Source organism: Sorex fumeus, unplaced genomic scaffold (genome assembly GCF_029834395.1).
Source record: "Sorex fumeus unplaced genomic scaffold, SorFum_2.1 ptg000063l, whole genome shotgun sequence".
In the NCBI taxonomy this organism is placed as follows: domain Eukaryota; kingdom Metazoa; phylum Chordata; class Mammalia; order Eulipotyphla; family Soricidae; genus Sorex; species Sorex fumeus.
In genome coordinates this window covers 7875760-8139614 of record NW_026606120.1, presented here as the reverse complement: position 1 = coordinate 8139614, position 263855 = coordinate 7875760, and the positions used below count along the sequence as shown (strand labels likewise).

The following is a 263855-nucleotide window of genomic DNA, read 5'->3' as shown; positions in this document are numbered from 1 at the left end:
AATGTAATTTGTTTACCATAAACTTTACACTTTTATTTATTTCTTTATTTTGGGTTTGGAGGCCACATTTCAAGATATTCAGAAACTACTCTTGGCTCAGGGCTGAAGGGTTACTCCTGGAAGTGCTCAGAGAACTTTGAGGTTTCAGGGATTGAGGCTAGGCTTCCCGTATGAAAAGAGAGTACCTATTGAGCTCTCTCTCAAATACCTAGCAGCTCAAATCCATCTGGTTAGATATAAAATTCAGTCTACTTAGAAAGTCAAGGTGAAAGGGACAGAGCAATAGTATAGCAGGTAGGGCTGCCTTGTATGCAGCTAGCTCAGTTTGGATCCCTGGCATCTCATATGGTCCCTTGAGCACCCTGAGGAGTAATTCCTGAGCACAGAGTCAGAAGTAACCCCTGAATACCACAAGATGTGCCCCTACCCAACAAATTAAGAGTCTAAACTTCCATAGTTGCCAACTTGCATTATAATCATCTTTATCATATCTTTTTTTTCTTTTTGGGTCACACCTGGTGATGCACAGGGGTTACTACTGGCTCTGCACTCAGGAATTACTCCTGGTGGTGCTCAGGGGACCAGTGGAATGCTGGAAATCAAACCCAGGTTGGCTGCGTGCAAGGCAAACACCCTACCTGCTGTGCTATAGCTCCAGCCCCTATCGCAAACATTTTTTAAATTTATTTTATTTGTATTCTGGTTTGGGGATCACACCTGGTGGTGCTCAGGCCTTGCTCATGGTTCTGCACTCATGGGTCACTTCTGGCATGCTCAGGGGACCAACCATGTATGGTTCTGATGTAGTACCGTTTGTTTATTTTTGTATCTGTTGCCTTTTGTAGTGGAATAATATCACTGAAAACACAGTTGGCCACGTGTAAGATAAGCTCCCTATCCAATGTGCTATCGCTCCAGCCCTCCTCCCCTTTAAATAATCTTTGTATCTGAGGGCCAGGAGGTAGGTCAGTGGTCTTGTAAGCATCAGGTCCTGAGTTCAATATCTGGTAACACCACATGAGCTGAACACATCATTTACCTCCTTCTCCTCTTTATCAAAAATAAAAGTTTCTATAAAAAGTAACTCAGGGGCCAGAGCAATAACACAGCAGATAGGGCATTTATCTTGCATGTGGCCAACACAGTTTCAATCTCCAGCATGGTCCCTTGAGCATCACTAGGAAACATCCCTGAGTGCAGAGCCAGGAGTAAGCCCTGACTGCCAGGTATAACCCCTCACCTGTTTCCCCCCCCGCCCCCCCCCCCCCCACACACACACAAATAATAACTCAGGGGCTAGAGGCAGAGCTCAACAGGCTGATGATCTCATCCTGCTTTGCATGCAGGATGGCAGGATTTGATCCCCAGTACTGCATAGCCCTGAAGTTACCACCAGGAGTCACCCCTAAGCACTGAAACTGGAGAGTTCCTGAACATTACTGGATGTGGCCCTCAAACTAAAAGCAAGTAATTCACTACCAATTAAACTACTCTTAGTCCCATCACAAGTATTCATATTCTCTGTTTCCTTCTAATCTTTGCTTTGTGTGTAAATATTTTAACAAGCTGCAATCATCTATTTTAACAAATACTTTATTTTGACAAATTTTAAACAAATATTATGTAGACAGGAATAAAAGCACAAATCCCACATGCTATTATTCAGCTACCATCCCAAGAAAAGCACTGACCTGAGGCCAATCCTATCCCAGGTTACCAACTGCGTCCCCCGACCCACATTTTGGGGAAACAAAATCTCAACTACCATTTTCTCACCACTATAAATGTTCCAATAGGAACCCTCAAATTTTTCATTTAGCTTTTTTCATTTGTTGTCTAAGGATGTAAAGGACTTCAATAATTAATTTGTTTTGTTTTGGGACCATCTCAGTGATGCCCAGGGGTTACTCCTGTCTCTGTACTTAGTAATCACTACTGATGGTGTTCTGGGACCAAACGCAAATCCAGGGATCAAACCCCAGTCAGCCTCATGCAAGGCAAACAATCTATCTGCTGTACTATTGCTCTGGCCCCAACATCAATAATTTTTAAAAATTGTGTATTCTGATGCTGGCAATGAACATTATTTTTGGGGGAGCAAGGTTAGAGTATTTAAAACCTACACTATCTGAAGAACTTTATTACTGAAAATTTTCATTTTCTCTCCATCACTCTTTATAGTAAAGTGGTAAAATTCTGCATGTTGGCATGATGCTCATAGAGTCATATCTAACATAGGCTGAATCACAGTGTCTCTACAGATGGAAAATACCCATTAAGGCTAATTTTATGGGGCCAGAGATATAGGGTACCAGAGGGTGGGTGCTTGCCTTTCACATGGCTGATCTTGGATCAGTATCCAGTATTTTCACTATTCTATGTGATTCCCAAAGTGATTCCAGAAGTGATCCCTGAGCACCCCTAGGTGTGGCCTAAAAGCCAAAACCAAAAGATAAATTTTATCCTATATAAATACCCCCCAGGCGATTGTTAGTCTTTGCCAATGTTGTTTTTATTTATTTATTTTGCAGTGCTAGGGTTTGAAGTCAGAGTATATGCTCTAACACTGAGCACTTGCCAAGATTTGTTGGGCATTTCTTTATCACACCTTCCTGATCACATGAATATATCCACTGTTCTAGTATTTCATGGAAGGCAGATTTCTGCCACTTTCCTTATTCCATTAATTTACGTTGCGGTGTCTTGGATGGTGTCATTCCCATTCCTTCATGGAAGACTTACGGGCACCAGTAACACCTCCATTGTGAGACTTGTTAATGTTTTTTGCATATTGAATACACCATGGGGAGCTTGCCAGGCTCTGCAGTGCGGGCAGGATACTCTCGGTAGCTTGCCAGGCTCTCCGAGAAGGATGGAGGAATTGAACCCAGGTCTGCCGCATGCAAAGCAATACCCTACCGGCTGTGCTATCACTCCAGCTCCTATCTCTCGTTTCATAGGGAAGTTTAATTGGTGAACTTGAGGGACACACAGAAATGGAAATAGCTCTGTGCCTTAACGTTGTCTAGCCAAGTTGGGGAGACTTCCATGTGTCTTAAATGAAAACCTGGGCAGACCTCGAACACAACCTGGCTGAGCTCCGAACTATCAGGTCCACATCTCAGGTGGAGGCTGGTACAGATGGCGCCAGGACCCCAGAGCTTCTTAGGGGGGGTTGGGGGGGTGGGAAACGTGGGTAGAGTGGAAACCCCAAACCAAATAATGCTCCCCTAGCAGAGAAAGCAACATCTCTGGGGGCAGAACATGAATCAATCATTTCAATTCTCCCACAAGCAGTAACTCATTAAGTTTTCACCAGTGTAGTTCATAGTATATTCCAATCAAGTCTGTAAATTATAGACAAGAAGTCTATTCTTCAAGCCTCACTGCTTGCCATCCCAGCGGGCAAGACTGGGACATCTAATAGAGAAGGCATGAAACAATTCCCAATTACTGAACCGTTGGTTTAATCTAAAACAACAAATTACTTTTACAACAATATACATATGAATGGCAGCAAGAGCTCAATTTTTATGGCATTTAAATGAAATTGAAATATAGAGCTAAGCACAGCTTTAAGAAAAATGAAATAGACTTTAAAATCTTGAATTCAGTTCTACTAATTCGTGCTACATAATACCAAATATAAAAATTTAATCGTATTTTCTTAGGCAGTTATACACATATTCACAGCACACACACCTACAGGCACATGCACACACACACACACACACACACACACATACACATAAAAGTGCAGATACGCACACACACAATTTTGCATGTGTAGCTCAGAAATCTTTTTGTTCTGTTTGTTTTTGTGGTGCTGGGAATTGAACCCAGGTCAACACTTTACTGCTGGCACATCTATGGCTCTAGGTCAGCAATTTTGAACTAGAAACTCAACTTCAAAACTTTCCCTTATTTAGGGAATTTAAGGGATATAGGACAGGACTTAAGATCTGGTCCTTAGGGCTGGAGAGATAATAGTAAAGTGGGTAGGGCACTTGCCTTACTTGTGGCTGACTCAGGTTGGATCCCCAAGTCCACCAGGTATGAGCCCTGAGTGCAGAGTCAGGAATAAGTACCTCTGGGTGTGGCACAAAAACAGAATAAACAAAAAAAAGTAGCCAGCAGTGAAGGAATTAACTTTAAATTGGATATACCCTGTTCAACGTGAAAAAATAAAAAAATAAAAGCCGTGTGTGTGTGTGACAGAGATGATCATTCTCACGTAAATGATTATGTTAATATAATATCAATAAGTCAAATCACACTATATGCTTTCAAAACAATCTCTAATAGCCCCTCCTTCAACCGTATCTCAAATCAAGGGTGAAGAACATGGGCGTGTGCTTTTAAAGGGGAACACCTCCATCTACAGGGGGAGGTGTTGTCCATAAGATGAGTTTATACTGAGTTTTACTTACAGGGTTGTTTTTCCTGGTCTTTTCCCAGATTACAGAGTTCTTATTTTACAGACATAAAAGGAAAGCAACGAAGGGCCAGTGAGACAGTGGAGAGGGCACTTGCCTTGCACACAGCTGTCCAAGATTTAATCCCCTGCAGTGTATCTGCTTCCCTGAGCCCTGCTCAGGGGATATCCCCGAGTAAAGAGGTAGGAGTAAGCCCTGAGCACCACCAGGTACCGCCCCAAACCCAACAAATATAAAAATCATGGTTATGGTCCTCCCGATATTCATCGATTTGCTTGAGCGGGCCCAGTAATGTCTCCATCATGAGACTTGTTGTTACTGGGTTTGACATATTGAATATATCACGGGTAGCTTGCCAGGCTTTGCTGTGCGGGCGAGATACTCTCCGTAGCTTGCCGGGCTCTCCGAGAGGGGCGGAGGAATCGAACCTGCCTCGGCCAGGCCGGTTGCGCGCAAGGCAAACGCCCTACCGCTGTGCTATCACTCCAGCCCAAATATAAAAATAAAAATAAAAATTAGAGCTGCTGGAATATTCTCCGTGCCTGACCATCAAGCTTTTACAGACTTAGTCAGAAAAAGAATGAGATTGGGGCTGGAGAGATTGTACAGCGGGTAGTGCATTTGCCTTGCATGTGACTGACCCAGGTTTGATCCCTGGCATCCCATACAGCCCCCTGAGCACTCACTGCCTGGAGTGATTCCTGAGCACAGAGCCAGGAGTAAGCCCTGAGCATCACTGACTGTGACCCCAAGACAAAAAACAAAAATTAAAAAAAAAAGAATGAAATAATAGAGCAGACCCCATCCTCACAGCAGACCTCAATAATGCGCCCCCCTGCCCCCTTCCTTTCTATAGTGTAGGGGATGGAAACCCAGCCTCGAACATGCATATGTAAGACATGTACCACAGAGCCACCTCTCCAACGAGGCCAGTGCCAGGACAGCTAGGCCACCACTGACCGCAGGAGAGGCGAAGGGAACAGGTAGAAAGAGGTTCTTTGGCGCCACACACAGCTTTGCAGACTGGACTGTCCTGCAGTCTGGATCAGCCTGGGGGCTGGCAGCCTCCTCTGCCAATGCCTCAGAAGCACATGGCCAGGGGCAATGGTTTCCTGGGGGACCCTAAGGGGGCAGAGGGCTGGGCTATCATCTCTCATTGGCAAAATCCAATCTGCTTTGCCTGCCTGAAAAGATTCCAGTGAAAACAGTGAAGAAAGGAAAAATGAGTTATTTCTGTGATTCCCCCCCCCCCCCGATTTTATGGGCCACATCCAGTGATGTGATGTTCAGGTTTGCTCCTGGCTATGCACTCAGAAATCACTCCTGGCAGTGGTCAGGGATGCCAGGAATCAAACCAGGGTCAGCTGCATGCAAGGCAAGCATCCTTCCCGCTGTACTATTGCTCCAGCCCCATATGCAGTAAATAAAACAGACACTAAATATAATAGGTCTTTTGACTTCCTAGTGTGTGTGTGTGTGTGTGTGTGTGTGTGTAGGAGGGTGTTGGGGGCCACTCCCAGCAATGCTCAGAGCTTCTTCCTGACGTTCCTCAGGGTACCATGTGCAGTGCTGAGGATCAAACCAGGATCAGCCGCGTGCAAGGCAAGGGCCTACATCCCTATACTACACTCCACAGTCCTGGTTTTTATTGGCAGGTTTTGAATTATTTCCAAATTATTATTTGAATCAGGTTGTTCTGATTCAGAGAATGTTGTTAACACTACATGGAAAGACAAAACATCAGGGTCCTTACATTTTGTTTGTCTGTTTGGGGGCCACCACCTAGTGTTGTTCAGGGCTTACGTTGCATTCAGAGGTCACTTCTGGCAGTGCTCAGGGGACCATATGGGGTACTGGGGATTAAACCAGGGTTGGCAGAGAGCAAGGCAAGTACCCTACCCGCTGTACTATCACTCTGGCCCTGGGGTCACTCTCTCAATACACCCATCAAACATGAATTTATACATTCCTATGTCAACTCATGTGTTCGAACCCTACCTTTGGGCTAGAGAGATCATACGGCTGGAGAGCCTTGCCCGAGGCTGACCAGAATTCAATTCCTGATTCCATATATTGTCCCCTGAGCGTAGACCGAGGAGCGATCCCTAAGCACTGAGCCAGGGGGAAGCCCTGATCATGGTCAGGTCTGGCTCCAAAGCCAAAATGCATAAATAAGTTTTCAAAAATCAACAAGACCTTAGAATTAGAGTTGGGATAAAATGTTGCTTTAGAAAAAGGGTAAAATGCTGGGGGTGTGGGCCAGTGGTAAGGCATATGTGTTGCATACATTAGAACAGGTTTCTACCCCCCGGGCTAAAAAAGAAAAAAGAAATAAATATACAGATATCTATGACTTGGGTTGCATAGAGGTGCACTAATTGCCCAAAGGACTTTGCATGCAAAAAGCCCAGGCAGGTTCTGGTTCAAAACCCAGAACTGCAAAATAAATATGCCCCCAAGGACCTTCTTTCCTTCTGTTCCTGTCAACACCCCCCTCACTCTGTCCTGAGGGTGAGCTGGTCATTTCGAGGAACTGCTTTGGTATTTACCCTTCTCCAGAGTTTTTTTTTTTTTTTTTTAATCTTTCAAGTGGAGAGGATTTCACTCTTTCTAACATGTTGCCACGCAGGCCACACATCGCCCACCCCAAGGACATGTGACAAGTCCGACTGGAGTGGTTTTTCTACCAGTATTTCTCCAGCTCTTTGTGCAATGTAGGAAGTAGCTTCTTCAGAACATGCGGAAAACACTCCTTTAGTAATTTGGAGGTCCTCTTTGGCAAGGCTTTGCCTCACTCGTTTTCAAATATTGCCTCTGAATGTTTGGTCTTTAATTTTAGTTAATTCTTTTATACTGGGCTGGGGGAGGCCACAGCCAGAGGTGCTCAGGGCTTGCTCCTGGCTCTGCACTCAGGTATCACTCCTGGCAGGACTTGGAGAACCGTAAGTCGTTATCCAGAGTCATACCTGAATTAGTTGTGTGCATGAGAAATCAGCCAGACCCAATTGTCCTATCTCTCTAGCTCCCTGCTTGTTAATTCCCCCAACCCCCTTTTTTGAGGCCACACATGGCAATGCTCAGGGGTTACTCCTGGCCCAGCACTCAGGAATCACTCCTGGTGATTCCTTCAGATATCAGGATCGAACTATGGTCCGCAAGGCAAATGTCCTACCTACCTACTGTCCTTTCTCTTCAGGCCTACTTGCTCTTTAATTTTAAATCCTCTAGTTGCTTTGCCTGGGAGAGCCCACTGCCTCACTCCAAACAACAGCTGCATGTCTTCCTCGGAGTATCTGGATTTGCTTTGGTTTCTTTTTTGTTGGGGGTGGGGTGGAGCATGCCTGGGGATGCTCAGGAATGAACTAGAAATCATTTCTGGCAGTGCTCTGGGGACTATATGAAATGCCAAGGATCAAACTCAGGTCTCTGAGTGCAAGGCAAGCATCCTTCCTGCTGTCAGGCCCTGTTTTGGTTTCTTAAGACTGAACATTCTTTCTCTGTTTTTTTTTTTTTTTCTTTTTGGGTCGCACCCAGCGATGCACAGGCGATGCACATCCTGGCTTTGCACTTAGGAATTACTCCTGGCGGTGCTCAGGGGACCATATGGGATGCTGGGAATCAAACCTGGGTCGGTCGCATGCAAAGCAAACACCCTACCCGCTGTGCTATCGCTCCAGCCCCTGAGCCATGTTTCTCTGAACTACTGCTAGCAATGTCTGGAGGAAGCAGGAATGTGGTTGGATGGTGTCACTCCTGGTCCCCAGAGCCTGGGACGAGCAGGAGGGGGCACTGTGGCAGGCTTGCAGGGATTCCCGATCCCAGATCCCGCTCTGACACCGTGACCTGCGCTGACCCTCTGCAGGGCCCCCAGCACTTTGCTCTGTTGCCCTAATGACTCACAGTATAATTTTCCAGACCTTTGAATTGGGTCAACACACTTTGTTTGTTCACAGAACTCCCCTGGGCAGCCACTCTAAGAAAAGCAGGCTGAATGTGGGTGTTTGACCAGGTGATTCTTTTTGCTGACTTTTAGCCTGAGAAAATATTACTGGTATTTTAGGTCAGGCGTTTGGAGAATTAAAAGCTGCTGGGCTAGATCAGTCGTCACCCGTGTCAGAGCAGAGTGCTGACCACACTGCTCACGGGCTCGCACTTAGAGAACTGACAGGCGACTCAGGACCCCGAGTTCTACTATTCACTTGCAGGTAAGTAAGGCAGTCTCAGGGGGCCACAGTCAGAGGACAGGGGCAGGGCACTTACATTGCACGTGGCTGACCTGGGTTCGATTCTTGGCACCGTGTAAGGTCCCTGAAGCACTGCCGGAAGTGATCGCTGTAAGCCTACAGCAATGCCCGGTATGTCACCCTCTCCCCCCCCCCCAAAATAATCCTTTGGGTAAGCTTTGTTAAGGCGAACAAATGACACCCATCTCCATCCGAGCTCTGATTAAATGTGGGTTTATGAGGATGGAAGTGCAAGAGCCAGGTCAAGAGAGGAAAACACAGGGCTGGAGCGACAGCACAGCGGGTAGGGCATTTGCCTTGCATGCAGCCAACCCAAGTTCCATTCCCAGCATCCCAGCATCCTATATAGTCCCCCAAGCACCTCCAGGAGTAATACCTGAGTTCAGAGCCAGGAGTTACCCCTGTGCATCGCCAGGTTTGACCCTCACCCCCCCCCCCCCAAAAAAAAAAAGGAGAGGAAAACACTTTGCCAGCTGGTAAGATGTGGACAATTCTCAGAGGAGGCTCAGTTGTGTCCTTCCACAAATGGGTCCCTGTTGGCTCCAACCCAGCAGAGGGGGGCTTGGCTCACTGCAAGCAACAAGCTCCTGGGCCCTCTCTGGGAGATCCACAGAGACTGTGGGTAGAGCCTGACGTCTCACTCACTCGCTAGAGGAGTGTGTCTGGGCTCTGATGTTCTGTTTCTTCTTGTAGAAAAGCAAACCCAAGAACTATCCTACCTTTTGGGATGATTTTGATTTTTGTTTGTTCATTTTTTTTGGGGGGGGGGCACATCCAGTGGTACTCAGGGCTTACTCCTAACTCCGTACTTGGAAAGTACTCCTGACAGTGCTCAGGGGATCATATGGGATGTTATGGGATGCTGAGGATCAAACTCGGATCAGCCACATGTAAAGCAAACTAGGATGACTTTTCAGATAGTTTTGGCTCATTACATGCTTACCAAGCATCTAATTTAGTTTATTTAATAATTTTATTTGTTTTTGGTTTGGTACCCAGTTGGTACTCAGGGCTTACTCCTGAACCTATACTCAGGGATCACTTCTGGTGGGGCTCAAGGAATCTTATGGGGTGTGAGTCCTGAACATGAATAGACCACATGCAAGGCAAGCACCTTACCCATTGTATTATGTCTCCAGCCTCCAAGCACCTATTTTTTTATTTGTTTGTTATCTTGGGGGCTACATCAAGCTTTTCTCAGGGCTTACTCCTGGCTCTGCACTCAGGAATCACTCCTGGTGGTGGTACTCGGGGACCATATGGAATGCTGTGGGGTCAAATGTGGGTTGGCTGCTTGCAAGACAAGCTCTCTCCCTGCTGTACTATCTCTCTGGCCCCAAGAAACTATTTTTAGGAGTGATAGATGCTGAGCAAAGTTCTGGGGAGCAAACCAATATAGTACCTATCCCCCAAGGAGCACAGCAAAATATGGGAAGACTATGGTACTCTTATGGAAAACAACTTCATGTTGATGAGGCTTTAATAACTTTTCAGGGGTCATAGCAATAGTATAGAGGGTAGGAAGCTTGCCTTGCACCCGGCCAACCCAGGTTCAATCCCCAGCATCCCTATGATCCCTGAGTACCACCAGAAGTCATTCCCGAGTATTGCCACGTGTGACCCTCCCCCCACAAAAATCCCCAAAACTCCGAACAAAACCCTAAACCTGTCACTTTTCTGAGTGTTATGTAATATGTGGTAATAATGTGTCCATATTAAATAGTATGAGTCAGTAGTTGGTCCAATTCCTAGAACTGGGTTTCTCCAGTAAAAATACTTTCATAGAATTAAGCACTTACTGAACATCGTTTACCTGGGGAGTGACTGAAGTCTAAGAAAGGCATTTCCATGGGCTTGCCACTAGATGTCTCACCATTTTGCAAGACAATGGAAAACTTCAAAGTTTCCACCCAAGTCATCAATCAGCTTTATTAATTTTTCATTTTTTAACTTTGTGTTTGTTGGTCTTTGTGTGTGGAGGTGCTCTGGGTACCCTATGCGGTATTGAAAATCAAACTGGGTTGACCACATGCAAGGTAAGTACCTTAACTTGTAGTATCTTTTTGGTACAACTTAAAAAAAAAATCAAAAAGCCTAGATTAAAAAAATAAAGTTTTGGTTCACCCCCACCCTTCATTGTTGCTGTTTCTTGTTTGTTTGTTTGGGGGCCATGCCGGGCGGTGCTCAGGGCTCACTCCTGGCAGGGCTTGGAGGACCCTATGCGGTGCTGGGGATGGAATCCGGTGGGCCCATGCAATGCAGGCACCGTCCCTGTTGCCCTGTGGCTTGGGTCCCATTGTTGCTGTTTTGCTGCGATGACAGGGTTGTTCACATGCCTGACTGGCGTTTCCATGACTTCAGTTGTGGGTTCACCAGGAGGTCTGGTGCGTGCACTTGTGGCTTAGGGCTCATGGGACTTTGTGTTCCTTCAGCAGTGCCTATATAAGTGCTAGCTGGGCTCGTACTCCCGGCCATGACAGTCACAGGTCTCTCAGCTGTGGTGCTGCCCAGGGATCTCACACCCCTGTGTATGGTGCTCTCATGCCACTAAGCCGCTGAGCCACTATGCTATTCCTTCACTCCGACCTCAGCTTTAATATGAATATCCCTTGGGGCCGGCAGATAGCTCACAGGTCTGGGGGCAAGCTTAGTGTGCAGGAGTGATGGGTTCAATCCCTGGCCTTGCTTGGTCCCCAGTACCACTTGGAGGGACACCCAACACAGATCCAAAAATAGTCCTTGAAGAGTCAGCACTAGCGCAACAGGTAGGGCACTTACCTTGCTTATGTCAGACCCTGGTTCAATCCCTAGCGTCCAATATGGTCCCCCAAGCTCCTCCATGAGTGATTCCTGAGTGCAGAATCAGGAGTAACACCTGAGCATCACCAGGTATGGCCCCAAAACAATAACAAAATAAAGAGTAGTCCTTGAGCACTGCTGGGTATGTCCCGAAAATCAAAGTAATGATAATGATAATAACACACATGCACACACACATATACACACACATATATACCAGTTGTGTATATATATACATATGTTATGTATATATACATATGCATGCATATATAGTGTGATATATACGTATTAGGCTTATTGAAATATAGTGGGTAGGGCGTTTGCCTTGCATGCTGCTGACCCAGGGACCCGGGTTCATTTCCTTCTCCCCTCGGAGAGCCCAGCAAGCTACCAAGAGTATTGCGCCCACATGACAAAGCCTGGCAAGTTACCTGTGACATATTCAATATGCCAAAAACAGTAACAAGTCTCACAATGGAGACATTACTGGTGCCCACTCGAGCAAATCGATGAACAACGGGAGGACAGTGCTACAGTGTTATATATACACATTGTGTATGTTTATATGTATATACTAGTTGGTCAACATCTTAACATTTTTCTAGCAACCACCTGTGAAACGCTGCTAGTGTGGTTGTCTTTCATTTGAAAAGAATTGAGAACTCTTCTTTCTCATAATCACGGTACCAGCAAGCTGTTTTCCTAAGAAAATTAAGGCTGAGCCAGAGCCACAGTACAGAGGGTAGGGCTCTTGCCTTGCATGCAGCCAGCCTACTTTAGTTCCTCTGCACCCCATTGGGTCTCATGGCTGGCAAGGAGTGGTCCCTGAGGGCAGAGCCTGGAGTCAGCCCTGAGCACCACCGGGTATGGCCCCAAAACCAAAAGGAGAAGAAAAAAAGGAAAGAAAACTGGAACTAGGGGATGAAGTCGGAACTTGGGTCCAACTGCCGTCTGCAGAGACCTGACACTGCTGGACAGTGCCACCCAGCCCTGTCCCTGGGGGGAAGTCGGCTTCCTTTCCCATGAGTGCCCGTTGGAGGAGTCAGGGCTTTTCTTTCCTCTCCCCTCCTTACTTAGAGCGATAGCACAGCGGTAGGGCGTTTGCCTTGCACGCAGCCAAGATGGCCGACCCGAGTTCGATTCCTCGGCCCCTCTCAGAGAGCCGGGCATGGCTACCGAGAGTATCTCACCCACACGGCAGAGCCTGGCAAGCCACCCGTGATGTATTTGATATGCCAGACATAGTAACAACAAAATCTCCAATGGAGACGTTACTGGGCCTGCTCAGCAAATCGATGAACAACGGGAGGACCCCTCCTTACTCAACAGGGTTCCACGCGGCAGTGGTGCGTGAATAACTTTGGGCACACCCTCACATCCTGTGCATTGCTCATGACTGGCAGCTTCCTACTCCCAGGGATGCTTTCCCCAGGCCTCGCTACCCTGCAGAGCTAAGCCCGCCTGTTGGGCGGGGCCGGAGCCTTAGCAGCGGGTAGCCCGCTTGCCTTGCTTGTGGCTGACCCAGGTTGGATCCCCGGCACTTCATATGGTCCTCCTGGCCCTGCCAGGAGTGACCCCTGAGCACAGAGCAAGGAGTAAGCCCTGAGCACCGCTGGGTGTGGCCCCAAAACCAAACAAACAAACAAAAAAGGGGGTGGGAAGCTTCAGCCCTGGGGGCAGCAGAGTTGCCAGGCAGGCATCAGGCAGAGCTGTTGGAACAGTGACCAGTGCATGTAAGTGGCATCAGGGCACACACTGCTGGCCACACTAGCAAAGCGCCTCAGGCACTCAGAGGAGTCAGCTTCACAATCTGGGATAGGAGAGACAGCTCCATGGGCTGAGTACATGCTTTGTAGGGGTGTCGGAGGCCTGGCTGGCCTGATCCCTAGTGCCACATGGTCCTCCAAGCACAGAGCCGGTACTAGTCCCATCCTGACAGCCCCCTCTCCGCCCCCATCCCCAGCACAGTCAGATGTGCCCCCACCAAAAAACAAACAAAACATTTTCACAATTCACTCCAGGGGCTCACCTCCTCAAAGAAAACATAAAGATGACCAGTAGCATATGAAAACACGCTCATTATCTCTGGTTATCAGGGAAATGCACACCCAAATGACAATGAGAGAGTTTCATAGAAACAAGAATGGCATAGATCCTAGGGCCTGGCCAGGGAGGTAATATAGCAGGGAAAGGAAGTTGCCTGCACGAAGCTGATCCAGGTTCTATCCCTGGTATTGAATATGATCCCCTGAACCCTGGAGTGATCCTTGAGCACAAAGCCAGGAATAAGCTCTGAAAACCACGGATGTGGTCCCCAAATCCATCAAACAAAACAATCAAAACAGGGGCTGGAGCGATAGCATAGGGAGGAGGGCATTTGTCTTGCACAAGGCCAACCCAGGTTCGATCCCCAGTATCCTATATGGTCCACCGAGCACTGGGAGGAGTAATTCCTGAGTGCAGAGCCAGGAGTAACCCCTGAGCATGATAGCTGGGTGTGACTCAAGAAGCAAAATAAATAAATAAATAAATAAATACAATCAAAACAGAATGGTCTATATCATAAAGACCAGAAACAATAAGTGTTCCAGGGATGAGACCCAAAAGGAATTTTTTTCTTACGATTGGTGGGAGTGCATGCTGGTTTCGCCTCTCTGGAAAATGGCTTGGAGACTTCTCCACCGGGAGTTCTTTCTGGACTGGGAACTTGGAATGCAGATGATATAGTTTCACCTTTGTCACGTGACTTGACTTTAAATGGTCTCTGCAAAACCCTGAGCCTGTGAGTGACAGCAGAGAGGAAGGTCCTAGGGACACAGGAGACTGGCTGTCGTTAATTTATGACAATTTTAAGAGCTGATCTCCTTTGCCTTCCCCAGTGGGCTCGTGGAAGTGTAACAGGCATAATAACCATGGTGCCATACAATTTGGCAATATGTGTCCTAGAAGGTGTTGCCAACATTTCTGCCCCTGAACCCCGTGTCTTTCGGAAAGGTCTGGTTCAAATAAATGAAAGGGCTTGAGTAAAAGGACCAGGTGGCCCCAACAGGCCCGATGAGGAGGCACTGAGGAAGGAACAAAAGCAGGAAGCTGAAGCTATTCCTCCAGCCTCCGAGACAAAAGGCGGAAAGAACCTTATGGATCCAGTAAGACCTGGACGGTGGAGGAGGAACCACCAAGGAAAGTGGGGCGAAGCCAAGCGGGGAGGAGCTTGCTATGGAATCTCGGGAGGGGAGGAGGATGGGGAGGAAGCACTCAGTTTGGCTCCGGGTCTCTTCCTGGTGCCCCCCATTCCCTGGATCCCGAGGAAGTGGCAGGGAAGGAACTGTGACGTTGTCATCTCTAGACCCGGGGCTAGGATGGACCCAGGTGGAGAGGGGGTGGGGAGCAATGGAAAAAAACCAGCACACGTGTTTGCTCTGCTTCTGAGAATACATCCTAGGAACACAGTCAGAGATGAAAGCGAAAAGTTCCATGCACAGATCATTTTCACTGGAAAACAAGTGTGAGTTCCTGGAATAGAAGAATAGATACATTATGGTACTTTCATTTTCTGGAATATAATTGTGCCATGAACATTTTTTGTTGTTCTTATTATGGGTTTTTTTTTTTTTTGGAGGAGGGGCACATCCAGTGGTGCTCAGAGCTTGGTCTTGGCTGTGCACTCAGGATCCTGTCAGGTGGGGCTCAGTGGACCACATGGGGTGTTGGAGATCAAATGCAAGTCGCCCATGTGAAGGCACGCAAGCTGCCTGATGTCTGGTCTATCTGACCCATGATGAACAGTTTTAAAGACCCTGGTGTGAAAATACATTAAAATGTTCATTGGGGAGACCGGAGCATTAGTACAGCAGGGGACTTAAGCAATAACACAGCAGGTAGGGCATTTGTCTTGCAAACGGTCGACCTGGGTTCGATTCCCAGCATCCCATATGGTCCCCTGAGCACCGCCAGGGGTGATTTCTTGATTCCTGAGTGCAGAGATAGAAGTAACCCCTGGGTGCGACCCAATCACTTAATCACTTAACTTCCCGTTAGTCGGCAATTTGCTCAAGCGGGCACCAGTAACGTCTCCATTTGTCCCTGTCGCATGCTAGTGTAGCCCAATGGCATCTGTTCGCTCCGGGAACATGAAGGGCCTCAAACCGATCGTTCATGATCTTGACGAAGAAGTCTGACCATCTGGTAGGTGGGCAGCCACGCGGTCTTTTGACATCCCGTGGAATCCCGTCGGTAACAGCTCTAGTCCAGCGGTCGTCTTTAAATCTCATTACGTGACCAGCCCATCTGATTTTCGACACCTTGGCAAATGAGACAGCGTCCCTGATTTTTGATCGTCGACGGATGTCGGAACTCCGGATTTTTTCTCTCATTTGAGTGAAACGTGATATTCCAAGCATAGCTCTTTCTATTCTTCTTTGGGAGACCTGAATAGCGTTCTCATCTTGTTTGCGTAGGGCCCAGGTCTCTGAGGCATATGTTAATGCAGGAAGAACAGTGGAATCAAAGAGATGTGCCCGGAGCCGGAGGTTCTTCGTCCTCTTAGCAATTTCTTCGACGTTCTTGAAGGCGTTCCAACCCGCTATCTTCCTCCCGCACAGCTCGGGTGCCAGGTCATTTGTCATGTTGACCTCTCGACCTAGGTTCACATAGCTGTTGCATTCGGAGATGGTCGTTCCGTTGAGAGTGAATGGGGCATCAGGAACGAGGCTGTTTCTCATAAACATTGTCTTCGTAAGATTCAGCTGTAGTCCTACCTTTCCACACTCACGGTCGAAGTCGGCCAGCATTTCTTTTTGCAAACTCGCACTTTGACCATGCGACCCAAAAAGAAAAAAAAAAACCAATAGTACAGCAGGGAGGGCTGTATGTGCCTTGCATGTGGCTGACCCGGGTTTGATCCCTAGCATCCCGTATGGTCACCAGGAAGAATTCCTGAGTACAGAGCCAGGAGTAACCCCTGAGTATCGCTGAGTGTGACCTAAAAAACAAACAAACAAAGGAAACAATAAATAAAATAAAATGCTCACCAGGAGCCTGAGAGGGCTCAGCAGTCTGGAGGGCATGTTTGTGTGCAGAAGACCCCTTCATACTGCATTTCCCCCAGAGCACCAAGCCAGGAGTAGTCTCTGAACACTCTATGTAGTGGCTCAAAAGGCAAATGAACAAGTCTCTGAAGTTAAGAGGAGAGAGAGAGAGAGAGAGAGAGAGAGAGAGAGAGAGAGAGAGAGAGAGAGAATACAGCTAGCAGGTAGAGCTCTTGTTTTGCATATGGCCAACCTGGGTTCAATCCCTGATACGGCATGTGGTCCCCTGAGATTGCCAGGATTGAGCCCTGCCTGAGCACAGAACCAGGAGTAAGTTTTGAGCACATCCAGGTGTGGCCCCAACCTGAAACTAAAATAAAGTGTTAACTGGTTTTTAAAAATCGAACACAAAACTGTATGCATAGTATTAACTCAGTCCTATGAACAGCTATATGCAAAGGATAATATATCTTAAAAAATGATCGTCTGTACTTTCAATGCACGTACGCTAGCATCAGATATATCCACCGAGGACCTGATGGTACAAGCGCGAATGATCAAGTACGACATCATTGGTCTGACCGAGACAAGAAGGCACGAATCTCACCATGCCATTTTCGACACTGGAGAAGAATTTTTCCTCGGAACATGCGATAAAACAGGTGTCGGAGGCGGAGGCATCGGTGTCCTTGTCAACACAAACTTGGCCAAGAGCATTGATTCATTCGAATGCCTAACAACCCGAATTAGACGTTTACATTTGAATAGATGTGGCTCACTGCCTGCAGTTTCTATCTCTGTTGTCTACGCACCAACATCTAATTATGATGAAAGAGAAATCGAGAAGTTCTACATGGAGCTGGAGAAGTTCTATAAAGAAGATCACACCTTCTACAAGATCATCGTGGGTGATTTTAATGCCAAGATAGGACCGAGAAGATCAGCTGAAGAACGTCACATCGGGACCCATGGCCTAGAATGGAACGAACAGGGTGAGAGACTGTCTGAGTTCATCATGTCGACCAAGACCATCCATGGTAACTCACAGTTCCAAAAGGCAGAATCTAAACGTTGGACATGGGAGTCTCCCGGTAGACGATTCCACAACGAAATAGACCACATCATATTCAATTGACAGTTTTGCCTGACCGATGTCGCTGTTGTCCCAAAATTTCAAACGGGATCGGACCACCGTCTCCTTCGTGCAAAATTCTACTTCACAGAGCGGGGAGAAAGGGCTGCAAAGTTCAAAAAGAGAACTCCCAGAACGACCACCAACTGGGAACTCTTTGGCACTATTGCAGCAACATGGGAAGATGCCATTGTTGACAACATTGACGAGGAATACGATCGACTGGTTCAGCACCTCCATGAATGTGCGAGGAACGCCAAGAGAGAGATAGCCACAAAAAACGCGTGTCTTCGAAAACTCTTGAGCTAATTCGCCAGCGTGGTTTGGCGCATGCCTCAGGCAACCGCAAGCTAACGTCCGAGCTCGCAAAGCAGTGCAGAGATGTTATCAAGGAAGACCTCAAAGACAGAAGAGCAGAAGTACTGGTAGATGCGGCAGAAGCTGGGAAAAGTATTCATTACGCCCGCCTGTCCTTCGCCAACTACAAGACCAAGATGACTGCCCTCCGACGTCCTGATGGATCCATCACATCCTCCAGAACGGCAATGGAGAAGATTATCCATGACTTCTACTCAAATCTCTTCGATAGCCATGTCCACTTGCCGACATACCAAATTCCACAGGATGGATATGTCGTTCCCAACGTTCTCCCTTCCGAAATCCGACATGGCATTTCGTCGGTAAAGAAACAAACAGCACCCGGCCCAGACAAGGTCAGACCTGAACACACCTGAAGAACCTGCCATCAGTACTCATCAATACACTGGCTCGGCTCTTCACTTGCTACCTGTCTGAATGCAAGGTTCCGTCCCAATGGAAAACCAGCAGGACCATACTACTGTTCAAGAAGGGAGACATCCATGACATTGGCAACTATCGCCCGATCTGCCTATTGTCTGTCATCTACAAGTTGTTCACTCGAGTCATCCTAAATAGGATTGGCAGAACACTGGATGAAGGACAACCATGCGAGCAAGCAGGGTTCCGCAAAGGATTCAGCACCATCGACCATATCCACACAATAACCAAACTCATTGAGGTTTCTCAGGAGTTAAACAGATGCCGCTCTGTTTAACGTTCATTGATTTAAAGAAGGCCTTTGATTCTGTTGAGATGGAAGCGGTCATTGAAGCCCTAGCCAATCAGGGCATTCAAGCCCAATACATCAAGATCCTCTGTGAGCTGTATTGCGGATTCACTACCAGGATCTCACCATTCTACAAAGAAGTGATCGTTGATGTCAAGAGAGGGGTGCGGCAGGGTGATACCATTTCACCGAAACTCTTCAGTGCCACCCTCGAGAACATCATGTGATGACTGGAATGGAAAGAATGGGAGTGAAGATAGATGGTTGGCAATTACACCACCTCCGCTTTGCTGATGACATTGTTTTAATAACACCAAACATCAGCCAAGCGGCACAAATGCTGGCCGACTTTGACCGTGAGTGTGGAAAGCTAGGACTACAGCTGAATCTTACGAAGACAATGTTTATGAGAAACAGCCCTGTTCCTGACGCCCCATTCGCTCTCAATGGAACGACCATCTCCGAATGCAACAGCTATGTGTACCTAGGTCGAGAGGTCAACATGACAAATGACCTGGCACCCGAGCTGTGCAGGAGGAAGATAGCGGGTTGGAACGCCTTCAAGAACGTCGAAGAAATTGCTAAGAGGACGAAGAACCTCCGGCTCCGGGCACATCTCTTTGATTCCACTGTTCTTCCTGCATTAACATATGCCTCAGAGACCTGGGCCCTACGCAAACAAGATGAGAACGCTATTCAGGTCTCCCAAAGAAGAATAGAAAGAGCTATGCTTGGAATATCACGTTTCACTCAAATGAGAGAAAAAATCCGGAGTTCCGACATCCATCAACGATCAAGAATTAGGGACGCTGTCTCATTTGTCAAGGTGTCAAAAATCAGATCAGCTGGTCACGTAATGAGATTTAAAGATGACCGCTGGACTAGAGCTGTTACGGACTGGATTCCACGGGATGTCAAAAGACCGCGTGGCTGCCCACCTACCAGATGGTCAGACTTCTTCGTCAAGATCATGAACGATTGGTTTGAGGCTCTTCATGTTCCCAGAGCGAACAGATGCCATTGGGCTACACTAGCACGCGACAGGGACAAATGGAGACGTTACTGGTGCCCGCTTGAGCAAATCGACGACTAACAGGAAGTTAAGTGATAAGTGATTAATATATCTTATAATTTGTGATTCACAACTTCCTTGGACCTGCTGTTAACAGCAAAACTACAAGGCCCCCTGATTTTGATGGGACTCCTTTTTCCTTGCTGTAAATAACCTTGTCCAACTTTCGTTGGTGTAACATGATTGTAACTGCTTTTGATGTCTTTGCTGTCCTTGAGGTCCAACATCATTGCTATAGTTGGTGCCGTATTATAACTCCAGTGACTGGACTTCCTTTCTCATGCTTGATTAGAAGTCATAGATGTGGGGTGGAGCGATAGGACCTTGAGGAGAACGATTGCCTTGCTTGCCTGGCATGCAGGTTCAATTCCCAGTATCCAGAATGGTCCTCCAAGTTCGCCCGAAGTGATTCCTGAGTACAAAGCTAGGAGTTACCCCTGAGCACTGCTGGGTGTGGCCCCAAAATAATTTCTTTTAAAAAGTCACAGAAACTCAATCAGGTGCCTAGGTAAATCCCCATTCCCCCCACTAGTGTAAATAAAGAACTTCTTGTGTCCCCACCAAATTGCTGTCTCCATGTGCTTGATTAAGTAAACTGTTACAATCATCTGAAAATATTGACAGGGACGGAAGCATGAGAACAACAGATATTACGCTTGCACATGGCTAGTCTGGGTTCAATCCCTGGCATCCCACACGGTCGCCTGAGCCTTCCAGGAGTGATTCCTGAGTGCAGAGACAGGAGAAAGCCCTGAGGACCACCGGTGTGGCCCATCAGCCCCATCACCCTCCCCAAAGATTCAAACAATAAAAAGAATACAAAAGTTGACCACTTGTTTCTTCCCCTATGTCACTGTTTTAGTTCCTTATTGGCATTTTCATGCAAAAAAATGATATGTACAGTTTTATTTTATTTCTGTGTGTGTGAAGTAAAAGAGCATTTTTGTTGTTGTTTGTTTTGGGGCAATGCCTGGGATGCTCAGAGCTTACTCTTGGCTCTGTGCTCAGGGATCCCTGTTGGTGGGCCTGGAGGGGACTATATGGGATGCTGGGGATCAAATTTGGGTCAGTCTTGTGCAGGACAAGTGCCTTATCCACTGTAATTATTCTTTTCCTTTCCTGTAAACCTTTCTTTTCAAAGGAAATATGAGAGAGAAAATGAAACTCCGTAAAGCAAAAGAAAAGAGTTATACAAAGTCGAGATGTGGGTATTTCCAAATAGAAAACCTTTTATTAGGACCAAAAGTGATGGCCTCTCGGCATCTATGTTGCAAACCATAATGCCCAAAAGTAGAGAGAGAGTATGTTATGTGGGAAATTGTCTGTCACGGAGGCAGGGGGAGGGTGGGAAAGGGTGGACATACAGGGGAGATTGGTGATGGGGAATGTGCACTGGTGGAGGGATGGGTGTTTGAATGTTGTATGATTGTAACTCAAATATGAAATCATGTAACTGTATCTCATGGTGATTCAATAAAATAAAATTTTAAAAAACTTTTATTTTCATTTTAAAAATAAATGGTGTTATAGAGAACATACTAACCCATAGCTTTTTTGTTTTACTTGTGTTAAAACTTCCATTTCATCCATTTTTTCAGGACTACCCGTTTCCATGGCTTGGTTATTCTAGCTTATCAAATCATTCCTCAGTGCTGGTCGTTTAAGCTGCCTTTAGTTATTTGCTACACTGAACACTGCTGCAGAGAACCTGTCTCTGTTTCTGTGGGAAAATGCATGGACATGAGTTCTCTAAGTTTGGGATACCTACCCTCCCCTACACACACACACACACACACACACACACACACACACACACACCACCTGTTTTTCTTGGTACTGTTTAGTAACTTTCCACACTAATAATCAGGAAAGTAAAATAAAAGGACACTTTTTTTTTTTTTTATCATTTTACGTTCACAAAATTCAACATAAAAAAAATGACAACATAAGGTATGGAGAGGGATAGAGGTGTGGCGTGAAGCTTTGCATAAACATTTGTTTTTGCGGCCTGTATCTACAGGCTAGGAAGGCTTATTTAAAGTGATTTTGTTAGATAAACAAAAAACGTTTCTATTATAGAACCATTAATTTTGAGGTGGGGTGGGGTGACACACCCAACTGTTCCCAGGGCTTTTTCCTGGCTCTACACTCAGGGATCACTGTCTGACAGAACTCAGAGGACCCTACAGATGCCTGGAGTTGAATCCTGATCGGCCGTTTGCAAGGCAAACACCCTCCCCACTATACTTTCTGGTACCAGATTGTTGATTTTTATATCTGCTAACTAGGAACCCTACTATCAGCATGTTTTCACTTAGAGATTTTTTTTATCAGGTATTATTATTTTGCGATTAGTAATGCCTTAGTTTGCGAAGTGGAGAACTTGCCCATTTTAGCAACCACATGTTGGTGCTCGGTGGGTACTGCCCTTTCTCACAAGTCAGTTCAATTGTTCTGCCTCAGTCGTAAAGTGAGACACAATTTCAGAAAAGGAAACTAAGACTCAGAGAAGTGAGAAGAGAAAAATATTCTGAAGTCACACAGCCAGTAGAAGGGTTCAAGGGCCTGAGTGATAGTACAACAAGGAAGTGTTTGCCTTCCATGCTGCCAACCCAGGTTCTATCCTTGGCATCCCATAGGGTCCCCAGAGTATCACAAAGAGTGATTCCTGAGTGCAGAGTTAGGAGAACCACTAAGCATTGCTGGGTGTGGCCCCCAAACCACAAAGAAAGGTTCAGATCTTCCAGCAGATCTGCTATTGTCCTGCTCTCTCTCTTTCTTAAAAATCTTTTAAAATGTATTTTATTTTTGTTTGGGGCCACACTGGCAGTGCCCACGGCTTACTCCTGGCCCTATACTCCTGGCAGATAATTCGGGGGATCCTATAGGGTGCCAGGGACTGAACACAGGTTAGCCTTATTTTCCAATCCTTGAGCTGGATTATCTCTCCAGCTTCCCTTTTTTCTTAATGGCTTTTAAAACAGAGAACTGCAAGCCTCTCAGCCGATTTGCAGAGTTCAAGTTCATCTAAAGTTCTCCAGGGGACAACCTGGGGTGGAGCAAAAATTACAACAGTCAGAAACCGGGAACTAGCTTTTTATCTCAGCTCTCCACAGCTCCCAGCTGTGCGACCCTTGGCAAGCCCACCAGCCTCCCTGGGCCTTGCTGCTTCTCTAGAAAAATAGACAAGATGCTCACATATCAGGGTTGAAAGCAGAGATGGTGTGTGTCATGCAGGTCCTTCCAGCTCTGAGATTTTATTGAAACCAGACTAGTTTTCCTCCTCAGCTCCCACCATTTCTGAAATGTCAGTTTTTTGGGGTTTTTTTCTTTTTTCTTTTTTCTTTTTTTTGCAAAGGATGTACCCTCTGCAAATATAAACCTACAAAGGAAAGACTTACCCTACAAAGCTTTCTTTTGACTGAAATCTAAAACTGTTCCCTTGATTCCCGACCCCCTTTTCTTTGTTAAGATTATTATTCATTGAATCCGTTGCTGAAGGCTAAGAAGAGCCCCGGGGAACGTCCGCAGACCTGCGGATGGTTTCAGCCTGCTGACTGCAACCGAAAGACGTTTTCTGCCGGATCTCTTACAGCTTGGCGTGACCCCAATTCCACCTACATTTCTTTGGTTAGTGTTGCCTATTCTTATAGATTTTTGTTTTGTTTTACTTAGGAGCTAAATTTGGTTGTTCTCGGGGGCTACATGGGTCCTGCCTAGTGTTGTTTGTGGCAGATCTGCTGAAGATCAGACTTGCAAGTAAGTGTTCTACCCCTAGAACTGATGACAGGCTCTTCAGAAAACTGATTTTCGAGTCGAACCATAGTCCAGTAGGCAGGGCACTTGCCTTGCATGTGGTCAACCTGGGTTCTATATTTAGCATCCCATATGAGCCTCTGAGCCCCACCAGAAGTGACCCCGAGTGCAAAGACAGGAGAAAGCCCTGAGCATTGCTGGGAAGCAAAGGCCTGGAAGCAAAAGAAAATCAAAAGACTTATTTCCCCATCCGTCAAATGATATAACTAAGAGGACAAAGAACCTCCAGCTCCGAGCACATCTCTTCAATTCCGCTCTTCTTCCTGCATTAACATACGCCTCAGAGACCTGGGCCCTACGAAAACAGGATGAGAATGCTATTCATAGGGTCTCTCAAAGAGGAGTTGAAAGAGCTATGCTTGGAGTATCACGCTTCACTCAAATGAGAGATAGAATCCGGAGTTCCGACCTCCATCAATGCTCAAGAATCAGGGATACTGTCTCATTTGCCAAGGCATCGGAAATCAGATGGGCTGGACACGTAATGAGATTTAGAGACGACCGCTAATGGACTAGAGACATTACCCACTGGATTCCATGGAACGTGAAAAGATCGCGTGGACGCCCACCTACGAGATGGTCAGACTTCTTTGTCAAGACCCTGAATGATCGGTTTGAGGCTCTTCATGTTCCTAGAATAAGCAGATGCCATGGGCTACGCTAGCATGCAACAGGGATGAATGGAGACATTACTGGCGCCTGCTTGAGCAAATCGATGAGTAACGGGATATCAAGTGATCAAGTGATTTCCCCATCCTACTTCCAGGAGTGGGAAAGCTGTAACCAGAGTTGTTCCTCAGATGTTAAAAGGTTTAGGGAAGTCTTCTCCACCCTCCCTCTACTAACACTTTTTTTTTTCCAGGGTTGGTGTGGGATATTGGGGCTGGGGGGAGTACTGTATCGTACTCAAGGGCCTATTCCTGGCTGTGCTCAGAAGTGTCCTCTGGCAGTGCTGGGGCGGGGGGGGGGGGCAATGTGTCAATGTGTTACTTGGATTCGAACCTGGGTCACTAAGATGCAAGTCCCTAACCCCTATGTACTATCTCTCCTGTTCTCCTGTTCTCTTTGGAAGAAATCTGTCTTTTTCCTTTCCTTCCTCCCCTCCCCGTCCCTCCTTCCTTTCCTCCCTCCCTGCCTCTCTCTCTCCCTCCCTTTCTCCCTCCCTCCCTCCCTCTCTTCCTTCCTTCTTTCCTTCCTTCGTCCCTCCCTCCCTCTCTCTCTCCTTCCCTCCCTTCTTTCCTTTTTCTTTTTATAAATTTTCTTTTAAACTTTCTTTTAGGTTTGGAAAACTGTTAAAGGAAAATTGTTGTGAACATTTCAGAACTACACCCTCCATCAGAGTGTTCACTCCGCTCCTTCTGAAGATGAGTTCTAGATTTCTATTGCCTTGGGACATTTGTTATTCCCCGACCATGTTTTTTTAATTTTCTTCCACATATGAGAGGTCATTCTGTGTCTGTCCCTCTCCTTCTAACTTCACTCAGCATGATACCCTTCAGATTCATCCATGTAGCAACCAGTTGCATGGCTTCATCTATTTTTTTTTCTTTTTCTTTTTTTTTTTTTGGCATATCAAATACTCTCGGTAGCTTGCCGGGCTCTCCGAGAGGGGCGGAGGAATCGAACTCGGGTCGGCCATGTTGGCCGCTTGTAAGGCGAACGCCCTACCCGCTGTGATATGCCAGACACAGTAACAACAAAGTCTCCAATGGAGACGTTACTGGGCCCGCTCGAGCAAATCGACGATCAACGGGAGGGCCTTTACCTTTACCTTACCTTTTTTAATGAATCACTGTTAGATAGTTACAGACTTACAAACTTTCGTGATTCTGTTTCAGTCACACATGATTGAGTACCCATCCCTTCACCAGTGCCCATTCTCCACCACCAATGTTCCCACTATCCCTCCAGCACTCCCACCCCTTCCCAGCTCCTGCCTCTGTGGCAGGCACATTCCCTCTTACTCTCTCTCCCTTTGGGTGGTGTGGTTTGCAATACAGGTACTAAGTGGCCATCATGTTTGGTCCATAGTCTAATTTCAGCATGCATCTCCCATTTCGAGCAAGCCCTCCAAGCATCATTTACTTAATGGTCCCTTCCCTAGCCCAGCTGCCTTTTCCCCCAGCACATGAGATCAGTTTCCAAGCTATGGAGCGATCCTCCTGGTCCTTATCTTTACAATCCTTAGGTGTTAGTCTCCTATTATGTTACTTTATATTCCACAAATAGCACAGCGGTAGGGCATTTGCCTTGCACATGGCCCACTCTGCTGACCTGGGTTTGATTCCTCCGCCCCTCTCGGAGAGCCCGGCAAGCTACCGAGAGTATCTCACCCCCCATAGCAAAGCTACCTGTGATGTATTCGATATGCCAAACACAGTAACAAGTCTCACAATGGAGACGTTACTGGGCCCGCTAGAGCAAATTGATGAACAACAGGAGAACAGTGCTACAGTATTATAGTCTCTTTCGGAGAGCCTGGCAAGTTACGGAGAGTATCCCGCCTGCACGGCAGAGCCTGGCAAGCTCCCCGTGGCATATTCGATATGCCAAACACAGTAACAACAAGTCTCACAATGGAGACGTTACTGGTGCCCGCTCGAGCAAATCGATGAACAACAGGAGGATAGTGCTACAGACAGTGCCACATATTCCACAAATGAGTGCAGTCATTGTATGTCTGTCTCTCTCTTTCTGTCTCATCTATCTCTACTATCTTTAGGTGTTAATCTCCTATTATGTTACTTTATATTCCACAAACGAGTGTAGTCATTCTATGTCTATCCCTCTCTATCAGACTCATTTCACTTAGTATGATTTCATCTTTTCTTACAGCTGAGTAGTATTCCATTGTGTATATGTACCATAGTTTCTTTATCCATTTGGGTTGTTTCCAGATTTTAGCCATTGTAAATAATGCTGCAATAAACATAGGAATTCAAATGTCTTTTCTGAATAACGTTTTGGGACTCTTGGCGTAGATGATACCAAGAAGTGGAATTGCTGGGTCAGATGGAAGCCTGATTCCTAGGTTTTTGAGAACTGTTCATATTGGTTTTTTTTTTAGAGGCAGGACCAGTTGACATTACTACAAGCAGTGAATGAGGATTCCCTGTTCCCCACATTCATGCCAACTCTGGTTGTTTTGGTTCTTGTGATGTGTGCCAGTCTCACTGGGGTGAGATGATATCTCATTTTGATTTGCATTTCCTTGATGTTATGCAGAATATTTTTCATATATATTTGGCCATCCATATGTTTTCTTTAAGTAAGTGTCTGTTCATCTATTTCCCCCATTTTTGGATGGGATTGGTTGCTTTGTGTGTGTGTAAAGTTCTTCCAGTAATTTACACATCTTGGATATTAACCCTTTGGGATTGTTTTGCATTAAATAAATATAAATTTTATTAAAGGATATTAACCCTTTGTGAGATGAGTGGTGGGTGAATATTCTCTCCCAGTCTATGGGGTATGTTTTTATTCTGGTCATGACCTTTTTTGTGGTGCAGAAGTTTCTTAGTTTGATGTAACTCTATTTGTTTATCTTTGCTTCCATTTTTGGGGGTCAGTGGTACTCTTTTAGTAGTGATTTATGTTTCCTTTGCAATCAATAAGTCTTCATTTACTATTTTTTTTTGGTTGTGAGGAGCACACTGGCAATGATCAGGAGTTATTTCTGGCTCTGTACTCAAGAATTACTCCTGACAGTGCTTGAGGTACCATAAGGGATGCTGGGGACCGAGTCCAGGCTGACTGTGTGTAAGGCAAGCATCTTACCTGCTGTACTATCTCTCTGGCCCCCTCACCTCTTCTGTTAAGCTGATTTCTTGGTACTTGATTAGCTGAGGTATGATTGTGAATAGTATTGTTATTTAATTTTACCCTTTTCTATTTCATTATTTGCATATAGAAAAGTCATGGATTTCTGCACATTGGTTTTGTAGCCTGCCACTTTACTGTCCAAGTTTGTTGTTTCTATAAATAATGAGAGTTTGACTTTTTTTGCAATCTGGACACCCTTTATATCTTTTTTATTACTTAATTGCTATCAAGGACTTCCAATAATATTTTGAATAGTAGTGATGAGAGCGAGCAATCTGATGTGTGCCTGATCTTGGAAGGTTTTCAGTTTTTTTACCATTGAGTATGATGTTTTGTGTGGGCTGTGGTAAATTGCTTGAACTATTTTAGAAAAGTTCCTTCAATTTCATTTTATTGAACTTTTTTAAAAAAGAATTATGAATGAGGGGCTGGAGTGAAAGCACAGCAGGTAGGGCATTTGCCTTGCATGTGGCCAATCCAGGTTCGATTTCCAGCATCCAATATGGTCCCCTGAGCACCGTCAGGAGTAATTCCTGAGTGCAGAGTCAGGAGTAACCACTGAGCATCACTGGGTGTGACCCAAAAAGCAAAAAATAAATAAACAAATAAATAATAAAAATAAAAATTATGTGGGGGTATGGAGCCGCCAGCAGGTCAATCTGTACCTGTGAGGTGAGTGCATCAGCAGCCTGATGAAGCTGTCAGACTTCCAGATACCCCAAAATTGCTGCTGTGCCTTTGGACAGACCCCAAAAACTTGGGGCAAAGTTTACCAAGAAAGTAAATGGCCTAAAGTTAGGTATGTGGGAAACGCACCCACAAACCACCTCCAGCTCAGCTATATAATTGGAGGCAAGGCCTCTTTGGTTCCTGATTGAACTGCTTAATGGACATGATCCCAGAGACTCAGAAACGAATCTCAGAACCCAATGGCTTTTGGCAGAAATGAGTCCGGTCCCTGCAGTAGGTTACCGGCGCTGGGCCAACCCAGGTGGGAATAGGTTCTTGTGCTTTGGCCTGTTCCCCCTGGTGGCCCAGTGGCCACCATCCTCCAGAGGCCACTGGACAGTCAAGTTTGGGCCTGCAGTGACAAGACATTTTGGGCCTCACGGGATGGGGGTGGAGCCAGTCCTGTCCTCCCTACCCCAACAAGACCCCAAGTCATCGCCTACGAACGGCCTTCTGGCTCCTAATCAAGCTGCTTAATGGCCATGATTCCAGAGACTCAGAAACAAATCTCGAAACCCAGTGGCTTTTGGCAGAAATGCGTCCGGACCCTGCAGTAGGTTACTGTCGCCGGGCCACCCCATGGGGGAAAGGGTTTTGTTCCTCCGCCTGCTTCCCCCTGGTGGCTCGTTGGCTGTCATCCTCCAGAGACCATTGGACAGTCAGGTTTGGGCCCACAGTGAGGACACATTTTGGACATCATGGGATGGGTGTGGAGCCGGTCCTGTCCTCCCCACCCCAACGAGACCCCAAGTCATTGCCCATGAACGGCCTTTGTAGCTCCTGATCAAGCTGCTTAACTAAGGCCACAATCCCAGAGACTCAGGAGCAAATCTCAGAACCCAGTAGGTTTTGGCAGAAATCCCTCCAGATTTAAGTGTTAAAATTTCAGAATTTCAAAATCACGCAGCCCCTACTGCAGCCACGCGACATCATATGTTATTCATAACCAGCAATAGAACACAAATTGTCTACTGTTGCCTTTTTAGCAGATCTGAGTGTTGGGGTAAAATCTCAAATAATAATGGTGGGTCTGGTGTCAAAATATTGAATGTGATCAAAGTAGAGAGAGAGTAATGTGGAAATCGTCTGCCCCACAGGTAGGGGGAGGGTGTGGGATGGGGGTATACTGGGGTTTTTGGTGGTACAGAATGAGCATTAGTGAAGGTACCGGTGTTTCATTGTATGTCCGAGACTGGAGCTATAGCACAGAGGGTAGGGCGTTTGCCTTGCACGCAGCCAACATGGCCAACCCGAGTTCGATTCTTCTGCCCCTCTCGGAGAGCCCAGCAAGCTACCGAGAATATCTCGCCTGCACGGCAAAGCCTGGCAAGCTACCTGTGACATATTTGATATGCCAAACACAGTAACAACAAGTCTCATGATGGAGACATTACTGGGCCCGCTTGAGCAAATCGATGAACAACAGGAGGACAGTGACAGTGACAGTGACCGAGACTTAGACCTGAAAGCTTTGTAACTGCTCTCTCCGTGATTCAATAAATAAAATTATAAAAAATGGGAAAAAAAAGTAAGTGGAGTTCATGCACAATTCAATCAGCTAATCAGTGGCTGAATAAATAGCAGTACTCCTACATAAAAAAATAAAAATAAAAATCATGAATGAGTGCTTGATCTTGTCAAATTATTTCTCTGCATCTATTGATATGATCATAAAGGTAAAGGTAAAGGCCCTCCCGTTGATCGTCGATTTGCTCGAGCGGGCCCAGTAACGTCTCCATTGGAGACTTTGTTGTTACTGTGTCTGGCATATCAAATACTCTCGGTAGCTTGCCGGGCTCTCCGAGAGGGGCGGAGGAATCGAACTCGGGTCGGCCATGTTGGCCGCTTGTAAGGCGAACGCCCTACCCGCTGTGCTATCGCTCCAGCCAATTGATATGATCATATCAATTTTATTTTCCCAGATCAAAATGTATTGTCAATGTATTACATTGGTTAACTTGTGTATATTAAACCATCCTTGAATCCTCAGGATGAATCTTACTTGGTCCTGGTATATCATATTTTTGATGTATTGTTGGCTTTGGTTTGCTAATATCTTTTTGAGAATCTTTGTATCTATGTTCATCAGGGATATAAGTCTAGAGTTTTCCTTTTCTGTGATATCTCTGTTTGCTTTTGGTGTTGGGGTCATGTTTGCTTCAAATCATCTGTTTGGGATGATTCCTATTTCTTCAACATTTTCCCCCCCTTTATTTAAACACCATCGTTTACAAGAGGTTGTTTATGGTGTATTTGTTACAGGTATGCAATATTCCAACACCAATTCCCACTACCAGTGTGACCTTCCCTCCACAATTGTTCCCATTTCTCCACCCCCCTCGCCCCTGGCCAAGTTTGCCTCCTTAGCAAGCACAACATAATTTATTTTATATTGTTTGTTACTACCAAATGCTAATGGAATGATCAAAAATACTTCAGTAAAAGAAACTTTGTGAAAATTGTATCTCACTATTAAGTCTTGTGTCAGGGTTTACTAAGCTATTGTTGCTAGCTGAGTCTTCTGTGTTATTATTTTTGTTGACTGAGTTTAGGGGGCATCTATGTTACTTTCCCATCTAATCTGGTGTGCTCCTACTGGGTTTTCAGGATATAGAATTGGGATTGCTGCAAGGCACACCAGAAACTCCAGAACATTTAACTGGGCCATGAGTTTGCATGGCGGCTGTGGGTGTGACTGCTGAGGCTTCAGGAAGTACGGGGCATGGGGTGATACTGGAGTCAGCTATTGATATGGGGGCAGTTTTGGGGATGTTGGTGCAGTTGCTGGGGCTTTGGCAGGTCGGGGACTGGACCTGTCCCCATCCTGAGAGTGCCCCAGAGTTTTCAGCCTGGAGACTGGTGTGCCCATGAATTTTTTTGCAGCTAGTTGATCTCTTCCAAGATTTAATCACGAGTCTGTAAAGCTGGGCCAAGGGATGAGCTTGCACGGTGGAAATATGGGATGTGAGTCTATTTCTTCAGCTGTCTGAAAAAGCATGAAAAGTATTGGCAGTAGGTCTTCTTTAAAGGGTTAGAAGAACTTACTTGTAAACTAATCTAAACATGGCCTTTTGTTTTGGGGGAGACTTTTGATAATCATTTTTATTTCCTTGATAGAAATTGTCCTTTTCAGGTGCTCTGGTTCCTCTTGACTTAACCTTGGAATGTTACAGTAGTTCCAGAGTTTATCCATTTCTTTCAGATATCTCCAGTTTTGTGGCATAAAGATTTTTGAAGTAATCACTGATAATCCTTTAAATTAATAGGATATCTGTTGTGATGTCTCCCCTTTCATTTCTGATTCAGCTTACTGGATTCTCTCCCTTTCTTTGTGAGTGATAACAATGACTTGTCAATGTTGTTTTATTATTTTTTTTTTCAAAGAAGCAGCTCTTGGTTTCATTGATCCTTTGAATTGTTCTCTAGTTTCCATCCTTCTTGTGTTGGGTTCCTTTTGTTGCTCTTTTTCTTATTGCTTACGCTGTGTAGTTAGGTGATTTAGTTGGGTCCTTTCTTCCTTGCTAATGAACACCTGCTTTGCTATGAACTTTCCTCTTAAAACCACTTTTGTTGTGTCCCATATGTTTTGGTAGCTCATATGCCCATATCTTCATTGTTGTTTGCTTCCAGGAATCTTTTTATTTCCTCTATGACCCATTGGTTGTTTAGTAATGAGTTGTTTAATTTCCAAGTGTGTGTGTGCGTGTATGTGTGTGTGTGTTTCTTTTTTCTGTTTGTGTTGAAGGTATCTTAATGGATCCCCTGATCCTGTCCTTTGCTTTTAACCATTTAGGCTAGAGATGCTCAGGAAATGCCCCTTGATTTGTTCTCAGGAATCACTCCCTGTGGGTCTCAGAAACTGTGTGGTTCCAGGGATCAAACCTAGGGCTCTAATGTGCAACGTATGCACTCTAACTTGGAAGAAATAAAATACTTTCTCATTTCCTTATAGCAGAGGAACAACTGCTGCTTAGAAAGTCTGTGACTTACTGAAAGCTTAACAGCCAGTTGGTCTCTTGTGAAGAACTTATTCCATTCTTACTGCCTGTTAATCTATTGGTAATCCTGGATCCTCCAAAAAATCACAACCCAATTAAAAAAAAAAAAACAAACAGAATAAATCGTATGATCATTGGTTGTTTCCATCTTATCATAAATCACAAATTCTTGTAACCATATTTTGATGCATTATTTATGAGAGCCATCTGGTGACAAGTTCACAGAGAAAACTCTGGAATTTTAAAAGGGTATTTCATTTTCCCAAAGTATGTAATGCATAGCTCTGGTCTGGCTTTTTTCTGCTCATTGGTGATACATGGAATCATCAGGTTTGTTGACTGAATTCTTTTATTTTTTCCATCATGGTATCATTATGTTTATATAAACCTGTGTATAGTTCAAAACAACTAAAAAATTTCATGCACACACAGTAGGTATCACTCAGAGGAAGACTTGGATCATTTCCAACATATCTACAGAGCCCCTGGGCCTCATACTAGTGATGACCCCCCACAAAGGTCACCAATTTAGCTTTGCTCACCAGAAAACACTTTATCTCCAGAAACTTCATATAAAATCTCAGGCAGTGTGAATTTTCTTTTGTCTGTCTGCTTTCTTCTATTGCACATTCTGCCTATGGGGTTGCTAATTACATTCTAAAATTTAAAATCACTTTCCGGTTTAGATTCTCAAGGAATCTCTCAAAGCTGGGTACCTCATATGTCACTCTACACATATTTGTGTTATCTTTTTAAAGTAAGGAGCAGAGAGATAGAACAAACCGGTAAAGTACTTGCCTCACACACAGTTGATCCAGGTTCAATCCCTGGCCTAAGATCCCCCAATCAACACCAGGAGTGATCCCTGGGCACAGAGACAAGAACAAGCTTTCCAGAATGAAAACACTAAAAACAAAATAGCAAGTCAAAATGCAGCAGAAAGAGATCGTTCTTCCCACTCTTTCCTTTCTTTCACTATCCTGACCACCAGGTTTGCACACTAGGCTGAAGTGCTCACAAATTGTGTGCTAGAGAACACACACTTTTCCTTGTGATACCAGGAATTCCCCAAGGCACAGTTGCTTGGCATGTGGTCTGTGCTTGGAATCAAACTTATGAACCTGAGGCCTCGCACATGCAAGGCAGGCATGCTAACAGTGAGTCATATTCCTGGACCCTATAATAAAACTTTTTACTTATCTATTTCTATGGGAGGTTGTTTTTGCTGCTGCTGCTTTTGGCTTGTTTTAGGGCCACACCTGGAGTTGCTCAGGGCTTACTCCTGACTCTGCACTCAGGAATTACTCCTGGCGGTGCCGTGAACCCCAGTTGGCTGCATGCAAAACAAGCACCCTCTTTGCTGTACTATTGCTCTACCTCCATATTTATCTGTTTGGACCACTCTGGCAGTGCTCAGGAACTATGCCGTGCCAGGGATTGAACCCAGGGCTGCACACGTGCAAAGTTGGCTCTCCTACTTTAGTGCCATTACTGATTCTGAAAAAGAAATCTTTAAGTGACTAGAATAGAAGACTCAATATTGTTCTTGTCACTTTCTTCTTTTTTGGGGGGAGGGTCACACCCAGCAATGCACAGGGGTTACTCCTGGCTCATGCACTCAGGAATTACTCCTAGTGGTGCTTGGGGGACCATATGGGATGCTGGGAATCGAACCCTGGTCGACTATGTGCAAGGCAAACGCCCTACCTGCTGTGCTATCACTCCAGCCCCTCACTTTCTTTTCATGCATTCTCAGTAACCCTCATTGTCCACACTTGGATTTGATAGCACGGAGGTAAGGCATTTGCCTTGCACACGACCGACCTGGGTTCGATTCTTCCGCCTCTCTCGGAGAGTCTGGCAAGCTACCGAGAGTATCTCACCCGCATGGCAAAGCCTGGCAAGCTACCCATGACGTATTCGATATGCCAAACACAGTAACAACAAGTTTCACAATGGAGATGTTACTGGGCCCGGTCGAGCAAATTGATGAACAAAGGGGGGGACAGTGCTACAGTGCTTGTTTTTGGTGTCATACCCAGGACTTCTCAGTGGTTACTCCCAACGTGGGACTCAGGAGTTGAACGTTGGGTACTGGAGCAATGGTATAACAGGGAGGACACTTACCTTGCACATGACTGACCAGGTTCAATCCCTGGTATCCCATATGGTCCCCGGAGCCCTGCCAGGAGTAATTTCTGAGTGTAAAACCCTAAGCATCAGCCCTAAACATTGCCAGGTGTGACCCCCCCCCCAAAAAAAAAGAAGTTGTGTCTTGGAAGGGCTTGGGGTACTATATGGAAATAGATTGAATCCAGGACTCCTTTATGCAAATAACACAGACTTCAACAAAAAGGCATTCACCTCTTTCATTTTTAGATTCAGCATATAGGCAGATATTAATTGTGTGCACATATTCTCAATCTATTTCTCTACATATAGGAGTGGAAGGGATCACAAAAAAGAAGCAGGCATGCATTCTGCCTCCTTGAATTTTCAGTCTTGCAGATAATCAATGTGAGCTAAAGAAGAAGAAGAAGAAGAAGAAGAAGAAGAAGAAGAAGAAGAAGAAGAAGAAGAAGAAGAAGAAGAAGAAGAAGAAGAAGGTGGAGGAGGAGGAGGAGGAGGAAGAGGAGGGAAAGGAAAGGGGAATGAGGGGGAGGGGGAGGGGAAGGAGAAGGAGGAGGAGGAGGGTGAGTAAGAGGGGAAGGAGGAGGAGGAGGAGCAGGAGGAGGAAGAGTTTGGGGCCAGAGAGATAGAACAGCAGGGAGGGTGCTTCTTTGTATGCAGCTGACGTGTATTCAATCCCAAGCATCCACTACGGTCCCCTAAGCCTACCAGGAGTGATTCCCAAGTGCAAAGCCAAGAGTAAGCCAAGAGCACCACTGGATATGGCTCAACACCCCAAAGAACCCACAAAAACAAAACAAGTTTGCACTGTAAGCTTGTAAGCTATAGTGTTAGGCTTTACCATTGACCTAAGAGGAAAAAGATAATGTTAAAGAAACCTAGGGAATGTGGCCCAGTGGCGGGACACCCAGCACCATCCCACACCCTGGGCACTGAAGTGTGTGGCCCCAATACATCATTATCACAGCAACAAAAGAAAGGGACAGCAGTAGGAAACAATGATGCAATGCTAATTCAGAGGGAAAAGGGACGTGTAGTTGGGGTAGGGTCAAGGAAGTTTGGTGCATGAGTAGGAGGATATTTGTATTAGGAGTATTTTTTAAAAGTAGGGTACCGGAGAGATGGTCCGGGGGTCTGGAGGGCATTCTTTGCAGGCAGGAAAGCCAGATTTGATCCTGAGCACCATATAGTCCCCCAATACCGCTGGATGTGACCCCCAGTAAACCAAAATAAGAAACAAAGAGGCAAGGCTGGGTATGCTTAATAATGTAGTGATGGGAGCAGGTTCTTAAATTTTTTTGTATGGGCTGGAGTGATAACACAGCAGTAGGGCATTTGCTTTGCGCATGGCTGGCCAGGCTGAGCTGGGTTGGATTCCTCCGCCCCTCTCAGAGATCCTGGCAAGCTACCTGTGACGTATTCACTATGCCAAACACAATAACAACAAGTCTCACAATGGAGACATTACTATACCCACTTGAGTAAATCGATGAACAACAGGAGGACAGTGACAATGACAATGTTTGGGGTCTTTGTTTGGGAGGTGGCACACCTGACGGTGCTCAGAGCTACTCCCAACTCTGTGCTCTGGGGACCAGCAACTGAACTGGGAGCTTCCGCAGGCAAAGCATATGCTCAGCCAGTTGAGCTATCTTTCTGGTCCAGACCTTTTAGATATATAACCACAAGGACAAGGGCAAGGGCACTGAGTTGAGAAATCAGGCAGCAAGTCCGGGGAGAAGCAATGAAAGCTGACCCTGAGAATAAACCCAGTGATGAAGAAGCCGGAGCCTAGGTGGCTGTGACTCACCCAACGGCAAGTGCTGGAGAGAACAGGGAGGACGGAACTGGAGGCTTCTTTCTTCTGTCATTTTCTTCCCATCACCTTACCAAATCTATGTTCTAAGCCCTGCATAATTTCCCTACAATAGTCCATTCTATGCTTTTTTTTTTCTTTTTGGGTCACACCCAGTGATGCACACAGGTTCCTCCTGGTTCTGTACTCGGGAATTACTCCTGGTGGTGCTTGGGGGACCATATGGGATGCTGGGAATCAGGTCTACTGCGTGCAAGGCAAACACCCTACCCGCTGTGCTATCACTCCAGCTCCTCTATGCTTTTTTTCCCCCTAATTCATCCATTCCACAGGCATTCAATAAGCCTCTGCTACACAGACACTGTGATCTCCAGGTTGATTTGTCGGGTGTTAGGGGATGATTTTTTCCCAAGAAGAAAGTAGACCCAATGTAATATTGAGTAAAGGAAGATTTCCCTTCCCTTTAATTGCTGGAACTCTACTGTATTTGTTATACAGAAGACAAAATTCCTATAGTAAATTTAATAAACTACACAAGAGGATCCCTGGTTTCTGCTTTTCGATGTGATGTCTACCCTCAACTTGGGCCATGCAGGTCGCTCCCTCAGAACTGTTTGACTTATGCTTGAGCAAGAGGGAGCAGAGAAGGATCTGAAACTTTCTGTCTTTGAGTGAAACTCTGAAAACATTCCTAATATTTTAGTACAAGACTCATTTCCTTTTAGCTTATCAACCACCGAAAGATATTTCCCCTTTGTATTTGTTATGGTTGATGTAGCTATGGCAACACAACACTTTCTGGTTTAATGTACCCATTTTCGGAGAAACATTGCATAGATGGTCACTACTAAACCTCTGAGCTACTTTGGTATTTTAAAGTAAATTTTAATACATGCATTAGTCAAGTTCCTGTGGGAGCACCAGGGACTACAGACTCACTCCACTGAAATGTTCCTAATTCACGACAGATTTAGTGTCAGAATTTTAAAAGACAGTTTTAAGCAAAGAATTTTTTTTCAGGTAATATAGAATTTTTTCCTGCAATTTGCCACATGCAATTTGCCACAATGTGGGAGGTGGTGTTTGGGCCATGCCCAACAGTGCTCAGGGCTTACTCCTGGCTCTGTGCTCGGGGATCACTCCTGGCAGTGCTTGGGGAACCAAATGGGGTACCAGGGATAGAACCCAGGTTGGCCACGTGCAAGGCACGTACCTTTCCTGCTGTGATATCTCTCTAGAAAAGATTTTATGAAAGTTTTGCAAATTTAGTTTTGAAAGTCCTAATTTAATTACATTGCCCACTACATTCAGACTAACCAATAGAAGCAATCTAAAAGGAGAAATTGAGAGTGGGTTCACTGGCACTGTTAGGACCCACAAAGGCTATCCCTGGTCCCGAGGAGGCCACACAGGGGCCAGGATCAAAGCCAGTGCCCCACACATGATAGCCGTGTTCTCTAGCCCCCTCTCCACTAAATAACAATCAGATAAAGGGCTTATATCCAAATCTCAACAACAAAAATGGAGTGAAGAGAAGAAGAAATACTTTGCCAAACAAGATGGGTCAGAGAGGGTTATTCGGGTGCTTACCTTAAGAGTTGCCAAGCTAGGTTTGATCTCCAGCACCTTGTGTGGTTCTCCAAGTTCAGGAGAGTCAGGAATAAGGCCTGAGCACCTCTACGTATTACCGCCCCCCCCCCATTTTTAAAAATTAACATAGATAGCCAATAGACATATGAAGAACTGCTCATTGTGACTCATAATTTGGAAATGCAAATCAAAACAACATTGAGATATCATCTCACACCAGTGAGAATGACACATATCACAAGTCTAGAAACTGTCAGTTCCAAACTGACTTGTAGTGAAAGAGGAACCCTCATTCACATTTGTGGGAAAGTCATTTGGTGGGAATGTCATCTGATTTGGCTCTATGAAAAGCAATATGGAGATCTCTCAAAAATATATATAGAATGACTCTAAAATAGGGGTAGATGTTGTGTAGCATCTATTCCCCAAATACAAAAACATTAATTTAAAAGAATATATGCAAAAATTTTTTAAAAAAAAATCAAAAAATAAAAAGTCATAATGAAAAGAAAAAGAGCATATGCACACCTAGATTCATCACTGCACTTAGTACAATAGCCAAGATGTGGAAACAACTCAAATGCCCAGCTATGTATATAAATGGATCAAGAAGTTGTGGTCTCTATATACAGTGGAATACTATGCAACTCTAATACAGAACAAAACCATGCAATTTGCCACAATGTGGATGGAACTAGGAATATCATGCTGAGTGAAGTCAGTCAAAAGGAAAGAAACAGGTACAGAATGGTCTCTCAGAAGTGGGAATGAGAGGGAGCAACAAGGGTCAAAGGCAACCCAACAAAACAATCGACCCACACAACAGAGTTTGTGGGAAGAAGGTTTCAAAAATAAGGAGCATTGGGGTCCTTGGAGCAGAGAGGTGAGTTCCTAGGGGAAGTGTGTGATGTTGTACACAGAAAACCATCGTTGACAATATTGTAATTCACAGAACCTCAATCAATAAAAAATTCTGTGTCAAGGTATATTTAGCAGTTGTGCATTTTTGGCTGATTTTTACCTTGAAACTGCAAACATTGAACTGTTTGTTTATGTGCTTAGTGTTTAGGAGTATTGATATCTCTAAGTTACTTTGATTTTTTTTCTTTTTGGGTCACACCCGGCAATGCTCAAGGGTTACTCCTGGCTTTGCACTCAGGAATTACTCCCTGCAGTGCTCAGGGGACCATATGGGATGCTAGGAATTGAACCCAGGTTGGTCATGTGCGAGGCAAACACCCTCCCCGCTGTGGTATCTTTGCAGCCCCTCTAAGTTACTTTGAAATGCACCTCAAAGGGGTTAAGGATAATAGGAAAAGATGGAAATTTTTTAAAAATGCAACAGAGACACTTAGCACAATGTTCATTGTGGGAACCAGGCTATAGATCTATGGGTTTCCATTGCATTTTCAATTTAAGGGATTGTTGGGGATTTTTCATAATAAAATATGAGGCAGAAAAAAAAATCAAGAACTCTTAAAAACACTGACAATGTCCTAGAAAACAAGGAATTAGCAGTTCTAAAGTCAGGGAAATCCTAAGGTCACATTTGCCATAAAGGCTTTTTGCCTGTTTGTTTTGGTTTGTAGTGACCTGTGCTCAGGTTTACTCCTGGAACTGTGCTCAGGAATCACTCCTGGTGGTGCTCAAGAAACCATATGGGGTGCTGGGGGTTGAACCCAAGTCAGGCACATGAAAGGCAAATGCCTTATCCACTGTATTATTTTATCCTATTTTTAGGATTAGAGGTAATTTTAATTCTTTTATTTACACTTGGATGTGCATTGTAGGGATTATGTTATAGGTATAATGGGTTTACATTCAGGGGAAAAATAATTAAAGGCAGAGCAATAGTACAGTGAGTAGGGTGTTTGTCTTGCACAAGACTGACCCAGGTTCAGTCCCTGGCATCCCATATTGTCCCCTGAGCACCACCAGAAGTGACCCCTGAGTGCAGAGACAGGAGTAACCTCTGAGTAATGTCAGGTGTGACCAAAAACAAAACAAAAAAATATGCATAACTTGGTCCCCATTTTCCAAGCATCTCCAGGAGTGATTCCTGAGCACAGAATCCTGAGAAACCCCTGAGCACAGCTGGATGTGACCCTCAAACAAAATAAAAACAAAAATAAACTGCAGGGGCCAGAGTCATAGTAGAGTGGATAGGAGCTTGACTTGTGCACGGCAGAGCTGGATTTTATTCCCAACATCCATATAGTTCTCCAAGCCCTGTCATGAGTGTTCCCTGAGCAGAGTCAGGAGTAAACCCTAAGCACAGCTAGGTGTGGCCTTCAAAACCAGAACAAACAAACAGAAAAGGTAAAATGCATATCTGTTTTTTTTTAAATAAATAGAGTACAAAAAAAATAATACCTACTCCAAATAAGAAACAGTATAAACTAGCCTAGTTTATTTTAATAAACTTCTATAAATGAAAATCAGTGACTGAAGTTGATCATAAAATGAATAGACTTTATATAGCAGATTAGACAGTGAAGTGAAAATAATCAACAGAAAGACATGAAAATAGACATTTCCAGTAAACACTAAAAAGAGACAAATAGATGGTGAAAATGAGAGAGCAATTCCTAGTGATGGAGAGTAATAAAACACTCTCTTAAACACCCATCTAATTAGAATTCTGGATAGTTAAGGAAGAAGATGGTGTGCAGACAATATCTCAAGAGACAGACAATGGTTAGGAATTTCCTAGCCAATCTCAAAACCCTGACTGAAGTAACTTGCTGAATTCCAGCAGAATTTAGAGAAAGAGAGAACAGAAAAAGAAAAAAAATCTCTTTTGGGGCCAAACTGATAGTATAGCAGGGAGGGTGTTTGCCTTGCACACAGCCTACCCAGGTTCAATCCCCAGCATCCCATGTGGTCCCAGGAGCACCGCCAGGAGTAATTTCTGAGTGCAGAGCTTTCACTTTCATACAACATAGTGTAACTCACAGAATATAAAAATGGTGAGCCGATGTTGAAAGTGTTGATTTCTCAAAGGAACAAATGACTGGCCAAGCAAGTGAAAACAGAGACAGATAAATGGGACTGTCTTAAACTAAGAAGCTTCTGCACCTCAAAAGAAACAGTGACCAAAATACAAAGACAGACTACAGAATGGGAAAGGATATTTGCCTAATACCCATCCGACAAGGGGTTGATATCAAGGATATACAAAGTACTGGTTGAACTCCACAAGAAGAAAACATCCAACCCCATCAAAAAATGGGGCAACGAAATAAACAGAAACTTTCTCAAAGAAGAAAACCGAATGCCAAAAAGGCACATAAGAAAAGGCTCTACATCACTAACCATCAGGGAGATGCAGCTCAAAACAACAATGAGATATCATCTCACCCCACAGAGACTGGCCCACATCCAAAAGAACAAAAGCAAGTGGTGTTGGCGCGGATGTGGTGAGAAAGGGACCCTCCTTCACTGCTGGTGGGAATGCCGACTGGTTCAGCCCTTTTGGAAAACAGTATGGACGATTCTCAAAAAAATTAGAAATTGAGCTCCCATTTGACCCAGCAATACCACTCCTGGGAATATATCCCAGAGAGGCAAAAAAGTATAGTCGAAATGACATCTGCACTTCTATTCTCATTGCTGCACTGTTCACAGTAGCCAAAATCTGAAAAAAATCCGAGTGCCCGAGAACAGATGACTGGTTAAAGAAACTTTGGTACATTTACACAATGGAGTACTATGTAGTTGTTAGAAAAGATGAAGTCATGAAATTTACATACAAGTGGTACTACATGGAAAGTATCATGCTAAGTGAAATGAGTCAGAAAGAGAGGGACAGACATAGAAAGATTGCATTCATCTGGGGAATATAAAGTAACAAAATAGGAAACTAACACCCAAGAATAGCCGAGACTAGTACCAGGAGGTTCACTCCATGGCTTGAAGGCCAGCCGCACATGCTAGGGGAAAGGCAGCTCAGATAGAGAAGGGAGCACCAAGTAAAGGGTGTTGGGAGGATCCTTCCAGGATGAGAGATGCATGCTGAAAGTAGACTATAGACCGAACATGATTGCCACTTAATTCCTCTTTTGCAAACCACAGCACCCAAAAGGAGAGAGAACAAAAAGGAATGTCCTACCACAGAGGAGGGCTGGGATGGGGGTGATGGGGGTGGGTGGGAGGGACACTGATATCGTTGGTAGTGGAGAATGGGCACTGGTGGAGGGATGGGTACTCGAAACCCAAGCACAAAAACTTTTAAGTCCACAACTGTTTCTCATGGTGTTTCACTAATAAAATTTTTAAAATAAATAAATAATGAAATGTAAGTCCTATGAAGAAAAAAAAAAGGAAATAAATGCCAATTTAAAATTTACCGCCAAGGAAAATAACTTAATTTTAAAAGGATGGTGGGGCCAGATAAATGGTATAGGGGATAAAGCCTTGCATGCAGCTGACCCGGGTTGGATCCCCAGCATCACCCAGAAGGGGGCCCAGAGCACCACCAGGTACATCCTCCCCCGAAGGAGGGAAAAAGGGAAGGTGAAAAGAAAACACTCACAGACAAACTAAGTGAAAAAGTATGTGTTCGTGGTGTTGATAAAAATTAATTCTGAGGAATGTACTTTATTTCAGAAAGAAAGTGATCTCCAACGAAAGGTTTTAAAAACAAGAATGAATGAAGGACAAAGAAAAATGGTAAACATGGATTAGACTAAGCAAATCCCAACAGCAGAGAACAAAAGAACATCTTCTAGGGTTTTTCAAAAAAGGACTTAAAATACAAGACAACTGTAACATAAAACTTGGGAGGGAGAAATACAATTACAGGGTAAGGTGCTGGCCTTGCCTAGGAGAAGCCAAACATGGGGCAGTCAATCCAGTGAGTCAAATTTCAGCATGCACCACAAGCATTCAGACACAGTCAGGCTCAGAGAATTAGCTCAAAGGGTTGAAGAGTATGGTCTTCCTCTTCCTCCTTATCTATCTCCTCCACCAGCTTCTCCTCCATCTGTTCCTCCTCCATCTACTCCCTCCCCCTCCTCCTTCTCGTCCATCTTCTCCTTCCACTTCCTCCTTTTCCTCCTCCTCCATCTCCTCTTCTTTCTACTCCTCTACCTTCTCCTTCTTCCTCCATGTCCTCCTCCTCCTCCGTCTCCTCCTCCTCTGTCTCCTCCTCCTCCTCCTCTGTCTCCTCCTCCTTCTCCTCCTACATGTCCTCCTCCTCCTCTCCCATCTTCCTCCTCCTCCTCCTCCTTCTCCTCCTTTTCTGTCTCCTTCTCCTTCCTCTTCTTCTTCCTTTTTCTCCCTTCTCCTCCTCTCCTTCCTCCTCCTCCTCCTGCTGCTAGTAAACCAAATATGGTGTTGGGGGTCTAATTTGAATCATCCACATGGAAGGCAAGTACTTGACCTGCTATACTCTCTCTCTGGCCCCACTTTCTCCTTTGAAAACAACGAGCTGGTTGGGAATGTGACTCGGTAATAAAGTATTTGTTTTGTATGTGTGAGATCCTGGCTGTAGTTCCCACACATTCAAATTATTTAAAAGAATAAATAATTGTGGTTCAATAAATAGATAAATAACTAGATAGATAAATAAATAATAAACAATAAATAGCTAAATAGAAATATATGTGTCTGAAGGGCAAACGAGTGCTTGGCCTCATTCCCAGGCTCCATCAGGCACTCCACCATCGCAGGACCCCACAGCCCGGCCGCCTAGGTTCCTGTGGATGCTCCCCACACCTGGAGCACACCTGAGATACCCACGCAGCCGCTCTGCCCTGCCCACTCCCCAACTGTGAACTATGCCAGAATATTCTGTGCAAAACCCTCTTCATTCCATCTCACCATCATCAGTGCCTTCCTGGTGGCTATTTGTAGGGTCAACAAGGAGTCTGACCTTCCAGGTAGGGGGGAAAAAGGGGGAAGGGCTTCAAAGGGAAGGGCTCCTGGCTACACCTCTGCACCTCAGACAGGTGTCCTGTGGAGTCCCCAGGCCCCAGAACCTGGGCTTCAGCACTCACATTTAGACACACATATGTACGCGTGTTCCTTCCTGTGCATAATCTCAAACTCCCCATGCATGGATGAAAATATTGACACTGTGCTTGCACTTTTTTTTTTTGCACTTTTTTTAAATGTAGGAGTACTGCTATTTATTCAGTCATTGATTAAGCTGACTGAAGTGGGTCTGAACTCTGCATTCCTTTTTAAAAAAATTTTTTTAATTGAATATCTGTGAGATAGATCACGACAAAGCAGTTCATAACTGGGTTTCAGTCATACAATCATCCAACATCCATCCCTCCACCAGTGTACATTTACCACCACCAATGTCTCCTGTTTCCCTACCTTCATTCTCCAGCACCACCCTCCCACCCCCTACCCCAGCTTTCCTCTATGGGAGGCACTTTCCTTCTTTTACTTTTGGTGCATTATGGTTTGCTATACAGGTACAAAGAGGTCATCGTATTTGTTTAGGGCATTCAGTATTTTTATGGGGACCATGAGGCTGGAGAAGTTTTTAACTGGGTGGCAGCTTTGGGGGATGGACACGACTGCCAAAGCTTCTGGAAGTTCAGGAAGTGGGGGAAGGTAGCCCATCCTTACCCAAAGGAAACCTGGATTTCCAGCACAATTCAATCAGCCTAATCAGTGGCTGAATAAATAGCAGTACTCCTACATAAAATTTTTTTTAAAAATTTAAAAAAATAAATAAAAGAGGGGGTATGGTGCCACCAGCAGGTCAATCTGTACCTGTGAGGCGAGTGCATCAGCAGCCTGATGGCGCCTTCAGACTTCAGATACCAAAATTGCTGCTGTGCCTTTGGCCAGGCCCCAAAAACTTGGGCAAAGTTTACCAAGAAAGTAAACGGCCAAAAGTTAGGTATGTGGGAGACACACTCACAAACCATCTCCGGCTCAGCTATATAATTGGAGTCATGACCTCTCTGGTTCCTGGTCGAACTGCTTAACTATGATCCCAGAGACTATGAGGCTATGATCCCAGAGACTCGGAAATGAATCTCGGAACCCAAAGGCTTTTGGCAGAAATGTGTTCTATTCCTGCAGAGCTTACTGCGGCTGGGCCACTCTAGGTGGGAATAGGTTTCATGCCTTGGCCTGTTCCCCTGGGAGGCCTGGTGACCACCATCCTCCAGAGGCCACAGGACAGTCAGGTTTGGGCCTGCAGTGACAAGACACACGGGGCCTCACCAGATGGGGGTGGAACCAGCCCTTTCCTCCCCATCCCAGCGAGACCCCGAGTCGCAGCCTACAAATGGCCTCTCTGGCTCCTGATCAAGCTGATTAATGGCCATGATCCCAGAGACTCAGAAACAAATCTCGAAACCCATCTGCTTTTGGCAGAAATGCATCTGGACCGCAGACAAGGTGGCCACCGCCTCAGAGCTTATAGGAAAGCCAGGTATGAGCCAGCAGTGATGGGACAACTGCAGTCTCATGGGAAGGGGGGCGGTACCGGCTCCTTCATGCCCTACTGAGGTCACGAGTTGCCCCCACGAGTGGCTCTCTGGCATGGCCATAACACCAAACCCACAGAAACCAATCTCATAATTATCTGGCTCTTTGCAGAAATCAAAAATCATTATATGATTCTCATAACCAGCTATAGAAAACAAAGTATTTCACAATGCCTTTTCAGCAATTTTGATTGTTGGGGGGAAATTCTAAACAATAATGGTGCATCTTTTGTTGAAATAATGAATGTAATCAATGTAGAGAAGAGTTAAGTGGAAATCATCTGCCTCACAGGCATTGGGAGGGGTGGGAGAGGGGTATATTGGGGTTCTTGGCGGTGAAAAATGAGTATTGGTGAAGGGAGAGGTGTTTGATCATTGTATGACCAAGACTTAAACCTGAAAGCTTAGTAACTTTTCCCACAGTGATTCAATAAATAAATATAAGGAGAAAAATAAATAAATAAAAGAGAAAGAGGTTTTTTTTTTTTTTTTTTTTTTTTTTAGTGAACTAAACACAGATCATAGACCTAAAGTAAAAGAACTAGAAGAAAAGGTTTAGAATGATAGTACAGCAGGTAGGGCGCTTGTCTTGCACGTGGCAGTCCCGGGTTTGATCTCTGGCATCCCAAATAGTCCCCCAAGTCCACCAGGAATTATTCCTGAGTGCAGAGTCAGAAATAACCTCTGAGCACAGCCCCCCCCCAAAAAAATAAAAACAAAACAAGAAAATTTTGAAGAAAATAGAGGAAAACATATTTGTGACCGTTTTTAGATTGTATCTAATTAGATAGCGTAATTAGATATAATCAAAAAAATGTGATCCAAGGGCAAGAGCACTTACCATGCATGTGTGAAATTCTGAGTTTGATTTCCAGCACTGTAAATAAATTTTAAAAATCTAGAACACAACTGATAATAGAAAAATGCATAATTTGATTTGATCCAAATGAAAATCTTTTGACTTTGTTCTGGGGCCACACCTGGCTTTATTCAGGGCTTTCTCCTGGGAATCACGGAATCATTTCACAATTCATAAAAGAATTATTTTTGGTTTAGTTTTCAGTGTGTGTTTTTTTAAATTGCTTTTTGGGTCATACCTTGCAATGCTCAGGCGTTACTCCTGGCTCTGCACTCAGCAATTACTCCTGGCAGTGCTCAGGGGACAAATGGGATGCTGGGGATTGAACCCTGGTTGGCCGCGTGCAAGGCAAACACCCTACCCACTGTACTATTGCTCCAGCCCCCAATTCATAAAAGAAAAAAAAGTAAAATTTTTACTTTATCAAAAAAAAAATTTTTGAGGGGAAACACATCCAGCGATACTCAGGGCTTACTCCTGGCTCTGTGCTCAGGGATCACTTCTGGGAGGCTCAGCGAACCAGATGGGATGCTGGGATTGAACCCAGGTTAGCTGCGTGCAAGGTTAGGGTCATTCCCACTGCCCAGTCACTCTGGCCCCTGAACTCTTTTGTTTTTGTTTGTTTCTTTGGTCCACACCTGACAGTACTCAGTGCTTAAGGCTTACTCCAGTCTCTGTGCTCAAGGTTTACTCTTGATAGTGTTCATGGGACCTATCATATATGGTGCTGGAGATCCAGTCCAGGTGTGGTATCAGGAAAGAAAGCACCTAATCACTTGCACTTTCTCCACAGCCCCAGATTGACTGCCTTTAAAAAATAAAGTTAAGCACAGGCACAGAAGAAATCCTATAGCAGGGAGGCGCTTGCCTTGCACTTGGCTGATCCAGATTCGATCCCCAGCATCTCATATAGTCCCCTGAGCTCACCAGGAGTGATCCATGAACACAGAGCCACAAGTTAGTCCCGAGCACAGTTGAATGTGCCCCCCAAACAAACCAGAAGTTAAACATAAACTTTCTACAGATAGGACAATCTGACATCCAGACATTTATCAGGCAGGAAATCATATCCACTCAAAAACAGAACCAAAGTTTTCTACCTCTCTCTTTTCAGACAAAAGGTCCCCCAAAAAACCCACTTGGCACCCACTTGGAAATGCATCTTCTATAAGTCAACAGGGTGTGATGCTGACCCCAGTAACTGCCAGGAGCAATCCCTGATCACAGAGCTATACCCCACAAAACAAATAACAGGGGGCTCCCAAATGAACCCCAGTGGCCACAAACCTCCAGAACTCAATCATTGTCACACTTATGGCAGATCATCACAGGCTCATCCCTGAGCCCCCGTGCATGAGAATGAATCCACTGAAAAACCCAGGTATGTGGGACCAGTGACAGAAAACTCCAGGCCTCATGGAGTCAGGAATGGGATACCTCTTCCCATCACCCAGCCCTTCCGGTTCCCTGGCTGACATGCCCAAGAACTGGCTCTAGGCACCATTAACCACCAGGATCCAGAGACTCACAAATGAATTTTGGAAGAGAGCAGCACGTTGCAGAGATGTTTCCAGACCCCATTTATTTAAAATTTCAGAATTCCAGGAGCTCACAGTCGCTTTTGCGGCCACATAACATCTCATAGTATTCGTAACAAGAAATACAAAAATAAATTATTTAGCATGGGCTGGAGCGATAGCACAGCGGTAGGGTGTTCGCCTTACAAGCGGCCAACATGGCCGACCCGAGTTCGATTCCTCCGCCCCTCTCGGAGAGCCCGGCAAGCTACCGAGAGTATTCGATATGCCAAACACAGTAACAACAAAGCCTCCAATGGAGACATTACTGGGCCCGCTCGAGCAAATCGACGATCAATGGGAGAGCCTTTACCTTTTACCTTTAGCATCTGCCTGTGGGGCAGGCTTGAGTGGTGGTGGGAAAATTCAAAATAATGGTGGTGTCATGGTGGGATTGGTGTTGAAATATTGAATGTAATCAATTATTATGAACAACTTTATGAAAATAAAATTGAAAAATTAAAAAACAAAAAGATAGGGGGTTGGGGCCATAGTACAGTGGGCAAGGCATTTGCCTTGCATAGGACTGACCAGGTGGGATCCTCAGCACCTCACACATGCTGAAGCTAAGAGTAACCCTAAGAATTGCCGGGTGTGATCCAAAAAGAAACCAAAGAATCAAAAACCAGAAAAAAGCAATCAGACAGAAAGCATCCATCAATTGCACTCAAGACTGTGACCAGCCTTATGCCATGTGGGGCAAGTGGGGGCAGTTTTGTCCACTTTCAGAAATTCTGACCTACACTTAAATGTCTATAGAAAATTTAATCATAATGATGAAAAACAGGAAACAGACCTTGGGAGATGGCTCAGGGCTGAAGTGCATGCTTCACGTGCTAGTGGGGGAACCCCCAAATAGGAAATGACACAAAAGTCTGTTACATCCATCTCCTAGTGAACTACTGCACAGCAAATAAATGCTTTGCTTTTTTTTTTTTTTTTTTTTTTTTTTTTTTTTTGTGGAGTGTGGCACGCCAGAGATACTCAGAAGTTACTCCTGGCTCTGCACTCAGGAATCTGCTGGGGATCAACCCGGGTTGGCTGCATACAAAGCAAGCAACCTACCCACTGTCCTTTAGCTCTGGCCCCGAAAGAATAAACTTTTGAGAGACACATAAATAAAAATAGATCATTTTTAAGGCGACTGAAGGCACATGCAAAAGACTACACATTGTGTGATTTTAGTTATATGACATTCTGCAAAAGGGAAAACCACAGGAACAAAGAATAGATTCAGGGTTGCCCGGGATTAAGATTGGGGGTGGAGGGTAGAGTTTGATCACAAAGGGGCCGTGAAAGGAAAATCTATTTGGCTTGTACTCTATATCTTGATTGTGGCGACCGTTTTAGCATTCTGATATTCACCAAAATGGATTTCTACTGTGCATGGAATTCCTTCTTAAGGCAAACATTGTCAGACTGGGTAAATTACAATAGGGTCTCTGACAATTTCTGATGGCCAAGGGCAAACGTTGTCCAAGGAAAAAGTGATTTCTGTTCTCATTCTGAAACCTCTTTTCAGAATACATTTCTGCACCAAACCTCTTTAAAAATGAACAGTGCTTCTATTTTTAGATTGCTAACATGTCGCAGGAAACAAAACCCACACACATCAGACTTAAATAAATGTACTTTTATATGCCATCGTTTTGTGTATCTCACACAACTGCAAAAGATAGGAAGATTAAGAACCAGAAAAGAGGTTGAAATTCTGTCCCAGAGTCCAGCAAGATGAGTCCTTAAATTTTTCACTCTTCACCCAGCTGTTTTGCCATCAGAGAGCTAATTTTGGAAGAAATAATCTTATAAGATACAGTGTAATTAAGAAAAGTAGGTGTGTGTGTGTGTGTGTGTGTGTGTGTGTGTGTGTGTGTTGAGACTTTTAATTCCGAGTTGTACCGGGTGTTTAATTTTCTGAATCAAGCCAGCATAGCATCATCAAAATACTCTGGACCATAAATATAAGGTCAAGCCCAGAAACTTTTAGCTAAAGAGACATCATTAGCCTATTTCTCTTATTTCTATAAGAGTTGGAGTCTAGCTCTTTTATACGAATGGACTTTGTTGGGTTTGGGAGGGCAGGTGGGGAAGGGGGGGGGGGGGGATGCTAGGCCACACCCAGTGGCGTCAGGGCTTACTTCTGGCTCTGTGTTCAGGGATCACTCCCAGCGGGGTTTGAGAGACCATATGGGGTGCAGGGGATCAAAACAAGTCTGCTGTGTGCAAGGCAAATACCCTACCCAATGTACTATCTTCCTGGCCTATACTAACAGACTTTGAATAAAAGTAGCATGCAGGAGAACCAGACTCGGTCTTTGGTACCACATGATCCTGGCAGCACCACCAGGAGTCACCCCAGAACACAAAGGCAGGAGTAGCCTCTGAGCATCACCCAATGTGGCCAGAGCCAGATAAATAAATTGAAAACTTATTTCCAGAGGTCGGAGAGATAGTAGAGCCAGTAGATACCTTGCGTGCAGCTGACCTGGGTTCGATCCATATGGTCCCCGGAGTGGTGCCAGGAGTTATCCCTGAGTACAGAGCCAGGAGTAAGCCCTGAACATTGCCTGCTCAAAGAAACAAACAAGAACAAGAACAACAAAAAAACCCAAAAGAAGAAAACTTATTTCTAACATAGTTTACATAGTTTTTCCTCAATCTGTAAAAACAATACAGTAATCATAGTGTGTGCAGGATGATTTTGTTCTGCAAAGTGAGTAACTGCCTTTGCTTTGTAATGCAGCAGCGAGTTATGCAGGGTAATGCCTGCTGAGGCCATAGAGGGCCATTCCCAGCCCTTCTCTTTCTGACACTCTCAGCAGTATAGAACACTTTGTCACATTTTTAAACAATGGCATGTTTAAAAAAATTGCAAGGAGTCCTGCCCAAAACAAATAATTCAGGCCACAAAAGTCCAGCCTGGCTTTCTTTGCTTCTCAAAATAACTGAAACCAAGCACACACTTTTTTGGGGGGGGGGGGTCTTGTAGACACTGTCATAAAAGTAAGAGCTTCTTCACGTGTCAGTCAAAACTCAGCCAATCTTCTCCTCTGTTACAGAGATAAACAATGCCCTTTCATGAATCAACTATGAAATGAAACAAATTGAGAAGAAAACTACATGTAACCCCTCCAGGGTTCAAGTATCACATCAGGAAGGCTTTAAGTGTGCTGATAACAGCTTATTCAGTGCATGGATTTGCATTCAACTACTTAATAAGGGACTGGAGAGATAGTCAGGCACTTACTTTGTTTGCATGTTTCACATCAGTTAGATCCCTGACACCACCAATCCTCCCAGGAGCACCACCAGGAGTGATCCCTGAGTGCAGAGCCAGGAGTAAACCTGAAGTACAGTTGAGTGTGTGTGTGTCTGTGTGTGTGTATGTGTGTGAGAGAGAGAGAGAGTATGTGTGTGTGAGAGAGTATGTGTGTGTGAGAGAGAGAGAGTATGTGTGTGTGTGAGAGAGAGAATGTGTGTGTGAGTGTGTGTGTGAATGTGTGTGAGAGAGTATGTATGTGTGAGAGAGAGAGTGTGTGTGTCTGTGTGTGTGGTGTGGGGGTGGGGCAGGATTATAACTAAACTATTCTATGTGATTTTAATTCATAGAAAAATTCAACCATTCACAGACTTAACTGAAGTAAATTATTCCAACCAGTCAAGAACCCAAGAAACTTCTAGAAAAATACCCCAAAACCCAGAGCATTTTGTATTTCTCTGGAGTGAAGCCTTTTCTGGACATGTTCGTGTTACCTACTGACCAGAAAACCCTACTCATAGTTAAAGTTCACTTCTAACTCATGAGCCCACAGACTGTCACAAAGAGTTTGGGTTGATGAAGAAGACCGTGTTACTGAGTAAGGGGGTTGTGGCATTTATAAGAACCCTAGCAATTTACCACAATAACTGCAAAGAAAAGTTTCACCTTCTAGAAGTTCCCACATTACAAATGAGCTAATGTATAAAGCCCTGGAGAAAAATGTGGAAAACTTCCTGCCGTTAGACTGCTTGAGTGGATGCACCATGTTTACGAAGAGCTTGGAGATGGTGAGATAAGCCTTGCTAATGAATCTAATGGCATCACCCACAGTTATCATCAGCCACGCAGCCTGAGGAGAATTTTCAGGCTATCAGCATTGCCCACATGTTGCTATTTCTCACTTCAATTTCATATCAGAATCAAAAAGGGAAGAAGAAAAAAAAAACAACCTTTGAGTCATCTGTGGTGTGAGTAATGAGGCTTCTTGAAAATAAAAAAGAAAAGAAAACAGATTAACACATTTCTGAGAATTAGCTTTGGTTTCAGAGCACAGTGGCAGCTGTTTAAATTCATTTCCCAAGGCAACGCAACGATGGAGGCATCTATAGTTCTTTTATTTGACTTGTGTTGACTCCATTTCTCTCCTTTCCCTTCCTTTAGTGTTTCTAGTCTCTTTGATGATGTGGAGTCATAAACATCTGGTTGTGGTGCTCCCTGGGGTTTCACACTTTAACTGTGGCTCTCACACACTCTGGCTGAAGGTATGCTTCCTAGTGGCATGAGGGATTCTAAACAACAGAATGGCTGAGACCACATGTGAATGGCACCAGGGATCAAACCCAGGCTTTGTTGGCCGCACAATGTCAAGGCAGGTGTTCTATACAGATCTCTCCTGGGGCCATAGTGCAGGATATTTTGTTTATTTGCTTGCCTTCTCAGTGCTTTTTTAGCATTTGAAAGAGAAATTTGAAATGCTATGTTACTAATAGTAGCACTTACTTATTTTGAGGAACTGCATCTTAGTGAGTGAAGCAGCCTTTATAAATAATAGGACAGGGCTGGAGAGATAGTACAGCACGGAAGACACTTGCCCTGCATGGGGACCACACAAGAACCATCTGCATATGGTCCCCTGAGTACCACCAGGAGTGATCCCTGAGTGCAGAGCCAGGAGTAAGCCCCAAGCAAAGCTGGATGTGGACCCCTAAACAAAGAAAGAATAACATAAGACCATAGCTGAGGTGTAGTGTCCTGACTGAATATTATCGCTCTTGAGTGCTTTGGATTTAGAGAGGGTACACAGTCTTTGAAAGAGTGATTCTCCTTGCAAAAAGGCACACCTCAAGTCTAACAGACATCATTTCCTTTCTGCCATTTGATTGCCTAAGTTTTCAACTGATCAGTATTATTTCAAGGCCATTCTGTTGCAAAACTCTGAGGCAATTGTAACATAGCTGTGTCTGTTGTAAACCAGAACTACCTGTCAACCCCCCCCACACACACACTCAAAGAAAGTAGAATAAGAAAAAAAGAGCAAGATCTTTTTTTAATATTTCCAGTGTTCCATGTAATTAACTTCACACAAGGGTCTTGTAATTCATTACTAACGTTTTGAATAACAACAAGTTTTGTTGTTCAAAAACAACAAAATTTGCTGTTAATGAAAAAAATTAGAGTTCTCTGAGCTTTTGTCTTGCGAAAACCCTGCTTTTACAAAAGTTTAAGCTGACTGTTGGAAAAGAGAGAGAGAACTTAGACTAAACCTGGATTCGGACAGGTGATCATCTGAATAAATGACGCATTTGTAGAATCTGAGAATTCTGAAGACCACCATAGACCATCATGTACCGTGTGCTGATGTGCTGATGAGTATGCAGGTCGCTGGGTCCCCTTTGCAATCTCAAGGCTTCAAAGGGGGTTTGGAGATAGAAATGGGAGCTCAGAGTTTAGAATATAAAATAATTATCTTGTGTCCAGGTTATTTTAGTTGATGAAAGTAAGAAAGAAAGGAAATATGCCTGTAATTGTGTGTGTGTGTGTGTGTGTGTGTATTGATACCAGAGATTGACCCCCGCATCTCCCTCATATATGCAAAGCATTTGCTCTACCACTGAGACATATTTCTGGCTCCTGTGGAACTTTCATCAATACCTACTTACATGGATGTAAACTTGAATGTTTTTGATAATTCTCGTAATCATCATGTTACTAAATATCTAGACTGTGTTTGGGGTGGAGGATTGAACTCAGGGTTCCATACAGGCCAGTGTAAACTTTATCACCAAGCTACATTGCCAGCCAGTATGGATGGTCACAGCTGTGTAATGAAAAACCAGGACAACATGCATTCACAAAATGAATGCTAGGCAATACATGGAGAGATCTGAGAAGTTCTTCAGACAATTATAGCCTTGATCATAAAAGGATAGCCTTGATCGTAAAAGACTCAGAGAATGGTTAAATGTAGCTGTGGTTATGCTCTGTGTAGGAGGAAGGTACTTGGTTCATTGAAAGTAAAGGCCAGGTTCCGGGTGTGGGGTGAGAGAGGGTAGTAGGTCATTGTACAGAACTTGTTGCCTCACAAAGAAAGTCACACTTTCCCCTCTGCCTCCCATCCCTAAATTTGAATGAGGAGTTGTCACTATCTTAAAACACTATCTGTTACAACTTAAAACCTTCTTGCTTATGAAAACAAAAAAATGCAAAAAACAATCTTTGGGTTACCTCATTTCTGGGTATTCTACCCATCCTACAAGAAAATTCCATCTCCTTTTCCCCATAAAGTTTATAAAACTTGGAGACTAGAAATATTGCTCAATGGACTAGGTGTTTAATTTTATGTGGGGGACCCCAGTTCCATTCCTGTTACCACATATGGTTCCCCCAAGGACCAAGTCAGGAGTAGACCAGATTCTGCATGTGTGAGTGTACAGGTATACACACACACACACATACACACACACACACACACACACACACACACACACACACACCATGTGAGACTTAAGGAATTTTTTTGGTTTGTGGGAAATGCCTAAGGGCTACTCCTAGTTCTGTGCCAGGGCTGGGGGGCAGGGATATCATGGTGTCATGGGTGCTGGGGCATTATCTGTGGCAGGAATCCAACCTGGCTCAATTATACAAGAAGCATGCAGCCATCCCACGGACCTAGCTCTCTGACCCAAGTTGGAGTTGTTTGTTTTTAAACCTTACAAAAGTTCCTCAGAGGCATCAGCACAGTTCTTCAGGGGCATGCGGGATGAGAGGGAATTAACAGCATGACTTCCCATTTCAAGAACTCTCACCAATCACAACAAAATTGCTGAGTTTTCTTTGACTGAGATAGGAAGTTTCCCAGGAACTGTAATCCAGGTCCAAAGGCACAGTTTTCACAAACAAAATATATGTCACAATTGTCTTTCCTGTTCCAGTTCTAGAAAGTGACAGATTGTACTCTATACTTGCTTAACAGTTAGAACAAAACCTGTTCTATATAGACAATGCACTCACTCTAACCAGAAATCTCCCCTCTCCCCGCTCCTCCTCCCCCTCCAATCCAAAGGTATAGTTGTTACAAGAACAAATTACTTTGGTTTGGTTTGGTTTGGTTTGGTTTCTGGGCCACATCTGACAGTGCTCAGGGCTTGCTCCTGGTGATCAAGGGGTCATGTGTTCCTAGGACTTGAACCCAGGCCTCCCAAAATGTAATGCTTACACTCAGCTCATTGAGCAATGTCTCTAGTTCAAGAACAAATTATTTTAGAAGATGTATTCTATGCTCCCCCAGTTCACAGCAGAGATGAGTCTAGTATAGAAAATATCCATATATACTCCAATCTGTTTCTGGCCCAGTTATTCAAATTCTTTGAACTTCTTAGTTCTGGGAACTGAAGTGGGCTTTAGCAATTCTTCCCTAAACTTTCATTTGCAACTATTTCTAATAGACTCTAAACACCCAGAGTGCTTTTTTCAGCTTCCTGTTGCTTTGAAATCTCCTATGTATTACCATTCAGAGTTTATTTTGCATTTCTGTAGTTCCTTATAAATAGATCTACTATGATCTCATTCCTAAAAGGTTCCTAAGTATAAAAATTTGGTTTTTTCTTTTTAAAAAAAACAAATCTGATTGCCCTTATATATAGGACCTACTAACATTCCAAAATTTTGTTTTTGTTCTATAAAAAATTAAAACCAAATCTAACTTAATCAAATAAAGGGATAAACCAGTCAAGATTCTCCCATACAGGGGGGTATGGTGCCGCCAGCAGGTCAATCTGTACCTGTGAGGAGAGTGCATCAGCAGCCTGATGGCGCTGTCAGACTTTCAGATACCCCAAAATTGCTGCTGTGCCTTTGGACAGACCTCAAAAACTTGAGACAAAGTTTACCAAGAAAGTAAACGGCCAAAAGTTAGGTATGTGGGAGACACACCCACAAACCACCTCAGATTCAGCTATATAATTGGAGGCATGGCCTTTCTGGTCCTGATTGAACTGCTTAATGGCCATAATCCCAGAGACTCAGAAACAAATCTCAAAACCCAACGGCTTTTGGCAGAACTGCATCCGGTCCCTGTAATAGGTTACCAGCGCCAGGCCACCCCAGTTGGGAATAGGTTCTCGTGCCTTGGCCTGTTCCCTCAGAGGCCATTGGGCAGTCAGGTTTAGCCCTTACTGCAGCCACGTGACATCATATGTTATTCATAACCAGCATTAGAAAACAAATTGTCTTTCAACAGATCTGAGTGTTGGGGTAAAATCCCAAATAATAATGGTGGGTCTGGTGTCAAAATATTGAATGTAATCAAAGTAGAAAGAGAGTAATGTGGAAATCATCTGCCCTACAGGTTGGGGGAGGGTGTGGGATGGGGGTATACTGGGGTTTTGGGGGGTAGAGAATGGGCACTGGTGAAGGTACGGGTGTTTCATTGTATGACATAGACTTAGACCCGAAAGCTTTGTAACTGCTATCACAGTGATTCAATAAATAAAATTATAAAAAAAAATGAGAAAAAAGTAAGGTGGAATTCATGCCCAATTCAATCAGCTAATGAGTGGCTGAATAAATAGCAGTACTCCTACATTAAAAAAATTTTTTAAAATTAAAAAATTTATAGCTTCATTATTATAAACATAATTTTTATCTGGTTACATTTTTTATTTTCTTACTTAGATTTATTTCTTACACGTGCATTTGGATAATATGAACCTCTATGAAATTCTCCTCCTAAAGCAAACTGGCCAGCTTAGTTGAACACTGTATAGAAGGAAATGTTCTGAAGGCTCAGGAATGCAATGCTAATATTTTTATTGTTTTTCTCATTCCCCCATCCTTTTAATCTCTCACCATTAATGTGAAGCTATTACTAAGCTACAGTGATCAAGACCATATCTACATGATTAACTAAATATGCCTGATCTGGGGCCAGAAAGATAATACAGTGGATTAGCAGCCTTGCAAGCAGACATCCTAAGTTTGACCCCCAGCACCCATGATGATCTCCTATATTCAGTCAAGAGTGATCCCTGAGTACTTCTGGGTGTGGCCTCAAACTGAAATAGATAATTTTAAAAAATAAACATGTCTGATTTGTTTTAATAACCCCTTTTTGGCTTAATAGGGTGCAATAGTTTTAGAGCTAGGAAGTTGGGATAATTCTTCTATACTATAGGAAAGGTAATTGAACAATAGTCCACTCTTTGAGACACTTTTTTTTTTGAGACACTTTTCTTACTTAAAACTTTGTGAAGGCTTATCTAAAATCACTGGTTATTAGGGACCTGTGAACTAAAACTATGATACTATTTTGTGATTTTTAAGCCACACACACACTCACACACAAACACTCACACACACACACACACACACTCACACACACACATATACACAGCCAAACAGCCAAACAAAGAAACCAAAATTTGATGAAACTAACTATAGGCAACTGAAACTATAATAATTCTGCATTATGCATTGCAACATCCTGCATTATGCATTCCACTTTGAGATACAGCTTTCATTACTTTATTTTTTAGTCATACCTGGTGATGCTCAGGGCCTATTCTGGCTCTGTGCTCAGGGATCACTCCTGGCAGGGCTTAGAGGACCTGGGATGTCCAGGATGGAACCCAGGGTTGCCCGGGACGGAACACAGGTTTATCGCATGCAAGCCAGACTCCATACCCACTGTACTATGACTCCGGCCCAAGTGAAGCATTATAAACCTTATCTTACTATCAGGAAGCAGTGAATGGAGAATTGGCAAGTTCACTTCCTCTTGTATAAGAAGTTTAGTCAAAATTCAATGACTCTCAGAATACAGATATTCCAGCTATAACTGTTTGACTGATACACTGTAAGTTAGTTTTCTTCCCCTATTTTTATTAGTACTACGTTTGTTCTATGTAATGAGAACAATTTGGAATATTTGTTGCTCATCAAGTTCTATTTACTTCTTTGTTACATTTTGTTTTCCTGGCAAAGTGGGGGACTCCCTATTGGTGTTGGGGGCCACTAGGGGCCAACAAAAATACACTTGAAGATACTTAAGGATCCATGTGGTGTTGGGAATCAAACCTGGACTCCTGCATACAAAAAGAAAAAAATTGTTCTTCATCCCCTTGAGTCATTTGCTGAGCCCCAGTAGAAGAGAATATAAATGGCTAAGTGCAAAGGGCCAAAATAAACATTTATATAAAGGTGGTTTTTGTGTGTGTGTGTGAAGACATGCGCCATTATTTTCTTTGGGTAAATACCTAGGGAGTTTGTTGGGTCTTGGGCTAGAGATCACTAATAGAGGCAAGCATATAGTCCAGTGACAGAACACTCGTCTTGCACTTATTGTGCTTTCAGTATGATCCACTGGACTGGAAAAAGAAACACGATATTAAAGTTTGCTTATAAAAAACTGTTCTACTGTTGTTAGCCAGGAAAAGCCTGGCCAGGGCCAATACTGTTGATCCTGACCCCAGCATCAGATCCTTTTACTTCACTATAGGAAAGAATTCAAGAGTGAGTCAGAAAAATCAAGAATAGAAAGTAATTTATAGAGTGAAGCAGACACTTGAGGAGTAGTGAAAAAGGAGCCTTGCCCTTACAATATTTTAGAATTTGTAGATACCGGACTGATCAGGTGGGACTGAGAGAGCCAGGCGTGAGCTGACTGTCCACAGTAGCATCTTTGGGTTCAGACACTTTCGGAGCTATGTTTCACGTCTGGGCCCCCAGTGGGGCTAGTTTGGAAAATGCTCCAAAACTTTTCTTTTTATTTCATTTTATTTGGGGGCAGGGGGTGTGGGGGGGAACGGCTGGAGCGATAGTACAGCAGGTAGGGTGTTTGCCTTGCACGCGGCTGACCGGGGTTCGATTCCTCCGTCCCTCTCAGAGAGCCCGGCAAGTTACCGAGAGTATTCCGCCTGCACGGCAGAGCCTGGCAAGCTCCCCATAGCGTATTCTATATGCCAAAAACAGTAACAACAAGTCTCACAATGGAGATGTTACTGGTGCCCACTCGAGCAAATCTATGAACAATGGGAGGACAGTGCTACAGTGCAGATACAGGACTAGGGCAAAGGTATAATGGGTACGCTGTACCTGCTGTTTCAAAGGAGACACAGAATTGCGGGGTGTTCATTTCTCAGAGCCAACGTGCCACCTAGATTCTAAACACACTTGATTGTGTCCAGGGTGGAGGTGGGGAATTGCCATGACAATAGTACACCCTCAAGGTGAGAGTGGGTTTGTCTTTGTAGGCAAATACATTCTGTGTAATGACTTTATAATGAGGTTGGAGATCATCCGGCTGTCACTTGGTCTTCCGTCTTGAATTTATTTGGTTCCAACGGGTATGGGGTCTTATTGTTTTCACCCTTCGGTGTCTGGCATTGGTAACACATTAACTCCATTGCAAAAACAAATTAAACTTTCGTGCATTGTATATATTCCTGGAAGAAAGACCTGCTCAAAGACAGGAACTGATCAAAGATGGGAGGAGGGCGGTAGATGTTGACATATACAGTGAACATTTTCTTATAAGCAGACTAAATATTTGCTCTAAAGAGCAGGCAAAATGTGTTTATTAAACTTTGTGGTTACTTTGTAATATATTAAGGATGTTTCCCCCCTCCCGCCACAAGGTCATCTTTAACTCTTCCTCTTAGGTATCTCACTCGTCAGTCACCTGTACAATGCCAATTTCCTATCTCAAAACTGTATCTCAGAGGCCGGAGCAATAGCACAGTGGGTATGGAGTCTGCCTTGCACGCAGCCAACCTAAGTTTGATGCCCAGCATTTATACCGCCCTCCAAGCCCCACCAGGAATGATCTCTGAGTGTAGAATCAGGAGTAAACCCTGAGCGCTACTACGTGTAGCCCCCCCAAACAAAAATAAAGTGCTTTGCTTTCATATTAGACTTTCTTTAGTAATAGTTTACCAAACAAAATGGAATTTTAAGACATTGTAACCATACTAAAAAGTGGTAAGTGCTGGGGATCTGATCCAGTGGTAGGAAAAAAATGCCTCATACAACTTAGGTCCTGAGTTCAGTCCCAGTACCACACACACATATACCCAAAAAAAAATCGCTAAAGAAAACTACATACTTATGTAAATTTAGTAAACGTTCTCATTTTGCCACATGTCTACATGTTTCTTTAGAAAGCATTACAGTGCTGTAGTCGACCTTCAACCTCATTCTCTTTACCAGCCTTCTCTAAAGGCAGTCTCTGGCCTAATGCAGCTTCTTGTTTTGGAGATGTCACCTAATGTTTTGTTCCCATAATTATCAGCGCTTTCTCTAATTTTCCTTTTCCTTTCTTTAGTTTTGGGGCCACAAGGCTTACTCCTGGCTCTGTGCTCAGGGGCTATACCTGTGCTGCCAGGATTTGAATGAGTGCTATGGTCACATTTTAGGCAAGAACTTTAACCTTTGTACTTTAGCATTTGTACTATTTCTACCATATTCGATATGCCAAACACAGTAACAACAAGTCTCAAAATGGAAACGTTACTAGACCTGCTTGAGCAAATCGATGAACAACGGGAGGACAGTGACAGTGACTATTTCTACAGCCCCACTATTTTCATTTAGCATCCCACTGAGTGACCATACCAAGGTTATGTCTGACCATCATTTTTTTAAATAAACAGATTTTATTTGGAGGATTTTTAAGTTGTGGAGGGGGAGAGAGTGAGAGAGAGTAACATACTCAAGAGAGAACACGGGCTTCTTCAAAGGTGGAGAGAGCCTCTACACACATCCCAGCATTAGACAAAAAGCATGGAAGTACACATCTCAAGAGGGGAGATGTGGGTGCCACATGTGCTCGGCCACGTGGGTGCAAACAGCACATGGGTTCGGGCAGCATATGTGCCTGAACATCATTTTTGTTTTGTTTTGTTTTGTTTTGGGGCCACACTTGGTGATGCTCAGGGCTCTTTCCAGGCTCTGAACCTGGGAATCACTCCTAGTGGTGCTTGGGGAACCATATGGAATGCCAGGGATCAAAGCCAATCTTTATGCAAGACAAGCACCCTACCCACTATGCTTCTGTCTGACCATCATTACTCTGAGCAATACCCCAATTAACATTCTGACAATGTCTTCTGGTTTCTTTAGGTGCAAGGGTTTCAAGCTTCCCTGGTGAATATTCAGTGAAAAATAATTTTTACTTTCAGATTCTGTATCTGCATATGTGGTTATATCATCACAGATCAAGAGGTCTGGGAAGTGAATTTGAGATGGGAACTTGTGTGTGGGACATTTATGTTTAAAGGTCCAAGTACCTTGCGGGGGAAGAGGGGTGGTGAGGGAAGAGGGAATAGATAGAGTTTTGTGTTCTAATGACAAACAAAGGCCTTTGCTGATTCCTAACTGGCAGTGGTAACCCTTCAGATTAATCCTGAATCAAGGCCAGGGGTGAGGCCTTTGTACACCTGCATAGACCGGTTACTGGCTTCAGCTATACCCAGGAAGAGGGTGTGTCTCGGGTACGTAGTTCTCTTCCTGGAAAGAGTCCTGGAGCGAGAGTCGGCTCAGAGCTGTTGCCTGCCAGCACACTCAGCTGCTAGGAGAACTAATGCTTCAGTTCTGCCAAGGCCAAAATCCTGATAGCACGCCACAGTTCACAGAACATTTCTTGCTCCAGTATTTTCTCTTCAGCGTCAAAGATGTTGGCCAGGGATATAGCTTAGTGGTCAAACACATGTCCTTTGTGTATGAGAAAGCAGAATTGATCCCAACAGGAAGGAAAAAAAAACACCAACCTGCCTATTTTCCAAAAGAGTTGACTTTTTAACATTCCCACCAATGAAGCATTTCCCCAGACCTCTCACTAACCCTGGATACTGTAATTTTCTTCCTTTCTTCCTTCCTTCCTTCCTTCCTTCCTTCCTTCCTTTCTTTCTTTCTTTCTTTCTTTCTTTCTTTCTTTCTTGGTGTGTTTTGTTCTGAGGTCACACCCACAGATGCTCAGGGCTTACTCCTGGCTCTATGCTCAACAATCATTCTTGGTGGGTTCAGCGGACCATATGTGGTGCCAGGGATTAGATCTAAGCAGGCCAAGTGCAAGGAAAATGCCTTATCCTCTGTTCTATCCCTCCAGCTCTACCATTTAAAAAAAAACATATCTGTCTCTAAGACAAATGTGTATTGATGTACTGCCATAGAGAATCTGAAACCCATCCTTTGGTGAAGGTGAAAACATTACTAATATGCAAGCATACAAAACTTTGCTTTCATCTAACTTACCAAACTCCCAAATGAATGTGAATTTCCCTGATAATTAGGTGTCATTCCATTTTCAGATTTGCCAGATAGAAAAGTAGCGCTGCACCATAGCACTGTCCTCCTGTTATTCATTGATTTACTCGAGCGGACCCAGTAACGTCTCCATTGTGAGACTTGTTACTGTGTTTGGCATATCGAACACGTCATGGGTAGCTTGCCAAGCTTTCCCGTGCTAGCGAGATACTCTCAGTAGCTTGTCAGGCTCTCGAGAGGGGCAGAGGAATCGAACACGGGTCGGCCAAGTGGGCCGCGTGCAAGACAAACGCCCTACCGCTGTGCTATCGCTCCAGCCCAGAAATATAGTCTTGCAAAATAAATTCTTTTTCTGGAAAGTCTTGTAATGTTTGTATAGCACCTAATAATACAAAGTAAAATATCTCTGTATTGAGAGAGTGAACCCTATACCCATGCATGTGGCATTTAGCATTTTGCTGTTGGGGTCCCTCCCTAATCACTGAGGTCATGTGGTTGGTAGAATATTGGGTCTGTCCCTTAGTCTAGTCCAGCCATGTAATTTGGTATGGGTTCACCAAATTTTCTGATCCCATCTGTTCATCTCCAAGACAAAGATTTCCCTCTGCATCCACTTTACTTTCTTTGGAATACTCAGTCCTTGGAATTGCTTAATATGTGTGTAAATGAGAAAGCAAAGAATTGTGAATCTGGGGCCTGAATTCTAGGCTTTAAATCACCTTCCCTATTTGGATGTAGATGACTTCTGAACAAATCACAAGTTAGCAAATGGTCACTTTTGGGAAAACGAGATGGAAACTACGTCAATCTAACGTTCCTTTCTGCTAAACATCTGCTATTTTGTGTCAGAGAAATATAAAATCAATTTACAAATAGATCATTCTCATAAAGCCACCAGGAGCTGGGTCTTGCACCCCTTTTAAATGCATTCCTGAGTGCCTGTCCCACCTCAATTTTTCTTTAAATCAATACATTTAGCCCTGCCCTATCCAATTGCACTACACCTGAACTCCAACCTTGAGGCTTTTCTTTGCTACTCATAATTATTTTTATTACCTTTAGTATTTCAATTATATTTTCTTCCACTTTGTTGAGAACATCAGGGTGATCAGGATCTCTTTAGCACATGCGCAGCTGGGCTATATAGCTAGGGTCCTCACCTAGCTCTCCTTCCCTCCCTCCCTCCCTCCCTCCCTCCCTCCCTCCCTCCCTCCCTTCCTTCCTTCCTTCCTTCCTTCCTTCCTTCCTTCCTTCCTTTCCTTCTTCCCTTCCTCCCCCCCCTCCTTCCCTCCCTCCTTCCTTCCTTCCTTCCTTCCTTCCTTCCTTCCCTCCATCCTTCCTTCCTTTCCTTCTTCCCTCCCTCCCTTCCTCCCTCCTGCCCGCCCGCCTTCCTTCCTTCCTTCCTTCCTTCCTTCCTTCCTTCCTTCCTTCCTTCCTTCCTTCCTTCCTTGCTCTTCTTTCTCTCCCTCTGTCCCTTTTTTTTTCAAATTTATTGATGGAGGTTCTGTAACTTACAATACTGTTAATGATGATTTCCCGTGAAAATAATTCCAATACAATCACTAGTGTACCCACATCTCTCTCCAAGGACCTCAATGGACCTTCCTTTCAACTCCCTTTACACACACACAATAACTGAATTGTGTGAACCTGTTCTCTCATTGTGTTGCCTTTGTCCCTTTGTTGCTCCCTTTCTGTATATCTTAAAGTTCCACATATGAGATAAATCATTTTTTGTGTGTCCCTTTTGTTCTGGCTGACTTCACCCAGCATTAGATTCTCTAGTTCCATTCACATTGTGGAAAACTGCATGATTTTATTCTTTATTAGAGCTGCATAGTATTCCACTGTGTCTGTAGACCATAACTTTTTGATCCATTCATCCATAGTTGAGAATTTGGGTTGTTCCATATCTTATTGTGCTAAGTGTGGCAATGAACATATATACGTCTATACATATATTCTTTCTGATTAATGCTCTCATGTTTTAGACATAGATGCTAAAAAGTTGTATTACTGGGTCATATGAGAATTCTATTCCTGTTTTTTAAGAGATCTCCATATTATTTTCCATAGAGGCTGAACCAAATGATATTCCCATGAACTGTGAATGAAGTTTCCTTTCTCACCACAACCCACCAACCCTGGCTGTGTCCAGACTTTTTGATATATGCCATTTTCACTGTCATGAAATGATATCTCAATGCTGTTTTGATTTGCATTTCCCTAATTATGAATGACAATGAGCCATTTTTCATATGTGGCACTGGGTACTTTCTAAGCCACTGAGCTATTGTTAGGCCTATTCTAATGAAGGATCCTCTAAGGGTTGGCAGTCATCAGAATGTGTGTGTCGTGGGAGGGGTCTCCAGGTTTTGAACTCAAGGCTTTGTGCTTTCTAGGCATGTGCTTTAAACCACAGAGTCACTCCTCAGACCATAGTACCTCAATTCTTGCTTCTAGGCTTGTAGCAGAATCTTAGTATATATGACCATTAGGAGAATTTGAAATGAAAGAACATATTTCTTTTTTTTTCTTTTTGGGTTACACCCAGCAATGCACAGGGGTTGCTCCTGGCTTTACACTCAGGAATCATTCCTGGGGGTGCTTGGGGGACCATATGGGATGCTGGGAATTGAACCCGGGTTGGCTGCGTGTAAGGCAAATGCCCTATCCGCTGTACTATCTCTCTAGCCCTGGAAGAACATACTTTTTGTCTCTTTTTATAATCCCTAAGTTTCCTATTCCTTCTAGCATAAAATTGGCAAACAAACCATCGTCTTACACTCTCTTCAACCCAACACCAAAGATTCAGCGTGTCTCCTTTCTTCATACTTTCCATGCACACTTTCCAGCCAGCATTGGATACTAGGGTCGGAGCAACAATACAGTAGGAAGAGCACTTGTTGTACATGCGTCTGACTTAGATTTCATCCCTTGCACCACGTATGGTCTCCCGGTGCCATCAAGAGTGATCCCTGGATGCTGAGCTAAGAGTAAGCCCTGAGAACACCTAGGTGTGACCTTCAAAAATAAAAAGAGGGGCTGGAGCGATAGTACAGCCATTAGGGCATTTGCCTTGCATGCAGCCGACCCAGGTTCCATCCCCAGCATCCCGTATGGTCCCCCCCACACTGCCAGGGGTAATTCCTGAGTGCATGAGCCAGGAGTAAGCCCTGAGTATTTCTTGGTGTGGCAGAAGCAAAAAGGAGGAAAAAAGGGAAAGACATCACCTCATTTTCTTTTCACATCGTTTAGTAGTTCTTATTACATCCAAATTCTATTAAACTACTAAGAAGTCTTTTCCATTTAAAATGCTCTTCAAATAAAAACGAGTCAAAAGCTGGGCTCTAAGCAGGGAAGGAGAGGAAGGATATCTGTTTGCAGGAGATAGTATGTGGTCTGGCCCCAGAGAGCCTGAAATAGCTTAGGAGCAACTAGGGATCTTGAAGCTAATTGTTAGAGCTTCCCCCTCTTCTGAGTTAGTCCCTGTGAGGACTAGTTTATATAGCCAATTCGCCTCTTCGTTCACTTATGTGTGGGGAGGTACTTACAGACAGCGGAGACTTAAGTGCCTCTCTCACCTAAGGAGAGTCCCCCAGACCAGTCTGACAATGTTCCAGGGAGAATGTGACCTGACTACTGGCAGGGGCATCAGGAGAGAAGGAAGACTAGATGGACTCCTTTAAGGCAAACCCAAGACTGGGCTCTGATGGACTTTTATAGAAATGGGCTTTTGTAGAGGAAGGAAGGAAGGAAGGAAGGAAGGAAGGAAGGAAGGGAGGGAGGGAGGGAGGGAGGGAGGGAGGGAGGGAGGGAGGGAGGGAGGGAGGGAGGGAGGGAGAAAAGGAGGAGAGGGAGAAAAGGAGGGGAGAGATGAAGGGAGGAGTGGGACTAGCACAACAGTATAGCAGGTAGGGAATTTCTGTATGTGGCTGACCTGGGTGATCTCCAGCATCCTATATGGTCCCTGGGCCTGCCAGGAGTAGTTCCTAAGTGCGGAGCCAGTAGTAACCTCTGAGCATCACAGGGTATGGCCCCCCAGAAAACAACAACAACAATAACAGCAAAAGATGGAACAAAAGAAGAGGAGGAAGTTAGCCACCTCGAAGAATGTCTGGAACAACTGGTCTTTCTCTCCCCACCCCCACCCATCTGTTTTGTTGTTTTTAGTTTGGGGTCACAGCCCGTGGAGCTCAGCAGCTACTCCTGGCTTTGTGCTTAGGGTTTACTCCTGGCTCTGTGCTCAGGGATCATTCCTAGATGATCCCTGGTGACCTACTACATGGGTAGCTTGGATCAACTGCGTGTGAGGCATGCACCCTACCCACTGTACTACCTCTCCGGCTCCCCAAGAACTGGTATTTTTTCTTTATATCCTCTGGAGTGATAGCACAGCAGTAGGGCGTTTGCCTTGCACGCAGCCAACATGGCCGACCCGAGTTCGGTTCCTCTGCCCCTCTCGGAGAGCCCAGCAAGCTACTGAGAGTATCTCGCCCGCACAGTAGAGCCTGGCAAGCTACCCATGATGTATTCGATATACCAAAAACAGTAACAACAAAGTCTCCAATGGAGACGTTACTGGGTCCGCTCGAGCAAATCGATGAACAACGGGAGGAAAGTGAAGTGAAGTGAAGTGACCTCTGATAACAAAGGGGGGGGGGGGGCTCAAGGTGGGTAAAAGAACTCATTGATGGCTACAGAATTTTACATCACAGAAAAGGAAGATAGATTTGGACTAGGTGAGTGAAACGCCTAATGGAGCACTGCACAGTAGAGCCTGGCAAGCTACCCATGATGTATTCGATATACCAAACACAGTAACAACAAAGTCTCCAATGGAGACGTTACTGGGTCCGCTCGAGCAAATCGATGAACAACGGGAGGAAAGTGAAGTGAAGTGAAGTGACCTCTGATAACAAAGGGGGGGGGGGCTCAAGGTGGGTAAAAGAACTCATTGATGGCTACAGAATTTTACATCACAGAAAAGGAAGATAGATTTGGACTAGGTGAGTGAAACGCCTAATGGAGCACTGCAGAAGGATCCAATTACTGTTAGGGAAGAGAATCAATAGATTGCAGTGATTGATTAGTGCTAAGGGCTTAGGGGAAAAGTTGTAACTGGCACATGAGGTATGTATGTAAATATAAAAGACACAGATTTGTGGTAAAGATAAAGAGTTTACCTAAGAAAATGTCGAGGGGTTGGAGAGATAGTCCAGGGGTTAAGGTGCTTGCTTCTGGCCCCGGTTGGATTCCCAGAGCTGTATATGAAACTTTGAGGTTCTGAGTATGACCCCCAGACATAAAATTTTTAAAGGATTTTTTTTATTAAATCACTGAGATAAACCCTTACAAAGCTGTTCATGATTAATTTTCAGTCATACAGTACTTTAGCACCCATTCCTCCACCATTGTACATTTCCCAGCACCTGTGTCCTCAGTTTCCCTCCTATCACCTCCCGCCCCCACCCCCTGCCTGCCTTTATGGCAGGCAGGCATCTCTCATCTCTCTCTCTCTCTCTCTCTCTCTCTCTCTCTCTCTCCCTCTCTCTCTCTCCTTTCCAGCATTGTGGTCTGCAATACAGATACTGAAAGGTTATCGAGTATGACACTTTATCCAAATAAGTAATTTTTTTAAAAAAAATAGGTTTCAGACACATGCAAGACTGGCCTTCCTTGGCTACCGTGAGCACACAGACCTCCCAAACAGAAGTACTTTATTTTTGTTTGTGTTTTTCAATCAGATGTTTCCACTTGCCAGCAGGATTCTTGAAGCTCTGAAATAAACGGTCCCTATAGTTTTCCCTCTGCAAGAACGCATGTCTGGGCCAGTCAATAAAAAGAACGGACTTGAGGTGTGTGATTTGTTCTGCTCAGCAGCTCCCAATCTTGTAGTTGTAACTGAGTTGAGTTGCCGAGAGAAGCTGACTCATATTTCCTGCCAGCCAGCACTGCTAACCCTCCTTCCAGATTAGCAGAATCTTTGGCCCCTCCCAGAGCGAGTCAAAGTGTCGGAAGCATTTCTAAGCATTTCTTTCATTGGCTGAAAAGAATTCTAATATAGCTGTTCAAAAGATTCAGAATATAAGCAGAAACCTTTTCCTATCTTGTACCGCACCCACCTTCTCATCCCAAACAATGACATCCTTGCTTTGCAGAGCAAACCTAGGTCCTGAGGCTGGGGAGTTAGCGCGGGGATTGGGGGCACATACTCTCTGTGCTCAAGAACCCGAGTTTAAGCCTCAGCACGAGAGACAACCCCAGCACAACCTGAGCGGCCCTATGGGGCCCCCAGCACTGATAGCCCAAGTAAACCCGCCCCGCCTGACCATTCCTGGCCAAGCATTTCAACCATCATGCCAAATGTGGGCCCCTGAGAGCTGCCCGGGACTTTCCCATGTCATCTCTGCCCCCCCTCCCCCACACACAAAGTCAATTCTAAGCTCCAGAGTGATCCTTGTAAAAGGTGCTAGGAGGACCCGCTCGGGATGGGAGATGCAGGCTGAAAGTAGACTATAGACCAAACATGACGGCCACGTAATACCTCTATTGCAAACCACAACACCCCAAGAGAGAGAGCGAGCAAGAGGGAATGCCCTGCCACAGAGGCGGGGTGGGGTGGAGGGGATGGGGTGGGGGTGGTGGGAAGGATGCTGGGACCATTGGTGGTGGGAAATGGGCACTGGTGGAGGGATGGGTACTCGATCATTGTATGACTGAAACACAAGCATGAAAGTTTGTAAGCCTGTAACTGTACCTCACGGTGATTCACTAAAAATAAATAAAATAAAATAAAATAAAATAAAATAAAATAAGAAAGCCAAGGTTCTCTCAGGATTGATCAGATGTCCTCCATTTGCCGCTTTCAACCCTCCAAACCAGAATTCCTCAGGCCCACACAACACCAAGTTTATTTTTCTATGTTGAACTTCTCACAGTTATTCTTTTAATACATTTACATGGCCTCCAAAGTGAGTTTGTAGAAACTGATGCAAACCTCTCCTTACAAACTGAAGAAAATCAGGCTGCATACTATGTTCAATGGCAGCCACAGAGGCAAATATATATTATACAAATGATATATTTCACGTTATAGATATATTACTCTTTCACAGATCAAATTAAAAACCAAACATTGAATTTATAAGAGAGGTGAAGGAGTTAACTTAGAAGGATGTCGAGGAGTGATAATTTTCAAATGTACTGGAAAAGTGCTGAGTCAAAGATGAGACTTTGAAGCTGGGCCCGCCAGGGCAGAGCTGACTGTGGCTGAGTTCACTACGGCCCTCCAGCACAGGGTTTGGATTTGTTGTTTGTAAAATGATAATTCTTCCTATTATTCATTCATATGGTCACGGTCACGGTCCTCCCATTATTCACATGATTAATGTTTAATTTGGGTTTTTATTTTATTTTTTTTGCTTTTCGGGTCACACCCATTGATGCTCAGGGGTTACTCCTGGCTCTATACTCACTCCTGGCAGTGCTTGGGGGACCATTATGGGGTGCCAGGGATCAAACCCTGGTCGGTTGTGTGCAACTTGCCCTACCTGCTGTACTATAGCTCTGGCCCTCAAATAATTTTCCTTCCTTCCTTCCTTCCTTCCTTCCTTCCTTCCTTCCTTCCTCCTTTTAATTTTGGGCCACACCCAGTGATGCTCTGGGGTTACTCCTGGATCTGTACTCAGGAATCACTTCTGACAGTGCCCAGGGGATCATCTGGGATGCTGGGGATTCGAGCCCTGGTGGGACACATGCGAGGCAAGATTCTAACCCACTGTACTATCTCTCCAGTCCAAATAATTTCTCTTTCAAAAGAATTTCAGAATTTCTGCATGTTTCCTCTTTCATTATGGTTTCAGGAGTGGTGTTTAGAGGCTGATTCAGAGTCAGGGTGGGACCATATGGTTTCGGGATCAACCCTGGGCTTCCCACATGAGCATGTGCTCCAATGCTATGAGCTAGCCACAGAATTTGTGGGGATTTAAAAAAAAATTGGTTTCTCGGTCACACCCGGTGGTAGTCAGGGTTTTTTTTTCTGCACTCAGGGATCACTCCTGGTGGGCATGGGGGACCATATGGGGTACCCGGGCTCAAACCCGAGTCAGCTGCATGGAAGGCAAGCACCCTACCCACTGTACTATTTCTCTAGCCCACTGAATTTGTGTAGGGCTTATTTATTTATTTATTTATTTATTGGTTGACTTTTGAATCACACTGGCTATGCTTAGGGCTTACTCCTAGCTCTGAACTCAGGAATTACTCCTGGCAGTGCTCATCGGACCATACAGGGTGCCAGTGATTGAGCCCAGGTTGGCTGCATGCAATGCAAATGCCGTATCCACTGTATCACTCTGGTCTCTGGAACTGTCTTTTTAAGAAATAAGTGGGGAGGCTTGCTCTTTCTCTCTTGAACATGTATTTATTTCTGTCTGATGCTTTTTTCTACCCTGGAGAAGGCTATGTGCTCTCTTGAACGCTATTTCCTCTCTCTCTCCTCACATCTAAGTAAATTTCTTTCAATAAACTCTTTTGCGTCACCATTTTGCCATCAGGTGGATGTCAGGTATAGCTTAACAGCTGCCCCAGGAAGCTGGTGGGACATGAGCAACTGTGCCGTGTAGTTGGTGGGTTGTGGTGAGAAAGGAAACTTCATTCACAGTTATGAGTTAGCCACAGAATTTGTGGGTTTTTTTTTTAAACAAAAAAGTTTGGTTTCTGGGTCATACTTGGTGGTAGTCAGGGCTTATTCTGCACTCAGAGATCACTCCTGGTGGGTGTGGGGGACCATATGGGGTACCCAGGATCAAACCTGGGTCAGCTGCACCCTAGCACCCTACCCACTGTACTTGTGGCAGACTTTACCAGTACTGACCCATGCCAGGGAAAATAAGGGGGCCCAAGCAGAGAGGTGAATGCACTCTTTTTCTCAAGGCTGCCTCCCTTGCCCCCTTACTTTGTAAAGCCACCTGCAACGGGATCTGATCCTTCACCCCTATCTGAGACCTCATCATTTTTGCTTTAATATTCATAGTCTTTTCGGGGGTGGGGGGAGGGCACACCCAGCCATCTTCAGGGGTTACTCCTGCATCTGCATTCAGGAACCACTCCTAGTGGTGCTCAGGGGACTGTATGGGATGTCAGAGACCCAGCCTGGGTCTGACACATGCAAGGCAAGAGCTCTACCATCTGAAATATTACTTCAGCCCTAATGTTCATATTCTTACCAATACTCTCTTTTAAAGCAATCTGAATTTCTTTGTGTTCCAAATGTCAGGCTTTTAATACTTATATTTCATTGTATGTCAGATATGTCAATAAAGCTTATCAAATGTGAAAAGTACATGAAATAAGTGTGTGGGGAGAAATAATTGGATGCTTTGACAACACTGCTCATAAATTTCAGTGTGTGCTCCACTACACAGACATGTCATTCTAGAGCTGTTTCCCCGTGACTAGACTTGGTGACATTACTCAGTTTAGGGACACATCCAGAGAGTTTTTCAAGACCCATAAATCTCTGGTGGGAGGTTCTCGCTCCCCCATCCGGAAGTCCTGTGGCAGAGATAAGAAGAACTGCTTTGTAGATGGTTCCAGGTTTTCATTTAAAAACTTGGGAAACTTCTGGTAGAACAATTAAGAGAAATCGATCTAACAGGTGGGGAGGCTTAAACTCTGACAGCTTTAGCTTCAGGGTTTTAAACTCTGATTGGTTGCATGGTTCCCCTTCACACAGCATTCAAACTACAGTATGTAAAAATAACTTTAAGGAAATAGTTCCAGATGTGACCTAAGGTTAGAAATGGCATGGGCCCAAATTTCTAAGTCATGGTTTCCTACCTGGCTCAGGTCTGCATGGTGAGGCTCTCTTGCCCAGACAAATTTAGGGTTCAAATTTATTTAAATGCACCTATAGTGACAGATTTCTGGGATATTGAGAAAAGTCATGAGCATGAAGATCCTAGACACTTCTTGAGTGCACAGTCAAACACTTTTGTTTTCTGCTGCTTTTAAATGTTCTTTCACACACTTTATTTATTTATGGCTTTTTTGAGGGTTACAGCCAGTGATGCTCAGGGTTTACTCCTGGCTCTGCACTCAGGAATTACTCTTGGGGGTGCTCAGGGGACCATATGGGATTGAACTGGGGAATCAAACTCAGGTCTGGCCACGTGCAAGGCAAGCCCCAGCCCTATGTGCTATGCTATCACTCTGGCCCTCAAACACTTGATTTTAAAAGCTTCATTTAAAAATCCACTTGAGGGGCTGAGCTGATGTGTCCTGTGTGGCAAATCACATACTTTGCACATATACAGTCCTGGGATAGATCCCAGCACCATATGCTGCCATCACCCCAGACCACTAATCTACCTCTACTCCCACCCCCAGCACATCCATGTATAGCCCTGGTGGCCTAGGAATGACCCTTGACCCTCAAGTACCGCTGCTGAGTATATCCATCCTGCAAAGGAAAAAAAAAAGTTCCAACTGGAAATGTTTTCAATTTTCGAAGCAAATTCATAGTTTAGAATCTGAATCTATAAACTATGCTTGTCCTTTTATTTCTGTATTGTATTTTATTATTGTTCTTCTTGTTGGTGGTGGTGCTCACTCCTGGTTCTGTGCTCAGACACTACTCCTGGGAGGGCCCAGGAACCATATGGGCTGCTGGGAATGAAACCCGGGTCGGTCTCATGCAAGGCAAACGCCCTACCCGCTATACTCTCCTGCCATCCCAGAATTCTGGGCTTGCTTTATGTCCCCACGCCCTCGAGCCCCGTGATCTGATGAAATATTTCTCAATCTTCTTTTCTCCAGGAACTGCCCGTGCATGTGTATCTGTTTGCCTTACCACTGTACCCCACTAGTGTTCGGGTTTCAGGCGAAGCCTGTGCAAGCAATGAGAAATCCACCGCAATGACCAGAGATAGGGACCAAGAGCCGAAAACGTGGTGAGCGGCGGGCGAGCACGACCAGTCTGCAATCCTGCAAAGCTGACTTGAAACCGGAGGGTTTTCAGCCTCTCACCTCTTCTTCCACCAGCACCCAGAACAGGACCGAGTATCTGCCGCGTCCCTCCAGGCCCGGGCGAGCACTCCGTGTGCATCACAGCTGGTGCACCCACCAACCTGCAGGGGTGACCGACCTGTATTATCCTGTCTTCAGAAGCAACTTGCCAGAAGCCATTCCTGCTGGGGCAGTGTCCAAGGTAATCAGCAGCCCGGACTTTTCCGAGGAATCCCCCTGAATTTCCCACTTTACCTAACCGAGGTGGCCGCGCTCTCCGCAAGGGGCTTTCCTGGGGCCGCGGCCCCCCAGCCCTGCGCGCGCGGGGACCTCGAGTCGGGACTCCGGGGCCGGCGGGGAAGGAAGGAGGAAAGAGGTCAGTCGGCCAGAGCCACGCCCTGCCCCTGCGGGTGGTGAAAAGGGAAGCAGAGGTGTGCCCGGCCCACGCCCGCCGCGGGCTCGGGATCTCCCCAGCAGCCGGGGAACCACGACGCGTTTCCCCAGCTACAGCGCGCGTCAGCCGCCGCCGCGGCCCGGCTCCGCCCCTTCAGAAAAGCGGCGCTAGGACCCCGCAGCCGTCCGCCCCGCCCCCGCCCCGCCCCCGCCCCGCCCCCCGGGGCCCGCTCTGGCCGGCGATTGGTGCTCGCGGGCTTCAGTCGCGGCCCCGCCTCGCCGTCACTGCCAAGATGGCGCTGGCGGCGGCGGCGGCGGCGGCGGCGGCCGGAGCCCGAGCGGGAGGCGGAGGCAGCGGCGGCCGCGCGGGGCGGGGAAGCCCCGAGTGACGGGCGCGCGGGCCCGGGCGGCGCGGGGCGGAGCGCCCGGCTGGGGCCGAGCTGACGGCGGCAGCTCCGCGTGTCCCGGCGCTGCGGAGCGGGCGCCTCCCGCGCGGAGGTGAGCGGCGGGGGCGGCGGCGTGCGAAGCTGTCACGGTCCGGCGCGGGGACGCGCGCGGGGGCGGCGGGGCTGCCGGCGGCCGGGCGGGCGCCGCGGGGCGGGGGTCGCGCCCGCCGCGCCTCTGCCTCCGCGTCCTGCGGGGTGGCCCCCCCCCCCCCCCGATCGCGCTCCGCGGTCGGCCAGGGGTCTGCGGGGCCGGCCGGGGGCGCCGGCGGCGGCGGCGGCGGCGGCCGCGGGCGGGGGTCCGGAGGGGGGGGGTGGGCTTCGAGCAGCCCGTTACGTAAGGCGGGGGCGGCGCCGGGGGTCCCACCTGCTCCGCGCTTCAAACCCGCGCCGCGGGAACCGGGACCCCCGCGCGGCGCCTCCTCGGGGGAGTCCGCCTCTTCTGCCCCGGCCAGCCTCCGAGTTGGCCAGGTTGTTTGTTTTTTGGTTTTGTTTTCATTCTTTTTTAGGGCATGGGGTGGGAAGAAAGGGGTCTCGCCAATTCTGGAGCGCCGCCTCCCCCTCGCGCAACCCCCCATTCCTTTTGAAGTTGATGGCTTTCTAGATTGGGAGGGGGGTCGTGTAACCCCAAACTGGGTCGCGGCGGAGGCTCCTCCGACCGTGCTCCGCAGTGACAGATGTGCGGGAAGGTTCCTGTTCCAGTCCCCGCGTCTTCGGGCCAGCACCTGCCGCTCCCGCAGCCGGGGGAGGGTCTGGGCGCGCGGGACAGCCGGGACCCCGCGGCCGCAGGCAACAGGCGCGTGTTTATTCTAAGGGACCCGCCGGGCCGGGACCGGGCGCCCGCGAATCTGTTGTTCTCGCAGACGCACGCGTCGCGCGTCTCGCCGTCGGGGAAAGCGGCTCCGGAGTGGCAGGGCAGCCTGGGTCGGGGTGGGGGGTGGGGGGCTTTGGGCCGCGAGCTGCTCTCTGCTGGCCCGAGCCCCGAGCCCCTCCCCCCCCCTCGCTCCCGGGGCGGGGAGACACCTGCAGCCGGTGGCGCCTGGGTGACCCCCCTCCACCTCCTCCACCTCCTCCTCCTCCTCTCCCTCCTCCCCCTTCTTCTCCTCCTCCTCCTCCTCTTCCACCTTCTACTCCTCCTCCTCTTCTAGTTCCTCGCACTGTAGCGGTCTAGGAGCACTCTAGGGGACCCCCGGTGGGGTCCTAAGGCAAGACGCGCTGTTCATGTTGAGAGTAGGTCGGTGGTCCTGGGATCCAGCTTTTGGAAACTTCAGTAGACGAAATTTCTCGGCTCTTTGCATCCTGTCTGAACTTAAAATGAAACAAAAGATGGGATCGGGCTTCGTTTCTAGGACTGTCACTCTTGTTTTTGGTCAGCATAAAGCATGGGGGGGAGCCACTTTCTTCCCCCCCTCCCCCCAACCTGATTTGCACAATTTCCTTTTTAACCGCAAGCTCTGTTCAGGAGTTGAGAATAGCACGCTTCACTGGCACCATCGTTCTATAGCCAGTGTTACATAATTAAAGAATTGCAGAATGATTAAATATAGATTTACTTCTGTAAGTATTCCGTAAGAATGTTAGGAAAGTTCATTCATTAGATCTCGAACCAGCTCAGTACTGGGAACCAGCGGAGTAAAATTTGTCCTGAGGCTTTTTTTCCTCTTTTTTTAAATCCAATGACACAAATTTACAGTTTTGAAAATCGGTGAAGTGAAATGAATTCACCAGGAAAGTGATGCCGATTTGTTCTGAACTTTTCCACAGGAATTGCCCCTGGTCTAGAAGCTCCTGGAGCTGTTGTCCTATTTATGGCAACTTGAATCATAGTTGGAATAATTGAGAGGTTATTAGAAGTACATTTATTAACTCATTCAAAAATCAGGGGCTGCAGAGTGTGCCAGTGGGTTAGGCACTTGCCCTAGAAATCGTAGCAGCATCATAAAACAAAGCATACTATTTTCTTCCCGAGTAACTAATATCTCATTGATATTTGTTACAGTATCTTTTTTGTTACAGAATTTTCCTAAGCACTCTACTTGCTATGAAAATCTGGATTTAAGCACCAGTGCAGAGAGAGATGCTTGGTATATTATAAATCTGGTCTATTCCTATTTTCATTTATGATTCATTATTCTAAGTGGGGAAAAATGGTTGCTGTGGGAAAATTATGAGTTATTCTTATCCTCACTGATGTCAGAGACTTCTCTCTGTAGGACTTTCTTCTTTTTCCACCAGATGTGAAAGGAGAGTGACTAAAATTTTTCTTGATTATTGCCCAGGGTAGTGTATGGGTTAGAAGTTAACCAAGCGTTATTATTTGTATAGCACTTTGAATTATAAAACTTTATCCATAAAATGATTTATTCATGTAATATTATTAAATTGGTGAGGACATTGTAATAACTATAGTGCCATGTAATGGAGTACTAGTGAAATCAGGGGAGCTGGATTGGTAGCACAGTGGTTAGGGTGTTTGCTTGCCTGCGACAGAGACCCAAGTTCTATCCCAGCACCCCAGATGGTCCTCTGATCCTCTGGGAGTAATGACTGAGCACAGAGCCAGGAGTGAGTCCTGGTGTATGTTCCCTCCCTCCCAAAAAAGTGAATTCAGTGATTTTTACCCATGTGCTAGATAGTTATTAATTATTTTCAAAAATATTTAGTGACTGGAAGTAAAATATTTTAGGAGAAAAATCAATGTAAGGAGATACATACACACATTTACACAGATTATTTATAACAATGTTACATTAACATGGCAAAAAGACTGAAACTATGTAGATTTATAAGATGATATCTCTGGATAATAGGGCTATATTTTGTTTTTATTTTTCTACTATATATCATTACTGTGATGGTCAATAAAATATCTATAAGGATCCCACATAGATATTGCTGTGTCTTATGAGTCAGTATTGATAAACACAACTCAAATTAAGGTGCCCATGCAGTACGCCAATGGTAGAATAGCCAATAATTTAAGTGGATGCTTTCATCTGGAGTTTTATTTGGCACGTGTGTGAACACCCTTGAGTCATGTTGCCATTGCACCCTCTTCTAGCTGTCTGGTACACCCCAAACTGTTCTGTGCTCACAGCGCCACCTATCTGCCGACTCCCTCTTTCTTGCCCCCTTGTCGTCCTCCATCCTTTGCCCTATGTTTGAGGTGAAAGGTACTTTGCTGATGATACGAAGGTGACCAAATCATGATTTCTGATCTCAGGCTGTGGCTTGAACTATTCTGTTCCTTTTTGGCATGCCAGTGAATATCCCGTTCTCTGATTTTCTTGTTTCTTTCCTGGAGCTCACACCGTTATTCAGATTTCTTAATGGGAAAATAAGTTCTGCCTTCCAGACAGCCAGTGTCCAAATGCATTTTACCTGAATGTTGGGGACATACCTGTTCTCCATCTGGGACTATATATGTGTTCCTCGATGGATGTTTCTGTTGCTCTTGAAGTGTGTGACAATTTCTTGGTTCCTTCCTGCTTGCTTCCAACTTTTAAGAAAGCACAAACAAGTAGAAAACATCAGAGAAAAGAGACAAACTGTCAAGAAAAGAGAGGGACATCAAAGGGGAATTTTCCTACTTGTGCAGTGTTTCTATTTTGCTGTGTAGTGAATGAGTCCTCAGAATGTATAGTGAGAATACATTCTTGCTGTTGTTGCTGTACTTTTACTAACACTGAGATCGACGTGAAAAAACATTCTTTTTCAGAGCCAGAGACAGAGCACAGGGGCTACGGCACTTGCCTTGCATCCCACTGCCCCTAGTTCAAATCCTCAGCACCACTTAGGGTCTTCCAAGCGTCACCAGGGATCATTTCTGAGCACAGAGGCAGGAATTCCTGAACATCCCCCTCATACACAAACCCCACAACTGCCTTTCAGTGTACTGTTAAAGTCTCTGTAGACACAGTTTATCTGCTTTCCTTTCCAAACAGAAACTGCAATATGGAGGTTGGACATTTATTTTTTGTTATAATCAGCTGTTGAGACATTTGTATTTTTGAAAGATTTTAAAATACAGTATAAAAATTACAAAGTATCACTGGTGGAGGGATGGGTACTGGATCATTGTATAACTGAAACCCAAGCACAAAAGTTTGTAAGTCTACAACTGTACCTCATGGTGTTTCACTAATAAAAATTTTTAAAAAATTACAAAGTAATGAATACTTATATATACCCACCATACAAAATGGTAGCCTTTTAAAAATATTTGCTTTAGATACCAAGATATTTGAAAGTCAAATTTGTTTTCTGGGCCACACTCAGCGATGCTCAGGGATTACTCCTGGTTCTACACTCAGAAATCATCCCTTGTGGTATTCAGGCAGCCATATGGGATGCTGGGGATCAAACCTGGGTTGGATGTGTGCAGGGCAAATGCACTGTCCTGTCTCTCTGCCTCTGAATTTGAGAAGTTTCATTTAGAAAAACACTAGAAGAGTCAGAGAGAAAGAATATGTCGAAGGCTGTGATAAGGACAGCAGAAAAGATCTGTTCATTTGAGTTTTGGTGGGGAGAGCACACTCAGAGGTGCTCAGGGGTTACTCCTGGCTCTGTGCTCAGGGATTACTCCTGGTGGGCCCAGGGGACCATATAGGGTGCCAGAGAGTGAACCTGTGTCAGCCACATGCAAAGCAAGTGCCCTCCCCGCTGTACTGTCACTCTGGCCATTGAACTGTGTGGTTGAGAGTTAGAATAGTGGATCCTGAGAGAGCATTAGAAAACTTCTTTTACTAGAACATTGCTGATAAAGATAAAGACCCTTTGTTTCCCCCAAAATTTATCCTCCCTTTCCTTTCTCTAATATCCCCTTCCAGAGGCCAGTGTCATGATAAACAGACTTCCTATGGATTCTTCCTGTCACCTTTTTTTGTTTGTTTTGTTTTGGGGCCACACCTACCGGTTCAGGGGTTACTCTTGGCTCTGCACTCAGGGATCACTCCCAGCGGAATTGGGGAAACCATATGGGATGCTGAGGATGGAACCCAGACCGACTGTGTGACTGTCACTCTGGCCCCATTCCTGTCACCTTTTAATAAGCTGTGCAGTGTAAATACTACATCACAGTACTTTGGATGATTTTAAAATGTGTAGACATTGGAATCAGAATCCCTTGACTTGAACCTTATCTTTCCCCTTAACTTTAGGCCAAGTTTTTAAGTTTCTCTGGCCTCATACCCTAAGTCTCTCATCACAGAGGGGAGTTGATAGAGGATGCTTCAAACAGAACTGTCAGTTTTTTAATGGTGCTAGTGAATGAAATTTATAAGTTTTTGTTGATGTGTATGTATTTTGAAACTTGCTTTGTTACTTTACTTTTTCCTTTCAATATTGGCTGGCAGTGTTGCTAGAGAAATAGTAAAGTGGTGAGGGTGCTTGCCTTGCACACAGCCAACCTGGGTTCGATTCCTGGCATTCCATAAGGTCCCCTAAGCCCTATCAGGAGTGATTCCTGAGTGCTGAGCCAGGAGTAACCCCTGAGCATTGCCAGGTTTGGCCCTCAAGCCAATATGTGTGTGTGTGTGTGTGTGTGTGTGTTTGTGTGTATGTACGTTGGGAGTATAGGCCTAGTTCATTCATTTTTGAATGCTATGTAGTATTCCATTGAACAGATATGCTATTATTTATATATATTTTTCTGTTTTGGTTTTGGAGCCACACCTGATAATTCTCAAGGGCTTACACCTTGCCCTGCACTCAGGAATCACTTCTGGTAGTGCCCTGGGCACCATATGTGATGCCGGGGATCAAACCTGGGTCACCCACATGCAAGGCATGCGCCCTCCCCACTTGATGCCCTGTAATTTATCATACCTGTGCTGATAAAACATTTCATTGTTTAAATTTTTTTTATCTGTATAAATAGTGCCCCAGGAACATCTTTAAATCTACTGAGCAGTGTGTCAGGGTTTCTCCTGTACCTGATTGCCAGGTTGCTGTATTTTCTTTTAGATTATTATGGGATATTGACAATTCCTGTTTTTCCATGTCCTGGCACACATTTCATCTTCACACACATGTCAGACTGATTTTTTTCTAATCTGGTGTGAAATGGTGTTTTATTTTTGCCCTGTTTTTGTTTCCCTTCTCTTCATATAAAGAATCGTAAGAACATTTTGATCATTCTTTTACCTGTTTCCTTCCTTCCTTCCTTCCTTCCTTCCTTCCATCTACCTTTTTTTCTCCTTTTTTCATGCCAGGAGTGCTCCTGGCTCTGTGCTCAGGGACCATTCCTGGTGAACCATGTGCAAGGCAGGCACCATACCCACTGTACCATCTCTCTAGCTCTCTTTACACATCTGTTTTTGTTGTTTCGGTCCACACTATTGTTCTTGGCGGCTGCCCTGTGCAGTATTCTGGGCACCTCCTGATGGTGCTCTGGGTACCGTATGGGCCAGGGATCATACTCTGGGCTCCCACATGCGAAGCAGGTGCTCAGTTCTTGGAGCCTTCTCTGGCCCCTCTGTAATATATTTGTTCCATCACATCAGTGTAGGGCATGTCACGTGTCATTTTTAACACTGTTTTGACCCAGGTCCTTATTTGTTGCTAATATTCCTCCCTACCCTCCCCAGAATACACAGTACACTTAATATCACAATTGCCATGTCTCCGTTGGTACCTCTGGACTGTGTCAGATTCTCAGATTGCCTTTGTTTTTTATGACCTGGACAGGGTGCAAGAGAACAGCCAGATGCTTTGTAGACTGTTCCTTGATCTGGATGTGGGTAGAAGGTTTTTTTTTTTTTTTTTTTTTAACGGTTGGACTGGAGCTCTGTGTTGGGGTGGGGCAGGGTGGGGTGGTCAGCCACTGAGGAAGAATGCCAGATCAGTACCTTGTCTGAGACACACTCAGTCGGCCTTGCAATTGAGCCTCAGTGACCTGGCTCGGACAGTGCTTGGCAGCTTTCTCTTCTCGAGACTTTTCCAGAAAGACATATGCTGTTTTTGGGAAATGTGTCACCAAGTGCAGATTAAATTTCAGTGGGTAGGAAGTTAAGCTCCAACACTTTGGGATAATATATACATTATTTCCTTATTGATTGGGGAGGGGAGTTGGGGACCACACCCAGAGATACTCAGGGCTTACTCCTGGCTCTGCACTTAGGAATTACTTCTGGAGGTGTAATAGAGGGTGAGTGGAGGGGAATCCTATGGGATGCCAGGGATTGAACCCAGATGAGTTGCACACAAGGCAAGCACCCTACCCTCTGTACTATCACTCCACCCACGATAATATGTACATTCTTTTGGAATTGTTCTATAGAAGAGCACTTTCTTCTCTTCCTGAATCACTTGCATCGGTTTGACCCATGGATGTTTATTTTATAACTTGGAGCTGTAATCCTACTCCTTGCACTGAATTTCGTTGCTCAGATAGTTCCATCTCTCAGGCTGTCTCTTGCAAAGAGCAGGTCAGGGAACATTGCTTTGTTCTTCAGGCCTTTCCCGACTTGCTGGCGCTGCAGGATGCTCCGGGCTCGTCTCTCCTTGGCCCCTTCCCTGGCTGACAGTCAGACATAACCCTAAGGGTCTCTGTTGCTAGAGAACCATAGGAGAAACCAAGATTCGTACACAAGGGGTGCCTTGCTACTGGGTCCCCATGGCGTACAGATCCTGGAAACATATTTGCATGCTAACCCACATACACAGAGAGGCAGCTCTTTCTAAATCTACCCATCTGTATCTCCATGAAGGTAAATACAAGTTCCTACTGATACCTTGGGGGGTGGGGTGGGGATGGGATGCTCAGGACTTATTCCTGGTGTTTATGGATTGGCACTGGGGATGGAACCCAGGTTGGCCAAATACAAGGCAAGCGCCTTCTCCTCTGTGCTGTCGTGCGGACCACATCTTTGGTTGTTGAGCTCACATACTCCTGGCTGCTGCAGGCTCTATTGTGGCAGCCCGAAACTTCGGTGTCTCTGAGACTCTGCAGTCCAGCAGCTCTGGGCATGAACACACATCCTGACGCTGGCAAGGAGGCTTTATTCTACCGAGCCATGGTGCGGACCCCATATCTTATTTTTTCCCATTGAAAGATGAGGAACCAAAGATGCAGAGATGACACAACTTGTAACTCCTGAATGAAATGGTGAAGGTGGAATTTGAACCCTGCCCTTCTGATGCGGGAGCCTGTGCTCCATTGCTTTGCTCTACTGCCTCAAAGTGAACAAGAAAAGGTGAAAGGGTGGTAAGAGCCACTGATGCAGGGGAAACAGGATGAGAATGCCTGGAAGGCGGACGGGACACTCGCTGCGGGGAGAGCTGGTTCTGCAGGTGTTGAGGAAGGAGTAATCCATTTTTCTAGGGAACATCCAGGGCAAACACGCTGCAGTGCAAAGGAACATGGAGCGAGAACCAAAAGGTACCCGCTAATTGGTGGGTGTAGTGAGCAAGGGTGGACAGTGCCCATGAGGGTCCATCATGCTTACTTTATATGAGGCCCTAAGCAACAAGTTGTTTTTATTTTTTTTTTTAATTGAAGCACCATGAGATACACAGTTACAAATTTGTTCAGGATTGGTTTTATTCATACAGTGTTCCAGCAAGGGGCTACATTTCCCACCACCAGTGTCCCCAAGTTTCCCTTCAGCACCCCTACCCCTACCTGCCTCTATGCCAGGTGCTCTCTCACTCTCTCTCGCTCACTCTCACTCTCTCTTGCTCTCTATCTCGCTCTCGTGCTCTCTCTCGTGCTCTTGCGCTCTCTCTCTCTCTCTCTCTCTCTCTCTCTCTCTCTCTCTCTCTCTCTCTCTCGCTGTCTTCCTCTCTTCTTCCCTCTCTGTCTCTTTATGGACATTATGGTTTGCAGTACAGGTACTGACAGGTTATCATGTATATCCCTTTACCTATTTTCAGCACTCAGTTCTTGTACAGAGGCAACAAGTCAATTTGGTGCTCAAAATAACCCAGTATCTCAGTTCCTATACCAGACACTTGATAAAGTTTTCTTCACTGAAAGAAATCACACCTTGTCCTCCCATTTTCTTGAGTCCACTGCCATCTGGATTTTACCTTTCGTGTCATTAGACTGGCCTTGCTAGAGTAACCACGACAATAATACTCTTGACCCTTTCTCAAAATTCCTGCCCCTTCAGCTGACGATTCTGCTTCCTTCTATGTTGAACCCCCTTGCTGAGTGGAGTCTTCCTTGAAGCCTTGGCTTTTTCCTCCTGTCCCTTCAGCAGTGGTGTTCTGTGGTTGAATATGTGTAAAGAAACCTTGGGGTTTCCCAAGTAACAGTTGAGAAACAGTACAGTGTTTCTTACCCCTGCCTGCCTCCCTAAGTGGCTTTTCCAGAATTAGTATCTTTCCAGAGCAACCGTCTTATCTCATTGCTTCCTTTTCTTCTGTTCAAACTCGACCTGTCCAAGTGGAAGTTATTTTACCTACATAAGGTTTTTCTTTGGTTATCTGACTTTCAAAGGCATCATGAACTACTAGAAACTTCATCCAGGGAATGAAGGCATCAAGAGTGATTTCTTCCTCTTTTTCTTATTCCTCACATCCTTCTACTTACTGATTTCTGCCGATTTTTCTCACCTAATGTTTTCTGAATCAGTTCCCCAGATCCTTGATCTAACCATTCCTATGACAGAAACTACTTGCTATGTTCTCACTGGCTTCTCTGCATCTTTGTTTGTTCTGTGGTGGTGGTGTATGGATTGGAGCACCCCCATACATAAATTCTTCATTTACCCTCACAATGGACACCTAAGCAGGCTGCGTCCTTACCAGGTCATGTGTCATAAAAATCTCCATGATTTGGTCTCTACTGGTTCTCCAAAGCTTAATTCTTATTATTTTCCACCTAGTCCTAAAGAACTTCTATTTGAAGATTCCCTGAATACTTTTTTTTTTTTTGGGTGGGGGAGAGGTAGGGTGGATAGCTGACTGTGCTCTGGGCTTGCTCCTAACTCTGTGCTCAGGGATCACTCCTGGTGGACTCAGAGCACCATATGTCATGCTGGGAAATTAATTGAACTCAGGTAGACCATGTGCAGGCAAGTGCCCTCCTCGCTATACTGTCACTCCGGCTCCAGGTACTATCTCTTGGTCACTGACCACTGTGTATGTGGACTTCTGTCTGGGCAGTGCCATTTTTTCTTCCCTTTATATCATCTTTGTCTTCCTCCCCATTACCCTGTGTGGCTTTGGGTGGTGTTGTAGTGACCAGGGTCCTGCACATGGCAGCTGGAGTTGTGGTGCTTCCAGAGCTGGTCAGACCTGCATTGCTCTTTCGAGGACTTGGCTGTGGTAGAGCTGGAGATTGACCTTGGCTGCGGTACCCACTCACATACTCACGGGCGAGGCTTTAGGCTTTCGGTTGTTGCCATATTCATGTGCATTCGAGTTCCGGTGCATGCCATGGATTGCTGTGTGCTCACACGTGCTCATCAGTGGCCACACTTCCTGCCTCTGGTGCTAGACCATGCAGTACTCACACATGTCTGGCTGTAGAGTGGCTGGCAGCGCTGGGTCACAGGAGCAGAGCTGCCAAATTGCCCTTGGTACCTGGTGCAGCAAGGGAACTGATCTCACGACCTACACTGGCAAGGCAGGTGGTTTGATGTGAATATCTGATGCCAATCCAGAGGTGCTCAGTACCCTTTGGGGTTATACCTGCACTGATTGGCAGCTGCCAGGGCTGCACCCAACTGTACTCCGGGTCCATGTGATGCCAGAGACTGAACCAGGCTGGCCACATCTAGGGCATGTACCTCAACCCCTGTATTTTCTCTTTAGCTCCATAAAAGGCATTTTCAAAAGCTGTTTGATCCCAACATCTTAGAAGCTAGGTTCAGGGCCTGAGCGAAAGCAGAGCGGATAAGGTGTTTGCCTTTGCAAGTGGCTGACCCGGATTTGATCCCCGGCATCCCATATGCCCCCCAAGCAACACCAGGAGTAATTCCTGAATGCAGAGCTAGGGGTTCCCCTGAGCATCCCCTGACACCGCCCCACCCCACCCCACCCCACCCCTGCCAAAAATTAAAAAAAAGGAAGAATCTAGGCTCTGAGTCACAGAGCTATTCCACTGAGTTCTCCTTTGCATTTATATTTTGGTTTGGGCCACACCTGATGGTGCTCAGAGTTTATTCCTGGCTCTGCACCCAGGGATTACTTCTGGCAGTGCTTGGGGGGGGGGGGGGGCATATGGGATGCTGGATATTGAATCCAGGTTGACCTAGTACCTTACCTGCTATACTATAGTTTTGCTCTTTCTATCTTCTAACACTCAATTCAGGCATCATCTTCTCCCCAGAACTCTCTTAAACCCTAGCCCTTGTCTAGATCATTAGGTCACTCCTGGAAGAATGCTAGTAAAATGTTATATGTCTCAGGCACCTCAAATAATGCCTGATGTAGAAAAGGACAGGAAAAGTTTGTTACATGAGTTCTTGTAATAAATTTCTTGTAATTATTATAAATTAGTTGGATCTGGACCCAAAGTATTGAACACTGGCTTTGTCATTTCACTCTCTGTATTTTTTTTTCTGTGTATCCCAGTTTCTTTCCTCATAAAATGAGGATCATGGTATCACAAGATTATTGTGAAGCTTAAATTTGCTACTGCAAGTAAAGCACTTAGAATAGAGCTTGACACTTAATCATCAGTGAGAAAAGACCTACTATGGCTTTGTTGCCTTTAGCTTGTTTACATTTAAGTATCTTGGCCCCACTAGCCAGTCAGTGAAAGAACAAACCAACTGAAAGAACAACAAACCCTATTTCAGGATTTTAAAATTCAGGTAAATCTTTAGCTTTTATTTTATTTTGGTTTAGTTTTGGGGCCACACCCTGCCTAGGACTTCTCCTGCCTCTGCTCTCAGGGATCCCTCTTGGTGGGGCTTGGGGGCCCCTCTGGGATGCCAGAGATCGAACTCGGGCAAGATGATCATCCTAGCACTCTGGCCCGTACTCTCAGCTTACAAGAATGTTTTGATGAGTTGACACTCTTTTTTTTCTCTCTAGTAGCTCCAACATTTGGCGTTTGTCAGAAATTACAAATGGGTATTTTATGAGTGATGATTAGCATTTCTTTTTTTCTTCTTCTTGGGTCATACCCAGCATTTCATTTTCATCATTTGTTTTTGTTTGGGGGCCACATCTCACAGTGCTCAAGGCTTACTCCTGGCTCTGTGCTCAGGGATCACTCCTGGAGCCTGGTGATACTTGAGGGTCCCTATGTTAGTGTCAGGGTTGGCTATGTGCAAGGCAAGCATATCTCTCTGGGTCTGGAGTGACGCTTTTAATTAGAAATAGGAATAGGATGAGGGTGGGGAACTATGATGTTTAGGCTTGTTATATGTACTGACTGTTATGGCCAACATAATCTCACTGTTTTTGGTCAAAATACCTTCTTTCACCAGATAATGATGCCAGTTTTTGTTTTTTTCAAAAATAGAGAAGTGAGACCATTAAGTGAAGCTCTTTGAAGGTTCTAAACCAATTTTTGGACTGATAAAGTAGAATGTGACAATGTGTGGTGAGATATCAGAGATACCTCATATCTCATATTAGAACATACTTGAATATGTTCTAATATATTCCTCATAGCTTACTTCATTCTCAGTTTTGTTCCTTTGTTTTTCATTGCTGGGGATTGGACCCAGGCCTCCTGCATGGAAGTCATGATTGACCACTGGGTCACATCTCCGGCCCCCGGTTTTTTGTTTGTTTTGCCTTCTGGCTGCTTGGCTGTGAGTTGTCTGTGTGGCCTCTCTGCCTCCTGAGCACTGCTTGGGAAGGCCTCCCCCCACCCACACACACGCAACCTACCCACCCAAAATTTCCTTTTTTTCAAATAAAAACCTGTATGGTGAGTGCATATCTTACCTACCTAAGGCCCTGGTTTTGATCCTCAGCGCAAAACAAAGCAATGGAACCATGACCTGGTTTATTTGCATTGTGCCAGGCATTGAACCCTGGGCATCGCGAAAGCTCAGCTACGTCACTGGCCATTGGGTACTTGCGTTCATGGCTTCTAAATAGAGAATTTGAAGTTTGAGTCATGCTATCTCATCCACACATCTAGTCTTCAGTGATGTCATTATCGCACAGCAAGTCCTTCTCATCACTGCTGCCTACTCTCTGCCAGGGACTTGGCTAAAATGGATGTTTACAGATAGAGTTTGTACCGAAAATATCACTCTCCCAGGGGAAAGGGCCTAGGGACGGGTTCAGGAACTTGACTGTGGCAGTACACGAACTGGGAGCTGGCTGTGGGCACAGACCGTCTAGGATCCTGGCAGAAGAAACTGGATTTGCAAAGGTGGTGCTGAGTTCAGTTTGCTTGAAGTACTATTGTTCTCAAAAGAATATTGCAATTTTTGCAAAAGTTCTATAACTTTCTCTCAATCTTGAGAAAGTGAGATTAGTTTTGTCACTTGATCCCCTACTTTTAGCTCCTTATTTAATTTTTCTATTAGTGATTTTTTTTTGGGGGGAGGTGATTGGTTAAAGGGCAGTCTTTTCTGTTCAAGCAGGGATGATTAAAAATGCCAGCACTTCCAAAAGTCCTGAAGCTCATAGGACTTAAAAATTAATAGTGGGGGCCAGAGGGATAGCACAGCGGGGAGGGCGCTTGCTTTGCACGTGGCTGACCTGGGTTCAATCCCTGGCATCCCATATGGTCCCTTGAGCACCACCTGGAATTATTCTTGGGTGCAGAGCCAGGAGTCATCACTAGGTGTGACTCAAAATTTTTGTTTTTAAAAAGTTACAGTTCCTGGATCAGGAATGTGGCTCTGTGCTTGCTCATTTGCCTGAGTACCCGATGCTCTGGGTCTAATCCCAGCTCCACAAAAAACAAAGCACGTGTCAAGAACCCTGGCCCTTTTTCTTAAAAGCATCCTTCCTTTCTCTTTCTCTTCATTGTTTCCATGACCCAGGGCTACACACATCCTTGGCTGTGATGGCTCACACATTTTGTTTACTGTGGCACTGGCTAGGGTCACATCAGCTTTCAGTACTTGCATAAAGCTGCGGTGCTTGTGAAAGGTTTCACTCCCTTAATTGTGCTGGCCTGGGCCAGGGGCACACTTGGTTTTGTTTTGGGATCACACCAGGCTGTGCCGAGGGTTCACTTCTGGCTCTGTGCTCGAGGATCACTCCTGGCGGAGCTTCTGCAGTTCTGGGAATCCAATTGGGTAGGCTGTGTGCAGGGTAAGCACCTTCCTTGCTGTGCTGCCTCTCCGGCACAGGCTCGCACTTTCTAACTGTGGGGCCACACCACTTAAGTGGGGTTCACCTGTGTGGTAAGGCGCACACACACCTGGCTGTGTCTTGGAGCCCCGGGGATCACAGGCAGCAGAGCCGCTGGGCTGAACTCGCCGTGCAGTGAACACGTGACCTTGTGCTCTCAACCAGCTTCTGCACCTGTTCGTGCTCCACAGGCCCCATGCTTGTTCTCAGTCCCCTGTAGGTTTCCATGGCATTCATTGACCATGGCATTCATTATGGGCCACACCAGGAGGTGTTTAGGGGCTACTCCAGGCTTAGTGCTTAGGAGTTACTCTTTTTGGTTTTTTTGTTTCTTTTTTGGGGGGGGTGCATACCTGGGGATTCCCAAGGGTTACTCCTGGCTCTGCACTCAGGAATTATGCCTGGCAGTGGTTGGGGGACTTTGTGGGATGCTAGAGATCGAATCCGTGTCGGCCTATTGCTCTGGCCCCGGGAGTCACTCTTAGTGGTGCTCAGTGGACCCTGTGGTCCCAATGACTAAGTCCAGGCTACCTCCAGTCAGTCAGAGCTTACTCTGCAGCCTTTTGATCCGTCTCCTCGATCCAGGTGTCATATTTTCGGTAAATTTAATTTTTAATTTAATTTGCTGTAGATTTCTTTTGGTTAAGTGAAAAACTATTTTAACACTTTTTTTTTTCTTTTTGAGTCATACCTGGCGATGCACAGGGGTTACTCCTGGCTCTGCACTCAGGAATTATCCCTGGTGGTGCTCAGGGGACCATATGGGATGCTGGGAATCGAACCAGGTCAGCCGCATGCAAGGCAGACGCCTTACCCGCTGTGCTATTGCTCCAGCCCCAACACTTTTTAAAGCTATTTTATGATTGCATCCTGTAACATTGAACCAAGATTATTCTGTTCATACAGTGTTGCTACTGTTGCTGCGCCATGCCCTCCACCAGAGTGCCTGGACCCCTTCACCCCATTGTCCCCAGATCCTTCTTCCACCCTGCTGTGCCCTTAGGTCACAGGGAGGGGTGTCAGGTGTCTTACCTGGCAGTGTTCCCTCTGCAAAGTGCCCTCTCTCTTGCACCGTCTCTCTCTCTCTCTCTCTCTCTCTCTCTCTCTCTCTCTCTCTCTCTCTCTCTCTCTTTCTCTCTCTCTCTCTCTCTGTCTCTCCCTCTCTCCCTTAGATTTCATGCTGCTGGATCTCAGCGGCCCTCAGCTTTTAAAATTTTGTTGTTGTGTTTGCAGTTATTTTTACCTGCCTCTTGCATGGCATCTGAATCATGATACTGACTCATATTTTTAAAGTTTTCTTTTAGGCTCCTCAATTTGTTTATTTCTTCAAGCAATAGATGCTTGTCTACACTGCCTTCTCAAGGCATTGTCCTGCGGTGATGGTGTGTATGTATAGCTTTGCATGACAACCGTCTAATCCTACTGAACGGATAATCTGTGTAGAGAGAGACAATTAAGACAATGATGTAAAGTACTACAGTGAGAAGGTTAGGGACTGGGATGTAGAGGTAGAGTGCTTTTTCTCTATGCCTGAGGCTCTGTGTTCAAATTAAATAAAACAGAAATGACTCTGAATTGTTAGGCATGGATGACTGCTGACATTTCCTGTAGGGTGGCTCTGGAGAGCCTTACTGAGAAAATAACTCTTTAGAAATGGACTTAGAAAAGCCCCTGAGGGTCCAGCCACCATGGGGGTGGGGGGGAAGTGACCCCAGGCAGAGAGTAGTGAGGGCCCACAGACCCAGGGCCAGCACAAAGACAAGGTCATGACTTGTCAAGGATGCTTTCAGTTTTTCCTTTTTGGGCCGCCCCTGGTGATACTCGGGGCTTACTTCTGGCTCTGCACTCAGGAATCACTCCTGGAGGGGCTTAGGGGATCGATCATATGGGGTGCTGGGGATCAATCCTGGTTGGCCAAGTGCAAGACAAATACCCAACCTTCAGTACTATTGCTCTGGCTCTCAAGAGTACTTTATAAGAGCATTTTCACTGATGATCTTCTCTCTTATTATAGACTTACCCCTGCTGTCTTATTTTGTGTTTTCTATGCCTATTTTCTAGTTTCTCTTCCATCTTTTCTCTTTCCTGTTATCTAGAGATAAATAAAAATTGCATGCCAGTTTATAATTGAGGCATTTTATTTTTATTCTTCTAATGGTTACTCGTTACTCTTTGGATTTGTGTATTTGTTGGGGGTTTTGGTTTTTGGTGTGCCGTGTTTAAATTTATTGGTGAGTTGTTTCTGTCTCCAGAATAGGTCCTATGTCTTGGGTTTTTATGGTCCAGTAGTTTTTCAGTTCAAGGAAGGCCCTGCCTGGTGGAGCTCCGTGGCCTGTTCCTGGCTTGGTGCTGGGGTGGGGGTAGGGGATGTCACCCCTAGTGGTGTCCAGGGGATCATGTGAGGGGCCCCAGCTCTGTCTCTGGCCCCAGCCCTCTATTCTTTGCTTAGTGCTCCCTTGGTCTTTCAGATAAACTTTCTTTTTTTAAATTCTTCCTTCCCTTCCCCAGCTATTGTTGTATTTGGGGATAGTGAACCTTCAAGTTCTTTACTTCCCCTTACTTGCCATTGATTATTGAGTTCCTTGGCTTACTAATTTTCTTTTTCTATTTTCTCTTCACAAAGTTCTGCCCCTTTTAAAAATTGGGTTGTTCATTTTCTGTTTTCAAGTGTTCTTTCTACCACTGAACAGCGGTAGGGCATTTGCCTTGCACACAGCCAACATGGCCGACCCGAGTTCGATTCCTCCGCCCCTCTCGGAGAGCCCGGCAAGCTACCGAGAGTATCTCGCCTGCACGGCAGAGCCTGGCAAGCCACCCATGACGTATTCGATATGCCAAACACAGTAACAACAAAGTCTCCAATGGAGACGTTACTGGGCCTGCTCGAGCAAATTGATGAACAACGGGAGGACAGGACAGGACAGGACCAAGTGTTCTTTATGAATTTTGGACAACGGTTCCACATCGAATATGTCTTTTGCAAATATTTCTTCCATTGTGTGGGTTATCTCTTCATTCTCTTAAGTCTTTACTCTTTTCCTTTGTTGAGTTAAACCCAGAGTCCAATATGTGCTCAGCTCTACCACTGAGATACATACCTCATACCTTAAACCATCATTTAAAAAAAAGTTTATATTTTCAATTCCTTTATTACTTAACGTTTTAAATTCTGTTCATCTATTAATTTTTTTTTCTTATTTGGTATTTGGGCTCACCCAGCTGTGCTCAGGATTTACTACTGGCTCTGATCTCAGGGATCACTTGTGGCAGGCTTGAAGGTCCATGTGGGGTGCTGGGGATCAAACCTGGGTCTGCTACATGCAAGGCAGGTGCCCTTCTTGCTGTACTATCACTCCAGCCCCATGATCCTATTTTTTAACTACTCTCATTCCATTATCCCATCCTACCTAACGTTTTTTAATTTATTATTTTTTCAATCTCTAGCTGGGTTCTCATTATTCCCCACCCCTAATAACCTATGTTAATTTCCTGGAGATATTTGTTATGCTTAGGAAATGTGTTCAGGTTGGACCATAAATTCTGTTTCCTCTGGTAGAGCTTGTTCTGTTCTTGGCTTCACCTCCTCTCCCCCTTCGCTTGTACTTCACATTGTTTATATTTTCTTTCCTGGAGAACATGTTCCCTTAAGAGTATTAACTCTCTTGACTGATAATATATACAGGCCCAGTCCCAGGTTCAAATTGATTGCTTGTCCTAGGGAAGTTAGCGTGTATCTGTGTGTGGGGACAGAGAAGTGGTTTTAAACCTAACAGCAGGGATTTGACCAATTCTTTTGCTTAGGCAATTACATATAAAAGTAGACTTCTTCAAGTAGGCCTTTGATCTTGGTGGAGTGTCATGGCTGGTGGTTACATTTGAAAGTAAGCAGCACTCGGTCCTGTTTCTTGGAACACTAAAGGTTGATAGTGGAAGTTGATTTGTTGAAAGTAGGTGAAGGAGTTGGAGATGTACTTTGTCTAGTTAGAGCCTGGCCATGAGAATGTTTGGAAAGAATGATGTGCCACGTAGTTTCCTGAAGCTGATCTGCCTATTTTTGTTAATTCTGAATAATTGTTGCAGGCTTCTGGGGATCAGTCTGCATGATAGAGTAGCATGAGAGGGGGTCTCAGGCCCTGCTGTGCCCCTGGAGAATTTGTGTTCGTTTGGGCAGGTCAAATGAGCTTTTCTGTATCTCATCAACAGGGTGATGAAATTGAAACAGAAGCTTTTCAAGATTCTTTTCTATTCTACAATTTTACACATCTTTGAGAAATATGGTTTTAAATCTAGATCAATTTTGGGATAATCTTGAGGTGATCTGAAGAAAATAGAATTAATTGGTTAGATTGTATCTCTTTTTTAAGTAGCTACTGGATTCCTTTTGAGGAAAATTGCTCTGATTCTCAGTCACTGTCACTGTCCTCCCGTTGTTCACCGATTTGCTCAAGCGGGCCCAATAACATTGTGAGACTTGTTACTGTGTTTGGCATAATGAATATGCCACGGGGAGCTTGCCAGGCTCTGTTGTGCTCATAAGTTTTCTTTTCTTGGGGGTTGGGTGCGGGGCTGGAGGAACTTCCTCCTGGTGATTAGGGGGCCCTGGGCATCACTCCCTGCAACACTGAGCTGGTCGGTTCCCTCTCAAGTCTCAGGGCTATCAGGGTCACCCCACAGTACTGTGGAGGGAGCTGTGAGGTGTCTGGGGTCAGACTCAGTCTGTACACTCGCAAGGCTCATTCCCCGACTCCTGGGCTAGTTCCAGGCCCGTGTTCAGGGTTTGGTTTTGGGTTTTTGATTTTTTGGTCCACAGCTGGCGATGCTTAGGGGTTATTCCTGACTCTGAAGTCAGGAATCACTCCTGGTGGGCTTGGAGGACCATATGGGTGCCCGGGATCAAACTTGGTCAGCTGATGCAAGGCAAACACCCTCCCCGCTGTGCCATTGCTCTAGCCCCTTCCCTGTAATAGATTGAAGCTGTGTTTTCCTGAAAGCACCACCAGATTTGATACTTTTGGTTCTTATTTGTTAGCTCACTGAATACAAGGTAGCACCTTGGCATTAAATTTCTGATTTCCTGATGAGGCTGACTCTCCTCCCAGGTGTTTAGTGTTCCTTTTGTATGGACTCTCTATGCATCTAGTAAGTTCTGCAGATTAAAAAATTTCAGTAAAGAAGTTAAAGAAGAGAAATAAAAATTTTAAATCTTAAAAATTTTAAAAAGAAAAACTTAAAAAGTTAGAAACACAAAGTATAGCAGTTTTAAATTCAAAGAATATAAATAGCAATCATAAATGGTCAAGGTAGGAGAATTGTCAAAGTTTTTTTTCAAGTATAATTCTGAGTCTTTTTCACTTCACCTTTAATATTAAATGGTGCTGTTTGTTGCAATTTGTGGGGGAAAGGGGAAAGGGACTTTTTAAATTTATTTTTTTTTTAGTGAAACACCATGAGGTACAGTTGCAGACTTACAAATTTTTGTGCTTGGGTTTCAGTTATACAATGATCAAATACCCATCCCTCCACCAGTGCCCATTTTCCATCACCATGGGTCCCAGTATCCCTCCCACCCACCCCCATCCCCCCACCCCACCCTACCTCTGTGGCAGGGCATTGGGAAAGGGATTTTTAAGATTAAAATGTATATAAATATGAGATGACACAGTTAAGAAATTTCAAGGTGAAGGAGATAGACTAGTCGAGAGCTCAGGAGGACATGCAAAGACTTATGTAGGAGCTTAATGTCTCCCCCCTCCCCCCCAGCACCACCAGGTGTAGCCCTAGAGTCTCCCAGCACTGAAGGGACTGGGCATCTCTACATCCTCAGCCCCAGGGTCAGATTGCCCAGACTGGCTGGGTATCACCAGAATGGCCCCTGGGACCTGAGCACTGCTTAGGAGCAGCTCTCCCCAAAAAAGTTAAAATATCTAACACAAATCAAGTGGCTGAACTAGAAATCTGTCTATTTTTAGAGAAAGGTCATTTTTTTGTTGTTTTGGTTTGGATTTGGTTTTTTGTTTTTTGGACCACACCTGGTGGTGCTCAGGGGTGATTCCTGGCTCTGCACCAAGGAATCACTCCTAATGGTGCTCCTGGGATCCTATGGGATTCTGGGAGTGTACATGAGTTCACTGTGTGCAAGGCAAGTTGCTGTACTATCCTCCGACCCAAAAGGTCAATTTTTAATCTGTAAACTTTATATTTATTTTGCTGAATTTTAGATTGCTTTTTGTTTTTTTTGTTTTTGCAGTTTGCTGGGACTGGAAAGATTGTTGTTCTTATGTAAATGTGTTTTTATCACTTCAGTGAGTACTGTTTGAAGCAGCTCATGCCTAGTTGCAAAATCCAGCAGGGAAAAAAAAAACAGGTATTTGTTTGAGAGAAACTTGGTGGGAAGATTCTAATGGTAGCCACAATTTGTTTTAAGTACCAGCTAGCAAACATGTATGAGAATTCAAAGAGGAAGTAAGAAATTCGTGAGGCAGGACTGGTACACATATGAGAAATAAAGTGAAAAGAAAAGATGGCACAACAGACAAAATTTAAAACCAGACGTGTGTTTCCCTCTAGTCTGGTAAGCATCGTATATTTGCACTTCATAAACTGTGGAATAGGAACAGATTTTCCATTCAAGATGAGTAGTTGATTTTTTGTTGTTGTTACTTTTTAGGGTGTCTAGTTTTACTCTAGAAGTAGCAAATGTCATCGTTTCTCTATTTTAAAACAATGTAAATATCATGAAAAATTCTCCAAATATCATTTCACATTTCTCGTAACTAATTTTTACTTTCTTATTTCTGCACTATTTTGTATGTTGATCCATTTTATATTCACCATCCCCCTCTTTTTAATTTTGTTTTGGGGCCACACATGACAGTGTTCAGGGCCTATTTCTTTAAAAAAATTTTATTTTGATAAAGTTGTTCACAATAATTTGTTGCATTTAATATTCCAACACCAATCCCTCCACCATTACACCTACCCACCACCATATTTCAAATGTTTCCACCCTGACCCCCAAACTCTGCCCCCAAAGCAGGACCTAAATAATTTATTTTGTATTGCTTGTTATAAATAATCCACTAAAATTATCCTAATAAATTTTCTTAGAGGAAAGTGTGTAAGATTGTTGTATTTCAACCTGAAGCCTTGAGCCCTTGTATAAGAGATTACGAACATGCTGTTAAAGGTGGACCCTTGTGTGCTTATATATAATGTGTATATATATATATATACATATATATATATATATAATTTTTTCTCCATGGGGTTTATTTCTGTGTCAGCGCTGAGGGAGACTCCTCCCCGTGCTCTGGGAACCATACAGCGCCCTGCCTGCTGCACTGTCTCTCTGGCCCTGATCCCAGCCTTTTTGTTTCTTTTCTTCCATATCTCTATCAGCTTCTTTCCTTCCATACTTTCCCCTTTACGTTTGGTTATTCTTTTTCCTTACCTGTGATTATTTATTCTTTTGATTTGGTTAACTCTCTCTCCCACTTACCTGTTAACTTTTTTGGTCATCCAAGTTCATTTTTCACTAATTAATACATTTGTCTTCTTCTCTGCCATTCCTTTGGGTGTTTTGTTTGTGGCCACACCCTGCAGTGCTCAGGGGTTACTCCTGGCTCTGCACTCAGGAACTACACCTGGTTGTGCTTAGGGGACTAGATGAGATGCTGGAGGTCAAGCCTGGGTTGGCTGCAGGCAAGGCAAACACCCTACCCACAATACTATCTCTCCAGCTCCCCTTCTCTGCCACTTTTGAATTAATGCAGGTGTAGTAGAGTTCCAAATAAAAAGGCCTGAGATAGTATAGGGGTTTTGCCACCTGCCTTGCAGGCATCTGGCCCTGGCTTAATCCCTGGTACCACACAGGCTTTCTTTTCTTTTCTTTTCTTTTCTTTTCTTTTCTTTTCTTTTCTTTCCTTTTCTTTTCTTTTTAATTTTTATTAGTGAATCACCATGAGGTACAATTGTAGATTTAAAAACTTTCATCCTTGGGTTTCACTTATACAATGATCGAGTACCCATCCCTCCACCAATGCCCATTCTCCACCACCGATGATCCCAGTAACCCCCCAACCTCCCTCTCCCCCCCCCCACTTCATCCCCACACCCAGCCCCACCTCTGTGTCAGGGCATTCCATATTGTGGTTTGCAATAGAGGTATTGAGTGGCCATTGTGTTCGGTCTATAGTCTACTTTCAGCACGCATCTCCTATCCCAAGCGGGCCCTCCTAGCACCCTTTATTTGGTGTTCCCCTTTCTATCTGAGCTGCTTTTCCCCCCAGCATGTGCTGCCAGCTTCCAAGCCGTGGAACAAACCTCCTGGTACTTATCTCAACTTTTCTTGGGTATTAGTCTCCCATTCTGTTACTTTATATTCCACAGATGAGTGCAGTCTTTCTATGTCTGTCCCTCTCTTTCTGACACGTTTCACTTAGCATGATACTTTCCGTGTAGATCCACTTTATGCAAATTTCACGACTTAATCTTTTCCAACAGCTGCACAGTACTCCATTGCCACACAGGCTTGCTTTCTTGAGCCCTTCCAGAAGTGATCCTTGAGCATAGACCCAGGAGTATGCCCTGAGCACTGCCCGGCCAGCACCTTTGGCCCCTGGCCCTCTGAGTACCACTTGGGAAACCCACCAAAGCTGTTTTAAAATAAGTTTCTTTAATGAGTCAGGAACTTACAGAATGTTTAACACCAATGCATTAATTTTTTTAGTTATAGAAAGAATTAAAACTAAATGCCTTCTTTGATGCTGGGATCTTCTCCAGCATCAAATCTGTGTTCCTGTCATGTTTTCACTGTACTGACTTCTTGTATTCAATCATGTTAACATACCACATACCATGTGTTTATAATTGCTATGCTTGAAAGAGAATAAGAAGAAATGAAAGACAGGACTCTGTCCCTGTGTATGTTGCCCATGTGGAGAGATAGAAGTGTCTCAAACTGTGGCTGTTTAGACCTAATCTGAGTTTACCAGCGACTTCAGTTCTAGCATCATTTCTGAGTGAGGGCCAGGTCACTCCTGAGCACAAGAAAAGACTCATTAATGGTTCCAAGGTACTAGCTTATGTTGCTTCTCAGTTCTAATCTGGAATTGACCCCGTGAAGATTGCCCTAATTCACTGTGATCGATCTTTTCTGTCTTATCTTCAGTGTATGCATTGGTGCCATTTCCACTGTATAGTTATGTTTAAATAGCACATTCTAGGGCTGGAAAGGGCACCTGTCCTGCATGCAGCCAGTGTGTCTGTATAGGCACTGCTAAAGCAAGCATGACCACTCCTGTTGACTTTCTGGCCAGAACCAGAGAGTTCCCTGAGCATTGCCAGGGTGGCCCTGGGTGGTCACCAGCTCACCCAAGCAGCTGTGGCCTGGGGCCCTCACACTAAACTGTCAATCTTGTTGGCTAGGAGTCACTGGAGGAGCTAAGAAGCTCCCCCCAACCCCCAAAATAAATTAGCAGTTTAGATGACTGAGTAAATGGGACCAAAAAGGTTTTTTCTACCTTATATGCATATACTTTGGGGGGATTTGTTTCTGTAGCACTTTGTAAGGGGGTATCATTTCATAGATACTGTCTTTTTCTCTCATAGGCTTGCTTTCCTTTTATATGATGCTTTCAGATAAAAACTATTATCACTCTATAGGGATTGCGATCTGTGGCAGGGAATGGGAATGGGTTGGAGCCAAGTGGGTGTGTACGTGTTAAGGTTGGCACTAGGAATACTTGTGACAGGTTGTTGGTTATCTTTAGTAATGGAGTACATGAAGCCACACGTGTGGCTGTGTAGAACCAAGTGTTCATTCATGCATGCATGCACACACACTTGTAAGCAAATGGTACATGTCAGGAAAAAAAAAGACAAGAAAAACTGAGGAAATCAGAATAAGTGAGGGCACCGCCATCCATTTCCCAAATGTGAAATTCTGTGATCATTTTGATGGATGCTGTATGAGGAGGAGCGGGGTAAAAGGTGTACCAGATCCGCATTATATCTCACAGCTAAATATAAATCCACGATGATCCCAGATTAAAATGTTCGGTTCAAAATAAGAGCAACGTCAAGGCACCTGTGTGTGGAAAGAAACTCCAGCACATGTAGCTGCACGACGACCATTGGCATGTTGCCACCACGCACAACTTTCCATGCACAAGAGGGAACTCTGCTGAGTTGATCTCACATGTTTTCTCTCTTCTTTTATGTTTGAGGTTTTACTAAACACCAGGATTCGCAAAGTTGTTTCTAATCCACTTGTTTCAGGCATTCAGTGTTCCCATCCCAGTCCCATCACCAGCGTGACCTTCCCTCCACCAATGTCCACAGTTTCCCACCACCTGCTCCTGAGCAGGCACAAAGTAATTTACTTTATGGTGCTTCTCGCCCACACAGCAGAGCCTGGCAAGCCACCCGTGATGTATTCGATATGCCAAACACAGTAACAACAAAATCTCCAATGGAGACGTTACTGGGCCTGCCCGAGCTATGGTGCTTATTACAAAAAAAAAAAAGGCAAATGGAATTATCAAAAAATAGTTCAATGGGGCTGGAGCAATAGCATAGCGGGTCAGGCATTTGCCTTGCACGCGACTGACCCGGGTTCGATTTCCAGCATCCCATATGGTCCCCTAAGCACCGCCAGAAGTAATTCCTGAGTCCATGAGCCAGGAGTAGCCCCTGTTCATCTCCAGGTGTGACCCAGAAAGCAAAAAAGAAAAAGTTCAGTGAAAGAAAATTTGTGAAAGTTGTTATATCTCACTATGGTGCTATTTAAGTCATTGAGGGTTCACAAAACTGTTTGTTGCTAGATGAGCCTTCGGTATTATTTTTTTGCTCACTGAGCTCAGTGGGCCTCTAGGCAACTTTCCCACCTAATTTGCTCCGTTCTGTCCAGGCCGTCCAGGACTGTGAAATGTGGAGGTATCACTGGCCACCTGTGTGGCTTTACGATCCAGGAGCTGTGGGACTGGGAGCATTCAGCAGCTTGGGGTCTCTTCAAGATTAGCCATGGAGCTGTGAAGCTGGGCTGTTGATCTGCCAGAGGTTGTCGGTGTGGTGGGGTGCTCGGCCCCTGGCAGGGTGGGGACTCGGCCACCCCCATCCCGAGAAGACTCCAGAGGCCTCAGCCTGGGACTCTTCAGCGGCTTGGGGTCTCTTCGAGATTAGTTCAGTCTCATTGTACTTTCAGTCTTCCTCAGCCACACATGGCCAGTGAGGCCATCATTCTCAGACAGTTCGCAGTGGCAGAGGACTTGGCAGACACTGCCGTGATGGAAGTTTTGTATCAGTCTCATCTTGTGTGTATTAGAAAATCAGGGAATTAGGATAATGGGTCCATTGTTGTACAATTCATGGACTAAGGCTTTATCCAGTTTATTCTGACAAAAATAAGTTATGCTATTGTGAACGCAACTGGAAAGTAAGTGTTTTTAGCATTAGGGAAACGGCTCTTTGGTTTTTAATTAATAAAGAAATATTAAGTTTAATGGAGCATCGAATTATGGCCAAACAGTGTGCTTTGTATATTAAGAAAATCCATGTAGCAGAAAATGTTATTTGAAACTGGTTACATAGTACCTTCATAATTGCATCTACACAAACCCAATTTTCTGGCAATATAATCAAAGCAATTTTTTAACTATACATATATTTTGGATTTCACATAGAATATCTCAACTAGAAACTTTTTTTTTTGTAATCTACTGTTGAATTGCTTAAATATTTTAGCCAGTCAGTGTTTACATTCTTTTTTTTTGCTCACTGTCAGCAATAAGACTTGAGGAAATACTTGAAGAATATACATAATAGCATTCCATATTGGCTGACTGAAGTTTCCAATGAGACTGAGGTGGAGTTCTGTCCTTGTTTTACAGTGCTAAGCCCCAGCAAATCCTCCTACCCTCGAGAGTCAAACCCTTGTCAGATTGCCACATGGGATATACCTTAATGAAGTTTGAAAGTTAAATAAATTGTATGCTCACTTTTTTAATGAAAAAAGTACTAAGTGCTGAGTACACAATGCCCCAGAGATAGCATGCTTTTCTTCCTCATCTTCTTGTTTTTATACACAAACCTTTATTGGTTTCATTTTGTTTAGTTTGTTTTGGGGCCACACAGGATGGTACTCAGGGTTTACTTCCGGCTCTGCACTCAGTGATCACTCTTGGTGGTGCTGAGACTATATGGGGTGCCAGGGATCAAACTCGGGTAGGTCATGTGCACGGTAACCCTACCGACTATACCCATTGCTGTGGTCCCTATGCTTAATTCTTTTCTGTCCTTATTTTGTTTTACAAATATCTGGCTTGATCCCTCTCTTGTTTGCTTTTTTAAAATACATATTTTATTCATTTTTAAGCTTCTTTAAAAAAATTTTAATTTTATGTTAGGCACCCCGTTGTTCATCGCTTTGCTCGAACAGGCCCAGTAACGACTCCATTGTGAGACTTGTTGTTACTGTGTTTGTCATATTGAATATGTCACAGGTAGCTTGCCAGGCTTTGCTGTGCGGGCGAGATACTCTCGGTAGTTTGCCGGGCTCTCCGAAAGGGGCAGAGGAATTGAACCCGGCTCAGCGGGGCTGGCTGTTCGCAAGGCAAACGCCCTACCGCTGTGCTATCGCTCCACCCCATGTTAGGCACCATGATTTATAAAACCATTAATGGTATGGTTTTATGAATAAAACATCGCGGCCGTGGGACATCTTATTATGACATTTTATTATCTCATTCCTACTTTGGACAAACTGGCAGGCTACCAGATGTAACCTGCCCACACGGCAGAGTCTGGCAAACTCTCCGTGGCATACCCAATATGCCAAACACCAGTAACAATGGTGGGTCTCATTCTCCTAACTCTGAAAGAGCCTTGAATATGGCACTTTTTTAAAAATCTCAGGGCTAGGATGAAGGAGACGTTACTGGGGCGTGCTCGAGGCAATCGACGAATTAGTGACACATCCTCCATCAAACCGACTGCTTCCCTCCACTATGTAGATCTGTTGGGTTTTTTTCTTCCCTTTGGGGTTTGGGAGTGTCATACCTGTCAGTCCTTAGGACTTACTTCTGCCTTTGTGGTCTGTTTAGTGGTCATTCCTAGTGGTGTTTGGAGGACAATGTAAAGAGCCGGGACTTGAATCCAGGTTGGCCTCGTGCAAGGAAGGTGTGTTCCTTGCTGTGCTAGATCTCCTTCCTCTCTATGTCTATTCTTTTTTTTTTTTTTTGGCTTTTTTGGTCACACCTGGCAATGCACAGGAGTTACTCCTGGCTCTGCACTCAGGAATTACCCCTGGCGGTGCTCAGGGGACCATATGGGATGCTGGTAATCCAACCCGGGTTGGCCACATGCAAGGCAAATGCCCTACCTGCTGTGCTATTGCTCCAGCCCCATCTATGTCTACTCTTGACTGAAATTATGCTTTCTGACAGAGCTGGTATTTGAAAATTACTTATTGGCCTCTGGCCAGGTGAAAACAATATTTACAACCATATTATTTGAAAATCATCATTGTTAACAAAATTTTAAGCTTTCATAGATCACTGAGGCGGAAATATTTAATTGAAATTAATTTGACCTCAATTTTTTTCAGCACAGTATTCTCCAAAACTGAAGCTTGTAGAATTCACAAATTGAGATCTGGGTATCATTTTCACCGTGACCTTCAGTAATGTGTAAGTAGTTTCTCATTGTGATTTGTTCCTAGTAGCTGTTTTGTATATGAAATATAAAAATATTTTGGGACATAGTGGGGCAGGGGTCCACACCCAGTGATGCTCAGGGGTTACTCCTGCCTCTGCATTCAGTAATCACTCCTGGTGGCGCTTTGGGAATGCCAGGGATCTAATGCTAGTTGGCTGCATGCAAGGCAAACACCCTACCTGTTGTACTATCGCTCCAGCCCCATAAATATGATGAAATGTAAATTTACCAGATATCTTTATGAATCTGTTGTCTACAAACCATTTACTGATTATGGATAATATGTGACAATTTTGAAAGAGGTCTTAAGATGTGCCCTGGGTCAGTGTTAATTCAGTAGCATTCATTACAGGTAATATCCTCATCAGAATACAGTTGTCCAGTTCAGAGAGGTAGGGCACTTGCCTTGCACATGACTGATCAGGCTTTAACACCCCTCCCCCATCCCATAGTGTCCCCGGAGCACAGCCAGGAGTGATTTCTGAGTGCCGAGCCAGGGTAAGCCCTGAGCACCACTGGTGTGACTCCCATACAAAATTAAAACACACACACAAACACACACACACAGATGTTCTCATCTGATGAAATACATTCTGTGACCCTCCTAGTGGGTACCTGAACCCCAGAATAGTAGTCCTTGAAATATATGGACTTATTTTTCCCTAGACATACAGGCTTACGATAAAGTTTAATTTATAAACTAGTTCTGGTAAGAGAGAGAAATAGCAAATAAGAAGACTGGAGCAATAGAGGTGAGGGTGCTTGCCTTGCCTGCAGCCAGCTCTGGTTTTATCTCCAGCACTGCATTGGTCCCCTGAGCATGTCAGAAATGACCCCTGAGAGCAGAGCCAGGAGTAAAGCATGAGCACAGCTGGTTGTGGCCGCAAAACAAAAAGTAGAATAATTATGACAGTGTCACTGTCACTGTCACTGTCCTCCCGTTGTTCATCGATTTGCTCGAGCGGGCCCAGTAACATTGTGAGACTTGTTACTGTGTTTGACATATCGAATATGTCACGGGTAGCTTGCCAGGCCTTGCTGTGCGGGCGAGATACTCTTGGTAGCTTGCTGGGCTCTCTGAGAGGGGCGAAAGAATTGAACTGTAATAAAAGTGATGGTGTGGGTTTTTTTGTTTTGTTTGGTCTCAGAATGTCTTATTGTATGTAATATTGTTGGATTAGGACTGGTGGTCAAGTGTAAGGAAACCACTGGGTTAAGAGTTTAGAGTTCTTGGGTTCAGACAGATAGCACAGTGGGTAGGGCAATTGCCTTGCACATAGCTGACCTGGGTTAGATCCCCGGCACCACATATAATTTCCCCAAGTGTGGAGTGATCCCTGAGTGCAGAGCCAGTAGTAAGCCCTGAGCATTGCTGGGTGTGGCTCAGAAAAGAAAAAGCGGGGGGAGGGTGGGGAATAGAGTTCTTACGTAGTCTCTGACTATCAGGGCATCCTTAAATAAACCATCTTCTGCACTCCAGCCTTTTTGGACTTAAATGAGGCATTAGACTATGACTAATAAGATCTGGGGTTGTTAATCTAATAGAGCTGTCGACTTACTGAGTTTTTATTTTTTGCTAGATTTTGCTTGAAAACTGATATTAAGAGGTGAGATGGTTTCCAAGGTAGGCTAAGGGACACGTAGGCTCACTTGCTCAACAAATTTTACCCACATAGTTTGGGTTCATAAGACTTACTTTTCAGCATCAAATTTGTGGTCTGGAGAGATGATAGCACAGCTGCTAGGGCATTTGCCTCGCACGCGCTTGGGTGCAGAGTCAGGAGTAACCCCTGAGCATTGCCATTTGTGGCTCAACCTCCCACCGACCCCCCCCCAAAAAAAAAAAAAACCAGGGCAAGTTTACCTGATATGGATTAAATCTTTTTAAAAGAAGGTCAGTATGTGAATATGATATATGAGTAAAATTTATTTTCTTTCAAATACCCATAGAGGGCTGATGCTGAAGTAAGGCTAGTTTCCAAGGAGTTGGAGGGGAAGGGTCAGTATAGTGGGGGTGGGGGGAGTCACTGCTATGGCTGGCGAGGAAACTGCACATGGTAAATGTGAGTGCTTGGAAGCTGGGTCATAGAAAGATGGGCCATGGAAGAAGCAATGACTCAGAGTGTCCTAAAAGCATAGGAGATGTAAAAAATTCCGAGAAATTATTGCTTTCATCAGCATTCTCACCAGCTCCTAGAGTAGTATCAAGTCTCAGTAGTTATAAAAAATTTAGTGAATGAATCAATTACTGATCCAATAAATTTCTAATTTAGGTAAGGCCCATTTTTTTTTTTAACCTTTTACCTAGCACATCGGGTAGGGCGTTTGCCTTGCATGCGGCTGACACGGCCGACCCGAGTTTGATTCCTCCACCCCTCTTCGAGAGCCCAACAAGCTACTGGGAGTATCACCCACACGGCAAAGCCTGGCAAGCTACCCGTGACATATTCAATATGCCAGACACAGTAACAAGTGTCACAATGGAGATGTTACTGGACCTGCTCAAGCAAATCAAGCAATGGGAGGACAGTGACAGTGACAGTGACCTTTTACCTAAGATTAATGATAATAATACTAGACTCTAATCTAGTTTATGTCTTGTCCTACACTCAACAACTACAGTATTTAAGTATTTATAGTATTTAGTTAAAGTAAAAGTAAAGTAAAGGCCCTCCCGTTGATCATCGATTTGCTCGAGCGGGCCCAGTAACGTCTCCATTGGAGACTTTGTTGTTACTGTGTCTGGCATATCGAATACTCTCGGTAGCTTGCCGGGCTCTCTGAGAGGGGCGGAGGAATCGAACTCGGGTCGGCCACGTTGGCTGCGTGCAAGGCAAATGCCCTACCCGCTGTGCTATAGCTCCAGCCCTCTAGTTGAGGTTCAGAAATTTGCTCCTGGTTGTTAAAAAAATTTTTTTTAAAAGACATTATATTTGGTACCACATGCTTGAATAAGTTTGTCAGTTAACAAATATATACATATATACATATGCATATATGCCATCTATAAGATGTAGGTTTGGGGTCAGCATTGCTCAGGGTTTACTCCTGGTTCTGTGCTCAGGGATCATTTCTGATGATGCTCAGGGGAACTTAAGTGGTGTCAAGCATCAAATCTGGGTTGGCTGCATGCAAGAAAAGTGACTCACACACTGGCCTATCTCTCCTGACCCTTAATGAATACTTTTTAAACTCTTATACACCATATTTTTGGCCCATGTAGGATTGTAAAACTGGAGCACTGGTTAAAGTATATATTTCTTTTGTTTTTCTCTTTGTGTGTGTGTGTGTGTGTGTGTGTGTGTGTGTGTGTGTGTGTGTGTCAGGGGCGGGGGGTTAACAAGGATCAAATCTAGGGACTCTATATGCAAGGCCGGTGTTCTACCACCAAGGCTCAGCTTGGCTATCTATGTTACTGCTGATGGAATTATAGTCGTTTAGTATACTTATGAAGGTTCTAGCAGATTTGAAAATGCAAAACAAATGACTAGTATGAATTTTTTACTCACCATTATAACTATACCTAAAGATTAGAAAGATGTTTTCTCATCTCAAAGGGAACTAGGAAACATCACAAATTATAAACTGAATTTATTTGAGAGAGATTATTAAATTTCTCCTCTTAATTTGTCAGTTTATAAAGCTTAAATAAAAAACTACTTAAATTTACATGCTTTTTTTAAAAAAAAATTGAGGAACATAGAATAGAAAGAGGAAATTATTGTGTCTTGAAAGGGAAAAGGAACAAAACTATGTATGATGGGCTAGAAAGAGCTTGACTGATTGGAAATTTGAGAGATGAAGGTCAGAAAAGATAACGAGGCTTGCTGGTTGTGATAAGGCTTGGTGGTCGAGATAATGAGCTGGTCGCGATAATTGAGGTTTTCTGGTCATGATGATGGGCTCATTAATTGAGATAATGTGAGATCACTGTGTGTCACTGTCACTGTACTCCCGTTGTTCATCGATTTTCTTGAGCGGGCCCAGTAACGTCTCCATTGTGAGACTTGTTGTTACTGTGTATGGCATATCGAATACATCATGGATAGCTTGCCAGGCTTTGCCTGCGAGATACCCTCGGTAGCTTGCCAGGCTCTTTGAGAGGGGCTGAGGAATCGAACTCGGGTCGTCCATGTTGGCTGTGTGCAAGGCAAACGCCCTACCCGCTGTGCTATCACTCCAGCCCTAATGTGAGATAAAATGAGACAAATTAGGTTCTTAATTGCGAATGTTAAACATTTTCTTTTGTCTTTCTTATCTAAGTGGACTTGATAAATAAATGACTGTTTCTACTTATATTTTGTTTTGTATATTACACATATATAAATGTATGTGTATATATGTATATATGTGTGTGTATGTGTGTGTATGTGTGTGTGTGTGTATCTTGAGCTTGTGACTATTGGTCATAGAGTGTCTGAAAGGCTTTTGTTCCTTTTGCCCTTTTACTAATAGTTTGTAATTTTACAAAACTTTTTGTTCAGATTTTTTTTTCATATCTTTCGAGTCTCACATCTGATTTCTACTTTTGTCTTTTCTTGTTCTTATACTTCACCTAGGTAGCAAATGCGTAACAACCCTCCCCAAATGGAGTGACTGAAGAAATTAAAAAGAAACTGAATTGACTGAGCAGAGATTGAAAGAGAAGAGCAAATTAGTCTTCATTAATTGCTGAATAGGTAAGAACTTGATTGTAATGATTTCTCAATTGAGTTCTCATGATCCCTTTTCTTCTTGATTCTCAAACAAAAATAAATGTAATTTGAAGTGAAATATGAGCCAAGCAGGTACAGGAAATTTTAAGAAAGTGCTGATAAACATTTTACAAACCAGCTCTCTCAGCTGTCTGGATGACATTGGACAAAGAAGGATTAAAAGACATGTAAAAATATCATTTGTTGGGGGCCAGAGTGATAGTACAGTGGGTAAGGTTCTTGCCTTGCATGTGGCCAACCTGGGTTCAATCCCTGGCATCCCATGTAGTTTCCTGACTACCCATAGGAGTAATTCCTGAGTGTAGAGCAAGCATGAGCCCTGAGGACTGCTGGGTGTTACCCAAAAACAAAAAACAAGTAAAACCAAAAAAAAAATAATTAGATAAGAATATTGCTCAGCTTGAGTGAGGTTGTTTTAGAGTCGTATGCTATGTGATTATCACTGTTAGAGTCCTCTTGTAGCCAGTGTGGTTTAGCCCCAAATTAAGGACTATGAACAAATTTACTTACCACCCATATTATAATTATAAAATTACTAAAAATTGTTAGACATTCTTGCTGTGGTATAATTTTTGATAACTCTTGCCAACATAAGAAATTTTGTCTTGATATGTATTTAGTATTTTCCATATGCGTTTTGAATGCCATGTGCCAATGGATATCTTGGATTTTATGTAATTCTTAGAGAATATTACTGCTTGTTCCTCTACTACAAATTCTCGGTATTTCCTTTGCCTTGTATTTTTGGTTGTTTCAGGGGGTTTCCCAAGTTGAGCTCAGGGAATATTCCCAAGATTCTTGGGTCCCCATTCCGGACGGCCAGTGGGAGGCCCTGAGGGTTGTTGCTCCTTGGATCCTGTGGTGCTTGTGATCACTCAGTCCATACCGGCAGTGCTCAGAGGCCTCCAGCGCCCATCCTTAGGGCACTCAGGAGACCATAGAGCAGCAGGAATTGAACCAGGGTCAGCCACCTGCCTTGCCTGTCCCTTCACCCCTCAATTTATTCCTCTGATCCTTAATGTCTAGTAATACCGCCTCTTTAGTTTCTAAACATCAAACTTACTCCAAAAAAAGTTGGTTTAAAATAAAAGGTAGATGGCCTAGAGAGATAGCATACTGGGGAGGATGCTTGCCTTGCATGTGGTCTACCTAGGTTCAATCTCCTTCGTCCTATGTGGTTTCCTAAGCCTGCCAAGAGCAGTTCCTGAGTGCAGGCCAGGAATAACCCCTGAGCATCACCAGATGTGGCCCTAAAACAAAACAAAAAACCCAACCAAACAACAGCAACAACAAAAAATAGAGGTACATTTTAAAAAGTATTGTAGAGTGCATCAGCAACCTGATGGCACATTCAAACTTCCAGATACCCCCAAATTGCTGCTGTGCCTTTGGCCACACCCCAAAAACTTGGGGCAAAGTTTACCAAGAAAGTAAACAGCCAAAAGTTAGGTATGTGGGAAACACACCCACAAACCACCTCTGGGTCAGCTATATAATTGGAGGCATGGCCTCTCTGGTTCCTGATTGAACTGCTTAATGGTCACGATGCCAGAGCCTCAGAAACAAATCTTGAAACCCAGCGGCTTTTGGCAGAAATGCCTCCGGTCCCTGCAGTAGGTTACCAGTGCTGGGCCAACCCAGGTGGGAATAGGTTTTGTGCCTTGGTCTGTTCCCCCTGGCGGCCTGGTGGCCGCCATCCTCCAGAGGCCACTGGACAGTCAGGTTTGGGCCCGCAGTGACAAGACACGCGGGGCCTCATGGGATGGGGATGAAGCCGGTCCTGTCCTCCCCACCCCAATGAGACCCCAAGTCATTGCCCAACGAACGGCCTCTCTGGCTCCTGATCAAGCTGCGTAACGGCCATGATCCCAGAGACTCAGAAACAAATCTTGAAACCCAGTGGTTTTTTGCAGAAATATGTCTGGACCCCGCAGTAGGTTACTGTCGCCGGGCCACCCAGGGGGGAAAGGGTGCTGTCCCTCCACCTGTTCCCCCTTGACAGCTCGGTGGTCGCCATCCTCCAGAGGCCATTGGACAGTCAGGCCTCGGCCTGCAGTGACGAAACTTGTTGGGCCTCACGGGATGGGGGTGGAGCCAGTCCTGTCCTCCCTGTCCCAACGAGACCCCAAGTCATTGCTCACGAACGGCCTCTCTGGCTCCTGATCAAGCTGCTTAACGGCCATGATCCCAGAGACTCAGAAACAAATCTCTAAACCCAGCAACTTTTGGCAGAAATGCGTCCGGACCCCACAGTAGGTTACTGTGGCCGTGCCACCCCAGGGGGGAAAGGGTGTTGTTCCTCTGCCTGCTTCCCCCGGCGGCTTGGTGGCTGTCATCCTCCATAGGCCATTGGACAGTCAGGTATGGGCCTGCAGTGACAAGACATTTTGGGCCTCATGGGATAGGAGTGGAGCTGGTCCTGTCCTCCCCGTCCCAACTAGACCACAAGTCATTGCCCACGAACGGCCTTTCTGGCTCCTGATCAAGCTGCTTAACGGCCATGATCCCAGAGACTCAGGAGCAAATCTTGGAACCCAGCAGGTTTTAGCAGAAATCCCTCCAGATTTAAGTGTTAAAATTTCAGAATTTCAAAATCGCGTGGCCACTACTGCAGCCATGCGACATCATATGTTTTTCATGACCAGCAATAGAAAACAAATTGTCTACTGTTGCCTTTTCAGCAGATCTGAGTGTTGGGGTAAAATCTGAAATAATAATGGTGGGTCTGGTGTCAAAATATTGAATGTGATCAAAGTAGAGAGAGAGTAATGTGGAAATCATCTGCCCCACAGGTAGGGGAAGGGCGTGGGATGGGGGTATACTGGAGTTGTTGGGGGTGGAGAATGAGCACTGGTGAAGGTATGGGTGTTTAATTGTATGACTGAGACTTAGACCCGAAAGCTTTTAACTGCTCTCATGGTGATTCAATAAATAAAATTATAAAAAATGGAAAAAAATGTATTGAAGACTTTTCCTGAGTTAAGTATCTTTTAGAACTTACAAGAAGTCACCTGGACCATTTTGCCAGCCGTATGTTTATATTGCATGCTTTGTCAGCTGCACCTTAAAATATATTGCCTACCTTCTTAAAATACTCTACCTATAACTGATTATGTGTGAAATAACAATAACAACATGACAACTGGAGTGACGTTTATTTTCCTGTCAGTAAATGGAAGAGGGGACCAGAGAGATACTCAACAGATTGGATGCATGCAAAGCAGGGTGAGGACCAGGGTTCGATTCCAAACACTGCCAAATGTGTCCCAAAATCCAAAGCAAGCAATGATGAATAAGAGGACATTAACACTGCCTTAAAGTTGATTGCTCTTTTCTTATATGTACTAATTAAGAACAGTAACTTGTTCCCTTTCAGTAGTCACTAACTATATTAATTTGTAATTTGGAATGAATTATTAAAATTTGTGAATCATAAAGATAAAAGAAAAACTATTTTAATTTTGTTTGTGAGCTATGCCCAGCAGTGTTCAAGGTTTACTCCTGACTCTGTGCTCGGGGGTCACTCCCTGCAGGGCTTAGGGGACTATATGAAGTGCTGGGAATTGAACCCAGCCAGCCATGTGCAAGGCAACTGTACCTTGTACCTTTTATAAGGTGCTGTATTAATACCGTGGCACCCCAAAATGATCTTTTATGCAGATTTCTCATAAATGTTTGCCTGTTTGGTTTTTGGGAGTTTGTTTTGGTTGGCCTTGGGGTCTCCTGGGTGGTACTCAGAACACCTGGGGTCACTCCTGGTGAAATTTGGCCATTTGGGCTGATGCTTTAGTGCTCATGCCCCAGAGTGTGGTGCTGTGTGGGCTTTATGGTGCCGGGGAGTGCCCAGGCTGCACTGGGCATGCTCAGGAGCCTCTGGGGCCACAAAGCCACGATGTTCAGGGGACCACATTTGGACCATGCCAGAAGTGAGCCTTGAGGAAGCGTGCACCCCAAACCCAGTGCTGTGCAATCCCTAGTTCCATGTTTGCTCTTTTGTACTTCATTTTCAGGAACCCTGAGAATGATTTTCAAAATGACTCATTCCAATATCTGTTCTCATAGCAGTGCTATTTCTGTTCTCTTTTCCTTTTCCTTATAGTTAGGAAACTGTACTGTGTAGTGATCAATGTAGGTAATATCTGATCTGCTTTGGCATTATTACTTTTTCTTCTTTTTGGTTCTGGGGTCACACCTGGCAGTTCAAGGGTACTTCAGGTTTGATGCTTTGGGAGAGTGTGGGGTAACTTCTGCCAGTGCTCAGGGCACCATGCAGAATCAGAGATTGAACCTGGGGCTCCTACAAGACTTGTGTGAACCTCATCCTGTTGAACTCTCTCCAGTCCTGCAATATGCTTTACTTCGAATAACATAAGGTTAGAGTCTGTGACCAAGGTGACTGTTTATTTATTTATTTATTATTAGTGAATCACCATGAGGTACAGTTACAGATTTACAAACTTTTGTGCTTGTGTTTCAGTCATACAATGGTCGAGTACCCATTCCTCCACCTGTGCCCATTTTCCACCACCAGTGGTCCCAGCACTCCTCCCACCACCCCATCCCTTCCCTCCCCCCACCCCGCCTCTGTGGCAGGGCATTTCCTTTTGCTCTCTCTCTCCTTTTGGGTGTGGTGGTTTGCATTAGAGGTATTAAGTGACCATCATGTTCGGTCTATAGTCTCCTTTCAGCCCGCATCTCCCAACCCAAGCGGGCCCTCCTACTTGGTGCTCCCTTCTCTGTCTGAGCTGCCTTTTCCTCCAGCATCCGAGGCCGGCTCCTAAACTGTGGAGTAATCCTCCTGGTACTTACCTCTGCTGGTCTTGGGTGTTAGTCTCCCATTCTGTTACTTTATTTTCCACAGATGAGTGCAGTCTTTCTGTGTCTGTTCCTCTCTTTCTGACTCATTTCACTTAACATGATACTTTCCATGTTGATACAATAGGGTGACTATTTAAATCTCTTCATTTTGATGAAATACAAGTATTCTATCCCAAGATAATTTTTAAGAAGTGACAAGCCGGAGACATAGCACAGGAAATAAGGCACCTGCCTTGCATATGAACGACTCCAGTTCAGTTTCCTGCACTACATATTGTTCACTGAGTACTGGTGGGAGTGACCCTTGAGTGCAGAGCCATGAATTTCCCTTGGGCTCCCCAAAAAGATACGTCTTATCAGGATCTTATGATTTAACATTCTTGCACATGTGAAAGCACAGAAGCAGGTTTTGTAATTCTTTTTTAGGGGACGGGGAGGCACACACCTGAATTGGCTCCACCGGGAGTGATTCCTGAGCATAGATCCAGGAGTAACAACCCCTGAACATTGCCAGGTGTGACCCAAAAAACAAACAAAAAAATGAGATGCTTAGAGATTCAATGTAGTTCCTATAAAAATACCCATGGAATTTTTTTGAGACATAAACCAAATGCTGTTGAAATTTATGTGGAGTAATAAAACTCCCAGAATAGCCAAAGCAGTTCTAGGCAAAGATGGGAGGCTTCTCCTTCCTGACTTTAAATTACAGTGTAAAACTAGACAAGCTAGTGTGGTACTGGAATAGAGACAGACTCTGTAATCCCATGGAATAGAATTGGAAACCCTGAGACAGACCCTTCCGTATATGGCAGCTGCTTCTCCACAGGGGATCGGAGAGCTTGAAGAGCAAGGAGAGCCTCTTCCACAAACAGTATTGGGAAAACTGGTCAGTCCCCTGTGAGAAAATAAACTTACGCTATGAGTTCATTCTCACGCATCTCACACAATGCAGAAACATTGATTTGAAACAGATTGAAAACCTCAAGACCTGAATACACAAATTACATTGAGGAAAACATAGGCAGAACCTTTCACAACATTAAATCTAGAGGTATCTTTAAGGACCTAGTGCCACTGGCCGAACAGATGGAAGGAAAGATAAGCAAATGGGACTCCATCAAATTAAACTTCTCTCCCTTAGAAGAAATGATGACTAGAATAAAAAGACAGTCCACGGAGTTGGAGAAAATGTGTTCCCTCCACTCATCTGACATAGGGTTAATATCCAAGTTATATAAACCACTTGTAAAACTTAACAATCAAAAAAAGGGGGGGGCGGCTGGAGCAATAGCACAGCGGGTAGGGCATTTGCCTTGCACGCGGCCGACCCAGGCTCGATTCCCAGCATTCCATATGGTTTCCCCCAACCACCTCCAGGAATAATTCCTGAGTGCAGAGCCAGTAGTAACCCCTGAGCATCTCTGGGTGTGACCCAAAAAGAAGGAAAAAAAATCAATGAGAAAAGCCCAGAGTTGGGTAGAGAACTTGCCTCACACACCACAGCCAAGCTGCATTCAATTCATGATATGGTCCCTCAGCCCATCAGAAGACATCCCTGAGCACACAGCCAGGAGTAAGCCCTGAGCATCACAAGGTCTGGCCCAAAGTCCAAACAAAACAAACACAAGAGCCAAAATCTGAAAACAACCCTAGTGTCCAAGAACAGATGAGTGGATAAAGAAACTATGGTACGTAGACACAATGGAACACTTCTCAGCTCTAAGAAAGGACAAAATCATGCAATTGCCTGCTATGTGGGTTGTTTTGGATAATATTATGCTGAATGAAGTTAGAGGGAGAGAGAGAGACAGACACAGAATCTCTCAAATATGTGGGATATGAAGAAACATAATAAGGAAACAACAAATAACCAAAGGCAACAGGAACTGAGAACTGGTCTTCAGTAGGAAATGTATCACTACGGAAGTGGGTGAAGGAGGGAGGTTATAGGAAGGGAGTGGGAAGACTCGACAGTGACACTGGGGACAGTGGGGGAGAGAAGCTGACACTGGTGGAGGCTGCAGTGTTGTATCATGACCAAACTCTGCCATGATCAGTATTGTAAATCATGATGTCTAAGATTGGGCCCCAAGTTTGATTTCTGGCACATCTTCTTGTGACACCACTGGTGGTAGTCTGGTGTCCTCACCTCTCAGACACCACCAGGGGACCCAGCACTGCTGAGGCTGAGCAGGATAGCATCACCTGGGCTGACCCAGCCGAGTGTCCCCAGCAGTGGTCCTCAGGGTCCCTAAGTACCTCTTGCATGCTCCTTTCCCCTCTCCAATGCATTTTTTTTAACTTCATCAGTATGACTTTGATCAGTAAGCATAGTAATGTCACATATACTTTATATATATATATATATTATATCTTTAAGAGCTGTGTTTTATAATACATCAAGAACACAGATTTGATAGAGATTGTATAGGTAATTACTTTGACTGTATAACAAAGTTGATGATAACATTGTTTTGGTAAAAGAAAAGCACCTTTTTAATTTTGGGGGTTTATTTTGGTGTGTGTGTGTGTGTGTGTGTGTGTGTGTTCTCCAATGCATTTTTTTTTATGTAGGAGTACTGCTATTTATTCAGCCACTGGTTAGCTGATTGAATTGGGCATGAACTCCACCTTTTTATTCCATTTTTTATAATTTTATTTATTGAATCACCATGCGAGCAGTTACAAAGCTTTCGAGTTGAAGTCTTGGTCATACAATGAAACACCCATACCTTCACCAGTGCCCATTCTCTACCCCCCAAAACCCCAGTATACCCCTATCCCACACCCTCCCCCCTTCCTATGGGCAGATGATTTCCACATTACTCTCTCTCTACTTGACCACATTCAATATTTTGACACCAGACCCAAAATTATTATTTAAGATTTTACCACAAAAAGTCAGATCTGTTGAAAAGGCAACAGTAGACAATTTGTTTTCTATTGCTGGTTATGAATAACATATGATGTCACGTAGCTGCAGTAGTGGCTGCGCGGTTTTGAAATTCTGAAATTTTAACACTTAAATATGGAGGGATTTCTGCCAAAACCTGCTGAGTTCTGAGATTTGTTCCTGAGTCTCTGAGATCATGGCCATTAAGCAGCTTGATCAGGAGCCAGAAAGGCTATTCATGGGCGGCGACTCGGGGTCTTGTTGGGACAGGGAGGAAAGGGCCAGATCCACCCCCATCCTGTGAGGCCCCACGTGTCTGGTCACTGAGGGCTCAAACCTTACTGTCCAGTGGCCTCTTGAGGATGGCAGCCACTGAGCTGCCTGGGGGAGCAGGCGGAGGGACAGCACCGTTTCCCCCCTGGGGTGGCCTGGCTACAGTAACCTACTGCAGGTCCAGATGCATTTCTGCCAAAAGCCACTGGTTTCCGAGATTTGTTTCTGAGTTTCTGGGATCATGGTTGTTAAGCATCTTGATCAGGAGCCAAAGAGGCTGTTCGTGGGCGGCGACTCGGGGTCTCATTGGTGTGGGAAGGAATTGGCCAGATCCACCCCCATCCCATGAGGCCCCACGTGTCTCATCACTGTGGGCCCAAACCTGATTGTCCAGTGGACTCTGGAGGATGGCAGCCACTGAACCACCAGGGGGAATAGGCCAAGGCACGAACCTATTCCCACCCGGGGTGCCCCAGCACCAGTAACCTACTACAGGGACTGGACGCATTTCTGCCAAAAGCTGCTGGGTTTCAAGATTTGTTTCTGAGTCTCTGGGATCATGGCCATTAAACGGCTTGATCAGGAGTCAGAGAGGCTGTTCGTGGGTGACAACTCAGGGTCTTGTTGGGATGAGGAGGAAAGGGCCGGCTCCCGTGAGGCCCCGTGTGTCTCATCACTGAGGGCTCAAACCTGACTGTCCAATGGCCTCTGGCAGATGGTGGCCACTAAACCGCCAAGGGGGAGTAGGCGGAGGGACAGCACCCTTTCCCCTGTGGGGTGGCCCAGCAACAGTAACGTACTGCGGGGTCCAGACACATTTCTGCCAAAAGCCGCTGGATGTCAAGATTTGTTTCTGAATCTCTGGGAGCATGGCCATTAAGCAGTTTGATCAGGAACCAGAGAGGCCATGCTTCCAATTATATAGCTGAGCTGGAGGTGGTTTGTGGGTGTGTCTCTCACATACCTAACTTTTGGCTGTTTACTTTCTTGGTAAACTGTGCCCCAAGATTTTAGGGTCTGGCCAAAGGCACAGCAGTGATTTTGGGGTCTGGAAGTCTGAAGGCGCCATCAGGCTGCTGATGCACTCGCTTCACAGGTACAGACTCACCTGCTGGCGGCATCATACCCCCTCCAATGCATTCTTAATAATCCTTGTATTAAAAAAAATCGATGGTCAATTTGTTTTTGTTTTTGTTTTATTTTGTTTTGTTTGGGGGCCACATCCAGCGGTGCTCAGGGCTTACTCCTAGCTCTGCACTCAGGGATCACTCCTGGTAGTGCTTGGGGACCATATGGGATACCAGGGGTTGAACCCAAGTCAGCCACATGCGAGGCAAGTGCCTCACCCATACTATTGCTCTGGCTCCTTGGTTGTCATTTGGGTAAAACTTTTTATTTATTTATTTATTTTTTTAGAACCCCCTTTTTTTGCATTTAGCTGAGAGTGTTTTCAGCATCTGAAGTAACCAGGTTATTACTTTCTCTTTTCTGTCAGTTAAGGGCTAGCACTGTAGCACTGTCCTCCCTTTGTTCATTGATTTGCTCAAGTGGGCAACAGTAACATCTCCATTGCAAGATTTGTTGTTACTGTTTTTGGCATATCGGATAAGCCACGGGGAGCTTGCCAGTCTCTGCCGTGCGGGCAGGATACTACCGGTATCTTGCCAGGCTCTCCAAGAGGGACAGAGGAATTGAATTTGGATCGACTGCCTGCAAGGCAAATGCCCTGCCCGCTGTGCTATCACTCCACTATGATCACGTAGGTGGTTTTCCCAGGGTGAGAGGCTCATCCATTGCACTCGGGATCTGCTGACCCCTGCTGTTTCCCCAAATGTGGGAAACTCGACAGTTAAGGTGTATTTGTAAAAAACTTAAACCCTTGATTTTCTATTGACACCCTCTGTGTAAGGTGGTTACTGCTTAGGTAAAGCCAGTTGGAAGATTTCATGCTTCCTGAGGTTTGTTTTCTAAACAAATAGTTTGAGCAAAGGACACATAGTCAAGAAATGTGGCATGAATTCTGAAAACTTGGTTATATTAGCAACATAGAAAACTGAATATTTGGGTGACTCTGATGAAAGTGGTGATTATTGTAAACAGGAATGCCACTCAAGAATTTCTCTGTCATGGGAGCTGGAGAGATGGTTCAGAGGGCAAGGTGCTTGCCTTGCAGGTAGCTGGCCCGAGTTTGATCCCCAGCATCTCATGTGGTCGCTAAGCACTGCCAGTAGTGATTCCTGAACACAGATCCAGGAGTAACTCTCGAGCATTGCCAGGTGTGGCCCCAAAATAAAAACAGAAAGAATTTCTTTGCAGGGCCAGAGAGCTAGTACAGCTGGTAGGGCGCTTGCCCTGCACACACCCAGCCAGGGCTCGATCCCCAGCATCCCATGTTGTTCCCCAAGCACCACCAGAAGTGACTTCTGAGTGCAGAAATGGGAGTAACTTCTGAACATCACCAGATGTGTGGCCTTAAAAATGCATGTGAATTTTTTTGCTTTCAGGTGTTTTATAGTCTACAGGGAAGATGGTTTGACTTTTTCTAATACTTATGCTGAAGGAACTTTCTAGGTTTTTTTGTGCGGGGCATATCTTACATTGCTCAGGGGTGACTTTTCGCCACGCTTGAGGGACCATATGGTGGTGCCAGAGATTCGAACCAGGGTTGGCCACTTGCAGAGCAAGAGCCTTAACCAGCTGCACTGTCTCTCTTGCCCAGGACTTTGTAGTTTTTTAGTGGGAAAATGGGCTTCATTGTTCAAATAGACTTGGGAAACTCTGGCGTAAGCAAAGCCTGGTACCTTTTTCTGCTGAAACGTTGACGTTTTTTGAAATAGAAGTATAAAAAAAGAGGCGTGCGACATATATACCAAATTTATTTGTTCATGGATCTTTGTATTTACCAGAACTAAATCTAGAATGAGACAGATGTTGGGAAATTTTTTTTGCATTAGAGTCCCCTCCCCCCCCCCATTATATAAGCAATGGTGAACCTGTGGGGGCGTATTCCTCTAAAGAAATAAAGGTTTTTTGAGTGTTATCAGAAAACTGAAGATTTTGATATTTAAGTGTTTGCTAATACACAATGGATTCTACTTGGTCTGTTTTTTCTTTGCACTTATCATAAGCTACGCTACTGCAATAGTCTCTGCCCTACTTTTATTATTTGAAGGCCTTCTGTTGTGTTTGCAGAGATTCAGGACCCAGATTCTCATCTGGGGGTTCAACACTCTAGATTACTAGGAGATCTGCTCAAAGGCAAGATTCCATGTAAAAGGTGGTTGCTTTCTCCTCTCCTTGGTATGTTTTTTAGTTTGGGAATAGGAGACCGTCTTCGGCTGGATTTTATCTGGGCAAAAGCCAGATTGAGAGTGAACCCAGTAGAACTGGTTTGTATTTGCTTCCTTAGGGTTATTGCTAGACTGGGAACCCTTTTCTTATATCACAGTTTGGGTCTTCTTGGGACCATGCATATGGCTTGAGAGCAAACCTCAAATCCCGAATATGTGGGTAGGCCTACAGTTACGAATTCTCAGGAGAGATTTCCCCAGCTTTTTTCATATCCCACTTGTAGGCCATAATGAGACAAAAATTAATTTAAAATAAAATTTTGTGGAAATGTCATTGCTCTATAACAAGTTTCAGGTGTATAGAATTATAATTTAACATTTATGTATGTGAGTTCAAAAAGTGTGGATGGCAAGGACAGTGGAGACAAGGGCCAGGAAGATTGCTCCTGGCCCTTGGTAACCTGCCTTATGAGCTGGGGGGAAGGCAGCTGGGATAGAGAAGGGATCACTAAGTCAATGATAGTCGGAGGGATTGCTCCACTTCAGCCCCTTTCCCTCATATCCACCAACTTTCTGTAGCTGAATTTTTGTTTTGTCCTGGGTCCATCCAAGGCAGGGACCCTCCTTTTGGGAGTGTTAGGAAATAAGAACAACTGAGGCTTTAGTCAAGTAAATATGATGGATGCCCAGGAGTAAATATTATTCAGAGTCAATGAACTCCCATGTTACAAAAGCACAGCATCAACTGTCTTCCTGTGTCTATACAAAAAGGACATTGTTAAACCATGCAAAGGGCATAAAGGAAAGAGAAAAGCAATATAGAATTATTAGTGCTTGATGGGATTGGGTATGCCTCAGGAGCACTGTGGTGGGAGTAACTCAGTAGACCTAACCTCCCTGTCGGAGGAGCAAGGACAAACCAATATTTCCAACATGTATACACAATGATCACCACCAAAATGGGAGTTTTCCTACTGATGATGGGTGTGGTGGTGAATTATTTCCACAAGAAACCATTACTAATAGCATTGTTATACCACGGAATCTTAAAAAAATAAGTTTGTTTTCCTCCACTGCCTCCAGTTAGCCCCTTTTACCCGTTACTTCCTCCTGCTCCACTTCAACCCCTTTTCCTCACATCCACCAACTTTCTGTAGCTGAATTTTTGTTTTGTTCATTTGCTTTGTTTTTTTTAATATTTCATAACACTGTGTGATAGAAATCAAACTGTATTTTGAAGCAGGCCGTATTAACTCCCTGTATCAATAAATAGGTTTTTGAAACACTTTTAGTTAGGGCTGGAGCGATAGCACAGTGGGTAGGGCATTTGCCTTGCATTCGGCCAAGCCGGCCGACCCCAGTTCGATTCCTCTGCCCCTCTCGGAGAGCCCGGCAAGCTACCGAGAGTATCTCGCCCACACGGCAAAGCCTGGCAAGCTACCCATGGCGTATTCGATATGCCAAATATAGTAACAAGTCTCACAATGTTACTGGGCCTGCTCAAGCAAATCGATGAACAAGGGGAGGACAGTGACAGTGACAGGAATGTGAGCCTTGGAAGTGCCTGGCTTTATACAGAAGTCTCAGTTCTGGGGCCAGAGAAATAGTATAGGTGTAGGGCGCCTGCTCTGACCTGGCTTTAGTCTCTGGCGCCCAACATGGTTCCCTGAGTACCGCCAGAGTGATCCCGGAGCCCAGAGCCAAGAGTAACCCCTGAGCACTGCCGATGTGCACCCCCCCCCCCCAACTACAAAAACAAAATCGAAACAAAACTAACAAATAAAAACCCACAAAATCCAGCCAAATGTCTCAGTTCTGATTCCTTGTCTTACATGGTTTCAAGATTCTCCTGATCTTGCAATGCTTTTCAAACCAGAACCTTGGCCAGAGACAATACAGGGGTAAAGTGCTGGCAGAAGGGTTTGATCCCTAGCACTGCATACGGTTGTCATCCTCTTTCTCTAACGCCCTGCCATCCCCTGCACAACCTTCACCCCCACAACCAGGTCACCACCAGGAGTGATCCTTGAGCTCGGAGACTGTGTGGCCTAAAACCCAAAAAAGGAAAAACGAAACAGAACACTCCTTAATTGCTAAGATCTGCAAATCCTTACCACGCGGTATCAACTTATCAACATTGCATTGTAACCTTTGGCTTTGTCATTATTCTGGAGACTCTGAGAATTTCCTTTATATTCTTTCAAGTCAATCTATACATTTGGAAGAATATACTCCTCCCTCCCCCCCCATCTAGATCATGTCAGCCTATGTATTGCCAAAAACAAAAATTCAAGCATACCTTTTATAATTAGAAACTAGCATATTCCCATTTTTTTTAAAAAAAGACTTTTTTTCTTTTTTTCTCTTTTCCTTTTTGTTGTGAAGTTGTGGGGGTTGTTCCCAAGCTGTGCTCAGGAGTCCTGGGAGCACCTCCCAGTGAGTATCAGCCAACTGGTCCAGCTTTAGTATGAGTGCCCAGAGGTGTCAGGGATTACTTGGGTCGTTCCAATGATGCTGGTCATGGGGAGTTGCAGGATCACCCTCAGAAGTGTCTAGGGACCTCCTGGGCTGTACCTGGTGATGCTCAGAAGACCATTTGGTACAGGATATGGTACCAGGGTTGGCTGCATCACGTTCAAGGGCCCCGACAAGCCTTGAGCTCCCTTTCCAGCCTCAAAAGACAGACCTTGTAAGAACATTCAAAGTATAATAGTGTATGTATGGGGCAGGGAGGACTCATTTTCATAAAAGGTTGGTTCTTACTTGCTCACCAAACCCCCGGCGGTTGTCTGGCTTTTTACCTGAGAACACTAACTGTTTCCTTTCTTCTTAGATGTTCCTTCTGTAATGGAAGATGATTGAAGACAAGGGCCCTCGAGTTGCTGACTATTTTGTGGTGGCAGGATTGACTGATGTCTCAAAGCCTCTGGAAGAGGAAATTCACTTCAATGATGCCTGCCACAAAGTAGCTAAGCCAAAGGAACCTATCACTGATGTTTCAGTTATTATGAAATCTCTTGGGGAGGAAGTTCCGCGGGATTATGTTTGTATTGATGTCACCCCAAGTGGACTATCCGCTGACCTCAATAATGGAAGTCTTGTGGGTCCACAGACTTACCTCTGCTATAAAAGAGGAAGAGATAAACCTCCACTTACAGATCTGGGGTAAGTTGATTTTTGGTACTGTTTGGTATTTGGTTTTTGTTTATTTGAGAATTTTTGGTATTTAAATAGTATATTATGAAGATTTTGGAATTAACGGCTTGATTTTTTTTCACTGATAGTGACACAGACACAGGGCCAGAACCATGGTACTGCAGGGAGGGCACTCTGCTTGCACGTGCTATTCCTGGCTCCCATATGGTCCCTCGAGCAACTCCAGGAGTAATTCCTGAGTACAGAGCCAGTAGTAAGCACTGAGCATCACTGTTTGTGGCCTACAAACAAACAAACAAACACAAAAAAACAACCAGAAAAAAAGATACACATTGAACATTAAGGGGATAGCCCGAAGTGCCGGAATACGTGCCTTGCCTAGGATATATAGACCCAAGGTCACAATAGCCTCCTGAGCACTTCCTGGAACGCCACCCCCAGTGCCAAATATGACACATTTGCTTGGGGGCCACACCCAGTGATACTTCCTACTTTGGTACTGGGTGACCATGTGGTGCCACACATGAAACTTGGTCCCCGATGCATGGCGTGTGCCCCACTCAGATACACGTTTATAACCAGAACCGTATTCCTTTCCTGCCTTGGCCTCTTTTTGTCCTTGATGTCAGGTTGTCTGCATGTTCCCAGCTCTTGCATCCTTTCTGAATCTCTTTTTATGAAAAGAGGGAGAAAGAATTTGAAAAACATTTATTTAAAAAATGAATGAATGAATTATGCTGGTCATAAAAAGTGTTTATTATTCTTGGTTTTGTTTCTGGGGGCCATACCCAGTGGTGCTCAGGTCTTACTCCAGGCTCTGTGCTCAGGGATCACTCTTGGTGGGGCTGGGGAGACTAAGTGTGCTGCTGGGGACTGAACCCAGGTCAGGAAGAGGCAAAGCAGTTGCCTTCTTCACTGGACTATTTCTCTGGCCTCCTCAAAGGGTTTGTTTTGTTTCTGTGTATGGAGCATACCTGGCAATGTTCAGGGCTTACTCCTGCTCTTCACTCAGGGATCATTTGTGGCTGTTCTCTGGGGACCACATGGGATTCCAGAGATTGAACCCGGGGCAGCTGCATGCAAGACAAGTACCTCACCTCTGTACTATCTCTCCAAACCCCCAAAATGTCTATTTTTAAAATACAAGGAAAAGATGGCTTTTTGGCATAAGTTATAATGATCCATATAGATACTTTGGATATATGTACATACAAAAACAACAAAGGGATTGGTGCTTTATTTAGAATACTCTTATGAGCTTAGAACTCTTTTTTTGTATATAGTGTATATATTGAGATCTAATTCACATATCATGTAAACTTAAATTTTCAATTCATTGTTTTTGTTGTATTTATGGGATGGTGCAACTTATCACTACAGTAACTTTTAGAATATTTTTATCATGCCAGAAAGAACCCTTTGTGCCCATTTCAGTCCCTCTTCACTTCCTCTCAGCCCAATCAGCTCTGGGCAATCCCCAGTTCACTTCCTGTCTTCAGTGACAGAACTTGCCTTTTCTACACATTTTATAAAATGAAATGGAGCTATATTTGCTTGCTTTCGAGCTATAACTGGCATATTTTACTCAGCATGTTTTCAGAGTTTATTCACATAAGAAGTAAGCCCTCAGCACTGCAGGATGTAGCCTCAAAACAAAACTGTAGCAATGTACAAACAAACAAAAAGCACCTTAAAAAACAACAACAAAAAAACCCTAATGCCAAGGTCTTAACATTGAAATCCCAATCAGAACATTTTTGGTTTTGAGACACCTCCGGCAGTGCTCAGGGGTTACTCCTGGCTCTGCACTCAGGAATTATTCCTGGCGGGGCTCAGGGGACCAGATGGGATACTGGGGATCAAACCCGGGTCATTCATTCAGAGAAACCCCTCTCTGTGCTATCGCTCTGGCCCACCAGTCTGTGAATTCTGGAGGGATAAAGTGATGTTTTTTCCAGTGTGATGTTTCTTTGTGTCCTCGAGTGTATGAATGGAGTGTTTAGAATCCAAGGCCTGGATGCTTTGACTGTTCTTTACTAAAAGCCCATGATTATGCTACACTGTAGGAGGACAAACAGTGCTGGAAAAATTCACCCGGACTTTTGATTATAGGTAGATTGGGGGGGGGGGGCAGAGTGGTAGTACAGAGGGTAGGGTGCTTACCTTGCTTGTGGCTGGCTGAGTTCGAGCCCCAGCATCCCAGGTGGTTCCCTGAGCACTGTTGGTTTTTCACCCTCACCCCAAAGAAAAGGGTAGATAGGAGGTTATTTTCTCTTTCTTGTTTGAGGAGGTCATTTTTCTCTGTGAAATGACTGTCTCTTAAAACTGGGGGAATTTCTTTACAATAGCCAGAAACTGGAAGAAACCTGAATGCCCAAGAACAGATGACTGGTTAAAGAAACTTTGGTACATCTACACAATGGAGTACTATGTAGCTCTTAGAAAAGATGAAGTCATGAAATTTACATACAAGTGGTACAATATGGAAAGTATCATGCTAAGCGAAATGAGTCAGAAAGAGAGGGATAGACATAGAAAGATTGCATTCATCTGGGGGATATAAAGTAACAAAGTATGAGATTAATACCCAAGAATTGCTGAGATCAGCAACAGGAGGATTACTCCATAACTTAGAGGCCAGCCGGGTATCCTAGAGGAAAGGGCAGCTCAGATAGAGAAGGGAGCACCAAATAAAGGATGTTTGGAGGATCCTCCCAGGAGGGGAGATGCATGTCGAAAGTAGACTATGGACTGAACATGTTTGCCACTCAATGCCTCTTTTGCAGACCACAACACCCAAAAGGAGAGAGAGAACACAGGGGATTGCCCTGCCACAGAGACGGGGGGATGGGGGGATGGGGGTGGGAGGGATATTATCCATGGTGGTGGAAAATGGGCACTGGTGGAGGGATGGGTATCTGATCATTGTATAATTGAAACCAAAGCACAAAAAATTGTAAATCTACAACTTAAAAAAAAATAAAATAAAATAAAGGGGAAAAAAAATAGAAAAAAAAAAAAAAACTGGGGGAATTGTTAGAGGTAATTGTGTAAGTGTATTCTATATTATCTGGTGAAGAACCTTTTTCTGAAATCTCAAATTGAGGAATGTTGCTCTTATGAAGATGCCTGGTAAAACAGAAAAAAAGAAATCTATTAAATGAAATTAAAAGCAGTGTCTTTGCACATCATATTGCTGTTCTGTGGTTTATGGCAACAAACATGAAGGTTAACTGCAATTATCTTTACATTGCTTGACTTTTTGATGGGGAAAGATGGTGATCCTTTCATTTTGGGCAGAGCTGTGTAGTTCAAACATGCAGTACAACTGGAATATCTTCACCAAATCTAAGGATTAGACACATGACAGACTTTAAGGGTGCTGGCACATTAATTTTTTTAAATTTATGTTTTAGGGTCTTGTACGACTGGAAAGAACGCTTGAAACAAGGCTGTGAAATCATTGAGACTACTCCCTACGGACGCCCTGCCAACATCAGCGGGGGCACGTCTTCACAGCGGGTCTACATCACTTACCGGAGAGCCTCTGAGAACATGACCCAAAACACGCTGGCTGTCACAGACATATGCATTATCATACCCAGTAAGGGAGAAAGCCCTCCACACACATTCTGTAAGGTGGACAAGAACCTCAGTAATAGTATGGTAAGTCACTCTTTCATACTGAGTGAATTAGCCACTGATAAAATAACAGAATAAAAAGGGGGAGAAAAAATGTTATACAAGATGTTCACATCTTAGTTTAGGAAACTACTTTAGTTGTCCTTTCAGAAGGAGTTGTGCAGAACTTTTCCTCTTCATTCTTATTTTATTTAAAAATAGCTTTTTTTTTTTTTTTGGTGGGCTGGGTTGGTGGATTGAGTTGGGCGAGGGAGATAGCTCAAATGGTAGAGCACATGCCTAGTACTTGATGTCCTGAGTTTGATCCGTGATACCCCGTGGCCCCCTTAGCACAATCACCAAACATCTGGCTCATCCTGCCAGACTGGGATGGCCAAGCATCACCAGGTATGGTCCCTGTTAAAAAGACATATACAGATACAGGGGGCTGGAGTGATAGCACAGCGGGTAGGGCGTTTGGCTTGCACGCGGCCGACCTGGGTTCGAATCCCGGCATCCCATATGGTCCCCTGAGCACCGCCAGGAGTCATTCCTGAGTGCAGGAGCCAGGAGTGACCCCCTGTGCATCGCCAGGTGTGACTCAAAAACCAAAAAAAAAAAAACAACGTATACAAGTCCGTCTTTGTATGAGGTGAATCCTATACCCTGTCATGCACTTGAGGGTTTCTTACCCCTCCCGTGTCACAGCTGTGGCCCACGGCAGCCTCATTTTTTAGTGGCATTAGGACAGTAGTCTCCTGTTGTGGGAAAGAACTGAACTGGTTAGCAAGTTAGGTTTGGGGACCATGTAAGTCTCTCTCGCATAGTCAGTTTTTTTTTCTATACACAATCTTTTAAAAAAATGTAATAATCATTCTTACTTAAGGCTTTTTTTTAAATAAAAAAAAAAAGAAAGGCCTTCTGGTGAAATGCAGGTTACAGTTTGCCAGATTTCTGGTCTAACCGAACCCTGGTTCCACATTTTTCCTATCACTCTTCTTCGTGTAGCCACACACATGATCCTTTCTTAAAACACAGATTAGATCATATAATTTCTCCACTTATAATCATACGTGGCTTTCTCTTTCCAGTAAAAACTAAATTAAATATTTTTATTTAATAATACACAAGGCTATTGTGAACATGGTCACAACAAAATATCCGTAAAATAACTTAGCTTCATTGCGCTATTATGATTATACACTAGTCTAAGTCTCTCAGTGAATCCTCACAGCCACACTGTGTCTGTTTCCCCCTCACATCTGCCCATCGCTGAGGACTTAGATGGGGTGACAGCAGCGTATCCCTGAAAGATTTAAATTTTCACTCTCGTTAACCAGTGTTGCAGAAATAAAACAAAGCCGTAGCATTAAGAAAGAATAAAGCTAGATTACTTATATTACTAGATATTAAATTTTATTGGAAGTAAAAAACAAAAAACTTCATAAGGAAATTAACTGATTAAACATTTTTCCAAGCCTCCTCAGCAGACTTATATATTAAATTTTTATGTCCGTATTATTAAATAAAAATATATAATCAAACTGCTTTATGCTAAGGTAGAATGAATGAAATCATGGCACATTCACTTAATGCAGCAATTTTCAGTTGTTCAGTATTCTTATATATTTAAAGATATTCTATCTCCATAATAAGGTAATCAAAGTAATGTCCTTCACTTAGGACATTAAATTATGGTCATTGGTGGGGGGAGGCAGTTGGGCACACCCATTAGTGCTCAGAACTCCTGACTCTGCATTTAGAAAAGGCTCCTGGTTGGACTTGGGGAAGCATCTGGGGTGCCAGGGATGGAACTTGGGACCACATGGAAGGCCAGTGTCCTCCCCGCTATGCCCTCACTCCAGTTCCTGAATTGTGCTCATTTGTGTGTTAGAATTTTTGTAGGTATTTTGATATTTTTACGTCCCACACGGGATGTACACCAGATATTTAGTTTTTCAGATGAAGTTTTTGAAGGAAGAGAAATAAAATAGGATCACTTGGGAATCGTAGAGACCAAAGGAATGAAATGAAAAGCATTAATTTAAAGATACAGTAAAAGTTATTGATGCTGAAGAAAAAGAAGCAGGGCTTAAAACTGCAAGAGTGTTTCAAAACATTTTCCACTTACACAGTTCAGCAAAAGGGAAAGTAGGAGAAAACATGGTTCTAAAAATACTTTCAAAAAAAAAAAAACTTTCCAGTATGCTGTTAAGCTCTTTGGCGCTGTAAGTGTCCATAATGTGGTTTACCACAGCAAAACCTTACATTCAGATGCCCTTTCCCCTGCAGGACCATCTTGTCTTATTTTGTGTTGTGCTGGGAGAAGCCCAGATCTCCTGCCAGTAAGATTCGCACTTTCCCAGCCCAATCTGTTTGCTTTAGGAGAAAGAACGGATTTGGCCAAGCTTAGTGGGTCGCTCCGTGTCCATGCAACAGCCATTACTAGACAGAGGTTCACTTGGCCAAGTGTTTACTTGGTCAAGTGTTGCGTGAGTATTCCCTGGTCTTTGAGCATTGCTTGGAAGCACTCAAAAGAAAAAAAAAATCAACCCAGTAATTAGGAATTTAAAAGGAAGCCATAAAAGGATATATTCCACATATCACTCTTTAAAGTAGAAATGTTAACAAAGCAGTAATATATCACTGAGCATATTTTTTTAATTTAATTTTTTTGAGTCACAGTAAGATGGAGAAGAAACCACGATTTGAGCATTTTTATGTGCTAGAATTTCTTTAAACGCATGTGAATGAAATGTACCAGCCTCAGGCTAATTCTGGGGGACAGGAAGGGGTGGAAGATGGGGCTTTAGCTAAAATTGTCGGTTTCGTTTTTTTACAAATTAAAATATCTGAAACAAATATGGTAAATAGCATTTATCAGATGGAGCTCCTGAGTAAATACACGTCTTTATAAGAGTCTCTTCTTATTAAGAGTAGATTTCTTCTTTTGGTTTCCAAGTCTTCTGTTCTTCCTCCCTGCCTGCCTTCCTTTCATCGAGAAAACATCAGCATATACAACTCTACAGATTTTCGGGTTAAAGTTTAATATCTCTTCAAAGTATGTACCACAGGGCCACCCGCCACTGCAGTGCCAGCATTCCAGGGTCACAGCCCCCGTCCTCACTTCTTCCTTTCTGCCTCCCTGTCTGCGAACCACATGTCTGGAAAGTAAACTCATAGCTCTGTTTCTCTTGGTTTTGTCTGTTCACTTGCTTATTTACCTTCTTATCCCACATATGAGTCAGAGCATTGTAATATTTGTCTTTCTCTTTCTGACTTGCTTTGTTGTTAGCATAAGCCCCCTCTAGTTCTCTCCATGTTTTCACAAAAGACAAGGTTTCACCTTTTCTTCTTGCTGAATCGTGTTCCATTGTGTCTGTGTGCCATATCTGTTTAATCTAGATGTATATTTTGTTTGTCTCTGCACCACACCTGGCTATGCCAGGGTTTATTCGTGACTCTGATCAGGGGTTGCTCCCAGCAGTGCTCAGGGAATTATATGTGGCATGGGACTGTGTGTAGAACAGGTGCCTTACCTGCTAGACTATCTCTCCAGCCCCCATGTTTTCTGTATTCATTCATCTGTCATGAGGTGCTTGTGGTGTTCTCATGTCCTGGCTATTGTAAACAGCACTGCAGTGAGTATAGGTGTGCATGTAGTAAAAATATTTCTTAAAATAGATTTATATTTTCTGCGTGTTTGTGTTCATTGTTATGATCCTTTCCTCATATGCTTCCATTCACACGAATACTCTACCATGTATGCACAAATACACTCTCACATTGATTCATTTGACAAGGAGTTATTGAACATTTATGTATGTTAGGTAGTGGTATCGATGTGAACAAAACAAAGCACTTATGGATCATGGATCTTATCTTCTCTAGCGGTGAGAGACAGATAATATATATAATAATATGCCAACTGCTGGTAGGTACTGTGGAGGAGAGAGCAGTGTGAGACCAGGGGACTAGGCAGGACTGGGCAGAACAGAGGGGAGCTTGTTCCAGTAACTGCGACGAAAGAAGGGCTCCTTACCTCCAAAAGTAGTATTTGAGTTGAGTCCTGAAGAGGTGAGGCAATGTGTTCTGTGAATGTCTCTCACCACCTACATGTCAGTAGGTGACGTCTCCTGAGTTCCATTCCCACTTTTCTCTCTTGCCATAACTTCCTTTGATTCTTCACATGGGGGCCAACCAAGTGTTTCCAACCAAGTACAGCACATCTAAAACGGAGCTTTTCTCCTGATACAAGTGTGCCTACCTGATCGTCTTTCCCATCTTGCTGACACCTGGCACTAGAAATTTGAAACTCCTTTGTGTATTGCTGTTATTTAAAACCATGGGACAGTATATGGGATCATTTAAAGTAAAGATCACATTCAATGATCAGGAAAAGAGAAAGAACTATGAAGGAGACAGGAATGGCCAGAGATTTGGTGCAGAGGCACCCATGAGAGTATGAAGTCCCAAAAGTTCAAGAAAAGAAAAATGTTTCAACAGGGGTGTCATTTTAAATGTATAAATATTGTGGGGGGGGGAGTTCATTGTTTGGGGGCCACATACTGCAGTGCTCAGGGCTTACTCCTGGTTCTTTATCAAGGATCTCTCCTGGCAGAGCTCAAGGAATCATAAGGGGGTGCTGGAGGTTGAACCCAGGTTGGCCACGTGCAAGGCAAGCACCCTACCTGCTGTACTATCTCTCCCACACCTAATGATACAAAAACTTGCTGAGAAATTGAATAAGCTAATGATTAGAAATCAACAATTCAATTTAGTATCATTAAAGTTGGTTAAGGTGTTCTTTTAAGGAACTGGTAGGATGAAAACCAAATTTGAAATGGATTCAAGAGGGAACAGGAAATAGGAAATGGATCTAGCAAAATTTCACTGAAGTTCTGGCACAGAGAACTGCAGAAAAACCTGGCAATACCTAAAAGGGAGAAAATCAAATGGAACGTATACTCATGAGTAGATGTTGGCTAATCATTTTTCCTTGAAATATGATCTTAGAATTAAATTGTTGCAACTTAGACTTGTTTTATTTTACTTTATGCTATTTGCAGAAGAGGAAATGATGGGGTCACTATGCAAGGAATTGAACCCAGTACCTAATGGTCATCCTGAATTGTACCTTTGAGCTGCATCTCTTGTTCCCTGGTTTTGTTTTAAAGGCTCACGTTTCCTCAAGAAGGGGCCAGAGCAATTGCATAGCGGATGAGGTGTTGGCCTTGCATGTCACACACCTGGTTCTGATCCCCGGCATCCCACATGGCCCAACAGGAGTGATTCCTGAATGTAGAGCCAGGAGTAAGCCCTGACACCAGTGGGTGTGACCCCCAAACAAAAGACTTTTCCTCATGTTATTACTGTGGAGAAAAAGATTAAATTTTACTTCTAGAAGAAAAGTTGATAATAACTCCAATGAAAGGCTGACAATAGCTGATGAAATATTGAACATAAATCTGTTACTAAATCTTAAAGGTAGTAGAGAAATCAAAGAGATGTTTTTTTAAATTGTTCTCTTTTAAAATAAAATATTCTCTCTCTTTGTTTTTTAATTCAGTGGGGGTCAGCTGTGTACTTATGTTATAAAAAATCGGTGGCAAAGACTAATACTATATCATACAAAGCTGGTAAGTATAACTTTTCTATGAAATAGTTTAAGACATATTCTGGTGGTTACAGAGCAGAGATGACACTGTGTGTGTGTGTGTGTGTGTGTGTGTGTGTGTGTGTGTTTTATTTTTTATGGGCTACATCTGGCCTTGCTTAGGGATAATTCCTGACTCTGAGTTCAGGAATTACTCCTGACTGTGCTCAGGGGACCATATGGGTTACCAGGGATTAACCTAGGTCAGCCCCGTGCAAAACAAATGCCCTACACACTGTACTATCTTTCCAGCCTTAATGACACTCTTTTTGTGGCACCTGGGGCCCAGTGGCAGCATGGGTGGTGCCAGGGACAAAGCTAAGTGAGCAGGTGGGCACTTCAAATCAGCCAGATCCCACAGTTCAAAAATTACTTTTAAAGAAGACAGACATTTTCTTTTGAGGAGTTTGGTGAGCCACACCCTGCAGTGCTCAGGCAGGGCTTACTCTTGGCCCTGTGCTCAGGGATCATTCCTGGTGGCACTTGGGGGACCGTACGGGATGCCCGAGATCAAAATCAGATCATGGGGCTGGAGAGATAATTGTTTGCAGCCATCCTGGGTATTTTCCATCCCATATGGTCCCCTGAGCCTGCCAGGGGTGATTTCCTGAGCACAGAGCTGGGAGTTATCCCTGAGTATCACTGGGCGTGGCCCAGAAACAAAAACAGAAAAGGAAACTGGTTCTATTTTGTGTAAGGCAAGTACCCTACTTGCTGTACTGTTGCTCTGGATCCACCTTTTAAATATTCTACTATCCACCTTTTAAAGAGTTTACTCTCCTGTCTTTTTCTTCTTCCTCTGATTTTCTAGGCTCCATAATTTATTACTATTTCTGTCTTTAAAAGTGCTCAATAAAAGGTGCCTGGGCCACTCTCTAGACTAGTCTACTTAATGGGAAGTCATGGACTATTTGAAACTTTATATAACTTGGGGCTTTTCAGAATCCCAGCTTGTGTTGAAATATATTGAAGACATTGCAAGTGTGTGACTCTTTTTCCATATTTTTTGGGTATTTGTACTGGATGTTCCATATGTAATCCTACGGGAAGCTGTTTTAATAGATGTAAAATAAAATCCTGGGGCAGAATTTTTGAGAGTTTACAAACTGAATAATGGGTCTCCAAATTGAAGTTTTCATGTTTGCAGGTAGCGTGACCACAAACTAAATTATTGGGAGTATATTTGTGCATTTTTCCTTAGAATTTTGTTTCTTATATGCCTTAGTCTTTGGGGATGATGTGTGACCAATATTAAAGATAAACTACTATAAATGATTATGTGTGAAGAGTAGATTTTATATGAAGCATAAAAATATAAAAATTATATAATAATATTAAAAACATATTATTTGATGATTACATAGGTAACATCTTGACCTTCAAAATATGCTCAATAATAAAGCCTTTTGCATTAGGTATATAATGCCTTAACCCTGACTAATTCATGTAATCTCCAGCCCTAAGCCCCTTAGAACTGTCTTACCCAAGAGATAGGGGAAAATATATGACCCTGATTCCTGTATTAGAAGTTTAAGTGACTTAAAAATTTATATTTCTGAAAGTACATCTTGGTTGATTGACTTTATAATGTAATTATTCAGATGTAATACTTTGATAAGTTTTCATCTGAGCACTCCACTTAAATCTTGAGAAGTTGGATGATAATGTTTAAAAAATTTGGATCTCCCATTTCAATTTATTAAACTTTAAAATCATGAGTGTTAAAATAATAATAATAATAAACCCTTTTCAAATGATAAGCATCTATAAATTTTTAGAGTTGATGATTCTAACATTTGTTGTTGTTTTTATAGGTCTAATTTGTAGGTATCCTCAAGAAGATTATGAGTCATTCTCACTACCAGAATCTGTTCCCCTATTTTGTTTACCAATGGGCGCAACCATTGAATGTTGGCCACCAAATAGCAAATACCCTCTCCCAGTATTTTCTACTTTTGTGTTAACTGGAGCCTCAGCTGAAAAGGTACTGTGCATTTTGACAAATGATACCTGCACATTTCTTTGACATTTTCAAGTCTTATTTTTAATATAGCAAAAGTGGTGGAATTGGCTCTGTGTTGAGCGCCTTTCCCTCCCAGTTGTGGTCGTCAGATCTGGAGGCAGTTTTGGAGGCATCTGCTCTGTCCCATACACCCCCTTACATTTTTTTGTGAATCCAGTGAAAGATGTTTTTCAGTCACCAAATAATGATTCTTCATTTTCTGTGATGTAAAAACTCAGAAAGTAGTACAGAAAACATGATCAAAGTTATGATGACATAAAGCTGTTTGGAATTGTAGACTGTTGTGATTGGAGGGGCCCTTGGGAACCTCCTCATCTCATCACTGTATCACTGTCTTCCTGTTGTTCATCAATTGTCTTGAGCAGGCCCCAGTAAAGTCTCCTTCGTCCTAGCCCTGAGATTTTAAAAAGTGCCACATTCGAGGCTCTTTCAGGGTCAGGAGAATGAGACCCATCATTGTTACTGGTTTTTGGCATGTTGACTATGCCACGGGGAGTTTGCCAGACTCTGCTGTGTGGGCAGGATACTTTTGGTAGCCTGCCAGGTTCTCCAGAGTAAGAACTAGATGATAAGATGTCACGCGGTCGCGGAGCAAGGTTTTATAGTCTCTGGGTCTTGGCCGTTGATGGGATTACACGGCGCCGGGGGACAGTTGGTGGGTGTAACGCCTACATACTGGAAGATGGGGGATATGGGTGGAGGAGGCCCCAGTCCCAATCCGAGCAGTCTTGGAGATCTACATCCTGGGTCCCACACACCTGGGTTCCTCTACTGGTTCTTTCATGTGTGAGGCTCATCCGAATGACCTCGTCTCATACTCTCACTTTACAAATTAGAAAATTAAGTTCGAGGAAATTCACTGAATGATCTAAGTGAAATTTATATTTTCTTCTTTAAAAAAATTTTTAATATTATTTAAGTAATAGGGTTACAACATGGCTCAAGTAGATGGCATTGATGCAGAAGGTTGCCGTACCACACTGTCCGGTGCCCAGACCTCCACCCCAAGTCACCTCTGGTCCAACCTTTCTTCTGACCCAGCCTATCCCTCGTTCCTTGGTGATTGGCAGCCATGGTTTGGGTACCTGACTGCTCTGTGAGCATTACCTATGTGCTCCGGACCTTTCGCCTTTGTTTCTCAGTTTCTGCCCATCAACCCTTCTGCTTTCCTCCTAGATCTGGTAGTGTCAAGTCTGTATTCCTGTGTTATGATCAGCTGATACTGTCCAGCCCTTGATTTGTTTCTCGGAGCAATAGCACAGTGGGTAAGGCATTTGCCTTGCACATGGCCAACCCAGATTCAATTCCTTCGTCCCTCTTGGAGAGCCTGGCAAGCTGCTGAGAGTTTCCCACCCACACAGCAGAGCCTGGCAAGCTCCCCGTAGTGTATTCGATATGCCAAAACAGTAACAACAAGTCTCACAATGGAGATGTTACTGGTGCCCGCTCAAGCAAATCCATGAACAACGGGAGGACAGTGCTATAGTACTACATACCACAAATTTATATTTTCTAATCTAAAATCCTATCCCTTTGTCTACCAAAGCATTTTCTCATTTCCTTTCTTTTTTTCCCAAATAGGAAAAAAAAACACCCCACTTTGGGGTGTTTTGGGCACCTCCAGGGCTCACCCAGTGGTGCTCAGCAAGGTTGCTAGGGAGTGGGGTCACACAGTGATCAGGATAGAACGTGAGGCTTTGCTTGCAGGACTTTCTAAACTAACTTTCCAGCATCTCCACCTTTTTTTCCTTCCTACCTGCTGTTCAAGAATATATTAATACATCTCTTTTTTTCCACATTTTACATATAGACCAAATGAAATTTAGTTAAACCACTTCCAATTCAAAAATAAGAAGATATGGGAGTAGCACTGTGTAGTTCCATTACATACTTTAAAAATGGAAGTGTGAAGGTCCAGGGAAATAGTTCAAGGGTGGAGTATATCCTGGCATGAGCATATCCTTGCATTTGCAAGGCACTGAGTTCAATCAGTGGTACTTTGGGAGCCCCCAGACCTCACTGAGTATAACTCCATCTGCCCCCACCACTGCCGGCCCAGGCTGCATTGCTCAGCATTGACCCAGCCAGCCGGGTATCATCACCAAGAAGGGCCTCAGATCACTGCCTTGGAGACCCAAAAGGTAAATTATAAAACAGTAAAATAAAGCAAAATTGATATCTGTCCACTATTATCTTCCTGGCCTCTGACACTTAACCTGGCTTATAGGTTTGTGATGCTTCCTAATCATTTGCCCATTGATTATTTAATGGATGATGCAATTTAGAGAAGTAAGGTAAGGCATACTTATTAAATATTGACTTGTTTTCTAGGTCTATGGTGCTGCTATTCAGTTCTATGAACCATACCCTGAAGAAAATCTCGCAGAAAAGCAGAGACTTCTTTTGGGCTTAACTTCATCAGCAGATGGGAAGTCTGACAGTTCCAAAACAATCCAGACTAATAAGTGCATCTGTCTCCTTTCCCACTGGCCTTTCTTTGATGCGTTCAGAAAATTTCTGACTTTCCTGTATCGTTATTCCATCTCTGGACCTCACGTGCTTCCCATTGAGAAGTAAGTTAGAAGTCTTCATTCAGTGTTTTAGATCTTTCCTTAGGTGATGTATCTATGCTGGTAATTGAGTAAATTTTATATGAAGACTATCTACCGCAAAGAGTTATTTGAAAAAAGAAGTCTGGTTGTTTCAGTAAGATACTGTTTCTCCATTATACTTATGGAGCCACATTATTTTATATCTCTAACAAAATTAAATGTTTCATTGGTGATGTTTTTATAAAGTTTAGATCCTACTTACAATTGTAATAATTTTACAATTCTTATATATATATAATTTGGAATTATTTAAATATTTTTAAATACTTTCAAATATTTCTTACTATTTTAGGTATTACAGAGTAAACATTTGTTGAACAGACTTTGTGAAATTTTAGTGATTTAAAATCAAATGTTTTATTCAGTAAGATCAAATGCAAATGAGATCTAAGTATCTTCATTGTGTTTTGACTATTGTTTATTTTATACCAGCTATCACTTAAGCTCTTTTGTCTTCTCAGGCAGAATGCTGTGACTCTAAAGACAGTTGGGAAATACTAGACCTATCTTAAGAACAATCAGTAAATAATATTATTGTTCTCTAATTTTTTCCTTGTACTTTTCTACCCCATCTGAGTATTCTAATCCAGTTTTCATTTTTTTTTAAATCTCAGGAGAGTATGCTTTTAATAAGGCTACTGTTAACTCATTTAAAAGTAATAAGCTCATTATATGTTAACATAAATATCTTTTTAAAATTAAACAAGAAATATTTGTGAGAAGAGTGACATTTTTGATTCTAATGACATTTTGATTCTTTAGTGTTTGGCATCATTGAACAGTAGCTAGGTTGTCAATGTGTTTCTGTATCCATTTTGTTACAACTTTTTGTTATATTGAAGCACAGTTTTAAAATTGGCCTCAGATAAGTGGAAAAGAAAAAAAACTTGAATATATTTTCAGGAAATTGTGAATTTTCTTTTTGGACCTGGCACCTTTTGGAAACTTTGGAAAGCAAATTTTCTAGTAGGCTGTTTTCAGCGTGGTATTTTAGACTTCAACTAAGTTAAAATCCATATTCTGATTGACTTCTCAAGTTGAACTTGTACAACTGCATGATTTTTCAGCATTATATATTGTTTATTTGGAGAATATTGCTTCACTTGGGTTAATGTAGTTGCATTTATCATCAGTATAAAAATACATTTATTAGTATCAGCACTTGTCTTATCAGAAAGATTTCTGAGTACCAAGAATGCCAAGTTCATAGTACAAAATTTTAATTTTCAGTTGGAAACCTGAATTTATTTATTGACATGTACTGTAGCTTATCTTTCTTGAAGCAACAGGTTCACTCCAATTTTTTTCCTTAAAGAAAAATATACTTTAAATAAGTTTAGTTTGTCAGTCATTTTATTTATTTATTTATTTATTTATTGGTTTAGTTTTTATTTTGGGGCCACACACCGTGGTACTCAGGGATTACTCCTGGCTCTTCGGTCAGGAATCACTCCTGACAGTGCACAGGGATGCCAGGAGTAGAGCCTGGGTCAGCTGCGTACAAGGCAACTGCTTTACCCATGCTCCTATGGCTCTGGCCCCAGCCATTTTATCATTTTATTTTAAATGGCATTCAGTGGGGGAAAACAATCCCAAACCACTAATTCACTCACAACTCAGTTAAACAAAGTCAGTCATCAGAGAGGTCTGTAGATAGCAGAAGTGCTTTCTGTTTTCTTCCCCTTATAGTTTGCAGATTACTTAAAAAAGTATGTATTGTGGGGCTAAAATTTCATCATGGTCGTGTTATTGCTTCACCAAAGCCATTCCTAAGAAAAATGACCTTCTTGTACTGTAAGAGAGCAAAGTATTACAAGAATACAGCGAGCACTAGTACAGGTTTGATACTGCTGTCTTGGCTCAAAGTAAAATGCCAAAACTGTTATCTGCAATGCTTCTCCACTCTCAGGGTGAATACCAATCAGGGAATGAAGAAATGATGTCTTATTGTTATGATCATTACACAAAACTAGCTTGAGCCTTGAATTCCGCCTGAAACTATCTATAGGATGCTTTGACTTTTGTGAATTCTTTTTTCTGCTGCTCTGACTGCTTCAGGCAATTCAAGCAGATGTTTGTTGCCCTAGTTTCTGTTAATTTCTCTTTTGGTTTGACTTTCTCTTCCCTTTTTGTTTTTTGGTATCCGGAATTGAACCTGGCACCTGATACACGGTCATCCACTCAACCACTGGGCCATATCTCTGGACTATCTCTATATTTTTGTTTGTTTGTGCAGACTGGGATCCCACCTTTATGGTGAAACTTGTTGATTCATGCCTTTTTCTTTTTAAACATTTCCCAACATTATCTCAAAATATCAAATAAAATCAAAACAGATATAAAATTAGTGATTTTTCTAGTCTTCTCTGTCTAGTTGAAATGTTCTCATTTTCAAACCACAGTGATTTTTTTTTTTCTTTTTGGGTCACACCCGGCGATGCACAGGGGTTACTTCTGGCTTTGCGCTCAGAAATTACTCCCAGCTGTGCTCAGAGAATCATATGGGATGCTGGGAATTGAACCTTGGTCGGCCGCATACAAGGGGAACGCCCTACCCACTGTACTATCGCTCCAGCCCCATTACAACGATTTTGAAGTAATGTTTAAAAGAAATAGAATTTCCCAAAACACATTTTTCACTATTACTGCATTTTTTTCTTGTGTTCAAAACAAGCCGTCATCAATCTAGTTTCTTACCCACATTTTCAGGGTGGGAAGGACTCTTAAAATCACTAATAGAATTACTTGTTTTTAATTTATTTTAGGAGCCCTTGAAGATGGTGGTCAGGGTATGCCCATCTATGCTTGAACAGGAAACTGGTAATCCAGTGCTAGGGCTGTGTCTTACTGGAGACCACCAGAGACCCTCAGAGGTCTTCAGGGACCTCTAAGCTTGCACCCAGGAGACTGAGGTGCTAGGCGTAGGGCCTTGGAGTGGCCTGTGCCAGACTCTGCACTGTCTGCCTTACCCAGTAATAGCTATACTACTATAAATTAGTTTAATTTATAACTTATTGTTGGTAGCAAGTATATTGTTCATATTTGTGAAAAGTTAAAGCATTCGTGGAGCTGGAGAGACAGTGTAGAGAGTAGGACTTGCCTTGAATGTGCTCAACCCAGATTCTATCCCTAGAACCCCATGTGGTCCCCTCAAACTTTGCCAGGAATGGTCCCTGAGCACAGAGCCAGGAGTAACCCCTGAGTACTACTGGGCATGACCCCAAAACAATAGCAGCCAAAATTAAACCATTTTGTTTTTCCAGAGAATTCTCAATGCAGGACCAGAGAGAATGGGTAAGGTATTTGCTCTGCATGTGGCTGACCAGGGTCCAGTCCCCAACCCCACATTCCCTCAAGTATCGCCAAGAGTTATTCTTGAGTGCAGAGCCAGGAGTAACCCCTGAGCATTACTGGGTGTGGCCCCAAAACAAAGCACAACAAAACCCCATAATTCTCAATGTTTCCTAAACCATGAGAAGTTGATTGAAAGACGTGTGTTATAAACTCAAGCTTCTTTAGTAAAGTATCCATGTCTTCGGTGTGTTTTTAGGGAGAGGTAAAACCAAAAAAAAAGTATTTCAGACACCAGTAAAATAAACATTGTTGAGTATGAACAACTGTTAATATGAAAAACTGATAGATTTAGGAAGAAACGGCTTTAATTGGACTATGGTCTTTGGTGGTAGTTTATTTACTTGTAGCAAAAGAGACTTCGAAATTATCGGTAAACAGAGCTTTGACTGAGCATGACCTTTGGGTAACATATTGACCTTTGTAGCATATGATATTCACTTTAGAATCAATTGGATTTTTGTGTTTTTTTTTAAAGGCATATTTCTCATTTTATGCATAAAGTTCCTTTTCCATCTCCTCAGAGACCACGGATTTTAGTTCAGGTAAGGTTTTCTTGATGTAAGTGACTTATTGAATGGTTTTCAGTTGACTTTATCAAAATGTAAAATAACTATTTTATTTTATTTCTTGACTTTTTGGGTCATACCTGGCAATGCTCAGGGGTTACTCCTGGCTCTGCACTCAGGAATCACTCCTGACAGTGCTCAGGGGACCATATGAGATTCCGGGGATCGAACCCAGATTGATACATGCAAGGCAAATTTCCTACTGCTGTACTATCGCTCTGACCCCTAACATAACAATTTTAAAGGGGGAAAAGTGAGATCAGATGATAACCGGATGTTATTTAATGTTGGAGTTTAGTTGTTTGGGTGGTGCCAGGAGTTGAATCCAGGTCCCTACACATGCAAGACAAGTGCTCTACTACTACCACATCTCATGCCAGTGAGGGAAGCTTTTGTTCTTTTAATTGCCTCCCAAACAGGCCTCTAATGATTGCCCTTAGGTAAATAAAAGGTTAAAGAGGTTGTTGTTGTTGTTGTTGTTTTAAAAAAGAAAGTAGGACCAGTAAATCATTCTGAACACACAGGAGAAGGAACTTTGCATAAATCCAATAATACCATCAGGGTATTAATTTGTGCCTTTGGCACTTATTCCCTATTGGATTAGAGAGAAGGGAAACATGTTACAGAAAGGGAACCCTCATGTCTTTGTGACACTGGGACTGGGAATATTTAAGATAACTATAAAGTCGTAGATTGCTTTTCCCATTTTTGTTCCCAGTGGACTGTATCTTGCTCTTTGGTTTACCTTTTATTTTTCTGGGCACCAAAGACTGAATTGAAGTCCTCGTAAATTCAAGGCCACATACTGTTTTTGTTTATGCTCATGATTTCTAAGTTTCTGCTTATTTAATCATCTAAGCAGAGGTTTCTATAAAGAAAATATTTTCATGTGTTATCACTTATAAGTGCCTTACTGTATTTATCACAGCACATGGTAGGGTATCATTCAAAATTAGAATTTATTTGGCAAGTAGATATCTGCAAACATGTGGGAATCTGCATAACTTAAAAATGTAGATAAAAGTATTATTGATGCAGGGCTGGAGCCATCGCACAGCAGTAGGGCGTTTGCCTTGCGTGCAGCCAGCCTGGCTGAACCCATTCGATTTCTCCGCCCCTCTTGGAGAGCCCGGCAAGCTACCAAGAGTATCTTGCCTGCACGGCAAAGCCTGGCAAGCTACCCGTGATGTATTCAATATGCCAAACACAGTAACAGCAAGTCCCAAAAATGGAGACGTTACTGGGCCCACTCGAGCAAATTGGTGAACAACAGGAGGACAGTGACAGTGACATTATTGATGCAGATTAAAAGTATCTCTAAAATATTTTTGGGGGGTAGTTGTTTTGGAGCTACACCCAACTGTGCTCGGGGGTAAATATTTGCTGGTTCTACATTAAGGGATCACTCGTGGCAGGCTTGGGGGACCATATGGGATGCCGAGGATTGAACCTGGCTTGGCTGATGCAAGGCAAGCGCCCTACCCACTGTACTTTCTTCAGCCCTCTAAAATATCATTTGCTTTCTAGTCCATTTATACAGCCATATACTAACCATGTCTTTGTTATTTATACATATTATGTACTATGCTACCCATGACATATTTGATATGCCAGAAACAGTAACAAGTCTCACAATGGAGACATTACTGGGCCCGCTTGAGCAAATCGATGAACAACAGGAGGACAGTGCTACTATATATTATGTGTTATATATTTATTGCCAGAGTATATCTAGCATACCCAGTTTGTATACACATAAAAACTTCATTCAGTGGTAGATTTTCTAATTTTTGTGTATTGAGGACCAAACAAAAATATTTCCATCTGTATAGGCCAAACAGTTTCTGTTGAAATGACTCAGTTGTGCTGTTATAGTGCCTAAGATCTATAGGTGGGTAATATGTGAGTGAATGAACAAGGCTGTATTCTAATAAAGCTTTTGCTTGTTTTGATTTTTGGGCCACACTTGGCAGAACTCAGGCCTTACTCCTGGCTCTGTGCTCAGGATCACTCCTGGCAGGCTCGGGGATCATACTGGGTGCTGGGAACCAAATCCAGGCTAGCTGGCCACATGCAAGGCAAGTGCCCTGCCTGCTGGGCTATTGCTCCAGCCCCAAAAAACCTGACTTTTCAAAACAGGAAGTCAGGGGCAGCCTTGTATGTGCAGGGACCTAGCTTCAATGCCCAGTACTTATAATCCCTATCACCATGAGGGACAGCCCTGTTGGCCTTAGCACTCTCAGTCCCAGGCACTGGACTTTCTGGCTCAGTTGACCTAGTTTCACTAGAAGTAACTCCCAGCTCACTATCCCCCCAAAATAAGAGGTCTCTGAATTTTCCCTGAAACCCCTAGGTATACTAATCCTGAGTTTTGTGATCTTAAGTGTATGCTTAAATTTTTCAGTACAAATTTGGTAAAATGGTACCAGAAAAACATTGAAGAAAAGGATAAAGATGTACTCAGGATAAAGAGGGATAGTAGTGAGCTGGGGAGACAAGTGGATGGACTGGAGCTCGTATGAGCCCTGGCTTCAGTCTCTGTGGCCCCCCAAGCAGCTGGGAGCAGCCCCGAAGCACTGCAGGGTGTGGTCTCCCAAAAGAAGAAGCAACAGAGGTCAGTGGACAGGCTTTAGTTTTCAGGAGCTTCATATGTAATACGTGTGCTATTTAATGGTTCTGTTGAAATGTCTCTGCATCACCAGTAGCCTGTATGTTTTTGAGAAAGTGGTATTTTGAAGTTCGTATTTATATTTAAAGTTCTTCATTTTGAATCTTACAGTTATCACCACATGATAATCTGATTCTCAGCCAGCCTGTGTCGTCACCTCTTCCACTCAGGCAAGCAAAACTTCATTTTTATTGGTCTCTATAATATTGTCGAAAGTAATATTTATATATTTTCTCTTTTTCTGTGGTAAAATTTCAAGTGTTCATGGGACTATTTCTTGCTAGACTGTTCTTATCTAAATTCCTGTTACTCACTACTTTAAGTTTTTCAAGAACAAAAGTCTCTGAGTCTTGGCCGTTGATGGGATTACACGGCGCCAGGGGGCCAGGTGGTGGGTGTGACCCCCGCCTACTGGGATTTGGAGGATCTGGGTGGAAGATGCTCGACTCCAGTCCGAGTAGGCTTGGAGATCTCGGCCCTGGAACCCGCGTGGCTTTGTCCCTCTGCCAGTACCTTCATGTGTGCGGAGAGTGGTCTCAGCATGGTGGTGGCTGGTCCTGGAGGTCTTCGGCTGCCGGAGCCCTGGTTGGGGCGGGGAGGAAAGCTCAACCCGCTCCCCTCCAAGGGGCCTCGGCGAGGAACAGCCAGGCGCGGGGGCAGAAGACTGCACTGTTCTCGTCCGGGAGCTGGATTTTATAGTCTCTGAGTCTTGGCCGCTGATGGGATTACACGGCGCCAGGGGGCCAGGTGGTGGGTGTGACTATAAAGAGACTATAAAATCCAGCTCCCGGAACCTTATCAGGACATCCTTTTATGACATTTTATTATCTCATTCCTACTTTGGACAAACTTGCAGGCTATCGAATGTAGCTTTCCCACAGGGCAGAGTCTGGCAAACTCCCCGTGGCGTACCCAATATGCCAAATACCAGTAACAATGATGGGTCTCATTCTCCTAAAGAGCCTTGAATATAATCTCAGGGCTAGGATGAAAGAGACGTTACTGGGGCCTGCTCGAGGCAATCGACGAATAACAGGATGATGAAATGAAAATGAAATGAAAGAACAAAAGAAAAAAGCTTTTATCATACTGTTTGGAAATTTGCGTGTCCATGTCTTATAATTACTGTTTCAGAGCTAAGCATATAATATTTAGAATGGGAAAGTAGTTCCTTTTAGCTTTAAATATTCCTTGAAAAACAAATTCACGTTTTTTTTTTCATTTCACCTCCAAGTAAAGATACTTATGAATATATTAACAGTCTTTCCCAGGGTGGGGAGGCATCTCCCGCTAGGGCACTGGAATGGTGGGGTAGGGTTTGTTATACTCAGGTATAGTTAGAGGATTTGTTTTCTCTGTTTTCTTAAAGAAGATAGATTTGGAGCCCAGGAATAGTACAGTGGTTTGGGCACATACATGCTGGACCTGAGTTTGACTCCCACTTATTGTGGTGCCCCCCAAGCATCATTTGATATAGCCCTGGGGGATCCTGAGCACAGCCAAAAGTTCCCCCACACCAGGGACTCTGCTTCCTCAGGCTCGTGCATTGACCTTAGCCACAGTTGGCTGGGAATTGCCTGTGAAACCCCCTGAGCACTACTTGGGGGTGCAAACAAAGGAAATTAAGGGGCTACAAAGACAGTACAGGGGGCAAGGCACAGAGCCAGGAATAAGACATGCTCACTCCCAGGTGTGACCCCAGAACCAAAAGAAAAGAAAAGAAAAGAAAAGGGAGAGGGAAGAAAGGGAAGGAGGGAAAGCTAGAGAAAGAAAAAGATGAGAAAATGAGAAATAAAGAAAGCTAGCTTTTGAGGAGACTGATAAGTGAATTTTTTTTCAAATGGGGTGGTAGGCTGAATTTGGGTAGGCTGAATTTGGGGAAACCTCTGAACAAGAACCATGTATTTAATCTTTGACCGCTCAAAGAAATTATGAAATAAGGTTTCTCTAAAGTGTAAGTTTATGAAATTTAATTAGTACTTAACTTTTCAGCAGAAACAGCTATAATTACATTATTTGGTAGTACACGCTTAAGGGACATCAGATTCCATTTTTTTACATTAATTTTGTAATATTTGCAGATTATTTCATCACTAGTTCCTGGCCTGCCCAGAGTGATTGGTGTTTTCTTAACCTTTGACTGGAAATAAACTAGAAATACTGATTAAGACTATATAAAAACAAATTAAATTACCCCAGAGACCTTTTTTTTTTTCAGTAATAGCTATGTTGATATGTATTACACAACACATCCAATTAAATTGTACTGTTCAGTGATTATAGTTACAAGAGTTTTGCTATCACTCTAACCAATTTTATAACTTTAGAATATTGTTGTTTCTACACATAGAAACACAACACACATTGACTCCTTCCCAGACTTTGTATAAACACTAATCTTAATGTCTCTATAGATTTGCCTGTTCTGGACATTTCAACTCAGTGAATCATATCAGATATGATCTTTTGTGGTGGCTTCTTCCATGTAGCATTTTTTCCAAGTTCATCCACATTGAAGCATGGAGCATTAACGCATTTCTGTACATGTACAGAAAATATCTTTATTGTAGGAAGATAATCCCATTTAATTTTTTCATTCATCAAGTGATGAACATTTGGTTGTTTGCTATCTCAGACTACCATGAATTCTGCTACAAACATACACAGAATTTTCTGGATCTATTTTTACATTTCCATGATACTTTTATTATTTTGCTTTATGTAAAATATATGTTTGGGTTATATTATTAGAGTTATTTGAAAAATATAGTAATTTAGTGAAGACAGTTAGCATTATATAGGCAAAATACTTGTTGCCTAACTTAATTACTTACTTTGTCAGTTCAGTATTTTGCTTACGATACATGTAAGTTTAGTTATTAATTTTCTTTGTTTGTATATCTCATTACTTGCTGTCTTTGGTTTTAACATTGCTTTTATCATAATACCACAGATACCTGAATTATTGTAAATTCAGTTTTTTGGTACCCATCAAACCCAGGCTCATAGATGCGTAGCATGTGCTGTACTGCTGAGCTACATTCCTGGCCCATAAATCCAAATTTTAATGTGTCTTTACTTGTTTTTTGTTTTGTTTTTGTTTTTGTTTTTGTTTTTTTTGCTTTTTGAGTCATACCCAGCGATGCACAGGGGTTACTCCTGGCTCTGCATTCAGGAGTTACTCCTGGCGGTGCTCATATGGGATGCTGGGGATCGAACCTGGATCGGCCACACCAGGCAAATGCCCTACCTGCTGTGCTATCTCTCCAGCCCCTGTGTCTTTATTTTTAAGGTGATGGGTCTGTAAATTTCTCTGATAGTTACAGTGAAAGAAGATCCATGTTAAAAAAAAAAAACTCTCATAAAATAGTTGCTTTCTGCCAAAGCATCTGTCTTTTTTTTTTTTGAGTGTATAATTTCTCTTCCTTTATTTTTTTATTAGTGAGACACCATGAGGTACAGTTGTAGACTTACAAATTTTGTGCTTGGGTTTCAATTATACAATTATCAAATACCCATCCCTCTACCAGTGCCCATTTCCCACCACCACGGATCCCAGTATCCCTCTCACCCCCGAGCCCCCTCATCCCACCCTGCCTCTGTGGCAGGGCATTCCCCTCTGTTCTATCTCTCCTTTTGGGTGTTGTGGTTTGCAAAAGAGGCATTGAGTGGCAGTCTTGTTTGGTCTATAGAGAAGAGATGACTGGTTAAAGAAACTTTGGTACATTTACACAGGAGTACTATGTAGCTGATAGAAAAGATGAAGTCATGAAATTGACATACAAGTGGTACTACATGGAAAGTATCATGTTAAGAGAAATGAGCCAGAAAGAGAGGGATAGACATAGAAAGATTGCATTCATCTGGGGAACATAAAGTAACAGAATAGGAGACTAACACCCAAGAATGGCCGAGATTAGTACCAGGAATTTTGCTCCATGGCTTGGAGGCCAGCCACACATGCTAGGGGCAAAGGCAGCTCAGATAGAGAAGGGAGCACCAAATAAAGGGTGTTGGGAGGATCATCCCAGGATGGGAGAAGCAAGCATCCGTCTTTTATATAGTGAATTGTCGGGAGGGCCACACCTGGCAATGCTCAGGGGTTACTTCTGGCTCTGCACTCAGAGATCACTCCTGACAGTGCTCAGGGGACTATATTGAATGCTAGGACTCGAACCCAAGTTGGCTGCATACAAGGCAAATGCCTTACCTTCTTCATTGCTCCAGCCCCCAATACTTTTTTTTATTGAACATTACCTACAAGGGAGATACTTACTCACTCTTTCTTTCTTTCTTTCTTTCTTTCTTTTTGCTTTTTGGGTCACACCCAGCACCCAGCAGTACACAGAGGTTACTTCTGGCTCATGCACTCAGGAATTACTCCTGGCAGTGCTCAGGGAACCATATGGGATGCTGGGAATCGAACCCAGGTTGACCACGTGCAAGGCCCTACCTGCTGTGCTATCGCTCCCGGCCCCTTTATTTTTATTTTAATTTTATTTTGTTCTGTCTTGTTTTATTTTTGGTTTTGGCGCCACACCCAGCAGTGTTCAGGGCTTATTTCTGCCTCTGCTTGGGATCACTCCTGGTGGAGCTCAGAGGACCATATGAGGTGCCGGCAATCAAACCTGGACCAGCTGACTGCCAGGCTAGCACCTTACCTGCTGTACTATCTGTCTGCTTTCTTACCTTCATTTTTTCTATAACTTGAAGCAGATGGCTTTTTATTTTCCTATGGTGCAGAAGAACCAAATTATTTTGAAATGTCACAAAAATTGCCCTGTTTGCAAGTGTTTCTGCTATAGTGTTTTCCACATGTAACTGCAGCACTGACATTTAAGGATCAGTGACTCAATAATAGAAAATTGTGTCCTAAAAATGAACTTTACTCATAATTTTGTAGAACAAGGTGCTGGATCATTATCTCTTTAATTATGTCTTGTGGTTCAAATTGACAGTGGTGGAAAGTTTTCAACACTACTCCAGAATTTAGGCCCTGAAAATGCTGTGACTCTGCTGGTGTTTGCAGTGACCGAGCACAAGATTCTCATTCATTCCCTGCGGCCCTCCGTGCTCACTAGTGTAACAGAGGCCCTGGTATCCGTGAGTATCACAGTTTCCTTATCCCCATCAGTATTATTTTAAACCTAATTTGTTCCTATAATTCCGAGCTATTTTCATGTGTCACTAAAATCCAGAGAGTACTTATTTTTTTGTTGTTGTCAAAAAGTTTTAACCGTAGTAAAAGTGTAATTCATTATGAAGTCTTAGAACTCAGATATAAATAGTTCAGGTCAATTTTGTGTGCGCGGATAAATCAGGCCTTCATATCCGGCTGCTAAGTATTCTCTTCTCTTTTGTTCCTCCAAGATGATTTTCCCTTTCCACTGGCCGTGTCCCTATGTTCCTCTCTGCCCACTGGCTCTAGCCGACGTCTTGAGTGCACCGTGCCCTTTCATAGTAGGAATTGATTCCAGATACTTTGATCTCTATGACCCCCCACCAGATGTTAGTTGTGTTGATCTAGATACCAACACCATTTCACAGTAAGTACATATTAGTGATTCTGTGCACACTATAATCATTTACAACGTTATAGTGCATATATGTGTGTGTATAAATTGCTCATTTTTTAAATGCTAATTAGAATTTTGGGGGGGTTCATACTCAGCGGTGCTCAGGGGTTACTCCTGGCTCTTCACTCAGAAATTACTTCTGGCAGTGCTTCGGGCACGATATGGGATGCCAGGAATCGAACCCTGGTCAGGTACGTGCAAGGTAAACACTATAATATTGCCCATCCCCTATCCCTTGAGACCTGGAGTTTGTCGTCACTGAACCTGCGTACCTGCACTTCTCATTGGGTTCTGGAAGTTGGCAGCTGCTGGGGTCTGTAGGGGGCAGGTGGAGGGACGATGCCGGCCCGTGTCTGAGGCACCCAGTGTTCTCGGCCTGGCTTAAAGTCCAGGGGCATCTCTGCAGCCAGCTGCTCCATTCAGAGATTCTTTTGTGGGTCTCTGGATTATGGCCTTTGTTTCCATCTTTGCCAGGGAAATAAACTATTGGGTTATGCTCTGCAGGATGCACCATGCCACTGGCCCTCACTGTGGCTTTTGATCTCCTTTGAGGTTTATGGATCTCTGAAATAAGGCTAGTAAATGAGGTTGTATCGCTGAGCCAGAGGTGGTTTGTGGGTGTGGCTCCCACATACCTAACTTTTGGCCATTTAATTTCTTGGTAAAATTGACCCCAAGTTATTGAGGTCTGGCCAAAGGCACAGTGGCAATTTTGGGGTATCAGGAAAACTGAAGGTACCATCAGGCTGCTGATGCACTCTCCCTGCAGGTACAGGGTGACCTGCTGGCAGCACCCTACTCCCAGCAAATAGAACTTTCATAAAACATGTATGCTTTCTGACTCCCCCCCAAAAAATAAATAAATAATAAAACATGCATGCTTTTGGAAAATGAAACGTGTATGCTTTCAAGAATCTTTTACTCAGAGGAGGCCTAACCAAGAAAATATGTGGTATATTTTGTGCATAAAACCATGTTGTGTGTGTGTATATATATGTATATATGTGTATATATATATATACACACACGCACACATATGTATACATAAAATTTATCAAGTCAGGAATACTTTATCAGAAGATTTTATTCTTTACCAGTAATGTTTAATTTGTGTATTTATTTTGGGGGTTGCAACACCTGGCGATGCTCAAGGGTTATTCCTGGCTCTGCAGTCAGGAATTACTCCTGGCATGACTCAAGGGACCCAGATGAGATACTGTATGTCGAACCCTGGTCAGCCATGTGTAAGGCAAATCCCCTCCCCTCTGTTCTAGTCCTCTGACCCCATGAATGTTTAATTTTTAAATATTAAAATATTGTTACTGTGTCTGGCATATCGAATATTATCTTTTATTTTCCAGTATCTTTATTAATGATCAACTGAAATTAATGTTATGTGACATAATATTTCTAAAAATGGAAGCTGTTGTGAATGAGTAATACTATGGTTTAAAAAAATAATAGTAATAATACTATGGTTTATTGTGGGAATATATTAAATTTTTCATTTTTGTGTGCACTCCTTCAGTTTCCTTTTTCTTTTTTCTGTTTTGACTTTGGGGCCACATCTGATGGTGTGTGTGGGGGGGTTGTTCCTAATTCAGTGCTCAGGGAACCCTCCCTGGAGTGCTCAGGGGACATATGGTGACAGGTATTAAAGTCAGGCTCTCTGCATACAGAGAGTTCAGCCACTGAGTTCTCTCCAGTCCCTCCCTCAACTTCTTGTAAAGTAAAAGGCCCTCCCGTTGATCATAGATTTGCTCGAGCAGGCCCAGTAACATCTCCATTGGAGACTTTTGTTGTTACTGTGTTTGGCATATGAAATACGTCATGGGGAGCTTGCCAGGCTCTGCCATGCGGGCGAGATACTCTCGGTAGCTTGCCGGGCTCTCCGAGAGGGGCGGAGGAATCGAACTCGGGTCGGCCATGTTGGCTGCGTGCAAGGCAAACGCCCTACCGCTGTGCTATCGCTCCTTTTCTTTTTGGGTCACACCTGGCAATGCATAGAGGTTACTCCTGGCTCTGCACTCAGGAATTACTCCTGGCAGTGCCCAGGGGACCATATGGGATGCTGGGAATCGAACCCGGGTCAGCTGCATGCAAGACAAATGCCCTACCTGCTGTGCTATTGCTCCAGTCCCTTGTAAGAATTTTTTCTTTTTCTTTTAAATATAAATTCTGATAACTAACGGGTTAAAAAGTGAAGGAAATATTCGTCATTTGAACTTGTCAGAAAGTCTTGAAATGCTCACCTTCCCAAGCCTGTAGGAAGACCAAAGAAAGTAAAAGTAAAGAAAGTAAGCTTTCTACTTTTCTTGACCTGGGATTTTTTCTGAAGCCTCCGTCTGAAAATTTGAAAGTAACACAAATCATCTAAAACGTTTGGTGTCCTTTTCCACTATGGGAAATTATTATCTTGTCTATTCTAGCCAAGAACCTGGATCATAGCTTAAACTATCTAAAATTATTCTCTTGTAATTTGTGAGGTCATTTTTATTAACCTCTATCCCCATCAAAGCTTTAAAAAAAATTGGATGAAACAAGATCATTTTTATTTATTAGAGTTTATTTAGGAAGTTGTGAGGGGAGAGGGAGACGTGTGTGTTCAAGAGAGAACAGAGGCTTCTTTAGAGTGGAAATAAGAAAAGAAACATAAGACAAGCAAGCGAGATTTTTGTTCAAGATAGAAGATGGGCTTGAAGAACAAGCCCCAAACCAATTTTTAAGTAATGTTTAATCGGAAAGCACATAACCTATACTGCCATTTGATTTGAAATGATTACTGTTCAACTCCAAAACTTAGGCTTCTGCCATCAGTTACCAACTTTTTATCTAAGGGTCATTTTGTACAAGGAAGTCACCATGAATAAATACAGAAGGCTATGACAGATTCAGACTCAGGTCTAAAATAAATCTCCTCTCAGCAGAGTTTAGGGGGAAGGGAGAAATCGGGCCAGAGCTATAGTACAGTGGGTAGGGCATTTGACTTGTATGCAGCTGACCCGACTTCAATCCCCGGCATCCCGTATGGTCTCCTGAGCACTAGCAGGAGCAATCCCTGAACACAGAGCCAGGAGTCATCCCTGAGCATCACTGAGTTTGACCCAAAAAGCCTCCCTGCCCCCAAAAAGTATGTGTGTGGGGGGGGGGAGGTGTATTAGGTGAATAAAGAACTGGAGGTAATGAAAGGTTACTGAGATGCTATTCCTGCATATATGTGAAGTGCCCTTAGTGTAAAAAGGAAAACCAAGTGTCCATCTTTCCCGTGCAAGGCAGATTTGGTACACAGTGAATGATAAGGCACTGCAGGAATGCTCTCTTGCCATGCTTCATCAAGAAAATAATGTCAAAACTCTAATGTCACTTCTCTAGTGTCAACACAAAACTGCAGACGCCTGGTCACGTGATAGGAAATTAAACCTTCCTAACAGACCCGCAGCTCCTCTCTCCCGTTTCCCTGTTTTCCTTTTCTCATTGTGAAAAAGATACCAAGAATTGTTATTTGTCAGCTTAAGTTTTCTATCCCTTTCTTTTGCTTTCAAGGTGATATTTCGCCATCTTGTAGTGCAGAAAGTTAAGGGAATATAGTTTTGTTTTTATTTTTTTAAGGGAATATATATCTCTATAGACCTGCACTGCTTTTGTCTTTAATAGTTAGAACTCAGGGTTCTTTTTCTTTGATATCTTCAAGTTTTATAAACAAGTATGCATCGGTTCCAAAACAGAGAAAAGATCCAGTAAATAAAGAATGGAAAAAATAATAATGTTACTACAAAAGCTTTGTATTGTTTGATCATCATCCTTATTTATTCTTCTTTCTCATGTATAATTTAAAGAAATTATTGGGTAGAAATAGTTGTAATAAAGGAGATTTCAGGAGTTTGTCCTTGAAACAGATATCCTTTCATAGTTAAAAAGATATTTTTGAATGTTACATTTTATTCCAGTAATTTCATGTTTTATATTTTTTCTAAAAGATATATTTTACTTAAACTTTTAGGAAACTTAAAATATTTACATGTATCAAAGTACTTTGATAAACTTCATAGATCTTGAGTTTATTGAGAGTCTTCTACAGTGCTTTTTCTTAGACTTGAAGAGAAAAACTGCTAGTTGTAGAATTTTTTCCCAATGTTAGATATCTACTAAACACTTAAATTCGATGAAAAACCTCTACATTAAGCTTTGTGGTGATAAGCATGATTCTGTTTTTTGTTTGTTTTTCAGTCACAACCTGCAGTGTTTAAGAATTGCTCCTGACTCTGTGCTCAGAATTGACTTCTGGAGGAGTCCAGGAGACCATATTTTGTGCCAGGCATTGAACCTGGGTCAGCCCCATGAATGTCAAGAGCCCTCCATTCTATACAACTACTCTAGCCCCTATAATCATGTTTATAATGCAAATGGAATTTATTCAATACCAACATAAATTTTGAGTTAAATTTAATTTGGTTTCTACCCTCATAATTTTTAGCTATTCAACACCCCAGTGTACCCTATAGTTTTTTTACTAACCAGAATATTTGGTATGTGTTTTATTTTTTTGTTTAAGGTATTTTCTCTTTTCCTTTTTTGTAAATATTTAATGATTATATGCTTAACTCTCCTCCCCCCCAAAAAAAATGTTCCATCTAACAAAGATGTTATTATTATGCTTTAATCTCAGAATTGGTGACAAGAAAAATGTAGCCTGGAAGATACTTCCAAAGAAGCCATGTAAAAATCTGATGAACACACTGAATAATTTGCATCAGCAACTGGCAAAGTGTAAGTGGAGAACTTAATCAAAAAAAGTAATTTAAACTAAGAAGAGAATCACAGTCACTTCATCTTACTTGTAAAAGAATAGTATTATTTTATTTAAAGGAAAGTTATTTTACACTCCTAAAGCAATTGTTCATTAAAACAGAATTCATTAGACTTTACATGGAAGATTTATAAAATTTCTATTTTATCATGTTATCCTAGAACCATTTTAGAATACTAAAATTCTTAAAAGCTCAGATGGTTATTTCTCTTAGTTTTTCCATTTCTGAAATGCCATGAGAAAAATAAAGGTTCCCATTTCTATATTTTCTTCATATGTAGAATAGAAAAAGTTAGGGAAATCTAAGACAGATGGCATAAATTATATTTTTGAATACTCATGATTTCGTCGGGTGAAAGCAAGGTCTTGTGCGTTTCACCTTCAGGGAATCTTACTGCTATTATTATCTCAAATAATTTGAAGGTAGAAGTTTGCCAAAAGTTTTAGGAAATTAATGTAAAAGAAAATTGATTAGGATATGGCATATTTCAGGATAAAGCTGATGTAAGAATATATGTTGACAGTGATCTAAAATTACATAAGAGAAGAATTAGCCTTTATTTCTTTATCTAATCCTCTGGTATTTTACAACAATGGCCCATTCAGGAACCATAATGTAAAACTTATTTTATGAAATATAGTCAGTAAGATATAGCAGTATTTGAGGTTCTTATTAATATATTAGATAAGATGTTAGAGGCAGCCTACACGTATGAGGTTCCGGGTGCCTCTGTTAACTAGAAATAGATCTAGAAAAGAACAATACTTACAAAGTAAACCTTTAATTTGGAAATAGTGCATAAGTATGGGGAAAAGAAAAGCATCAGCACCAAGTAGAGCAAAATCTATTTTTGTTCTATCTTGCTTTGTCTTATGGAATAAACTATAATTTTTTGTCTCAGTGTCACACCCAGCAGTACTCAGGGATGACTCCTAGCTCTGTGCTCAGGGATCACTCTTGGTGGAGCTTAGGGGACCATGTGGGGTTCTGGAAGTTGAACCTGGGTTGGCCGCATACTAGGCAAGACCCTACCCTTAGTACTGTCTCTCCAGCCCCACAAATCATATAATTTTATTTAAGATAACTAGTTAATTGCTTTGTAAAAAGTACATACATTTGAGTAATTGAGTTTAACCATTTTTGTAGTAATATTTACACATTAAAATTAGTAACATAGCCCATCAAGTTTTTGCTGAAGGAAAGAATCTTAAAGCTAACAATTTAAAACAGTATTGAAGGATTGTATACTACTTTAAAGATTCAGAGCACTTTTTTTATATACTTTTTATTATAGCACAGCAGGTAGGGCATTTGCCTTGCACGCAGCCGACCCAGGTTTGATTCCTCTGCCCCTCTCAGAGAGCCCAACAAGCTACCGAGAGTATCTTGCCCACACAGCAAAGCCTGGCAAGCTTTCCATGACGTATTCGATATGCCAAAAACAGTAACAAGTCTCACAATTCGTTGTGAGACATTACTGGTTCCCACTCTAGTAAATCGATGAACAATGGGAGGACAGTGCTACAGTGCTAGTGTTTTACAACCATTAGGATTACAAAGTTCAAGGCAAAAAAGTAGAGTGTCAATGATCATTGGGTAATAAGTATGAAAAGATATTAAATCTTAGGCTTTATGAAGTCAGAGTGTGAGTGAGTAGAGGGGTTAAGACATTTTGTTTGCACAGTGAACCCCAGTTTGACCCCTAGTACCACATATGGTCCCCTGAGCACTTTTAGGTGTGGACCAACTCCCACCCTTCACCCCACCAAAAAAAAAAAGTTCCTAGACTTTATGTTCCACTACCTATATTTTTTCTAGTACTCTGGCCTCTTTGGACAGTAAGAATTTAAAGCAAACCTCTCTAAAGTTATTAATAGTACTCATGTCTTTATTTTTTTTAATTTAAAGCAAGGATACTTTTTTCTTGACCCTTTGAAAATTGATGCTCCATGACCTCCATATGAAATACATTTCCTACGTTCTCTCCCACATCACTACATTATAACCATGAATATCAGAAATTGAATCTTTTTGTGTGTGTGTCAGTATTACTTTATTTTTCCCATTTTATTATAATTTTATAAAGTAGTTCACAATATTTGATTACATTTAATATTCAAACATCAATCCCACCACCATAATACTTTCCCACCATCATATTTTGATGTTTCCATCCAGAACCCCAACCGCAGCCCCAAAGCAGAACCGAAATGATTTATTTTGTATTGTTGGTTATGATTAAACCACTGGAAATGCTCCAAAAAACTTTCCTTAGAGGAGAGTGTGTGAAGATTGTTGTATTTCACCCAGGGGCCATTAAGTCCTTCTATAAGAGATTACTAATATGTTGTCAAAGGTTGAGCCGCACAGAAGACTCAACCCTTAACAATATATTAGAAATATATATATTATATATAAGGTAAAGGTAAAGGCCCTCCCGTTGATCGTCGATTTGCTCGAGCGGGCCCAGTAACGTCTCCATTGGAGACTTTGTTGTTACTGTGTCTGGCATATCGAATACTCTCGGTAGCTTGCCGGGCTCTCCGAGAGGGGCGGAGGAATCGAACTCGGGTCGGCCATGTTGGCCGCGTGTAAGGCGAACGCCCTACCCGCTGTGCTATCGCTCCAGCATATATGCTCAGCAGCCATGAGCATGGCAGAGGTTGCATTCTGGAGGTTTTCTGCTGCTGGGGTTGGGTCCCTTGGGGCAGAGAGGGGGCCTCACTCGCCCCACTCTGGGGTGCCCCGAATGAAACAGCCTGACCTGGGGGTCCAGTGGCATGGCTAATGGCCTTGTCGTGTTATGCTCTCTCCAGAAATAATTGAATCTTGAGAAACAGAAAAAGAACTGCCCCCTTATCTTCAGAATATTTCCAAATCAGGTGCTGTTTTTACACACACACTCTCTCTTCTCTCTATTTCCCCTCTTCCTTCTCTCTCTCTCTCACCCCCCTCTTTCTCTTTTAATCTAATCACCTTTTCTCTTAAAAATTCCTTAATTTTTCCTTTACTTTCATTAGATTTTGAAAATGTTTTTGTGAATATTTTCATGATAAATGTAGGTTATCCTTCTCAAATTGTGTGTTATTTCCATTTGATCTTTTGATTCAGTCTGTATCTGCTATAAAGTTACTAGTGCCACCTAATGCCCTCAGCACTGTAGGACGGGAGATCGTTTTTCACGCTTCAGTTCCTGTCCCTTCTGATGGCGTTATGCACACACACATGGTTATAATGTGATGTGGAGAGAATGTAGGAAGTGTATTACATATGGATTCCTGGAGCTTTGTAATGGAATTTAAAGGTGCATATTCGCCTCCTTTGGGGAAAAATGTTACTTAGCACCCCTGGAAATTTACCTCCTATAAGCTAACAAATAGAAAGTGTTTTATCTGAGGCCCCTTGTGCCCCCACCTCCAGCCTATGGGGTGACAGTGCCCGCTTTGGGAGACACTGAGATAAGTGAACAGTCATGAGCCCTTCTGAAAAATGCAACAATTACATTTTTTTTCAGTTTCAATTTGCACTATAATTGACATAAAGAATTCTGTGAATTAGTTGTGTACCTGACTTGCATTTAGTTACTTGGCTCATGTTTCCAACACACGTGTGTTGCGACGGTTCCTGCGAGCCAGCTCTGGCCGTTAGGAGACTCACGCTGCTTGTCTTCACAGTGCAGCAGAGACCAAGAGACGACGGACTGATGGATCTCGCCACGAATGACTATGATTTTAATTCCGGAAAGAGATTGCATATGATAGATTTGGAAATCCAAGAGGCATTTTTGTTTTTCATGGCTTCAATTTTAAAAGGCTACAGGTCATACTTAAGACCAATAACTCAAGCCCCGTCTGAGACAGCCACGGATGCCAGCTCTCTGTTTGCTCTTCAAGGTGAGTGATTGCATTGGCTTACAGATTTCAGATTACTAAGCTTCCCCTTATCATGACTCAGTCACTTTCTGGGTTAGTGGCCCAGACTTATCAGAGTACATACTGATTTAGGGCCTATGTATCAACTGATAATCCATTTCTATACAACTTGTAACCACTCAGCAGAATATATATATAATCCAGTAGTGAAGTAGGCACAAGCCACTATTTGAAAAGTTACAGAGCTTCCTATCCCTGTGTTACTTTCTTATTTAGAAACCTTTGAAAAAGAAATGTATTTAATAAGTGTACGTTAAAAGCCTCCAAACATCTGCCTTTGGGCTTATAGTAGCATTTGGCCACAAACGATGTGGCCAAATAGAGATGTCATCACTCACTGTCATATCGTTTATAGTTAGGAAGATAGTATGGCATTTGAACATTATTTTGAATTTTAAAATTCAAATTTTTAATTTGAAAATAATTTGAAGATAGTATGAATGAGTAGACTTTAATCCACGACTTTAGATTGCAGGTTTCTCCTGAGGAAGTCGCATTTGAGCCTTGATTGAAAGGATGAGTAGAATCTAGCCAGTCAAAGGGGAAATATGGGAGTTTTTAGGCAGAGACAATAATTGGTGCTGTCTCTGAGACTTACTAAGGCACAAACTGAAATGAATCTGCATTTAAATAGCCACAAAGCAGTATGGTCATTAGAGGATATGAGTCTACCAACTTCCGGCTTGGGGCAAAGTCACCAAGAGGAAGGAAAGAAGGAAAGAAGGGAGGAAAGGGAGAGGAAAGGACGGATAGCATGAATACTTTTGGGGGACTGTTATGTTTTACCAGTTTGTTTATGATCTCTAAGGCAGTGAGGGGACAACACAGATAATTATGGTTAAAAATGTCAAAGTTTGAGGTAAAGATACCTTTCCTATTGCTAACTTTGTCAACTCTTGTTCCCTTTCTGGGGTCTTTATCCTTCTGCAAAATGGCAGGGAATGTCGAGTGTAGGGAATGTCGTTGATCCAGTTCTTCCCACCAAAATTTATATGAGCTTGTAAGTAGTATTATATATTTTTGACGTTATAAATTTGTGTTGAACAGCTTTCTTAAGAAGCCGGGACCGGTCACATCAAAAATTTTATAACTTGATGACCAAAACACAAATGTTCATTCGCTTCATTGAGGAATGTTCTTTTGTCAGTGATAAAGATGCGAGCCTGGCGTTTTTTGATGATTGTGTAGATAAAGTAAGTACTAGTATATCTATAGTGCCCTCACTTCTTTTGTGTGACTGTTAATGTTATTATACTTTATATAATTTTACTAGTTTTCAACAAAATATAGATTCTGTTTCATAAGTGGCCCTTTATTGTGATTTTTGTGCTACTAAAAGCTGTTAGAGAACAGTATCCTTACAGGGTCTAATTAAGTCATTAGTTTGATTTTTGGTCCATAACTGCTCACCTACTTGGAACTATGGGAATTCTGTTTAAACCTATAGATCTTAGACTTGAACATGCTTACTTTTCATCTATTCTTCTTATTGTCTAGAAAAGGCATGTCACAAGTCTGGGGATGTGGCTCAGATGTAGGTCGCATGCCTTGCATATGTGAAGCCCTGGACTTGATCCCTGGAACTACATGCTACATTCCCTCCCACAGACATCAGCATATCTAGATGCAGTCTGTGTGACCCCTGAGCACTGCCAGGCTTGAACACTGCTGGATAAGGCCCTAGTAATCCTAATAGTAAACTGGATAGCACAATGGTTAGGGGTAGATGCTGTGCATTTGTAGAACCCCAATTTGATTCCCAGTTCCACATGTCCCATGGCCCTGGTGGTCCCTGCACTTTAGGGCCTGAGCAGCACCTTATCCTCTGACCTTGGTGTTTAACTCTGGCCTAGTTGGCTGCATAGCTCCAAGAACTGCCCAGGAGTTCTTGGGAGGAGCCAGAAATGTTGTAGTCACCGTCATCGTCATCACCATCATTCATCATCACCATCATCACCATCATCATCATCACCATCCACATGTAAATTGTCACATGCTGAGAATAAATTCATAGCTGATTGAATAACCCATATGATCATTTCTACAGTTTAGGGCCAAGTTTGTAGCACAGAGAAGAGAATTCCTCCTCTTCCCCTTCAGTAAGGAACATTCTATCTAGATTATATTCAGATACCAGGATTTAAGATTTCATTTTATATTCTGTTCCATTTGGATTTCTTTTACCAGTCAATGCACTTTTTTTTCTGACAGAGATAAATTTTAACGTATTTATATTTCTTCATTAAACATGAGTTTCACAATAAAATAAATATTCGAGTTATAAATAGGAAACAAGAGCTGTACCATTTATAGGAACTTATCTGTCTTCTAAGGTCCTTTTATAGTCTTCCTTTGACACTTCAAAGATTAAGCTTTAAAAACGTTGCATTATAAATCTTACATTTTTATTACATTGTGAGAATGGTTTAAACAAAGCACTCAGGCTTTTAAAACTTAAAAACATTGTACTTAAAAATTTCCCATTTGATAAGGTATTTCGTACAGCTAATGGGCATATAAAGAAGAGCTCATCATCGCTTGTGATTAGGGAAACACAGTTCAAAACAATGAGATACCATCTCACACCAGGAAGAATGGGATGTATCAGAAAATCTGTAAATAGCCAGTATTGGTGGGAGAATGTGAGAAAGAAATCCTCATTCACATTTGGTAGAAATGTCATCTGGTTTAATCTCTATGAGAACTAATATGGTTATTTCCCCCAGAAAATTATGAATAATTTCCCCAGAAAATTATGAATGTTTCCCCAGAAAATTATGAATATGACTCAGCAATACAACCTATTGGCGTCTTCCCCCAACAACACAAAAACAATTCAAAAGGACATATGTACACTAATGTACATTGCAGTGTTTAGTACAATAGCAGAGTACAAAAGCCAGATACAAGTATGGATGAATGGATCAAGGATTTGTGATATGAGCTAAAAAGGGGTATCTAGGAAGACTGGATAAGGCACTTAACTTGCACATAGCAACCTAGTCTGCATATTTTTATTGGAAGAAAATATGAAGTGCCACCCCAGCACTCCATATGAGCATTGCCAGGAGTGATCCCCGAGCATAGAGTCAGAAGTAATCCCAATTCAACACTGGATGTGGCCTACCCCCAAAGAAGTTGTAGTATAAATACTCAGTGGAATACTATTAATCTGTAAGAAATTAATTTGCTGCTCCAGGGATGGAACGAAAGAGTTCCATGCTAGAGAGTGAAGTGAATTAGAAGGAAAGGAAGATACAGAATAATCTCCCTCAGGTTTGAGACTTAAAGATAATGGTAAGGGAGCAACAAATAGCCAAAGGCAACATATCTAGAGCGTTCATCCAGAAAACTGAGTTTATGAGAGCATTAGAATGGGAGGAGCCATTGGGACTATGGTGGAGGGAAGTGGGTACTCTGGTGGCAAGTGTGATGTTGAAATGATGCAGGCACAAAACTGTCATTAACAGTATTGTAAATCACAGTGCCTCAATAAAGATTTTTTTTTAAATTTCCATTGGAGGTGAATAACAATTTTTTTATGTAGGAGTACTGCTATTTATTCAGCCACTGATTAGCTGATTGAATTGGGCATGAACTCCACCTTACTTTTTTTTTCATAATTTCATTTATTTTATTTTTCTTCTAATATTTATTTATTGAATCACTGTGGGAAAAGTTACTAAGCTTTCAGGTTTAAGTCTCAGTCGTACAGTGATCAAACACCTCTCCCTTCATCAGTACTCATTTTTCACCACCAAGAACCCCAATATACCCCCCTCCCACCCCTCCCAGTGCCTGTGAGGCAGATGATTTCCACTTAACTCTTCTCTACATTGATTACAGTCATTATTTCGACAAAAGATGCACCATTATTGTTTAGAATTCCCCCCCCCAACAATCAAAATTTCTGGAAAAGGCATTGTGAAATACTTTGTTTGCTATAGATGGTTATGAGAATCATATAGTGGCATATGGCCACAATAGTGGCCGTGCGATTTTGAATTTCTGCAAAGAGATAATTACGAGATTGGTTTCTGTGCATCTGGTGTTATGGCTGTGCCGGAGAGCCACTCGTTGGGTGCAACTTGTGACCTCGGTAGGGCGTGAAGGATGAGCCGGTACTGCCCCCTTTCCCATGAGACTGCAGTTACCCCGTCACCGCCGGCTCATATCTGGCTTTTCTATAAGCTCTGAGGTGGCTGCCACCTTGCTGCTAGGGGGGGAAAAGGCGAAAGGGAGCAACACCCTTTCCCTCCCAGGGAGGCATGGCGCCGTAGTTTAATGCATGGTCCATTCACTTTTCTGCCACAAGCTGCTGGGCTCTGGATTAAGTCCTTTTGCCTCTGGAGCCATGGCCATGCCAGAGAGCCGCTTGTGGGGGCAACTCCTGACCTCAGTAGGGCATGAAGTGTGAGCCAGTACTGCCCCCCTTCCCATGAGACTGCAGTTGCCCTGTCACCACTGGCTCATACCTGGCTTTTGAATAAGCTCTGAGGCAGTGGCCAGCTTGTATGCGGTCCAGATGCATTTCTGCCAAAAGCCGCAGGGTTTCGAGATTTGTTTCTGAGTTTCTGGGATCATGGCCGTTAATCAGCTTGATCAGGAGCCAGAGAGGCCGTTTGTAGGCAGCAACTCGGAGTCTCGCTGGGATGGGGAGGAAAGGGCTGGTTCCACCACCATCTGATGAGGCCCTGCATGTCTCGTCACTGCAGGCCCAAACCTGACTGTCCAGTGGGCTCTGGAGGATGGTGGTCACCAGGCCACCAAGGGAACAGGCCAAGGTACGAAACCTATTCCCACTTGGAGTGGCCCAGTGCCAGTAACCTATTGCAGGAACAGAGCGCATTTCTGCCAAAAGCCTTTGGGTTCCGAGATTCGTTTCCAAGTCTCTGGAATCATGGCCGTTAAGCAGTTCAATCAGGAACCAGAGAGGCCATGCCTCCAATTATATAGCTGAGCTGGAGGTGGTTTGTGGGTGTGTCTCCCACATACCTAACTTCTGGCTGTTTACTTTCTTGGTAAACTTTGCCCCAAGTTTTTGGGGTCTGTCCAAAGGCACAGCAGCAATTTTGGGGTATCTGAAAGTCTGACGGTGTCATCAGGCTGCTGATGCACTCGCCTCACAGGTACAGATTGACCTGCTGGCAGCATCATACCCCCTGGATAACAATTTAAAAAAAAAACAGTAAAATGAACTTTATTTCATTCAAAATGCTGTGGGAAAAAACTGTAGCTCAAGCTAAAAAAGAAGAAATGATACCCTAAAAATAATCAAGGAATGATTCCAAAATACTTTTTATAAAACTAGTTTTATATAGTTCACACAGTTCTGCTTCACTTAAGAGCTCATATCATAGTATCATATGTTTTAAGTTCTCATTAATATGTAAACATACAAAACTTGTAACTTTCCTGAGTACTGAGGGGATCATGTTCTAAGGAGGATATTGTAGTACTGATAACAGCTATATTGGTTAGGATTTTCTGAAAGGTCACCTGCTGTTTGCTAAGAGTCAGGGTGGACATGACTAGAATAATTGCTTAAAGATTATAAATTCTAACCACAGAGCCAGTAGCACTGCAGACACAAAATCCAAACCATGACAACCAAACTTTTAGCTGTGCCTGTCGGGGAGCAGGCTGATGGGTAGGAGGACACCTGGGTGCTCCTGTGGAGGGAAATGGACAGGAAATGGACACTGGTGGTGGCATTGGTGCTGTACACCCGAAACTCAACTATGAATAACCTTGTAAATCACATGCCTTAATAAAAAGTTACTTTATTTATTTGGGGATTTGGGGGGGGTCACCCTTTGCGATGCTCTGGAGTTACTACTGGCTCTGTACGCAGAAGTCACTTTTGGCGGTGCTCGGGGGACTATCTGGAATGTCGGGGATTGAACCCAGGTTGGCCGCATGCAAGGCAAATGCCCTACTTGCTGTATTATTGCTCTGACCTCTAAAATGTTGTTTTTAAAAAAGAATGTAAATTCTGATAAGTCTCCCCCCAAAAGGCCCATTTTATAAAGTATAACCATTGACTTTAGAAAAATCTTCCTTCAATAGTATAGATTGAGTAAAATATCAGTTATAATGGTTTAATTTTATACTTAGATACTCTAGTTACCATTAAGAAAATCAAAAATGAGGGGCTGGAGCATTAGGACGGAAGGTATGCCATTTGCCTTGCACGTGACCAACCTAGGTTCATTCCTGAGTATCTCATGTGGTCCCCCCAGCACCACCAGGAGTAATTCCTGAGTGCAGAGCCAGCTGCAATGCCTGAGCATCGCCAGGTGTCGCCCAAAAAGCAAAAAAAAAAAAAAAAAAAAAAAAAAAAATCAGAGAAATGAAACCAAACTCACTAAAATATGATTGCTTGAGGGATGCAAGAGATACCACAGAAGGTAAAGGAACTTACCTGCATGCGGCCGACCCCATTTTGGTCCCCGGTAACACATATGACCCGTGAGGACCACCAGAGTAATCCCTGAGCAAAGAACCAGGAGTAAGCTCTGAGCACTGCCAGATGCAGCCAAAAAATGTATATATGTGTGTGTATATTATTTTATAATAGTTCAAGGAATACTTTTTACCAGAGACAATAACAATGTCACAGACCCAATATATATTTAAGGTAAAGGTAAAGGCCCTCCCGTTGATCGTCGATTTGCTCAAGCGGGCCCAGTAACGTCTCCATTGGAGACTTTGTTGTTACTGTGTCTGGCATATCGAATATTCTCGGTAGCTTGCCGGGCTCTCTGAGAGGGGCGGAGGAATCGAACTCGGGTCGGCCATGTTGGCCGTTTGTAAAGCGAACGCCCTACCGCTGTGCTATCGCTCTAGCCCTATAATATTTATATAAGGAATGGTAAAGGTAAAAAGGTAAAGGCCCTCCCGTTGATCGTCGATTTGCTCGAGCGGGCCCAGTAACGTCTCCATTGGAGACTTTGTTGTTACTGTGTCTGGCATATCGAATGGAGATTAATATAATTCCTAGTATTATTAAGCAGAACTCTGGAATAGTACAAATGATGCAGTGATGTGACCATCTTTCATATTTGGAACTTTCAAGATCTTTCAGTTTAAATGCCCTGGTAAAGCAAGTCAGTGCTTGCTTTTCATCTGCAAGTGTTTTCTGAATAATCATTCATGTGGGGTTAATTTTCAGTTACACGATTTTGAGCTTAGTTTTATTTGTTTGTTTGGGGGCTACATCTGGCACTGTGCTCAGTGGCCTCTCGTGGCTGCATTTGAGTCAATTTTTTTTAATAGACCTTCTGACAGTTGAGCTAAGAGAAATAGATATGTGTTGGTCTGTCAGTTTTGCCCCAAATGGTGATACTGCCCCCTGGGAAGCTCTGGAATGATCCAGGGAAATATGGAATGACTTTTTTCTTCCTTCTGAAAAGGGGTTGATAAGGGCTTGGGTGGTGGTGCAGCTGGTAGGGCACTTGTCTTGCATGCAGCCAACCTGAATTTGCTCCCCAGCACCCCAAATGGTCCCCAGAGCACTGCCAGGAGTAATTCCTGAGTGCTGAGCTAAGAGTAAACCCTGAGTATCACTGGGAGTGACCCAAAAACAAAGAAACAAAAAAAAATGGTGGTGGGAGGAAGGGGAACAAAAACATTTTTCTGACTTTAAAATTATGACATGGGTGATGCTGAATAGGAATAAGAAAAATACATAAGCATATGAGTTCCATCTATGATGAATTTAAGAACCCTGTGTTCTTGTTCTTCATATGATCATATTTTACATCCTTACATTCTGTTTCTGGAAGATGGGGCTGAGCTCAGGGCAGTTTTGTGTAACAAAGAGTCTGGTGAGATTATCCTGGTCTCCAACGCCTCCCTCTGCAGTGATTCTGAGCATATTAATGTCTTCTGAAAAAAAGATTGAAGAGAATATGAAAATTACTTTAATTTTATCTTCCGTGGGTGTCAGACTTCTTTTTCTTCCAATAAAGACAGATGTCATTGTGTTTTCCAAACGACAGAAATGCCCAGCTGATAAAGGCAGGATTTATTACAGGGTTCTTTTTATAATGTTGGAATGAGATTTTATTGGTGTACAAATGAAGGAAAGTAGCCTTTACTTGGGGACTGAATCTGCAGTGCACCATTCTGAATTTCCAAATTAACTAAGATTTGGGGGGATCTATTTACAATATTGTTCTGATAGAGTTTCACGCAGACAATATTTCAACACCAAATCAGAGTGTCGCCTCCCTTGTATTCTGCCCCTGAAATTAAATCAGCAATCACAGTGAATTTTTTAACATTTTATTTTATTTTTATAAAGTTGTTCACAATAATTGATTACATTTAATATTTGAACGCCAGTCCTACCACCATTACACCTTCCACCACCATATTTCAAATGTTTCTATCCTGAACCCCAAACGCTGACCCCAAAGCAGAACCAAAGTATTTTGTATTGCTTGTTATGAATAATCCACTAAAAACGACCCAAAAAAGGTTTCTTAGAGGAAAGTGTGTGAAGATTGTTGTATTTCACCCAGGAACCATAGTCCTTAAGCCCTTCTATAAGAGATTAGTGACATGGTGTTAAAGGGAGAGCCTTGTGTGCTTATATATACAGATATATCTGTACATATCAATTTGCCCCTAAGATTGGTTGCCTTCTACTTTAAACCCCATCAAATGTGGTGTGCTGCTCTTGGTCTATCAGTGGTGTAAAGTGAGAGATGTTGTGGCCGCGCAGTCCAGGAGTAGATTCTCTCAAGGGTGAGGCCCATCTGAGCGTGTGGAGAGTGGCCATGAGCAGGGCAGTGGTTGAGTTTTGGAGTTTTTCGGCTGCCGGGGCTGGCTCTGTTAGGGCAGGGAGGGGAACTCACCCGCCCCCCTCTGGGTTGCCCCAAATGAAACAGCCTGGTGCAGGGTCTGGAGGCATCTCCATGACGTATTGTTCTGTCCATAGTGAATTTTTAACTAGGGGAGTGGGTAGAAAGGTATTGAACCAGGGCTACCGATGCCCAAGTAAGAGCTCTGTCCCTTGAGCCATATTCTTAGCCCTGCCATTTAATAGAATTCAGACTGGTAAGGATTAGAGTCACCCTCTTAGACCATAGGGTTTTTTGTTTCGAGCTGTTTTAAAAACAAAAATTTTGTTTTAATTTGGGACCAGCGGGATAGTACAGCAGGTAGGGCACTTGCATTGCACATGGCCGACCAGGGTTCAATTTTCCAACACTGTATGTGGTCCCTTGAGCCCCAGCAGAAGTGATCCCTGTTGGTGGAGGGATGGATGCATTGTACGACTGAAACAATCATGCAAGTTTGTAACTGCATTTCATGGTGATCCAATAAAACTTATTTTAAAAAATTAAAAATAAAAAAAGAAGTGAACCCTGAGTGCAGAGCCAGAAGTTAGCAAGCCCTGAGCGCTGCCAGGTGTGACCCCAAAACAGTAACAAATTTTAATTTAAAAACATCTGGTTCTCATCAAGAAGTGATTCTCTCATATGTAATTTTCCAGCATGGAGCGAAAATTTGTTTCCCCAATTTTCTTCCCCATGATATGGCGTATTTGTTCTAGTCTTTTGATTCTGCTCTGCTTCTTTGATTTCCTTATCCTTGCTGCTCTTAGAGGTAGATTAAGTCCATCTCAGCTCCATGAAAATTTCTTTTGAATGCTCGTGTGAAGCTTCTTGTCTGCTTAGACCAATGCTTTGGACAAGATATTTCTGATGCGTGTTTTGAAACATTAGTTTTCAGTCTTTCTGATAATGGGGTTGATGTTCTCTGTTTTTATTTGACGTTTAATCTTTAAACACTTTTAGTAAATGACTGAGTTGATGGAAAATGTGGAAAGTAAAAGGGAGACAAAACTTCCTCAGTCCATTGCTACAGTACCCACTGTGCACATTTACTTCTAATATGGCTTGCGTAATTGTTGTTTCCTGATCTTTTTATATTGCCAAATCTTAGAAGCATCCTAATAGGATTTCCAGTTTTAAGTAAATTTTATTTTTACTAAAAGTAATTTTAGAGTATTTTGGGGAGGGCCACACCTGGAGATGCGGGATTATTCCTGGCTCTGAACTCAGGAGTCATTCATGGTGGTACTCAGGGGGTTGTATAGGATGCCAGGAATTGAATCCTGGACAGCAACATGAAAAGCAGGTGCCCTACCCATAATACTATCTCTCCAGCCGAATGTAATTTTACAAGACTAATGTCCCATTCCTTCCCACCGCACCCCCCAAAGGTGGCCATATTTCTTCAGTTATTTTTCTTATGATTTCTAATAAGTGAGACAGGAAAGTAGGAACTTGCCTCGCAGGCAGCCAATTGAGATTGATCCACAGCACTACCAGGAGTGATTTCTTTTTCTTTATTTTTTCTTTAAATGTTTTTAGCTGCTATATAGTATAACAAGATATAGTTACAAAGTTGCTGGTGATTGAGTTTCAGTTATACAGTGTTACAAAGGAGTGATTTCCAGTACAAAACCAGAAGTAACCACACATGGCCCAAAAACCAAAAAGAAAAGAAAAAACAAAAGCTTCCTAAAGAGGGACCAGAGATAGGACAGTGGGTAGAACATTTGCCTTGCACACAGCAGACCTCAGTTGGATCCCCAGCATTGCATAGGGTCCCCCAAGCACCGCCAGTTTAAAAAAAAAATGGAGCCCTGGAAAAAAACCTGAGTGCCCAGGAACAGATGACTGGTGAGCCCTGAGCATACCAATTATGGCCCCAAAACAATTCCTTAGGGGCTAGAAAGATGGTTCAGATAGCTGGAGTACATGCATTATATGCTAGGTTTGATCCTGACACTGTATGGTCCCCCAAACACAGCTCAGAGTAACCCCTGAGCAGTGAACCAGAAGTATCCCTTGAGGATCACTGGGTATGGGCCTGAACCACGATGAAAAAATGAAGAACAAATTTTAAAAGATGGCTCAGTAGCTAAAGTCTTGTGAGTATGAGACCAAGATTTCAGCCCCTGATACCACTGCAGGTTCCAAGCAGGATGCCAGCAGTTCTGCTGTCTGATTCTTCATACAGAACCTTTCCCAGGTTCAATCTCCAGCATTCCATATGGTCCCCCGATCACCACCAGGAGTAATTCCTGGTTGTAGAGCCAGGATTGACCCCTGAGCATTGCTGGGTGTGACCCAAATATATATATATTATATTATATATATTATTTATTACATTACATATATTTCTTTATACATTACACATATATTTATTTATTACATATTTCTTTGGGGCCAGAAAGATAGTTCAAAAGTTTGGGAGTCAAACAGTTTCTATGAAGCCCATATCTCTCTAATACCAAAAAGAAACAAAGACACCACAAGAAAAGAAAACTACAGGCCAATATCCCTGATGAACATGGATACAAAGATTCTCAACAAAATACTAGCAAACAGAATTCAACAACTCATCAAAAAGATCATACACCATGACCAAGTGGGATTCATCCCGGGGATGTAAGCATGGTTTAACATTCGGAAATCAATCAACATAATCCATCATATCAACAAAAGAAAAGATAAAAACCATATGATCATATCAATAGATGCAGAGAAAGCATTTGACAAGGTCCAGCACCCGTTTATGATGAAAACCCTCACCAAAATGGGTATAGAGGGGATTTTCCTCAATATAGTTAAAGCCATCTACCACAAGTCTACAGCAAGCATCATCCTCAATGGAGAAAAACTGAGAGCCTTCCCTTTAAGATCGGGACGAGACAAGGATGCTCACTCTCTCCACTGCAGTTCAATATAGAACTGGAAGTACTTGCAATAGCGATTAGGCAAGAAAAAAATATTAAGGGCATCCAGCTGGGAAAGAAAGAAATCAAGCTCTCACTATTTTCAGATGATATAATACTATACTTAGAGAACCCTATAACTTCTACCAAGAAACTCCTAGAAACAGTAGACTTATTGTATAGTAAAGTTGCAGGCTATAAAATCAATATCCAAAAGTCCATGGCTTTCCTATACGCAAATAGAGAGAAGAAAGTGACATGAAAAAAAAAATCCCATTCACAATTGTGCCCCAGAAAATCAACTACCTAGGAATTAGCTTAACTAAGGAAGTAAAGGACCTGTACAGAGAAAACTACAAAACACTACTTCAGGAAATAAAAGAGGACATGAGAAAATAAAAAGATATCCCCTGCTCATGGATCGGGAGAATTAACATTGTCAAAATGGCAATACTTCCCAAAGCATTGTACAAATTCAGTGTGATCCCTATAACGATACCCATGACATTCTTCAAAGAAATGGAACAAACACTCCTGAAATTTATATGGAACTATAAGCCCCCATGAATAGCTAAAGCAATTCTTGGGAAAAAGAAAATGGGAGGAATCAACCTCCCTAACTTCAAACTCTACTACAAAGCAGTAATAATTAAAACACCATGGTACTGGAACAAAGGCAGAGCTGCAGACCAATGGAACAGGGTTGAATATACTGACATCTCCTCCCAAACATATGATCATATAATCTTTGATAAGGGAGCAAGAAATGTGAAGTGGAGCAAGGAAAGCCTCTTTAACAAATTGTGCTGGCAAAACTGGACAGCTACACGCAAAAAAAATGGGCTCAGATCTCTGCCTAACACCATGTACAAAAGTAAGATCAAAATGGATTAAAGACCTCAACATCAGACCGGAATCCATAAGGTACATTGAAGACAAAGTTGGCAAAATCCTCCATGACATTGAAGCTAATGGTATCTTCTAAGATGTCACACCACTGGCTAAGCAAGTGAAGTCAGAGATAGACAAATGGGACTATCTTAAACCAAGACGCTTCTACACCTCAAAAGAAACAGTGGACAAAATACAGAGACAGTCTACAGAATGGGAAAGGATATTTGCCCAATACACATCCAACAAGGGGTTGATATCAAGGATATACAAAGTACTGGTTGAACTCCACAAGAAGAAGACATCCAACCCCATCAAAAAATGGGGCGACGGAATGAACAGAAACTTTCTCAAAGAAGAAATTCAAATGGCAAAAAGGCACATGGGAAAATGCTCTACATCATTAATCATCAGGGATATGCAGATCAAACAACAATGAGATATCATCTCATACCACAGAGACTAGCCCACATCCAACAGAACAAAAGCAACTGGTGTTGGCATGGATGTCGCAAGAAAGGGATCCTTCTTCATTGCTGGTGAGAATGCCGAATGGTTCAGCCCTTTTGGAAAACAGTATGGCCTATTCTCAAAAAATTAGAAATTGAGCTCCCATTTGACCCAGCAATACCACTCCTGGGAATATATCCCAGAGAGGCAAAAAAGTATAGCTGAAGTGACATCTGCACTTGTTTGTTCATTGCAGCACTGTTTACAATAGCTAGAATCTGGAAAAAACCTGAGTGCCCGAGAACAGATGACTGGTTTTTAGTACATCTACACAGTGGAGTACTATGTAGCTGTTAGAAAAGATGAAGTCATGAAATTTACATACAAGTGGTAGCACAGTAGCACAGTCATCCCGTTGTTCATCAATTTGCTCGAGCAAGCCTGGTAACGTCTCCATTGTGAGACTTGTTACTGTGTTTGGCATATTGAATACATCAAGGGTAGCTTGCCAGGCTTTGCCGTGCAGGCAAGATAGTCTCGGTAACTTGCCAGGCTCTCTGAGAGGGGCGGAGGAATCGAACCAGGCTTGGCTGGGCTGGCTGCGTGCAAGGCAAACGCCCTACCGCTGTGCTATTGCTGCATGGAAGGTATCATGCTATGCAAAATGAGTCAGAAAGAGAGGGACAGATATAGAAAGATTGCATTCATCTGGGGAACATAAAGTAACAAAATAGGAGACTAACACCCAAGAATAGCCAAGATAAGTACCAGGAGGTTTACTCTATGACTTTATGTCTTGGAGGCCAGCCACACACGCTAGGGGAAAAGGCGGCTCAGATAGAGAAGGGAGCACCAAATAAAGGATGTTGAGATGATCCTCCCAGGATGGGAGATGCATGCAGAAAGTAAGACCATAGACTGAACATGATTGCCACTCAGTGCCTCTTTTGTAAACCACAGCACCCAATAGGAGAGAGAGAACAAAAGGGAAGGCCCTGCCACAGAGGCAGGGTGGGATAGAGGGATGAGGGGGGTGGGAGGGATACTGGGAGCATTGGAGGTGGAGATTGGGCACTGGTGGAGGGATGGGTACTCGATCGTTGTATAACTGAAACCCAAGCACAAAAACTTATAAGCCCACAACTGTTCCTCATGGTGTTTCACTAATAAAAAATTAAAAAATAATAATAAATAAAATTTATTACTTTTCTCTTTTAAAAAATTGTTGGGGGTTCATGCTTTTTATATCAGAGCTCTGAGTTGATCCCTAGGTATCAAACTGGGTGTTACGCCTAGGTAGTGCCAGATATGGTCCCAAAACAAAAAACAGAATTCTTCCTTTTCTTTCATTTTTTTATTTTGGTTTCTGAGCCCCAACTGGATGTGCTTAGGTTTTACACTTGACTCTGTGCTCAGGTCTTATTCCTGGCTCTGTGCTCAGAGATCACACCTGGCAGGACTCTGGAGACCATATGGGGTGTCAGGGATCAAACCAGGGTCAGGTGAGTGCAAGGCAAATATCTTACCAGCTGTACCATCTCTTGGGATACCCCCCAAAACTTTGGGGCTTGAGTTGCTCAGGGATTACTCCTGGTAGTGCTCAGGGGACCGTTTGGTATATCAAAGACCAAACCCAGGTCAGCTGCATGCAAGACAAATGCCCTACCCACTGTATATCGCTCCAGCCCTGAAAAATTTATTTCTACATTTATGACTACATTGTTAGGTTCAAAATGCTAAAACAAAAGAAGACAAAACAAAAAATTATTGAAAAACACAGGTCCTATCCCATCTCTGCTACATTTATCTCCCCTTCCACAGATAGGTAATTATTTTTCTTAATACCCTACTAGTAATTCTTTGTCATACAGAAGAAGATGAATGTCATTCTTCCAGTTCCCTCTTCCTTACTCGGACTTATGTATGTATGTGTATATTTAGAAATAGAGATGTATATAATATTTTGTATATAATATTTTGCACCTTGATCATTTCACTTAATTATCTTACAGAGCTTTCTATAGTGGTACATAGAAAACTTTCTCATTCTTTTTTTTAAATTTCCCTCATAGCTCTTACAGGTCAATTGCATAAATTATTGTAGAATTCTCCTACAGAGGGTTACTTGGTGGGACAGTATATTGTTTTCAGTGTTTATTTTATTAACTTCTCCAGGTGGATATGGATAAGAGCGGTGAAGTCCGACTGATAGAACTAGATGAGTCTTTCAAAAGTGAACATACTGTTTTTGTGACCCCACCTGAGATCCCCCGCCTTCCCGATGGTGAAGAACCTCCGCTACAGTACAGGTATTCAAGAATCTGAATGAATGTTTGAGGTTGAAAGAGAAGCAGTCCATCACCTGTGACGTAGCTTTCTAAGGACTTGGTATTTTCAAAAATCAAAACTTTACAGATCCTTAATATTTAGGTGGTAAACAATCTTATACCATATCCATTATTACAATTTGAGGAATTTAAAGAAAAAATGAAGTATTTCATGATACAGGCTTGGGAAGTTGGAAGGTTCACTATATCTGCATAAGTACCAATTTCTAAATGTTAATTAAATTCTATTAGAATTCTGTTAGAACTACACCCCAGAAAATAATCTGTACTTTTGTTATAGAATTATTTTTTATGTTCTCACTGATTTTCCCACCCCACCCCTCTCTCTCACTCTCTCATATCTCTCTCTCATGTCACTTGTGATCCTTGAGCACAGAGCCAGAAGGAAGCCCTGAGCAAAATGAAAAAATAAATTAAGTATTGAATGATAGATTCCTCCTATCCTCTGGGAAAGAGAAAAGTTCTGAGCACAGTGAGATAAGGGCTATGATTGAAGTATCTTAAATATAGCTCTTATATCAGTATATTAGACATATCTGTTATATATTAGAGATAGCTTCTAGGGAATCTAGAAACTGTTGTTTATTTATCTAACAATTTAAAGGTTCCTAAACCATTTCATATCTATCATTAAGGTACAACAGTTCGTGGTTTTCATTGAAAAGGGAATTTTTTAAAATTTTTTTATAATTTTATTTATTGAATCACCGTGAGAGCAGTTACAAAGCTTTCGGGTCTAAGTCTCAGTCATACAATGAAACACCCGTACCTTCACCAGTGCCCATTCTCCACCACCAACAACCCCAGTATAAGGGATTTTTTTTTTCAGGATATCCTATACCTTGGATTGAATTCTGTCTTTCACAAATGAAAAAAAATGGTGTAATAAATGCTTGTGGATATTGATTAATTCACATGCCACTTGATTCATACCCAGACTTTTCTTTTTTGTTTCTTTTTGGCCTTTACCTTTTGTTTTAATTTTTTATTGAGTCACTGTGAGATACAGTTACAAAGCTTTCATGTTTGATATTCAGCCACACACAGATCACCCATCCCTCCACCAGTGCAAACTTTCCACCACCACTGTCACTGTATCACTGTCATCCTGTTGGTCATCGATTGCCTCCATCAGGCCCCAGTAACGTCTCCTTAATCCTAGCCCTGAGATTTTAAAAAGTGCCACATTTGAGGCTCTTTCAGGGCCAGGAGAATGAGACCCATCATTGTTACTGGTTTTTGGCATATTGAATATGCCACGGGGAGTTTGCCAGACTCTGCCGTGTGGGCAGGATACTTTTGGTAGCCTGCCAGGTTCTCCAGAGTAAGAACTAGATGATACGATGTCACACAGCTGCTAATGCAGCCACGCGCTTATGATCTCTGGGTCTTGGCCATTGATGGAATTACACGGCGCCGGAGGCAGTTGGTGGGTATGACGCCTACATGCTGGAAGATGGGGGATCTGGGTGGAGGAGGCCCCAGTCCCAATCTGAGCAGGCTTGGAGATGTACGTCCCGGGTCCCGCACACCTGGGTTCTTCTGCCGGTTCCTTCATGCGTGAGGCTTGTCCGAACGTGTGGAGAGTGGTCTTAAGCACCAATATCTGCCACCAATATCCCCATTATCCCCTCCTCTTCCATCCCAGTTCTTACCCTGTCTCTGCGGCAGACAACTGCTCAGATACTCTCTCTCTAGTTTTGATACCCAGACTTTTCATCTATTCCTCATCTCACTTTTATTAGCCTGTATTTTGTCAAAAATACTGAAATTATTTATCCCATTTCTCTTTCTGTATTTTTTTGTTTTCTAAGCAAGATCTCATTTCTGTGCTCTCTTTCATAGATTATATTTCTAAGAGTTCTTTTGGTATGTTTCTCTAATATAGTTCACACACACACACACACACACATACACACACACCCTATGGTCTGGTTTTACCACTTAAAATACATTTTTGGATTTAGCCCTTTTCTATTAGTTTGGTTTTTTGTTTTGTTTTGTTTTGTTTGGGGGCCACACCTGGGACGTATTCCTGGCTCTGCATTCAGAGATCATTCCTGATGATGTTTAGGGAGCCATATGGGCTTCTGGGAATCCAACCCAGGTCAGGAGCATGCGAGGCAAATGCCCTACCCACTATATTAGCTGGCCCCTGGATCTAGTCCTTAATAAGGAGATAATTTAGCTGGAGCTTGGGAGACAGGTTATGAATCAGGGCACTGTGTGGCCTAGCCCCATCCTACCCCCACCCCATAAGTCAGTTGTCCTTGGCAGCCCTCAGTTCAGCTGGGCCTGAGCAGGGCCACGTTGCTTCTCTCTAGAATTTGCCTCTCCAGCTCATCTAGCAAGGCATTACAAGAAGTGTCTTTGGGGACACCGGAGAGGGAATTAAATGCTCCCAAGGATCACAGGCCCTCTTAGTAAGAAATGACTCATATGCACATTGTGTGCAAGGATAAAGAGGTAAAACTCTACGATACACAGAATGATCATTTTCATACCATACAATTAGACTTTGTCATCTTGGTTCTTTTGATCATTTATCTTATTCCTAGTCCCATCCCACTTATCATTCATCCATTACCAAGACTGTTGAATTTACCTTTAGTAATATATAATAGAGTTTGCCATCTTTTATTATACTTTGCTTATTTAATTACATGTGTTAAGAATATTAGCATAAGCCCTTTAGAAAGTATATTGCTGAGGGCTTCATCAGTTCTTTTTAGCGTGTCCAATCTTAGGGACTGGAGCAATAGCACAGCGGGTAGGGCGTCTGCCTTGCACACAGCCAACATGGCCGACCCGAGTTCGATTCCTCCGCCCCTCTCGGAGAGCCTGGCAAGCTACCGAGAGTATTCGATATGCCAGACACAGTAGCAACAAAGTCTCCAATGGAGACGTTACTGGGCCCGCTCGAGCAAATCGATGATCAACGGGAGGGCCTTTACTTACTTTTTAATCTTAGGGACGGCTACTTCTTTTTAGTGGGTAGGAGCCCACACCCAGCAGTGTTCAGGGCTTACTCCTCTCTCTGTGCTCAGGGATCACTCCTGGCACACTTGGGGAATCGTATGTGGTACTGAGGATTGAACCCAGGTCAGCCACATGCAAGGCAAGAACCTTACCTGGTGTTCTATGGCTCTGGCCTGACTGCCACCTTTTAAATGCCCAGTATATCTTGTGCTATACCCAGATAAGCCCGCCTCCTTAGAGCCACACATTGCTGATTTTTTCATACTGTTCTCCAACTTCTTGGGTTTGGGTCAGGGGTCCACAGGGCGGTTATGTGCACTACTCACATATAGTCACCTGGGCTAGAACTCCTGAACCACAAAGAAAGAAATTAAACCAACTTTCTCCGTTTTCTTTCTTAGAAAGAACTCCATGCAGAAACACGCTTTTCTAACCTGATGGGCCAAGTCATAATAATTTGAGGGCTTGCCCTAGTATGCTTAGTATAAGTCTTTTTCAAAAATGGGGTTTTTAGCATAATAATCAATCCAAAACAGTATTAATGACTGTCCAGTTTGAAACCTTCTTTTCATTCTTTAGCAATTGTTGCCTTATCTACTGTTATGTGAATTTTTGAGAATACTGATTTGGGGCCAGAGCTATAGTACAGCATGTAGGGCACTTACCTTACACATGGCTGATCAGGGTTTAATCCCCAGCATCCCATATGTTCCTCTGAGCACATCAGAAGTAATTCCTGAGTGCAGAGCCAGGAATAAGTTCTGAGCACTGCCAGGTGTGCCTCACCCCCTAAATAAAAGAATACTGACTTTATTTGATTTTTGTTTTGTATATTATAGCCATGCCCTGCGTGCTAAAGGATCACTCCTGGCAATGCTCAGGGGACCGTATGGTGCTGGGAATCAAACCCAAGACACCTGCATGCAGAGGCTTGAGTTCTCTACTCAGACCCAGAGTACTAACTCTGAAAAGTATGCATGAATTACTTTGTTCGGAGACTTGGCAAAACCAAATGTATTTCACACTTTTCCCTCCAAGATAGATGTTTAAGGTTATGTTTGTCTGTTACATTTCTAAATTTTATAGGGAGGAAAAGAACATGTGTTGTATATTTGTTCATTCATATAAGTATTTATTGAGTATATATCATAGTCTAATATGATAGGTAACTAAAATACATTTTAAGTTAAGAAATTATTGGTTATAATTTTTCAGCTTGTGTGCATGATGATCATGTCTGTGGGCTTGAATTTTTTTTCTTTTCAAAAACAGCTATAATGGATTTCCAGTTCTTAGGAACAATTTATTTGAGAGACCTGAAGGTTTTCTGCAAACACGAAAGAGCAAGTTGCCTTCCAAAGCAAGTAATCCAGGCAGTCCGTCACCCATGTTCAGGAGAACCAAACAGGTGCTTTGAAAAGTTTTTATTCTTCCTGCAAAAGACACTCTTAACAAAAAGTAAATTTGGTTGTTGGCCTACCTTAATATTCTTTACTATTACACATGTAACTATTATTAGACTTTAGTGTTCCCCCAAACATTCTGAAGGTAATTTTGAATAATCTGACTTCAGAAAATTAACTTCACCATTCAGTTAACAAAAGATGCTTAAGAGTATAAATTTATGGGGCTGAAAGGCGCTTTCCTTGCACACAGCCCACCTAAGTATGATTTCTGGCCCTGCCACGAGTGATCCCTGAGCACAGAGTCAGGAGTCATCCTTGAGCACTGTGGGGTGTGCCCCCTCCCCGCTGCCGAAAAAAGTGTGAATTTATTAGTTGTATCCTTGCTGTTTTTCCCCTAGGAAATTAAATCAGCCCATAAAATTGCCAAGAGGTATTCGTCCATCCCGCAGATGTGGTCTCGGTGTCTGCTGAGGCACTGTTACGGGCTGTGGTTTATCTGTCTCCCAGCGTATGTGAAAGTCTGTCACTCGAAAGTCAGGGCTCTGAAAACCGCATATGATGTGCTCCGGAAAATGCAGTCAAAGAAGATGGATCCTCCCGATGAGGTGACAAATACTACTCAGAAAACTGTTTCATTCTAAACTTCTCCTCCCGGGTCTTTGTCTGGGTTCACTTTGAAATCCCTCTCTGCCTTCCTCCAGGTGTGCTACAGAATCCTCATGCAACTCTGCGGACAGTACAATCAGCCTGTACTTGCAGTCCGAGTGCTTTTTGAAATGCATAAAGCTGGTATTGACCCCAATGCCATTACATATGGTTATTATAATAAGGTAATTACTTTGATTCAGGGGAGGAGGGGATTACTTCACTGATTATGTAACCTTAACTTAAAGGCAGAAAAAATTACTGACGTGTTGATTTGGCATTTATTTTAGAGAACTTAAGATTATTTTGCAAATCAAGGAAGATTTGTTCGTTCAAACTTATACAAGCTCCTTTCATATTTTTTATCCAATGTGTGTTATCCCCTCTAAAAATTATTTCACTCATCATTTTATTTTGTTGAATGAATAGGCTGTTTTGGAAAGCACCTGGCCTTCCCGAAGCCGTAGTGGCGATTTTCTTTGGACAAAAGTAAGAAATGTTATTTTAGGAGTAGCACAGTTCAAAAGAGTGCTGAAGAAACACCGGCATTTATCACAAACAATTCTCTCAGGTAACTAAAGGTTTGAAGGGTGGATGTGGTTTGCTTTTTCATAAATATTTTTCATAAATAGTTTTTGCTACACATTTTTTAAATGTGTTTTATTTTAGTGAAGCAAGGTAGTTTTTTTACTGAAACTTGTTGAATAAAATGTGAGAGGAGAGGAAGAGGGGAAATGTGTTCAGGAGAGAACAGGCATCAAAATAACAGAGAGACAAGCAAGCAGGATGCATGTGCAAGGGAGAACAAAGGCTTGGAAAGCAAAGCCTGGAATTCCGGGTGGTTAAAGACCACATCTATTTTTTGTTTGTTTTTCTTATGATGGTTCTGGGAGGGGCGGGTTGCTCTGGCTCTGCACTCAGGAATTACTCCTGGTGGTATTCAGGGACTGTATAGGATGCTGGGGATAGAACCCGGATCAGCAGCCTGCTATACTATCGCTCCGGCCCCAGTACTACTCATCTTTAGAAATCTAAAATAGTTTGCAAATATTGAGTGTTTTCTAAGTTTTTATTACCCCAGAGCTCATTTACATATAATTCTTTTTGAAAAATGCCAGATTATATTTCCCCTTTTCCTCCCACTGCAACTGTTAAACCATCCGCCATTGCTGGTCTTATTTTAGGATATCAATATTCAGCATCAGCTCACAATCATTTTCTCTGTGTAGTTCTGTTTTGCTGGTTGAAAGGTACACTTCGTGTCCAATATTAACAAATCAGAGACAGGTGAGTGTACACCTGATGGCCTTGAGTAGTAAACCACTGTCACCTTGTGTTCTGAAGCAGATGGCAGTGACCTGGACACCGTTAGTCACGGCAGCATGGACAGTGCTCGTGGAACTCACACTATGGAACAGGCACCTTTGAGCACGGGTTTAATCAAAGTGTATGGTACTGAGGATAGAGCTAGTACAGGTCTGTGTGTGCTTATGTGTACATTTATGACAGTGCATATATATATATTTGTGGGGTGGGGGTCTGGGCCCACACCCAGCTGTACTCAGGGTTACTCCTGGCTCCTTTCTCAGCGATCTCTCCTGGCAGTGCTTGGGGAACCGTATGGGATGGTGGTGATTGGACCCTGGTCAGCCGCGTGCAAGGCAAGCGCCCGACCTCTGTACTATGACTCTGACCCTTATGACAGTGCATTTGACAAACTAGATTTGCTGGCCTGTCTTTTAGGCACTTGGTTTGCTGTAGAATTGAATATCTTTAACAAATTTAAGCAAGTAAAAGCAGTTTTATTCGTGATTTGACTAGAAAGGAAAGTGTGAAGGAAAGAAGTTACAATGTAATTTATTCAAGTATTTGATAATTGAGTTAGCTCTGGATAGCACTCATATCTCTTATCATTTTATTTGCTTAGGATAAATTCTTTGTAATAGTGAGAATGTTCTCAGAGGTGTTTGTTTGTTTGTTTTCCTTTTTGGGTCATACCCGGCGATGCAGAGGGGTTACTCCTGGCTCTGCACTCAACTGGCAGTGCTCAGGTGACCATATGGGATGCTGGGAATCGAACCCGGGTCAGTGCATGCAAGGCAAACGCCCTACCCGCTATGCTATCTCTCCAGCCCCACAGAGGTTTTTTTTTTTTTTTAAGAAACTTTAGCCCTCATCCGAATTATCAGTGTCATAGAAATATCACTGCCCTGTGTTTGATGTAAAATATTATTGTTATAGTGGCCAGAGCAATAGTACAGCAGGTAGGTTGCTCACTCACCTTGCACACACTCAGCCCAGGTTCAGTCCCTGGCACCTCGCATGGTACCTTGAGTCCATCAGAAGTAATCCCTGAGCACAGAACCAGGAGTAAGACAAAAGCACCACTAAGTGTGGTCCAAAAACAACAAAAATAATTATCTTACCATTAAAGAGGCTAGAGAGACAGTATAGTGAATAAGATGCTTGCATTTTGCATTGCACACAGCCAACCCCAGTTCAGTCCCTAGTACCATAGGGTCCCCCATAGCCATGAGGAGTGATCTCTAAGTACAGAGCCAGGAGGCTAGGGATAAGTCCTGAGCATACCCTGATGTGGTTGCCCCCCAAATAAAAACAATCAGTTATTATCATTGTGGGCAGCTGGTTAAAAGTAACTTTCTATACTGCATTATGTTTATATTTGCATCTTTTTATGAGCCTTAAAAGTATTGAATATATATAAGGTTTAAAGTGTAAAATATATAGAAAATGCATTCTAGCACTGATGATAATTTCATTAAAATGTAAATTTGTATATCTACTTTCTTTTAAGATTTATTAAAATGTATACCTTTAAAAGATAAATTACTGGGGCCTTGGAAGTAGTGCAGGATTAAAGCACTTGCCTTGCATGTGACCCTCCCGTGTTCAATCCTTGGTACCACGTGTGGTCCCCTAATCACTGGTAGGAGTGATCTGAGCACAGAGCTGGCAGTAAGCCTTAAGCACTGCTGGGTGTGGCCCCCACAAAAAAAAATATCTTAAAAGGGCATTAAAGTAAAAATCTAGTGGCATTTAATACAGTTCCTTTAGATAATTGTTTTTCAAGTTTTTTTTTAAACCACTCCATACATAGTCTTTCATATAGTTGTAACAAACCAGTGTGTTATAAATCTGGGAACTTGAGATACAAATAGAAAGATTAAGTGTTTTCTATTCTCATCTCCCATAGGACAGAGTACTCATGTTCAAACCAGAAGATAGCTCAAGGGACCGGAGGAGCACAATTTTTGTTTGTTTGATTTTGTTTGTTTTGTTTTTATTTTGGAGGCTACACCCAGTGATGCTCAGGGCTTACTCCTGGCTCTGCACTCGGGTATTATTCCTGGCAGTGCTTGGGGGACCATATGGGATGCTGGGGATCAAACCTGGATCACTCCAGCTGCTATCCAGAAAAATTTCTATACACAAACAGGCATGAATATGTTGCTTCTGATAAGCAGCACAGGATTATTTTTATTTTTTTCCAGGTGGCCAGTCTGATCTTGGATATAATTCATTATCCAAAGATGAAATTATACCAGGGACTACATCTAGTGAAGACATTCAGGGAGAAAAAGATAAGAAAGGGAGTGATTCTAGTTCCGGTAGGTGTGTTCAAGTTGATATTGTATAAAACTGTGAACTTAAATTGATTGAAAATATGAGAGGTTTTATTTAGGAAAGTGCTAAGTTTATTTTCTACTTTTCCGTAATGCCTTCTTTGATCCCTTAATGAATCCTTGCTAACCCTAATATTCCAACACATCATATTTCGTGTGTGAAGTATCTAGCCTCTGTGGTTAAGTAACCCTTCAATTAAATACTGCTCTTTGTAGTAAAAATATGTTTGTTCAAATAATAGTTCTTTCCTGAGATTTAACAGTATTTTTATTTAAACCTCTTTTTTAAATATAGGCACCATGATTTGTAGCAGTGGTAATATTAACGTTTCAGAAATACAGTGTTGGTACACCCTCACCACCAGAGTACCAGGATCCCTGTCGCCATCACTAGATCCTCACGCAGCCCCCCCAGCACCATCCCTGCCCCCCCCCACACACACACACACCATAGGTGTCAGGAAAACCTTCAGGATCAGTTTTCAGCAGCCATTGTTTTTCCCCTTTGTTTCTTTATATTCCACATGTGCATACATTAATCTGCTTTTTATCCTTCCTTTCACTCACTTTGCTCAGTATGATTGCTCTCCAAGTCGCAAGATTTTGTCTTCTCTTACAGTGGCCTAGTATTCCAATATGCATCTATACCACAATTTCTTCATCCACTTGTCTGTTCTCGGGTACTTGTTTCTGGATCTTGGCTATTACACACAATGTTGAGTTAACATAGGGGTGTGTATATCTTTTTGCATGGTGCTTTTGTACTCTTGAGATAGTTGCGAAGAAGTAAGATCACTGGGTAGCATGGAAGCTCTGTACCTGATTTTCGGGGAAGTCTCCACACTGATTTCCATAGAGGCTGAACCAAATTCTCTTCCACAAATAGGAGATGAGGGTTTCTTTTTCACCATATCTCCATCCGAAACTGGTCGCTTTTGGTCTCTTAAGTGCATGCATTCTAAGTAGTGATGTCTCATAATCATTTCTGTTTGCTTTTCTCTGGTAAGTGATTGAAAAACACTTTTTCAGACTCCTCTTGACCTCCATATATTTTCTTTGAGGAAGTATGTGCTTAGCTACTCTCCATATTTTAATAGTAGCTTTTATTTGTGTGCTTTAAGTTTTGTGAATGCTTTATAATCTTAGATATTGGCCTGTTGTCAGATGTGGTGTGGTGAATGAATATTTTGTTTGTTTGGTTGGTGGGTGTTTAGATTGATTGCCAGGATTTACTCCTGACTCTGCACTCAGGTATCACTCCTGGCAGTGCTCAGGGGACCAGAGGGGCATCTGGGGATCAAACCTAGGTTGACTGCATGCAAGGCAAGCACCTGACCAGCTATACTACCTCTCTGTCCCCTGAGTATTTTCTAGTCATTGTGCCCTGCAGAAACTTTTTTAGTCCCTTGGTAAATTTAGCTCTGTTGACAGAGTCTTAGGAGCTGTTTTTATTGACTCTATTTCTTTATTTCTCTGTATTTCACATATGAATTACATCATCTGGTACTTTTTTTCCCCTTTCTTGGCTTCTTCTGTTTAACATGACACCCTGTGGTTCTACCCCAGTCATAGAGAAATGGAAGATTTAATCCTTTTGTTATAGCTGAGTAATAGCCCATCATGTGTATACATGACAATCTTTTTATCCACGCAGCACCTAAGGGTGTTGGACGCATGGGTTGTTTCCAAAATTTGGTTGTTGGAAATAGCACTGCTGTGAATATAGGTAAACTTGCATCTTTGCGAATCGGTGTTTGTGTTCCCTTGAGATACCGGCCAGTGACAAGTATTTCTGTTTATGCCTCCTGTCATATGTAGATTTTATTTTAACATTTTTATTTTAATCTTTACAGTGTCAGAGAGTGAGAGTGCAAAAGGAAGTGCCGATTGTCTTCCTAAACTCAATTACCAAAGTACTTCCAGTATAGTTCGCTCAAGTAAGAACAGCGCTGAAAAACTATCAGGAGAAAGTGTGGGTGAGTTGAATGGTCTTTTCTCAGAATAACTTGCATTTGTATTGCTAGTGAATATTTCTTTAAGCCTTCATTCTCTGTCATTATTGTTTTAATATGTATTTGTGCAGACTTTCATGATAGAACTTTATAGTTTGAATTTTTTATTTTATACTGTAGAAATATAAAATAAGATTCAGAATTCTAATAATATTCCTTGTTCAAATTTTTATCCTGGTAAAATATAGGGATAAACCGATAAACCATGTACTATCTTTTGAATTTGTCCTCTTGGGAGTTTTCAGGTAAAGGTAAAGGCCCTCCCGTTGATCGTCGATTTGCTCGAGCGGGCCCAGTAACGTCTCCATTGGAGACTTTGTTGTTACTGTGTCTGGGAGTTTTCAGAAAAGGGAAATAAGATCAAGCAAGGTATCCTGACTTGGGAGAACCATACATGGAGCCTGTTTTAAAATGAATCATGTAGTTTCTTTGACTTCCTATAGTTCCTGGTTTGTTTGTTTGTTTGTTTGTTTGTTTGTTTTTAAAGAAATGAGTCCTTCAGATAATTCAAATAACTACCTAATAATTTTTTTCCTTTTAAAGTATTTTTTGTAATTGTTTTATACTTAATACAACAATCCATGTACTAGTAAGAGAGGATATTAGCACTGTCTTAAAGATGAGACAACAAAGACATAATCTGTCGGCAGGTCACATAAATCACCAGTTTCATGAAAAGATCAGTTTAGGATCTAGGATAATACTTGGTCTCACATATGTTTTTTCCCACCAGAACATATTTTGGTGCTGGGATAGAGGGATCAAATTGATTCAGAGTTTCTTGCATAATGATGTATTATAGGATCACATTATTTTATTTTTGTATCAGCTCAATTTTGTATCATGTAATACTCTTTTGAGAAATATTTGAAAGCCATTACTGCCAATCTGAAATGTGTTTGCAATCAGTCTTGCTACAAGTTGTTGGCAGTACAGTACCTTGGGGATGTGCAACTATGGGTAGGGTATTTGCCTTGCATGTGGCACACCTAAGTTCAGTCCATGATACCCATATGGTTCCCCCATGTGCTCCAGGAGCACAGAACCAAGAATAAGCACTGAGCATCACCAGGTGTAGCACAAAGAAACAAAAATATATTTATATATTTTTGAGACACGTGGAAAACATTAATTAATTAATTAATTAATTTCTAATTCCGTTGCTCATAAAGAAAGGTTTGTTAGAGCATTGCTCATAAATTTATGTATTATTGATGGCCACTTCTGGTCAGTGACAGCAGTGAATAGTCACCACATGGACTATATGGCCTGGGAAGACTACTTACTCTCTAACTCTCCGCCTGGGGCCATAGCTGACAGCACTCAGGGGCAGCTCTTGGCTCTGTGCTCAGGAGTCACTCCTCACTGTGCTCAGGTAACTATATGGATTGCTGGGGACCAAACTAAGGTCAGCCGCCTATAAGACAAGCCCCTTGATCCCTGAACCATCACACTCCAGCCCCAGCTCTCCAGCTCTTGGCAGAAAATGTTTGCAGACCCCTGCCCTGGCTATCAAAAAGTTAAATGATCTGCAACTTATTTCATACTTCTTTGTTAAATAATGATGGTTATAACATCGAACTTTTTCCTGCAGGTATCTAGAAATTGCTCCACTACCATTTAGTCCTTCCTCACCAGTGTCTAATTGTCCCTTAGGTCATGTGGCACTGGCATTCTTTGCTTTGCTGTTTTGTCATTGTTCTCTGTGTACATCTTGTATCCACAGGCCCCTGGTAGCCAGTAACCCCATTGACCATCCAAGGCCCTGGACTATGTCCTGCTCTTCTCCTCAGGTCTTGCTCTTTTCCTTAGACTGGCATATGTGAACTTGGTCTTCCAATATGGCTGTGATCCATCATCTACCCTTTGATCCTGACATTGTGTCCGAGTGGCTGGCCGAGCATACCTGTGGTTATTCTCTGTGCTTACAAGGCAGTTTTTAAAAACGTCTAAGATGTTTTTCTAGGTGTGAATTAGAACTGCTTGAGATTTAATGTTTCTGACTTGAAAACTTTCCCATCTGTTAAGTACTAAAGGTTCATCACTACTGCCAAAAACTACATAATAGGGTTTATAGGAATAGTTGCTTTCCAGTACTTTTTTCTTACGTTCTAGTATATTCTGGGGTTTAAAATATTTTTTCATCTTATTTTTGTTCTTCTGTATAATATGTGAATATTTTCGGTAGACATATCTGATAGCTCCAAAGACAGGGGAATAGAATAACCAAAGAATTTTTTTAATGTTTCATTGAAAGTGAAGTAAAAAAATCAAAATTCTATAATTCACGAATGAATTTAACATTTCAATAAATATATATTGAATTGCTGAGAGTTAAAACAAGAAAATTTATAAAGTACAAAGACATCCTGAAATTCATTTCTATTCCTAGTTTAAATATGTTCCAACTTTTTATCTGTGGTACCATTTTTAACTGTAAAATGTCGTATTCCACTCGGATACGCTGGGTTTGTGTATTGGTGGTAATTACTCCACCTCAGACAACATTCGTTCACTAAAAATGTGTTTATTGCTTGGTTTTTTGGAGTCACACCTGGCAGTGCCTGGGACTCCTCTGAACTCTGTACCTGGGGTCTGCTCCAAGCAGTGCCAAAAATCAAACCCAGGGACTGGAGAGATAATACAGCAGATAGGACGCTTGTCTTGCATGCAGACAACCAGGTTTTATCACCAACATCCCAGTTGGTCCCCCGAGTCCTGCCAGGACTGATCCCTGAGTACAGAGCCAGGAATAAGTCCTGAGCAATGCTGAGTGTAGGCAAAAAAAAACTAAACACACCCAGACACACACACACACACACACACACACACACACAACAAAAAACAAACAAACAAAAAAACAGAACTGAACCCAGGCTTCCTGCTTACAAAGCACACACTCAGTGTTGTCCTTCAGCTCTCTCCAGCCCTGTGTTTGATTTTGGTTTCAGTAATAATTTAATGATTTCTGAGCCCCTATGATGCTGCCATGTCCCAGGTGCTACTGAGGATGTAATTAGGAACAGAAACTAAGCCGTGTCCCCATCTCCGTGGAGAAAGCAGATGGGAGGAGGCGAGCATGAATCATAGCAATCCCTGGTGGCGAGGCTAAGGTCTGTGGCGAAGAGCTGTAGGCTGCGCTGACGGTCCGTAATCTACATGTCCTTGGCCAGGGAGAGAATGGCCAGAGAAGGCTTCCTGGAAAATATGACTTTTTTTGTTTGTTTTGGTTTGGAATACGAGTAAACTTTGTCTTTCTGCTCTGCTGTTTTGTTTTGGTCCCCGGTAGTGCTCAGGGATTGCTCCTGGCTCTGCACTCGGGGATCACTTCTGACTGGCTTTTGGGACACTTGAGTGTGGGCCCTGCTTGTGTGGGCACCACAGCCAGGTGTGTGCCAACACTGCAGCACAAGAAACATGTGCCACAGCTCCACAGCTGAAGGGCGTCACCCCAGAAATCACAGTTAAGCTGTGATCATCCCCCACAATAGCAGAAGGAAAGAAAGTGGGGGAGACAACCTGAAGGGCACTAACGTATCATCCAGGAATTCCGTCCGCTTTAAATCTCAGAAAACCAGCTTTGGAGCAATAGTACAATGGGTAGGGTGCTTGCCTTGCACTTGGCCCACCTGGCTCAATGCCCAGAACCCCGTATGGTCTCCCAAGTCCACTAGCAGTGATTCTGAGTGCAGACTCGGGAGAAATCTCTGAGCACTGCCCGGTCTGTCTGTCTGTCTGTCTGTCTCTCTTTCTCTCGCTCTCACTCTCATTCTCTCTCTCTCTCTCTCTCTCTCTCTCTCTCTCTCTCTCTCTCTCTCACACACACACACACACACACATGTGTGTTAAAACTGGCTAGAGAGAACTCCACAGACTGAGAACATGCTTTATATGCAAGAAGTCTGGGTTTAACCCCTGGCACCGCTGCCCCCCCCCCCCCCCAACACTGCCAGGAGCAGCCTCCAAGTACAGAGCCAGGAGTATCCCCTGAACATGCCATGTGCGGTCCAAAATCAGTAAGTAATAATCATGTGAGACTGCATGGAAGCAGTTCAGAGGCCGTCTCTAACTCACAGGCATGTTTACCAACCTCTGGAACAACTGAGTGATCAAGCTTGTGTGCAAGGCATACAACTGACTCTGTGATGAACCTTTGCACGCGCATTTAAATGTAATCCCTGTGGTCTTTGGGTTATAAGATTCCCACAGCCTTTGCTGATGGTTAGTCTATTGAACAGAAGGGATAATCTCTATTTTCCCCTTGATTGTGCTAAGAGTTGAACCCAGAGCCTCGCATATGCAAGTAAGGGCTCTCCCACCAAGCCTCACCCTCTCCACAGAAAGTGTGTTCTTGGTTTCTTACATCCTAGTTATAAACTGATGTAAAAAAAAAAAAAATACTAGTGAACTTTGTCTTCCTGCTCTGCTGTTTTCCTTGTTAATGACTTAGTTGTTTGGTTTTGGTTTGGGAGAGTCATACCTGGCAATGCTCAGGACTTATTCCTGGTTTTCACTCAGGAATTACTGCTGGTGGTGTTCAGGGGACCATATGAGGTACTGGGAATTGAACCCTGGGTCATTCACTTGCAAGGCAAGCGCCCTCCCCCTGTACTATGGCTCTGGCCCTGTTAATGACTTATATGTACTAAGGAGTGGGCACTCTTCGTCCTCTGTTTTATATCAAATCCTTTTACCTGAATGTATCATCTGCTGGGCAAAAGAAAGATGAATATTTGGAAATTGTCTGGTTACAGAGAGCTAATTCACTTGGATTGGGCATGAAAGAATGTTTAATAGTATCATACCTAGACTAATCTTTAGAAGATTGCCATGTAAGTACAATTAAAGTGATCAGAAATACAGACTTTTGGCTCGCTCTTCAGCCCATGTGCCGCCTTGATCCTGTATCTCACCCACTTGTCTCCATGTACTTGTTGCTCTTTGCTTGCTTTCCTCTCTGGAGAAGCCTGTGCTGTCTCTTGAACACATACTTCTCACTTCCTCTCCCTTCACACCTAAATAGGTTTCAATAAAAACTATCTTGCTTTACCAAAAGAAAAAAAAGAAAAAGAAAAATTTCTGCTTTCAGTATTAGTGCTTGAATGATTTGTAAAAAGAACCGAACAGTGTTGTTTTTGACTATAAAACAGCCATTTTCCACCCTTGCCAGCGCATCCTGCCATGTGTCTGTCCAGTGAGGAGAGCCACTTGTCCTGGAAACAGGGCGAGACCTGAACGGCGCCTCCGCCCTGGTCCCCATCACACACTGCACCTTCTTGGGGAACCTGGGGCTGAACCGTCTAGATGGCCTACTGCTGGCTAGGTCAGGGTTTTGTACTTAGCAGAGCACCTCCCTCACCTCAATCTATTTGAAACTCAACCATTGATACAAAGGTTTGTTAATAAAAGAAAGAGAAAAGACAAGAAAATGACCATTTCTTTTGACTGGCATGGCTTGCAGTCAATCCATAGACATAAATTTATTGAGTTACATTGCAGTCTTAAGGATTTAGGATTTTAAAATAACTTTCATTGATAAAAATAACATAGCTTTCTTTGGCTTGGTTCCATACTTTTGGTTTGGTTTTTCAGCTTTACAGACAGAAAAAGCAGGCTCAGATTCTAACATGCAGAACCTCAAGGTTATTTAGGACAGTCACCATTCTCATCAATTCAGAAGAATTAATATAAACTTGCAATTTTTTATTACATCCTCATAATCTAGTTCACTAATTAGTGAATACTAATGTTAATTTTTTTAAATTTTGAGTCCACACATGGTGGTGCTCAGGGGTTACTTCTGGCTCTATGCTCAGGGATCACTCCTGGCAGGCTCAAGGGATCATACTGCGGTGCTGGGGATCCCACATCTTGGGTCTCCCACATCTCAAGGATATGAGATGCCAGCCACCCCCCAGAATGGGGAGGCACAGACTGGCCTTTGCAGAGTTTTTCTCCCAAGCTGCCTCCACGCGGGGCTTTCTACCTAGAAGAAAGTCTGTTCCTGTTGTTGTCAAGGAAATGAGTTTGAGCTTTTTGGTGGTCCGTTTTCTTGTTCTTATTACAACCCTTTGCTCCTGCTGAAGCTTCTCTCCACAGGGATCCAGCCTGCTCTAGTCGAGGGTTGGCAACAGTTGGTCTTATTAGACCCCAGTTCCTGTGTCCACAAAGCAGATCTGTGAGTCTGGCCATAATGTGTCTCTCTGTTAGGGTGAGGAGCAGAGTAACTTCTTCAAACCCCAATCTGGTTGCATCACTTCCTAAAAACTTACTGCTATTCTCACCCCCATTTATGTGCCTGCTTCAGGTAACTTTGGGTGTAGTGATTAATCATTAGGAGTGCTTGGTTTGTTTTTTTTTCCCAATCCATAAGAGCTTTCAGAGTGATTGCACTGCACTGTCCTCCCTTTATTCATCGATTTGCTCAAGCAGGACCAGTAACGTCTCCATTGTGAGACTTCTGTTACTGTGTTTGGCATACCGAATATGTCACGGGTAGCTTACTAAGCTTTGCCGTGCAGGTGAGATACTCTCGGTAGCTTGCTGGGCTCTCCGAGAGGGGTGGAGGAATCGAACCCAGCTCAGCCGGGCCAGCCGCTCACAAGGCAAACGCCCTACCACTGTGCTATCGCTCCAGCCCTTTGGAGTGATTATGGTATATAAGTGAAGTACACAGTACTGTTTGTCAATAAAAACATTCATTGAGTGCTATATTGCCATTTCAATAACTAGTGTTTGAATCCTTAAGACATCTTGCATTGCAGTTGCCTTCTCCATAGCTAAAAATGCTTTTCTTGTATTTCAGAAAGCACCTCAGACCTGCTCTTAATATCATCTCTTAAGAATGCAAACGAAATAGGAAGCATTCCAAGTAGATGCTTCAGGAAAAGACATAAAAGTGACAATGAACCTAATTTGCAATCACAAATGTCCTGGGGAAATCGGAACCACAGTCTCAGTGGTGGAGTTCTGATGGGACTTATGCTCAACAGAATTAACCAGGAAGCAGACCCTGGTGATATGGTAGAGAAATTAGGAGCCGATGCAAAGATCCTCTCAAATGCTATCACAGAAAACACAAGGCCAAATAGCCTTGATATTGGAAAGCCGCCTTTAAGATCAAAAAGAGACAGTCTCGAAAAGGAATCCAGTGATGAGGACACCCCTTTTGATGGTTCTCATTCTCTCATGGAGAAAGTAGATTCACCCGTGATTTTTGACCTCGAAGACATAGACAGTGAAACCGATGGAGCGAAAGTGGGGTATGTTATGAGCCAGCACCCCAAGAAACTTCAGCATATGAACAGCAGCTTTTCGGTGAAGCCTTTTGAAAAAACCAATGTGGTGACGGGATTTGACCCCCTCTCTCTTTTGGTTGCTGAGACAGAACAACAGCAAAAAGAGGAGGAGGAAGAGGAGGAAGACGATAGCAAAAGCGTTTCAACCCCCTCAGCTCGGCGGGATCTAGCTGAGGAGATTGTGATGTACATGAACAACATGAGCAGCCCTTTGACAAGCCGGACCCCAAGTGTTGATTTACAGCGGGCATGTGAGGATAAAGGGACCACAAAGAAAAGTCCGACTTTGGTCAAGACGTGTAGGAGGTCGAGCCTGCCTCCGAATTCTCCCAGGCCAGCCAGGCTTACCAAATCTAAAAGTTACACCAAAAGTGACGACAGGCCACGGGATAGACTCTGGTCTTCTCCAGCCTTCTCACCAACTTGTCCATTTCGGGAAGACTCTCAGGATGCATTAACCCATTCGTCACCTTCCTTTAATTTAGATACCCTGATCGTACCTAAATTGGATGTTCTGAGGAACAGTATGTTTACTGCAGGAAAAGGAGTTGCAGAGAAAGCAAGCAAATGGTATTCAAGATTTGCCATGTACACCACATCATCTAAGGTAAGTTTTGTCAGTATTTTCTGTTTTCCCTGTTTTTCCTCCCTTACCACCGAAAGTTCTGTATATGCAGTAATGTCTGTTCTTACCATTATCCTTATACCACTTCACAGAAAGGATTGTTGAGGTGAAGAAGTTTGTAAATATCAAAATAATTTAACAGTGCTGAATTTTTGTTGGTTTTGCTGTTGGTTTTAGGGCCATGCTTGGAGGTGCTCTGGGGTTTGTCCTGGCTCTGCACTCAGGAATCACTCCTGGCAATGCTTGGGAGATCATCTAGGATGTCAGGGATTAAACCAGGGTCTGCTGCATGCAAGGCAAGCACCCTACCCACTGTACTATCTATTCAACCCCTCACAGTGCCTGAATTACAAAAATAAATCTAGAAAAAGTATCAGAATTTGAGCTTGAGTAATAGCTTAGGTTATATATAGCATTTCAGTCTGAACATATTTGGAATAAAAAATTAGCTTACTCAGCTTTATAACTTCCTTCATTACTTCTTTTCCAGGTAGAGAATTTAGAACACCTTCAAAATTTCCTTTTTTTTTAAAATTTATTTATTTATTGAATCTCTGTGGGAAAAATTACAAAATTTTCAAGTTTAGGTCTCAATCATGCAAATATCAATCACAATTCCCTTTACCAATACTTATTTTTCACCACAAAGAACCCCAATAAACCCCCCCCAATCCCCCCCCCAATGTCTGTGGGGTAGATGAATTCTAGTTAACACTCTGTCTACTTTGACTAGCTTCATTGTTTTGATAAAAGTTGCACCATTATTATTTAGACTTTACCCCCCACCCCCCCGCAAACTCAGCCATGCTGAAAAAGCATTGTGAAATGATCTACTTTCTACAGCTGGGTTCAAGAATTAAATGGATTTCTGCTATTTTATTTTGGATTTCTGCTATTTTATTAATTAACCCTGCAAGTATTTCTATTGAGAGTCAGATAATTAAGAGATTGGTCTCTGTGCTTCTGGGGCCGTGGCCGTGCCGGAGAGCCGCTCGTGGGGGGCAACTGGTGACCTCGGTCAGGCGTGAAGGACGGGCCCTTCAAAATTTCTTAGGCAGATGTAGAATAGTATTTCTCTTCATAAGAATAGTATTTCTTGGGGCTGGAGCAATAGCACAGCAGGTAGGGTATTTACCTTGCATGTGGTCAACCTGGGTTCAATTCCCAGCATCCCATATGGCCCCTGAGCACCACCAGGAATAATTCCTGAGTGCAGAGCCAGGAGTAACTCCTGTGCATCACCAGGTGTGACCCAAAAAGAAAAAAAAAATAATAGTATTTCTCTTCATAGGAATGGTTTAGCTTGGAGTAGGCCATATGCAAAAAAATAATAATAATAAGATGAGATCTAGAGAACATCTGTTTAAAGTCATCAGAGAACCACTAGAGTGGTAATAAAGTAGAGGAACCAAATTCAGAGAAAAGCATCCCCGGAGGACTCAACACTGCTTTCTCTGTAAGGTCATTTGCTTAAACAAAGCAAAGAGCCAGATGCTGAGTATTTGGACTTTGCCTTATCAGGGGACTGTGGAGAGCGTGCCAGCAGACCTTTGGGTTCTTGGTGGAGCAAGAGCATCAAGGTCAGACATCTGAGGGTCCGCAGATACACGTGATTTTTCCTTTTTTTTTTTTCCTTTGAAGCAGCATCCATTTATGTGGGTACTTATGACACAGGGAGCTAAAACAGGAAGCAGGAAGTCTGACAAATGAGTTTGCAACAATTGCAGGGCCCTAGAACTGCAGTAACTTTTCTTTTTAATTTTTTTATTTTATAAAGTAGTTCACAATATTTGATTTCACTTACCATTCAAACACCAATGCCACCACCATTACACCTTCCCACCATATTTCAGATGTTTCCATCCCGAACCCCCAACCCCTGCCCCAAAACAGAACCCAAATAATATATTTTGTATTGTTTTCTGAAAATGCTACAAAAAAATTATCCTTAGAGGAAAGAGGGTGAAGATTGTTGTATTTTACCCAGGGGCCATTAAGCCCTTCTATAAGAGATCACTATCGACGTGTTGAAAAAAAAATACTTCCCTCTAAGGTTGGTTGTCTCCTATTTTGAACCCTGTCAAATGTGGTGCAATACTCTTGGAGTATGGGTAGTGTATGTGATATGAAGTACCAAGGAATAGATGCACTTGTGGATGAGGCTCAGCCCTACCATGTGGAGAGCAGCCGTGGAAGCAGCCAGAGGTGGCTTATGGGCATGACTGCTGAGTCACCAGAGAGAGGAGGATACAGGTGGAGGGACTCCGTTCCCAGTCCCGTTGAACCCAGGGATTGCAGTACTTGGGAAACAGGTCCAGTTTGGGGAGCACTACTGGATTCTTTGAAGAGGAGTCCTTCACCACTGTTTCTTCGGAGCACTAGCAGGCCAGGGTCTGTCCCTTACACGAAGGTGACCAGCTTTTCCTTCTTCCTTCTCTTCTGTCTAGAAGAGATTGTGTCCTTTCTAGAATAGAAAATAATCTGGTTACTTCTGATTTTTTTATCTACAGTTTCTATATCACTGTCATCCCATTGTTCATCAGTTTACTTGAGTGGCGCCAGTAATCTCTCCATTTGTCCCAGCCCTGAGATTTTAGCTGCCTCTCCTTGTCTTTCCCAACGGTGCCGTATTGGAGGCTCTTTCAGGGTCAGGGGAATGAGACCTGTTATTGTTACTAGTTTTGGCACATCAAATATGCCATGGGTAGCTTGCCAGGCTCTGCAGTACGGGCAGGATACTCTCAGTAGCTTGCTGGGCTCTCCAAAAGGTAGGTGTGTGTATATATATATATATATATATATATATATATATATATATGTATATGTATATATACACACACATATATATATTTCTCTCTATGGTTTGTTGCCTACTATCTGAACGCAATCAAATGTGGTGTGGTAGTTATGGAAGAAGTGGCCACATCGTCCAGGAATATGTTCACTCATATGTAAGGCTCGGCCCGAGCATGTGGAAAGTGGCCTAGAGCATGGTGGGTGGTTGGGTAGTGGAGGTAAGCTGCCAGAGCTAGGTCCCTTGGGGCAGGGAGGACTCTAACCCCCCACACACACCCAGAGCACCCCGAGTGAAAATAGCCTGGTGCAGAGTCCAGTGGCATGGTTATGGGAGCCTTATTTTATGCTCCCTTCTGGGAGAAGCAGCCATGAGTTCTGGAGGGTGGTCAGTGAGATCTGACATCGGCAGGAGATGGCTTATAGGTGTGACCCCTGGGTTGCCGGAGATTGGGAAAAGCAGGTAGAGGATCTCTGCTCCCGAGTCTCATTGAGCCGAGTCCAAGGTCACAAAGTTCCACATTACCTGGGTTCCATGGGACTTTACTCATGCGTGAGGCTCTCCCCAAGTATCCCGGAAAGCCGCCTGGAGCATGGCTGCGGTTGGGTAGTAGAGGTTGGCTGCCGGGGCTGGGTCCCTTGGGGTGGGGAGGACTCTCACCTGCCCCCCTCTGGGGCGCCCCAAGTGAAAACAGCCTGGCCGCCACGTCTGGTGGCATGGTTCTGGAGCCCTCATTTTATGCTCCCTTCTGGAAGAAGCAGTTTCTATCAGTTTAAAATAGTCACACCAAGAGACAGGAGAATCTTTTAAAATAAAAGAAAATAGAGGCTTGAGAGATATTCCAGTGGGGAGAGCTCTCACCTTGCGTGTGGCCAGCGTAGTATTGATCCCTGGTATCCCATATGGTCCCCCAAACCCCACCAGAAGTGACCTCTGAGCACAGAAACAGGAATAAGCCCTGAGCACCACCAGTTGTGGTTTAACCCCCCTCCCCCCCCAAAAAATGAAAACAAACCATCAGGCAATCTAAATTTTTAATTAGCAGTAAACTTGAAATAATTCTAATATGTTCAAGAAAACAGAGGAAAAGATGGGGGAAATACCTGCAAAGATAGTAGTTAATTAACTATTTAAACAAATTAAGTATGAATCTCAGAGCTGAAAAAGGAATGAATGATATAATAGTTGTATTTGACAGCAGAGAAAACACAGAAACAGGTTAGTAAATAAGGTGAATCAGTAGAAACAGCCACTGACAGGGGAAAAAGGGAAAATGCAAGGTGGATGCAAGGTTCAGTGTAAATGCCTAACACTGGTGTCTTGAGTTCCAGGAGAAGAAAATGGAATAGAAGGAACCTTTAAGAAGTTGGTTGCCCAGAGTGGTTGTTTACCACCATCATTGTCATAGCAATCCCTCCTCTGTTGTATGACTGAAACTCAATTGTGAACGACTTTGTAACTGTGTATCTCATACTGATTCTATTTTAAAAATTTTTGATAAAATGAAAAATTAAAGTTAGTTTCAGGATCAGTAAGATAGTCCAGAGATTAAGGCCTTCCATGTGGTTGCCTCGAGCAGTACTAAGGGGGGACCCTGAGCACAGTAAGCTGTGGCCCCAAAACAAGACAGAAAAGCTTCATTTTAGGAGCAGTGGACTCTGGTCGCCCACATCCCAAAGCTGAATGCCATCTCTCCTTTACTTAATAGTGCTCCACCCTATGGTTGCTCTGTCCTTCTAGGCTATTTAGTGCTTACTAGCGCGCTCTCTCCTCTTCCCCCTCCCCCTCTCTCTTTCTTTCTCTGTCTCTCTTTCTCCCTCTTTCTGCCTGTCTCTATCTCAGTCTGTCTCCCTCCCTATCTCTCTCTCTCCCCCCTCCCACCACCCCTGCCCCCAGAGACCTCAGTGAGATGAGGGTGGGCTTTCTATGCACCAACAAGATATGAACGTCTTCCCCCAATAAAACTTTCAAAATAAGTTGATTATATGAAATAAAAATTAATGGCAACAAAACCAAACTTAGGCACTTAAAATTGAAATTGATAAATTGAACTGGAGAAATAGTACACGATGTAAGTAAGGTGCTGGCCTCGCACAGAGCTGACCTGGGTTCGATCCCCGGCACCACATAGAGTGTCCCCAGTCCCACCGGTAGCCATCTGAGTGCGGAGCCAGAAGTAAACCCTGAGAACCAGTGGGTATGGCCCAAATAACAAAAATAAGTAAATCAATGAATTTTAGAATGGAATACAAAGAGAAACTCTTCAGAGGAATCTGAAGTGTTGGGAGCTCCCGTGGCAGAGCACGTGACTACCGTGTGAGGCCCCAGGTTGTCTCTTGTACCCCATGTCCCTTCCCCACGCCCTGTGGCTGTCACCTAGTGGCCCTCCAGCACCACCAGCCAGCCTGACCACCAAACCATGAGACCTTCACACATCATCAGGAATGACCCTGAGCCCCCAAGCTCCAAGGGGTGTAGTCCTCATCTCTTTTTTTTAATGGATTGAGGGGGTGGAGTTCAGAGAATAAAATGTGTTGATCTCCAAAGGCACATCAGTACTACCCCGAGTCCGGCCTCTGGACAGAAGCTGTGTTGTCAGGAGTCCCTGGGACAACGTCTTTATCATACTAAAAGGAAACAGTGGCCAACCTCTTGTTTTATACCCAAGAAAATGCCTTTTAAAATTGGGGCAAGGCAGTTTAATATTCTGGATTTTCTGGAGCGCACAAGCACAAACATCTCCAAAATACGCAACACTGACATCCCAGTAGTAGCACACCAGATTGGACGGTTTGTAACACAGAAACCAGCCAGTCTCCGCTAACAAAAGCGTGAACACAGAAGGCTTAACTTGCAGCAACAGCTTAGTAAACCCTCAGACAAGGACCTATTGTCCCCATGGTGAGATACAGTAGTCTTCACAGATTTTCTTCTATGAAACTATTTTTAATCAATCCGTTAGCCGTGTAATGGTAACAAGCAGTATAAATTATTGTGGGCCTACTATGGAGGCAAGCTTGAGGGGTGGCTGGCAAAATGGAGACACTGGTGGAGGAAAGGTGACCATAGTGGTGGGATTGATACTGGAATGTTGAATGCCTGTAACAAATCATCATGATCAACTTTGTAAACCTCAGTGTTTAAATAAAGCGGGGAGGGCACAGGGCAGGGGACAAGAGGGACTGAGAATGTAGCTCAGTGGTAGAGCATTTACCTTGCATGTTTGAGGGTCTGGGTTTGATCCTTGGTACCACAAAACAAACAAGAAATTACAATTGAAATGAAACTTAGTTGACTGCTTGCTGAAACAAAAGCATCAGTGTTCTTCAAGCAATGATACCAATCAGGCTACATAACATAACATTCTCAAAGTACAAAATAAAATCCAAACTCACTTCATTTAGAAAGAGCCAAGTAACTGTGCCATATTCTCAAGGGACGCACAAGTCCTGAGATGACCCAGAAATTGGAATTATCAGTTGAAACTTATATTAAATTCAATCCCCTGAGGTCAAGAAAACACATATTTGAATAAGTCAGAGGACTTAGCAAGAATTTTTTTTTTAATTTTAATTATAACTAGGGGCTGGAGAGACAGTACTGCAGGTAGGGCATTTGCCTTGCATAATTTGGCTGACCCAGGTTCAATCCCCTGTACCCCGTATGGTCCCTGACACCCATCGGGAGCAATCCCTGAGCACAGCCAAATATGGCCCCAAAACAAAAAAAAAAATTGTAACTAAAAATATATATACTGAAATAAACTCTTGGACATTTCAGTAGCAGAATGCACATGACAGAGGCATCGAGGAACTTGAAAACTGAGAGGTAGAAAATCCAGTTGAAAGAATTGAGGCAGAAAGGACTGAAAATGGAGCAGTGCTTCAGAGGCTAGCAGGTATCCCGAAAGGAGTAGTATATCACTGGAGATAGAAATTGTGGTAGGAAGATATTTGTAGAAATAGTGACTGAGGGGGCCAGAGCAATAGTACATCAGGGAAGGCATTAGCCTTGCGTATCGTCAACCCACGTTCGATCCCCAGCATCCTATATTTTCCCCCAAGCAGTATTTCCTAAGTGCAGAGCCAGGAGTAACACCTGAGCATCACTGGATGTGAGAAAGAAAGAAAGAAAGAAAGAAAGAAAGAAAGAAAGAAAGAAAGAAAGAAAGAAAGAGAGAAAGAGAGAAAGAGAGAAAGAAGACTGAAACACTCCCAAATTTTCTGATTCACAGATAAAAAGAGAATAAACTCAGAGAAAACTACATATATACACATAAGCCAGACTTCTGAAAACCAGAGGTACCCACCAGCTAATAAAATGACTGCTGTATATTTTTTAAGGGAATGAAAGATACCGCACAAGCCTTTTTTTAAAAATGAACCGCTTTCTATAGAGGAGTTAGGATTTGATTGACTTTTTATCATGGAGCAACATATCATAGAACAGGGCCTTTAATATGTTGAGAGGAAATATCTGTCAGAATTCTGTATCCCCTGAAATTATACATCGGGGTGAAAATAAAAGAAAAACATTTTCAGGTAGAAGAAAAGAATTTATGGCTAGAAGACCATCTTTATAAGGTATTCAAAAGAGATTTTTTTTCAGGCTGAAGAAAAATTACTTCAGAAAAAACTTGGATCTTCACGAATGTAGAAAGAACAAAATAGATAGTAAATAGATAAGACAAAATCCTGTATTTTTAACCTTCTTAGATTTTTATTTGGTTGGTTTGGGGGCCACACCTGGTTGTGCTCAGGGCTTAGTCCTGGCTCTGCGCTCAAGGATAACTCCTGGGGGTGCTTATGGGACCAGATAGGATGCTGGGAATCAGACCTCATAGACTGCAAGCAGGGCAAACGCCCTTTTCTCTGTATATCACCCTGAAACCCTACCTCCTAAATTTCTTAATATTGATACTTTCCCAAAACAAAAATTACAACATTACAAGGGACTTTGAATATTTATAGATTTTATAGTGTCAGAGGATCATCTTCATTGAGATTCATTGTGTTCTATGTGAAGCAGTGCAATACTCACTTAAAAAAGCAAGGTGTAGCCAGAAAGCCAATAAAGATACCCAAGTAAGCTTTAAAATGGCAACCCGTGCAGCTGACCTGAGGTCAATTCCCAGCACCCCATATGGTCCCCTGCCAGGAGTGATCCCTGAGCGCAGAGCCAGAAGTAAGTCTGAGCACAGCCAGGTGTGCCCAAAAACCAAAAGTAATTAGTTAAATAACAACTCAGTAATATACACAAGACTAGAAAATAGTTGTTTCTGAGCAGTGGAATGAACATATTTTTAAAATGTTTACTTTGTGTCAATTTATATCTATCAGATTTTCTTCTGCCTTATTAGAATAACTAAGGAAGAAGATGAACATATTTTTGATCTTCTCAAAAATGAAACCTGAAAAAGCAGATGACTTTAAACCTGGATTATTGTCAAAGACAATTTAACTCTAAATCTTAAAAGAAATTTTTAAGTAAAGGGGCAGTTTTTCCTAAAGAGTCCGCCTCTTGGAGAGCCCGGCAAGCTACTGAGAATATCCCGCCCACACAGCCGAGCCTGGCAAGCTCCCCATGGCGTATTCGATATGCCAAAAACAGTAACAATAACCGGTCTCATGTCCCTGACCCTGAAAGAGCCTCCAGTATGGCAGCGTTGGGAAAAGTGGATGCTAAAATCTCAGGGCTGGGACAAAAGGAGATGTTACTGGCGCCTGCTCGAGTAAATCGATGAACAGTGGGATGACAGTGATATAGTGATACAGCGAAGTAAAGAGACTGAATGGGGCTACAGCAATAGTACCACAAGGAGGGCATTTGCCTTGTACACGGCTGACCCAGGTTTGATCCCTTGCATCCCATATGGTCCCCCGAGCACCGCCAGGAGTAATTCCTGAGTGCAGAGCTAGGAGTAGCCCCTGATCATCTCCATGTGTGCCATCCCCCCCCTAAAAAAAAAAAGAGTAAAGGGGCTGGAAAGAGAACTCAATAGACTAACGTGTGTTGTGACTGAGGATGAGGGAGAGCCTGGGTATGATCTCCAGCACTGCCTCGTTCCCTGAGCACCAGCAGAGGCAACAACTAAATAAACAGTTTGCAGTAGCCCAACACCAGTGGGTGCAGCCCAGAAAAGCAAAAATAATACAATGAAGTGAAATAAAGAAAATGCTGGAGCTGGAGACATAGCTATCCAAAGGCATGGAATAGAAGCTTTGGATTTGGGAGCCCCAGACATTGCTCAATCATAGCATGTTCCCCCAAGCACAGTGAGGGGTGTCCCAAAACCAAACCAAAAGGAGAATCAATGGAGGGTCGAGCTGTGGCTCGCGTGGTAGGGCACCTGCCTGCATGCATGAGACCCTGGGCTCAGCCTCCAGCCTCCTGTCCCGATTTTTGCCAAGTGCGGCTCGCCCCACCCACCTCTCTTTCTGCATAAAAACAGTAATAACAGCAATAACGAAATAAGTAAATGTGAGAATCCCAAGGGTGCTGAGATTTGCAGGGAGGGGAATTAATAATAAATGAAGATTTAAAATCTGTTAGCAGAGTCTCATCTTACAGGTTTTTGCTTTAACTGAAAAAACGCCTTCCTTGAGTTGTCCTTCAGCAGAATCACAGGCACTGGGGAGTCCTCATTATTAAAGGTTACTCATTTTTTTTTATGCTGACTAACAAACCATCCGAGCAGGTAGGCATAGGGGTTAGGCGTCCCCTTTACTGTCAAAGTGGCTTTTTAAATAATGAACGTCCAACTGTGAAGGAAATTAAGCCTGTAATTATGTTCATAGGATCAAAGTTCTGATCGTACCAGTCTTTCTTCAGCGGGAGCCCAGGACTCTGAATCTGCCTCTCTAACAGATGAAGATGCCTGCCATGACCTGGAAGGAGCCACTTCTTCCCAGGAGATCAGCACCACTTCCGGGACGAAGGGAACTGATATCAACAGAATAAGCCTGGAAAGTTCTGCCTCCTTAGAAGGTTTGTTCACACTCTTCTGTCATACTGTGTTTGATCTGCAGTGTTTTCACCTTCTTTTTGCTTTACTTTTGAATAAGAGTCGACGTGGCTCTAAAGTCAAAACAATAGAACCCAGGCACTTTGAGGGATGTGTAGATCCCATATACCCTGCCTTCATCTTATTTCCTCCTGTGAGGTCATCATTACCATTCACTGTCTTTAAGCTTTTCTAGAAAAGCGTGCTTGCGTGCATTTGTTCTTACCTCTTGACTCCTGAGGTCAAGGTGCTACGAATATGTTGTTATTCCTTGCATTTTCACTTAATAGTACATACTGAAGATCACTCCTTGTAGGCTCAAGGGAGGCTATGGGATTCTGGGGATCGAATCCTGGTCAGCTGCATGCAAGGGAAATGCCTTCCTCACTCAGGGCTGGGACAAATGGAGACATTACTGGCACCCACTCGAGCAAGTCTATGAACAATGGAACAACAGTGATACAGTTCTATATTTTTTGTTTTTTCTTGTTTTAATTCTTTGATTTTTTTTGTTTTTTAAAACTATATTTGTGGGGTTTTTTTTATTTAATTTTTTATTTCCTTATATGTTGTACATTTAATGTTGACACCTTTACATCTGGAAATATGTTTCACAAATTGCGTATCCCTGAATCACCAGCTCTCGGCTCAGGAAGCAGCTGGGGTAGAACTCCTGCCTTTCAGGCCTGGGGCCCTGAGCTCTGTCCTTGCCCACAACCCACATGCTAAGCGTGAGTCCAGTGGTGCTTCCTTTGGGGATCGATCCTTGTACCACAACTGAGGCAATCTCTGGCATCTGTAACCCAGTGTGTGTGAGCACCACGGCAGGTGTGCAAACCCTGTGTCCCCAGCAAGCACTACAGTCAAAGTGTGGGAGCACCACACTCGTGTTGATCATGTTGATCAACATGATCAACAGTTACAGCAGAGAAGCGGCAGGAGGGGACAAGCAGAACATTAACCGGGTCCAGGACTTCCTCTCCTGTCATAGTCAGTCACAGTTACCCCCTCACAGATGACATTATCAGAGCTTCTGACACTATATATTACAGGAATGTCATCTTTTTAAAGCTTCTATAAACTTAAAAAAATATATTTTGTTTTTGGATCACATCCCATGGTACTCATTACTGACTCCTGGCTTTGCGCTCAGGAATCATTCCATGGCTCAGGGGACCATGTGGGATGCCATGTATTGAACCTAGATCAGTTGTATGCAAAGCAGGTGCCCTTCCCACTGTATATCTCTATCCATCCCCAAAGCTTCTGTGGACTAATAAAAGTATATGTGTTTTGTGAAGTATTCATTTTCCAAGAGCATAATTATAATGCCATCTAGTTTTTATGTGACATTTATCGTCTACCAAATATTCACGTAGTTTAAATGTTTACAACTCTCTCATGAATCTCTTCCTGTAGAAGGTTCATGCCAGTGGAATCTAAACAGCCCACATGTATAATCAGTTGAAATTAACTACCTGTTATCTTTGGTCCCCTTTTTTTTTTTTTTTTGCTTTTTGGTTCACACCCGGCAATGCTCAGGGGTTACTCTTGGCTCTGCACTCAGGAATTACTCCTGGTAGTGCTCAGGGGACCATATGGGATGCTGGGAATCGAACCCGGGTCAGCCACATGCAAGGCAAACGCCCTACCTGCTGTGCTATTGCTCCAGCCCCTGGTCCCTCCTTTTTTTTTTCTTATGAACGATTTGAATAAAAGAGAAATAATTTTCATTATCTTAGTTTTTATGTCATTTTCTCAGTAAGATTTTTGCTCATTTTGCTTTGTCCAAAAGTGAGAATGTATTTTTTTTAATGTAAGAGTATTGCTAATTATTCAGCCATTGATTAGGCTGATTGAATTGGGCATGAACTCCACCTTACTTTTTTTTCTTTTTTATGAATTTATTCATTGAATCACTGTGAGAGCAGTTACAAAGCTTTTGGGTTTAAGTATCAGTCACACAATGATGAAACACCCATCCCTTCACCAGTGCCCATTTTCTACCACCAAAATACCCTAGTATACCGCCATCCCACACCCTCCCCCTACCTGTGGGGCAGATGATTTCCACATTACTCTCTCTCTCTACTTTGATTACATTCAATATTTTGACACCAGATCCACCATTACTATTTGGGATTTTACCCCAACACTCAGATCTGCCAAAAAGACAACCGTAGACAATTTGTTTTCTACTGCTGGTTATGAATAACATATGATGTCGCGTGGCCGCAGTAGTGGTCACACTATTTTGGAATTCTGAAATTTTAACACTTAAATCTTGAGGGATTTCTGCCAAAACCTGCTGGGTTCTGAGATTTGTTCCTGAGTCTCTGGGATCATGGCCGTTAAGCATTTTGATCATGGGCCTGAGAGGCCATTCGTGGGCTGCAACTCAGGGTCTCGTTGGGGCGGGGAGGAAAGGGCTGGCTCCACCCCCATCTCATGAGGCCCCGTTTGTCTCGTCACTGAGGGGCCGAATCTGACTGTCCTCCAGTGGCCTCTGGAGGATGGCGGCCACTGAGCTGCTAGGGGGAAACAGGCCAAGGCACGAAACCTGTTCCCACCTAGGGTGGCCCGGCACCGGTAACCTGCTGCGGGGACCTGATGCTTTTATGTCAAAAGCCACTGGGTTCCGAGATTTGTTTCTGAGTCTCTGGGATCATGGCCATTAAGCAGTTTGATCAGGAGCCAGAGAGGCCTTGCCTCCAATTATATAACTGAGCAGGAGGTAGTTCGTGTATGGGTCTCCCACATACCTTACCTAACTTTTGGCCATTTACTTTCTTGATAAACTTGGCCCCAAGTTGTTGGGGTCTGACCAAAGGCACAGCAGCAATTTTGGGGTATCTGGAAGTCTGAAGGCGCCATCAGGCTACTGATGCACTCACCTCACAGATTAACCTGCTGGCGGCATCCTACCCCATGGTCCCTCCTTTTTTTCCCTCCTTGTCATATAATCAAGAAATTTGCTCACTTCCCCTGTTATTTTTTTTTCTTTTTTTATTAGTGAAAAACCATGAGGTACAGTTATAGGCTTACAAATTTTGTGCTTGGGTTTCAGTTATACAATGATCAAGTGCCCATCCCTCCACCAGTCATCCATCCCCATGGGTCCCAGCATCCCCCCCACCCTCATCCCCCCCCCACCCGTCCCATCCTGCCTCTGTGGCAGGGTATTCCCCCTTGTTCTCTCTCTCTTCTTTTGGGTACTGTGTTTTGCAAGAGAGGCTTTGAGTGGCAATCATGTTTGGTCTATCGACTACTTTTAGCATGCTTCTCCCACCCTGGGAGGGCCCTCACAACACCCTTCATTTGGAACTCTCTTCTCTATCTGAGCTTCCTTTTCACCTAGAGCCTGTGGCTGGCCTTCCATTCATGGAGCAAAATTCCTGGTACTAATCTCAGCCATTCCTGGGTGTCACTCTCCCTTTTTGTTGCTTTATGTTCCCCAGATGAATGCAATCTTTCTGTGTCTATCCCGCTCTTTCTGACTCATTTCTCTTAACATGATACTTTCCATGTAGTACCACTTGTATGTAAATTTCATAACTTCATCTTTTCTAACAGCTACATAGTACTCCATTGTGTAAATGTACCAAAGTTTCTTTAACCAGTCATCTGTTCTTGGGCACTCAGGTTTTTTCCAGATTCTGGCTATTGTAAAGAGTGCTGCAATGAACAAACAATTGCAGATGTCACTTCGACTATACCTTTTTGCCTCTCTGGGATATATTCCCAGGAGTGCTATAGCTGGGTCAAATGGCAGATCAAATTCTAATTTTTAATATGCAAACCTTTTGAAGAGAGTTCAGGAGCTGTAGCACATGCTTTGCACACAGGAAGCCCAGTTTGACCCCCAGGACTACATGATCCATCCCCTAAACAAGTGACCCCCAAGCAGCAAACCAGGAGTATCCCCTGAGCGCTCCCAGATACAGCTCAGAAACAAAATCAAAAAAAGAAAGGGGAGAATAAATAGTTGTGCTAAGCAGATCAACTTACCTCACAACCTGATTCATATTTGTTAAAAGGAGTCTTCTATGGATCAAACAAATAGTACTGCGGGAAAAGTTACTTGCAGACGGCCAACCCAGGCTCGATCCTCAGCAGTCCGCCAAGCATTGCCAGGAGTGATCCCTGAGTACAGAGCCAGGACTAAGCCCTGAGCACCACTGGGTATGGCCCCAAAACACAAAATTTTTTTTTGTTTTTTTTTGGGTCACACCCGGCGATGCACAGGGGTTACTCCTGGTTCTGTACTCAGGAATTACTCCTGGTGGTGCTCAGGGGACCATATGGGATGCTGGGAATCAAACCCGGGTCGGCCGCATACAGGCAAATGCCCCACCTGCTGTGCTATCTCTCCAGCCTCTACAAAATATTTTTTAAAGGAATATCTTGTGCTGTTGATCACTTGGACATAAAATGCAGGTTGCCCACATCAGTGATTACATCAGTCTAATAAAAGGTAAAGGTAAAGGTAAAGGCCCTCCCGTTGATCGTCGATTTGCTCGAGCGGGCCCAGTAATGTCTCCATCGGAGACTTTGTTGTTACTGTGTCTGGCATATCGAATACTCTCGGTAGCTTGCCGGGCTCTCCGAGAGGGGCGGAGGAATCGAACTCGGGTCGGCCATGTTGGCCGCGTGTAAGGCGAACAGCCTACCCGCTGTGCTATCGCTCCAGCCCAGTCTAATAACTGCTAGAAATTGGGAGCCAACGATCAACCTCATGTGAGCAGGAGCCATGGGGCAACTGTGGTCTCCACCCTCTGAAGCTCTTTCTCTCCATTCCCTTCCCTCTGTTGGAACTGTGGGATGCCCCTCCTAGCCCCTGTGCTCAGGGTCGTGGTGCTCCCCATGATCAATCACATGTAGGTCACTGCCGGGGAGGTCACAGCCCCACTTGCCCAGTCACACCCCTGCAGGAGCCTTCTGGGCTCCTCCTGGCATCTTAAGAGGGAGCTGCTTCCTTCCTTGGCCTCTCCCCATCTCCCCCTGCTGAACCCAGGGCCAGGAATAGCCCTGGGATGACCTTGTTATTTATTTTCTGAAACATCTTTAGTCTGGCTCATTCTGATTAAATACCAGCCCGCAGTGGTACTTCATGGGTGATCTTATCCTTTGACTTCATAGGACCTAGTCATTTTTTCCATTGCTTTTTTTTTTTAACCTCCCTATAATAACATCGGTGTTCACTCATGACATTTAGTATTGATTGTTTTTGCCATATTGGAGGCTTTGCTTTTCATGCTTTCAGATACCCCCTAGTCTGCTGCAGTCAAAAGCCTAACTAAGAAATCTTTGAAAGAAAAAACAAAACATATCGACATAATGCTTATTACAGTGTACTGTTGGAGTTGTTCTATTTTACTGTGGTTGTTACTAATCGTGCCTAACTTATAACATAGCTGTTTTGTACTTTCTAGACCCTACAACTAAACAGTTTTCTTGGGTTTTGTTTGGGTTTTGGTCCACACCTGGTGATGATGCTCAGGGATTACTCCTGATTCTGCACTTAGAAGTCACTCCTCTTGGCGATGCACAGGGAACCGTATGGGATGCCAGGGATCAAACCCAAACAGACCACGTGCCCTCCCCACTGCACTATTGCTCCAGCCCTGATTTCTTGTATTTAAACTTTCGGAAAAGGCAAGCAGAGAAACAATACTAAAGCACTTTCTAGCTGTAAAATACAAAGTGCTTAATACGTGAGTGGTAGAAATATCTAGCGTTTGCAAATCAGGATGTGAGCACATTGCCTGCAGGTTGTACTCAAAAACAAAACTGTACTCATTGCATGCAAGACATTTTCCTTATATCCATTTCCTCTTAAATTGCCTCCAATATTAAAAAAAAAAAAAAGAAGCTTAACATCTTTTTCTTTTCTTTTTTTTTTTTCCTTTTTGGGTCATACCCGGCAATGCTCAGGGGTTACTCCTGGCTTTGCACTCAGGAATTACTCCTGGCAGTGCTCAGGGGATCATATGGGATGCTGGGGATTGAACCCGAGTCGGCCGCATGCAAGGCAAACACCCTACCCACTGTGCTGTCGCTCCGGCTCCAAAGCTTAACATCTTATCAAAGAATTTGTAACTGTCTCCCATCTCTTTTCTCATTGAAAGTAATGATTTGCGCCCTGTCTTTAATAAATGAATAGGATCCCTGTCAAAGTTTGCCTTGCCTGGAAAATCAGAAGTAGCGTCTTCCTGCAGCACAAGCAATGCAAACATCTTCCAGAACTACGCAATGGAGGTACAGCTTCGCTCAAAAATGCATTTATGTTACTTAAGTGTTGGTCTGTATGAAGTAATACAAGGTTTGAGCAGCTTCATTCTTGTTGTTTTAGTGGGAACCACACCCAGCATTCTAGCTCTGCACTCAGGGATGATCCCTGGCGGTGCTTGGGGACTATATGAGATGCCAGGGATGGAACCCAGGATTGCCATGTGTGAGGCAGGCAACCTATTCATGATACTATCCTGTAATACAAAGTTTAAGGATAAACTTAAGCATCAGCGGAGATGCTCAAAGGGCCAGAGGCCCTGCTCTGCAGGTGATGGGTGCAAGGTTCTATCCTGGACACCACATGGGCCATATGCACTGTCGGGAGTGACCCCTGCACATCACCAGATGTGGCTCCAAAACAAAAAGGGAAGACATTTAAAATCCAGTTTTTAGTATTTCAGATTATTGAAATACTACTACCTCTGGGTCTGAGAAGATAGGATGCTTGCCTTGCATGTAGCTGACCCAGGTTCGATCCTGGACATCCCATATGGTCCCCATAGTGCCATCAGGAGCAATTCCTGAGTGTAGAACCAGGAGTTACCACTGAGCATCACCGAGTGTGGCCTTTAAAAAAGAGAGAGAGAGAGAGAGAATATACTACCTAAGGTCTATTACAGACAGTTCTTCCTTTCTGAAATTGTTTCTAATCCTGAGCATGCACTGAACCATTTTCTAGAATTTTTGTTGTTGTTGTTCAACTTTTGTTTTGGGACCACACCTGGAATGCTCCTGGTTCTGCACTCAGGTATTAATTACTCCTGGTGGTGCTGAGGGGACCATACGGGACATCAGGGATTGGACCCCTCCCATCTGCCCATCTGTACTATCACTCCAGCCCTGAACAGTCTTCTAAAGTGCCTGTTTCTCCCTTAGGTTCTCATCTCCAGTTGCTCTCGGTGTAGAACTTGTGACTGTCTTGTCCATGATGAGGAAATCATGGCTGGCTGGACCGCAGATGACTCAAATCTCAACACGACTTGTCCGTTTTGTGGCAATCTTTTCCTACCCTTTCTGAATATTGAAATAAGAGATTTAAGAAGACCTGGAAGGTACTGATTTATGCCTTTTCCCTTCATGGTTAAAGATCATATTTTCCAGAATGTCTTTTCTGAAAAAAAAGCTCCTTTGATTCCCATTGCAGATACTTTCTGAAATCGAGCCCATCAGCAGAAAACCTGCATCTTCCGTCCTCTCTGTCCAGTCAGACAAGGCAGTCCTGCATCTCTGCATCAGCCTCCGGTCTCAACACATCTGTGGTCTCTGTTCAAGGGAATTTTGATCTAAATCGGTAATTATGAATACTTGGAACTATGTATTTTTAATAACACATGTACTACACATTTCAAACAAAGAAGCCATTAGTGATCACTTCAAGGTTTAAGTTTTTTCGTATAATGGTCATAATATTCCATTCTTACTCCAGTTAAAATAATACTAAAATAACCTAAATATTTAAATGGTTAGTATTTGTACTTTTTATACTTTTTAATCTTCAGAGTTCAAATAATAACTCTGGGGATGTTCATGATAACATTTATTAATATAATATTAATAATGATTACATTTATTATTATTTTCAGGGTAAAAACTCTGTAGAACACATGAAGTATATCATCAACCTCTTCCTCCTTTTTTTTTTGTTTGGGGGCTTACACACTTGGTGATGGTCAAGGAACAGTATGGGATACCAGTGATTGAACCCAGATCAGCCATATGCAAGTCCTCCTTCAGCACTGTCACTCTGGCCCTTCCTCTTATTTCTCTCACTTTGGGAATGGGATCATTTCTGACTTCTGCTATGGAGTATTTTGTTTTCCACTTCAGAATATTTAAGCATCTGACCCAACATTTGGATCTGTGAAATTAAACTGCAGCTTCACAGCACGATGTTCTCCTATTCTTGGCTTTACTGAGCTTCATGGATAATCTATATTTTTTTAAACAAGACCCTGTACTGATGAAATCTCAGATGATGGTTAGCATTTTGAGCAATAAAGTATTTTTAATTTTATAAACATAACTTTAAGTCATTATTAAGGCAACATGGTTCACAGTAATGTGAATATTTGTTTTAGGTGTATAATATTACTCTCCCACATCCATACCATAGTTCCAATATCCCTCCCCCCCACACTGTCCCTAAGGGACTTTCCACCTACCCACCGCCTGCTTCCCCATCCCTCTTCACCCCACCTTGCCTTGGGAACCCCAGTTTTGTTGGTAGAGCTCTTAGGTTTGTTCTCATTGGTCACTGTGTGTTATTCCCTTGCTTAGTTTCCTGCTGTGCCACTTAGGAAATCATCTGGTGTTTCTCCTTCTGATTTATTTCACTTAATATGACATCCTCGGGTTTTTGTCATGTTGAGCAAAAATCAAGACTTCATTTTTTTTTCTATCTGAATAGTATTTCATCGTGTTTTTTTGTTCTGTTTTGGGGCCACACCCAATGCTCAGTGGTTACTCCTGGCTCTGCACTCAGGAATTATTCCTTGTGGTTCTTGGGGGGACCATATGGGATGCTGGGGATCAAACCTGGGTTGGCCGCGTACAAGGCAAGCACACTGCCTGCATTCTCTCACTCCAGCCCCTAATATTTCATTGTGTATGAATATATATCTCACAATTTCTTCCCCTCTCCCTCTGTTGTTGAGTACTTGAGTCGCGTCCAGATCTTGACTACTGTTAATAAAGCTGGGGTTAATACAGATATGAATGTACATCTTTTCAAATTAGTGCTTTAGTATTCTTAGAATAGGTACCAGCCAAATTTTTATAGGTACTGGCAAAAAAAAAAAAAGAACTCTCACTTGTTTTCTTGAAATTTTCATTTTGAAGTGTGGTATGTAAATAAATCTACACTGAAAGTGGATGTAGAAATCAGCTTTGTTTTGAAAAAGTACCAAATACATCTTATAGAGCTATGCAGATGAATTTTGGGGACGGCAGGGGGGAGCAGGAGGTGGTGGGGGGGTACACCCAGCAGTACTCAGGGCTGACTCCTGAGTGATATAGTCAGGTATCACTCCTGAGGGAACCATATGGAATGCTGGGAACCGAACCTGGATCAGCCATGTTCCAAGCAAATCGCCTGCATCGGCCATGTTCAAGGCAGATGCCCTCCCCGCTGTAGTATCACTTCAGTGCCCTGACTCTTTTTATCGGAATCGCATCTTCAGAAGTTGCAGAGTTCTGTTGAACTAGTGTCCTGTTTGACCCTGCAGTTCAGGCAGCCATACTACAAATCAGTGTGTGCTGTCTCTCACCTCAGGGTCACGGTAGCTCTTTATTTCTTTCTCTCTCCTTGGGGTGCCTGAAATAATAGGTGCCTGTTTCCTGCTTTTTATTTTCTGGGCCTACTACAACTGCTGCAGTAGAAAAGTTGTACACTAGATGTTTTGAATATTTAAACTTCATGGGCCAGAGAGATAGTCCAATGATTAAGCACTTACCTTGCATACAGCACATCAGGTTTGATCCCCAGCACCTCCTATGGCCCCCGAGCCTTGCCAGGAATGACTCCTGCACACCTCGGGGTATGGCCCAAAAACCTCAGTCAGTCAGTCACAGTCATTAAAGAAATTGTAGTGGGATTATACAAATTTATTTTTTTCTCTATAATTTTACTTGCTTTATTGTTTTTAGAAGGGCTGGAGCGACAGACAGCATAGTGGGTAGGGCATTTGCCTTGAACATGGCCAACCCGGGTTCGATTCCTCTGCCCCTCTGGAAGAGCCCGGCAGGCTACCAAGAGTATTTTGTCCACATGGCAAAGCCTGGCAAGCTACACGTGACGTATTCAATATGCCAAAAACAGTAACAGCAAGTCTCACAATTTGTTGTGAGATGTTACTGGTGCCCACTTGAGCAAATCGATGAACTACGGGAGGACAGTGCTACAGTGCTATTGTTTTTAGAAAAATAGAAGTATTTCCTTTTTTTTTAATTTCTTTATTGAATCACCGTGAGATAGTTACAAAGCTTTCATGATTTTCAGTCATATAATGATCGAACACCCATCCCTTCACCAGTTACATTTTCCACCACCAGTGTCCCCAGTATCCCTTCTGCTACCACCACCTCTTCCTACCCCCTGCCTCTGTGGTAAGCACCTTCCTTCTTTCTCTCTCTCTACTTTGGGACATTATGGTTTGCAATACAGATACTGAGAGGCTACCATGTTTGGTTCTTAGTCTCCTTTCAGCACTCATATCCCATCCCAAGCAATCCCTCCAACCGTCATTGACTTAGTGGTCCCTTCTCCATCCCAACTGTCTCCCAGGTGAAACCCAATCATCATCTTCCATTTGATTTACTTTATTATGTCCTAATCTAAGTAGAAGAACATGGTCTTTCTAAGTAAAATACTGCATGGTCACCCAAAATTTGGTTCATAATCTTTCATCACTTAATCATAGTTTAGTAATACGTGATTTCAAAGTAATATTCAAAGTTTTTAAGAAAGCTTTGCATGATGGTCTCACCTCACACTCTTGCGAGAAAAAAAAGTTGGTATAAAATATGCTGTGATTATACATGAGATAAAAGTAAAGTTGATTGAGACCCTAATATGCTGTTTTTGTTATGTTTTTTTCAATGTCCAAGCAAATCTAAACTGCTGGAAAGTTCATGTGCCCGAAGTATTCAGATCCCTACGGATAGGTCAAATGCAGCTCTGTCAAAATGTCCAATATTCCCAATGGCCAGGAGTGTAAGCACTTCCTGTTCTTTGGATAAGGATGACACTGGGAGACAGAAGCTCATCCCAACAGGCAGCCTGCCAGCCACTCTACAAGGAGCTACAGTATGTATCAGGGTGTTTCTCTTTCATTGGGTCATTTATGTATAACTTGGTTCCCTTTGTCATAGCAGTGTTATTAGCTTCAGTTTCATTATCGTTGAGCTAGTAGGGACTCTGTCCCATAATAGTTAAAGTCACTTTCTACTCATATCTTAGAAATTGCTGACAGGATTTGTTTTTAATGATTTGGTGTCATCAATTGCATATTTCTCATTGATTGTTTTTTTATTTTTGCGACAGGATTCCTTGGGGTTGGAATGGCACCTCCCTAGCCCAGACCCTATCACTGTTCCATACCTTAGTCCTTTGGTGGTATGGAAGGAACTTGAAAGCTTACTGGAAAATGAAGGCGATCACGCAATAACGGTGGCAGACTTTGTGGACCATCATCCAATTGTATTTTGGAACCTGGTGTGGTATTTTAGACGTCTTGATTTGCCCAGTAACTTACCTGGATTGATTCTTTCTTCTGAGCACTGTAACAAGTATTCAAAGGTATGAGAGTCAAAACTAACTGAAAGGCAATGCTATCATAATTGTAATGTTTACAGAGTCCTGGTGATTAAAAAGGTTTTTCTTATATCAACAGATTATATTAAAGCATTTACATCAACTTATATCAAAACATTTACAAATAATGTTTTTCCTTGTAGAGTTATGCTTTGTAGTTTGGTAAGATTTATGCAGAATGGTCTCGAATTTTTGTTATAGCTGGAAAAATAAACCATAAAGGATTCTGATGTTTGTGAGTTGGCCTCAGTCTGTGTTTCACACCTCCTTCAGAAACAGGCCTGCTCAACACAGACCCAAATCCATAAGTAATACTCAGGAAACATAGGTATAACTCCTCAGAAGCTTGACTCTAGAAGCATCTTTAAGGAGTTGGTGCCATTGGCCAATCGAATGAATGCAAAGATAAACAAGAAGGACTACATCAAACTACGAGTTTCTACACCCCAAAAGAAACAACCAGAATAAAAAGGCATCCCATGAACTAGGATTAAATATTTACCCACCCCTCATCTGACAAAGAATTAACATCAGAAATATAAGGCACTGATAGATCTTTTTTTTTTTTAACTGAATCACCGTGATATACAGTTACAAGCTTTTTGTTTGAGTTTCAGTCATACAATGATCATACACCCATCCCTCCACCAGTGCACATTTTCCACCACAAATGTCCCCAGTATCCTCCCCCTTTCCAACCTTCCCCCTGCCTCCATGGCAGAGAGTTTCCCCCATATCCTTTCTCTACTTTTGGACATTATGGTTTGCAATACAAATACTGCAAGGCTATCACGTTTGGTTCTTTATCTACTTTCAGCACACATCTCCCATCCCGAACAATTCCTCCAGTCATCATTGACTTAATGATCCCTTCTCTATTCCAGCTAGTGCACTGATCGATCTTTACAAGAAAAAAACAACCAGGGCCAGAGCAGTAGTCCCGCAGGTTAGATGCTCGCCTTGCATGGTGCTCTCCACACACAGCGCTGGGCAGTAGTGGAGAGTGGTGCTGGAATGATTTCTACAAGAAACACTGCCATTGACAGCATTGTAAACCATGCTGCCTAAGATTTCTTTCTTTTGGGGGGGTGAGAGGTGGGGGAGGGTTGGGGCCACATCCAGCAGTGGTCAGGGCTAGCTCCTTCTGTGCCTAGGGATCACTGCTGATGGAGCTCAGAGATCGAAATTGGGTAGGATGCTCACCTTGCACGCAGGTGAGCACCCTACCCACTACACTATCAATGGTTCCAAAATAAATTTTTTTAAAAAATAGCCCTGGACAGTGTGCACAGTGCCACATTGCATATTCCACCACCTCACATGGATGGGCCACACACCGGCTCCTAGGCCCCTGCAATCCACTGTAAAAATCCTTGTTAATGAAAGAAGCCGAATAATTTTTAGGGGGTCATTAATCATATTGAAATTATGTGCAGTCATTCTTGTCATAACTTTTTGCTTGACCTTTAGTAATTAGTGTGTTTGACGCTCACTTGGTTCTTAAATGTTGTTCTGTAAAAGTTCAGATTTACTCTTTCATATGCTCTCACCACTACTAGACATCTCTTTGCATGTTAACTTTATCTTACCCCCTTCTTAACACTGAGAGTCAGCAGTTGTGCATGTACTTTGGATTTTCGGCACAGGGTAAGTGACCAAGAGAATTAACTCAGAGTTATCTAGGCCAGGATCTGGGACTGATATCAAAGAATGTTCTAGATTCATCTTTCTGTGGCGCCCCAAGCACTATCTGGTCAGGAATTGTCTCTGCATCCTTTCTCACGGAGCTACACCCTGCACCCAGTAGAGAGCATCAGCTTCGCAGTCCCTTCAGTACATACAGCATACGTACAAATTTACCGTTTTCCGTACTCCTTTTACACATACATTCTAAAAGAAATTCATAAGGCACGTTATATTTATTCACCTTTTATCACATAAGGGTCACTAATGAATATTTTTTTCTACCACCCAGATTCCTCGCCACTGTATGTCTGAAGATAGTAAATATGTCCTGATCCAGATGTTGTGGGACAATATGAAGTTGCATCAGGACCCCGGCCAGCCCCTGTACATCCTCTGGAATGCGCACAGTGAGTGCCTGGGGCGAGAGGAGTCTCTGCTTACTTTGAATAAGCTAAATAAACGCAAAACTGACTTTTATTTTACTGTCTTACTTTTTCTCTTACAGGTCAAAATCGTACTCTTTTGTTTGAGAGTGAGTGTTAAGTTTGATATCTTTAGTGTCATCTTTAATGAACATACAGGGGGTTTGGAAGTTGGGTTTTGTTTTTATTTTTGCCTTTAAGGGGTGCTATGTATATGCTGTGGGGTTATGTTGTTAGAGTTCTGCTTTCAGCACATTGCTTGTCCCAATTTCTTCTTTCAATTTGTTTGTTTGTTTCCATTCCAAGCTGCTGATTTAGAATTTTCTTCCGGGGCTACATTAAGGGAAATGGTATTTTTGGGTTATTGTCTATTTGAAGCCCAAAAAAAAAAAAAAGGCCTGTTTTGGGTTTTGTTTTTTTTAATAATTATTTGTTATTTTTTTATTCTTATATTTCTATATCAATTCCCATCATGTATTTTGTTCTTCCATAATAGCTATGAGTTGCTGCTTTCGTTTATTTTTCTTCCTACTCAAAACATTTCCTTTACCTACTCTTTGTTCTTTTACAGCCCAGAAGTATCCAATGGTCCACTTATTGCAAAAAGGTGATAATTCATTTAACCAGGAGCTCTTGAAAAATATGGTAAAAAGCATAAAAATGAATGATGTCTATGGGCCAATGAGTCAAATTTTAGAAACACTGAATAAGTGTCCTCACTTTAAAAGACAGAGGTGAGTCATTTTCTCTCATGAAGATGTCACTCCCCTAAGCCTGCATTTCTCTGAGTGGGCAGTGCCAGCCCCGGGGGTTGGAGGGGCTGGAACGATCCAGGACAATTGGGGGTGGGGGGTCATATTATGTTTGTTCATTGAAAAGTAATTTGGGAGAAACAGAGAGATAGCGTAGGGGTTTAGTTCGTTCAACACCTCATATCATCCCCTGAGCCCTGCCAGGAATAATCCCTGAGCTCAGAGCCAGGCTTCAGCCCTGAGCACAGCTGGGTGTGCACCACCACCCACCCCCCTCAAAAAAAAGGAGAGGATGAAGAAGAAGAAAAAGGTTATTTCAGTGGGCACTAAGTGATTTGTTTCTGAGGGGGAGAGAGGCCAGATACACTTGCAAACCCCTGCACTAAGCAAAGCCATATTATTATTTGTTTAGTAATTTCTTAGAATATCACACTTATATTGTCATAAAAATTTCTTTAGAGAGTACATAGAACATATGGATCCTAATATTTTCACTTTTTTTTTCCTCCTAGGAGTTTATATAGAGAAATACTATTTCTGTCACTTGTGGCATTGGGAAGAGAAAACATTGATATCGGTAATTCATCATAATATATAATATTTATATATCACGGAATAATTTTCAAAACATATTGGTAGTATTTATGTTAATAGGATAATTATTTCTTTGATTTTTTTAAATGTTATGTAAAAGATACATTTGAGGCTTGAGTTTTGTTAGTTAGACCAATGATTAATAATAAAAGCTAATTTTTGTTTTTTTTGTCAACAAGACACACCCTGCTCTGTTCAAGGAGCACTCCTGGCTCTGCACTCAGGAATCACTCCTGGCATGCTCAGAGGAATAGATGTGGCACCGAATATCAAGCCTAGGGTAGCTTTATGGAAAGCAAGAAAGTCCCCTAGCTGCTGTACTATCACTCTGGTCCCAAGAGCTGATTGTTTTTTTTCAGGACATATTTTACACTGTAGCAAATGCTTTCCATGAATAATCACATGTAATTCTCCCCAGCGCCGTAGGTGAGGGGTACTATTATAGTTCCTATATTATTGAGGCGACTGGAAATCTACCCAGCTTTCTTACTGAAAACAAGAGCACCAAGCAATTTCAATTTCTAATTTCATGCTCTCATCCATTGTCATGCCACTGATGACATCATGTCTGCATTATTAGGAAGGTTGCAGTCCTTAGGTCAAATACATACTTAGTAGTTTCCAATTTTTTTTGCTTGGTCATCTCCTCTCAGCTCTCACACTTGACCTTCTTTTGATTTCCACTCCAAAGTCCAACAAAGAACAGAAATAGCCCTGGGAGACACAAGAAGAAGGAAATAATTGACTCTGAGACATTGAGATACTCAAGCAGAGTTTTGGTATTCTGTCAGAGAAATCATGATGTAAATAAGCTGATGAAGTGCTCTAGATGTATACAGTTAATCTGGCTTAAGAGGCCCTTACTAAGCTGCCCAATTTCAGCCCCTTGGCACTCATGAGACTACGCCAGAGACCGTGCTGTACTCGGACTTAACAAAGACAAACACGGTTCTTTATACTCGGCAACTTTTCACTTCTCAAGTGCCTGTGGTACTCTTGCAACCATTGCTGTCACCAGGATAGAAATGCTGACAGTGTGTCAGATGAGTAAGTGCCGGTAAACAAAAATACACTGTAAATCCAAGCCCAGTGGAGACCAGTGTTTAGTATCTGTTGAAAAAAGGAAATGAGGGGCTAGAGCCATTGTACAGCAGATAGGGTGTTTGCCTTTCACGCAGCTGAACCTGGGTTCTATCCCTGGAACCCCATATGAATCTCCAAGCATAGACAGGACTAATTCCTGGATGCATAGCCTGGAACAACACGAGTGTGGGGGGAAAAATAAAACACAAATAAAATGACCCAGAGAAACATTTTCAGAGAACATGAGAAAGAAGTCACATTAAGTGATTAATAAAATGAGAAGGTAAAAACTACTTAGAATTAAGGACTCTTTGGGAAAAACTAAAGGAAATACAACGATTTAACTTTTTATTGTATTTGTGAGCAAAGAATGTATAGGGACCAGAAGGGTAGTGTAGAGGTTAGTGTGATCACCGTACATGTGGCTGACCTGGATTCAATCCCCAGCACTGCATAGAGTCCCCCAAGCCACACCAAGAGAAATCCCTGAGTGCAGAACTAGGAACCATCCCTGAGCACTGCTGGGTGTGGCCTAAAACCCAATCCCCAGCACCCCATATGGCCCCCCGAACACTTCCAGGAGTCATTCCTGAGTGCAGAACCAGAAGTAAGCCTAGAGCATCTCCAGGTGTGGCCCACAAACAAAAAAAATAAATTTTTTTTTAATTTACTGCAATCAGGAGTGAAAAATTATTAACAGATCATGTAAAAAGAAAAGGAATATAATAAATAATTCTCTGCCAACAAATTAGTTAACTTAGGAGGGAGACAAATTCCTTTTTAAAAATAGAGAAACTATATAAAATTGACTCAAGAAATAAAAGCTGGAGAAAGAAGGCTGAGTACATGCTCTGCATGTGGGGTATCTGGTTTTGATCCCCAGAATTATATATGATCCCCTGAGCATTGCCAGGAGCTATTCCTGAGCACCCCTCTGAGAATCCCCACACACACAAAAAAAAAAAAGGAAAATAGAAAACATTAATAGACCCGAACAAGATATTGAACTGGAGATCAAAAAGCTTCCACAAAGAAACATCCGGGACAAAACAGTAAAATACTTCGAAAGGTTTAAATAAATAAATTAAACACATGAGCCAGATGTTTGTAACTCCTTTCTCCCCTCCCTCCCCAAATTCTCAAGTGGAAGCTCTGAGGTGATGGTATTTGGAGGACAGGTCTCTGGGAAGACATAGGTTGTGAGGACAGGGTTCCCACACAACGGGTTCATGTCTTCACCAGAAGAAGAGACCTGGCCCTTTGTCACTCAGTCAGAGAGGACACGGGAGAAGATAGCAGGCCACAAGGATGCTTAAGCCACACAAAGGAAGGCACCTGCTCTGGGAAGGCATCTGCTCTTAGCAGCCTGAACTAAGACACTCGTCCTTCATAAACTCATTGTGACTTTGTCCATGTGATGTCAGTTGTCGATACTCTTTTTAAGTAGTTGCTATTTTTGTTTGGACTAAACCCAGACAAAGGCATCAAAGACAAGAAAACTACAGCCAGTATCTATTGGTAATACGAGCTCAAAACTCCTCAACAAAATCCTAACCGAGAAAGGATTCTTTGCTATGATCAAATGAGAATTATCCCAGGAATGCAAGTTTGATTCAACCTAGGAAGCTATGTCGATCGATGTAATATGCCTTATTTGTAGAAGGAGAAAAGCCACATCTTAAAACCCTAGAGATTTCACACACGCACGTGCGTGCACACACACACACACACACACACACACACGTACACATGCACACATTCACTGCACACCTGTAGATTAGTATAGCAGGTAGGGTACTTACCTTGCATGCATCCAACCCAGGTTCAATCCCCAGCACCCCATCTAGCCACCCAAGTTTTGCCAGAAGTGAGGCCTGAGCACAGAGCCAGGAGTAAGCCTTGAGCATTGCCAGGGGTAGGGGGAAGGGAGATGTAGGAAGAAAGAAAGTTCTGGGCCACGGAGCTAGTAGAGGGATTTGCCTAGCATTTGGCCAACCCTGGTTCAATCCCCAGCACCACATATATTCGCCCATACAACACCTGAGCACTGCTGGGTATGACCTCCAAAAAAGAAAAGGGAGTGAGGAAAGAAGGAAGGGAGGGAGACAGGAAGTTCTGTTTACAGAGATGTCACAAAGCGCAAAATACTTAAAAATTTAACTACAAAACCAGGTAACAGATATGTACAATGGAAACTACAAAACATTGGAGAAATAAAGAAGACATCAACAGTGAACACATTCCATATTCGTGGAGTAGAAAACTAATATTCTTAAAATATCAGAACTGCCCAGAGCAGTTCTGATTGAATCTACAGATTTAACACAATTCCTATCAAAATCCCAATGAGGTTTCTTGCAGATGTACAGGGAAACCCATGGTAAAACCAATAGGAAACTCTAGAGAACTTCAAGTATCCGAAGTAAACTTGAAAAATGAGTCCACAGGAACCACACTTACTGATTTTAGAACTTAACTAAAAAGCTACAGTTAAAACAGCAAGATTGGCAGTGGCAGAGCATAGAGACAGAGAGATGGTGGGGAGAGAATTGAGAGCCCAGAAATTACTTTTGCATATGGAGTCAAATAAGTGTTCGCGAGAGTGAAAGGATCCCAGTCAACAATTCTGCTGCTGTGGAACGGAGATGGCACTCCTGGCATGATCAGGGGACCATACGTGGTGCTGGGGCAGCTTCATGCAAGGCAAACATGCTCCCTGCTGTACTGTCGCTCTGATCCTATATAATCATATAATGAGATGTTATCCACACTTTTATTCTGCCATATGCTTCACCATGGAGGAGCCTTGAGGAGCAAAGGAGTCACCAAAAGACCAGTATTTTATGAGTCTGTTGATGAGAATCAGGGAACCAGAAATAGAGAAGCTGGGCTGGAGCGATAGCACAGCGGCAGGGCGTTCGCCTTATAAGCGGCCAACATGGCCGACCCGAGTTCGATTCCTCTGCCCCTCTCGGAGAGCCCAGCAAGCTACCGAGAGTATTCGATATGCCAGACACAGTAACAACAAAGTCTCCAATGGAGACGTTACTGGGCCCGCTCGAGCAAATCAACGATCAACGGGAGGGCCTTTACCTTTACTAGAAGCTAGGGGAATGGGAGAATGGGAATTGTTATTAAATGGATACAGAGATTCCGTTTTATAAGATAAAAGCATTATGAGCTGGATAGTTACAGTACTTCTGAATGTATGTGATGCCAATCAGTTAAAAATGGTCACAATAAGCCTGGAGAGACAGTTCAGCAAAGAAAGCACTTCTCTTTCACGCAGCCAACCCAGGTTCAATCCAGGCACCACATACCATCCTCCATACCCTGCAAGGAGTGATCCCAGAACACTGAGCCAGGAGTAAGCCCTGAACACTGCCCAAACATGGCCTCAAAAAAAAAAAAAAGAAAAGACAATATGGTAATTACTAGACACTTGACCACCACTTAGAAATTTGGAAAAAGTAATTTTAGAAAGTTATTTTATTACAACTTTTAATTTCACTGATTTCAGTAGCTGAGCTTTCAAATATGGCCTGCGCTCTCGAAGAACCCATCCCATGCCTGAAATCCTATGACCCCTTAGCACTAAGACCAGTAGATTCTTTGGGGTGGGGGTCTGTAGTTTCACAATGATTTGATCGTTGTTAGCAACAAATATACGTTTCCTTGTCTTTATGTCTTCATGCCTATGTACAGATGCTTTTGATAAAGAGTACAAGATGGCGTACGACCGGCTCACCCCAAGTCAGGTCAAGAGCACCCACAACTGTGACAGGCCCCCGAGCACGGGTGTGATGGAATGCCGCAAGACCTTCGGAGAACCTTATCTTTAGAAGATGTGTGTACACCCTCAAGATGTATTTATAGTCTGTGTGTATAAAATAACACTTTTAGACTCGAAACTTTTTTCCTTCAATTTTTGGAAATGCATTTGTAAATGGTTCAGAAAGTTGAGATTATTGATGTACAGAATGTTTTAAGGACAGAATAGGGAGCAAGCCCCTTCCGTTTCCTCTGTCTTTCTTTTTCTTTTTTTTCTTTCATTCTCCTGTAACAAGTGACAAGTATTTTTATGGTGAGGAAATCCCTAAACAAAATTAGTTACTATAAAACAAAACAGCTATCTTAGGGCTTCTCCTGGGAGAGACTTATTGGGGGAGGGAGTTGAAGGGTGGAAATCATGTATGGATCCTACACAAATGTAAGATAAATGTATCTCCTGTGTTTCATAGATTATTCAAATGTTTTAACCATGGAGTTGTATTATACATATTTTAAATTGTTTATAGTAAGTTGATATTTTTTTTAATTTTTAAACTTAATATAGCAAACCTAAAATGAATTTAAACTTATGGAATAAGCAATGAAGTGCTTACTTTCTTTGCTATATGAAGTCATGAGTGCAGGTCGACACACGTACATGCATCTATTTATTACTTGGGGGATGATTCGGAAATGTCAGTCTAGGGTCAGGGTTGTCCAAGGATTGCCTGCAAAAAGGCAAGTCGAGATGCCGACTGCTCAGACTGACCTGATGAGGCTGGAGGAGAACTGTGTCTATGTCTGCTTCTGCAAAATCAGGTCTGACATTGCCTGATTCCAGAATGTTCCCTATTGCTGAGTAGCAGTGAATGCCCAGGGGAAAGAGCTTCTGAAGCCAAATACCAATTTAAATCTTAGTCTACACGAGTAGTCTATCTACCAGAAAGATATTAGAGCTGGGAGGGCATTTGCCTTGCATGTGACTTGCCTGGTTCAATCCCCAGCATCCCATATGGTCCCCTGAGCCCTCCAGAAGTGATTTCTGAGCATAAAGTAAGAGTAAGCCCTGCAGACGACCAGGTGTAACCCCCAAACACCAAAAAAAAAAGGTATCCATTTACTGTATTTCAGATGTTCCCCTTATTTTAATAGCTAAAATATTGGATGTGAAACAAATTGAAGTATAAACTGTTTATCAAAAATATGACCTACTAGAGTATTATGTTGATATTATATATTTTAAATATATTTTCAAAAGTAGCTCTCTAAAAGTACAGCCCAGTTAGAATTTCCCATATTGTGGAACTTTTTCAGGGAGTCTTCAGAATCTGAAGTTTATAAAACATAACTCAGAAATATTCAGAAATAAGACAATAAATTGAGTATTTATCGTGGACATTAGTCTCATAAAAATATTTTAGTGATGTTATTTCTAATAGCATTTTCAGTGGCTAATTTCTGATTTTAAAAAATGTTTGGTAATTCGTAATATTCAGATATTTTCAGTATGTATGTATCTATATGTGCACACGTAGGCATTAATGAAGAAATTCTCTGGTCAGTTTCAAAGAAGAAGGATGGGGGGTGGAAACCGTTCCAATTGGTAGGTATAGACCCAGGAGAACCCATCACATTGGGTCCAAAGAGCTCAAGGAGCATTGAGACTTGGAATCATTTTAGCTGAGGGGGGAAAAAAAACACATTTTGAGTTCAAAACCAACTCAGTTTGAACACAAATTGAGTTCAGTAGTGACAAGTACTAACTAAGGCATTCCACAGCTTTCTACTCCAGGAAATAATAGGGAGAATTAAAAACTAAAATTCTAGTTCACTTCGTTCAAGGCTAAACTTGTTTACTTGAAAAATCTGGTGCTATGCACATCTCCCTGCCTCCTCTGTGAATCCCGCCCTGGTCTTACCTTCTTCAGCATCATTCAAGCTTCACATCCTGGTTGAGTCTGTGTTCTCTACATTAGTCAGAAGTTGTCAAATGAGAGAAATATTTGTTAGATTCGCCTTTGGGCATTAACTATCCAAAAATAAAATCTTTTCAAACTGGTGTTCTATTTTGGTTTGGGAGGGATAGGGTTCGTTTCAGGTTTTATTCCCCTTTCATATAACAGCTTTTACAATTATTTAACTTTTCTATAACACAAGATGTGAGAATCTTGGTTTGTAGATGTAAATATCTAGCAAAAAAATTAAGTTCCTTTTTTGGTAAAATCCATTTTTATGGATTTTATGAATTTGCAAATTTATCTAGAAAAATTGATGTAATTTTATCTCCTCCCCATATTTCAAATGTTTTGCTTTTCAGATGTTTTAAAACATTTTCAAATGTTTTGTTTTGCTTTTGGTTTGGTTTTCTTTCTCGTGCTTTTATTACCCCAGGAATATTTCTTGTACCAATTCAGTGTTTAAAACTTAAACCTAAGGCACTGGAGCAAAAGTACAGAGGGTAGAGTGTTTGCTTTGCACAAAAACAACCCGATTCAGTCCCCGGTATCCCATATGGTTCTTTGAAAGCACCTCCAGGAATAATTCCTGAATGCAGAGCCAGGAATAACCCCTGAGCACCGCCAGGTGTGGCCAAAACAAACAAATCAAAAAAAAAAAAAAAAAACAAAAAAACCCTGAAACCTAAAATAGGAAAAGCAAGTGATAAATTCGGCTCAAAATCCATCCTTGAAGATAACTATTCAAACTTTCCTTCATTTCTCTCCATTGACCATACATTTTGGAGAGTCAATACTGACCATGGTGAGAGAAATAATCTTTTGCTGCATTATGTCTTTTATTTTCTTATTCTTAGTGCTGTTCATATGTTGAATAGTTGAAAATAAATTATGTTGTGTCCTGATCTAACTCTTACTACTTCCTCCCAGGTGTTTTGAATGTCACAACATTTGTGACTTACATCATATGTTGATAAACAACTCTTTGTTTTGCAGTGCTGGAGACCAAACCCAGGGCTTCACACATGCAGGCCCTGTGCTCCTCCACTGAGCCACAACCCATTCCCTTCATATTCAATTTTTTTCTCCCTTTATACATTTTATATTTTTCTGATGGGATTGGGGCGGGGGGGGAGTTTTTGCTTTAAAACTCTAAAACCACCTGCTAGTTTATTATAAGGTTTCATTGAAACCTTGTGCCAGAGCCTAAGAAGAGAACAAAGGGGAGCACCGAAGCTCTGGTGCCAGCTTGGTACCTGCTGTTGATGCCAGCTGGCCTTGGTACAGCATCTCACTGGCTGCCCCTAATCCAGTGCTCTTCCCTACAGCAACTGAGGATGATGATGCTTAATGAGGCAAAAAACTACTGATCTAGTCTCCGTGGCCTGTGGAATGAGGATTGTAGCATCAGGAATGAGGGGAACTAGCTGACAGACATGGAATCAGAACATGATTCTAGGCCCCTCGGGCCTGAGCAATCTAACCGAGTGTCCAAACAAGATGGGTGAACCCGACCACATTTGTAAAAGCAAATACCATTGTGGCTCCAAATTTATTGAGGTTTAATAACTGTCATTTCCAAAGAATGGGAATCCTGGGGAAGTGAGGCTGTTCAGTAAGTTCAATCACCATGATTAGAGATGGATCCCAGGCTGGATGCTTCGACAGCAAAAGGTTCGGTTAGTTTCTTCCACGTCCCGTTGTTCCTGCTCTCTCTTGGTCTTCTGTGAAAGCTCGAGTGTGTGATCAAAGCCATTATCTTCCATAGTCATCTACAAGTGAGCCCCTTTTGCTTCAAAACTAGCAACAGCATTCTTCCATTTCTAATGTCTCCTGGATGCCACCAAGTGCTAGTAAAAGCAGTGTACAACAGATTTAATAAACAAGCGTTTAAAATTCAACATGAAATGTTTCCTTTTTGGGTTGTTGGGTTTTTTAAGACCAGTATCCTTTACTGTCCTCAGAGGGAGCCATACTTTCTCTCACCCTGTTGTCATTCTGCTGATGAGCATTTTAGAAATGGCTCCTTAATCATTGGCTTAAGATCCTCTTATATATAAGTCATACTAGAAATAAATCTTCTTCACAATTTGTATGTAAGCTTACATACAAAAATAGTAGTTTCCTTATGGATCTCTTACTTTAGAAGCCTGTTTGGTTCTACTGACTTTGGACTCTTTTCTGTGGTTTGTTTTTTTTGGCCTCCTCCCAGCTCTGTTGCTTGGGGGTCATTCCCAGGGGTTCTGGGGCTGAAATCCAAGCCTGCCCTTCGCCTGTTGAGGTCTCTGGCCCTAGGACTTTTGTTTTGGATTACACCCAGCAACGATCAGGTTCTGCACAGGACTCAGAAGACCATATGGGATGCTGGGGATTGAACCCAGGTCAGTCGTGTGCAAGGCAAGTGCCCTGTGTGCTGTCCTCTCACTCCAACCCCAGGCTCATGGAATCTTTTTGAAATTGCTTCCTTTTCCCTGGCTGGTTGCAACTGTCACTTGTAGATGACAATATGTGTGGGGGACAGAGCCTGTACTGCTTTGGTAGCACCTCCTGTCCCTTAAGTGACGGCTAGACAACAACACTAGTGGGTTTTCTAATACTAACCCACTTTTCAAATAGAATAGTTTTCTTTCCTCACTGTTCTTGCCTTTCAATTAAATGGCAAGTTACTCATTTTCATTTGTGGGACTCCTTATTTTAATTTCACTTTTCAGAAATCCAGCAGCTAGTGTATTAAGCTACAAAAATGTTGGCATATGTTGTAGTAGGCTGTTATATGTAGTGCTACTTTATTCCTGTCAGACGATTTTTCCTCTGCCCTCAGTCCTTATTGTATTTGGTCTTGGGGTCACACCTCACTGTGCTTACTCCTGGACCTGTGTTCGGGAATCACTCCTGGTGGTGTTCAGGGGACCACATGAGGTGCCGGGAATCGAACCCGGGCCAGCCACTTGCAAGGCAAGTGCCCTACCCTCTATGCTCGCTCTCTCTACCTTCAGCTTTAGCTTCTTAAACTCAACAGTAGCTGAATCTATAATGATGGCAAGTTGAACTGGTGGGGAGGCATGTGCAGGGAAGGGGCTCTGGGGAGCAAATTATAGCTTATGTCTGAGTCCATTGGAGCAACAGCCCTTGGGGATCACCAGGGAATGGGGAGGGGGTGGGGGAGGCTTATTTTAATGTCACTGCACTTGCCCCAGCCCTCACCTTCACCCCCAGGTGTCTGCCCTTGAGAAAACCCTCTGCCTCCTCCTGCCAGCCTCCAGGAGCTACTGTCCAAATGAGCATCTTAGCCCACAATAAACTGCCAGTATGTCAGAGATCAGTTCCTTCCAGATAGCCTTCCTGTCAAGGCTCTCTGCCAGGTGGCTCAAGCTCTGAATCATTGTTTTATTCGTGAAACGAGATGCAGCGTCTCCCAGCATGATTTTGTCGATCCATTTGGGTTACACCCAACAACGATCAGGTTCTGCGCAGGGCTCAGAAGACCATAAGCACCTCCAGGGTGAGCCACGGTGACCACGTCAGACAGATACGGGGCAGGATATGATCCGATCCTCCAACATCACACTGATGATCAGGAATGCAAAGTAAAGGAGGAACATCGTGAAGCCCAGGATCTTGTTCATTCTCCACTTGCAAGACGCGATCGAAGAGATCACAAATAGCAGCATGAGGAAAAGTAACACAATCGCACAGAACAAGCCGTTGCTGCTGACTGGAACAGGCTGTAGGCCATTGATCAGCGAGAAGAGCAACCAGGGGATGGGCAAGCTGCAAGACAAGATGCAGTATGACTTTGAATGGTCAGTGCTAAGCCCAGAGACAGTATTTCCCACTGTATGAACACTCGTTTTTCTGCAAAATGCAAAACAGAACTCTGAAACAGAGCAAAAATATTAGCTCTATTTCACTGATGAGGGAACTAAGGCTTGAAGCCATGAAGTTACATCCTGAGGAATGGCATGAACTGGGGGAATCTACGTTAAAACTTGGGTTCTCTGGGTTCTCAGAGAGATAATACAGCAAGCAAGTGTCTTGCATGCATCCGACCCAAGTTCGATCCCCAGCATCCCATAGGGTACACACCGGCACCATCAGGGGCAATTCCTGAGTGCAGAGCTGATTTTGGACAGAGCCAGGAGTAACCCCTAAGCATCACCAGGTGTGGCCCAAAAACTAGCATCATAATATAATAAAACTCAAGTTCTCCTGGGCATCTGCTTTTTAAAATTCACACTTCATGTCTTGGGTATAACTGAGCCAACTTGGCTGATGTTTGGTTTCTTAATCTCTAAATCTGTAAGATGAACTCTGAGCATGTTTCTTTAAATCCTTTAGTGGTGGACAGGAGGAAAATGAAAATAGTCCGGGTGCTCTGCTCTGGCAGAGGTGAGGAGAGACGGGAGCAGGGAAGGGGTCGGCACACTGGCTGAAATGCTTCCAGAGCCTCTTACCTGGCACGAGCCCAAATGCAAAGCTGCAAGAGTGTCAGGAAGCGGGCCGGAGCCCTTGCTCCCTCCACCCCCACTTCTCTGGCCCTGGACACTGAGCAAAGTATCGGACTGACTTAGGTAATGGAATTTAATGGCCTTCATTTTTCACTTAATCTATAAATTCCAGTCGGTTACATTTCAGGCAGCTTTTTAAGCCCATCTGCTTGTGATGAATGGACACTACTCTGTTCCTTATAGAAACGAGCCACCGAGAAATGCCCTTTATTTCATGGATAATTAATGAAGCGGAAAGACAGCGAACGGAGCCAACAGAATGTTTCGGATTCGATATGCTTTGGGAAGTCGCTTCGCCGCTCACTCACCCCACAGTGATGTCGAATATGTTACTGCCCACGGAGCTCGACACGGCCATGTCCCCCAGGCCTTTCCGAGCCACGATGACACTGGTGATGAGGTCGGGAATGGAGGTGCCAGCTGCCAGAATTGTCAGGCCCATGATCTCTTCCGATATCCCGATGGTCTCGCCCACCTGGTAAACAGCAACAGTCGTTGGGAAACCATAGCAACATCATGAATCTGCTCAGACCTGCAGTGGCTGAGGGAGGAAGGGCAGAAGGAACCGCTGCGAGTGGGGAGGGAGGTGAAGAATCCACCCCAGTGCTTGTGAAATGCGGCTGCTCTTTTCCTGATTAGACTACGGGTTCACCCCTGACTCATGCCCCTGCAATTTGGCCTGCCCCGGAGAACTGCCCTCCAAACCCTGTTCTGGGCACATTTCCATCACCGCAGCCAGAAACCAGGCCAGAGGCTGGGGTCAGCAGTCTGAGAAGTGTAGTCTGGGGAATGAGAACAGCAAACAAACAACAGTTCCGGGGTTACTGCAGAGTGCAGTGTTAGGAGAACCAGGGCCCTGGACACTTGGCTGAGGGGGACTGGAACACCCACAGAGAAGCAGCAGAAATGAGCTACTTTTCCTGAGAACACAGTTGGACAGCGACTCAGTGCCTGGTGTAGCAAGAAGGGGCGAGGCTGACCAAGAAGGGGCAGCGGGACATGGGGCAGAAAGGCGGAGGGTGTGGGCTGGATCCCCAACTCCACACAAAATCCGGTGGTCAGTGGAAGCAGATGGCCCAGGGCCTCCCGTGTCATGGGAACACTGGACAGAGCCTCACTTCACCAGCACCACAGCCGGCTCCGAGCTCTCCCAGACAGACAGAGGCCTTCAATCTGACCACCCCTCAAGATGGGCCCGAGAAGCAGGAGTCCGCTCCCGGCATCCACTCACCTGGTGCGCCCACCACACCATGAGGTACGAGAACATGGCGATCCACAGGATGGAGCCCAGGAAGGTCATGACAAACAATTTTCTAGACTCCTGGGGAGAAGTCGAAAGGGTGGAGAAAAAAGTTGCAGGAGCTAAGGGTTGGGGGGCTGGCCTGGAGCCCCAGTACATACAGTCTGACCTGGGTTTGATCTCTGGCATCCCAGAATGTCCCCCAAGTGATCTCTGAGTACAGGGACAGCCCTGAGCACAGCTGGGTGTGGCCCTAAAATAAAGGTTTGGGAGCTTCTGAGGGAACCACAACAGTGTCCAGGTCTCCTGGGAGTGGAGGGAAGAGCTAAGAGCTGCCCGTTGGGGGCCTGACAATCCCCAGGGAGGAGATGGGGAGGGTGGCCTGCAGGGGGGTCCAGCCAATGGGGGCTCAGTCGTCTGGGGAGCGCTGCTTGCTTGCTGTAGACCAGATCAGTCGAGGGTCAGGCTGGCCTGTGCCCTCATTCACCCCACACCAGTCAGAGTGAGGAGCACTGGGCAGAGCAAAGTCAGACCTTTCTTGTGCAGGAAGAAGCCGCTCAAGCACCTAAGCTTTCAGCCTCTCTCGCTGAAATCCAAGGGACGTGGAGTGGCCCCATTCCCACACTTGCAGCAAGGAGCCGAGCTCGGGATGCCGGCGCTGGACCTCGTGGCTTCCGTGGCAGGAAGACATGTCCAAGAGCTGCCCGGTACGTGTGTGCCCTGGACACCTGCTGCCCTTCAGGATTGCCGTTTCATCCCTGACTCTGCCAGTCCCAGCCCTGCCCACCCCTTCCTCTTGATGGGAAGTGCCCATCACTGCCACCTCCCTGGGGACAGGCTGGGACACTTACCGGCCTCCGCACGTCGGGCACCGTCAGCCACAGCGGGAGCACGATGGGCAGGAGGAAGAGGTACAGGGCCTGCTTCTGCCTGCCCTCGGGCCACTCCAGGGACAGTGGCTCCTCCAGATCCTCCTCCTCCTCTTCTTCCTCCTCCTCCTCCTCTTCCTCTTCTTCCTCCTCTTCCTCCTCTTCTTCTTCCTCCTCCCCATCTTCCTCCTCCTTGGCACTGTCACCTCCATCCCCTTCCCCTTCACCATCTGTACCTTTCTCATCGCTTCTGGCTTTGCTGCCCTGGTTTGAGTCGTCGAATGTCTGCTCTTCTGAGTTACCTCCAGCACCTGCCCCAGCCCCCTCCTCTGCCTGCACTTGGTCCGTGTCCACCAGGGATTCCGGTCCTCCTGCAGGCTCTTGGCTTTGGCCTGTGCCGGTCCTTTCGCCCGCGTCCTCAGCTCCCGCCTCGCCTTCCTGCAAGCCAAAACCCACAGGTGAATGGGTCGGGCATGCTCTGTGTCCCAGCCACTCACTTTCCGCTTTTGTTCTTCCTTCTCCTCTCAGAATGTGTACGAGGAGGAGGGGGAAACAGCGCCATCATTAAGCAAAATAGCCCTAATGCCAGGCCTCCTCCCTGGAGGTTGGCCTTAATTTGAGGCTTTGCAGGCATGGAGAACACCCCTCCTAGAGCAGCTGGTTCACCATTGGCAATGCTGGTTGGCTCTGGAGATAGTACAGCGGGTAGGTATTCGCCTTGCACATGGTTCAATCCCCAGTATTCCATATGAGCCCAGCAGGAGTGACTCCTGAGTACAAAGCCAGGAATAACCCCTGAGCATCGCCAGGTATGGCCCAAATACTAAAAAAAAAAAAAAAAAAAAAAAAAAAAAGGGCAATTCTGTTTGGTTTGATGTACATGTTCACATCAAGATGCTCTCCCTGGCATATGAAGATTTGCTCCTGGGAATCACACAGAGGACACTAATCCATGACTCGGTCTTCTTCCTCATGTTCCCCAGGCTGGGGCTGACAGCCTTATTCCAGCCCTCGTGACTTCGCTCTAGCAAACCTCCATCTCATGGAGAAGCTTCCAGAACCACACAGCAGAACAGGATTATTCCCCTGGTTAATCCTGTTAGGTCAAAGTGCTGAATTTACTGAAACACTGAACTCTAAAGTATAAAATAATGAAATGATGATGGTGGTGATAATGCCTATTTACTGAGGGTTTTATGTGTCAGGCACCAGGCCAAGTAATTTAACAATAACTTGCATTTCTGAGGCAGAGATAGTTAAATTCATCTGACAGGTAGAGAACTCTGGCCTCAGAATAGTCGGATACCTCACCCTGCGTCCAATTTATAAGTGATGTCCTTGGGATTTGAATAAATATTCCATGTCTCAGCCACTTAACCACAAAACTACGCTTCACCAGTGCCAGGGACAAATGTGATCACTGGGTTCCTCCTGTCATGAGGGAGTTTATTAGAAACGCTCCCCTGCTCGGCCGGGTGAACTAGGATCTCAGCTTCTAGAAGCCAACAACACTATGTTAAAGCATGCACAAGTGGGACTGGAGTGATAGCACAGCGGGGAGGGCGTTAACTTGCATGAGGGCAACCCGGGTTCGATTCCCAGCATCTCATATGGTCCCCCGAGCACCACCAGGAGTAATTCCTGAGTGCAGAGCCAGGAATAACCCCTGAGCATCACCAGGTGTGACCCAAAAATCCCAAAAAATTAAATTAAAAACAGCACACACAACTGTTCTTCACAGAGCCAGCTGCAGGCTAGTGCTGGGCACCACAGTGATCCCGTGGCTCCTCAACAGGCCTGTAATGACCCATGAGAATGTTCTGCTCCAGTCCCTGGAGCAAATGACCTGCTCAGTCACACAGTCTGTCATGAATTTCATGGTCCAGCCGACCATGAAGAGATGCTCAGTGAATCGACTCCACCACATATCGGCATCCTGAGAGGCCTGACAAACATTCCTGCCCAAGGACCCAGAAGGCTGGTCTGGTCACTGACCGAGGGAGGGCCAGGCGGCTTTTAAAGTCTCCCCAAACTCTAACACACTGTGAGAATCGGAGCCCCTGGTGGAACCGATTAACATGAGCAAGGCCTGGACTTAGAACTAGGCATGCAGAAATCCTTCCTACCTGCCCCACCCTACTCAGCCACAAAAGTGGGCTCCACAGATGTCCATGGACACTGATGCCACCGAGTACCCTCCCAGCATGGGCCTGGACACATACCTCCCTTCTTCCTTCTTGGCATGCAAGACTTCCTCTCCCTGTCCTACTGCCCCCGACCCGACCCAGGACTCCATCTCACCAGTTACTGCATGTTCCCCTATGCTTTGAGGTACAGGAGGCAAACAAGCCTCCACATGGAGAAGGGAGGCCCGGGCTCTCACAGGAGTCTGGGTCAGCCCCTCACTGAACCTCACCTCACACCTGGGAGTCCAGACATGCACCCTCTCAGACCCTCTCAGAGCTGACCAGATGGGCCTCCACAGGGTGCCTATGCAGGCATGAAGACCCACACACCAAACCCAAAGTCACAGGCTTAAGAATGAGGGTCAGAGGAACCAGAGCCATAGTACAGGAGTTGGAGCGATAGCACAGCAGATAGGGTGTTTGCCTTTCATGTGGCCAACCTGGCTTTGATTTCCAGCATCCCATGTGGTCCCCTGAGCACTGCCAGGAGTAATTCCTGAGTACAGAGCCAGGAGTAACCCCTGTGCATCATGGGTGTGACCCAAAAAGCAAAACAAAAAACAGAGTCATAGTACAGAGGGTAGGGCACTTGCCTTGCATATGGCTGACCCAGCACCACAGTTGTTCCCCTGAGACCTGCCATGAGTGATCCCTTAGTGCAGAGTCAGGAGTAAGCCCTGAGCACCACTGCATGTGGCCCGAAAAACAAAAACAAACCAAAAACTGTTTTTAAAGAATGAGGGCTAGGAGCCAAAGCAGTAATACAGCAGGTCATGCTTCCCTTACACGTGGCCAGCCCAGGTTTGATCCCCAGCAGCACACATAGTCCCCAAAGCTCTTCCAGGAGTGATACCTGAGTCAGGAACCATCCCTGACTACCTCTAGGTGTGGCCCAAAAATCAAATATAAAATAAAATAATGAGGACCAAACCGAGAATATAATAGGGCACTTGCCGTGCATGCCGCTGACCCAAGTTCTATCCTCAGCGCCCCATATGGTCCCCCAAGCTACACTGGGATTAATCCCAGAACCAGGACTAAGCCCTGAGCGCAGTGGAGCATACCCTAATAACTGCCAGGTGTGGCTCTCCCACTAAAAAGAACTAGAGTTCATTGAGTGCTTGTGGGTATCAAACAGAAGGAACAGAGGGGTGAAGCTTACACACTGAAGGCATCTTGACTGCCGGCCACAGGCTGAGTGCCTCGTGCCAGCCTGTTCCTCTGGCAGGAGGGCAGACTTCTCTGGGACCGAACCTCACACCTACCCAGGAAGAAGCTGCACCGGAAAAGAGGATGGCAGGAAGGGCACTTTCCTTGCACCCAGATTCAGGGCAAACCAAGGTTCAGTCCACAGCACCCCATAGGTCCCCTGAACTCTGCCGGGAGGAAGTCCTGAGTGCAGTCAGAAGTAAGCCCAAGGCACCATCAGGTGTGGGCTCTCCAAAAATAGCACATGAGAAGGGCAATGATGATTAGGTCCCTGAGGACGGCACCACAGGTGTGTGCTGGGGGAAACCTGCCTCAGAGATGCTTTCCTGGGACTGGAGTGATAGCACAGCGGGTAGGGCATTCGCCTTGCACGCGGCCGACCCAGGTTCGATTCCCAGCATCCCATATGGTCCCCCGAGCACCGCCAGGAGTAATTCTTGAGTGCAGAGCCAGAAGGAACTCCTGTGCCAGGTGTGACCCAAAAAGAAAAAAAAAAAAAAAAAAAAAAAAAAGGATGCTTTCCCGAGCCTGGAGGAGGTGCTGGGACCCAGGATGTGAAGCCACATGGCGGGGAACAAAGCCGGGGCTAGAGGGAGCACAGTGTGGAAAGCAGAGCCCTCTGTGCAGGCTGCGAGAACTTTGGGCTCCTGCGGGCAACATCAGACCCTGCAGACAAACTGAGTTCTAGAAGGTTCTGAGGTGGGTGCTCACCTGTGGCACCTACTTCACCATCCCTGGCATCCCCAGCCCCCTGGGCTCACTGACCCCTGTACATGGGCACTATCACACCTGTAGCCCCAGGTGCACCTACCTGCCTGCCAGGGTCCTTCTCCTCATGACCTGTGGTGGCCGGTGCTGGGTCTGGTGTGGCCGGGACTGCTGGGAGCTTGGCCGGCTCCTCCTCTTCAAAGGATAAACATGGGACAGGTCAGAGGACAATGTCCACTCCCAAAGGCAGCCGACAGGTCCCTGTCTCTCCAGGGGTACCCACCAGCTCGGCGGGCACAGGAGCTGGGGTTCTTGTTTGTAGGAAAAAGAAAGTGTGACGTGGACACTGCCAGGGAACAGCCAGGCAGTAGCCATCCCTGCTCCCACTGGGTGCCCATGTTCCTGCCCTAGCGGACGTGACTGGGGAGATTGGGAAAGGGTGGACAGCAGGAGCGGGAAGGGGCAAAGCTCCTTCCTCCAAGAGTAGGACAGGATTTCAAAGCATTTTAGGATTTCAAAGGCAGCATCTTGGAAGCATGATTGCATTGGGAAACAGAGACTTGGAAAGTAAGGAAGACTGGAGTTGGTTCATTTCTTGGCTGTTTGACTTTGGGCAAATCTCTCTGAGCCTCTATTTCCTTATCTCTAGAAAGGGGAATGCCTGCTATTCTACCTCCCTCCAGGGTTGTTGAATGGCTCTGGCAGGCTCTGGTGTGCTGCCCCGACCCCAGCCAGCTGTCACCAAGACCTTGGCCTTCCCTCACCGGAGTGGGTAGTCTCAGACCAATTCCCACCAGCTCCGTTAGAAGTGACAGCCAGCAGAAATGGAATCTGAAAGCGCCTCTTCCAGGCGAAGACTGAGCACAAGGGAAGCGAGAGAGCCACGATCATGCCAGGCTTCGTCTGGCCCAGCTGAGCACCTTGATGGAGCTGGGCAGTGCCCTTCACCACTGCAGTCATCTGCCTGGAGCGACCATGTGGCCCCACTGAACCCTGGCCAGCAAGAAGGAGCAGGTACAGGAGGAACTGCCCGTCTCACGCTCCTCTCACCTGGTTTGTTCTCAGCCTGGGGTGCAGGCTCGGCCTGGGCCTTGTGATTCAAGCTCTCTGGCCCCTTGTCCTTGGAGGCACCGGCTGTGAAGGAGGAAGGAGACAGCTCACCACGCGGGGAGCAGGGGGAGTCTGGCTTGAAGATGGGGACGTCCTGGTTCTAGTCCACCAGACTTATTCATGGTACCCAACTCCCAAACTCTTAGCTTTAGGGGGTTTTTTGTTGGGAGGAGGATGTCACACCTAGCAGTGCTGGGGAGAAGGGGAGAGAGGGTATGAAATGGACCCTTAATCAGGCACTCCATCCCTTTGAACTATCTTCCTGGTCCCTCCACTCCCAAATATGTTTTAAATTCTCTGACTGGATCCAGAACAATAAATAGTAAGGCGGGTAGGGTTCTTGCCTTTCACATGGCCAACCCAAGTTCAATCCCTGACATCCCATAGGGCCTCTGAGCCCTGCCGGGAGTGATTCCTGATAAAAGAACCAGGAGGAAGCCTTGAGCATTGTCAGATGTGGCCCTAAAATAAATACACAAAAGCAACTGATTCCTCTGCAGAGTCACACTGACTGTCTGTAGCCTTGAAAAGCCTCTTCCCTTCCTGCCGTCTGTCGCCTTCCAGAACACACTAAGGCTCTGGGACCAGAGGGGATGGTTCCTTTGTAGGCAGGGAAGCCTGCCTGGGTGTTCAGAGGCTCCTGCTCTAGTTCCGGGAGCCTGGCTGGGATGCCGCAATATGGGGGATGTCGGAGGAGTCAGCGGATTTTACCAGGCCCAGAGTCGGTTCTCTGAAGCTGCCTTTCTTTGAATCTACCGAAATCTCTGCCTAACTCTGGAATGATGTTACAGGTGACCGGGTGCCTCGACTCCCCACTACAGGAGAACCTCACACCTACCCAGGAAGAAGCTGCACCAGGAAAGAGGATGGCAAGAAGGGCGCTTTCCTTGCACCCAGATTTGAGAGTGGGGCCAGGAAGGAGCCACAGCCGGACTCCGGCCCACACGCTTTGATCCCGGCCACCTGGACTCAGAGCAGGGCCTCCTTCCAGCCCTCGGCCCCACAGCACCAGTGCAGACAGGGGCTTCCTCCTGGATGCCACAGTGTATGTGCAGATGGTGCGGCCAGAAGAGTGGGAGAGTGGGGAGATGGCACAGGAGTGAAGGCACTCGCCTTGTCTAGGGCCAAATTCGATTCAGTTCTCAGTCCCATGTCCCAGTTCCCCAGCACTCTCTGCAGAAGCAGTCTCTGAGCACAACCGCTGTGGCCCAAAACAGCCACCACACACACACACACACACACACACACACACACACACACACACACAGGGGAAGACAGCCTGTCTGCCTCTGAGCATTGGGTGGCCACAGGGATTGTGTGCACCCTCTAAGCCTCGGCATCCCTTCTCTAGAGAAGCTGCACCCTGGCATCCCAGAGCACTGATGCAGGAGTGCATCAGACAGGTCACAAGGATGCTTTTGCACCTGCAATTCACTATCATTATGTTAGGCCCCCCTCTGGTGCCAGGCAGTCAGTCGGGGCATGGAACTCTGGTTCTATTCCTTCATCTGCCCTCACTAGTAATAGCTCAGACTCATTGAAGGAGCAGATGAATATATACACGAACAAGCTGAAACGCTGTCTGGCATCCAAAAGCACTTGGACTTGAGCTCTAACGACACTGATGAGCTGAGAGCAGTGACTGAGAGCAGCTGCCCAGGCCAGGAGGCAAGTCTGTGTCCACAAGGCTGGCATTCCAGACGGCTTGCGTGTGGAGTGACCCCACGGGACCACGAGTCCACACACATTCGGACAGAGATGGGGCAATGTGGAGAGCCACGTGGATCCGGCTACTTGGTCCCAGGTGAGTGGGAAGGCCTCAGGCCTAGGACTCTTGCCCCCAGCCAGCTCAGTGCTCACAGCAGCCTGCAAAGTCTCCCTGACGCCTGTGCTCCCTCACGGCCGGGGCCTGCCCACAGCTGCCCGGCAGAGTGGAGACACTGCAGCAGGGCACGGGGCCACCTTCGTCCACACAACTCTCATGTGCGTGGGCACAGGTCAGACACTTTAGTCTGCCCTGCACACAGAGGGCGGGTATCAAAGGGGCCCTGTCTGGTGGCTGGAGGGGCTGACACAGCCCCCTGGACACGTGGGAAAGCAGGGTTGTGGCAGCACTCTCTCTGTCTCTCTCCCTCCCTTCCACCATCTCTCCCCCCTATCTCTCACACATGCACTCTGACTCACACACACTCTGACTCTCTCATGACTCTGACTTTCTCTCACACACTCATTCACACATGTATTGTGACTCTCATGTACTCTCACACACATGCTCTCAATACACACACACACACACACTGAGTCTCTCACATACACTGACTCTCACACACACTCTCTCATACACATTCCAACTCTCTCACACACACTGACTCTCTCTCACATACACACTGACTTTCTCACATGCACACTGACTCTCTCACACACACACTGACTCTCACACACACTGACTCACACACACTGACTCTCACACACACTGACTCTCACACACACACAATTTCTCTCTCACACACTGACTCTCTCACACACACAATTTCTCTCTCACACACTGACTCTCTCACACACACACACTAACTCTCTCACACACACTGACTCTCACACACACTCTGACTCTTGCACACACACAAACACTGACTCACACACACTCTGACACTCTCTCATACACACTGACTCTCACATCTGACTTTCATACACACATACCCACAAGCACTCTCACACTCTGTCTGACTTACACATACACACACACACACACACACACACACAGTCCTAAGTGAAATCGCTAGAAGGAGAAACCCCCTCTGAGGACAGGTGAGAGGTTGGAGCGCAGCTGAGCTCTGTGGAAAGAGCTGGAACCCCTGCAGAGCAGGCTCCTCAGACAGCTGAATAGAAAGCAGACCAGAGTGTCTGAGGGCAAGTCTTCCTTATGCTGGTCCTGGGCAGTCAGGGCTGAGCCAGGTCAGCCCAGAGCAACCCCCCAAACCAACAGCCATGGCTCCCCCACAGCTGCCTGTACCCTCAGGGCACGAGTGTGGGTCCTGTCCCCTCTCGCCGCGCTGCTGATCTCCTCAGTCTCCCCCTCTGCACCCAGTGGGTCGGCATCACAGAGTCCTGTGAGGACACGTGGCCAGTGGCAGCTCCCACAGACAGAAGGGCCAGTCCCCTAGAAGGTGCCTGTGGCTGAGCCCCTACAAGGGCCGCTCTGTCCAGACTCAGTTTTCATCCCTGCACTAGCTGCTGGGCTCAAAAACCCCAACTGTGGGACTGGAGCGATAGCCCAGTGGGTAGAGCATTTGCCTTGCACGCGGCCTACCCGGGTTCAGTTCCCAGCATCCCATATGGTTCCCTGAGCACCGCCAGGAGTAATTCCTGAGTGCAGAGCCAAAAGTAATTCCTGTGCACTGCCAGGTGTGACCCAAAAAGAAAAAAAAAATGTGTTTTTCCGGAGCTGACACCTGGGGGTGGTCTCCAGTTGGGGGCAACCTCTCTCAAAGTTACACAGGGCTCCCTGTGACAATGTCCTAAGGATGGCTGATGACCTGCTAGTCTCTGTTTTTCTCAGGCCATTGCACGAGACTCTGGAAACCCAAAAATATTGTGTCTGATAAGGACTGGGGTAATTCTGACCACCCCCCCCCCCCCGCCCCAACCATGACCCTGCACCGGAAGTTGTTGAGGGCAGCCTGTGGGAAGAGGGACTGAGGGAGGTTGGACATCAGACCCACTGCACTCTGGACCCTGCCTAAGCCCCCACCATCCCTAGAGGCTTCCTACCTGGGTATTCTTTTTTTTTTCTTTTACATTTTGGGTCACACCTGGCAATACACAGGGGTTACTCCTGGCTCTGCACTCAGGAATTATTTCTGGCAGTGCTCAGAGGACCATATGGGATGGGGGGGATCGAACCTGGGTCGGCTGCATGCAAGGCAAGCGCCCTACCCTCTGTGCTATCGCTCCAGCCCCTACCTGGGTATTCTTTGGGATTTGGGGTTCCCCGGATCCTAGGACGCCAGAGCAGGGAGGCTACCCAGGAAGGACCTCAGGAGCAGCCCTGGTGGAGCTGCTTGTCTGGAGACTTGGTGGGCCCTGAGCTGACCTGGGGCCCCTGGCACCCCATCCCCATCAGTCACCACAGAACCCTTTGCTTTGACAGGGTGAGGGCAGGAGGGGCCACCCATGGGCCTGGGCTCCAGGAGTGTCACTCTCTCCCACCGGGCTCCCGCAGCCTCATTCCTCCCACCTGCGCCTCAGCCCCGGCCAGGCTGCGGCCAGCAGGGTGGGCACCGCCTCGCTTACCTGTCCCCAGCGGGTCCAGGCTGTGGAGCATGAGCCAGAAGATGGAGCTGCGGATGGTGCTGTTGTGCAGAGACGGGGAGCTGCTCTCACGGGTGAGCATGGACACAGACGGGAGCTGGGCAGGGAGAGTCACACGGGCCTCAGTGGGCCCAGTGCCCTCACCCAGAGGCGGGGCAGAAGCACAGGCCTCCCCGGAGGGCACCCCCACTGCTTCCTCTCTGCAGGGCTGACCCCCACTGGCTGAGTCCAGGCTCCACACAGACTGGGCAGACACAGTCCCTCACCCGCCTCCACTCACACCACAGGGACACACACCCAGTCCCGACCCTCCATGGCTATGGTCTCCCCGTCCCCCGACATTAAGGGGACAAAGACTTCAAGAAACTCAGGGGCCCAGGCCAAGGGGCTTCTGCATCCTAGGCCTCTCCTCCCACCTGCTCACAGACCTTCACAGATACCCACAGACACACACGGGGCTCAGCTCAACTCATTCTCATGACACTCCCCAAATACTATCTGATCCACCCAGAGAGGCAAAGTCAGACCCCAGCTGCACCCCACCCCCACCCCCAGCCAGAACCTGTCCTTGTGGAGCTGTCCTCGCACGCCCCCTAGTGGCTGTGCTCACGCAGTGTCCACTGGCTGAAGGTATTCTCCAGGTGACCTCTGCCTCCAGGGTCTCCCCTGTATAATCCAGGCTCCAGGACCCCCTGCCTCTGATTGCCACATTTCCCAAGACAGCTAAATCGCCATTTCTCAGAAACCTCAGACTCCCCTGTCCCCAGGACCTCTCCGATGATTCTCTTAATTTGGAGACATTAAAAGCTTTAAGCATCAGGGCCAGAGAAATAGTACAGCAAGATAGGGCGTTTGCCTTGCACATGGCCGACCTGGGTTCGATCCCCGGCATTCCATATGGTCCCCCAAGCACTATCAGGAGTGATTCCTGAATGCAGAACCAGGAGGAACCCCTGAGCATCGCTGGGTGTAGCCCAAAAGAAAAAAAAAAAGCATTAAGCATTCAAATGATTAAGCTTTGAGATCATGCTGGCGTTTGACTCATCCAGTCATTGTATAGATGCAAATCTGAGGCCCAAGTTCACCACGAACTAGATACTGAACACGCTGCCTCTTCCTCTTTCCTCTGCAAGGACAGAGAAAGCAGACGCACACCCAGATAACCAGTGATCTCAGAGAATGCTGTCACCACACCTGTATCCAGTGTCCCCAAGTAATGTGTTCACTCACCACGGTCTCTCATACCAGCTGTCTCTGGCCCCTTAAATGCACCTTCCAAATCAGGACTTAGTTCAAAGGACTGAGCATATGCATGCCGGAAACCCGGGTTCCATCCCCAGCATTGCCTGGAACCCCAGCACTGCCAGGAGAGACTCCCAAGCAATACACATGGTCCCTGGTCCTTCACTTGAAACACTGTCCCCAACCCCCACTGTCTGTGTTTCTGACACTTGACCTTCCCAGCCCTGCTCACTCTGTTCTAGAGCCTGGTTCTTCCTCCGTAGCACATCTCAGCTTATCCAGAGAGACCAGGACATACAGATAGACAAGCCGCCTCTGGCACGCAAGCAGACGGTCCTGCATGTCCATTCATCACTCCGTGCATGAAAGTGTTAGCCAGCACTTAACGAAGATTCAAAAACCATCGAGTGAATAAATGAATAAATTGTCCCCTGAATTGGGCCAGAAAAGCAGGGAGGGCATTTCCCTTGCATGCAGCCAACCCAGGTTTGATCCCCAGCATCCCATATGGTCCACCAACACCACAATTTCCTAGTGCAGAGCCAGGAGTGACCCCTAAGCATCACCAGTCGTGGCCCCCAAGCTCCCTAAAATCGTCACTGTCACTGTCCTCCAATTGTTCACCAATTCACTTGAGCGGTCACCAGTAACATCTCCATCGTGAATTTATTGTTATTGTTTTTGGCATATCCAATACATCTCGGGTGAGATACTCTTGGTAGCTTGCCTGGCTCTCCGAGAGGGGCAAAAGAATTGAAACTGGGTTGGCCCTGTGCAAGGCAAATGCCTTACCCACTGTGCTATCGCTCCAGCCCTCACTAAAATTAATTAATTAATTAATTAATTAAAATTTTTAAAAAAACTGTCCTGGGGCTGGAGCGATAGCACAGCTGGTAGGGCGTTTGCCTTGCACATGGCCAAGCCGGGTTCAATTCCCAGCATACCATATGGTCCCCTGAGCACCACCAGGAGTAATTCCTGAGTGCAGAACCAGAAGTCACCCCTGAGCATTGCCGGGTGTGACCCAAAAAACAAACAAACAAAAAAAAACTGTCCTACAAATATATCTAACTATCTCAACTTCTCTACTCTGTTTCATGCCTTTTCCCTCTGCCTAAAGTGCCCTTCTCATTACTTTGTGTCTACTGTTTTTTCCTCCAGAAAATTCAGGGTGAGGGATCAGAGCAATAGTACAGTGAACAAGATGCTTGCCTAGCATGTGACCAACTTGGGTTCGATCCCCAGCACCCCATTCATTCCCTGAGCTCACCAAGCATGACACCTGAGTGCAGAGCTGGGGGGTGGTGGGGGTGTGGGACAGGGTTGTGAGTGTAGTGAACTTATACCACAGCCATCTCTGTTGCTCTAACTTCTGTCTTGACAAAGGCTGTATCGCCTTTTGTTGTTTGTGGGTCACACCCAGTGGTGCTCAGGGTTTACTCCTGGTTATGTGCTCAGGGGTCATTCCTGGCAAGGCTGGGGGACTTTATGGGGGTGCCAGGAATTGAGCCCAGATCTGCAGAGTGCAAGGCAAGAGCTTGCTGAATTCTTGGTCCTAGGAGCTTGATGAAGGCAGCTGAATAAGCTCAAACTCCCACAGGCCTCCAGGGCCCTGGGTCGTTAACTGTCTCTCTGCACCTCTAGAACCCGCCAAAGCTGAACTTGTACTAGAACTCTCTCCTCTGCTCAGCTCAGGAAAATGCAGGCAGCACCGCCTGCCCAGGACTCCTCTTCCCTCCCCCACTTCCTGGCCACCTGCCCCTGCAGGGGCTGTGCTCGCCCAGCATGGATGCAGGTTCTCTGACCGGAGAGATCTAAGACTGATGACAGCACCCGTGTGACAAAGCTCTAGACTGAAAGGCAAAGACCAAGGGACTGGGCTTCGGAGGAACGGGAAAGGCATCTGGCTGGTAGAACTGGGTGGCTCTGTTTTTTTTTCTTTCTATTTTTTTTTTTTGTTTATTTGTTTTGTTTTCACTAGGCAGAGATCCATGGGCTGCCTGGCCTGAATTCTGCCCCCACTGAGGGGACATGAACCAGGGACTTTGCACAGGACTGCACCAAATAGAGAACCCGTCTGAGCCTGGGTGTCAAAGCAAAGGTCTCCCTGACTCACTCCCTCTCCCTTGAAGGTCACGTCCAATCAGGCATCACTGCTTGCTCCGAGAGCCCTAAGCATGGCCTCATCTTCATCTGCTGCCTCAGCCCCGATCTGTTCCTCCTTCTGGTTTTCTCTCCAACCCCAGCCAGAGAGACTCCAAGCACACCATGTGCCCCACACCCACTCATATGCGTATTTTTGCACCGTGGTTTATAGTACTGTGGCTAAGGGGGTTTCATACTTAGGAGGGAGCTGGACTCCTCAGCTGGGGTCACTTGGGCCTCTTGCCTGCACCACAGAAACAGAACACAAGCCACGGATGTGACACCAGGCTCTCCCGCCATCACATTTTCCAAAAGTTAAAGAAACGGGTCAAGTTAATTTTAATAATATACTTGGGCTGGAGCAATAGTACAGCAGATAGGGCTTTTGCCTTGCACACAACCGACCTGGGTTCGATTCCCAGCACCCCATATGGTCCCCCGAGCACCACTAGGAGTAATTCCTGAGTGCATAGCCAGGAGTAACCCATGTGCATTGCCTGGTGTGACCCAGAAAACGATAAATAAATAAATAAATAATATACTTGATCTAAATCTGTATGTTTAAATATGGTGATTAAATGTAATTCACAATTGAAATATTGATGCAGTATTTTGCATAGAGTGCCATTAGACCTTTTAAATCTGCATTTAATACTTGCAGCAAAGTTAATGTAACCAAGTTCTGACCAAGCCCAATTTCAGGAGCTCAGCAGCAGCAGGAAGCCAGTGACCCAGGAGTAGGCCACACCATCCCTGCGAGCCATTTTCCTACCTTCCACACCATCTTTCATTTCGGCGCTTCATAGTAAAGGCTTGCCCAGAGTGCCAAAACATATGCACAGGCCAATGGAGTAGGCCAGAGAGCCCAGAAATCAATCTGCACGTATACTGACCTCTAATCTACAAAAAAGGAGCCGAGTCCAGAAAGCTTCTTCAATGAGTGGGGATGAGACACCCACATACAGAAAAAAATGAAACTAGATCATCATTTAACATCACGAATCACGACCATCCTGTTATTCGTCGATTGCCTCGAGCAGGCCCCAGTAACGTCTCCTTCATCCTATCCCTGAGATTTTTAAGAAAGTGCTATATTCAAGGCTCTTTAGGAGAATGAGACCCATCATTGTTACTGGTATTTGGCATATTGGGTATGCCACGGGGAGTTTGCCAGACTCTGCCGTGTGGGCAGGCTACATTCGGTAGCCTGCCGCCAGTTTGTCCATTCAACATCATCACTTAAATAAACTAACAAAAAAATGCAATCAAACCATAAACTACAGTGAGCCTAAATCATACAGTAGAGAGAAGAAAAGCTGATAATGTGGGGCTGGAGCCATAGCAGAGCAGGTAGGGTGTTTGCCTTGCATGCGGCCGACCCAGGTTCAATCCCCAGCATTTCATATGGTCCCCCAAGCACTACCAAGAGTAATTCCTGAGTGCATGAGCCAGGAATAACCCCTGTGCATTGCTAGGTGTGACCCAAAAAGAAAAAAAGCTGATAATGTTCTTCAGACCCCTGGCATCAGGGCAGAGTCCACTGGAAAGGAGAACACAAATAAGAAACACATAGGACTATGTCAAACTATTCATGACTGGGTTTCGGGGAGACACTGTCACTGTCACTGTCCTCCCGTTGTTCATCGATTTGCACGAGCGGGCCCAGGAACGTCTTCATTGGAGACTTTGTTGTTACTGTGTTTGGCATATCGAATACATCACGGGTAACTTGCTCTGCTGTGTGGGCGAGATACTAGCTTGCCGGGCTCTCCGAGAGGGGCGGAGGAATCGAACTCGGGTCGGCCATGTTGGCTGCGTGCAGGGCAAACGCCCTACCGCTGTGCTATCGCTCCATCCCTTCGGGGAGACCATGTTTCAGTATTGACCCCTTTCCCAGTCTCCACTTCCCTCCCCACTGCCGCTCTCCTCCATCTGCCTCCCACCCACCAGTTTGCCTCTAGGATGGGCATTTTGTTTTATTTTCTTCTTTCCATATATTTTTATTAGAGCACCAGAGTTACACAGCTATTCGTAGTTGAGTTTTAGACATACAATATCTCAGCACCCATCCCGCCACCAGGGTCAACTTCCCTCCACCAATGTTCCCAGGCTCCCTCCCATATCCATCCCTCAGGCCTGCCCTCGTGACAGGCCCCTTTCTGAGGTTGGTTGTTAAAGTTTGGGCCTCTTGATTCAGTGTTGTTGACTCTATGGTTTGAACATTGGCTCTGTCATTCCTTAACACCTTTGTAACTGACTCCCCTGGCCTGGGCCCTGTTACTTCTTATCTGTCTCTTCTCCCCTCCCCCCATACCCTTCCACTCTTTCTCTCCTTCTCCCTATACTCTGGGGCCAAGGTTGAGCATGGAGGGCCGTTTTTACACATAGCACATACCCATACACAAACACACCCACACCGATACACATGCGTGTTTTTGCATTGTGGTCTACAGTACCACAGTAGTACAGTACCCTAAGAGGGTTTCATACCTACTTCACCACCTTTCAGCACCACCTCCTCTTCCCCCCGGCTGAACACTTCCCTCTACCACTAGACTACATCAAGTGAAAAAAAAAAAAAAGCTTGAAGGACCCAGGGCATGCTTAGCATGCAGGAGCCCAAAATTGGGTAGGTTGGGTGTCTGGCACTCCAAACACTGCCAGGAGCAATCCCTGCATGGCAGAGCTGGTGATAACCCCTCAGCACCACCAAATGTGGCCAAAAAAAAAAAGAGAGAAACTGGAAAGGAAAAAATCAAAGCTAGGGGTTGGAGTGATAGCACAGCAGGTAGGGTGTTTGCCTTGCACACGACTGACCCAGGTTCAATCCCCAGCATCCCATATGGTCCCCTGATCACCGCCAGGAGTAATTCCTGAGTGCAGAGCCAGTAATAACCCTTGTGCCTCACCAGGTGTGACCCAAAAAGCAAAAAAATTAAATTAAAAAATTAAAGGTAACTGAGCAAACGGAGGAGATATTTACACATTATACATCAGAGTTAATACCCAAACAACATAAAGAACTCTCTCAACAAATAAGAAAGCACGTGGGAGCAAATAAGTAAACAAAATAAGACAAAACTGAGGAAGAAAAAAAGAGCAAAGACCTAAAATCAGTAGAGAGGTGAAAAGCAAATTCCAAAGGAATATGAATAAAACAAAGGTCAAAAAACCAACCAACAACAGAGCTAACTCCTCAACTCAGTGAAAACTGTGATGGTGAGTGAGAAACTGTGGGCAGGAAGAATGGTGGAGGGATCCTGTGTGTGCAGTGGGATGGCATTCAAACTTCATGCAGATACAAGCATGAAATTATACCCTTGAAACTCTATACTACTGCAAGACACCGAAGATAAATTGGCTTTTATATTAATATCTAGTCTTCTGTTGATGATTAATAACAATATAGGTTTATTGAGTGGCAAAGTCTTACCCAGAATAACAGGGATAGCAAACAATGAAGCCTGAGTTAAGACTCTTACATAAGTATGCAGGTACCTGTGATTAGGGCCACTCACTGGTTGAGTAATTTTGATTTTTGATTGGTTATTCTCTGTAAGCCTCAGTTTCCTCATCTGCAAAATGAGAATAACCATCTCAGGCTGGATGAGAAGTTACTAAGATAGTGTGTGGAGGGAGTGGGGTAAATATTCCTTCCCCCATCCCTTGTTTGTCTAAATTATTCCAGTTCCCTGAGGAAACAGACCTCCAGCTAGCGGCATGCCAGGCTGGGCCCTGTGGAGACAGGAAGACAGTTCCCCCTTCTGGTGGCAATGCTGAGCCTGCCGTGGCCACTCCCCCACCTCAGTCCAGTCCAGGCTGGCTGGCAGCAGCCCAGGGTGGAGGACCACAAGGCTTTCTTGCTCTTGCCTCTGTCAAGGAGAGACAGAGCTCATTCAGCCACCCATCTCTCGCCCCCATGGCTCACGCCTTGCCTGGCCAGGCCTCTCTCTCAGCTTCCGGTCGTGGCCTGGTCCCCCCTCACTAGCCGGGGCCTGGCTGGCTCAGTAAGTCCTGGGTTTCTGAGACATCTTCCAGAGAGGCTGCACCAAGAGGTTTCTTAGCCAAGGAGAGGGGGAAGCCGGAAGTCAGGTGTGAGGGACACAGCAGGACTAATTCGTTTCCACTATTAAAGTGAAACTCCTGACAGCACTGGTACAAACCAACACAAACCCCCTGGGCGGGGAGAGGTACCCCTTGAGCACAGAACCTGGAGTAACAATGACTGTGACCCAAAAACACCAAACAACCCCCCCCACAAAAAAAAAACAAACAAACATGATTTTACCAGGTCAAAGATTTGATCTTCACAGAGTCATGTTTCATGAATTATGGGGAGGAGCAATAGCTCAGTGGGTAGGGCGTTTGCCTTGCATGCAGCTGACCAGGCTGACCTGAGTTCGATTCCTCCACCCCTCTCAGAGAGCCCAGCAAGCTACTGAGAGTGTCTCCCCTGAACGGCAAAGCCTGGCAAGCTCCCCGTGACATATTCGATATGCCAAACACAGTAACAAAAAGTCTCACAATGTTACTGGGCCCGCTCAAGCAAATCGATGAACAACGAGAGGACAGTGACAGTGACAGAAATGGGAATAGAGATTGTTCCTTCTTTCTCTCTCTCTGCCTTTCTCTCACTCTCACTCTCTCTCTTTTATCTCTCTCTTTCAAGAAGAAACCTGGGGGGGCTGGAGCAATAGCACAGCAGGTAGGGCATTTGCCTTGCACGGGGCCGACCTGGGTTCGATTCCCAGTGTCCCATATGGTCCCCCAAGCACTGCCAGAAGTAATTCCTGAGTGCATGAGCCAGGAGGAAGCCCTGCACAACAGAAGAAGAAGAAGAAGAAGAAGAAGAAGAAGAAGAAGAAGAAGAAGAAGAAGAAGAAGAAGAAGAATAAGAAGAAGAAGAAGAAGAAGAAGAAGAAGAAGAAGAAGAAGAAGAAGAAGAAGAAGAAGAAGAAGAGGAGAAGGAGGAGGAGGAGGAGGAGGAGGAGGAGGGGAGGGAGGAAGAGGAGGTGCTATCTCTCCAGCCCCTCAATGCATTTTTAATCATTTAAAAAAAATTTTAAATGTGATAGTTCTTGAGTTAATTTGAATGATTTCAAAACATGGCTGTTAATGGCAAGAAGTTCTGCCTTTAAAAAATTAATGGCGTTTATTTAAAAATCACACTGGATCTCTTTCAACAAAGAGATAAAAACTGAGTTGTCATCAGAACTGCCACTAAAGCCCTCAAAGTCTGTCTTAAGTAGGTTAAGAAGCTCTCTTTGAAACTCAGAATTACTCTTTATTCACTTGATAAGCTTTGCTCTATGGGAAATGGATATAGTTCTGGCAAAATGGAAAATTCAGAGTTCACAAAGTTTCAATAAAACCAGAATGACAGGAGGCAAGTCAAGGTATTTTGAAAACTGCTTTCCTCTGATGAGAGAGTGGGACTCCATGCTGGCCTCCCTGGCCTCCCCAATGAAGTGGAAGAGTGCTCAGAGCCTAGCGCTCTCTCTCCCTCCCTCCCTCTTTCTCTCTCTCTCCCTCCCTCCCTCCCTTCCTCCCTCTTTCTCTCTGTCTCTCTGTCTCCCATTCTCTCTCTCTGTCTCTCTTCTCTCCCTCTCTCTGTCTCTCTCTGTCTTTCTCTCCCTCTCTCTCTCCCCCTTCTCTCTCTCTCTCTCTCTCTCTCTCCCTCTCTCTCTCCTCTCTCTCTCTCTCTCAGCCTCGGGACTGCGGAGCTGCACTCTAGTGGGAAACGGTGTTGATTGAATGTAGCGCTGGACACTGGCGCCCAGTTCCAATACCTGCTGGCCAGGCAAGCTCTCCTGTGGTGGCTTCTGCAAATAAGACCCTTAGGGGTATCAGGGTGATGCCCACCAGATCAGTCAGGGGACAGCAGCACTGGGCCTCCCAGAACACAGGACATTATCAATGAATGTCAAAGCTAGACAGGAACTTTCGGTGGTTCACTGACTTGGTCATTTTCAGCGGAGAAGAGAGGGGACATTCTTGAGGTCATTGTGAGAGGCAGAACATGACTCGAACCCTAGTTTCCAACTCTATTCCACGCTCTGGTTAAATCAACACCATGTATCAAGAATCCTAAAGGAAGTACATTTTGTCTCGCTGGTGCATCTGTCACTGAATTTGGCCTCCACCTTGCTCACGCATCAGAACTGCCCTGGATTAAATACTAAGTCCTTCTGCTCTTTGCATGCAAATTTCTGCTCACTCCAGAGCTTTCCTGAAACCTGAAACATGCAGATTGTGAGAGAACCTTCCCCCAAATTCATCCTTTAGAAGTCGGAGATGAATGGAAACTGTGACCCCCAGGTTGACCTCATGTTGGAGGTTCAAGGACCAAACAGCTGTGAGATGAATTTTCAGAGCCCAGCTCCCCAGTCTCCAGTTCTGGCTATAGAGTCACGTGTGAGTTTAGCATAAAGGTTCTTCAGAGATGCAGAGAAATTCTCAGAAGTAGTACTGGGGGCTGGCAGGAAGCTGCAGGGCTGGCTCTCTGGGGAGCAGAAAGGGCCTCATCCCAGGCTACTTATCTGTCAGGGCTGCATGGAGGCCCTGTCTGCTCTGACATTTATTTTATTCCTTCTGCTCCTCACCATTTTACTCTTTTGATTTTTGTTTTTCAGTCACACCTGACAGTGCTCAGGACTTACTCCTATCTCTGTGCTCAGGGATCACACTTGGAGAGGCTCAGGGAACCACATGTGTGTGAAGGATCGAGTCCAGGTCAGCCATCTACCAGGCAAGCACCTTATCTGCTGGACTATCTCTCTGGCCTTTGCCATATAATATTTCACAACTGAAGACTCCCTCTCTCGGGGCTGGAGCGATAGCACAGCAGGTAGGGCGTTTGCCTTGCACGTGACCAACACAGGTTCAATTCCCAGCATCCCATCTGGTCCCCCGAGCACTGCCAGGAGTAATTCCTAAGTGTATGATACAATGCCAGGTGTGACGCAAAAAATGATATTAAATTAAATTAAAATAAAATAAAATGAAAACTCCCTCTCAGGCCAAGACTCTATCCAAGGCTCCATCCAATGTTCTCGTCATTTCATGTCCAGAACGTGAACAAAATAGAATTAAATGGAAGAAGATAAATCCTCGACACCACCCAGTGATCACAGAAGAGACGACCATTGAATCCTGCCTGAAAGCCCCTTGAATATTGTCTAAAGCCCAACCCAAATGTTATTTCCTAAGACCCCATCACACCAGGGGGGTTCAGGTCATGATGCTACTGCCTGCTGCTGTGTGGCCCTGAAAGCTTTAACTTCACTAGACCTCAGTTTCTCACGCTAGCCCTGGGGAATCATAAGGGCAACCACTTTTTTTCTTTCTTTTTTTTCCCCCTTGTTTTGGGTCCCACCCAGCGATGCTCAGGGGTTACTCCTGGCTCATGCACTCAGGAATTACTCCTGGCGATGCTCAGGGGACCATATGGGATGCTGGGAATCGAACCTGGGTCGGCCTCATGCAAGGCAAACGCCCTACCCACTGTGCTATCGCTCCAGCCCAAGGCAACCATTTTTACAGGATGACAAAGGACAAGCCAGAGTTGCTGTTGCAGATGCGACTGGCAAAAAAGAGCCTTGAAGGGAGGGCTGACTGTCTAGGGCGCCGAGTGCCAGGCCTGCTGTCTGCTTTGTCCCGGCTTCCCTCTCCTCTCCACCCTTTGCTCCAGCCCGTCCTTACCTTGCCGAGGTCCCCGAGGGCCCTGACCCTGGCCGCTGGCCTCGTGTTGAGCTGCTCCTTCACCCAGCGCTCCAGCTGCCTGTTCCACTTCATGGTGAAGACGTAGGCGGCATAGGCCAGCAGCAGCAGCAGGCTCTCCCACCAGGCGATGAGGCTGTCCAGGAAGAAGACGATGAGCAGCAGCAGGTCCAGGATGTAGAAGGAGACGTCGCGGAACAAGGGCCACCAGGTGAGGTGGAGGATCTCCCGGGAGAAGAGGGAGCAGGTGCCGATGACGAAGAGGATATTGAACACGGCCGAGCCCACGATGGTGCCGATGCCCACGTTGCTGTGGGAGATGAAGACCCCGATGAGCGAGGTGAAGAGCTCCGGGGCGGAGCCCCCCGCAGCCATGAACGTGGCACCCGCCACGTCCTCTGAGATCCGCAGCTTCTCTGTGATGACGCCCAGTGCGGGCACGAAGTACTCGTCGCACACGATCGCCAGCGCCACAAACACGTACGTCATGCCAAAGACGTGCAGCGCCAGCCAGCCCTGACGGCGCTCCTCCACGCTGAACAGGTCTGGGGGGTACTCTCCCTGAGGGGGGTGGGCTGGCTGGCTGGCAGGTGAGCCCGAGGGACTGGAATGGGGGTGGCCGGGGGAGTGGGCAGTGGGCACCGTGGGGGCTGGCTCCAGCACTGCACAGCCATGGACCTGAGTGATGGGGCTGGGCCTGCTGGGGACAGTCGCTGAGGTGTGGGGTGCAGGCGGGGATTTCTTCGCCGGCCCCCAGAAAGTGGTTGGGGGTGCACTAAGGGCTGGGGCACTGGTTCTGGATAAGGGGTCCCCAGCTTGCCGGGCTGCAGTAGAGGCTTTGGCTCCTGGGGGGCTACCGCTTGACTTGGTGTCTGAGGCCTCGGATAGCCCGGCGCTGGCTGGGGTGTCCGCTGAGACAGTTTCCTGGGGAGTTGTGGGGCGGATCTCCCCCATGAGCCCTGGGGAGACAGCTGAACCACTACTGTCCATTCTCGCAAGGACATCTCTGCCACTCGCACTCCTTGGAGCAGCCAAGGAGTTTGTTTCTCTGTCACTGTCCAGGAAAGTTGGGGTGTGCCCTATGCCCCTCCAGAGAGTGGACGGGGCCACTTTGTCCACTCCTGTGAGGGAAGGGTTGAGTTCCGGTACTGTGGAGGTTGTTTCACTGCCTCTTGCTGTAGCTCCTGGTGTGACGCGCTGGCTTCTCACAGTCGTGAGTGTGGGGGTGGCATGACTGTCTTCCGGCTCAGTGCCTGGGGTCTGGGTGTGCTTCCCCACCTCTGGCCTGGCTTGAGTTGGGGGGTCACTCTTCATTCCTCCCCAGGTTAATGCTGGGGTCGCCTCCACCCCTGCTGGTTTGGGTGCAGTTGGAGAGGTGGATCCTCTCCCAGGCGTGGTGGTGGGCACTCCCCCCAAGCCTGCACTGGGGGGCTGGGAGCTGTCCTGGGGTCTTGTTGCTCTTCGTGGCAGAATTGAGGTGCTCCCTGCAGCCCAGCCGGGTGTCGCTGAAGCCCCACTCTCCGTCCCAGAGCTAGATCCCGGCAGGTCACTGCTCACCATCACCTCCTTCCTGGCGAGGTCCCGGCTGGCCAGTTTCACAGGGAGTAGCGAAGAGACCACCCCCCACAGCGAGGGGGGGCCTGGGGAACTCCGCAGTTGCTGGCAGATGGAAATGATGAGCAGCATTCCCAGAAGGAAGACAAAGCGGGTCCAGAGAAGGCGCCGAGGGCCGAGCCGCCGCCTCTCCTGTGCCCCCATCCTGATCAGCTGCCCCGGAGTGCAGGTATGTCCAGTTAGGGACGGCCTCTCATTCTTCGCAGGGAAAGACAGAGGCTGTGCTGGGACTCAAGGTGGTGAGCGGGGAGACGTCTCCATGCAGACCAGCTGGGGGCAGCTGCAAAGATAGAAGATGAAGGAGCAGGTTACTTGGCCCTGGAGGGAGACAGGAACAGATACATGTAGGATTTTTTTTTTCTTTTTGGGTCACACCTGGTGATGCTCAGGGGTTAAGTTCTGGTTTGGTAATAATCCATGGACACTGAAGAGAGAATTAGCACTGTAGGACTGTCCTCCCATTGTTCATCATTTTGCTCGAGCGTGCCCAGTAACGTCTCCATTATGAGACTTGTTATCACTGTGTTTGGCATATCAAATATGTCATACGGAGCTTTCCAGGATTTGCCATGCGGGCGAGATACTCTCGGTAGCTTGCCGGGCTCTCCGAGAGGGGCGGAGAAATTGAACCCCGGTCGGCTGGGCCAGCCACGTGCAAGGCAAATGCCCTACTGCTGTGCTATTGCTCCAGCCCAAAGAGAGAATTAATGCAGATTTATTTATAAAAAACTAATATAATAAATAATAAAATTTTTTAAATAAAATAAATAAATGATGCAGATTTATTTTAAAAAAACACGGGTGGTTTTTTTTTTTTGGTCACACCCAGTGATGGTCAGGGGTTACTCCTGGCTCTGCACTCAGGAATTATTCCTGGCGGTACTCAGGGGACCATATGGGATGCGGGGAATCAAACCCAGGTCAGCCGCATGCACGGCAAGTGTCCTACTGCTGTACTATCACTCTGGCCCCTGCATGGCGTGGCTCTGAGTCAGGCCTCAGACCTAATTATGGTGGTAAAGAAACTTCAGTGGAGCATTCCATCACCCTGTTCTAACCAGCAGTAAACAGAAGGCAGCCCTGATGGCCGCAGAGTGAACACAGGTTCTTCAGACCATCATTATAAAACGATGGGACATGTCAAAAGCATCCCGCCGGCACCACAGCAATTAACAGTTACCTCTGCAATCTCTGGGTAGCCGGATGTGATAAGAACCTCAGCTCCCAGGTGTTTGGGGAGGAGAGAGGGAGGGAATAGGAAGTCAGGAAGCCTGAAACCATAAAAAGAGGCCAAACAGACAATGTTTGTGTTTCCCGTAGCCCCTCCCACCACCATTCCCTTCACTCGGGGGAGCATCTTTGCTATTTTGTTCCCCAGGAATAAACCTCACTAGGTCCCAGCCGGGTTCTTGTCCCTCCACTTGCCTTCTCTACCTTTTATAGAAACACTTTCTTTAGCTAGTTCGTGCTCTCCATTCTTTAGCTAGTTTCTTTAGCTAGTTCGTGCTCTCCATTCCATTCTTGGGAAGACACAAGAATCAGGGAGAAGGAGGAGCTGGATGGGCAGTGCCTGACCCCATCACATTGCATCATCACTCCTAAGAAGAGAATGGGGATCTGTCCGCCCACAAGTGACAGGGACAATTCACACAGGGGCCCTTATGGTGGAGGGAACCTCTTCTTCAAGAGCATCCACGCCCGTCCCAAAGGCCCCGTCCATGGGCAGAGACTGTCTAAGACCCTCTGTGAGGTCAACATGGCCACAACCCTATCTGAGTGTAATCCTGTAAGAACCTGCCTTCATTCCTCAGGTCCAAGCAGGAGCTCAGTCAGCCTTAGCTGGGGGTCCAGGTTGCAGATTGCACCTTCACCAAGGCCAGACAGCAGGAAGATTTTGTTTTAAGCTTTATACCAAAAAGAGATGAGAGGAAGACGGTTGGAGAAGTATTGAGGTGTTGGGGCTGGAGTGATAGTACAGAGGAGAGGGCCAGACCCAGGTTTGATCCCCAGCATCCTTTATGGGCCCCTGAGCACCACAAGGAGTAATTCCTATGTGCAGAGGCACGAGTAATCCCTGAGTATCGTCAAGTATGGCCCAACCCCCAAACCACCCCCCCAAGAAAAAAGAGAAGTAATTGAGATGTTTTTAAAGCGATACCCCTGGGCCACAGCTGGCAGTGGGTGAGTTGGAAAATGGCTTACTGTGTTAATAGGAGGACATGCAGTTTTAGGAGAGGAGGAAAAGGGGGGCATGTGAACCCCAGGAATCAAACCCAGAACTTCACACAGACTTGGCATAAGATCTAGCACTTAGAGTCATTTTCCTGCCTCAAGACACCACTGGTTTTTCTGTACTAACTCAAAAAGATTCCCCCACATCATCTAGAGGTCTTGGCTTTGAAGTTAATGCCATGAGGGTCGTCTGACGGCATGGGGCAACAGGAAGAAGGTGGAGTGGAGGGATAAGCCCGAATTCCCAGCTCGGTCACTTAACAGCCATGTCCCCATGCACAGATGAACCTGGCACCTCATCTGTGCCATGGGCAGGAGAACAGGCATGTTAAAGATGCAAAGATGCTCTCTGGGAAGATACCTGGAGAAACAAAACTCTGACCACAGAGCTATGAAAAGCTTTGCACAGAAACAGATGCCCCTGAGTGTTAGTTTTACATAAGGACATAGAAGGGGGAACAGGAGAGGCCTTTAAAGAATCCTCAGTTGTTAACGAAGAGTTGCATGGGGCCGGAATGGTAGCACAGTGAGGAGGATGCTTGCCTTGCATATGCATGTGGCCAACCCAGGTGCCATCCCCCACACCACATATGTTCCCTTGAGCCCAGCCAGGAGTGGTCCCTGAGTGCAGTCAGGAGTAAGCCCTGAACAAGGCTAGGTGTGGCCCCAAAACAAAATGAAAATAAAGATAAAGAAAAGAAGATAAAGGGTTGCAGCTAGCTCAAGTAAATCTGCATTAATTCTCTCTTCAGTGTCCATGGATTATTACAAAACCATGACTGAAAAGATTGAGCTTACATATGAGCTAGTAGCTTAGAAGAGCGAGGAGTAACCCACAGAGCTCAAAGCACAAGGAACTGGCATCAGTCAGTGCAACAACTCCTTCTGGAGGCAAGAAGAAACTGTGGGTCTGAGAGCTGTGACAGAGAGTCACACAGCTAGAGGGGACAGGACGATGTTGATGACCCCTCCGAGGCCCAGCCTTGCCAGCATCTCTCACTAATTAGCAAGGCAAAACCAATTGTCTTCAAAAGAAAGCGGAGCCCATGACACATGACTTTCCTCCTTTGTTCCTGAGTCCTGTCATCCTCTCTACCTCTCCCTGTCCACCTGATCCTGGCCGTGAATCAGGCATCACAGCTATTCTGCCACTCGCCTAATTAACCTCAGAGGGTCTCTCTCTTTCTGTGTGTCTGTGTTATATAAGAGCGCTCACTGGATGCCCCAGCAGATCCCGCCTAGCAAACCACATCATTTACCTTCAAACCTGGCCATCTAGGCTCCTTCTCAGTCTTGGAAAGTTGTCAGAATCAGGGTCTCAAAGAGCGGGTTTCATTCTGGATGGCAGGGACCATCCCATTCTCAGGTCCCCATCTCACCTCTGGATGCTAATTCAAGGCAGGGTCGGGTGTGAAGGGCATCACAGGAGAAGAATATCCAATCCCTGCTAATACCTGCCTCTAAGAAGCTTAGCAGGACATTGTACAAGTTCTGGATCCCAGTGCCTCTGACAGAGTGTGGCCCTTCCACCAGGAGCACAGACAGGCTCCTGGAATTTAGAGGAAAGAAGGGGAGATGTCTTAAATGTGTTTGTAAAGTAAGGGAGAGGTGTTTCACAGTTTCCGTGCTTTAGAAGGGAGAAAAATCTGGAAAGATCCAGAAGGTACTCTGAAGGAAGCAAAAGCAAATGCCTAAGAGATCTGAAGGCCTCCGTTAACATTAGCCTCTATTGGCTACTATGATTTTGAATGTCACCTAAATGTAAGGGGGGAGATAATAATACCCCTTGCATTATTTGTAGTATGCATGTCAGAATCAACATTAAAAATGAGGGAACAGAAGACCAGACAGATATACAGTAGGTGAGGGACTTGCCTTGTCTCCAGCTGACCCTAGTATGACCCTGGGCATTACATCGCAGGATCTCTCATTCACTCCTACTGGGAATGTGAAATAGCAGTCACTTTGTTGTTGTTTTCAATTTTTTAATATTTTTATTATAAAGTTGTTCAACATATTTGATTACATTTAATATTTGAACACCAATTTCACCACCATTACACCTTTCACCACCATATTTCCATCCCAAACCCCAAGCCCTGCCTCCCAAGCAGAACCAAAATAAATTTATTTTGTATTGCTTGTTATGAATAATCTGTTAAAAATGAACAAAAAGGTTTCTTAGAGGAAACTGTGTGAAAATTGTTGTATTTCACCCAGGAGCCATTAAGCCCTTTTATAAGAGATTAGTAACATGTTGTAAAAGGTTGAACTTGGTATGCTTATAAATATATATCTGCACAAATATATAAATATATTTCCCCTAAGATTGCCATCTACTTTAAACCCCATCAAATGTGGTGTGATACTCTTGATATATTAGTGGTGTGAAGTATGAGATGTCCAGGAATAGGTTCACTCATGGTGAGGCTCATCTGAACATGTGGAGAGCAGCCGTGAGCATGGTGGCAGTTGAGTTCTGGAAGTTTTCAGTTGCTGGGGCTGCTCCACTGAGGCAAGGAGGGGCCTCACCCACTCTCCTTCGGTTTGCCCCAAGAGAAACAGCCTGGCGCAGGGTCGGTGGCATGGCTATGGTGTATCATTTAGCACAGTCACTTTGAAAGAGAGTTTGGCACCCAGGGCACTCTCGGAGTGGGCAGGCCAGCACTTTAACCCAAACAAAGCCCCAGACATCTCCGCCTTCTATACCCCAAAGCCTCTGCCTCCAGCCAGTCTCCTCCCCTCAGGACCACTGAGCCTCACAGAGAACTTAACCCTCGGGTACTCAGGCTTCTGTAGCTGAATGCTCCGTTGGCAGCTCAGAATCGAAGTGAGCTACCTCCCTCCACTTCCCCATACTTTCAGGAGCCCCAGCAGTCATGCCCATAAATCACCTCCACCACCATGTAAACTCAGCAGGAAAAAACTTAACTCCAGCCTGACTCATCAGCTAAAAACTCTCAATTTTCTGGAGTGCACAGTTGAGAATCTCCAGACATCTCCAAACTCTATAACACTGACAATCCAGCTGGAGTTCACCAGATTGGGTGGGATGTAATGTAGAAGCCAGCCAATCTGGACTAACAAAAACATTAACACAGAAGCTTAACTTGTAACAACATCTTAATAATACCCGAAGACAAGGTTTCAATATCCACATGGTGAGGTACAACAATTTTTGCGAATTTTCTTCAAAGTAAATATTCTTTGATCATTCTGTTAGCCATTTATGTGAAATGAGCAATATAAAATAGACTCTTGTGGGTCTGCCATGGGGTGCGGGCTTGAGGGTTGGTTAGGAAAATGGAGACAATGGTGGAGGGAAGGTGGCAGTGGTGGTGGGATTGGTGTTGGAATATTGAATGCCTGTAGCAAACCATCATTAATGACTTTGTAGCACTGTAGCACTGCACTGTCCTCCCGCTGTTCATCGATTTGCTCAAGCAGGCCCAATAACATCTCCATTGTGAGACTTGTTGTTACTGTGTTTGGCATATTGAATACATCACGGGTAGCTTGCCAGGCTTTGCCGTGCGGGCAAGATATTCTCGGTAGCTTGCCAGGCTCTCTGAGAGGGGCGGAGGAATCGAACCCAGCTCGGTCGGGCCGGCTGCTTGCAAGGCAAACACCTTACTACTGTGCTATCGCTCCAGCCCATGACTTTGTAAATCAGAGTTTAAATAAAGTCTGTGGGTGAAAAAAAGAAAACAGAAAGAGTTTGGCAATTTCTTGCAAAACTAAATATAAACTCACCATTGGATCTAGCATTTACTTTCCTTGGCGCTTTTTCAAATGAACCTAAAACATATGCCCACACAACTCTGCACAGAGATGTTTATAGAAGGCTTATTCATGGTTTTCAGAACTTGGAAACAAGCAAGATGCACTTCAGTAAACAGAGCGGAATACTGTCTAGTCTAAACAGAAGTGAGTTATCAAGTCACAAAGAGCAATGAAGGGACCCTAAGTGTATTGGGGTTAGTAAGCAAAAGAAGCCATCCTGAGAAGTCTACACTGCATGATCTGGAAAAGACCAAACTATGGGAACAAAGGAAAGATCAGGAAACAACCGAAGTGCCCAATAACAGATGACTGGGGAAAAAACTACGGTACTTCTACATAATAGAATATTACGCAGCCACCAGGAATAATAAAGTTCATGAATGAAGTGAGTCAGAGGGAAAGGGACAGACCTAGAATCATTAATTCATTCATCCATTCATTTGTGGGATATAAACATAGTATGAGACTAATACTCAAGGACAGTGGAAACAAGGGCCAGGAGGAATGGTCCACAGTTGGAAACTTGCCATAAGTGGTGGTGGGAGAGGGAAGCTAGGATAGAAAATGGACAACTATGCCAAAGGTAGTTGGAAATGACCCCTCTGGACAATAACTGAGTGCTGAGAGTAGGTAAAGGGACAAACATGATAATCTTTCAGTACCTGTATTGCAAACTATAATGTACAAAAGAAAAGTGAGGCGGGAGGGAGAGAAAGAGAGATAAGAAGGGTGACTGCCATAGATGTAGGCTGGGGGGAGGGAGGCGGAAAGGAAACTGGGGAGATTGGTGCTGGGAAATGTGCACTTGTGAAGGGATGGGTGATAGAACATTGCACGACTAAAACCCAGTCATGAACAACTTTGTTATTATGTATCTCGAGGTGATTATATGTAGATATGTGTGTATCTCATAGTGATTCAATACATATATCCGATATATATTATATATCATATCTAATATATGATATCACTGTATCACTGTCATTCCATTGTTCATCAATTTGCTCGATCAAGTGCCAGTAATGTCTCCATTCGTCCCAGTCCTGAGATTTTAGCAGCCTCTCCTTACTCGTCCTTCCCAATGCTGCCATATTGGAGGCTCTTTCAGGGTTAGGAGAATGAGACCCGTTATTGTTACTGTTTTTGGCATATCGAATATGCTACGGGTAGCTTGCCAGGCTCTGCCGTATGGGCAGGATACTCTCAGTAGCTTGCAGGGTTCTCCAAGAGGGACAAAGACTTTTGGGGCAACCTCTAAGTGCTCCAGGAAATACTGTGTTTCTCTTGTCTGGGAGCTTTGTTTTATAGTCTCTAAATCTTGGCCGTTGATGAGATTACTTGGCGCTGAGAGGCAGTTTATGGGTGTGACAGCCAAGCTTCTGGAAAATGGGGGATCTTGATGAAGGAGGCCCAGTCCTGATCTGAGCAGGCTTGGAGATCTCAGTCACAGGTCCCACATTCCTAGGTTCCTCTGCCAGTTCCTTCACACGTGAGGCTTGTCCGAGCGTGTGGAGAGTGGCCTTGAACATGACTGTGGCTGGGTTCTGGAGGTTTTTGGCTGCCGGGGTTCTGCTTGGGGCAGGGAGGGAAACTCAACCTGCCGCCCTCCAAGGGGCCCCAGTGAAGAAGCCTGGCGCAGGGGCATGATATTTATATAGAATATAATATATTCTATAAATAGATTCATCGTGAGATACATATATATGAGATAATTGCTTGTGTATCTGAAATCAGACCGATAACTAACAGATAAAGGAATGTTACTTGAAAATCATTTAAAAGAAAAGCATTTAAAAGAATCAGGGATTTTTGAGGGTCAGAGGAGAAGAAGATACGGAAAGACAGAATAATGATCAGACAATATATGGTGGCTACAAGGCATGGAACTTTGGTCAAAGCCTTTAGGGAGAATGTTAGCAAGCCACACCCACGATTGTGGCTGAATTGAGGCCTGTCCTGTGTGTGAAACCAGGTTATCAACTTCAACCAGACTCCCCCAGGCCCTCCGATCAAAGTCACACAGCATGACAGAGACTTTTTGCGAAGCTTTTCATCCCTCTCCCATAAGGTTGGTATAAAGGATTTCTTCCTGAGCGCATCTAATTGGAAGCCAGACAAGCCTGATGGACTGGTTGCCTCCAAACCTCTTCAGAAGAGAAGGTGATTTCTCAGACTTGGGGAACAAGTTTCAGAGGAGCTCTTTGCTGAGGCACTAGAACTGTAAATCTAGTGTGGAGACAGCGGCCAATCCCAGTGGCCATGTTCCAGTCTGGCTCCAGGACGGTACTGGGCAGAGTGCTTGTGTTCGTACTGGCTTCGCATATCTCTGTGCCTTCACCTGTCATGTCTCCTCGGAAGATGACTTCAGTTGGGAGAAGTGGGAATCTGAAGTTTCCAAAGAATGTCAGGAAATGGACACTCTTCCCAAGTTGGATCTGGGTTTCAAGTCAAACATTGGGAACATTACAACCAAGGAAGGAAGTGCTCCTTTTTTTTTCTTTTTGGGTCACACCCTGTAATGCACAGCAGTTACTCCTGGCTCTGAGCTCAGGAATTACTCCTGGCAGTGCTCGGGAGACCAGATGGGATGCTGGAAATCGAACCCGGGTTGACCATGTGCAAGGCAAACGCCCTACCTGCTGTGCTTATCACTCCAGCCCCAGGAGGTGCTCTTAAGCCCAAGACTGCAAAGACTGGTCCTAAACTTACTCAATCCCCACCTGAAAGCAAAGTCACTGTTCTCCTCCCATCAGCAATCCCCCCATTCCAAAATCTATATGAAGCCAATAATGCAAATATTCAATATGGTTCCTGAATTCTTGAATGATACCAGCTTCAGGTCCAAGTTCTACAAACAGTGACTTGAGGAGAGAATGGTGCTACTTTCAGCTCTGTTCCCTACCAGACATCACACCATGAAACCAGGTCTAGTTTTGAGGAGCAAAGGGACAGCCTTAAAGAATTTTAGAAGGAGCTAGAGTATAGCACAGTGGGTCGGGCATTTGCCTCGCACACGGCCGACCCAGGTTCGATTCCCAGCATCCCATATGGTTCCCCAAGCACTGTCAGGGGTAATTCCTGAGTTCATGAGCCCGGGGTAACTCTGTGCAACATCAGGTGTGACCCAAAAAGCAAAAAAATAATAATAATAATAAAAATAATTTTTAAAAAGGGAGGCTAGGGCTGGAGTGATAGCACAGCGGGTAGGGCATTTGCCTTGCACGCGGCCGACCTAGGTTCGATTCCCAGCATCCCATATGGTCCCCTGGGCACCGCCAGGAGTCATTACTGAGTGCAGAGCCAGGAGTAACCCCTGAGCATCACTGGGTGTGACTCAAAAAGCAAAATAAATAAATAAATAAAAAGGGAGGCTAGAGCAATAGTACAGCAGGTATGTGTTTGCCTTACATGTGGCCAACCTGGGTTTGATCCTGGCATTCTATATGGTCGCCTGGGCCCTGCTAGGAGTGAGTGCAGAGCCAGGAGTCAGCCCTGACCATCTACAAGTATGACCCTAAAGAAAGAAAGAATAAAATAGACCTTGAGAGTACCAATCTGTGAGGGAAGTTAGGTCCCTGTTCCCTCCCTTGAGCCAAACTTACTGGACAATCTTTTAATTGGCTTCTTCATTGCTCTCAGGTTCATTTACATTCCTCTCCTTTATTGTTACTGGCTGTACATACAAAAAAAAAAATCTTTCTCAGGTCAGAAATACACGATAGGGCTAAGTCACTTGCCTTACATCAGCCAACCCAGATTTGATCTCTGGCATCATATAAGGTTCCCCAAGCCCCACCAGGAGTGATTCCTGAGCGCTGAGTTAGGAGTAAGCCCTGAGCTCTGATGGGTATATTTCAAAACCCAAACAGGAAGGAAAAAAATTTATTATCTTGTGTTCACAATGAAGACAGGAAAATTAGTGGATCTTATACTTGCGGCTGCCTCTGGAGAGCTCAAAAAGGCCAGAATCTCTTCTGAGGGGAAATGACAACCAACCTCTGTCAAATTTTTCTCCATTTTAAAAAATTCCATGGCTTGGAGCTGCAGCGATAGCACAGCAGGTAGGGCATTTGCCTTGCACAAGGCCGACCTGGGTTCGATTCCCAGCGTCCCATATGTAGGTCCCCTGAGCACCGCCAGGAGTAATTACTGAATGTAGTGGCAGGAATAGCCCCTGTGCATTACCAGGTATGACCAAAAAAGAAAAAAAATTCCATGGCTTATTCTAGAATCATATCATGATCCAAGTCATGAGAGGTTTGGGAAGCAATCTCAGGGAAGAATAAAATCTTGAAACTTCCTTTCCCATTAATGTAGGACACTAAACATGGTCAGACTAGCATTTGTGCTCATAAATTCAGAACCAAACTAGGGAGTGAGGTAGGGCCTGTTCCCACATCTCTGCTATAAGTCCTCCCTCGGGCTTCTCCTATTTAGTGACTATACCAGCGAAGCTCCATGAGATGTATCACCATCTCTGCCTCAGATAACAACCCTGCTTTCTTTTGTTTGTTTGGTTGGTTAGTTGGTTGGTTGGTTTTTTGGGCTATACCCAGCACTACTCAGAGTTTACTCCTGGGTCTTCACCCAGGGATCACTTCTGGAGGTGCTTGGGGGACCGTTTGCGTTGCCGGGGATAGAATGCAGACCAGCCCGCTGTACTATTGCTCCAGCCCTCCTTTTGTTTATTGCAATAGTGCAATGTCTTAGATCCATCATGTCTGTTGGATGACGGAGGTTCAAGCACCTGTACTTTCCACATGATAGAAACAGTTCCTTTCCTGCCCCTCCATCTCACTGCTGAGTTTGAAGCACAACTTGGTTGAATATTTGCTCCATTGTTGGATGCAGTGTTGGAAGGTTTAGAGACTTGAACCTTAGCTGTAGAGCAGAGAGGTTAAAAGCACTGAAGTTTTGTTCATACCCACATTTCCTTACTGCCTAAGTATCTGGCCTCTTTCCATAAGCATTTAATTTTTCAATTCACTGAACTCTTTAATAAAAATCTGCTGTTACATGTGTTGCCATTTATGAAGGGAGCTCACGAGCTCCGGCTTTAGTGATAATGGATTTTTCCCAATATTCATCATCCAACATATGTAAAAGCAAGTTGCTCCCTTTCCACTTTCTGCTCTCTCCACTGCATTTCTTTTACATTGCTGTGAAGAATTCCCGTTCTTAGATGAATGGGTACTTTCTGTTTTGTTCAGTAACAGGTAATTTGAGGACAGAATGGGAAGAAACCATTTATTCACTTAATACCTGTGTGTACACCCTACTGAAGGGTTTTATGTTGAACTAATTTTTTTTTCTTTTTTGGTTTTGAGGCCACACCTGATGATGCTTACTCCTGGTTCAGAGTTCAGGGGTCACTCCTGGCAGATTCAGGGTACCATAAAAGGTGCCTGGGATTGAACCCATGCCTGGCGCATGTAAGGCAAGCACCTTATCCTCTCTATCACTCCAGCCCCTTTGTTTCTAAATATATATTCTCTCCTGGGTTTCCTTCTTGACTCTTTATAGTCTCACAAACCATACTGGAACATTTTAAGAACCCAAGAAAAGATGCAGAAAGAAAATTCCCTGGTGGCTAATAACTGGGAGCCTGTTCCCTGAGTTTTCTATATTGTGATCTTTGCATCCTCAAGATAATAATGTTATGCATCTCATAAAAATAAAGAGCAGAGATTTTGAATATTAAGTTTAAAACATATTTTTGTTTGTTTTTGTTTGGGGCCAAAGCCTGGGAGTGCTCAGAGCTTTTCCTGGCTCTGCACTCAGGGATCCCTCCTGGCAGGCTTGGGGGACCATACAGGGTGCCCAGGGCAAAACCCAGGTTGGCCGTGTGCAAGGCAAACACCTTACCCGCTGTTTATTTCTCCAGCCACTGAATGAAACAAGATTGAGAATGAGCAGTCTACACTTGAGTGAAGAGAACAAGAGAATTTATTATGCTACTTTCCATTTGTCTGTGTTTGAAATTTCCAATAATCAAATCAAAGGTCATCTCTGCAATTTTTTTGAACTTCTACTTTGGCAGAAAAAAAATAATGGAATGAATTGGGTGATGAAAGAAAGGGGATGCCTGGGGCCTGGGAGCATGATTTGGAGATGCACAAGGAAGAGAAGAGGCAGGAAGGAGGATAAGGTGAAGAATCACACAAGTGGGTAGCGGGTTCTCACCACACCGCCCTTTCCTCACTATCCTCACTCTTTCCCCTTCACTTCTGTTGGGGAAAAAATCACCCAAGGGACTGGAGCAATAGCACAGCGGGTAGGGCGTTTGCCTTGCACGCGGCCGACCCGGGTTCGATTCCCAGCATCCCATATGGTCCCCTGAGCACCGCGAGGGGTAATTCCTGAGCCCAGAGCCAGAAGAGACCTCTGTACATTGCCCAGTGTGACCCAAAAAGCAAAAAAAAAAAATCACCCGAAAGGATTTTAGAAAGGTGTCCTTGAGATAAGAGCGATAGAGAGCCAGTAAGGCACTTGCCTTGCATATGAACTACACAGGTACAATCCCTGAACCCAATATGGTCCCTTGGGAAAGGACCACAGCAATTCCATTTTGGAAAGTCAGACTCTGTTTTGTTCCTCAGGGTCACAAGTTTACATTCTGGTAAGAAAAACATGCCAGGGGCCTGGAGTGATAAGCACAGCGGGTAGGGCATTTGCCTTGCATGCGGTCAACCCAGGTTTGATTCCCAGCCATCCCATGTGGTCTCCCAAGCACCGCCAGGAGTATTTCCTGAGTGCATGAGCCAGGAGTAACCCCTGTACATCACCCAGTCTATAAAGAAAAAAAAAAGAAAACCATCCCAGACCCTAAGAGCAGAGACATAAATGTCCAGACATCCAACCACAAACATCAAGGATGATCCAAGTCAGTGAAAGATGTGTTAACCGCTCTGTTTTGCCTTTGTACCCTCCGCTTCCTCAAGGCATTGAGATTGCACCTGGCCAGGGGTACCCAGACATGCAGCCATGCACCCAGGCATGTAGGCAGGAGGGCATAGGGCTTAAAAACCTATCACAGGGGCCGGAGCAATAGCACAGCAGGTAGGGCATTTGCCTAGCATGCGGCCAACCCGGGTTCAATTCCCAGCATCCCTGTGGTTCCCTGAGCACCACCAGGAGTAATTCCTGAGTGCATGAGCCAGGAGTAACCCCTGAGCATCGCCGGGTGTGACCCAAAAAGGAAAAAAAAACTCTCACAGAGGACATCGGAGTTCCATGTCTCTTAGGCTTGCAAACCCTCAGTGCTGAATCCCTTGTATGAGAGCACTCAGCACTGAGTCCCTTGTATGAGTGTGTTTTGGTGTGTGAATAAAACTATGAAAAATCTATCCTGTCTATGTGTGTCTCAGATTAGTGAGGTGGCTGAGCTCAGGTTTGTGGCACTTAACGTTTGGAGG

At 44.2% G+C, this 263855-nt stretch overlaps 2 protein-coding genes across 8 annotated transcripts; one reads left to right on the top strand and one right to left on the bottom strand.

The window, feature by feature from the left end:
* The first annotated feature begins 73845 nt into the window (after nucleotides 1-73845).
* Nucleotides 73846-221672, top strand: DENND4A (DENN domain containing 4A). Of its 7 annotated transcripts, none has more exons than XM_056126732.1 (35): nucleotides 73846-74010; nucleotides 101784-101860; nucleotides 106448-106567; nucleotides 120711-121042; nucleotides 124450-124699; nucleotides 130224-130293; nucleotides 132125-132294; nucleotides 134665-134906; nucleotides 138775-138841; nucleotides 141645-141703; nucleotides 146492-146636; nucleotides 146904-147079; nucleotides 151776-151876; nucleotides 155592-155810; nucleotides 156897-157042; nucleotides 171124-171257; nucleotides 175548-175683; nucleotides 176080-176286; nucleotides 176383-176511; nucleotides 176756-176897; nucleotides 177671-177802; nucleotides 179839-179955; nucleotides 181824-181946; nucleotides 188788-189887; nucleotides 199497-199686; nucleotides 205866-205960; nucleotides 206870-207045; nucleotides 207138-207284; nucleotides 210599-210797; nucleotides 211035-211289; nucleotides 213280-213397; nucleotides 213496-213522; nucleotides 213984-214146; nucleotides 214677-214741; nucleotides 219547-221672. In XM_056126732.1, exons 4-35 carry the CDS (start codon nucleotides 120732-120734, stop codon nucleotides 219681-219683), a joined length of 5748 nt encoding a protein of 1915 aa, XP_055982707.1. In that variant the 5' UTR covers nucleotides 73846-74010; nucleotides 101784-101860; nucleotides 106448-106567; nucleotides 120711-120731; the 3' UTR covers nucleotides 219684-221672. The 7 variants fall into 7 exon arrangements, with proteins under 7 accessions (XP_055982707.1, XP_055982708.1, XP_055982706.1 ...); XM_056126733.1 differs by having other exon boundaries at nucleotides 101779-101860; nucleotides 177674-177802; XM_056126731.1 differs by having other exon boundaries at nucleotides 101779-101860.
* Nucleotides 221673-223534: 1862 nt separating this feature from the next.
* SLC24A1 (solute carrier family 24 member 1) lies at nucleotides 223535-252145 on the bottom strand. The gene is made up of 9 exons (XM_056128062.1): nucleotides 252101-252145; nucleotides 248794-250578; nucleotides 237688-237802; nucleotides 233338-233421; nucleotides 232391-232482; nucleotides 228167-228622; nucleotides 227307-227396; nucleotides 226384-226550; nucleotides 223535-225338 (listed from the first exon to the last, which is right to left on the bottom strand). Exons 1-9 carry the CDS (start codon nucleotides 252143-252145, stop codon nucleotides 225089-225091), a joined length of 3084 nt encoding a protein of 1027 aa, XP_055984037.1. The 3' UTR covers nucleotides 223535-225088.
* Between the last annotated feature and the right edge of the window lie 11710 nt (nucleotides 252146-263855).

Coding starts and splice junctions, on each gene's coding strand:
- DENND4A (XM_056126732.1), top strand. CDS start 120,732: ATGATTGAAGACAAGGGCCCTCGAGTTGCTGACTATTTTGTGGTGGCA. Junction 147,080..151,775: donor GATACCAACACCATTTCACA/GTAAGTACATAT, acceptor CTTTAATCTCAG/AATTGGTGACAAGAAAAATG. Junction 176,287..176,382: donor AGATGGATCCTCCCGATGAG/GTGACAAATACT, acceptor GCCTTCCTCCAG/GTGTGCTACAGAATCCTCAT.
- SLC24A1 (XM_056128062.1), bottom strand. CDS start 252,145: ATGGACGGGGCCTTTGGGACGGGCGTGGATGCTCTTGAAGAAGAG. Junction 232,483..233,337: donor CCAGGCTGAGAACAAACCAG/GTGAGAGGAGCG, acceptor TATCCTTTGAAG/AGGAGGAGCCGGCCAAGCTC. Junction 228,623..232,390: donor AGAAGGACCCTGGCAGGCAG/GTAGGTGCACCT, acceptor TTTGGCTTGCAG/GAAGGCGAGGCGGGAGCTGA.